This window comes from Periplaneta americana, chromosome 14 (genome assembly GCF_040183065.1).
Source record: "Periplaneta americana isolate PAMFEO1 chromosome 14, P.americana_PAMFEO1_priV1, whole genome shotgun sequence".
Taxonomy (NCBI): domain Eukaryota; kingdom Metazoa; phylum Arthropoda; class Insecta; order Blattodea; family Blattidae; genus Periplaneta; species Periplaneta americana.
The window spans coordinates 77502803-77791160 of NC_091130.1; the positions used below are offsets into that span (position 1 = coordinate 77502803).

At 34.8% G+C, this 288358-nt stretch overlaps 1 protein-coding gene and 1 long non-coding RNA gene across 18 annotated transcripts; both read right to left on the minus strand.

The window, feature by feature from the left end:
* Window positions 1-102477: 102477 nt before the first annotated feature.
* On the minus strand, window positions 102478-225925 carry LOC138713481 (uncharacterized). Of its 17 annotated transcripts, none has more exons than XM_069845615.1 (8): window positions 178347-178475; window positions 170529-170722; window positions 164973-165143; window positions 164457-164669; window positions 145368-145433; window positions 126035-126324; window positions 124357-124411; window positions 102478-112643 (listed from the first exon to the last, which is right to left on the minus strand). In XM_069845615.1, exons 5-8 carry the CDS (start codon window positions 145380-145382, stop codon window positions 107793-107795), a joined length of 5211 nt encoding a protein of 1736 aa, XP_069701716.1. In that variant the 5' UTR covers window positions 145383-145433; window positions 164457-164669; window positions 164973-165143; window positions 170529-170722; window positions 178347-178475; the 3' UTR covers window positions 102478-107792. The 17 variants fall into 17 exon arrangements, with proteins under 17 accessions (XP_069701716.1, XP_069701720.1, XP_069701723.1 ...); XM_069845619.1 differs by having other exon boundaries at window positions 170529-170628; window positions 178347-178468; XM_069845622.1 differs by lacking the exon at window positions 164457-164669.
* Window positions 225926-230110: 4185 nt separating this feature from the next.
* On the minus strand, window positions 230111-234428 carry LOC138713482 (uncharacterized). The gene is made up of 2 exons (XR_011335875.1): window positions 234049-234428; window positions 230111-230762 (listed from the first exon to the last, which is right to left on the minus strand). It is a non-coding gene; the product is annotated as an uncharacterized lncRNA (long non-coding RNA).
* Window positions 234429-288358: the final 53930 nt, after the last annotated feature.

Sequence of the window (288358 nt, forward strand, 5' to 3'; positions counted from 1 at the left end):
AGGTGTCTCACAGTGGATAGCCATTGTGTATTTAAATTACAAGTAAGGATCTTTAATTCTTGATAAAAATATATGTCTTATGTATCCTTCTGGGGTAAACTGACTAGGCAACAAAGCATTCAGCTGGCGCTTCGATACACAGATACTTTATAATAATTATTTTTAATGAGCTGTTACAATTAAACTCTTACAGAAAGTAAACGACATATTTTGTTTAGGATTTTAAATATTATTTATATCATTTCAATGTAATTAGTAACAGCGAGATGATATTTGGCGAGGTGAGGTCTGAAATTTGTCATTTTATTACTTGACATTTGTCTTACATTTGTTATAGACCTCTGAAAAATAGTAACCAGATAATCAACACAAGCGGTAATCGAACCCACGCCTGAGCGCACCTCCGATTTTCAAATTTAGTTTAACAAAAGATTCAATTAACATGATGGAATTTCCAGTACTTACATAATCTTATTTCCTGAGCTGCATAGCATTAATATGAATAGGCAATATCTGATTATCACAATTACACGTCCAGTGAAAGCTGTCTGCACTTCTGTCCACTCAGCAACCGCTGTAGTGAAGTCAACTTGAACTGGAAGAACTTATAACAGATGCAGCCCAGTACCTTTGCTGCCACAACTTGAAATGTTTTCAATTTTAATACAGGAAATGTGCAGTGGAATAAAAATATCTATTAAAGATCCAGTTATTGTTAAAACTCTAATTTATTTTTAAATGGACAAAATGATTGTGTAATGATACATTACTGGATTACAGAAACTTAAAATTAATATAGGATACTGACTAGGAATTATGTAGCAATAAAATTTTCGAGAAAATAATACTAAGGGATTAATTATCAAGGAAGTACAGTAATTTAGAGTTAGCAAACTAAAAATTACAAATATTAATGAACTGAGAGCAATTCTAGCTACAGAACTACGACGGCACGAGAAGATAATAGCAGAATGCTAATTGTCAATTAGCAAGATGCGGTGTTCACACCAGTAATTCAGACAACACTATAATATGCCAAAGTATTTAATGTTATCTGGAAAATGAAATTATAATTTAACAACATTGAAATATTATACTAATTTTATAATATTTAATGTTATCTTAATTTTATCTTCCTGTATTTAAATTGGTCTTTTCAAAATCATTTCACACACATAAACATGCACTCATGTAGGCCTAATGGATACAAATAGGAAACTAGGCTACTAGTGTTTCTGGACAGCAGACAAGAATATATTCAACTGTTCTAATGTTATGTTAATGCTGATCATACACCGTGTCCAGCTTAGAGGGATCGAGAAATAAATGCTCACCACTTAGAACCAGATAAAGATATCGTTGAAATTTACATCTGACAAGATAGAGAAACTGTCCAAGTTTACGCAACAAAGTCTGAAAACAGCTGCACGCGAACTTTCGTTTGTCGCTAAAACAAGACTGGCGCCATTTTGTAGGAGAACACGCCATGGTCAACATGTGGACACCACAACAGAAATATCAGTGTGTGCTATGGCTAGCGGAAGAAATATCTGTTATGCGAGTACAACGCCTGTAGATCGGAAGACGAGGACCAATTGCCTGGCCAATCAGGTCACCCGATCCGACTAATTTGGACTTTTTTTCTGAGGCTTTGTGAAGGATGCAGTGTACCAAAGAGGCAGAGCTAACACTTTGTAGGAACTGAGACAACGCATCACAAATGCAACTCCGCTAGTGACTCCACAAATGCCATAGAATAATTGGCGGGAGGTTGAATACCGTCGTTTAGATGACTGCAGGGCAACTCAAGGCTCACACATCGAGTTGCATTCAGCATTCTCCGAAACTCGGAGAGTTTTACATCAAGTTATGTAAAAAGTTATGTTGATAAACCATTATTTACGCTTGAAATTATCATTTATTTCTCGATCCCTCTAAGCGGGACACGGTGTATTATTTCAGGCTCTTGATCTCCCCAAGGCATCTAGTACATTCTTTTATTTATTCAGTAAGTTTTAGACGTATAATGAAACGCAAATTACAACAAAAATCAATATTTGTGTACAATATAAATTTAATATGGGTAACGTTATGTAACATCCGATGATAATTAAAGTATTAATACAGTAATCACTTAGCTTATAAAAACGGAAATAATTTAATTTTTATTAGAGTTTCTCATAAAAATACACGTTAAAGCTGCCTTTCATATAACAGTGGTAGTCCGATATTACATTTGTAAATATTAATCGCGTTTTGTTTTCTTTAATTCCCATTTTCAGAAAAAAAAATTCATCACAAAGAGATTAATCAACTTAAATTTTTTAGTAGTTTATTTTACGACTAGATACAGAGCTATATCAACATCTCAGGTCAACGTAAGTTACTTTAAAAGAATTGCAATCCAAACAGTATTCAAAGAAATCACTGAACGCTGTTTTATTCTCATAATTATGTAAATAATTTATTTTAACTCTACAATGTTTTTGTAAAAGCTCCGCAGTGAGTTCGCTGCGGTGCTCCATGGATGAATAATGTTTTAACCATTGATCTGTAAGTACTGCATGATATTTCGTAAATTATAAAATACTACGGATCTCATGTTGAATAAATGGTTTGTACGTTTTCTGAAACTAATTATGAAAGTAATAGGAAAGTTGACAGATTTTCTTTTCTTTATCCTTCGTAATTAATTTAATATGTAAAAATAAACGTATAAACGTCGACGATTTTGCTACACCTAAATACAGTTACTTAACTTCTATTTTCAAAGGCCTTTTCTTATAGAGTGGGACAGAACTGTACAAATAATTTTATTTTGTTCTAAATACAGATAGTGCGAACTTGGAAAAAAAAAAAGCTTAAACTGTGTTTTTCCTTGCTATCACGAACTTCGAAGGTATTTATTATCTGTTGCTATTTGGAACGGTAACATTAGGAAATTTTATTTATTTAGTGACGAACAGTTTTCAGAACATGGGAGGGGTTACAGTAGGAGGAAGACGAATAAAGTGAATAAGATTTTCCGATGATATGGCTTTTTAGCAGAAGAAGACTATGCTAATGGATATGCACCTTGACAAAACCCCTCTTTTTCAGATAAGTCTTCCATGAAAATAATTTCCTCTAATGTAAATTTCAGTTTTGTAATTTGAGTAACCTAATCTAAACAAAAAATGTGGGAATTCGATCGTTAATTATAACTAAAGTGGAACTGAGAAAAGATCAAGGAATAATTAGTTAAGTGTTAAGGGGAAGAAGAATAGAATAGGCCCTACCAGTAAAAAAGAAGCGTAGTAAATTGTTAAAGTAAGTTAGAAATGGTAAGTAAAGAATATTGAGTGTTTTATGTACTAGAAAGAGGAAGAATCTGGGAATTGCAGTAGAAAAAAAGTGAAAGTGAGTGCAAGTAGAGGGAGTTAACCATAAAAGCTATACCATTGTAAGAGAAAAAGTGATAAGTGAATTGAAGAAGTTATTGTAAGAAGTAATACAAACATTTGAATATTGGAACATTGAATGAATGCGAGAGTAAAATTCTGAGAATAGTTCAGTGAAAAATAGGGTAAAAAATGTAATATTGTATTGTGGATGAAAGGGTGGAATATAGATAATAATTAGTGAATATTAGTCACAGATAAAAATGACTGAAGATAAACAGAAAATTAGGGATAATAGAAAAGAACATAAAACAATTCAAGGCGTTAGACAAGGCTTGTTCCCTCCTTTATTTGATATATATATATATATATATATATATATATATATATATATCTCGACAATCTTATTAGACAATGGAAACAGCAAGACTCCTACGGCATAAAGATTTGTAAACATCAGGGGCGGCTCGTCCATAAGAGCTGCGGAGCTGCAGCACTCCCTGCTTTGACAGGAAAATAAAAATAATATTTATTTTAATTTGTAGAAGAATTGTTACAGCTTTTATTAGTAAATTGCTTTATATTTCATCTGGCCGGGAATATGTACTATTATCTTATGCATAATCTTTTTGCGCGTCGACTGTATTGGAATTGACACTGCATTCTAAGTCGTCCTGGGATCTGCAGGGTGTTCAACTCATAGAGAGTGTGTCTTGTATGGTCAGGAGGTAGAGAGGTGAAGGGAATCAGAGGAAAACTGCCGCTGTTTAAAACCCATATCTCGCTGCAGTGGCTTGCAGAGCCAGGCCACAAGGGATCTTTCCTCTCCTCCCACACTGCTATTGTAATGCTGCGTCAAATGGATTCTCTATTTCCTTGAAACTTAATGACAAAATTTTTATTTTCTTTTCACATACTTATTGTTGTAGAATCTTATCGAGTTAATATAACTAAATTAATATTATCTTTTGGCTTATTATTACGTATATATCCAGCCTCCAGCAGAACCTAATATTTGCCTTAACTCAAAATGATTGCACGAGTAGAATCCTTTTGATATAGCACGTAAAATACGAAAGAGACTTCTTTTCCAGTTTTAGAAAATTGTTGACCATCAGTATATCTGACTGTTGCTTTGGTGTGACGTCTTAATACCGTAACTTAACCAGTGCAAATTTGCAAGCATGAGTGTGTGTGAATTACAGAATATTAATTTTATTTTTCTCAACTTTCCCTTGCGGAGAATATTGATGTAATGAAGTGAAATTAAAGGGTCGCCCGTTACCCGACTTAAATCTTACTTAAGCTTCATCCAGCCGAAATAGTGCATATATGTAAGGAAGTATAACAATGAAATTAACGCTAAGCATTTATGGTTACGTGGATATGAACAAAAAAAATCTGTATTTTGTTTTCCTTGTCTCCTCTTCGGTGGTGATGCTGAATGGACTAGGAGTGGTGTGACAGATTTAGGACGTTTGCCCCTAAAAAGCAAAATGCACGAATCTTCGCAGTCTCACCTGAATAATGTTGTTTCATTGGCTATGTTACAGATTTAGGACGTTTGCCCCTAAAAAGCAAAATGCACGAATCTTCGCAGTCTCACCTGAATAATGTTGTTTCATTGGCTATGTTACGCAACTCATACTGCTGTGCAATTAAGTGAAACGAACAGAACAAACATTCTCAAACATAATCAAGAAGTGAGAAAAAATCGTGAAATTATTTTTTAAAAAATATTGATTTTATCAAATTTTGTGGCCAATATGAACTTCCCCTTAGGGGACATGTTGAAAAAACGATTCGAAGAACCCTGATGTGTTTCGTGGGTTGCTACAGTTCGTGAGTAATCTAAACGAGCCTCTCAAAAATCATTTGGAACATGCCACTGTTTAAGATTATTCTAAGACAATTCAGAATGAACTGGTAGATTGTAAGTTGAGTGTCTGCCGATCTGAAATTCAGACTGAAATCGTTGGTATTAGTTTTTCTTAGGGATTAACAAATGGTCCCACAGACATCTCCCAACTAAGTCAGGAAGTTTTGGTTTTTCGATATGTAGTGCATTTATTTTTGTCCTATACTTAATAGTAATGGTATCAAGAAGTGAAATTTGTATGTACCGAAATCTACTGCAGCTCTCCCAATCCACAAGTTCACGAGCCGCCACTGGTAAACATACTTACTTAAACACTATATTTAAGCAGACGATCAAGTGATGATCCAAGAGAATGAACATAATCTCCAGAGATCTATACACAGTCTATCTATATGCATTAGCTTCTGAGTACAACACGAAGAATTCTACAAAAAACAAAAGAAACCAGAGTTATCGCATTTATAGGGAAACATCCTATAAGATCAAAGACAGTAGTGAATGGTACCATTATAGAACAGGTTTCCCACTGCCAATATCTAGTATACGATATTGGCCAAGATTTTGACAGTGATATTGATAATAAAATTTCAAAATTTAATTCAATATGTGGAACAATGTGAAACACTCTAAGAAGAAAAACAACAAAAGAAACGCAGATGAAATTCTATAAGGTTATGGCTCTTCCTACTATATTATGTGGATCCGAAAATTGGGTACCAATAAAAAAAAATGTGAGTAGAATTCAAGGTAATGAAATGAAATTTCTTAGATACGTGAAAGGATGTACACGAGAGGACAGAATTAGAAGTGAAGATATAAGGAATGAACTTCAGATTACATCACTGAATGACAAAATAGAACAATACAGAAACAAATGGTTAAGTCATATAGAAAGAATGCATGAAGGAAGAATCCCCAAACAAATACTTTCATATAATCCACAGGCAAGAAGAGATATTGGTAGACCAAGGAAAAGATGGCTAGATCTTGTTGACTGGAACAGGTGAAATCACCTAAAGCTTGATGGAAGAAGAAGAAGAAGAAGAAGAAGAAGAAGAAGATAGCAGAGGAGGATTAGCTAGATTGTAGCCGAGAGTGTTTCTAAACAAGAGCAATGTAGACAAGTATTGCATAGTTATCAGAAATAGGACAGAGGGAAGACAAAGGACCACCACACAGAATCAGTTATAATGGCCTAAATATTTAATATGTTAATCCACTTATGCAACAGGATTTCTTTATAATCTCCACATAAACCGATACACATCTTCTTCCACCCATACACACGCATGCACAAGCTGTGACCTGCATAGACTATTTCCGATACATGTAAATCTTATTTTTAAGGGGAGGTGGTTGTATAATTTGAATTTTTTCCTATTTGATGGTCATTTTTCATTTCTTTGTATGTAGAAATATCATTGCTGCAACAACTAAAATTTGAGATTAGTAAAAAAAAATTGAAGCAGAAATCTTCGTGGGGGGGGGGGGAAGTGCCAGGGCATTGTAGTTGACCACAGTGAATATATCTCTGCCATTTTTAAGATAAATTCAAAACCTTTTTGTCATTTTACTCCTAAATGCACACTGGTGCGTAATTTTGTAGCGTAATTTTGATATTCGTTAAAAAAAATGTTAAAATAAAGAGTACATCTTAAGAATCAATTTTAGAAATACTTTTTACAGAAATATGAGAAGATATATTTCAACAATACTTTAATATAACTTTTTACAATTATATAACAATCAAAGTTCTGAGGAACAAGGAAAGAATAATCAAAGTCCTATATTACAATTAAACTAAAATGATTCACAATGTTATTAACACAATATTTCTTGCTGCATCTTCACAATAGTTGAATTAATCATCATAATCACAATAGTTGAATTAATCATCATAATCACAATAGTTGAATTAATCATCATGATCACACTAGTTGAATTAATCATCATACTCACAATAGTTGGATTAATCATCATGATCACACTAGTTGAATTAATCATCATACTCACAATAGTTGAATTAATCATCATAATTGCAATAGTTGAATTAATCATCATAACCATAATACTTGAATTAATCATCATAATCACACTAGTTGAATTAATCATCATAATCACAATAGTTGAATTAATCATAATAATCACAATAGCTGAATATCATAATCACAGTAGTTGAATTGTCATAATCAAAATAATTGAATTAATCATCATAATCAAAGTTCTGAGAAACGAGGAAAGAGTGTAATCAAAGTCTGACATAACCATAATAATTAAACTATAATGATGCACAATGTTATTAACACATTATTTCTTGCTGCTTTTTCACAAAAGTGAATTAATAATCATAATCACAATAGTTGAAAACATCACCATCATCAAAGTCCTAAGAAACAAGGAAAGAGTAATCAAAATGTAGCCCTATTAACACAATATTCCTTGGTCCTCTTTCACAATAGTTGAATTAATCATCATCTTCGATATCGGCTTGTGTCTTGATGTTCTTGTAGAATGCTTCTGCTAACGGACCACAGAATTGACTTAACACCTGAAGATCATTGAACTTTGTCACCGATACTGGAAGATTCAGAGGATGGAATGTTCTGCTTTCTGTCAACAATAATGTGTGACACCCAGACTGCGTTGTATGCACATTCTCTCATAGCAATGGTGTGAGTATTCTCCTTTCCAATAATTATTGGACATGTTCCAAATGGCGATTTCTTCTTATAATAAGATTCCAGATATGATCCCCATTTGTAGAACATATTATGCTGATCAGCCTCAACTACAGTGAATGGACAGGGTTTCACTTTCGAGGTTTTGATGTGCTCATTTCAACCATTGGGTACTTCGATATGAACATTCTGTTTAATAAGATCATATCTTTATCGGACTCCATATACGAATGACCTCTTTGTGTGAAAGTACCCTTTCAGAGTCAAATCGGTGACACATGTGCACTAAATAACGTAGAAATCTGAAAGCAGTATATTTTTTATTTTGTCCTGCACATTAGTCGCAAAATATTTCAAGATGCTTCACTTCAGGGAAAAGAATGACAGAGCAGAAGTGGTACAACATGGAAACAACACCATCCGCACCTTTCCTTGCTGTGGTTTCATCACATAGGTAAGAGTACATCCTAACTTATTACATTGGTACTTAGCCGTGTATACCTTCTCATAGACTGTAGTTTACGCACACAATGTGCATTTAATATTTTTAATAAATAACGTTTATTAGTTGTTTTTAACTTCGTGACCTTGATAAAAATAGGAGAAAAATATGTTTAAAATAAAAATAATAAGATAGTAGCCTATTATGTAACATTGACATCCACTCTTGTTTTAATATACCGTACACTTTTATCGCTCATTAATTATGTAATTATATGTCTTTATGTTGCAATATGGCATGGTATAACTCCTAAAAATTTTGTTCGAAATATTCGTATCATGTATTGTACTCGTATAATCACCAGAAGATGACCAAAGAAATGGTCGAAAAAGTTTGTGATTTAAATTACTGTAATTCATGTGCCATGAATTGATAGGGCGTTAACATTCAATATACCTGATAAGTTGATGACTGAAATAACAATAAAATATATTACAAACATTGAGTGGAACCAGGGGACGAAGCGTGACATTCAGACATATTTTTAGCACATAAAGAAAAAGGCCGCCAAACAAAATAAAAGTTTTAATGGTTGGTAACATTAAGGCGTGCACATAATGTACTATTACTGTAACAGAATTTCTTACCTGTGAACAAGTGATGAGGGAAACATAGAAACACGCCGAGAGCGATCTATCCGAAAATGGCTCTTAGACATAAAATTTATAACTACTTGCACCTAAATAGGGCCAGTAGCAACACTTCCACACTGGTAGATGCTCCATTGATGGTGCTGGTATGGGAGCTGGCAGGGGTGCTTTCGGGGGCGGGGGGGGGGATAGCCTGCGATCTCGTATTGGAGCTGGCCTGGGAGTTACCAATACAGTTGCTAAGCGCTCTTGTGAAAAGGCATCGATGATTTCCGCAATTTCTGCAAGAAGCAAAATGAAATAGATCGTTGTCATTTCATTCACAGACACATTAATAGGGTGAGAATTCGTATGCAATTGCATATTTTTACTGTACATTTGCAAGTCATACAAAATCATTTTTTTACATGTTTTAAACGAATGTAATGACGAATATTCAAAATTAAGTGTACATATTTCTGTATATTTCAGGCGTTCCCCTATATAATAGACTATTGAGCATGCAAAGTAGCATATTTTCAGTATTTTGTGGCAAAAGCCCCAAAATTATCATATTTTGTAAAAACAATAATATCCTGAATTGTTTGTCAGCACATAATATTTTTATCTTAACTGTAATTGATGGGGGAAATTCCTTGCATATTCAGTGTGAGTGCGAAGAAACCTAAACAAACAAACTATGATTTTGTTCTATTGTGCTACTGCACAACAAGCATTCCCGAACACCTCTACCTACCTCACTTCATAATAATCATCATACTAGTATTAGGCCATGTGGTTTATTACGATCTCATAATAAAGAGGAATTTCTCCCCATCTCTTTCTGGGACGTCCCAGAGATCTCTTCCCATGGGGATGTAGTGAAGTATAGCTTTTGGGATTTTGTAGGATCTCATACATCGCAAATGGCTCATCCAGTTGTTCTGATATTTCTATATGAAATGGAGTACTGATTCCAGATCGAGTTCTTCCATTACATTGTCGTTGCGTTTATGGTCCCATTTTGTATATCATGCTGTTCTTCGCATAAATCTCATTTCGTTAGCTGTTATTATGCTTTCATCCATCTGCCTTAATTCCATCCCTCACTACCATAACAGAGTACCAGATTAGTTAAAGGCGTATTCTAGTGCTTTTCTGTAGCAGGGAAGGTTTCATTACCCTTTTTATTATTTCCATAGTTTTGGAGTACTTTAAAATTGTGTTCATTATATCCAAATATATATACTTACTTACTTACAAATGGCTTTTAAGGAACCCGAAGGTTCATTGCCGCCCTCACATAAGCCCGCCAGCGGTCCCTATCCTGTGCAAGATTAATCCAGTCTCTATCATCATACCCCACCTCCCTCAAATCCATTTTAATATTATCCTCCCATCTACGTCTCGGCCTCCCTAAAGGTCTTTTTCCCTCCGGTCTCCCAACTAACACTCTATATGCATTTCATCCAAATATATATACAGAAATTAATTTGAAGCCAAGATAATTATGTAAAATCATTAAGTCTTCCTAAAATTTTGAGTCGGCCTCGGTAGCGCAGACGGTATAGCGCTGCCCTTCTGTGTTCCAGGTTACGGGTTCGTTTCCGGCCCAGGTCGATGGCATTTAAGTGTGCTTAAATGTGACAGGTTCATGTCAGTAGATTTACTGGTATGTAAAAGAACTCCTGCGGGACAAAATTCCAGCACACTGGCGACGCTGACATAACGTCTGCAGTTGCGAAGTTATTAAAAAAACCATAATTTAAATTTTCTTAAAATTTTGCCTTCTAAAAATATTTTACTAGGGACAACGTATTTTCCCCAGAATGTCATAACTTTGTTTTTATTTCTGTATTTATATCCATTTTATATTTTTTGCAATGATATTTAAATTACATAGGCCTATTGAGTATTGTAAATCATTTTCTGTAGATGCTATTAAAACTAGGTCATCTGTAAATATCAATGAACCTATTTTTTTAATTTTTGTTTTTCCGCAACTGACCATGTTGCATTTGTTTTCATTTCAAAAGAACTTTATTCATGTGCATTATAAACAGGAGGAAGAGACCGCAATCCCTTTTTACTCCTGTGTTAATTTCGTGCCATTCTGAGGTCCTATTATTAATTTTAACTGAAATTAAATTTATCCTACCTGACTTAAAAATCGCATAACCTCCTTTTCTCTGTTTCACTTATTCCTACTTGTCATTTTTTGTGAAGTTTATTTACAGTATATACACTTTATCATCTGTGGCCATAACACGTGTGTAGGATCTTTCGGTATATGAGTAGGTCGTGGACTTTTGTTCTAACTATTTTTATTGCCTTATGGCTTATGTTCATGTAACTGATTTAGATTTTATTTCAATGTTTATGATATTGATGATTAAGGAGGTCATGAATCATGGTATGTAAATTTCCAGTCCTGTATGTGCCGTCGTGACTGAGGGAAATCACGAAAAACCTCAGATTGGTTAACCACTGGGTTTGAACTCGGAACCTTCCCAATACGAGTCTCAAATACTACCGTCTGAGCCAAGTCACTCGGTTTTCTTTATTTCTTATCCTATTTCTTAGTTACTTACAAATTATAACGATAAACGTTGCATTACAGTAGACTACTAAGACATGCTATGTTGTGCAGTGTTGTTCAGTTGTGCAATTATAAGTTCTTCATAGAAAATTTTGTCACTAACTCCTTCATCCAGTATTCACATGAAGTAAATCATGCGAAAATTTCGGGGTACTGTACTGGAACGTGACGCTTTTTATATTGGTGAGAGTGTGCCTTGCTCCAATACTGTCGACCTTTTTTTCTTGAATTGGTAAACCTTCATAAACTCCCACCTTCTTCTCAGCCCTTAGGCGCGTGGCAGAAATGAAATAATATGGCAATGACTTCAACAATTGGCAACTGACCTAAGTGTTTATCTCTTGCTTGTTCCTACACTTAAGTGGTGAAGAGTGTGAGGGAAAGCCGTCATGTTTTGGAGGGAAGTATAAATGTAAAGGCGAGAAGAAACTAACTAGGGGTTTGTAAATGGACAGAAAAATTCAATAACATTATTTCATGATATGAATACTTCACTTGAGGTTGTTCCACATTAATTTATCTACATAGGCCTATTTCTAAATAAATTCAGCTCTTCTCTCTTTCTGCGTTTTATAGTGGCTTATATTATACAAAATTCCTAATACAGTGCGTCTTCCCTGTCACGTCGCGACGACCGACTAGCAAGCGGCAGAAGCGCGACCCCCACCGGGCACGCAGCCGCTCGGTCGATCGTCGCGGGCATGATGGCGAAGACACACTGTAATACCCTAAGTATGTATTATGATTACTTGAAATTACAATATTAAAATTTTCGCTTATGGACATGCTTATTCAGCTTCGTAATCAACACTGAAATCTCTGGTCGTAAGGTTAACACATCGCAACTCCAGTAATCGCATATGCAGATCCCTTGATATATCCAGTGGTGTCATTATAATGTTTTAACAACCTGTTCTCTCCCTTAATGATCGCAAATTTAAAAACATTAAATGACGTAATAATAAGCAGCTACAGGTAAAGAAAAACTGTAATTGAGCAAATTCTTGCATAACAAAATTGTGTGCATAATTTGAAATGCTGACTCGCGTCACGAAGGAGAGTAGACTTCTGACACTTCACCTGGCCGCTCAGCAGCAGAGGGTTGCCTCGTTACAACGCACTACAGAAACATCATATCACATACATTATCCTACCTACTATACTATTATATGCACAAACACAGTATAATATACATCATCATCATCGGCCTGGCAACCCATTGAGGGTCCTAGCCTTCCTCAGAAGTTTAATCCATTCTTCTCTGCTTCTAGCCTTAACTGTCCACATTTTGCATCCTCAGTTACATTATCCTCCCATCTATCCCTAGGTCTACCCCGGGATCTATTTCCTCCTGGGTTAGATATGAAGGCTCTTTTTGCAGGTCGCGAGTCCTCCATTCTTATAAGGTGTCCAGCCCACTGTAAACGACCAATCTTTATGAATGCTGTGATATCTGGTTCCTTATACAGATCATATAGTTCTTTGTTATATCTGATTCTCCAGTCATCGTTTACTTTAACAGGTCCATATATTGCTCTAAGAATCTTTCTTTCAAAAATACTGAGTCTCCTAATATCCTGTTTGTTCATAACCCATGTTTCCCATGTAGGCTATATGTCAGGACTGGCCTGAGTAAAGATTTATAAATTATGACTTTGCTTCGAATAGTTAGGCATTTGAATTTAATGTGTTTTAAGAGTCCATAGTAACATCTATTTATTACTGATATCCTTCTCTTAATTTCAATACTGGTATCGTTATTATGATTTATCAAGGAGCCGAGATAAGTAAAGTGTTTTACGCATTCAAATCTATAATTCCCAAATTACTAGATGGTCTGCCATATTATTTTGTTTTCGGCTGGAGATCATATACTTTGTCTTATTTTCACAGTATAATATACAGCATTGTCGTCAAGTCTTTTGAAGGCCGCTCCATTACTCTACGCGGAGTGTATGGACGGAAGCTTTGTAGTTTCAATAATTTTAATTATGTCGCGCTGACCATTGTCGCCAAGTCTTTTGAAGGCCGCTCTAATATTCCACGCGGAGTGTATATATAAGCCAGAGTTGCAAATTTTAGCAGTGTGTCTTGTTCCATGTTATATTAATATATAGCAGCAACAAACAGGACGTGACAACGTCGCATTTTCATTTTATTATCGGTGCATGCAATAAAGATCTACAAATCTTAAAAGGAATGCCGCTGCCTAATAATTAAACGAGGCTACTTATACTATATACAGAATTTAAATAAAAAGTCGACCTGGTTGGCAAGTTGGTATGGCGCTGGCCTTCTATGCCCAAGGTTGCGGGTTCGATCCCGGGCCAGGTCGATGGCATTTAAGTGTGCTTAAATGCGACAGGCTCATGTCAGTAGATTTACTGGCATGCGGGACAAAATTCCGGCACATCCGGCGACGCTGATATAACCTCTGCAGTTGCGAGCGTCATTAAATAAAACATAACATTAAATAAAAACAACAAAGCAGGAAATACACGCGTTTAGAAGCACAAGATAGACAGACGTGTTCCTTACTCAGAAACAATGGAAATGCGGCAAAGTGGGTGGAGTGCTGTTCTATGCATGTATAGAGTCTTTTCTTCTTCATCCCAACGTTCTTATCTCCAATACAATAACGGTAAATACTATAAAGTTTGAGAAGTCCACAGACAACACCAACTAACTAGCTTTGAATATCTGTCCACACCGACATATTGTTTGAATTATCCCAAGACGCCCCAGCCAGAAATAGCACAAAGTGGCGCTTGTTTGTTGTAGCCCTGTGCTCCACATAAGGAGTTAAAGGAAATACTATACTAATTGAAGATGCATCTGCACACATACTTATACAACATACTGTTACATCAAGTCAATTTAAAGAGTACAATGAGACACTGACGAAGATAAGAACAGAAACCGTTTCTTCTTCAACTTTTACCCAAACACCGACAAGAGCTTCCAATTCCTTCAAAAGCTGCTCTGACTTTTTTTATTTTACTCTGTTACAAATTACAAACCTCTCAGTCCTGAAGCGTCCTGTCAATGGTAATATTTTTAGTGAATTTTTTGTGCTATTGCACTGAGATTGTCCGAGGCTGCAGTAAGACGCATTTTGCATTTAGACCTTAAATTCCAACCATACAAGATGGAAATTCTGCAACAACTTAATGCAGGAGATTGCGAGAATCGTGTTGATTGTCGTCAGCGTATTTTATACATTAATGCATGATAAAGGGTGCGTTAAAAAGAACGGATGGATTTCAAACTATCGATACTCAGCGAGGGAAGGGATAGAGTGAGGAGGACCACGACTTTTGGGTCAGTGAGAGAATGCAGTTTCAGTTGAGAACATGGAGTGGTCTGGCGTACAACGTGCGTTCATCGTAGAGGCATTTTTGAAAAATGAAGAGTCTGTGATCGCCACGCAGGACTCATTTCGAGATCTGACGTCACGCTAGGATTCCAACTAGGAATACAATTTTGCAGTGGGTGGTTTCATTTCGTACTACAGGTTCAATATTAAAGACGAAATCACCGGTACGACCACAGAGCGCGCGTACACGTGCAAATGTGGAAACAGTAAGACAGTCGGTTGTCCGGTCACTTCAGTGATCAGCCCGCAAACATGCTATTGCACTGAGATTGTCCGAGGCTACTGTAAGACGCATTTTGCATTTAGACCTTAAATTCCACCCATACAAGATGGCAATTCTGCAACGACTTAATGCAGGAGATTGCGAGAATCATGGTGATTGTTGTCAGCATATTTTCACGAACGTGGCTCCTACCACCGTTCTGTTGACTAGTGACGAAGCCCATTTTCACCTCTCCGGCAGTGTCAATAAACAGAGTTTCCGTTATTGGACAAGAACCAATCCTAATGAATTGCACGAGAAATCTCTTCACAGTGAGAGAGTTACGGTTTGGTGTGCTGTAGCAGAATTTGGTGTTTGGGGGCCTTACTTTTTTAGGATGACGACGACCGTGCAGTAACCATTACAGGTGCTCATTACGTTCAAATGTTATAAACTTTCCTACAACCAAGGTAAACGAGCTTGCTGTTGATGCTGAGAACATTTGGTTTCAACAAGATGGGACAACTGCTCGTCAAACAATAAATCTCCTGCAAGAGCTCTTTCCGGGGCACATCATTTCGCATCGTGGCGACATTCCTTGACCTGCACGTTCGCCAGATCTCGCTCCCTGCGACTCTTTCTTTGGGGCCATTTGAAGGCGGAAATTTGTAAACATCGACCACATACACTGGACGAACTGAAGACGGCGACTCGTGAAAAAATCGCGGCAATCCCACCAGCTGTGACTGTGAAAGTGATGGCGAACTTCAGAAAACTTCAATAAACTGCATGTATTGGTGGGTCTGTTGATAACAATAAATTGTTTGATTTGACGAATCCTTACAATTTTCTTATCCTGTGAAATCCATCCGTTCTTTCTGACGCATCATGTATTAGCCTTGAGTGAGTATAAATTTTTGAAAGTTCAGTTTTTTGGACACACTACCATGTCAAGGCATTGGAAGAACCTTGTTACCTACTAGCAAACACATTTGATTTTTAAGTAAAGAGTTCTCTATTTTAGATCTTTTATGTCAGATTCTAAATGTAGAATCTTGACGTAACTAAGCATTTGATTGAGGGTATCGAATGTATTTTGCGTGTTTAATCTTACTGTTTCTAGATGGACTGCGAAAGATTCGGTATCATGCATCTCTAACAGACTTAGTATTCTCTCAGGAGATAAAATTTTCTTGGTAGGCGAACTGTTGCAGACTGGATCCTGTTGTTGTCTCACCAGGGATAGCTTGGTTGAAACATGACCATCAACAATCTTCCTGATGATAACCATTTCTTGTATGACAAGATGGAGGATCCACCTGACGTAAAAGGTCGTAATGAGCATTGCCGAATTTGAAACAGTCAAGGTGGAAACGTAAACTACAGGAGTCCAATGCACTTCAGACCGCGCACCTTTTATCTTTGCAAGCACTCACTATTGCTCGTGTAGTGTGGATTTGCACGAAACTGACGTCGCACCTCGCATGCGTCGGTTCTTAAAAAACAAGCCTTTAGAAGACTTGATGCAACGCTTTCACGTTTCATTGCACTACCCTGATTACTGTGTGGAATTTAGATTGAAATACTCGTATAAGCGCAGTTTAAATTAGTCGGTTAGATCATAACTCACTTGTTCCAAAAATGAACATTTTCACAAATGACGAAAACATATTTGTAATACTTGAAGTCAATATTCTTCACAATGAAGATTAATAAATGAAAGAGCAATGATTAAAAACTACTATTCAGGTTTGTAACCGTATTTATTCATACAGGAGTAAAAGTTATTTAGCTTTAAAATATAGATCATACGAGTTTTGACAATAACATTTGGATCATGAGTGTTCTGAGAGTGCTTCGTTTGGATTATGTGAGTTTAGAAAGTGACCAGTTGAGATCATGTGGGATTTGACAGTAACAAATTAAAATAGGGTAAACTAGGGTCTGTTGGACAGTCGGGCATGTTGAACACTCCGTACTTTAACGTGTTACCACGCCACTTGTAGGCACCACATTCAGCTAGAAGTCAATGACGGAAGTAGTCATGAGTGGGGCTACTTCCGTCATTGACTTCTAGCAGAATGTGGTACCCACAAGTGGCGTGATAACACGTTAAAGTACGGAGTGTCCAACATGTCCGACTGTCCAACAGACCCCAGTTTACCCTATTACACAAGAACATTGCCTCAAGCATATTGTTAAATTCAATATAAAATAGGTGTTCAATTATTAAATTCTTTAGATGAGTACATTTTATAAAATAACAAAGTACAATATAAGCTGTGGGGTCCAGTCAGAGAAAACAATGTCACAAATCTTGGAATAGAGAAATTAAATATTCTGAGAATAGTCTGAGAATTTCTGGCGGAAATTTGAAACTCCAGTGGGGTAAACTATTGCCAGAGATATTGTAATTATGACACAACATTATAGAGGCGAAAAAAAATAAATTTTCTTAGAAAAGAAGATTTCCCCCCTTATTACAACCTACAAAAGAAATGCTGATTAATAATAATTTTATCAAAACTAAAATTTTCCTTACTAAATTCCTTTATATAACAAGATTAACATCTTGGTATTAAAAAATCCTTTCACCATCTTTAAAGATTACAATTTTCATTAAAGAAACATCCTATATGACGTTCAGAGACGTTACATTCAAGTATTTGGAAATGTTTGGTTAATACAAATCGCTAAAATACCGTTTAACAATTAATGCATATAGGCTATTATAATTGTCATAAAAAATCGGCCCTGCTTAATTTACCAATACATCACTTGGATCCAAGCACGATCAGAAAATAATACTAACCTCGCTAATTCCGCCTGATTTCTTTTCGTTATTTCTGGAGCTATACGTTTCCAGGGTCGTCCTCTCTCACCAACAGGTGATACGTTCTCTTCCGTAATATTACGTTTAAAAAATGCTCAATTACAGCCGCTAAATTCACTGATATTTATAAAGTTCACACACCACATGCAATATACTCATTCACAACCCTATTCTACACAACAAGAAGTGGAATTGCGGAAGGGAAATGCTGATCGATGATTGATCGAGAAGCGCTATACAACAGAACTCACAAGATCCAGTGGATCATGAGACTTTTGACAGAAACAGGGAGGTTTGTCGCCCGTTTACACAAGCATCATGTAAGAAATGTGAAAAATTAACCTCTGACTCATCTTCTACGCAGATAACCGCATGGGAATATAACGTTATCTCAATTTTTCATTTTTTGAAGCACGTGAGTTATAACTCTAAAGGTAGAAACACATTATTGCACGAAATGTGATTTCCTGTGCTGTCACGTTCTACATTCAATGTGTGGTATTTGTTTTCTCCATGTATTTACGTTGCTTAGAATCACACTGTTCCCACGCCACGGACGCCACGTCCTCTCCTGTGTAGCACTCGTGCCATCACGTTTAGATTTTCTGTCGCACTGGACATTGTTGGACGGTGGAGAGCACGTGCAGGTTCATTATGGAGGAATATATCATTGAAAAAGTAAGGCAATATGAATTTATGTATAATTTTAAGTCATCCAATTACAGAGACTTAAACATGAGAAAAGAAACTTGGGAGGAAATAGGAAGAGAGATGAATATAAGCGGTGAGTACTGTATGTTAACTTATTTCCAAGAGCTATTCCATCTCAAATCGACCGAAATATAGAGAAAATTGACCTTAAAATTTCTAAATACAATGAAACGTTTTTTGTACGTAGAAAACAGTGATACAATGAGTATAAAAAATGCGAGGGTTTTTACTGATCGATTTCATATGGAATAGCCCATAAGTAAATCATCGATTCAACTTAACGTCATTATTACTACTATTTTATTATTATTATTATTATTATTATTATTATTATTATTATTATTATTATTATTATTTTAGGAGTACATCAGTGTAGATGCGACCATACACATAAAAGTGCATATTAACAATGACTACAACAGCTGTACTGTGACTACAACAGCTGTACTGTAGACATTAATCTTAATTTTGCGATCTACCTCGACGAACAACATTTTATTGCCAAGGCACTGAGCCTAGAGAATTAAAATATTCCTTGAAGTTTTCTCGCACTTGAAAAGACTCGCGTGTACTGTTTCTTCTCAAGTGGTCTAGGTTTCTTAGGGCACAGGTTGGTAGTGAAAGTGCTTGCACATCAGGCTCAAACATATTGTCTTTACATAGCATATTATGCAGGCAGCATGACGCAAGTACAATTCTATCGACCATGTTCGGTTGTACCTCCATATATCTTCGAAAAATTCTCCAACGAGCAGTCAAAATTCCGAATGCATTCTCGACCACATTTCTCGCTCGGGAAAGTCTATAGTTGAAAATCTTTTTTGTTTCGTCTCCATCTAAATGGTGCCTGCCATATGGACGCAGAAGATATTTTTTTAGTGGAAATGCTTCATCCCCAACAATTATGTGTGGTTGTGGCTCCCCATTTTCAACTAATGGAGCATTTTGTGGCACATTTAAAGTATTAGATTCCAATTTTTTCCCAAAGCGTGAATTAGCAAAAACACACCCATCACTGTTTCTGCCGTAAGAGCCTACATCAATTGTAATAAATTTATAATCTGCATCAACCAGAGCATTTTCGATGTCTTCTTCAAACTCTGAAGAACTACTGGAACTACTAACCCATTCACCTTCCATCTCTGCTACAGAAAGCTACTGAATAAAATAGCGACTGAACAGATTGTAAGTTTAGTGTGAAGTGGCATGGCGTGGCGATAATGTGCACACAACGCGACACAGCACGTGCCTTCCAACTTATATGATCTCACAGGAGAACACATGCCGTGGCAATAATGTGTTTCCGGCTTAACCGACTCATTAATGATACTGACTACTGCCGACCCAACGACCATAAAGCATTCTGAATTGTCAATACTTTAACGAAAGAAAAATATGTTCTATTAACAATGGAATAAAAAATTGTAAGTGTATTAAAAGATGAAAACGAAGTATCTTATTAATGTGCTTAGTAGTGCATTTTGTGATTGAAAGTCTATTTATTTCTTTAAATATTTTTTTGAATAATAAACTATGGGTCATTGTTGTATATGTGGTATTATCACTCAAAAGGAAAGGGGTATTGGTAGACGACTGCCTAAGTAATTGCAGATCGGTTTCAAGCCTGCAAGCATAATATCGACGGGCCAGTTCAAAAGGGAAACAATTGAAAATTTAAACTTTTGAGAAAACTTAAGTTTAAAGCTTCATGTTGCTGTGAAACAACCAATTAACACTCTACCTTGAAACTTACAGCATATATTTAACATGATTTGAATTTGGAAAAGTTACACGATTCTTTGATTTTTCACAGCAACATAAATCTTCAAAATGCAGGTTTCCCAAAACTTTAAATTTTAAGTTGTTCCCCTATCAAGCTGAGTCGTCGATATTGTATTCCTGTTCTGATTGGCTGCACACTTGGATAAGAAACAACGATTTAATAATATGATATGATTATATTTACTGTCATATTAAAAAGCTGGAGAATTTCGTATTAAAATGTTAAATTAATGGTCTTCATTTCTGTCAAGAACCTAATTTCTTTTAACTTCAAACATTTAAGAACAGGTTCTACGAATTGCAACAAATTCAACAAGTGAATCGGGCGACTGGTATGAACTGACTAAATGACACCACTGGATAACTGCCCTATTCGCTACCAATAAGAATTCAAGTCTCCTGAGCTTGTGCAAAGATCCGTCGATATCCAGAGTAAAGCAATCCTTTGCGCTGGAAATGCCGACAAATCAACCATTTTTATTCCAGCGCACGCTATTTGCCGTATACATTTTATAGGGAAAGAATGTAGGCTAAATCAGAATAAAATATTTTTAATTTTAAGGGCTACGGACGCTGGCCTAAATTGAGTTTTACTTTAAATGGTACTATCCCAAGGGTGTTGAAATGGAATAACAATGGCGGCCGACTACCTGTTTGCACTACTCTGGGTATCCACGAATTCTGCTTGGGCATAGCTTAAAGCTCCACTAACTTAGAATTTAAACAGTTACTGTACCTGTATAGCGCTCGCCTTCCCAGTATTGGAAGTGAAAAAGATGAACCTCTAGCTTCACCATCTTCCTCCGCCCATCCTCCATGACGCTCTTCTCCCACTCGGCGTATTGGCTGCTGGATTCAAACAAGTGGTCGCTGCTCGAGGTCTGGGTGGCAGCGTGTACCACCATCGGCTTTGCCAGTTGTATCATGTCGAGCTAAAAGATAGTGTAATTCTGAGTTGAAATCTTCATAATACACTAATTGCTAACTATGAAGAGGGTAAATAGGTACTGTCAAGTCGAATGGTTATGTCGCATCCCGGTTTGCTACACTCGTTTCTCCTGTCTTCTCTGCAAGGGCTAATGGCTAAGCTGTTAGGTTCCTCTCTGCAAATATTTACTGTACGGAATTGGAATTTACATAATATTATACAACTGTTTAAAATATTTCAAACAAAAGGGCCCCGTTAAATAAGTAACTGTCATGTGATTTCTCCCTTTTGACGACCGTGTGATATAATCAATCGGACTGACAGTAGCACGGCAATATGTACGTCACCAAACTATTAACAAATTAATCATAAAAGAAAAGTCTGAAAAGGAATCAAAAGATGAAGCACGTAGTAACCGTTACTTCTAATATAGGTAAAACCTCAAAGAAAAATAAATTCAGGGGATGAAATAAAGAAGTTTAAATTGTTATTAAGAAATGAAATTAATTTAATTCTGGAATGTAGACTATGATTACATAGTAAAAAAAAATCCTTTAAAAAGAAGAAAAGGGCAATAATGCAACAAAAAGTAGAACATTTCCTAAAAATGACCAGTAAACAATAAAAGACCAAAAAATGCGGATAAACACAAGTAAAAGTACAGTATATTGGTTCGTGTTGACGTGAAACTAGTTTATATTCTAATCCTGCATTGTTCGTAATGCCTAAGTAAAAATATGATATTTCATAACTCCGAGCCCTATTCATCACTCATCAACTCATCATTATTTTCCCACCTTACTTCTCACATCCACTCTGTTTCTCTCATTGCTTCCTTCAAATTTTCCAACTTACCTGGTAGAAGTGGAGTCTTCACATCCCATGTTGCAGTCGGTCTTCTTGTTGATCTTTTCTTCTCTCCGTTGGGTTTCGTCATGACATGTCCCTCCCCAGTATCCCCCCCGGACATCCGAACGGGGGGATAGTTTACGTCCGGAATCTTTTACCGGGGAAAGACTCATCATGCCATTTTTTATCATATCTTCTTGGGATATATAAACGCGGTAGCTTCCCACTGCTTTCCGCACACCACTCTCTCTTTCGCATCTTAAAAGATCCCAGGGGGCCCCAGCAGGGAGGTGAGGAGAGTGGATTTGACTAATTTGGCCCTCCGGATTTCACCGAAATTCACCATAAGGGTTAAATCAGTTCCATCAGGGTTTTTGACCTGATCAGAGACCGGGAAATCCCAATTAGCCTTTGCCCCCCCCACCTTATTGAGTCTAAAGCATTATAAAGATCATCAATGTGAAAAGATCAACTAAGATCCGTCGGCCTGGGTAGCATAGTCGGTATAGCGCTGGCCTTCTGTGCTTGAGGTTGAGATTTCGATCCCGGCCCAGGTCGATAGCATTTAAGTGTGTTTAAATGCAACAGGCTCATATTAGTAGATTTACTAGCATGTAAAATAATTCTTGCAGGACAAAATTCCGGCACACCGGCGACGTTGATATAACCTCGGCAGTTGCGAGAGTCGTTAAATAAACCATAATTTTACATTTTTCAACTAAGATCCTTATCGAACATGACACCAAGAAAGTTAGTCTTGAATAATGATTTAACATTGGAGTAATGTGATTGAAATATTCGATATATAAAAGTAACATTATTACTAAAAAGTAACACGATGTTCTTTCTATATTAATAATAAGATTGCTAGAACGACACCATTTTTAAATTCACAAATACTATTAATTTTCAGTTTGTGCAATACCTAGATACGAAACAAGAACAACATGAATTACATTTCTATGAAGATTAAACAAATTAACATTTAAATATTATTAATTTATGCAGTGATAAGAGAAGTTGTGAAACAATTAATGTTAAGTAAAAGTCGTAAACTGAATATAAATTATTTAAGTAATATAATTAAATGATTAATAGAATTCTGAAAAAAGTTGTAGGCCTAACTTCAATGTTTATATTCGTATGGAGTACACAGGTAGACATGAGATAATTTTGATTGTGCTACGAAAACCCCTTGATTATTGATGTCCCTGAGTGAAAATATGTCTTGCAAAGCACACATTTGACATGGACGAGAAATTGCGTGTGAAGATTATTTTATGTGCTGTGCACTTAGCTTTGGCCTGAATTAAAGACAGGTACGTCTACACACTGCGAAACTTATAGGCCTACAATAAGGAATCTCCTTTTCTTTTTCCGCATCTGTACATACTCGTAGACTTATGGTTCATACTTTTGTATACAGTTTGTAACAGCTGGTGTTGCCTAAGTCCCAAAAGACATAAGACCCTACAGTATATGGAAGAACATACTGTTCTATCGTCATAAAATCTACATATTTCCACATATTCGATCATGCAAGCTGTCAAAAAGTCTCTACAAACTAATTTAAAGAATTAAGAAGATTTTCCCATTCAAGACGTTATGAACATGCAATAATTTAACATGAATATTTCTCAAAGCCAAAGTCTTATATTTCTAGAGGTAAATAACCTTGAACCCTCAGTTTCTTGCTATTGCAATGCGGATGGAGTAACAGTTCATGCTAATTCAATTATTTGACCTAATAAATAAGATGAAAGTCGCAAGATCTTACCTTGCTGGCCAACGTTTAATACACCATCATTTATTCCATTGGGATCCCATTCCTTTGTCTGGTATCCTGATGTAGCCAGATGTTCGGCTGGGTTAGTTGCAGGATCCCACTCGACGGGCTGCATGAAACATTTAGAGTTCACTTTCTCTGAAAACTTTCTCTGTCGCGGGTAGTTGCCTCTGTAGACCTACAGTATTGTAAGAAACTTGGATAATCGAATCAGTGAATTACATATACATTCCTGGAATTGTTTCGAAATTTCTGAAAGAGCTGTAAATGCCGCTTAAAATTTTCGGAATCCTTGGAATTTAAGTTAACACAGCTAGCAGGAAAAGGAACTCATGAGCTGTGGATGTTGATTCAATGTTCTACAGATCTTACATTTTACTTCTGCCTGTCAGCGACCGTCAAATTTCTTATCTTATTCGTGGGCATCAGCGTGTTAAAAAGCATTACAATCTTACTGTCTTCTCCTTTCCTCCCCACCGCAAATGTGACGTTGCACAGAGGCAGAGATAAATTAATGATTATAAAATCTGTACATTGATCTGTGTTGACAAACATTTCACGTAACTTCTTGTCCACTTGTGCTTTCACTTGAACTTCAGAGACAGTTGACGATAAATAGGGAATCCCTTGTTCCCAGTCTGAATCCGTCGAGATGTCATCGTGAACCAAAGTTTATCTCTTTATCAGTCGTACCAAAGGATCAATATATAGGCTACGTAGGCCTATATAATTTAATTTATATTCGAAGATTTTTTACCCCTCGACCGCTGTATGCCAGCTTGTATCATTCCCGGTTTTTTAAATATGACTTGAGAAATTATATATAAAAAATTCAGAACATATTTTTTTAATTCTCTATTTTACGACGCTTTATCAAGTACTATAATTATCTAGCGTCTGAAAGAGATGAAGATAATAATTCCAGCGAAATAAGTCAAGGGCCCAGCGAGGAAAGTTGTTCAGCATTTGCTCTTAATAGGTTGAGGAAAAATCTCGGAAAAAAACTCAACCAGGAAACTTGTACCAACCAGGATTTCAATCAGAATCCACTCGTTTCATGGTCATGCTAATCGTTGCTCCACAGGCATATTAATTACAATAATTTTTATTTTATATACAAAATAGAGAAAGATGCAGTATAATTTCGTGATAAGTCACTGTTTAACATAAAGATTAATATTCTGAAAGACATATATTTTAGAAATTTAGAGATTCTTCTTTCCACAACGTTTAACATACTACATTGGCAACATGATTACACAGATAGAATTTCACAACAACATATTTTTGAACATGAACAACAATATTTTGAGATTATATATGACTTATATATATATATATATATATATATATATATATATATATATATATTAGAATTAAATGAGTTACAGTGTTATTTCGGTGGGCTTAAGTACATTTACACATTATATGAGGATCATGACAAAGGTACCACTGAATTTCTTTTTCATAGCCTATGCTTACAATTACTTGTTTTCCCCTCTGTGGCATATTATATAAATACTAGTGGCTTGTGCAGCAAATACTGCAAACTAAGTCCATAGGAAGTTAAAAAAATTGTCTTATTTATACCAGAAACTTTGAAAGTTATTTGCTTCCATAATAGTGAAACATACGCCCTCTGAATGTTTTTTATGCCAAATACTTTTCCTTGTACTTATCTATCTTCAGTTCTTGAGTTTCAATGCGGAAACGCAAATAACAATGTCAGGACGATCAGTGGATTTTCATGTGGGAGTAATGCAGTAGCTATTTCAGGTCATTGCGAATTATAGATGAGAGTTTAAAAAAAATGTCAAGTTTGTCATGCTTTCGAACAATACACTTTGGTATAGCTGCTACATGTTTCATGAACTTCCTTGAAATGTAGAGGGCAGAATCACTTTTTCCTGCTAATAGATCTTGCTGAGGCGATCGGGAGACTACAAAATCTTGTAGGCATCTTCATTTTATTAGTAAGTAATATCTTTTTTTCACTTACTCCAGGCAATACTGATCTACCAAATATTGCTGGATTGACTTGTGTGACTAATATATGTGTGAGAAATGGTTACGAATAGCAATCCGAAATGGTACAAACGGAAGTAAAGTCATTCTAGTGAGTTTGTTTTGCTGGCGTGTGTCACTGTATTACAATTGTTATTTATTAAAGAAGAGGAGGGGATATATTTAATCAGATCAAAATGAGGGCTTAATTTGGTCCCCTTTGCCTGCCATGTACAGCATAAAGGTATTAGTGGCTGATCATCTATGGAGACAAAAACACCTAACATCTAACTTAATAAATGATCAACGCAACTTAAATTTGCAGATGGCACGTTTTTTTTTCTTTTGCCAATATTTGTCCTGCATTTTTGTAGGAAATAGCATAAAATTGTTAGCAATAATATCTAACAACGTTTGGAGTGTATTAGGTACTTGTGAATTCTGGACATCATTTTGGCCACGTAAAACATTAGCAAATATTGAATCAATAACATATAATTTTCCATAAGCTCGTAATGAATTGTTAATGGCGGAGAGAAGTAAGTTATTTATGTATTACCTAATATATTTTCAGTGAGTACTCTATTACTGAGATGCGGAAAATGAGGCGAATGCTATATCAGAGTTGTAGAATCTTATATACGCCTTAAATAAAATTGTTCATCGTAAAACATTAGCAATTTCTGCGTTTCATTCGTTGCTGGTTGCGGGAAATTAACTCATCACGGCAGCAAGAAGTGAAATGTCCTGCTAATCTCCCAACAACAAAATGACATGCTTGACAGCGATCACAAATATAATCGATTAAACCAAAGGAATATAAAATTAATTGTGATTGTAGTTTAAAGACGCAGAGAAAATAGGAAGCATGAAATAAAGGAAAAAAAAAAAAAACTCACACCATTTGATTAATAACTATAAAAATATTTCATTTTTAATAATATTGTTACCTTACGTAAGTTTTATAGCTTTCAGTAACATATATACATACAGTATATATATATATATAAAAGGTAAAAGGTAAAGGTATCCCCGTAACATGCCATGAAGACACTTGGGGGGCATGGAGGTAGAGCCCCATGCTTTCCATGACCTCGGCACTAGAATGAGGTGGTGTGGTCGGCACCACGCTCTGACCGCCTTTTACCCCCGGGAAGGACCCGGTACTCAATTTTATAGAAGGCTGAGTGAACCTTGGGGCCGTTCTGAAAGTTTGGCAACGAGAAAAAATCCTGTCACCACCTGGGATCGAACCCCGGACCTTTCAGTCCGTAGCCAGCTGCTCTACCAACTGAGCTACCCGGCCGCCCATATATATATATATATATATATATATATATATATATACATACATACTGTATTTATTTATATATAGCCGTTACTCAGTACAAATTAAGTTCTAATTTAAGATAATCTTTCTCTACAGTTACTTAAGTTATATAACCCCAAAAGGTTTCACTTTCATATCATCAATGTAGTATTAATCCATATATAATTAGTGACAAATACATCATTTCATTAACTATAATAATATTTCATTCTTAACGGTAATAATGTCATAAAACCTTAAGTTTTGTAGTTTTTAATATCCAATACACAGATGCAGTTAGAAAATTGTACACCAGAGAATCAGACCTGTAAGTCTTGAAGCTTTTAATAACCAAGAAGCGTTATCAAAAAATTACACAAATGAAGATCGACATATTGGCATTAAAGTTCAGAGAATCTGAGCCATCTGAACTCTAAATATGTCAGCAGCCTTCGTGTAATATTGTTTATTGTAGTGTGTATTTTGTTTTATTCTGCAATTAGTTCTCAAAACTGACGAAAGATGGATTTTGAAAAATAGGAAAATTATGTAGGAAAACTAACGCTTCACTGAAAGTTACTATTTTTCTGAAAATCCTTGGATGCCAAGCTTCAAAATGACGGGTCATTCATTAAAATCCGTTCAGCCGTTTTTCCGTAATTTCCATTACCAGTTCAAATTATATATAAAATGAGAAGATAGATTTGGGTGTGCTTACTCGAAAGCAGGCTATATAGTTGACAATGCGAAAAATACGAAGTTTCTAAGTTAATGTCTGCAACTTCGAGCGACTGTCCTTGAGCTTTATTTTAATACAAATACTAGTCGAACTGAAATTGCAGTTACTTAAAATCGAAAGACATGTTAGTGAGTATCATAAGAATACGTGGGCTAAAAACATCTTTCCTTTCATTTTGCCAGTTATTATTGTAATTTCTACTACGTTTTGCATGAGATCTTCACACCAATTCTTGTTCCATAACATAATTTTGGTGTGGTCAGTAATCGCAATTGTACTATTGATGATCAGGGCTGCCGAGAAGGGGGAGAGCAAAGGGGGAGAGTGCATATGGGCCCGTGATCAATAAGGGCCCGTCAGATTGAGTCTGATTACTTTTTATTATCATTAATAATAATTCGTAGATACATACCGCTAATATAAGATTTTGTAACAACATTTATTACATAAATTTGATAAGAAACCAAACCTAAACCATCCAAACCTAATAAAATTCTAATTATATTAGGGTTATTTTACGACGCTGTATCAACATCTAGGTTATTTAGCGTCTGAATGAAATGAAGGTGATAATGCCGGTGAAATGAGTCCGGGGTCCAGCACCGAAAGTTACCCAGCATTTGCCCGTATTGGGTTGAGGGAAAACCCCGGAAAAAACCTCAACCAGGTAAAGGCTGATTCACAATAAACCGGGAACGGAAACGAGAATGAGAACGAGAACGGAAATAATGTTAAAATAAATGTATTTAAATGTAAGCATTCACAATAGTTAATTGTGAATGCTCACATTTAAATACATTTATTTTAACAATATTTCCGTTCTCGTTCTCGTTGTCATTTCCGTTCCCGGTTTATTGTGAATCAGCCTTAACTTTCCCCGACCGGGATTCGAACCCGGGCCACCTGGTTTCGCGGCCAGACGCGCTGACCGTTACTCCACAGATAATTATATTAGGTCTAATAATTAAACATATTATAGATATTACAAACATAACAAATAAAATAAATCTATTAATATTTATAAATAAAGGTAAAGGTATCCCCGTAACATGCCATGAAGGCACTTGGGGGGCATGGAGGTAGAGCCCCATGCTTTCCATGACCTCGGCACTAGAATGAGGTGGTGTGGTCGGCACCACGCTCTGACCGCCTTTTACCCCCGGAAAAGACCCGGTACTCAATTTTATAGAAGGCTGAGTGAACCTTGGGGCCGTTCTGAAAGTTTGGCAACGAGAAAAAAATCCTGTCACCACCTGGGATCGAACCCCGGACCTTCCAGTCCGTAGCCAGCTGCTCTACCAACTGAGCTACCCGGCCGCCTCTATTAGTATTTATAGTAGAATTAATACAAATTACCACTTCATATGTAAATATTTGACTTGTATATAATAGAATATCGGTTTCCCGCATTAACGTTCACCGACACGACAATTGAGGGCCCCGGCATTTGCCTGAACTACGTTCCCGTCGCTTGTACTGAACACGTTCAATTTATTTATTGGCTTGTCCTTTTTAAATACCAAACCCCCGCTGGCGCACCACAATATGCTAGTGGACTCTCTCAAACCGAAGTCACAGGATACTTTCTTTTTCAGTACATTGTATGTTTCGTGTCAAAATTTTCGTCTTTTCGTTGTCGTTTGTCTAGTAAATTCTGTTCATTAATGTTACTGGTTATAGTTTAACTGCACAATGGACAAGTACAGGCATAAGTCGGGAGCTGAGAAGCACAAGGAGAGACAGAAAAAAATTGGAAGATATTAATATGGGTGCTAGACTGCGTGAAAAATATTATGAAGGCATTAACAAAGAGATCAGTGATGAGCCGAAATATTTAAAAACAATTCATTCCTCTAATTTAAGGCCAACCCCACTGAAACCTATGAATCTCCTAAATAGTCTGAGGGAATTAAAACTGGATACTTTATTTCCAAATATTTGTATAATCATTAGAATATTCTATACAATCAGTGGCGGCTCGTGATAAAAAATTATGTGTGTTCACAATTTTCTGTTCCAGAATCGAAGAGAATTTGAAATCGTACGTTTAGCCTAATATGAAATGTCATAATTCCAATGTTTCACTATCGAAAAAACCGTATATAAATTCAAAACAACATACAGTATAATAATAATAATAATAATAATAATAATAATAATAATAATAATAATAATAATAATAATAATAATGAAACCCAGTCTTTTTATTTCCAATTTTTCCTGGTAAGCCAGTTTACCCAGTTCTTTACTGTTCAAAATTACTTGAACAGAGGTCATTGTTTACGTTTGTTGAAAATTAATATATAGGCTATCACAATGCCGTTATTTACAAAAGCGTGTGTTCAGTAATATATTTTGATTCGCAACACACTGATACACTATAGCCTATACCAGTACTGTAATCCCATTCGCATAGATTGATTACTATAAATACATGCCAGTAAATATTATTCTTAAATAATATACACCACTATACAGATATTTAAATTCATACCACTATCACATTCAGCCAGCTCATGTTTGAAAGCCAAATTGTGCTATTATGCTGACACTGAAGTATATTAATTCAGAAACTACACTCGTGTAGCAGCACTGTACACACATCCACACAAAGTAAACGTTCCGACAGTGAGATGCTGACACTTACAGTCTAAAATATAAACTATTAATTTCCTCCTCGGGATATAGCACGTGAACGATAGGCATCGATGCACCTGACATCTGTAGGATACATTCACTGTTCACTTAACGCTTTGTGCTCTTGACGAGTCATAAGCAGCCAGTGAAAGACAATTTTCTCCCGCGCATCCGTGAAATTCCTGTAACCTTTTTGAAAAGAGCACGGCTTGTACGTGAACGGATGTTGCCAAGTTTACATAAGAAGTTTATGTAAGATGCGGGAAGTTTAAAACACTCGATTCTGATATTATACATCCTCACTACGTCAATACGATACGGTATTGAATAATAAAACTAGTCGTGCATTATTGGAAACAAGGTGTTCACGTGCCCTTGTGCTCTTATTGACGCACCGCCACTGTATACAATTCCTGTGACAGTTGCTGATGCTGAAAGATCCTTCAGCAAAATGAAGGAAATAAAAAATGTATTCAGATAAACAATGTGTCAAGAACGACTGAGTAACCTTGGCCTCCTTAATCTGGAGAGCAATCTTGCTAGGTCTTTAAATTTTGATGACATAACTGATGATTTTGCATCAATGATGTCAAGGAGAGTTGTTTGTTGATGTTGGACTGCAAGTTAGAAAATACAGGTGTTTAAGAATAATGTTTTATGAATAGCCTATAATACGAGTATATTGCGCTAATGTGAAGTTTTTTTCAACGTAATAAAAGTTCGTATCTGTGTATGGGGTTATCTTTTATTTATTTTGCAAATAATTGTTATGGTTAGAATAACTGGTGACTTGTAATTGTTACTTTCTTCAACTAGGGTCCGAGTACAGTATTGCATAGGGGCCCATAAATTCTGTCGGCGGCTCTGTTGGTGATTCAATATTAAATATTAAATTATGTGGTAGCAATCCTTGTGTCTCATTGTACTAACTATAGGGAGAAGAACAGAAGATATTTCATATCTGGTGGATGAGCAATTAAAATCTAGTATTTCCCAATTCATGGTGTATTCACTCGGGCCACCATGATTGCGCCACTTGTAATTGCGCCAAATGGATTGCTGTATATCCGTATTGCGTTTGCGCCAGTAACTCAAACGTAATATGCTACTTTTTTGTTCATAGGTTGGTACAAAAAAATATTTAAGATGTTACGATACGATACAAAATTTTCGTTAGTGCAAGACATTGGTTGCAATTCAGTTACAGCTTCGTGAACTTCAAGTAAGGTTGTTGGTAGTTTCGTCATATGATGACGTGGTTCCCTGTAGATTGCTTCTCGTAATAGTTTAACGTCAGTGAAATGCAGTACACTAGCATAAGGCTCTGGATTCTCATTTAATGTTGTAGATTATTATGATGCCTGGTTTTTCACTTAAGTCACTAGTCGCTTTGCTTTTACACGACGCACGTATTTTTTGCCGTACGAGATCTCTTTCATTACTCTGGTGATTATGGCCCCCTACAATTTTCGTTTCACTGTTTAAGATTATTATTTTGGCAGGACAATTCTTCACTGTACAACGCCAACGTATACGTCCATCTACATACGTGTACGCCTTGCGAAACTTAAAACCATCCCTTACAATTAAGTCCTGTCTCTATTGCTGCACCTTTGGCCTACCTCCATGAAAACCTTCACTAGTCACTAGTCTCCCTCACAATGTTTACGTCTTCCCACTCAATGGTACTACTAAAACAAAACACGTCACCTGGGTATCGTGCACTAGTAGATTTCGTGCTCTACCAACTTAAGAAAAATGAAAATTCTTACCCAAAACTGTCGTTGGCGCAAACACATTACCCTTAAATATGACCGTACTTTTCAATTGCAAATAAACAATAAATCTGGCGCAAACGCATTGCACCCGTATTCATTAGCTTCAGATGAAAGTTCGGACATTGCTCAGTCAGCATGGATCTTAAGGTAATTATCATTTATTTTATATCAACTTCTTGTAATAAAATGTGTACAATTAATTTAATTGTAAAACATTGATGAGAGCTTGCTTAACACACGGCAGAAATAATGTGTGCTCATAGCTTATATTATGTTTCTCTTACAGTTCGCCACTGCACATGAAAGGAGTGAAGTACATTCCCCTACCACACAAACTCTCCTCTATGTGGCGGGTAGTATCTCAAGATCTGGCCACCACTGGTGTAGATCCTTGTGGTACTCCGGCTAAAATTGGTCGAAGTGTTGATTTAATGCCATCTATACGTACTGAGAACTGGCGCTCAGATTTAAAAAAAAAAAAAAAAAAAAAATCACGATGCATATGAAATAGTCAGGAAAACCAATTCTGTATAATTTTAGCATTAAATCATCATGCCAAACAGTATCAAATGTTTGGGCAATATCCAGAAACACAGCTACAGTATACTGTATTTTTTTCAAAGCCTTTATAATGCATTCAGTGACTCTTTGCAGTAGATTCATTGTAGAATGTTTCGGACGAAAGCCAAACTGAAAATCTGGTATAATTTTGTTTTGGAACAAGTGCGATGATGAATAACCTTCTCAAATAATTTCGATAGCATAGGCATTAAGCTAATGGGTCGATAACTAGATTGCAAGTGCTTAGGTTTGCTCGGCTTATGAAAAACAATGATTTCAGCAAGCTTCCAAGTTCTAGGAAAATACCTAATTAAAAAGACAACATTGAAAATTATCGTCAAATATACAAGAGCTTTGTTGGTAAGCTTATTTAATACAATGTTGGGTATAAGATCGTGACCTGAAGATTTTTTATTTGGAAGTCTTTTAATGAAGTGAGACAATTCTTGTGGAGCAGTATAGGAAATTTTCTCTGGCACATTCGGTTTATTAATATTTTCTATAAGTTCTTCTTCATATTCAGAGGTAGTCTGTTCATTTTTACTCTCGTTTGGGGTGAATACATGTTGATAATGAGATGCAAGCAAATTACATTTCGACTCTGTGTCTGTGGCTATTTGAGAGTCTACAGTTCTACACGAAGAGTCGGGATGGCTGTTGGCTCGCGCAGAATACGCTTTGTGGCGTGCCAAAGAGTATTATCAGCGTCAGATAGAGATGATAAGTAACACTGATACTGTACGACTGTAGACGACGTTGTTTACAATAAAAAATATATATCTTTTTTCCATATATAGTATTACATTTTTACACGAGGAGTAGGATTTTACAAAAAGGACATCTAAAAAAAAAACAAGAATATCTCAAAAACTATTTGTGTTAGGAAGATGAAACTTTAGGGATTGAATTTAGATACTAAGAGGGCTGTATGTATCAAAATTCAAGTCTTTAGCCCAAAAAATATGAAAAATGTATATTTCACTATAGTCCCCCCCTTAAACCCATAATTGTTTTCAAGAAAATTGTTTCATTTCTAGGAAGTTCGTATCGTAATTTCGATGCTGAACTTGGACTGTAACGCATCCAAATGCATAGCAGCACGAGACGTCAACATTTAACGAAAATCAATTCGGGAAAAAATAAACGTGTTAAAACTCCTGTTTACATAATTATTTAATAACAGATGAGTTTAGGGTCTACTTTTTTGGAATCATGCATAATTTTAACATTACGTAAATAATACAATAATAACATAATATCTCACTTTGTTCAGAACCTCAAATATTAATATAAATTATCAATATTCTTCAAACTATTCACGACTGTACACAGCTCCACAGAATAATATTATACGTTGTTTATGTGAACTGTGTATCGTCTTTAGCGAGCGGGAGCAGGGTGAGGCGTGGGTGACATCTATACTCCTCGCTGTACTCAACTGAAATCTACTGTTTTGGTGCGAACTTTCTACCTATAGTTATCACATATCACACAAAAGAACTACCGTTTGAGGCAACTGACAAAGTAGGGGAACTAGGGGCGGTAGGGAACCCCGGGGCGAAACGGAACTATCCACTTATTTGCATTGCAATAAGGTACGCGTACCAAATAACGCCACCTTAACACTTCAGTCACTTTTGCTCTGGAAATAAGTTATGTACAAACACGAAAATTATGAAATAGAAACTGTAATCTTATCTTTACAAAATAACACAATGAAAATGGATATATTATATACCGAACAAGAATTAGAACTCAAATAGGAAAACTTTGTAAACTGGCATTATTAGGAACAGGTTGTCCAATTAACGCCACCTATTTTCTAGTAACCTATACACTTAGAATTGTTAATGAATTATTTTTCCTGAGCAACATAAATTGAACTAAGCGACTAAATTTGAGTTTCTGTTAATAAAAGATACAAAATCACTCAATACTAATGAAAGATTCTTGATCTGAAACTGAAACACCAGACGGATTAGGAAAATATGTTTTCCAGTGACAATGTGACTCAGTAGAAAGTTATTAAACACAAAAGCATTTACCTTAGTTTAATATGAACGTTTTTCAATAAGTAAAACAAAAAAATTAAGTTATGTAAAACAAAATAAAAAAATCAAGAGTTTGATAAGCAATTGAACCAATATCATCACTGCACATTCTGAACATTTGTAAGTTGAAAGCTTAGTGATTTTCCTGATGTTTTCACACTGATGCTGTACTGTCAGCCTTAGTACTAACATAACCTAAAATTTTGTCTGTAGACCTTTAACGCCACATGCCTGTTTCTCTAACATTTTCAAATTTTATAGATAGCAAATACTTTCTATGCATAGAAGAATGTTTAAGCATCACGAAAATATATAGTTTAATACTTACTTACTTACTTACAAATGGCTTTTAAGGAACCCGAAGGTTCATTGCCGCCCTCACATAAGCCCGCCATCGGTCCCTATCCTGTGCAAGATTAAGCCAGTCTCTATCATCATACCCCACCTCCCTCAAATCCATTTTAATATTATCCTCCCATCTACGTCTCGGCCTTCCTAAAGGTCTTTTTCCCTCCGGTCTCCCAACTAACACTCTATATGCATTTCTGGATTCGCCCATACGTGCTACATGCCCTGCCCATCTCAAACGTCTGGATTTCAAGTTCCTAATTATGTCAGGTGAAGAATACAATGCGTGCAGTTCTGTGTTGTGTAACTTTCTCCATTCTCCTGTAACTTCATCCCGCTTAGCCCCAAATATTTTCCTAAGCACCTTATTCTCAAACACCCTTAACCTATGTTCCTCTCTCAGAGTGAGAGTCCAAGTTTCACAGCCATATAGAAGAACCGGTAATATAACTGTTTTATAAATTCTAACTTTCAGATTTTTGGACAGCAGACTGGATGACAAGAGCTTCTCAACCGAATAATAACACGCATTTCCCATATTTATTCTGCGTTTAAATTCCTCCCGAGTGTCATTTACATTTGTTACTGTTGCTCCAAGATATTTGAATTTTTCCACCTCTTCGAAGGATAAATCTCCAATATTTATATTTCCATTTCGTACAATATTCCCGTCACGAGACATAATCATATACTTTGTCTTTTCGGGATTTACTTCCAAACCGATCGCTTTACTTGCTTCAAGTAAAATTTCCGTGTTTTCCCTAACCGTTTGTGTATTTTCTCCTAACATATTCACGTCATCTGCATAGACAAGAAGCTGATGTAGCCCGTTCAATTCCAAACCCTGCCTGTTATCCTGAACTTTCCTAATGGCATATTCTAAAGCGAAGTTAAAAAGTAAAGGTGATAGTGCATCTCCCTGCTTTAGCCCGCAGTGAATTGGAAAAGGATCAGATAGAAACTGACCTATACGGACTCTGCTGTATGTTTCACTGAGACACATTTTAATTAATCGAACTAGTTTCTTGGGAATACCAAATTCAATAAGAATATCATATAATACTTCCCTCTTAACCGAGTCATATGCCTTTTTGAAATCTATGAATAACTGATGTACTGTACCCTTATACTCCCATTTTTTCTCCATTATCTGCCGAATACAAAAAATCTGATCAATAGTCGATCTATTACGCCGAAAACCGCACTGATGATCCCCAATAACTTCATCTATGTACGGAGTTAATCTCCTCAAAAGAATATTGGACAAAATTTTGTACGACGTCAACAAAAGTGATATTCCTCGAAAGTTACCACAGAATATATAGTTTAATATAATTATTATTTGCTCAACACAGAAAATAAAATATTGCCTCTTACCGTGATATAAGAACAGCCATTCACTATCAACACACAACAGGAAAATGATTGAATATAATGTCACTCGTAAATGTCAGCGGACAGCTAGTAACTTATTTCATTACTAGATTGCAAGCGAATCCAGGCTACAGTAGTGCACTACCGAAAACTTGTGTCGTTAACAAATTTTAATAGGGCGGCGTTAAAGGTATACATGGCGTTATTTGGCTCAGGGACCTTATGGTGTATTCTAGGAAATGATAAATGTAAGTATTTCTTATTATCATCAGGTGAACAACAACATTGTGAATCTAATAGTGTATATTGTATGTGGCACATAATATTAAACCCATAATTGCTTTCAAAGAAAATTTTTCATTTCTATTGTAATGACAGGTAGGAAATTTGTATCGTAATTCTGATGTTGAACTTGGACTGTAACACAACCGAATGCATAGCAGCACGAGACGTCAAAATTTAAAGAAGACTAATCCGGGAAAAAATAAACGTGTTACACACTTCTGTTTGCATAATTATTTAATAAAAGAGGAATTTACTTTTCTGGAATCATGCATAATAATAATATTACGTAAATAATACAATAATAACAGAATAGCTCACTTTATCCAAAAACCCAAACTATTTACATAAATTAACAATATTCTTCAAACTATTCACGACTCTACGCATCTCCACAGAATGATAGTATGCATTGTGAACTGCGTATCGTCTGTAGCGAGCGGGAACAGGGCGAGGGGCGGGTGGCATCTATACTCCTGGCTGTACTCAACTGGAATCGACTGTTTTGGTACGAATTTCTTACCTATGATTATGACAGTATGCTTACGAATTCGTTTAGAGATTATTGGTCTACACCTGTCTACACATTCAGTTTTTCTGAGAAAAAATAAAGGGTTCTACATTATCGCAATATGTGATACTGATAACTCTGCATGTGGCAAACTTACATCGATCAAATATGTGAAACGATTGCAATTCACATATCCTACAAAAAAAAAAAAAAGAGACTCCGTGTTACTCTAATTTTTCCGTGGCTCCATTAATTTGCATTCTATTGTATGTCTTCATTATAAAAGCTATGATATTCGTTGTTAATTCCAGTCGATGAAATATTTAGTCTAAATATAAACAGTTATTAGTAAATAATTAAGTAATTATATTTCTCTTTCACTAAGTTTGTACACTAACCCTTCCAACTCGTCTTTGCGCTTCTTCTTTTAACTCACTAGTTTTCATTTTATTAAAATCCTTATCGTCCTGTCACCGTTATCTACCACCGAATAAATCATTTTATGAATTTGTGTAAATAATGTGACTTGCTTGTAGACTCACAATCAATTCTGAAAAGGTGTAAAAACTATTTTGGCAAATATTCAATATACAGCTGTCAAAAGAAAAAGTGGCCGCTCTCCTAAAACGAAGTTCCCTTCGGGTTTCTTCGCTACAATTCGGAGACAGGCGATATTACATGTTGTTGGACCACGTTGCCTGATATCTGCAGTTATAATTGAAGTATTCTGCGGTTATTCGATAGTGTAATGGTAGCGTTCAGGCCTCTTATTCATGAGGTCCTGCGTTCGACTACAACCTCGTGCTTTTTATGTTCTTTTTTGTACTGTTTTTGAGAGAAACAAACTATACATAATGGCTCCATTCTCTTTTACGATTATTTTAGTAATTAACATCAGGTTCATTAATATATTATGCCATGACTATCATTATGATATTGTGGCTGCAAATGGAAAGAAAAAAGATTTTATTCTCAATAAAAATATATTTCATGGCATAAACAAAACAAATTTAGGCTACTGGCGTCGGCCTTAAAACATTCAAACAATTAAGCGTTCAAAAACAAAACAAAAAGCCACAATTCAATATTTAGTCTATCTTCCTCTTATCTCGATCATCTTGCAGTCGAGTGGGCATGGAATTGACTAGTCTTTGGAAATAGCGACTGTTCTTAGACACGATATTCCAGGCATTCTGAACATACATACATAAGTGTTCTATCCATGGGCAGGTCTTTAATTGCAAACCCAGCATTCTCCAATCTTTCCTATTTTCTGCCTTCCTCTTAGTCTCCGCATATGATCCACATATCCTAATGTCTATTATTCTTTTCAACCAGAGACCCAACCAATTCCTTTTTCTCTTTCTAATCAGTTTCAGCATCATTCTTTCTTCACTCACTTTTTCAAACACAATTTTATTTCTTATTCTGTCTGTCCACTTCACACGCACCGTTCTTCTCCACATCCACATTTCAAATGCTTCAATTCGTTTCTCTTCATTTCGTCGTAATGTCCATGTTCTTTCCCTATACAATGCCACACTCCACACAAAGCACTTCACTAGTCTCTTCCTTAGTTCTTTTTCCAGAGGTCCGCAGAAGATCCTTCTTCTTCTATTAAAAGCTTCCTTTGATCATGTTTGCAGTTTTTCTTGGGAAGGATAGGCCTAAATGCGGTAACATCCCGTTGCTTTCCGCACACCACTATCTCTTTCGCATCTTATTAAATTCTAGGGGGCCCAAGCGTGGAGATGAGGAGAGTGGACTTGACTAATTGGGCCCTCCGGACTTCACCGAAAGTCACGGCAAGGGTTAAATATTAATTTTATCAGGATGTTTGACCCGATCAGAGACCGGGAAATCTCAATTAGCCTTTGCCCCCCGCATCCTGGACTAGCTTCTACGAATCATCAGAAAATCTTTTAGTGTGATTGGGCCAATTTTTCCGAAAATGTTTCCACACTTTTGCCCTCGTAGATCAGCGGACGAACGTCGGAATTTAGATGTCAACGTCTCAGGTTCAATTCCTCGTTACTTCTTTTCATTTTATTGTGGTTCAAGATAGTATAATGTAATAATACAAAAAGAAAAACTAATACCAGTATTATGCAACTGGATTTTTCCAAACCTAATATTAAATTTATGTTATTTATATCGCTAAAGAACGATTATAATATAAATAACTTGAATATTATTTATACAGTATCAGTAAAGAACGATAACAGAATATGAATGATAAATATCGGTATGTTTAATTAATATAAGATATTATATAATACGTATTTAATTATCTAAATAAAATATAATCTATTTTACAAAGAAAGATGTTTATTTGTGTTATAATAATTACAGATTATTTATATTGCGAAAGAACAATATCAATATAAATAACTTGAATATTATTTTATAATGCTAATGAAGGAAAGCAGAATATAAATGATAACTTGAATATTATTTATATCGCTAAAGAACGATAACAATATAAAAAACGTGACTATTATTCATATCGGAATTTCACAGATTTATTACAGATGTATTTAAGAAATTGTAGAAGAATAGTAATTAGCAGACATCGGATTCTAGGGCAAATGCCTATTTTGTTTCTTTAGGAGAAAAGTAAAAATAATTATTAATATTTGTGTTTCATGGAAATTGAAAGGTATTCAAAGAGTTCTATAGTGCCCTAAAATGCCCTAAAACGGTTATTAGAGCCTAATTTGTTAATATTCGCCTAAAATGCCTAACTCACTGTAAAGTTTCGCATTTTACTCTTACTTTTTATAATTTATACATGCATTCACTGCGAAATTTAAGGCATTTAAAAAGTGGAAAGTTTGCTTCACACCGGCCATGAAACCACTGATAAAGGAAACAAAATGTTTTGAATCTCACGACACTCGCAATAGATTTCACCGAATTTAACATGTTTGGAGGCACAAATGCCGACAAAGAACCAACCTTAGTTTTGAAGCAGGCAACAATCACAACATGTGCTGCTACCGATTCAGAGATATACTATACTATAAAAATGACTGTTTTCGGTCTGAAACCGATTAGCTGTACTGCCCATCAGAGTGTCATAAAATCACAATTTTTGGAGAAAGAGTGTTTTTGAAATATTTATGAAAAGTCGTAAAACTGCGAATTAGTAGGGTAAACCGTTACAAAATATTTAAAAGAATGGCCCTCCTAGTGTTAACACTACCAGGAAATGCAACAATAAGTGGAACTTTCTATTTTTGTCCAATTGAATCTCAATAACAACGGTTCATTTGAATGCTCGTTAACAGTTGCTCTTTCCCTCACCTTATTTGTGTTGAGAAGTTTTGAGCGGTAGGACGTTTTCCTGTGAAGTTTAACGCGGTAATGCCGAAAAATATAAGTGCAAAATCTACATTGATCCGGCAATGGCTAACAGAATATTCAGAATTCACTTATATGGAAAAATAATATTTTGCAAGATTTGTAGCAAACAGGTATGTAACAATAGTTGAAATGTATAAATTATATTAATTTTAATGAGTAGGTCTATAATATTTATACATTGACTGAGCTATCCTGAGGTATAATTCTTTTTAAGACCACTACACTTTAACCTTTTAAATTCCGATAGTTAAAGTATTTGCAGGTCATTAAAATTTTGATTGTTCGAACCCACTAACTTTGTGATAGAAATACGGCAATACAACAATTAGGATTTTATTTTAATTCAGTTTACTTTACATTTTTAGATTTCGCAAGAAAAGAAGTGCCACCTAAAGCAGCATGTGCAAGGAGCGGCTCATAAGGCTAAAGCTCAGCAGAAAAATCAACTGCAACAAACTTTACTAACACAGCCTACTACATCCAATCTCAGCAGCAATTTCTATGCTGATTTAACCAGAGCGTTTGTTGCTGCTAACATTCCCTGGAATGCAATTGAAAATCCGGTTTTAAGACAGTTTTTACAAAAATACTGCAAACAAAATATCCCATCTGAGTCGACCCTAAGAAAAAATTACTTAGACAGAATATACAGTGAAACTTTAGCTTCCATTCGGGAGGATATAGGTGATTCTAACATATGGGTCTCTGTGGATGAAACCTCAGATCCTATGAATAGGTATATAGCAAATATGGTAGTAGGAAAACTTAGTCCTGATGGACCTTCGATTCCACACCTCGTATGTGTTAAGGAACTTTCGAAAGTGAATAGCCAAGCCATTGCTTATTTTGTAAATAAAGGCCTACAGTCTTTATACTCAGGTAATATAGACGATTCTAAAGTTCTGTTGTTTTGTACTGATGCTGCCTCATACATGGTTGCTGCAGCTCCACTTCTTAAAACATTTTATCCTAACCTCACGCATGTAACCTGTCTAGCACATGGCCTTCACAGGGTTTCTGAAACAATCCGGAATGAATTTCCTCTTGTCAATTCGTTTATTTCTAACACAAAAAAATGTTTTTGTAAAGCCCCATCCAGGATTTCAATATTCAGAGAGAACTTTCCAGATATCCCACTCCCACCTCAGCCGGTTGTTACACGATGGGGAACCTGGATTCAGTCAGTGGTGTATTATTCTAAGTATTTTAAAGAAGTGGTCACAGTTATTGATAAATTACCTGAAACTGATAGTGCAGCGTGTGTGAAAGCAGTGAAAGATTGTCTGAATGACTCACGAGTGAAAAACGATATTGCCTACATAACATCAAACTTTTCTTTCATACCTGCAAGCATTGAACAATTAGAACGTGAAAAACAATCTCTTTGTAGCCAAATAGCAATAGTAAAGGAAGCTCAAGTGAACATACATTCTGCTTTGGGCGAAACTGGGAAAAAAGTTAAAAATAAGTGGGACAACGTATTAAATAAGAATGCAGGATTTTCATTGTTGGAAAAAGTATCAAGAGTGATATCGGGGGAAATTGTAAATGTTCCAGTAAGTATTGATGTTTCTATTGTACCTAATTTAAAATTTGCGCCTCTCACATCAGTTTCGGTTGAAAGAAGTTTTTCTGCTTTCAAAATGATTCTCAGTGACAAAAGGCAAAGGTTAACTGTGGAGAATTTAGAAAAAATTCTGGTGGTGTACTGTGCAGATAATTATAATAAAGTCTGAGCATGGAACTGAATTTCAATAACTTAAAATGAGTAATCTTGATATCAATAATCATTATTTCATTAGTTTCAATATATTAAATTTGTGCAGCTCTGTTTATAAATATAATATAGTATTCTTTTTTAATGTTTAAACATACTTTTTGTGCGTATTTTAGTGTATAACTAAAAATTGCAGTGAAAGAAATAAGTATGATACCTTGATGTGCCTAAAATGCCCATTTTCATTAAAATAGAGCCTAATTTTACAAATTTTGAGCTTATTTTAGGCGCCTAAAACTGCAATATTAGTGCCTAAAAATCCGATGTCTAGTAATTAGTAACAGTGTCCTATTTATTCTTCTTGGAGCCAAATTTGTAACTTTTAAAAGTGTGGTTACTATGTTGAAGTGTATGTGTTGCAACGGATGCTTGATTGTTATGTATGGGATGCTTGACGTCGTCGCAATGTCGTAATTATGTTATGTATGGGATGCTTGATGTCGTCGCAATGTCGTAATTATAGTTTGATTGTGTTTGTGTGACTATTGTGTATTAATTTATGATGTATGGTACGGAAAGCTGCATATTTGTGTTATAGAAGTGTTACGTATGTGTGTTGTTAATGTTTTTGTATGTTTCAAATTGATAACTGATATTTGTTTTGCAATCTCAATGCCTAATTTACGGATTGTTTATGTTTTGTTTACATCGCGTAAGCTAATTTAATTTTCTTTTCCATTTCTCTTTATGCTTATGTTTTTTGTGTATAAAACTATAGCCCTAACATACTATGTAAAATAGGGCTAACCCCCATTGGAGATACAATAATAATTATTATTATTCACATCGTTATAAAACGATAACAGAATACAAATGATGACTTGAATTTTATTCATATCTCTAAAGAACGATAACAAAATATAAATAACGTGATATCCATAAAGAACGATAACTGGATATAAATGATAATTTGAATATCATTTACATCGCTAAAGAACGATTAAAAAATAAAATGAAGAAGGCCCGAACCCACAACCTTTGAATCATTAAACAAGCACTCTACCGCTGGTCTACGAGGCGCAGATATAGAACACTTTCATAGTTCCGGAATTGCTTGTACAAGCACATGCATCGTGTAACATCGCCGCGACCCGAAGTGGACTTTGAAAATATTCGCTGTTCACGAGTGCGGCCACTTTTTTTTTTGACACCTGTACATAGGCCAAATAGAAGTGAGTCATCTATACTTGAACCCACGCCTTTCTGGAGTCGAAATTGCGATAGAAAAGCTGAAAAAGTAATTACAAGTCTCCAAATACTGATCACATTCCAGCAGAGTTAATATAAGAGGGTGGAAGCGCATTATCTAGCGAAATGTATAAGCTTGTACTTGCTATTTGGGAAAAGGAAACTGTATCAGAACAATGGAAGGAATCCATAATTGTACCTATTTTTAAGAATGGGGAAAGACTAATTGTAGCAACTTTCAAGGAATATCATTTTTTTGACGTCGTACAAAACTCTGTCCAATATTCTTTTGAGAAGATTAACTCCATACGTAGAGGAAATTATTGGAGATCATCAATATGGCTTTAGGCGTAATAGATCGAATAGTGATAAGATTTTTTGTATTCGACAGATACTGGAGAAAAAATGGGGTACAGTACATCAGATATTCATAGATTTCAAAAAGGTATATGATTCCGTTAAGAGAGAAGTTTCATATAATATTCTTATTAAATTTGGTATTCAAAAGAAACTAGTTCGATTAATTAAAGTGTGTCTCACTGAAACGTACAGCAGAGTCCGTATAGGCCAGTCTCTGTCTGATGCTTTTCCAATTCACTGGGGGCTAAAGCAAGGAGATGCACTACACCTTCACTTTTTAATTTCGCTCTAGAATGGGCAGGGCATAGTTGCGCCCCACGGTCAGATAAAATGCAGCAGATAAAAAAGTGTCCCTGTTTTGTGGGCATAGTTGCGCCCCGTTCCCATCAGGTAGAGAAAAGGGGATGGCATAGTTGCGCCCCGATGAAATAGGTAGAGAAAAAGACACTACGGAAACTCGAGCCTCGTATTCAACCAACCTTATTGATTTCTTATGCGATTTAATATTCATTATCGATACCGTTAAAATGAACACCATGAAGTTGGCAGTATTTTATTAACTGTTTTTCTACTGTTTATGCAGTGATTATCAATAGCCTACCGTTAAAATGAACACCATGAAGTTGGCAGTACTTTATTAACTGTTTTTCTACTGTTTATGCAGTGATTATCAATAGCCTACGTTAAAATTAACACCATGAAGTTGGCAGTACTTTATTAACTGATATATTCAAATGAGTGAGCCGTTGGAATATGGGGACTTAGCAGTCTTTGATATTTCATTAATGATTTTCACACCGTCTGTGGCGTATTGTGAAATTAATTTAAATTGAATGTTAAGTTTAGTGAAAAGGGTAAAGAGTTAATAATTCACAATGGTTCTAAGTTTCAATTTTCGAAACCCTGTACCGTAGGGTTAAGGTATCGATGTACAAACAAAAAATGCAGTTCATTTATTGTGAGTGAGCGATAAAAAAGTGTTATTTTTAAATAGTAAAATTGATCATATGCTAGCCTACCTGATTTCAATGCAGCTATCACTGTAATATTTGTAAGTAATTTGTCTATATTATGACAATCACTTTCGTGTGTACTATGCCCATCGGGGCGCAACTATGCCATGTCCATTCTGCTACCTGATTTCTTCGGGGCGCAACTATGCCATGTCCCTTCTGCTACCTGATTTCTTCGAGGCGCAATTATGCCATGCCTAGGCCTCCCAATTGACCGCGGGGCGCAACTATGCCGTACCGTCTAGAATATGCCACTAGAAAAGTCCACGATAAAAACAGAGTTTGGAATTAAAAGGGTTACATCAGCTTCTTGTCTATGTGAATGAAGTGACTATGTTAGGAGAAAATCCACAAACTATAGGGAAAACGTGGGAAAGAGATAGGCTTGAAAGTAAATCCCGAAAAGACAAAGTATATGATTATGTCTCGTGACCAGAACATAGTACGAAATGGAAATATAAAAATTTGAAATTTATCGTTGGAAAAGGTGGAAAAATTCAGATATCTTGGAACAACAGTAACCAATATAAATAACACTCGGGAGGAAATTAAGCGCAGAATAATGGGAAATGCCTCTTATTATTCAGTTGAGAAGCTTTTGTCATTCAGTCTGCTCTCAAAAAAGCTTAAAGTTAGAATTAATAAAACGGTTATATTACCGGTTGTTCTATATAGTTGTGAAACTTGGAGTCTCAGTTTGAGAGAGGAACAGAGATTAAGAGTGTTTGAGAATAAGGTGCTTAGGAAAATATTTGAGGCTAAGAGAGATGAAGTTACAGGAGAATGGAGAAAGTTACATAACTCAGAACTGCACGCATTGTATTCTTCACCTGACAAAATCCAGACGTTTGAGATGGACAGGGCATGTAGCACGTATGGGCGAATCCAGAAATGCATAATATAGATGCAGAGGTCTCCAAAAAGCGTATCGTCATTCGTGCTCTCGATGCTGCCCGCCGAACACAGTGTGCTGTAAGACTAGAGAAGGGGGAAGAGACTCGTACCTCAACAGATGGGAGCTATCAGTGGGGGATCGCGGCAACGGTCTGCTTAGGGTTATAAATAATGACATCAAAAGAATACGAAATATCATACGTTTGTATATTATTTGACATATATGAAGCTGGCGCCCCGTCTGTTGCTATTGACACAAGCCATTGCAAATTCAACCTCTTCTGTTCTATGGTGCCTTTCAGTGCCTGGAAAAGATCTTCTCCAGTTGTATTTTGTAATTACATCTAGAAGACATTCAGACACAGTAAAATGTTCATTAACTCCTCGGATGAAAATGGCTAGGTGAGCTTTGTCATTTCTATCTGTGCTTTCGTCCAATGCAAGTGAGTAAGCTACAAAGTGGTTAATTGTGGTTTCGACTTCAGATTTAATTACATTTACAGTCTTGAAATTCCTTCTCTGAACTGTAATTGGAAACAATTAAATTTTCTTAAACTTTGACTTTGTTCTGGACACAATATTTTAGTAACGTTCTGTATGCACGATTTTACAAATGATGTTTCTGTAAAGTGCTTCATTGATTTTCCAACATTCCAAGCTAGAACATAGCTAGCAAGAAGCTTTTTTTATTTAAGACGTTGTGATTTGTGTTTGTATTTTCTTGTTTTATATTTATCAAAATATTTTTAGGCCTATGCATTTCACCTAAAATTAAACGAAAAACTGTATGTTTGTCATGCGGAACTGAGTGTAAACGTAATGTAATATACTGATTATTATGTATAACCAACAGTTATACAGATAGGCCCAAAATAAATTATTTTCACATGTCCAACATGCCTGTAATTGTATATTCTTTGTGAAGAGTCAGTATTGTCGTCGCATGTTGAATTTTAATACATCCTTAAGAATTTTCGAAAAAAATTAAGCATTTCACATTCTCCCCACTAACACAGAAAAATTGCTCTTCCTATTCATCCTTTCATGTACTACGTCCATGATTAGAAGACATTGTGAAACGGTGGAACACTCCGATCAACACAATGATAATGGCAGTCCGCCACTGCTCATCGTTTGCGCATGAACATTGGCACATATTAATAAAACTGAGAAACTCCTAGTGAGTAAGACTTGATGAGCACGAGCACAGCGTCGCTAGTTTGTATTAATAAAAACATCCTCAAATGGCGGAGCAAAAGATCAGCGACATGAGCATTTGCTCTGTATTCGTTTATCTTTTTTTTTTTTTTTGCTTTATTTACATCCTTCCGCACTTCCGACTCTATTTCGAATCAGAGGGTTGGCAATAGTAGATTGGCCATCTTAACAAACACAACGTGTTCGGTCTGAGGAGTGGCTTAAAATTTTACTTTACGTTCCACAATGGAGGAAAGCACAAAAACGTTTGGTGCAAATTATTGAAGTCCATAAAAAAGTGCTTCAGAAATCACAACTCCCTGACAGCAAGGGCAAAAAACATGTAGGGAACGTCCATGTAATTTGGACCACTTGACTTAAATCGCGCATAACTTCATCCACTGCAAGGAAATCTCTATAAATTTTATAAACAAAAATTAGTATAGTGCAGTGAATGCTTTGGTGAAACTAAACATTAATATAATTTCCATAAATTGTTTAAAAACAAAGTTTATAATAAAATGTGTTTCCATGTAATTTGGACCGGGAAATCGTGTAATTTGGACTGGTATATATAAACTCCCGTAATGAATTTTAATTTACTTAAGTAATTCTAAACAATAAAATGGAACATTATGATACGTTGTACGTACTTTTGCACACGTGGCGTAATAATAATAATAATAATAATAATAATAATAATAATAATAATAATAATAATAATAATAATAATAATATAGTTCATCCCGAATTTCGGCACAGTCTTCATGGGCTCGCTTTTTACAACTATTGCACTGCGAGGTCCACAGCCAGACTTTCAGAACAAATTAAAAATGGGCGAAAGTTTTTTACATTCGTGTTTATTAGAGACTATTTCAATATAAGAAACTTACTGAATCTAAGTTTGTGAATATAAAACAGAACTATGGGGTTATTGTATATGCCTTTATATAATATTTACTGTATCTCTCTGTCAAATATTCACAGCTTTTATTCAGTATCGTCCTTAGAATCCCAGGTAAAACCACCCACTAGCGCAAAAATTAAAATTTTGCCTCAATGGTCCAAATTACACACTCGCAGTCGGTTCAAACTACACACAGTGCATATATTTTATATATAAACAAATATTACAAAAATATTGTAAATAGACGAATCCAAATATGGTATAAGTTTTCTTCATATTTTTGCAATACTTGAACAAGCAAAACATCCAAATAGTAACTACAGCACTCAATCTCCACAGAGTGTAAGGTTTTAAGGATTGTGAGTAATAAACTTATTTTCTTCTCACTCCCTACCTTTGAATGTAACGGCAAAATAACTTGCAGGCAGAAAGTTACTCCCAACGGTCTTGCTATTACTAACAGAGACAGGAGTTCACCAAAATTCAAATCAAATCAAATTACACGCCGGTCCAAATTACATGCAATTCCCCTAGCTGTCGAATACATCAGGCAAGTAATAAAGCGGGAATTTGGCATGGTGCATACTCACGAATTTAAGGTATTTTTAAGAAATTAAAAAAATCCGATTGGATTTGTAAATTTTTTCACGTTTATCAATCTTAAAATCTCGCAAAAACAAAATATTTACAAAAAAATTTTTTTGGGTGCAAAATCGAAACGACTGATATAATACTGTATTTTAACGCATATTAAACACTTTCTAACAGAATTAGCACACTCGATTGGAATTTATAGATTTTATTAACGTTTGCACAAAAATCGCATTTTTAGCCCGAGAAACGACGATTTTGACAATTGGACGATATACACTAACAATCCCATATTTCTTCGCACGCGAACATGAAACTTTCGAAAGAAATTGGCGCATACACACGAAGTTAACGTATTTTTAAGAAATTAGAAAAATCCGATGGGACTTGTAATTTTTATTAACGTTTAAATATCCTAAAATCACGCAAAAACTAAATTTTTTTTAAATTTTGTTTGGGTGGAAAATCGAAACGAGTGATAGAATACTGTATTTTAAAGCATATTACACACATTCGAAAAGAATTAGCAGAATCGCTAGGGATTTATAGGTTTTATTAACGATTGTACAAAAATCGCATTTTTAGCCCGAGAAACGAGGATTTTCCCAATTGGACGATATTTACTAACAAACCCATATTTCTTCGCACGCGAACAGAAAACTTTCGGCAGAAACTGGTCCATACACACGACTTTAGCGTATTTTTAAGAAATTAGAAAAAGCCGATGGGATTTGTAATTTTTAATCACGTTTACAAATCTTAATATCCCGCAAAAACCAAATTTTTGGAAAAATTTTGTTTGGGTGGAAAACCGAAACGAGTGATAGAATACTGTATTTTAACGCATTTTACAAACTTTCTAAAAGAATTAGAACAATCGCTTGGAGTTGATAGATTTTATTAACGTTTGTACACAAAATCAAATTTTTTGCACGAGAAACGACGATTTTCCCAATTGGAACATATACAATAACAAACCCAAACTTCTTCGCACGCGAACATGAAACTTTCGACAGAAATTGGTGCATACACACGAATTTAAGGTATTTTTAAGAAATTAGAAAGGTCCGAAGGGATTTGTAATTATTATTCACGTTGATATATCTTAATATCTCGCAAGAACTAAATTTTTACAAATATTTTGTTTGGGTGGAAAATCGAAACGAGTGATAGAATACTGTATTTTAACGCATATTAAACACTTTCTAAAAGAATTAGCACAATCGCTTGGAATTTATAGATTTTATTAACGTTTATACAAAAATTGAATTTTTAGCCCGAGAAACGACGATTTCTACAATTGGACGATATACACTAACAAACCCATATTTCTTCGCACGCGAACCTGAAACTTTCCACATAAATTGGTGCATACACACGAATTTCACTCATTTTTAAGAAATTAGAAAAATCCGATGGGACATTTAATTTTTATTAACGATTATCAATATTAAAATCACACAAAAATTTAATTTTTAGAAAAATTTTGTTTGGGTGGAATATCGAAACGAGTGATAGAAAACTGTATTTTAACGCATATTAAACACTTTCTAAAAGATTTAGCACAATCGTTTGGAATTTATAGGTTTTATTAACGTTTGTACAAAAATCGCATTTTTACCCCGAGAAACGTCGATTTTCCCAATTGGACGATATACACTAAAAAACCCATATATCTTCACACGCGAACAGCATATTTTCGACAGAATTTGGTGCATACTCACGAATTTAACGTATTTTTTCAAGAAATTAGAAAAAGCCGATTGGATTTGAATTTTTATTAACATTTAGAAATCTTAAAATCCCGCAAAACCCTAATTTTTAGAAAAATTTTGTTTGGGTGGAAAATCGAAACGAGTGATAGAATACTGTATTTTCACGCATTTTTGACACACTTTCTAAAAGAATTAGCACAATCGCTTGGAATTGATAGACTTTATTAACGTTCGTACAAAAAACCAAATTTTTTGCCCGAGAAACAACGATTTTCCCAATAGGAACATATACAATAACAAACACATATATCTTCGCACGCAAACATAAAACTTTCCACAGAAATTGGTGCATACACTCGAATTGAACGTATTTTTTAGAAATTAGAATAGTCCCATGGGATTGGAAATTTTCATTCACGTTTATCAATATCAAAATCTCGAAAAAAAACTAAGATAAAAGAAATCATGTTAGGGTTTAAAACGAAACGAGTGATAGAATGCTGTATTTTAAAGCAAATTAAACACTTTCTAAAAGAATTAGCACAATCGCTTGGAATTTATAGATTTTAATAACGTTTGTACAAATATTGCATTTTTAGCCAGAGAAACGACGATTTTCACAATTGGACAATATACACTAACAAACCTATACTTCTTCGCACACGAACATGAAACTTTCGACAGATATTGTTGCATACACAGGAATTTAACGTATTTTTAAGAAATTAGAAAAATCCGATGGGACTTGTAATATTTATTAACGTTTATATATCTTAAAATCACGCAAAAACTAAATTTTTAGAAAAATTTTGTTTGGGAGAAAAAATCGAAACTAGTGATAGAATACTGTATTTTAAAGCATATTAAACACATTCGAAAGGAATTAGCACAATGAGCTAGGGATTAATAGATTTTATTAACGTTTGTACAAAAATCGCACTTTTAGCCCGAGAAACGACGATTTTCACAATTGGAAGATATACACTAACAAACCCATATATCATCGCGACCGAATATGAAACATTGGATTGAAGTTGGTGCATACACACGAATTTAACTTATTTTAAAAAAATTAGAGAAACGATGGGACTTGTAATTTTTATTAACGTTTATAAATCTTAAAATCAAGCAAAAACTGAATTTTTAGAAAAATTTTGTTTGGGTGGAAAATCGAAACGAGTGTTAGAATACTGTATTTTAACGCATATTAAACACTTTATAAAACGTTTAGCACTATCGGTTGGAATTGATAGAAGTTATTAACGTTTGTACAAAAATCGCAATTTTAGCCCGAGAAACGACGATTTTCACAATTGGACTACATACATTAACAAACCCACACTTCCTCTCACGCGAACATGAAAATTTCGAAAAAAATTGGTGCTTACACACGAATTTAAAGAATTTTAAAAAATTTAGAAAAATCCGAAGGGATTTGTAACTTTTATTCACGTTTATCAATATTAAAATCTTGCAAAAACTAAATTAAAAAAAAAATTAAGTTTGATTGGGAAAACAAGACGAGTGATAGAATACTGCATTTTAACGCATATTAAATTGTTTCTAAAAGAATTAACACAATCGCTGTGTATTTATAGCCTTTATTAACGTTTGTACAAAAATTGCATTTTTAGCCCGACAAGCGACGATTTTGACAATTGGACGATATACACTAACAATACCATATTTCTTCGCACGCGAACATGAAACTTTCGACAGAAATTGTTGCATACACAGGAATTTAACTTATTTTTAAGAAATTAGAAAAACCCGATGGGACTTGTAATATTTATTAACGTTTAAATATCTTAAAATCACGCAAAATCTAAATTTTTAGAAAAATTTTCTTTGGGAGAAAAATCGAAACTAGTGATAGAATACTGTATTTTATAGCATATTAAACACATTCGAAAGGAATTAGCACAATCGCTAGGGTTTAAGAGATTTTATTAACGTTTGTACTAAAATCGCATTTTTACGCCGAGAAACGACGATTTTCCCAATTGCAAGTTATTCACTAACAAACCCATATTTCCTCTCACGCGAACAAGAACGTTTCGACAGAAAATGATGCATACACACGAATTTAAAGTATTTTTAAAAAATTCGAAAAATCCGATGGGATTTGTAATTTTTATTCACATTTATTAATCTTAAAATCTCGCAAAAACTAAATTTTAGAGGAATTACGTTTGGGTGTGAAAACGAAACGAGCCATAGAAAACTTTATTTTAACGCATATTAAACACTTTCTAAAAGAATTAGCACAATCGCTAGGATTTTATAGATTTTAAAACATTTGTACAAAAATTGCATTTTTAGCCCGAGAAACGACGAATTTCACAATTGGACGATATTCACTAACAAACCCATATATCTTCGCACGTGAACAGGAAACTTTCGACAGAAATTGGTGCATACATATGAATTTAACGTATTTTTAAGAAATGAGAAAAGTTCGATGGGATTTGTAATTTTTATTAATGTTTATCAATCTTAAAATATCGCAAAAACTAAATTTTTAGAAAAATTATGTTTGGGTAGAAAATCGAAACTGTATCTTGACTCATATGAAACACATTCTAAAAGAATTAGCACAATCGCTTGGAATTGATAGGTTTTAGTAACTTTTGCACAAAAATCGCATTTTTAGCCCCAGAAACGACAATTTTCACAATTCAACGATATACACTAACAAACCCATATTTCCTCATAAGCCAACATGAAAATTTCGAAAGCAATTGGTGCATACACATGAATTTTGTAATTTTTATTCACGTTTATCAATCTTAAAATCCCGCAAAAACTAAATTTTTAGAAAATTTATATTTGAGTGGAAAATCGAAACGAGTGATAGATTACTGTTTCTTAAGGCATATTAAACACTTTCTAAAAGAATTAGCACAATCGGTTGGAATTTATAGATTTTGTTAACGTTTGTACAAACATCATATTTATCCCGAGAAACGACGATTTTCACAATTGGACAATATACACTAACAAACCTATATTTCTTCCACGCGAACTGGAAACTATATACAGAAACTGGTGCATACACACGAATTTTACGTATATTTATGAAATTAGAAAAATACGATGGGATTTGTAATTTTTATTAACGTTTATCAATCTTAAAATATTGCAAAAACTCAATTTAAAAAAAAATTATGTTTGCGTGGGAAAACGAAACGAGTGCTAGAATACTGTATTTCAACGCATATTAAACAATTTCTAACTGAATTAGGATAATCGCTTGGAATTTATAGATTTTATTAACGTTTGTACAAAAATCGCATTTTTAGCCCGAGAAACGACGATTTTTCCAATTGGAACATATACAATAACAAACCCATATTTCTTCGCACGCGAACATGAAACTTTCAACAGAAATTGGTGCATACACAGGAATGTAACGTATTTTTAAGAAATGAGAAAAATCCGATGGGACTTGTAATATTTATTAACGTTTATATATCTCAAAAACACTCAAAAACTAAATTTCTAGAAAAATTTTGTTTGCGTGGAAAATCGAAAGGAGTGATAGAATACTGTATTTTAAAGAATATTAAAAACATTCGAAAAGAATTAGCACAATCGCTAGGGATTTATGAGTTTTATTAACGTTTGTAAAAAAAAATCACATTGTTAACACGAGAAACGACCATTTTCCCAATTGCACGATATTCACTAACAAACCCATATTTCTTCGCACGCGAACAAGTAAGTTTCAACAGAAAATAGTGCATACACACGAATTTAACTTATTTTTTTTAAATTAGAAAAATCCCATGGGATTTGTACTTTTTTTCACGTTTATCAATCTTAAAATCTCGCAAAAACTAAATTTTTAGAAGAATTATGTTTGGGTGGGAAAACGAAACGAGTGATAGAATACTGTATTTTAACGCATTTTAATCATTTTCTAAATGAAATTAGCACAATCGTTTGGAATTTATAGATTTTGTTAACGTTTGTACAAAAATTGAATTTTTAGCCCGAGAAACGACGATTTTGACAATTGGACGATATACACTAGCAATCCCATATTTCATCGCACGCGGACAAGAAACTTTCGACAGAAATTGGTGCATACACAGGAATTTAACGCATTTTTAAGAAATTAGAAAAATCCGATGGGACATGTAATTTTTATTAACCTTTATAAATCGTAAAATCAAACAAGAACTAAATTTTTAGAAAAATTTTGTTTGGGTGGAAAAACGAAACGAGTGATAGAATGCTGTATTTTAACGCATATTAAACACATTCTAAAAGAATTAGCACAATCGCTAGGGATTTCTAGATTTTATTAACGTTTGTACAAAAATCGCATTTTTACTCCGAGAAACGACGATTTTATTCAAATTGGACGATGTACTCTAACAAACTCATTTTTCTTCGCACGCCAACATGATAATTTCGACAGAAATTGGTGCAAACACACGAATTTAACGTATTTTTAAGAAATTCGAAAAAATCCCATGGGATTAGAAATTTTCATTCACGTCTATCAATCTTAAAATCTCGAAAAATCTAAATTTAAAAAAAAATATATGTTTGTTGGGAAATGGAATCGAGTGATAGAATACTGTATTTTAAAGCAAATTAAACACTTTCTAAAAGAATTAGCACAATTTATAGATTTTATTAACGTTTGTACAAAAATTGCATTTTTAGCCCGAGAAATGACGAATTTCACAATTGGACGATATTCACTAACAAACCCATATTTCTTCGCACGCGAACATGAAACTTTCGACAGAAATTGGTGCATACATTCGAATTTTACGCATTTTTAAGAAATTAGAAAAATCCGATAAGATTTGTAATTTTTATTCACGTTTATCAATCTCAAAATCTCGCGAAAACTAAATTTTTAGAAAAATTATGTTTCGGTGGTAATCCAAAAGAGAGATAGAATAATGTATTTTATCCAAAATTAAACAATTTCTAAAAGAATTAGCACAATCAGTTGGAATTGATACAGTTAATTAACGTTTGTACAAAAATCGCATTTTTAGCCCGAGAAACAACGAGTTTCCCAATTGGACGATATGCATCAACAAACCCATATTTCTTCGCACGCGAACAGGAAACTTTCGACAGAAATTGGTGCATACTCACGAATTTAAGGTATATTTAAGAAATTAGAAGAAGACGATGGGATTTGTAATTTTTATTAACGTTTACATATCTTAAAATTCCTGAAAAACCTAGTTTTTCAAAAACTTTGTTTCCGAGGAAAATCGAAACGAGTGATAGAATACTGTATTTTAACGCATTTTACACACTTACTAAAAGAATTAGCACAAACGCATGGAATTGATGGATTTTATTAACGTTTGTACAAAAATCTAATTTTTTTCCCCCCGAAAAATGACGATTTTCCCAATTGGAACATATACAATAACAAACCCATACTTCTTCGCACGCGAACATGAATCTTTCGACACAAATTGGTGCATACACACGAATTTAAGGTTTTAAGAAATTACAAAAATCCGATGGGATTTGTAATTATTATTCACGTTGATATATCTTAAAATCTCGCAAGAACTAAATTTTTAGAAAAATTTTGTTTGTGCGGAAAATCGAAACGATTAATAGAACACTGTATCTTAACGCATATTAAACACTTTCTAAAAGAATTAGCACAATCGCTTGGAATTGATAGATTTTATTAACGTTTGTAGAAAAATTGAATTTTTAGCCCGAGAAACGACGATTTTCACAATTGGACGATATAATCTAACAAACCTATATTTCTTCGCACGCGAACCTGAAACTTTCCACAGAAATTGATCAATACACACGAATTTCACTTATTTTTAAGAAATTAGAAAATTCCGATGGGACATTTAATTTTTATTAACGTTTATCAATATTAAAATCACACAAAAATTTAATTTTTAGAAAAATTTTGTTTGGGTTGAATATCGAAACGAGTGATAGAAAACTGTATTTTAACGCATATTAAACACTTTCTAAAAGATTTAGCACAATCGTTTGGAATTTATAGGTTTTATTAACGTTTGTACAAAAATCGCATTTTTACCCCGAGAAACGTCGATTTTCCCAATTGGACGATATACAATAAAAACCCATATATCTTCACACGCGAGCAGCATATTTTCGACAGAATTTGGTGCATACACACGATTTTAACGTATTTTTTCAGGAAATTAGAAAAAGCCGATGGGATTTGAATTTTTATTAACATTTAGAAATCTTAAAATCCCGCCAAACCCTAATTTTTAGAAATATTTTGTTTGGGTGGAAAATCGAAACGAGTGATAGAATACTGTATTTTCACGCATTTTTGACACACTTTCTAAAAGAATTAGCACAATCGCTTGGAATTGATAGACTTTATTAACGTTTGTACAAAAATCAAAATTTTTTCCCGAGAAACAACGATTTTCCCAATAGGAACATATACAATAACAAACACATATATCTTCGCACACAAACATGAAACTTTCCACAGAAATTGGTGCATACACTCGAATTAAACGTATTTTTTAGAAATTAGAATAGTCCCATGGGATTGGAAATTTTCATTCACGTTTATCAATATCAAAATCTCGAAAAAACTAAGATAAAAAAAATCGTGTTAGGGTTTGAAAACGAAACGAGTGATAGAATGCTGTACTTTAAAGCAAATTAAACACTTTCTAAAAGAATTAGCACAATCGCTTGGGGTTTATAGATTTTAAAAACGTTTGTATAAAAATTGCATTTTTAGCCAGAGAAACGACGATTTTCACAAGTGGACAATATACACTAACAAACCTATACTTCTTCGCACACGAACATGAATCTTTCGACAGAAATTGGTGCAAACACTCGAATTTAACGCATTTTTAAGAAGTCAGAAAAATCCGATGTGATTTGGAATTTTTATTCACGTTTATCAATCTTAAAATCTCGCGAAAACTAAATTTATAGAAAATTTATGTTTGGGTAGGAACACGAAACGAGTGAGAGAATGCTGTATTTTAACTCATATTAAACACTTTCTAAAAGAAATAGCACAATTGCTTGGAATTGACAGGCTTTATTAACGTTTGTACAAAAATCGCATTTTTAGCCCGAGAAACGACGACTTTCACAATTGGAAGATATACACTAACAAACCCATATATCATCGCGACCGAATATGAAACATTGGATTGAAGTTGGTGCATACACACGAATTTAACTTATTTTTTAAAAATTAGAAAAAAACTATGGGACTTGTAATTTTTATTATCGTTTATAAATCTTAAAATCAAGCAAAAACTGAATTTTTAGAAAAATTTTGTTTCGGTGGAAAATCGAAACGAATGTTAGAATACTGTATTTTAACGCATATTAAACACTTTCTAAAACTTCTAGCACAATCGGTTGGAATTGATAGAAGTTATTAACGTTAGTACAAAAATCGCAATTTTTGCCCGAGAAACGACGTTTTTCACAATTGGACTACATAGATTATCAAACCCACATTTCCTCTCACGCGAACATGAAAATTTCGAAAGAAATTGGTGCATATACACGAATTTAAAGAATTTTTAAAAGTTTAGAAAAATCCGATGGGATTTGTAACTTTTATTCACATTTATCAATACTAAAATCTTGCAAAAACTAAATTTTTAGAAAAATTATGTTTGATTGGGAAAACAAGACGAGTGATAGAATACTGCATTTTAACTCATATTAAAGTCTTTCTAAAAGAATTAACACAATCGCTGTGTATTTATAGGCTTTATTAACGTTTGTCCAAAAATTGCATTTTTAGCCCGAGCAACGACGATTTTGACAATTGGACGATATACACTAACAATCCCATATTTCTTCGCACACGAACATATAACTTTCGTCAGATATTGTTGCATACACAGGAATTTAACGTATTTTTAAGAAATTAGAAAAATCCGATGGGACTTGTAATATTTATTAACGTTTATATAGATATCTTAAAATCACGCAAAAACTAAATTTTTAGAAAAATTTTGTTTGGGAGAAAAATCGAAACTAGTGATAGAATACTGTATTTTAAAGCATATTAAACACATTCGAAAGGAATTAGCACAATCGCTAGGGATTAATAGATTTTATTAACAAAAATCGCATTTTTACACCGAGAAACGACGATTTTCCCAATTGCAAGTTATTCACTAACAAACCCATATTTCCTCTCACGCGAACAAGAACGTTTCGACAGAAATGATGCATACACACGAATTTAAATTATTTTAAAAAAATTAGAAAAATCCGATGCGATTTGTAATTTTTATTCACATTTATTAATCTTAAAATCTCGAAAAAACTAAATTTTAGAGGAATTACGTTTGGGTGTGAAAACGAAACGAGTCATAGAAAGCTTTATTTTAACACATATTAAACACTTTCTAAAAGAATTAGCAGAATCGCTAGGATTTTATAGATTTTAAAACGTTTGTACAAAAATTGCATTTTTAGCCCGAGAAACGACGAATTCCACAATTGGACGATATTCACTAACAAACCCATATATCTTCGCACGCGAACAGGAAACTTTCGACAGAAATTGGTGCATACACAGGAATTTAACGTATTTTTAAAAAATGAGAAAAGTTCGATGGGATTTGTAATTTTTATTAATGTTTATCAATCTTAAAATCTCGCAAAAACTAAATTTTTAGAGAAATTATGTTTGGGTGGAAAATCGAAACGAGTGATAAATTACTGTATCTTGACTCATATTAAACACATTCTAAAAGAATTAGCACAATCGCTTGGAATTGATAGGTTTTATTAAATTTTGCACAAAAATCGCATTTTTAGCCCCAGAAACGACGATTTTCACAATTCAACGATATACACTAACAAACCCATATTTCCTCGCAAGGCAACATGAAACTTTCGACAGAAATTGGTGCATACACATGAATTTAAAGTATTTTTAAGAAATTAGAAAAATCCGATGGGATTTGTAATTTTTATTCACGTTTAACAATCTTAAAATCCCGCAAAAACTAAATTTTTAGAAAATTTATATTAGAGTGGAAAATCGAAACGAGTAATAGATTACTGTTTCTTAAGGCATATTAAACACTTTCTAAAAGAATTAGCACAATCGGTTGGAATTTATAGATTTTGTTAACGTTTGTACAAAAATCATATTTAACCCGAGAAACGACTATTTTTACAATTGGACAATATACACTAACAAACCTATATTTCTTCGCACGCGAACTGATAATTATCGGCAGAAATTGGTGAATACACACGAATTTTACGTATTTTTATGAAATTAGAAAAATACGATGGGATTTGTAATTTCTATTAACGTTTATCAATCTTAAAATATTGCAAAAACTCAATTTAAAAAAAAAAATATGTTTGCGTGGGAAAACGAAACGAGTGCTAGAATACTGTATTTTAACGCATATTAAACAATTTCTAAATGAATTAGCATAATCGCTTGGAATTTATAGATTTTATTAACGTTTGTACAAAAATCGCATTTTTAGCCCGAGATACGACGAATTTCACAATTGGACGATATTCGCTAACAAACCCATATATCTTCGCACGCAAACAGGAAACTTTCGACAGAAATTGGTGCATACACAGGAATTTCACGTATTTTTAAGAAATGAGAAAAGTTCGATTTCGATTTGTAATTTTTATTAATCTTGATCAATCTTAAAATCTCGCAAAAACTAAATTTTTAGAAAAATTATGTTTGGGTGGAAAATCGAAACGAGTGATAGATTACTGTCTCTTGACTCATATTAAACACATTCTAAAAGAATTAGCACAATCGCTTGGAATTGATATGTTTTATTACCTTTTGCACAAAAATCGCATTTTTAGCCCGAGAAACGACGATTTTCACAATTCAACGATATACACTAACAAACCCATATTTCCTAGCAAGCCAACATGATAATTTCGAAAACAATTGGTGCATACACATGAATTTAAAGTATTTTTAAAAAATTAGAAAAATCCGATGGGACTTGTAATTTTTATTCACGTTTATCAATCTTAAAATTACGCAAAAACTAAATTTTTAGAAAATTTATATTTTAGTGGAAAATCGAAACGAGTGATAGATTACTGTTTCTTAAGGCATATTAAACACTTTCTAAAAGAATTAGCACAATCGGTTTGAATTTATAGATTTTGTTAACGTTTGTACAAACATCATATTTATCCCGAGAAACGACGATTTTCACAATTGGACAATATACACTAACAAAACTATATTTCTTCGCACGCGAACTGGAAACTATATACAGAAACTGGTGAATACACACGAATTTTACGTATTTTTATGAAATTAGAAAAATACGATGGGATTTGTAATTTTTATTAACGTTTATCAATCTTAAAATATCGCAAAAACTAAATTTAAAAAAAATTATGTTTGCGTGGGAAAACGAAACGAGTGCTAGAATACTGTATTTCAACGCATATTAAACAATTTCTAAATGAATTAGCATAATCGCTTGGAATTTATAGATTTTATTAACGTTTGTACAAAAATCGCATTTTTAGCCCGAGACACGACGATTTTTCCAATTGGAACATATACAATAACAAACCCATATTTCTACGCACGCGAACATCAAACTTTCAACAGAAATTGGTGCATACACAGGAATGTAACGTATTTTTAAGAAATGAGAAAAATCCGATGGGACTTGTAATATTTATTAACGTTTATATATCTTAAAAACACTCAAAAACTAAATTTCTAGAAAAATTTTGTTTGGGTGGAAAATCGAAAGGAGTGATAGAATACTGTATTTTAAAGAATATTAAAAACATTCGAAAAGAATTAGCACAATCGCTAGGGATTTATGAATTTTATTAACGTTTGTACAAAAATCACATTGTTAACACGAGAAACAACGATTTTCCCAATTGCACGATATTCACTAACAAACCCATATTTCCTCGCACGCGAACAAGTAAGTTTCAACAGAAAATGGTGCATACACACGAATTTAACGCATTTTTTAAAAATTAGAGAAATTCCATGGGATTTGTAATTTTTTTCACGTTTATCAATCTTAAAATCTCGCAAAAACTAAATTTTTAGAAGAATTATGTTTGGGTGGGAAAACGATACGAGTGATAGAATACTGTATTTTAACGCATTTTAATCATTTTCTAAATGAAATTAGCACAATCGTTTGGAATTTATAGATTTTGTTAACGTTTGTACAAAAATTGAATTTTTAGCCCGAGAAACGACGATTTTGACAATTGGACGATATACACTAGCAATCCCATATTTCATCGCACGCGGACAAGAAACTTTCGACAGAAATTGGTGCATACACAGGAATTTAACGCATTTTTAAGAAATTAGAAAAATCCGATGGGACATGTAATTTTTATTAACCTTTATAAATCGTAAAATCAAACAAGAACTAAATTTTTAGAAAAATTTTGTTTGGGTGGAAAAACGAAACGAGTGATAGAATGCTGTATTTTAACGCATATTAAACACATTCTAAAAGAATTAGCACAATCGCTAGGGATTTCTAGATTTTATTAACGTTTGTACAAAAATCGCATTTTTACTCCGAGAAACGACGATTTTATTCAAATTGGACGATGTACTCTAACAAACTCATTTTTCTTCGCACGCCAACATGATAATTTCGACAGAAATTGGTGCAAACACACGAATTTAACGTATTTTTAAGAAATTCGAAAAAATCCCATGGGATTAGAAATTTTCATTCACGTCTATCAATCTTAAAATCTCGAAAAATCTAAATTTAAAAAAAAATATATGTTTGTTGGGAAATGGAATCGAGTGATAGAATACTGTATTTTAAAGCAAATTAAACACTTTCTAAAAGAATTAGCACAATTTATAGATTTTATTAACGTTTGTACAAAAATTGCATTTTTAGCCCGAGAAACGACGAATTTCACAATTGGACGATATTCACTAACAAACCCATATTTCTTCGCACGCGAACATGAAACTTTCGACAGAAATTGGTGCATACATTCGAATTTTACGCATTTTTAAGAAATTAGAAAAATCCGATGAGATTTGTAATTTTTATTCACGTTTATCAATTTCAAAATCTCGCGAAAACTAAATTTTTAGAAAAATTATGTTTCGGTGGTAATCCAAAAGAGAGATAGAATAATGTATTTTATCCAAAATTAAACAATTTCTAAAAGAATTAGCACAATCAGTTGGAATTGATACAGTTAATTAACGTTTGTACAAAAATCGCATTTTTAGCCCGAGAAACAACGAGTTTCCCAATTGGACGATATGCATCAACAAACCCATATTTCTTCGCACGCGAACAGGAAACTTTCGACACAAATTGGTGCATACTCACGAATTTAAGGTATATTTAAGAAATTAGAAAAAGACGATGGGATTTGTAATTTTTATTAACGTTTACAAATCTTAAAATACCTCAAAAACCAAATTTTTTCAAAATCTTTGTTTCCGTGGAAAATCGAAACGAGTGATAGAATACTGTATTTTAACGCATTTTACACACTTTCTAAAAGAATTAGCACAAACGCATGGAATTGATGGGTTTTATTAACGTTTGTACAAAAATCTAATTTTTTCCCCCCCAGAAAAATGACGATTTTCCCAATTCGAACATATACAATAACAAACCCATACTTCTTCGCACGCGAACATGAATCTTTCGACACAAATTGGTGCATACACACGAATTTAAGGTTTTAAGAAATTAGAAAAATCCGATGGGATTTGTAATTATTATTCACGTTGATATATCTTAAAATCTCGCAAGAACTAAACTTTTAGAAAAATTTTGTTTTTGTGGAAAATCGAAACGATTAATAGAATACTGTATCTTAACGCATATTAAACACTTTCTAAAAGAATTAGCACAATCGCATGGAATTGATAGATTTTATTAACGTTTGTAGAAAAATTGAATTTTTAGCCCGAGAAACGACGATTTTCACAATTGGACGATATAATCTAACAAACCTATATTTCTTCGCACGCGAACCTGAAACTTTCCACAGATATTGATGCATACACACGAATTTCACTTATTTTTAAGATATTAGAAAAATCCGATGGGACATTTAATTTTTATTAATGTTTATCAATATATAAATCACACAAAAATTTAATTTTTAGAAAAATTTTGTCTGGCTTGAATATCGAAACGAGTGATAGAAAACTCTATTTTAACGCATATTAAACACTTTCTAAAATATTTAGCACAATCATTTGGAATTTATAGGTTTTATTAACGTTGGTACAAAAATCGCATTTTTACCCCGCGAAACGTCGATTTTCCCAATTGGACGATATACACCAAAAAACCCATATATCTTCACACGCGAACAGCATATTTTCGACAGAATTTGGTGCATACACTCGAATTTAACGTATTTTTTCAAGAAATTAGAAAAAGCCGATGGGATTTGAATTTTTATTAACATTTAGAAATCTTAAAATCCCGCAAAACCCTAATTTTTAGAAAAATTTTGTTTGGGTGGAAAATCGAAACGAGTGATAGAATACTGTATTTTCACGCATTTTTGACACACTTTCTAAAAGAATTAGCACAATCGCTTGGAATTGATAGACTTTATTAACGTTTGTACAAAAATCAAATTTTTTGCCCGAGAAACAACGATTTTAACAATAGGAACATATACAATAACAAACACATATATCTTCGCACGCAAACATGAAACTTTCCACACAAATTGGTGCATACACTCGAATTGAACGTATTTTTTAGAAATTAGAATAGTCCCATGGGATTGGAAATTTTCATTCACGTTTATCATTATCAAAATCTCGAAAAAACTAAGATAAAAAAAATGATGTTAGGGTTTGAAAACGAAACGAGTGATAGAATGCTGTACTTTAAATCAAATTAAACACTTTCTAAAAGAATTAGCACAATCGCTTGGAATTTAAAGATTTTAATAACGTTTGTACAAAAATTGCATTTTTAGCCAGAGAAACGACGATTTTCACAATTGGACAATATACACTAACAAACCTATACTTCTTCGCACACGAAATTGAATCTTTCGAAAGAAATTGGTGCAAACACTAGAATTTAACGCATTTTTAAGAAATTAGAAAAACCCGATGAGATTTGGAATTTTTATTCACGTTTATCAATCTCAAAATCTCGCGAAAAATAAATTTTTAGAAAATTTATGTTTGGGTGGGAACACGAAACGAGTGAGAGAATGCTGTATTTTAACTCATATTAAACACTTTCTAAAAGAAATAGCACAATCGCTTGGAATTGACAGGCTTTATTAACGTTTGTACAAAAATCGCATTTTTTGCCCGAGAAACGACGATTTTCACAATTGGAAGATATACACTATCAAACCCATATATCATCGCGACCGAATATGAAACATTGGATTGAAGTTCGTGCATACACACGAATTTAACTTATTTTTAAAAAATTAGAAAACAACTATGGGACTCTTAATTTTTATTAACGTTTATAAATCTTAAAATCAAGCAAAAACTGAATTTTTAGAAAAATTTTGTTTCGGTGGAAAATCGAAACGAGTGTTAGAATACTGTATTTTAACGCATATTAAACACTTTCTAAAGCTATTAGCACAATCGGTTGCAATTGATAGAAGTTATTAACGTTTGTACAAAAATCGCAATTTTAGCCAGAGAAACGACGATTTCCACAATTGGACTACATACATTAAAAAACCCACATTTCCTCTCACGCGAACATGAAAATTTCGAAAGAAATTGGTGCATACACACGGTTTTCATGAATGTTTAAAAATCTAGAAAAATCCGATGGGATTTGTAACTTTTATTCTCGTTTATCAATATTAAAATCTTGCAAAAACTAAATTTTTAGAAAAATTATGTTTGATTGGGAAAACAAGACCAGTGATAGAATACTGCATTTTAACGCATATTAAAGTCTTTCTAAAAGAATTAACACAATCGCTGTGTATTTACAGGCTTTATTAACGTTTGTACAAAAATTGCATTTTTAGCCCGAGAAACGACGATTTTGACAATTGGACGATATACACTAACAATCCCATATTTCTTCGCACGCGAACATGAAACTTTCGACAGAAATTGTTGCATACACAGGAATTTAACTTATTTTTAAGAAATTAGAAAAATCCGATGGGACTTGTAGTATTTATTAACGTTTATATATCTTAAAATCAAGCAGAAACTAAATTTTTAGAAAAATTTTGTTTGGGAGAAAAATCGAAACTAGTGATAGAATACTGTATTTTATAGCATATTAAACACATTCGAAAGGAATTAGCACAATCGCTAGGGATTAATAGATTTTATTAACGTTTGTACAAAAATCGCATTTTTACGCCGAGAAACGACGATTTTCCCAATTGCAAGTTATTCACTAACAAACCCATATTTCCTCTCACGCGAACAAGAACGTTTCGACAGAAAATGATGCATACACACGAATTTAAAGTATTTTTAAAAAATTAGAAATATCCGATGGGATTTGTAATTTTTATTCACATTTATTAATCTTAAAATCTCGAAAAAACTAAATTTTAGAGGAATTACGTTTGGGTGTGAAAACGAAACGAGACATAGAAAACTTCATTTTAACACATATTAAACACTTTCTAAACGAATTAGCACAATCGCTAGGATTTTATAGATTTTAAAACGTTTGTACAAAAATTGCATTTTTAGCCCGAGAAACGACGAATTCCACAATTGGACGATATTCACTAACAAACCCATATATCTTCGCACGCGAACAGGAAACTTTCGACAGAAATTGGTGCATACACAGGAATTTAACGTATTTTTAAGAAATGAGAAAAGTTCGATGGGATTTGTAATTTTTATTAATGTTTATCAATCTTAAAATCTCGAAAAAACTAAATTTTTAGAAAAATTATGTTTGGGTGGAAAATCGAAACGAGTGATAGATTACTGTATTTTGTCTCATATGAAACACATTCTAAAAGAATTAGCACAATCGCTTGGAATTGATAGGTTTTATTAACTTTTGCACAAAAATCGCATTTTTATCCCGAGAAACGACGATTTTCACAATTCAACGATATACACTAACAAACCCAAATTTCCTCGCAAGCCAACATGAAAATTTCGAAAGCAATTGGTGCATACACATGAATTTAATGTATTTTTAAGAAATTAGAAAAATCCGATGGGATTTGTAATTTTTATTCACGTTTATCAATCTTTAAATCCCGCAAAAACTAAATTTTTAGAAAATTTATATTAGAGTGGAAAATCGAAACGAGTGATAGATTACTGTTTTTTTAAGGCATATTAAACACTTTCTAAAAGAATTAGCACAATCGGTTGGAATTTATAGATTTTGTTAACGTTTGTATAAAAATCATATTTATCCCGAGAAACGACGATTTTCACAATTGGACAATATACACTAACAAACCTATATTTCTTTGCACGCGAACTGGAAACTATCGACATAAACTGGTGCATACACACGAATTTGACGTATTTTTATGAAATTAGAAAAATACGATGGAATTTGTAATTTTTATTAACGTTTATCAATCTCAAAACATTGCAAAAACTCAATTAAAAAAAAATTATGTTTGCGTAGGAAAACGAAACGAGTGATACAATACTGTGGTTTAACGTACATTAAACACATTCTAATAGAATTAGCACAATCGCTTGGAATTTATAGATATTAATAACGGTTTTACAAAAATCGCATTTTTAGCCCGAGAAACGACGATTTTGACAATTTGACGATATTCTTGGAAAAACTAAATTCTTAGAAAAATTATGTTTGGGTCGGAAAACCAAACGAGTGATAGAATACTCTATTTTAACGCATATTAAACACTTTCTAAAGCAATTAGCACAATCGCATGGAATTTATGGATTTTATTAACGTTTGTACAAAAATCGCATTTTTTGCCCGAGAAACGAGGATTTTTCCAATTGGAAGATATACACTAACAAACCCACATTTCTTCGCATGCGAACAGGAAACTATCGACAGAGTTTAGTGCATACAAACGAATTTATCGTATTTTTAAGAAATTAGAATAATACGATGGGATTTGTAATTTTTATTATCACTTATAAATTTTAAAATCCCGCAAAAAAAAACAATTTTTAGAAAAATTTGGTTTGAGTGGTAATTCGAATCGAGCGGTAGAATACTGTATTTTGAAGTATATTAAACACATTCTAATAGAATTAGCGCAATCGCTAGAAATTTATAGGTTTTATTAACTTTTGTACAAAACTTGAATTTTTTTAGCCCGAGAAACGACGATTATCAATTTTGGACGATATACTCTAACAATCCCATATTTCTTCGCACGTGAACATGAAATGTTCGACATATATTGGTGCTTACACACGAATTTTAAAGTATTTCTAAAAACTTAGAAAAAACCGATGGGACATGTAATTTTTATTAACGTTTATATATCTTAAAATCACGCAAAAACTATATTTTTAGAAAAATATTGTTTGGGTGGAAAGACGTAAGGAGTGATAGAATACTGCATTTTAACGCATATTAAATATTTTCTAAGATAATTGGCACAATCGCTTGGAAATTATAGAATTTATGAACGTTTGTACAAAAATCGAACTTTTAGCCCGAGAAACGACGATTTTCCCAATTGCACCGTATACACTAATAAGCCCATATTTCTTCGCACGCGAACAGGAAACTTTCGGCAGTAATAGGTGAATACACACGAATTTAACGTATTTTTAAGAAATTAGAAAATTTCCGATATGATTTGTAATTTTTATTAACGTTTATCAATCTTAAAATCACGCAAGAAAACAATTTTTAGAGAAATTTTGTTTGTGAGAAAAATCGGAACGAGGGATAGAATACTACATTTTGACGCAAATCAAACACATTCTAAAGGAATTAGCACAATCGCTTGTAATTTATAGTTTATATTAACGTTTGTAGAAAAAAATACATTTTTTGTCACAATTGGACGATATTCACTAACAAACCCATATTTCCTCGCACTCGAACAAGAACTTTCGACAGAAATTGGTGCATACACACGAATTTAACGCATTCTTAAGAAATTAGAAACATCCATTGCGATTTGTAATTTTTATCCACGTTTATCGATCTTAAAGTATTGCAAAAATTAAATTTTTAGAAAATTTATGTTTGGGTGGAAAACCGAAACCAGTGATAGAATACTGTATTTTAACGCATATTAAACACTTTCCAAATGAATTAGCACAATCGCTTGGGATTTATAGATTTTATTAACGTATGTAGAAATATTGCATTTTTAGCCGAGAAACTACGATTTTCACAATTGGACAACATACACTAACAACCCAATATTTCTTCGCTCGCGAACAGGAAACTTTCGACAGAAATTGGTGCATACACACGAATTTGACGTATTTTTACGAAATTAGAAAAATCCCATGGGATTTGTAATTTTTATTAACGTTTATCAATCTTAAATCACGCAAAAGTAAATTTTTAGAAAAATTTTGTTTCCGTGGAAATTCCAAACGAGTGATAGAATACTATATCTTGACGCATATTAAACACATTCTAAAACTATTAGCACAATCGCTTTGAATTTAGAGGTTTTATTAACGTTTGTATAATAATCGCATTTTTTGCCCGAGAAACGACGATTTTCCCAATTGAACGATATACAGTAAGAAACCCGTATTTCTTCTCATGCGAAGAGGAAACTTTCAACAGAGATTGGTGCCTACACAGGAATTTAACGTATTTTTAAGAAATTAGAAAAATGCGATTGGATTTGTAATTATTATCAACGTTTATATATTTTAAAATCCCCCAAACCCAAATTTTTGGAAAAATTTTGTTTGGGTGGAAAATCTAAACGAGTGATAGAATACAGTATTTTAACGCATTTTACACACTTTCTAAAAGAATTAGCACAATCGCTTGGAATTGATAGTTTTTATTAACGTTGGTATAAAAATCAAATTTTTTTGCCCGAGAAAAGACGATTTTCCCAATTGGAACATATTCAACAACAACCCCATACTTCTTTCCACGCGAACATGAATCTTTCGACAGAAATTGGTGCATAACCACGAATTTAAGGTCTTTTTGAGAAATTAGAAAAATTCGATTGGTTTTGTAATTTTTATTAACGTTTATATATCTTAAAATCTCGCAAGAACTAAATTTTTAGAAAAATTTTCTTGGGTGGAAAATCGAGATGAGTGGTAAAATACTCTATTTTAACTCATATTAAACACTCCCTAAAAGAATTAGCACGATCGCTTGGAATTTATAGGTTTTATTAAAGTTTGTACAAAAATCGCATTTTTAGCCCAAGAAAAGACGATTTTTCAATTGGACGATATAATCTAACAAGCCCATATTACATCTCCCGTGAACATGAATATTTCGAAAGAAATTGTTGCATACACACGAATTCCAGGTATTTTGAAGAAATTAGAAAAATCCGATGGGACATTTAATTTTTATTAACGATTCTCAATCTTAAAATCACACAAAAGTTTAATTTTTAGCAAAATTTTCTCTAGGTGGAAAATCGAAACGAGTGATAGATAAATGTATTTTAACGACTATTAAACACTTTCTAAAAGAATTAGCACAATCGTTTGGAATTTATAGATTTTATTAACGTTTGTACAAAAATCGCATTTTTACCCCGAGAAACGACGATTTTCCCAATTGGACGATATACACTAACAAACCCATATTTCTTCGCACGCGAACAGGATATTTTCGACAGAAATTGGTGCATACACACGAATTTAAGCTATTTTTAAGAAATTAGAAAAATCCGATGGGTTTTGTAATTTTTAATAACGTTGATATATCTTAAAATGTCGCAAAAACTAAATTTTTAGAAAAATTTTTGTTTGGGTGGAAAATCGAAACGAGTGATAGAATACTGTCTTTTAACGCATTTTACAGTCTTCCTAAAAGAATTAGCACAATCGCTTGCAATTGATAGACTTTATTAACATTTGTACAAAAATCAAATTTTTTGCCCGAGAAACGACGATTTTCCCAATTGGAAAATAAACAATAACAAACCCATACTTCTTCGCACGCGAACATGAAACTTTCGACAGATATTGGTGCATACACTCGAATTTAACGTATTTTTTAGAAATGAGAAAAAATTGGTTTAGAAATTTTCATCACGTTTATCACTATTAAAATCTAGAAAAACGAAATTAAAAAAAAAATCTTGTTAGGGTTTGAAAACAAAACTAGTGATATAATACTGTATTTTAAAGCTAATTAAACACTTTCTAAAAGAATTAGCACAATCGCTTGGAATTTATAACTTTTATTAGTGTTTGTACAAAAATTGCATTTTTAACCAGAGAAACGACGATTTCCACAAATGGACGATATACACTAACAAACCTATACTTCTTCCCAAGCGAACATGAATCTTTCGAGAGAAATTGGTACATACACCCGAATTTAACGCATTTTTAAAAAATTAGAAAAATCTTATTTCATTTGTAATTTTTATTCATGTTTATCAATTTTAAAATCTCGCGAAAACTAAGTTTTTAGAAAAATTATGTTTGGGTGGGAAAACGAAACGAGTGAGACAATGCTGTATTTTAACGCATATTAAACACTTTCTAAAAGTATTAGCATAATCGCTTGGAATTTATACGTTTTATTAACGTTTTTAAAAAAATCGCATTTTTAGACCGAGAAACGACGATTTTCACAATTGGAAGATATACACTACCACACCCATACATCTTCGCGCACGAAAATGAAACATTCGACAGACGTTGGTGTATACGCACGAATTTAACGTATTTTTAAAAAATTAGAAAATGCGATGGGACTTGTAATTTTTATTAACGTTTATAAATCTTAAAATCAAGCAAAAACTGAATTTTTAGAAAAATTTTGTTTCGTTGGAAATCGAAAAGAATGATAGAATACTGTATTTTAACGCATATTAAATACTTTCTAAAAGAATTAGCACAATCCGATGGAATTGATAGAAGTTATTACCGTTTGTACAAAAATCGCATTTTTAACCCGAGAAACGACGATTTTCACAATTGGACTACATACACAAATAAACCCTTACTTCCTTGCACGCGAACATGAAAATTTCGAAAGAAATTGGTGCATACACACGAATTTAAAGAATTCTTGAAAATTAGAAAAATCCGATGGGGTTTGTGATTTTTTTCACGTTTATCAATCTTAAAATCTTGCAAAAACTAAATTTTTAGAAAAATTATCTTTGGGTGGGAAAGCAAAACGAGTGACTGAATACTGCATTTTAACGCATTTAAACTCTTTCTAAAAGAATTAGCACAATAGCTGTGGATTTATAGACTTTATTAACGAATGTACAAAAATGTTTTTTTTTTAGCCCGTGAAACGACGATTTTGACAATTGGACGATATACACTAACAATCCCATATTTCTTCGCACGCGAACATGAAACTTTCGACAGAAATTGGTGAATACATTGGAATATAACGTATTTTTAAGAAATTAGAAAATTCCGATGGAATTTGTAATATTTAATAACGTTTATCAATCTTAAATTCTCGCAAAAACCAAATTTTTAGAATAATTTTGTTTGGGTGGGAAAACGAAACTAGTGATTAAATATTTATATTGACGCATACTAAACACATTCTAATAGAATTAGCATATTCGCTTGGAATTTATAGGTTTTTTCAACATTTGTAAAAAAATCGCCTTTTTTAGACCGAGAGACGAACAATTTCACAATCGGACGTTATACACTAAAAAACCAATATTTCTTCGCACGGGAACATGAAAGTTTCGACAGTAATTGTTGCATACAACGAATTTCAAGTATTTTTAAGAAACTAGAAAAATCCGATGGGATTTGTAATTATCATTAACGTTTATCAATGTTAATATGTCGAAAAACCTATATTTTTAGAGAAATTTTGTTTGGGTGGAAAATCGAAAAGACTGATAGAATACTGTATTTTTTTGCATATTAAATACTTTCTACTAGAATTAGCACAATCGCTTGGAATTGATAGAAGTTATTAACGTATGTAGAAATATTGCATTTTTAGCCGAGAAACTACGATTTTCACAATTGGACGATATACACTAACAAACCAATATTTCTTCGCACGAGAACAGGAAAGTTTCGACAAAAAATGGTGCTCACACAAGAATTTAACTCATTTCTTAAATTTCAGAACTACCATGGGACTTGTAATTTTTATTAACATTTATCAATCTTAAAATCCCGCAAAAACCAAATTTTTAGAAAAATTATCTTTGGTTGGAAAATCGAAACGAGTGATAGAATACTGTATTTAGACGCATTTTAATTATATTCTAAATGAATTAGCACAATCGCTTGGAATTTATAGATTTTATTAACGTTTACACAAAAATCGCATCTTTAGCCCGAGAAACGACGATTTTCACAATTGGACGATTAACACTGACAAACCCATAATTTTTTCGCACCCGAACAGGAAACTTTCAACACAACTTTGTGCATACACACGAATTTAAGGTATTTTTAAGAAATTAGAAAAATTCGATATGATTTGTAATATTTATTAACGTTTATTAATCTTAAATCTCGCAAAAACCAAAATTTAGAAAAATTTTGTTTGGTTGGAAAACCGAAACGAGTGATAGAATACTGTATTTTGACCCATATTAAACACATTGCAAAAGAATTGGCACAATCGCTTGGTTTTTATAGATTTTATTAACGTTTGTACAAAAATCGCATTTTTAGCCCGAAAAACGACGATTTTCACAATTGGACGATATACACCAACAAACCCATACTGCTTCGCACGCGAACAGGAAATTCGTAACAGAAATTCGTGCATTCACACGAATTTAATGTATTTTTAAAAGATTAGAAAAATCCGATGGGATTTGTAATTTTTATTCACATTTATCAATCTTAAAATTTCGCAAAAACTAAATTTTTAGAAAAATTATGTTTGAGTGGGAAAACGAAACTCGTGATTCAATATTGTATATTGACGCATATTAAACACATTCTAAAAGAATTAGCATAATCGCTTGGAATTTATATATTTTATTAACGTTTGTACAAAAATCGCATTTTTAGACCGAGCAATGACGATTTTCACTATCGGACGATATACACTAACAAACCCATATTTCTTCGCACGCGAACATGAAACTATCGACAGAAATTGTTGCAAACACACGAATTTCAGGCATTTTTAAAAAACTAGAAAAATCTGAAGGGGTTTGTAATTTTTATTAACGTTTATCAATGTTAATATCTCGAAAAATCTGTATTTCTAGAAAAATTTTGTTTCGGTGGAAAATCGAAACGACTGATAGAATACTGTATTTTTTGCATATTAAATACTTTCGAAAAGAATTAGCACAATCGCTTGGAATTTATAGAATTTATTATTGTTTGTACAAAAATCGCATTTTTTGCACGACAAACGACGATTTTCACAGTTGAACGATATACACTAACAAACCCTTATTTCTTCTCACGATAACAGGATACTTTCGGCAGAAATTGGTGCATACACACGAATTTAACATATGTTTCACAAATTAGAAAAATCCGATGGGACTTGTACTTTTTATTAAAGTAAATCATAAAATACCGCAAAAAACAAATTTTTAGAAAAATTTCGTTTTGGTGGAAATTCGAAACGAGTGATAGAATACTGTATCTTGACGCATATAAACACATTCTAAAGAATTAGCACAATCGCTTGGAATTTACAGATTTTATTAACGATCGTACAAAAATCGCATTTTTAGCCCGAAAAACGACGATTTTCACAATTGGACGATATACACTAACAAACCCATACTACTTCGCACGCGAACAAGAAATTTTTGACAGAATTTGGTGCATACACATGAATTTAATGTATTTTTGAGAAATTAGAAGAAACCGATGGGATTTGTAAATTTTATTCACGTTTATCAATCTTAAAATTTCGCACAAACTAAATTTTTAGAAAAATTATGTTTGGGTGGGAAAACGAAACTGGTGATTGAATATTGTATATTGACGCATATTAAACACTTTCTAAAGGAATTAGCACAATCGCTTGGAATATATAAATTTTATTAACATTTGTACAAAAATCGGAATTTTAGACCGATAATGGACGATTTTCACAATCGGACGATATACATTAACAAACCCATAATTCTTGGCAAGCGAATATGAAACAGTAGATAAGATATGACGGGGAGTGACAGGCTCCCACAGACTCCCAATGTGATTCATAGGGGGCGTGGCAATTGACGTCTTAGTGGGCGTGGCAAGTGACGTCACCGGTCATGGCTAAAGTATGACGTCATGGAGTGGGTGGGGGGTTTTAATTATGACGTAGGAAAGGGGCGTAACGTCATAAATGGCAATCTAAGACTTCAAGGTTAAAGTGTGACGTCATGCACACGTGCAGGTATATAATTGACGTTGTGGCATGACATGTTCATACAAGTTTATCTCATCAATGCAGATGTAATGTCTGCTGTGTGTGCAAATATTATGCTGATTCATATCCGGCGAGTTAATTGTAAGGGGGGAGGTGAAATACACAAGTTCATACATGTTTGAAAATCCCACAATCGCTATATGTGCAAATATTATTGAAGTTGTGGCATGACATGTTCATACAAGTTTGGGGGGGGGGTTGAAATAAACAAGTTCATACATGTTTATCTCCTCAATGCAGATGTAATGTCTGCTATGTGTGCAAATATTATGCTGATTCACGATTGTTCTTGCAGCATCTTATGTTATACAAGGGTGGAGGTAGGGAGTGACTGGTGGTAGGGAGTGACTGGCGGTAGGGTGGAGGTAGGGGGTTTTATGTGACGTCAGAAGTGGGCGTGGTGAACGTCACATGTGGCTTTTCACGAAGGGACGTAACTTAAAAGTGTGACGTCATAAATGGCTATCTGACAAGTTCATAAATGTTTGAACATCCCATCTGATACGTGTGCAAATATTATGCAAGCTCACATCCGGCGAGTGTGTGAATTGCTGAGTAAAGAATTCACTTGTAAATTAAACACATACATTCTTCTTCTTAAGATTCTAATGTAATGGTAATTTAATTGATGGGGGGGGGTGGGTGTTGGAAATTGGAATGGAGGGCATAAATGGTTGTATTTTAAGGTAATTGCTGATAAAAAATTAATATAGCACACCTGTAAATTAAACAGGATGTGGCTGAAGGGGCATAACTTAAAGTGTAATATCATAAATTTGAAAATTCACAAATGAAGTTGGTGCGTGATGTAATAATTTGAAATGCACATGTTCATACAAGTTTGTATAGTTAATTGTAGGTGGGGGGGGGTGAAATACACAAGTTCATACATGTTTGTATATTTGAAAGTGAGATACGAATGTTAAAATATTCGCTATCTGCTAGGTGTGCAAATAATATGCAAGCTCACATCCAATGGATGTCCTGAAACTGGTTGTACTTTAAGCCAATTGTTGAGTAATTGATAAAAAATATTAAGATTCTAATGTACTGGTAACTGAATTGATAAATAGTAATGGGAAATGGAAATTGGAATGCGGGAATTATTGATGGCGTAAATGGATGTACTTTAAGTCAATTTATAAAATAATTAATCTAGCACACTTGTAAATTAAACACATACATTCTTCTCATATTATTATTATTCCAGTGTAATACATTTTGAAGTAAAATTGAGTGGTTTGTTTAGCGTATTTAATTTAAGCCATACATTATTACCAACATTAAATTCATCAGAATGTGACATTATTATTTCGTAATACAGTAATTGTAGCAGATAAATCAATGTAGATGTATATGTTGTGTAATGTTATTACATATGCATAATATTATGCAACGACATGCTGTTGCGTTATTACAACGACATGCTGTTGCGTTATTGCAACGACATGCTGTTGCGTTATTGCAACGACATGCTGTTGCGTTATTGCAACGTCATGCTGTTGCGTTATTGCAACGACATGCTGTTGCGTTATTGCAACGTCATGCTGTTGCGTTATTGCAACGACATGCTGTTGCGTTATTGCAACGTCATGCTGTTGCGTTATTGCAACGACATGCTGTTGCGTTATTGCAACGACATGCTGTTGCGTTATTGCAACGTCATGCTGTTGCGTTATTGCAACGACATGCTGTTGCGTTATTGCAACGTCATGCTGTTGCGTTATTGCAACGACATGCTGTTGCGTTATTGTAACGACATGCTGTTGCGTTAATGCAACGTCATGCTGTTGCGTTATTGCAACGACATGCTGTTGCGTTATTGCAACGTCATGCTGTTGCGTTATTGCAACGACATGCTGTTGCGTTATTGCAACGTCATGCTGTTGCGTTAATGCAACGACATGCTGTTGCGTTATTGCAACGTCATGCTGTTGCGTTATTGCAACGACATGCTGTTGCGTTATTGCAACGTCATGCTGTTGCGTTATTGCAACGACATGCTGTTGCGTTATTGAAACGACATGCTGTATTGCAAGCTAGCATAATATTTGCTGAAAATAGTAGATAGCTATTATGTGCATACAGTATTTGTGTAATATAATACATCGCAGGTGGTTGTCAAACAATCACGGGATGTTAATGCAGGCTTGCATCACAAAGCAGATATCGAATATGCTTCAGCAGATTTCGAGAAAATAATTTAATATTCTGATGATAGGAAGTTTCTCACAAATATCACCTTAAAAGCATAATATGATAAGAGTTTTGTTGTGTAATATTAGTTACACTTAAAACAGATACAGTCCCTAGGTAACTTTACTTTGTAATGTAATATTGTGTTTATTAGTTTATTGATTACTTTTGTGAGGCTAAAATACCATCAATATAAATTCCAACTTATGTCATACTCAATCTCTTTCTTTAGAATTTCACTTTCTTTATGATCCACTTAATACAGTATAATATTATACTACTCTGGAATTTAAGTGGATATTACGAACTGCTCTAAATCATACTTTCGCTAATAATATATGGCTTACAATAAAACCAATAAATGTTACTTCAAAATGTATTAAATTGGAATAATAACAATAATAATAATAGTAATAATAATAATAATAATAATAATAATAATAATAATAATAATGTCACATTCTGATGAATTTAATGTGAGTAATAATGTCAATTTTGGTGAAAACATTATCAAAATTGGGATTCACTAACTGAAAATGTATTTCAATACTCAGTGCATTGTATTTCTTTTTATGAATAAATATATATGCATAATTTTATGTTGTTACTATTTTCTTTTACCAAGCACATCCCCTTCCCCAATGACTAGGTTCAGTTTAATCATTGACATTCTCACATTCTCTCAATCATCCTCAGGTTTTATCATACAAACATTTCAAATCCACCGCTCCCAAATCAAATCCCAACGAAACGAGTGAGACAATGCTGTATTTTAACGCATATTAAACACTTTCTAAAATAATTAGCGCAATTGCTTGGAATTTATAGGTTTTATTAACGTTTGTACAAAAATTGAATTTTTAGCTCGATAGGCGACGATTTTCACAATTGGAAGATATACACTAGCAAACCCATAATTCTTCGCACGAGATCAGGAAACTTTCGACAGAAATTGGCGCATACACACGAATTTAACGTATTTTTCAGAAATTAGAAAAATCCGAAGGGACTTGTAATTTTTATCAACGTTTATCATTCTTAAAATCACGCAACTTAATTTTTAGAAAAATTTTGTATGAGTGGAAAATCGAAACGAGTGATAGACTACTTACTTTTAACGCATATTAAACACTTTCTAAAAGAATTAGCACAATCGCTTAAAATTTATAGACTTTATTAAAGTTTGTACAAAAAATGCATTTTTAGCTCTATAAGCGACGATTTTCACAATTGGGCGATATACACTAACAAACCCATATTTCTTCGCGCGCGAACAAGAAACTTTCGACAGAAATTGGTGCATACACACGAATGTAACGTATTTTAAAGAAATTAGAAAAATCCGAAGGGACTTGTAATTTTTATTAATGTTGACATATATCTTAAAATCACGCGAAAACTAAATTTTAGAAAAACTTTGTTTGGGTGCAAATCGAAACGAGTGATTGAATACTATATTTAACGCATATTAAACTCTTTCTAAAAGACTTACCACAATCACTTGGAACTGGTAGACTTTATTAACGTTTGTACAAAAATCACATATTTAGCCCGAGAAACGACACTTTTCATAATTGGACAATATACACTAACAAACCCATATTTCTTCGCACGCGAATATGTAACTTTCGACAGATATTGATGCATTCCGAGATATTTGACATGTTTTTAAAAAATTAGAATAATCCGATGGGATTTGTAATTTTTATTAACGTTTATAAATCTCAAAATCCCCCAAAAACAAAATATTTAGAATAATTTTGTTTGGGTGGAAAATCGAAACGAGTGATTGAATACTGTATTTTGACGCATATTAAACACATTCTAAATGAATTAGCACAATCGCTTGGAATTTATAGATTTTATTATAGTTTATACAAAATACGCATCTTTAGCCCGAGAAACGACGATTTTCATATTTGCACGATATACACTAACAAACCAATATTTTTTCGCACGCGAACAGGAAACTTTCGACAGAAATTTTAGCATACACACGATTTTAAGTTATTTTTAAGAAATTAGAAAAATTCGACGGGATTTGTAATTTTTATTAACGTTTATCAATCTTAAAATTTCGCCAAAAACTAAATTTTTAGAGAAATTATGTTTGGGTGGGAAAACGAAACGAGTGATAGAAAGCTGTATTTAACGCATGTTAAACACTTTCTATAAGAATTAGTGCAATCGATTGGAATTTAAAAATTGTGTTACCTTTTGTACAAAAATTGCATTTTTAGACCGAGAAACGACGATTTTCATAATTGATCTATATATACAAACAATCCCATATTTCTTCCCACGCGAACATGAAACTTTCGACAGAAATTGGTGCATACACACGAATCTAACGTATTTTAAAGAAATTGAAAAAATCCGAAGGGACTTGTAATTTTTATTAATGTTGACATACATCTTAAAATCACGAGAAAACTAAAATTGTAGAAAAACTTTGTTCGGGTGGAAAATCGAAACGAGTGATTTAATACTATATTTTAACGCATATTAAACACTTTCTAAAAGAATTACCTCAATCACTTGGAACTGGTAGACTTTATTAACGTTTGTACAAAAATCACATATTTAGACCGAGAAAAGACGCTTTTCACAATTGGACAATATACACTAACACACCCATATTTCTTCGCACGCGAACATGAAACTATCGAGAGAAATTGCTGCATTCACAGAAATTTGACGTTTTTTTTTTTTTTAATTAGAATACTCCGGTGGGATTTGTAACTTTCATTCACTTTTATCAATTTTAAAATCTCCCAAAAACTAAATTTTTAGAAAAATTTTGTTTGGTTGGGAAATCGAGAGGAGTGATAGAATACTGTATTTTAACGCATATTGAACACTTTCTAAAAGAATTAGCACAATCTCTTGGAATTTATAGATTTTATTAACGTTTGTACAAAAATCGCATTTTTAGAACGAGAAACAACGATTTTCACAATTGGACCATATACATTAACAATACAATATTTTCTCGCACGCGGTCATGGAAATTTCCAAAGAAATTGTTGCATAAACACGAATTTAAGGTATTTTCAAGAAATTATAAAAATCCGATGGGATTTGTAATTTTTATTCACGTTTATCAATCTTAGTCTCGCAAAACCTAAATTTTTAGAATATTTATGTCTGGAATTTATAGATATATAAAACAATTTCCAAATGAAATAGCACATTCGCTAGGAATTTATAGGTTTTATTAACGTTTGTACAATAATCGCATTCTCAACCCGAGAAGCGACGATTTTCACAATTAGATGATATACACTAACAAACCCATATTTCTTCCCACGCTAACAGGAAACTTTCGAAAGAAATTGGTGCATACACACGAATTTAATGTATTTTTAAGAAATTAGAAAAATCCGATGGGATTTGTAAGTTTTATTAACATTTATAAATCTCAACCCCCGCAAAAACCAAATTTTTAGAAAAAAATTTGATTGGGTGGAAAATCGAAACGAGTGATACAATACTGTATTTTAACGCATATTAAACACATTCTAAAAGAATTAGCACAATCGCTTGGCATTTGTAAATTTTATTATCGTTTATACAAAAATCGCATCTTTAGCCCGAGAAACGACGATTTCTACAATTGGACGATATACACTAAAAAACCCATATTTTTTCTCACACGAACAAGAAGCTTTCAACAGAAATTGGTGCATACACACAATTTTAAGAAATTAGAAAAATTCGATGTGATTTGTAATATTTATTAACGATTATCTATCTTAAAATCTCGCAAAAACCTAATTTTCAGAAAAATTTTGTTTTGGTGGCAAATCGAACGAGTGATAGAATAATGTATTTTGATGAATATTAAACACATTCTGAAAGAATTAGCACAATCGCCAGGGATTTATAGATTTTATTAACGTTTATAGAAAAATAGCATTTTTAGCACGAGAAACGACGATTTTCACAATTGGACGATATACACTATCAAACCCATATTTTCTCGCACGCCAACATGAAAATTTCCAAAGCAATTAATGCATACACATGAATTTAAGGTGTTTTTAAGAAATTTGAAAAATCTGATTGGTTTTGCAATTTTTATTCACGTTTATCAATCTTGAAATCTCGCGAAAACAAATTATCAGACAAATTATGTTTAGGTGGGAAAACAAAACGAGTGATAAAATGCTGTATTGTAACGCATATGAAACACTTACTGAAAGAATTAGCACAATCGCTAGGAATTGAAAGATTTTATTAACGTTTGTACAAAAATCGCATTTTTAGAACTAGAAACGACGATTTTCACATTAGGACGATATACACTAACAAACCAATATTTCTTCGCACGCTAACATGAAACTTTCGACAGAAATTGGTGCATATACACGAATTTAACGTATTTTTTTAAATTAGAAGAATCCGACGGGACTTGTAATTTTTATTAACGTTTATCAATCTTAAAATCACGAAAGAAATTAATTTTTAGAAAAATTTTGCATGTGTGGAAAATCGAAACGAGTAACAGAATACTCTATATCTTAACGCATATTAAACTCTTTCTAAAAGAAATAGCACAATCGCTTGGAATTTATAGATGTTATTAACATTTGTACAAAAATCGCATTTCTAGCCCGAGAAACGACGTTTTTCCCAATTGGACGATATACACTAACAGACCCACATTTCTTCGCACGAGAACAGGAAATTTTCGACAGAAATTGGTGCATATACAGGAATGTAACGTGTTTTTTAAATATTAGAAAAATCCGATGGCATTTGTAACTTTTATTTACGTTTATCAATCTTAAAATTTCGCAAAAACTAATTTTTATAAAAATTATATTTGGGTGGGAAAACGAAACGAGTGATTGAATATTGTATATTGACGCATATTAAACACTTTCTAAAGAATTAGCACAATTGCTTGGAATTTATAGATTTCATTAACATTTGTACAAAAATCGCATTTTTAGCCCGAGAAACGAGGATTTTCACAATCGGACGATATACACTATCAAACCCATATTTTTTCGCACGAGAACAGGAAATTTTCGACAGAAATTGGTGCATACACACGAATTTAACATATTTTTAAGAAATTAGAAAAATCCGATGGGATTTGTAATTTTTATTAACGTATATCAATGTTAAAATATTGAAAAATCTAAATTTTTAGAAAAATTTTGTTTGTGTGGGAAAACGAAACAAGTCATAGAATATTGCATTTTGATGCATATTAAACACTTTCCAAGAGAATTAGCACAATCGCTTGGAATTTATAGCTTTTATTAAATTTTGTACTAAAATCGAATTTTTAGCCCGAGAAACGACGATTTTAACAATTGGACGATATAAACTAACAGACCCATATTCCTTCGCACGCGAACATGAAACTTTCGACAGAAATGCTGCATACATACGATATTAACGTATTTTTAAGAATTTAGAAAAATCCGATGGGATTTGTAATTTTTATTGCCGTTTACACAGCTTAAAATCTCGCAAAAACTAAATTTTTAGAAAAATTTTGTTTTGGTGGAAAATCGAAACGGTGATTAAATACTTTATTTTAACGCATTTTAAATACTTTCTAAAGTATGAGCACAATCGCTTGGACTTTGTAGATTTTATTAACGTGTGTACAAAAAACGCATTTTTAGCCCAATAATGCGATTTCTTTTCCACTTGCACGATATACATTAACATTCCCATATTTCCTCGCACGAGAACATGAAACTTTCGACAGATATTGGTGCGTACACAGGAATTTAACGTATTTTTAAAAAATTAGAAAAATTCGATGGAATTTGTAAATTTTATTAACGCTTATCACTCTTACAATCTCGCAAAAAGTAAATTTTTAGAAAAATTTTCTTTCGGTGGAAAATCGACACGAGTGATAGAATTCTGTATTTTGACACATAGTAACCACATTCTAAAAGAATTAGCACAATCGCTTGGAATTGATAGATTTTGTTAACGTTTGTCAAATATCGCAATTTTATCCCGAGAAACGACGATTTTCACAATTGGACGATAAATACTAACAATCCCATATTTTTTCGCTCGCGAACATGAAACTTTCGACAGAAATTGGTGCATACACACGAATCAAAAGTTTTTTAATAAATTAGAATAATCCGAAGAGACTTGTAATTTTTATTTACATTTCTCAATATTAAAATCTCGCAAAACCAAATTTTTAGAAAAATTTTGTTTCAGTGGAAAATCGAAACGAGTGATAGAATTCTGTGTTTTGACGCATAGTAACCACATTCTAAAAGAATTAGCACAATCGCTTGGAATTGATAGATTTTATTAACGTTTGTCAAATATCGCATTTTTATCTATCTATCTATCTATCTATCTATCTATCTATCTATCTATCTATCTATCTATCTATCTATCTATCTATCTATCTATCTATCTATCTATCTATCTGTCTGTCTGTCTGTCTGTCTGTCTGTCTGTCTGTCTGTCTGTCTGTCTGTCTGTCTGTCTGTCTGTCTGTCTGTCTGTCTGTCTGTCTGTCTGTCTGTCTGTCTGTCTGTCTGTCTGTCTGTCTGTCTGTCTCTCTATCTATCTATCTATCTATCTATCTATCTATCTATCTATCTATCTATCTATCTATCTATCTATCTATCTATCTATCTATCTATCTATCTATCTATCTATCTATCTATCTATCTATCTATCTATCTATCTATCTATCTATCTATCTATCCGGATTTGTAATTTTTAGAAAAATTTTCTTTGGGTGGGAAATCGAAACGAGTGATAGAATACTATATTTTAACGCACATTAAACACTTTCTATAAGAATCAGCACAACCGCTTGGAATTTATAGATTTTATTATCGTTTGTACAAAAATCGCATTTTTAGCCCGAGAAACGACGATTTTCCCAATTGAAGGAGATACACTAGCCAACTCATATTTCTTCGCACGCGAACATGAAACTTTCGACAGAAATTGGTGCGTACACAGGAATTTAACGGTTTTTTAAGAAATTAGAAAAATCCGATGGGATTTGGAATTTGCATTCACGTTTATCCATCTTAAAATCTCGCAAAAACTAAATTATTAGGAAAAATTTTGTTTAGGTGGAAATTCGAAACGAGTGATAGTATACTGTATTTTAACGCATATTAAACACTTTCTAAAAGAATTAGCATAATCGGTTGGAATTTATAGATTTTATCAACGTTAATACAAAAATCGCATTTTTAGCCCGAGAAACGACGATTTTCTCAATTGGACGATATATATTAACAAACCTATATTTATTCGCACGCGAACATCAAACTCTTGATAGATATTGGTGCATACACACGAATTTAACGTATTTTTAAGAAATAATCCGATGGGATTTGCAATTTTTATTCACTTTTATCAATCTTAAAATCTCGCAAAAACTAATTTTTTTAGAAAAATTTTGTTTGGGTGGGAAATCGAAACGAGTGATATAATACTGTATTTTAATGCATATTAAATACTTTCTAAAAGAATTAGCATAATCGATTGTAATTTATAATATTTATTAACATTTATATAAATTCGCAATTTTAGCCCCAGAAACGTCGATTTTCCCAATTGGACGATACACACTAACAAACCTACATTTCTTCGCAGGCGAACATGAAACTTTTGATAGAAATTGGTGCATACACAGGAGTTTAATTCATTTTTAATAAACTAGAATAATCCGATTGGATTTGTAATTTTTATTCACGTTTATAAATCTTAAAATCTCATAAAAACTAAATTTTTAGTAAAATTTTGTTTGGTTCGGAAATTGAAACGAGACATAGAATATTGTATCTTAACCCTTACTAAACACTTTCTGAAAGAATTGGCACAATCGCTTGGAATTTATAGATTTTATTACTCTTTCTGTCCCATAGTAATTGTCCGGTACGCTTTTATTTCTTGTCCCATAATAATTGTCCAATGTCCATAATTTTACACTGGCGTTTACATAGTAGCAAAATGATACACATGAATGAGTAATACAACTGTATTACTCGAGAATCAGTACAAAATTGTCACTCAATTAGCAAAAGAAAAAATTATTAGTCCGTGATCTGTATAAATTGGCCAATCATTGAGCCAAAAAAGAACATGAATATTGCTTGTACAACTTTATGACTCCAGGATCAGTAGAAATTGGCTAGTTTTTGAGCCGAAAATAAATACTTCTAGGAGTGCAACTTTATTAACTCCAGGATTAGTACAAAACATTCTCCTATGAGTAAAGACGAAAAAACTGCCTGTTAGACCCGAAAGGTTGTCATCCTAACAGTTTGCCTAGAACCACAGAACTATTGCTGCAGTGCTACTGTATCCTCATCGTAAATGTTCCGAGGACACTCCAAGCGAGATGGAGGGATGTTGAGGTGGTCCAGGTGCGCCTTTTGCATATGGGGAATCTTGTTTTTGTACCCGTCATTGACTTTCATTATTTCAACGAGACGGACTGCAAAGTGAGGAAGACATTGTTGAGCCTGTCGCGCGTCAGCTGAGAGAAAGCTGTTCCAATGACGGGGATCAACTCATTAATAGTTTGAGGAGCTGACTGATGCTGGAGAGACTGAATTCCCGGAAGTAACCCAGATCTAAAACATTCATATCCGGACTGTTGGCGGTTGGCACACGAGTTCCAAAGTAATTCCACTGGCTGCTGCAGCGTCCATCCAGGTGCGGTCATTGGGAGCGATATGCAAACGCGCATTGCCCTGCTGAACTAATACCTGAATTCTCCCTGTGCTCGGTCCAGGAGGCCATTTTGCATTCATTGCTGGGATTAATTTGGTGATGAGCATGGATCCACTTTCCAAAGCTTGCCGCCCCAGTTGCCAAATGCAGCGTGCTGTTCTTTTACTGACATGAAATTTCTCGGCCGCACCTGTTATGGCATCTTTCTTCACTACGACAGCCGTAGTGTTTTTCAACAAAAACTCCTACACCGCCTGCCGTTCACTGTCTGTAAGGTTCTTGCTACCCCTTTCACTCACTACCGCCAGTTGTGTTCCCAGGATGTCCATGTCTGTTCAAACGTACGTACTCACTGCAGGAGTATGCGCTACTAACGATTTCCAGCTTGCTTTGCTACTCTGGATTGTATATAGTGCCACACCGGTGATTTTAAAACCAATACCCACTTTCGGTGATCTTCTGGGTGGTGTGTGTTGATTGTCTCAATAAGATCACGTTATTGCCCTGCATAACCTTGTGCATTGATCTACTACGCTTCTCCTCATGCGTACACTTCTCATTTTTCCCGTCGTCTGTAATTACTGTAATACCATTTCGGCGTACCGGACAATTATTATGGGACAGAGGGAGTAAAGTTTATACAAAAATCGCATTTTTAGCCCGAGAAACGACGATTTTCACAATTGGACGATATACACTAACAAACCCATATTTCTTCGCACGCTTACATGAAACTTTCCACAGAAATTGGTGCATACACACGAATTTAACGTATTTTTAAGAAATTAGAAAAATCCGATGGTATTTGTAATTTTTATTAACGTTTATAAATCTTAAAATCCCGCAAAAACCAAACTTTTAGAAAAATTTTGTTTGGGTGGAAAATCCAAACGAGTGATAGAATACTGTATTTAGGCGCATATTAAACACGTTCTAAAAGAATTAGCACAATCGCTTGGAATTTATAGATTTTATTAACGTTTGTACAAAAATCGCATTTTTAGCCCGAGAAACGATTTTCACAATTGGACAATATACACTAACAAACCTATATTTCTTCGCACGCGAACATGAAACTTTCGACAGAAATTGTTGCATACACACGAATTTAACGTATTTTTTCAGAAATTAGAAAAATCCGATAGGATTTGTAATTCTTATTAACGTTTATAAATCTTAAAATCACGCAAAAACTAAATTTTTAGAAAAATTTTGTTTGGGTGGAAAATCGAAACGAGTGATAGAATACAGTATTTTAACGCATATTAAACACTATCTATAAGAATTAGCACAATCGCTTGGAATTTATAGATTTTATTAACGTTTGTACAAAAATCGCATTTTTAGCCCGAGAAACGATTTTCCCAATTGGACGATACACACTAACAAACCCATACTTCCTCGCACGCGAACAGGAAACTTTCGAAAGAAATTGGTCCATACACACGAATTTAAGGTATTTTTAAGAAATTAGAATAATCCGAAGGGATTTCTAATTTTCATTCACGTTTATCAATCTTAAAATCTCGCAAAAACTAAATTTTTAGAAACATTTTGTTTGGGTGGAAAATCGAAACGAGTGATAGAATACTGAATTATAACGCATATTAAACACTTTCTAGAAGAATTAGCTTGGAATTTATAGATAGAAATTGGTGCACACACAAGAATTTAACGTATTTTTAAGAAATTAGAAAAATCCGATGGGATTTGAAATTTTTATTCACGTTTATAAATCTTTAAATCGCGCAAAAACTAAATTTTTAGAAAAATTTTGTTTGGGTGGAAAATCGGAACGAGTGATAGAATACTGTATTTTAACGCATATTAAACACTTTCTGAAACCGACGTGTTGGTTGTCATCCAGTATTTTTCTAACCTTTTACTTTTTATCTTCATATATAGTTTGTAGAGGTTTGAGGATAACCTGATTGGTCGGTATAACTCATATATCTATATACAATTTGACGTTTAGGACAGAGGCAATACACTAACATTATATTATTATTATTATTATTATTATTATTATTATTATTATTATTATTATTATTATTATTATGCCTATTATTTCATATTATTATTATTATTATTATTATTATTATTATTATTATTATTATTATTATTATTATTATTATTATTATTATTTACATTAGAATTTGTGTTACTCAGAGTTGTATGTTTTTTTCTTGAATACATTTTGGAAAATTTATGTGGGCCTAGTCCTGAAAAGAGCTGTTTTTTAGTGTCCATTCTATAATATGGACTCCAATGTCCTGAATTGTCAGCTTCTTCTTATAATCAAGTGGGAACAAATAAGCTAATTGTGAAGGCTTGCGGAAGCTTATTATTTATGAAGCTGAAGCAGTTATATAAATCATAACAATAGTCTACATTTGGAACTTATAACTTAATTCGATAAGGAAGGTTATTAGTGTAAGTTAAATTAAAATTTCCATTGTCATTTCAGAGTATAATTCACAGTGTATACATTATTTTAATGTACCGAAGTACATATGATATTTCCATGCAGATATTCTGCGTCATCATACGATGAAAGAGTAATGGAACGGAGAAAAATTCTCTCCGGCGCCAGGATTTGAACCCGGGTTTTCAGCTCTACGTGCTGATTCTTTATCCACTAAGCCACACCGGATACAACCCCGGCGTCGGACAGAATTGTCTCTGATTGAGTTCCAACTCTTGGGTTCCCTCTAGTGGCCGCCCTCTGCACTACGTCATAGATGTCTATGAACATAGGACCGAAGTCCACACATGTGCTGAGGTGCACTCGCTATGAGTGACTAGTTGGCCGGGATCCGACGGAATAAGCGCCGTCTTAAATCACTTCGTGATTTACGCATATATATATATATATATATATATATATATAATTTTAATGTACCGAAGTACATATGATATTTACATGCAGATATTTTGCGTCATCATACGATGAAAGAGTAATGGAACGGAGAAAAATTCTCTCCGGCGCCAGGATTTTAACCCGGGTTTTCAGCTCTACGTGCTGATGTTTTATCCACTAAGCCACACCGGATACAACCCCGGCGGCGGACAGAATTGTCTCTGATTGAGTTCCAACTCTTGGGTTCCCTCTAGTGGCCGCCCTCTGCACTACGTCATAGATGTCTATGAACATAGGACCGAAGTCCACACATGTGCTGAGGTGCACTCGCTATGAGTGACTAGTTGGCCGGGATCCGACGGTATCCGGTGTGGCTTAGTGGATAAAGCATCAGCACGTAGAGCTGAAAACCCGGGTTCAAATCCTGGCGCCGGAGAGAATTTTTCTCAGTTCCATTACTCTTTCATCGTATGATGACGCAGAATATCTGCATGGAAATATCATATGTACTTCGGTACATTAAAATTATATATATATATATATATATATATATATATATATATATATATATATATATGCGTAAATCACGAAGTGATTTAAGACGGCGTTTATTCCGTCGGATCCCGGCCAACTAGTCACTCATAGCGAGTGCACCTCAGCACATGTGTGGACTTCGGTCCTATGTTCATAGACATCTATGACGTAGTGCAGAGGGCGGCCACTAGAGGGAACCCAAGAGTTGGAACTCAATCAGAGACAATTCTGTCCGACGCCGGGGTTGTATCCGGTGTGGCTTAGTGGATAAAGAATCAGCATGTAGAGCTGAAAACCCGGGTTCAAATCCTGGCGCCGGAGAGAATTTTTCTCCGTTCCATTACTCTTTCATCGTATAATTTACAGTCTTTATTTGATTATATTATAATTTAAGTATAGCCTATATTATTCTTCTATAGTGATGGATTTTAATTCCTTTTATCAATAGTTAAAATCTCGAAGAGCCTAAAAACCAATTACCAGTACCGGTACCCTATTGCTGATTGTTAACAACAAATGCATCATAAAAAATGGGTCCATAAGAAATGTCAGTCAAATGTGAGATTGTTTATTATACATCATGAGTATTTTTGTTTTGGGTAGCTCAGTAAATTTCATGCTAATAGGATGAAATGTGGGTAAAATATTTCATTACCGATAAAGCAATAAAATTAATATTACGTGAAACTAAATAAAAATTATAAAAAATAATCAAGCAATGAGCACTATTCGAATACAGTAACGTAACATTTGTTTCGTATTGGCCAGTAATCAAACATTATACCATTCAGCTACGACACACTTCGACAAGCAGCCTTTCCACATGTGAAGCGGTCCGTTCTAAAACTGCCTATGACACTTTCACAAATTTTTCAGGAACGCAAAAAACCTATTACTTCAAATAAACTTTATATAAGAAGGTAATTGTCTTTCAGAATGGAGAGTTTTGTTTGCTGGAATATAACTACATGTATTCTGATCGTCAGTTATTCATTTTGTTTAGATAAAGCAATAATTATAAAATATTAAATACCGGTAGCATGTTTTGGAGAAACAAGGTGGAAATGGCAACTTTTGGAATATCACTGAATGAAAAAGGGAAGCTTTTAACAACACTGAGAAAAGTATAAATATCGATTTAAGCATATTTTAACAAGTCAGTATGAAAATATTTATTTATGTGAGAAGTTACAAAAGTATTAATGAACATTGTAAACATTTCTGGTTTCTTTTCAAATTTATACCCAACTAAATTGGGTAATTCTTCCGTGGGATCTTTATTAGAAGAACAGCTCTGCTCTTCCGTGAACTCAGTATCAATGTTATTGTTGTCTAACAGGATAATTCTAAAGTAACCCAGTCCTCCAAAGTTGTCCCAACTATTTCCAAAGTGTGAAGTCATTTTTTTTTTTTTTTCGTATCGTGACAGGATTTAAGCTACGGTTTGGCTACGGCGATCTTCGCTGGGATTCTGTCCCGTTGATTTGAATGTGCATGGTTTCTTTACGGCGATGAACGTCAATGAACGTCGCTGGGCACGACGAACATCGTCGGTGTTTGCCTTGGAGGCAAAAACCTGGCGATCATCGCCGAGAAACCAATTGTAAAATTACAGTAGGTCATGAATTAAATCATTTAATAACATGTGATTTATACATCATACATACCATAATGGCAGTAAAACAGAAATCTTTCTGCAATTTCTTCACTATTGAGGACGATATACTAATTGATTAAACACAAATCCTTGTTCGACATGAGCCAAAAAGAAAAACCAATGTAAACAATAACAAATCTATATTTTGCAAGAACCAGAACTGTTAATACAATTGAGTAAAATGATACATAATTGAAGGACACACACGATGCAGCAGATTTAGCTACTGAAGCGAAGTTTCAGTGTGAAATAGTAAGTGAAGTGGAATTTCGAGCAAAGGAGAGAAGTGCAACAACCTCCTTTTCACATTATTTTTTTATTTGTAACATTATTTCCTAAATAAATGCTCCTAAATGAAAAAAATAACATTGTAAAAAGTAAAAATAAAGTTTTTATATAATTGGTTTTTAAAGTTAAGCTTATCTTTCAGCTGGACTACTTGGTTTGTGAATAAATTTTGTGGGTAATTTTACAATATCATTTTCAATTGAACTCAAAACAAAATGAAATTGTTCGGGAGAAAGTCTAAAATATTCCTTAAAATTGGTGGGTTCATTTTCAAGATGTCTTAATATCAATTAATTAAAAGACCCCTCTGTATATCTATTTCTAAATATGGCATTAACTACTTAAAAGATCCGTACTTGTTTTTCAAGGCAAAACTTATATTATAACGTTATCATATTCTCATCCACTTATCAGCTGATCAGACATGGTCAACTATATAAAACAATAAATTATCCACCTACGAAGTTCGCCGATAAAGAAACCACTCTCTGACGATGACTGCTGGCGATTTCAATCGTCAGCGGTGTTCGTTCGAAGAAGATCGTCGAAGCAAAACCATAGCTTTAGAGTTACACTACTAGGATCAACATTGAGTGTTGCAAATGATGTTCCTTCCTAATAAATGGACATTCGTTTATCAATGTCAAAGAAATAGTAAGGTTCTCCTCTTACCAATATGTTGTTTTTAGATGAATAGCGGGCAAGGAAACCTTTTTTTAAACATGTTGAAATGAACATGCCATTGTCCTCTTGGTTTAACTACCATACTTGCATCCTTTTTTTCAATCACTGATAATACATTCCATTCCAAATTTGGTAACCTGTCCAAATTCACCGTTAATGTTTACATAGGCCTACTCTTCCGGGCTGGTAATTTCTGGAGTATTGCTGAATGTCTTTTCAAGCAGTTTTGTCTGCCCAATCTATCACAACAAACTCTGATAGAGTAGTATGTTGATGAATCAATTTTGCTTAATGTATCAAAAACTGCTGATGAAATTTTATTAGAACTTCAGGAATACGTACATCTTCCATTCAAGTGTAAATAAACACATAGGACCCATTTTTACCTTGCTTTGATTCCGAGCATCCTTTTGCAATGGTTAAATTGTATGTACGGTATCTATTTGCCTAATGCAGTAAATAGTTTTATCTTGACTGTTTTGAATTACCGAATTCTCCTAGCAATGAAAGGATAGTATTCGCTTTTTTTTATCATCGTTGTCTTTCAGTTAAGTATAGTAACCCTTTGCTCTGAGTTTGTGTACTCTCTTTTCTGCAATCAGATTTTGTTTTGTACTGTACCCTGACTGAAGCAATTACTCATACAGTTCTATGCATAATTGTTATACAATCTTCATCCCTTTTCTGTTCATTGCGATTATTTTTTTCCATTTTCTGGAGGTAGAGAAGTTATATTTTGCAGATTATCCAAAGTTAAAAGTAGTCCTTATATCCAGGGCTATAGAATGTTCAACATGTTACCACAAGAAGCACAGGAAGTGTCACTAGACATATTCAAAGTCTAAGTGAAAACGTGGCTTCTTAGAAACCCATTCTATTCTGTGCAAGAATATTTTGAGTTAGAAAATCAAGCTGTAGAGATTTTTTAGGTTTCTTTCTCTGAGTTTTATTATTATTTTGTAATATAAGATTAGGAATTTCTCATAAATTGTTAAGTTAATTCTTGTTTTATTGTATATAAACAGAGTGTATCAAATAATATTTGGGGTCAGTGTTACAATTTTCCTCTAGATATTAGCCTATTTTTTATTATCTTGACTCTCAATTGTAAACTCTAAGGAGTATTTGGGATCATTTTGTTTTATCTTTAGTGGTATAATAAAATATTTTTCATTTTAGTACGATAATTTCACATTTGTAATTTGACAATGTCATTACCTTTTCCTATAACGACAGCTAATAAATACTATACTACTATACTATTGATCCACATCTTAATTTAAATCGGATGATATGAGATCACAAGCACGAAATAGTAATATGCGTTACAAGAGCGGTATGTTGAAGTTTTCATGTTCGAGGAAAAGTTTGAAAAACCGAAACGTAGTTGAGCTTTTTTAATTTCCGAGAATTGAAAGAAAACATACCGCTCGTGTATCGTACATTATTTTGTGCGAAGATCGTTTATTACATACCTGAAAGAAGAATTTCTAATTAATTGCAATGAAATCTCCATCTTGGTTTCTATTCAATGACAGCAAATTTGCAAAACAAAAATATCTATATTCAACATTGTTGCTTTAAAATGTTTTCTGTGTTTACTATACTCAAGCAGGCCGTGATATACGTCTGTCTTCCCCCCCCCCCAGTCTATGATGAGTCTGGAATCAGTGGCGTAGCCTGGTTTTCAGACTGGGGTATGTAACCCAGTTAATATAGTTTGAAAATGGAATTTCCCATATCTATATCCAGCATAGCGTATATACCGAATATAATTGTATCATGTAGTATAAACACTGCATATATCTTCCTTGCTAATACAAATTTACAAGTATATTACGTACCTAGTAAAACATCGACAAATAATAGACACACTGAAAAGTGTTTTAATAAACTTAGTTTAGGTCTATGCAGTAAAAGTAAAATTAATAAACTCACGTTTACTATCATTGGAGTTTTTTTACTTGGTTATATAACGACGCTGTATCAACTACGAGGTTATTTAGCGTTGATGAAATTGGTGATAGTGAAATGATATTTGGCGAGATGAGGCCGAGGATTTGCCGTAGAATACCTGACATTTACCTTACGGTTGGGGAAAACCTCGGAAAAATCCCAATCAGGTAACCAGCGCAAGCGGGAATCGAACCCACGCCCGATTGCAACTCTGGATCGGCAAGCAGGCACCTTAGCCGACCGAGTTACGCCGATGGCTCTCCTTGGAGTTTCCTCGAACATTTTTAGTCGTTTTTTCAAATATATGGTTACAAAAATAGTTATGTTTCTTGGCTGCCTTATAAATATTATTTAAATCTTCATAGCCATTGGTATTTCAAAAGGACTTTTCATTAGAAAAGATAAGACAAGACCAGTAAAACAGTTTGTTTAAAGTCTTACAACCTCACAGCCACGACTCACTTTCATAAATCTTTACATTAAAATGTCTTACACACTTTTTTTATGTTCGTAGTGATATTCAGTACTGGTTTTGAAAGGCCTGCTTTAATTACGTCTTCTTTTTCACAGAACGTTAAAGTCTGGAATCTCCTTACCTTCAATTTGTCGATTATACAACAATTTGTTTCCATATTTGATGCATTGCGACAATGAACACGAAACAATTTTCCTTTCACTCACTGCGTGACCTCTTGGATGTATATTGTCAGCGTACATATCTTGAGCCCATAAGCGCGTAACACAAAGATCTTAACCTAAATAATTTATTTCAACACTAAACAATTAAGCTTTCAAAACAGTCTTCAGTGCTCACAAATGAAGAGTAACATTTTGGAACAAATAACTCACTCATCATTCTTTATAAGTCACTGGAAATAATATTATAACACAAGCATCACTATACGACAATATTATGTATTACAACGCTATACATCCCCGGGGTCACGAGCATGCTCACTGCACGAGTTTCCTCGGGCTGAGGACAGATGTCGTTGAGACGTTGCGAAGTGCAGAGTCCGTGGATATACAGAGTAGCGAAATCACCGAGTCGGCCGCCATTGTTAGTCCTTTTCAACTCGCTAGGGAAAGGAATATTTGAAGTAAAACTCAGATATTTTTAATTTGAAGGGCAAAAACGTCTAAAGGATCTTCTCACATTATAGAACATTATTGTCAGTCAACATACTAATGTAAAAAAAAACTTCATTTGATAATTATAATAGCATAAATATACATTTAAGTGTTCAATACACTCCTTCATAAACGTCACAGTTGTAGGTATTACAGCAACAAGAACTTAATAAATTATAAGTAACAAATTAAAACAACAATGTTTCAAATAAAATAACAATAAATCTAAACATTTGCAACTACATTCCTCGTGCGAACTCTCCGGCTTCCACATACTCGTATAAGGGGACACTATACTGAAACTTCGCGAAGTTTATTAGTATTAAGAGTTCACAACAGTGAAATCCGTAACTACCATACTTACGAAGCTAGATTCATCAAACTTTTATCACTGATATATCTGCTTAATAGTGACAACTGTACAAAATTGCATCCGCCTACGATACGTGGTTTGCATTTTATTAATTATTTTATTAAAATATTGAACCGCTTTATATAAAAAGTCGCTTGCACTACAATTGACATTATTCTTAAGTGATTTTCACTTATATGGATCCTTACATACATGGAATCAAAGCTTACTATAAGGTTTGGCTGTAAAATTAATCAGTAAATTACTAGAATTTTTTATTATAAAAAAAATAAAAAATTAATAGCCATAAAATTTCCTAGTAATTTACCCATTCGCTGTACAGAAAATTCCAATAGTAATGTTTGTTCCAATATATATAAAGAATCATATAAGTGAATATCAATTAAAAATAATGTAAATTGTGACGCAAGGGACTTTTTGTATAAAGCAATACACTATATAATTAAGTTATTAATAAAGTGCAAACCACTTATCATAGAGAGAGACGAAAGTTTGTACATGTGTTATTATCAACCAGATACACTACTGATAAACATTTTGTGAATTTAGCTTTAAAAATATGGAAATTAGTAATTTCAGTATAATGTCCCCAAGGATACACTGATGTGAGGTTTTATCATTTTTGGTCAAAAAATCGTTTCTTTGTTTTTACCTTTAACAATTCATTTTTGGTCTAAAGATGCCCTCTGCCAATTTTCATGACCATACAACCGGTCTATCAGCTATTTAGGGTCACGTTTTTAAAAGGCTGCGGGCTCTGACTGTTAATTTAAATACTTCGTCCACGACCTCCACTCTGAATTCTGTGACCATTTTGGAAATTACGCTCTATTTCATACATTATTTATTATATTAGATTTCCGATTGAGCCAGTCTAGCTTCTCGACTTCTCGAAATAATTCTTCATAGAATCCAACAGGTGTTAGGCCTACTTCAAAAACTGCTTTCCTTTAAAAGATATTCAGTTGCAAAGGAGAGCACAACTCTTGTCTAAAGGAAAATTCCACTTGTTGCTAGTAGCCATAGCAACGTGTTTTCCATGCTTGGTTTTTGCTTATGATACAAGAAATATTTGCAAGTTTCTAACAGTTTTATTGTTAGTGTTATAATAGTGTCTACAGTCTATAGTGATTTGTAAATAATATTTATCTATTATAGTGTTTTCATAAGTTTACATAGTTTTTTTAGTCACCTTTATTTACTAGTGTAGGTTAGGTGTGCACAGCGTGGTAGTGTATATAAGGGTAAGTTCTGTATATAATATGCTAGGTCTATATGTTTCAAAATGCCTAGAAAATAAAAAAGACAGAGACTTGGTTCATTATTATCATCCAAAACTTTGAAGTGAATTGTCTCCACTTTAATTTACTGTAAATTTTGCATTGCTAAAAATTATATTCTTTCTACGGATTTTGTACTACGTGCTTAATTTTTTGTAGAGTTTTTTTTTTTAATTTATTTATTTGATGTCGTTTTAGCTTAGGAAGTCATATCGCAAAAATACATAAACAATTCTTACAGTTTACATAGAGTTTACTGTATTACAATAATCATTAGAGGAGTTTTTGAATATGTTCTTAACAAAACTTACTATCAGGATTATACCTAACATTCATTGTTGCTGTTGCTTAGCCAAATGTCCGAAGACATGTTTGAATCTCATAAGTACCACCAATAAGGCATCATTCATGAGACAACTAGGCCAGGAGATAATGGGGTAGGGTGGCCAGTTCTTTTCTCCCTCCAATGCATACTTCGCCGATTAGCTACATATTCTACTAATTAGACTTCATATGCATACAAACAGTTGTTCTTCCTCTGACACATATCGTCAAGTGAGATGTACTGCCTGATAATATATATGCATATCAGTCAGAATATCAATAAAAGGTATTTTAATACTATTTTTTTTACGCTCGAGTTGAATTTTTTTTCCGTTTTTATACTTTTAGTGCATTAAATATTTTTAATTATTTTTTAGTAAATTAAAAGGAAAATTGTATAGTAAGTTTTGTTTCTGAAGGTCTGACAAGTATGTAGAAAAAATTTGGCCATAATAGCAGCAATTTTTGAAAACCTAAATTTACACAATTTAAAATTACAAATTAAAAGTACAAAATTTCAGAGATCTACCTAGAATAATTTAGAAAACTGAAATTTCACATCAGTCTAACTTTAATAGAGTTTCTAGTTTCTACGGTTTCTGCATTTTCCAGTCGAGCCAAACAATACAATCTTGTCTCAAGAATGAATTCAGAACTTCACAAATATATTATGTCATTCTTGCAAATAGCAAATAGGATAAAATTCAGAAATGCTTGATTTGAAAGAGAGAAAACGGTAAAAATTTGACACTGATCCTAATTGGTACGTGATTTTCATTTGTTTTATGTAGAAATATCATTGCTGAAACAACTTAAATTCTAGATTAGTTTTATAAAAATATTTTGGGGCCCAATTTTTGAAAAAATAAATATCAAAATACAGTCATTCTTTAATCTCACAATGTATGCTCGCTTAGGTAGGGGATCGTTCCTTTTTATATTTATAGTCACTTCTTTCCTTTTTCCTTATTTCTTTCACCTTGTCACAGAGAAAACAAATGTACGATTTTTTCAGTTCTCTGTGAACAGTTCTGAACACAGCAGCATTGCATTTTTTCGCACTTAAATTACATTCTTTCCCTATGCAACTGTATACTGCATAGCGCGCGCTGGACTAACAATGGCGGATTTGTCGGCATTTGCCGGCTCAAACGATTGCGGGACTCTGGATATCCACGGACTCTGGCGAAGTGTTTTTAAACATCAAGCGGGCCGTGCCCATAGAGTTACAGTATAATTCTTACTAATGGTCGCGCCTTCTGTTCAAGGTGATTAAAACATAGTGCGAATTCAAAATCAAACATTCTGGGAAAACTTTTTCCGTCCGAAAACGATTATATGTTACAATATTATAATTCATAATTCAGAGCCACTTTGAAGGAAATTGCAGGGTATGTAACACATCTCCCACATCCATGGACGCAATCTTGTTGATTTTTTCACGGCTTCCTTAATGTTACTTGCATCACGAATGCAGTAACTTTATACTTTGTTTTTTTTTTTTAAGATGGGACATGACAGGAGCGTTGCGATCGGAAAAACAACTGAATGTCACATGGCGTGGTAGGCCTGTTGCTATGGTAACAACGGTTGAGTTGCCAAACTTACCGTTTCCACATGGCGAGTGCTTATAGCTCTCTTGGCGACATTTATTGTGCACACATTGGTACGTTTTGTGTTTGATTCTCTGTCGATTTTTCTATTGTTTTCTTACCTTTGCGTCAATTGTCAATGAATGTTTTAACTTCAGCCATCTTAACGTCAATTGCTAGCTTCCATCAACTGGCAGCATGATAGTCCATATTGGCAACATAGCACTGTAGTTCCAAGCTCGGCCGCTTAACTATCATGTCCATGGGTGGGCAACTCGTACTCCCAAGGCACTAAAAACCTTGGCACAAAAAAAGCACACACCGAGGCAGCCGCTGCAGTTACAAGCAGCCAATCACTGTAGACGCAAGCGAACCAACAACCACTCGTGTTGCAAGGCCCTCGTATACTGCAGCTAGCACAGAGTTCATTCTACCTGACTGAGTTTGTTCACAGTTTGAGAGCGTGAGTTGCCCACCCATGGTCATGTCCCATCTTTCAAAAAAACAAGTATAGTGCAGTTCTAGAGTTTACTTAATTTTTGCAAATATTTAAAAACAATAATTAACAGTGCAATTTAGGTGAAATTGTAGTGGTAAGTTTTCCAGTTTATAATTATTACTATATTGAACGTCTCTAAAAATAATATGTTAAAAGCCTAAAGCAGTAAAATTAATATGTCACTTAAGCAGTAAGAAGAGGGAAATTGTTATGTGTGTTAGGTTGGGAATACTGAATGTGGAATTTTAGACTTTCCGCGGATTGGTTTTGTGCGGAAACAAAGCAAATACGCACGATCTCGCACAAAAATAGTTTCCTATTGCTCACAAAGTTAGAGGAAGGCTATGTAAGAAAGAAAATAGTTGGGTACCTGAACCTTCACTAAACACGCATTGGTTCATAACTGAGAGTGCAGAAAGCCAGTTTTGGTATGACAGGACTCCAAACTATAGAAAGTTTTCGATTAACAGTCAGCTTTTAACATAAAAATAACGTATCTTAAAAGTATTTTTTTCAGTCACTGACTTCACAGCATATGTTTAAGGTGCTACACCTTTACATTACATGTTTAAAGGACGTATGAACGTTTTCGTTGGTTAACGCCAACATCATCAGATACGATGTACATTTCAGCAATATCAGTGCTCTCTACATAATCTCTACAAATACAAAACATATTTAGTGGCATGCAAAATGAGACATATTAAACACCAATATTGCTGTGATACACATTGACATTCTTGTGTGACTTACTTAAAATACACGTATAGATTACAATATATATATAATTGTAAGTCTTCACATATAAGATAATAAAATGATATGATTTAAAAGTGATAAAAATAATAAAATATAAAACTAAGATAAAAAGTATTATGAATGTGAAGAGTTGCAAAATTACAGTAATTACATTTATTATATTCCCATTTCTGTTTCATAATAATATACGTATTTCAACCATTCAGAAAAGTATGTATCATGGTTTGTGTCTCGTAAATATTTTGAATATTTTTCAAATTAATATGGTTTTATTATAAATGCCAATATATTATACGTTGGGTTGTTTGATGTTGATTAGTAATGTATATTTGATTTGCCAATAATGCTGTTCCTCCAATATGGCAATGTATTGTCGATGTCCAATACTGTAATTGTAATGAACGTGTGGTAAGGCGCAAGTCAAGTATCAGAATTAATCATTGTAGACGTGCCTTCTTAGTGTTGTTTATATGGTCCTCATACAACCACCATATAAACAACATCTAAGAAGGCACGTCTACAATGATTACTGTAATTTTGCAACTCTTCACATTCATAATACTTTTTATCTTAGTTTTATATTTTATTATTTTTATCACTTTTTAATCATATCATTTTATTATCTTATATGTGAAGACTTGCAATTATATATATTTTGAAATCTATACGTGTATTTTAAGTAAGTGACAATCAAGGCAGTCATACAAGAATGTCAATGTGTATCACAACAATGTTGGTTTTTAATATGTCTCATTTTGCATGCCACTAAATATGTTTTGTATTTGTAGAGATAATGTAGAGAGCACTGATATTGCTGAAATGTACTTCGTATCTGATGATGTTGGCGTTGACCAACGAAAACGTTCATACGTCCTTTAAACATGTAATGTAAAGGTGTAGCACCTTAAACATATGCTGTGAAGTCAGTGACTGAAAAAAAATACTTTTAAGATACAATACAGACTTCTCTGAAAATTAAAAATGAATTGTAAAATAAAAATAACGGGTAAAAAACAATGTATACGAATAAACAGTTCGGTATATGATGTGTTAGTTCATTATGTAGTCTATTATTACAGAAACTCAAATATTTTTAAAAGTGCACATAGCCAGTTTTAGAATGGACAGCCTCTGTATGCCCAGTGAATATTGCGGGCATCAGAAAAATAATCATTGTTAAATTCGTGTATTTTGAAGTTTCGTGTTATATCATTATCTACATTTAGAAAGAGATCATGTCAGAACAAGATTAGATTGTTGTAAAGGCGTGCAATCGAAAACAGTAAATGGGACTATAAAGGTAGTACCGGTATGATGAAAAATTTCGGTAGAGTTGTCTTGCATGGCCATCGTGAAGATTTCTCTAAGCCAGTCATTTCTTTTTCCCACGAGTGTACACATACGAGCATAGCCATCTTAAATTAACAAGCCATGCTCTTACAATTGGCAACACTGCTACATCAGCCTTATGAGATCCGATTGCAGGAAGCATAGAAGATGATACATTTAATAAATATGTCTAAAATTTCGTTTTAATGACTTCGTAATAACTGAAAAATCTTATGAACGACTTCAACATGGAACTGATTAATGATGTATACAGAGTGTAAGTGAAATAACCCTCCAGATTTTCAGAACGAACAGCTCATGTTGTATGTAACAAAAAAGTGTAAAACCATATTGTTGGAAAGTTCATAGTTTTCTCAGAAAAAAAAATGTTTTTTTCTGAAATGTTTAACACCCTCCTATTCGCTAACTATTGCGAGTAAGATAGTGCTTTTTGTCCATATCGGTATAAAACGTAATAAAGAATCATTTATCCTTCTGGCGTATTTCAATAGCATGGACGGTTTTCGGGTAAATTTAATTTAAAAACCACTAAATTCAAGCAGCTGAACAATGCGAGCAGATTGCAATGTAGTAGCGAGAGATGCAGGCTTACATATAGAGAGGCAGACCTGAGTTCCTTGACTGCTTACATCTTTATTACGAGAATAATGACGATACTGGTGATGTTGCCAGAGTGCTGAAACTTCGAACTTAATTTTCTAATGAACCGTGTATTTAATCACAAAATGTAATATAGGTTTCCTATTTCTTTAAGTGTACCCTATCGTCCCTTTCAATCTGCAGGATTATTTCATTCCACTCTGTATACATTTTATTCCACAATTGGGGAATATAAGCACAAAACCTCTATTTTATGGTATGTGCAGTTGTGGTGTAGGCTATTAGTAATCAATTTATAAACTTAATAATTGGTTTGCGTTAAAATATGAACTAATTTATTAAAAATATCATGTTTTAAAAGAAAAGGAACACTGGAAGGAGTCCATAATTTTATTGTACTGTCTTTAAGAAGGAGGAAAAGACTAACTAGTAACTTCTGAGGAATATCACTTTTGTTGATGTCGTACAAAATTTTGTCGAATATTCTTTTGAAAAGATTAACTCCATACGTAGAGGAAATTATTGGAGATCATCAGTGCGGTTTTAAGCGTAATGTATGTATTTATTCACACTGCAATGGTAGGCTATATACCCAGTGGCAGTGGTAACTAATTACACTCAATAATGACAATAATAAACTTATTAATTAAAAATACAATTAATAATAATACTAATAATTAATAATAATAATAATAATAATAATAATAATAATAACAACAACAACAACAACAACAGGGAATATACTAAATGTTATGATTTATTTAACGACGCTCGCAACTGCAGAGGTTATATCAGCGTCGCCGGATGTGCCGGAATTTTGTCCCGCAGGAGTTCTTTTACATGCCAGTAAATCTACTGACATGAGTCTGTCGCATTTAAGCACACTTAAATGCCATCGACCTGGCCCAGGATCGAACCCGCAACCTTGGGCATAGAAGGCCAGCGCTATACCAACTCGCCAACCAGGTCGATTGGGGGGGGGGGAATATACTAAATTAAATGAAACGATCACTTAAAATAACATTTGAAATATTCTAATTTGTATCTTAAAACTAAGATCGAACTAAAACCACGAGTATGTGTTCATATCTGCACAAGTACAACATTACACTCATTTCGCTGTCAACACTCACTGCACTGGAACTACGACATATTTCACTGATTCTATCCTGATTTCACTAACACTTCAAAAACATTTCACAGTTCAAATACTTTGCACTGCCACTATAAACTATAAAGCTTCACTGACAGGAATACGTTTCACTTACACAGCACACTTCACTGACACAACATACTTCTTCACTGATACAACACACTTCACTGACACAACATAATTCTTCATTGATACAACACTTCAATAACAAAATATCATTTACACCCTTTAAATACTGTGTATAATTACCGTCTATTAGTAAGGTCCTTAAGCCTATTTTTAAATGCATTTTTGGTTGTTGGTAATGCCTTTAGTAAGTCTGCAGGTAAAGCATTCCAGTCCCTGATAGTACGATTGAGAAAAGAAAACTTTCCAGTGTCCGTCCTCTGCCTTCTTTCCCTCAATTTATATGAGTGGTCGTTCCTTGAAGAGTAATTTGGCGGCTGCAGCCTATTTTTTATTTCTCTCCAGGCAGGCTCACCTTTGTATGTTTTGAACAGTGCGCATAATCGAATTCGCGTTCTCCTGTCCCATTTTAATGGTGAATTTTTCCGACAACACTTAAGAGCCCGTTTTTGAATCTTTTCCAGTGTCTTCATGTTCTAATCTGTAAGGATCCCAACATGCAGCACCATATTCCATTACTGGACGTACTAGTGATTTATATGCAATCTCTTTGGATTTATCAGAACCTTTTCTTAGTACCCTCATCACAAAGTGTAACGCTCTCCATGCTTTTCCTGCTGAGTCTGTAACGTGTTCCCCCCAGCCGAGATCGCTGCTAAATGTTATTCCGAGGTATTTACATTTGTTAACTTCCGGAATGGTTTCACCCCCTAACGTATACGATGCGACTATTTTATTTCTTTTCCTTGTAAAGCTGATGGCTTTGCTCTTTAGAGAATTTATTTTCATTTCGTTGGCTATTGCCCAATCGTTTATTCTATTGAAGTCATTCTGGAGAAGAGTAGTATCTTCATGACTTTTTATTTCCCTGTATACCATACAATCATCCGCGAATAAGCGAACCCTAGACAAGATATTAACTGGCAGATCATTTACAAAAACCAAGAATAGAAGAGGCCCCAAGACACTCCCCTGTGGGACCCCGGAAGTAATTTCAATTGGGTTCGATAATTCCTCCCCTACCCGTACTCTCTGAGTGCGACAAGTTAAAAATTCCTTGATCCACTGGAGCACTCTGAAGTCAATCCCCGTTGATTGTAGTTTAACCAACAATATATCGTGTGGGACTACATCGAATGCGCGTGAAAAGTCAATAATCACTGAATCTACTTGGCTATTGGAATCTATTCCGTCTTCTAAATCCTGACATACCGTTACTAATTGACTCTCACATGAATAGCCCCCCCCCCCCGAAATCCATGCTGACAGTTATGTAACCAATTTGAGTCATCCCAATGCTGCCTTAGATAAGCTGAAATCAAGTGTTCCATCTGTTTGCAAACCACAGAGGTGAGGCTGACCGGTCTGTAATTTTTTGTATCTGAGTGAGACCCTGACTTATAAATTGGCACCACTATTGCATCTTTCCAATCTCGCGGGACAGTACCATTGTTAATTGATATTTCAAATATACGCACTACATAGGCAATCATGGCTTCCCCTCCCAATTTTAGTAAGTCTCCGGCGATACCATCAGGTCCTACTGATTTATGAGTTTTCGATTTAGAGATCCTTCTCCTTATGTCCCTAGGCTTGATAGAAAACTGATCCGTATTTTCCACAGAAGCTAAGTGTGGTACTATTGTCCTCATCCCAAAAACAGTGGCATAATAGGAATTTAATTTTTCTGCTTTTTTTGCTGTCCTGTACGATAAATTGATTGTGGTCATTTTTTAGGGGGAGGCTCGAATAGTTTTCCTTGCGTCGTCTCTTCACATATTTATAAAATTCCCCCCACCCGTTTTGTTCACTATTGATCAGATTTTTTGTATTTGACAGATATTGGAGAAAAAATGCGAGCATAAAGGTACAGTACTGGTACATCAGTTATTCATAGATTTAAAAAAGGCAATATGACTTGGTTAAGAGAGAAGTTTTATATAATATCCTTACTGAATTTGGTATTCCCAAGAAACTAGATCGATTAATCATAATGTGTATCAGTGAAACATACAACAGAGTCCGCATAGGCCAGTTTCTGTCGGAAGCTTTTTCAACTCCTGTGTGACAAAATTCCTGCACACTGGCGACGCTGATATAACCTCTGCAGTTGCGAGAATCGTTAAATAAAATATTAAAAAAAAGACAAATATAAATGACACTTGAGAGGAAATTAAACGCAGAATAAATATGGAAAATGCGTGCTATTATTTTGCTGAGAAGCTTTTATCATCCAGTCTGCTCTCAAAAAAACTGAAAGTTAGAATTTATAAAAGAGTTATAGCCTATTACCAGTTCTGTATGGTTGTGAAACTTGGACTCTCACTTTAAGAGAGGAGTGTTTGAGAATAAAATGCTTAGGAAAATATTTGGGGCTAAGAGGGATGAAATTACAGGAGAATGGAGAATGTTATACAATGCAGAACTGCACACATTGTATTTTTCACCTGACATAGTTAGGAACATTAAATTCAGATGTTTGAGATGGGCAGGGCATGAAGCACCTATGGACGAATCCAGAAATGCATATAGAGTGTTAGTTGGAAGGCCAGAGAGAAAAAGACCTTTGGGGAGGTCGAGACGTAGATGGGCGCATAATATTAAAATGGCTTTAATGGAGGTGGGATATGACGGTAGAGACTAGATTAATTTGCTCAGGACAAGGACCAGTGGCAAGCTTATGTGAGAGCGGCAATGAACCTCCGGGTTCCTTAAAAGTTATAAGTAAATAAGTATGACGCAGGCCTGTACCTGAAGTCAACCATTAGTCTTATCAAATTATCGTGGACTATATTACTATACTAATAATAATGATGATGGGCTTTAAAAATTGTATTGGACAATAATTTCAAACTTACACTACCTGAAGCTTATATTTAAGTGACAATATTAATTCATAAATTTAAAAAGTACCGATCGGTAATAACCTATTGTAGGCCTAATGGTTTCGATTGTTCTATTGCGTCATTTACACACTTAGTGTAATAGTTCAAAATTATGTTGGCAGACACAGAAACATTTTGTGAATTATTTCATTAAATTCTGCCCAAATCCACACTATTCTTCTACCAAAACACTGTTCTTCTACAAACACACTGTTTTCCTACAAACACACTATTCTTCTACCAACACACTGTTCTTCTATCAACACACTGTTCTTCTACCACCATTCTACAAACGCATTGTTCTTCTACCGACACACTGTTCTTCTACCAACACTAGGGTTCCCAGACATATTGGAAAAAAATACAGGACACTTACCAGTTATCACTGAGTAAGTTTAGTATGCACACCCAATGGCGCCAACTTATATGAGCTCGTGGGGTACGAGCCCACTCAATAATTTGTCGTTTTATTACTATTATTTATGAGATTTATCTTAACTTATAGTTTGAGCCCACCCAATGTTTTCAAAAAGTTGGCGCAACTGAGCACACCCATCACATATGACAATCTTTCAAAGTGTGTGTAGAAAAGTTTACTACACAAACACTTTACTAACTAACTAAGGGTAAGTAAACAAATAATAAACAAAATTGCTAGGGAGCATATTTGCATTAAGTTTAAGCTTAATTATGCAAGTTGCCTTCAAATTGTTTTTACTAAGTTATTATAGAAATAGCTACAAAATACACTAAGTTACTCAAGTGCCAATATTCTTATAAATCAATCCGCCTTGGCCTTGCAATATTTCTCTAAAGAATAAATTTCACTTAACAATTGTTTATTTTGAAGAATCATAAAAAGTAACACAGTCCTTACTAAAGAATGATTTTACAACAAGCATTGATTTTACTGTTTTTACAGACAATTTATTTTTCTCATCAGTCCATAGAGCAATCATGAGAGAAAATAATCTTTTGACACACGCATTTGTTTCAGAGATACACATAATGCACTTCATCACCCTCTTCAAATTTGAGAGTTCTCCTTCAGTATGTACTTTTAAAAAGATCCACCCAGATTTCAACTAAACGTTTGGTGTTGCCGTCCCTCGCCTTGAGATATAATATTGTTTCATAATAGTTCATCTACAGTCACCTGCAATGATGAAGTGCGATGTTTGTAATTTGTAATATGGAATAGACATAGTAACTTTTCCGTTTTTTCTCAGATTAGAACTCTAAAACACGGGACGGAAAGTTGTCCCAAAGACTTTTCTTGGGACAGTAGGACATATTAGCAAAAAAAGAGAACGATCCCATATTTTACAGAATGTCTGGGAACCCTAACCAACACACTCTTAAATTTCAAACTGAACTCTATCAACTACTGCATAAGAAGCACATTCTTCATGTCATTTAAAGGAATCTCACTATTTTTAAACGTTACTTTTTAAATTACGTTGTTTTAAATCACAATGCTATTTACTACACTTTACTGTTTTGCTGACATATTACCAAAGTCTATTATATACAGTCATGAAGCTTGAGTTGTGAGGGTGCTAGGAACAATAGACTGTGCCGGTACTATTTTGCATTGTCTGTGATGAGGTGATATTAGCGATCCTAGTGGTTAGCAACTACATATGGATGCATATTTACTACGTATTGAGCTTCGTGACTGTATATACTAGACTGTGATATTACTATCACCATTATCGTTAGCTCTGAAAGAAGTCAATGTGTCTCTACAAGTGCACTTTTCATCTCCACACACACTAGTATTAACATCTGCACCTTTTGACAAAAGAAAACTGATTATTTCTGGCGATTTCCCATTCTTAGCTGCTATATGTAGGGGAGTGGATCCCGTACTGTCCTGCAAATTCATATCAGCACCATAACTACACAAGACTTGCATGGCTCGAAACCGACCAGCATTTGCAGCAAGCCACAAGGGAGTCTGCTGTAGATGGTTGAGACAATTGATGTTCACTTCCAAATCCAGCAAAAACGTTATCATTTTGTCTACACCATACCGTGAAGCTGCTCTTAATGCACTTTCGAGGCCTTTTGAACTAGCATACTCAGAAAATAGCTTGACTATATTCCAATATCTCTGTTTAGCCGCCAATACAATTGGTACCTCTTTGGAGTTGTTACGATCATCTATCATGTCAGAAATGCAATCCAGGAGAAATTTCACGAGGTCTGGATCACCAGTCTTAGCGCCTAAATGGAGGGCATTGTTTTCGGACTTGTCACGTGCTCTTATATCAGCCCCAAGGCTGAACAATAGTTTGACAGCATCCAGCTTCCCATTCTGGGCAGCCAGGAGTAGTGGTGTGTGTTGCGAATTATTTTTACAATTGACATTCATTCCATAATCCAATAAGAGTGTCAGCAGAATATCAATTTTGCCACTCCATGCAGCATAGTGTAATATATTTTCGCCTTCCTCGTCGCAATTTGCAATATTAACATGTGGCAACAAGATTCGAACCATATCCCATTCTTCATGACAAGCTGCAAGTAAGTGTGCTGTCTGTCCATTCTTGTCACTCAAATTCACGTCAGCACCGCGTTTTCTTAGAAACTGAACGATGTCTGTATGACTCCGTTCAGCTGCCCACATCAGAGGAGTCATTGAATGTACACTATCCTTTGCGTCTAACTCTGCCCCAAGCTCTACGAGATAGCGAACAAGTGTAAAGTGACCATATCTTGCAGCTTGATGTAGCAATGTGGCTTCACATTTAACGAATGAGTTAAGTTTACTTAGTTCCTGGAGCAGCAACACAGCACTAGAAAGTCTTCTACTAACTGCAGATTTACTCTTGGACTTTTTACAGTACTCCACAACAATCTTCTGTGTGACTCTTACGTCACATTCAAACATGAATTCTAAAAAATGCACGAGACCTTTTGTAGTAGCTTCTACCAGCATAGCATTTCTTTGTTCGCTTTCGTGTATGTTTCCCATTATTACATGGAGATCTTCCTTCTTCACTTTATTCTTTAACAGCAAATCTATTACATCAAGTGGAACTTCAATCTTATCTGCATATCGTAGAGGCCTCCAGTTTAGAATGTTGTCCTCAACATCGACATCTGCTTCGTGAGTTAGAAGCAGCTGTATGATATCCAGAATAGTAGCACAAGAGGTCTGTAAATGACTCCATTTTTCTGTATTCCTTCTCTTTTGAGGTTTATCAATATAATTGATAATGGCCAAATGAAGAGCCGTTCTCCCACCCTCATCTCTTTTATCTATGTCCAATTCCAACAGATTCTGTACTGAGGATTTATCTTCATTCAAGACAGCAGTATGTAAGTTGCAGTCCTCGGCCAAAATTCTATCAAAGAAATTTCTGACTATTTGCAAATTAGGGTCAAAAACATACTCTAACAAATATTTCTTGTCAAGATGCTTATGATGATTAGCAAGCCAAAGAGCAGTAAAATATTCAGCAAATGTTCTGTGAATAAACAATGGTTTGTCATTCAAAACTTGTACAATAATTCCAGTTTTTTCTTTACCTTCTTCTGTAGTTTTTAGAAATGATTGCATTTCTTTCGTGTTCAGGAATCCTAACCTTTGAAAGTAGTCTATGTGATCAGGAGGCAGTATCACCAGTAGTGATGATTCCATGTGATTTCGTTGTAAGCTTTCATTGTATACTTCAATTATGTACCTTTGGCCGTCCTTAGTATGATCAAACTTGTTTCTTTCATAGTTCATTTGCATTTTTTTCTTCACAAAATGCTTATACAGCTGTAATATGTCGAATTTCTCAATTTCTCCTATTTCTCCAGTGTCATTATATTTCTGCAAATTTTCTTTAAAAGCCTCGGCCAGTAGCATGCATTGTAGGGGAACACCTGTAAATTCTTTCTGTCCATCATTCAGTTTTCTTTCTATTACCTGTAGGATCTTTTCGATAAATGTATTCAAAAGTGACTCCTTTAAGCCTTCAATATTTCTCCAGAATTTTGCGAGAAAGTTCTTCTGATCTGTTACAGAAAACGGCTGAAATCTGAAAGGGAACGTAGAAAGAGCATCCTCCAATCTGCTACTACACTCAATGGGCCGTGTAGTCACACACAGCTTCTGCAGTTTTGTCTTCTTAAGAAGTTTAATTATACTAATTACTTTGTCTGTATACGAAGGACTTATTTCATCACATCCGTCAAGAAGAACACATACGTTTTCCATACTTTCCAACTTGAATGTGAACAATTTTCTCCATTCCTCTGGGATGTCAGAAGCTTCCAATAGGAATTCCATCACATTTTTTAGTGTTGGTTTCTCTTCCAGTTTGTCTAAGTGTTGACTGAAGTCGTTGAGGTTCACCCTGATGACCCACATGGCAGGATTTTTCTCTTTTATCTCTTGTGCCAAATGAGTTACAAGAGTAGACTTACCCATGCCTGGCTCAGCAGACACAAATATCATACGATGAGGAATATCCATAACTGAATTGAGATTTGAAAATACTATGGGCTTCTTGTCTAAATATTCTTCAAGTACAGATAAGTCACCTTGCGACTCTTTCCATATGAAGAATTCATAAGAGTCCTTGTGCAGCCAGTGCACATTGTTGCGTAACTCTGCAGCCCTGTAAAATTCTTCTCTGGTGTTGATACACACAATTTCACATGCGTTTAACATCTGTTTCTTCTCGCGGTGTTTAATTAGCTCATCTAATGATTTAAAAAATGTTTTATCACTAATTGTTATGTCTTCTTCTAAGCTTTGTGAATGGGCTATGAAAGAATCCATATTTTCAAATAGAATAGGCTTTTTCTCCAAGAGTTCCTTTGCGTCATTCTTATTAGTTTGCAGTCTTTTCGACTGTTCCTTTGTGATATTATCGCCTTTGAGCATCAATTTCTTAATCTCGTCTGGTCGTATTCCACTAACAGCAAACAAAACCTTTGAGTTTTCACTCTTATGATTCAAGACACCTTCTTTAATTTTGTAAGTTAACTGCAGTGTGCGAGGGATGTAGTACTCTACGTCTTGTGACAAAGCATCACCTAGTGTTACGTTATTTGTCAACACCTGGATGAGGGTGTCTGCAAGTAATGCGTCAGTATTGCATCCAACTATTTCACCAAGAGAAACATCATTTCCCTGAAAGGAAACAATTTTCTTCAAAACTGCTTCCTGTGATTCTTTGTCAAACTGTAGCAGATTTACTGTATCTTCAAGTTTTGTGAATGTACTATCCACACCAGAATTTGATATATAAATCAATTTCTTATCAGGCTGAACACTCGGTAAATCGCATGTTGTTTCTCCATCCTCCATTATAACTACAAAATCGCACTTGTCCCAAAGAGCCTCAACTTCTTTTCTACGTTCGTTCGACAAATTTGCATCAATTATAAGAATTCTTTCCTGTGATAAACTCTGATATATTTTTAGGCCTGTTAACATAGAGTTATAAACTGTGTCACCACATGACACATGAATCTTTTCTCCCCCATTTGACAGTCTTTCTTTAATTTCTCGGAGTGCATTCCTTTCAAATGAAATGTTTAGATTATTAAATTGTTCAATTATTCTTCCTGAAATATTTTGAATAGAAGTGTCAATGTTCTTCATCCAGAAATCGGTGTGTTGTGTGAGATAAAAGTGTGATTTTCTCCACCAGTTCTGTACATCTGCCAAAAGTTGAATGTAGGATTCATCTGTCCCTAGGGCTTTAATAATTTCTTCCCTAATAGGAGAATCAAGTTCACGTTCAGTCAACTGACCGGTACAAACCCATAGTTGTGATAAGAACTGCTTGTAGCTTGAGAAGTCTTCAATGGACTCCAGTGCCTTGAACAATCTGTCCACTTCCTGCTGCGTGACACAGTCAGCATCTTTATTCCCCAATTCTTTAACAATATTCAGCACTTTGGGGCTCTTCAGAAGTTCTCTGTTGTTTCTTGCATCCTTGAGCACATCCCTGTACTTCGATAAATTTTCGAATAGTTGATAAATATATTGATGACGATCCTCTGTAAAACAGAAGATATCACTGTTGCGCTTCTTGCAACCAGAATTCAGTATATTGTGGAACAGCTCGAAGATGTATGACTTGTTGTCTGGAATACATTGTGACGTATCTGTATTATGGGCAGTCATTTCAGCATTGGTATACAATATGAATATGGCATCTTCAAATTTCCCACAACACTGTTTTAAGTCTTTATCCTTTTTCCATTGATGTTTTATTTTACAAAATGATTTATAATACATTAAAAGACTGAAATCACCACTTGCACTTTTGAACCAATGATCATATATCACACATTTTGATTTGGATTCATTCTTATGCTTCAGTTGTATAAATATGGTCTGTTCTCTAAACCTTAAAACAATGTCATCAAATTTATCTCCTGCTTCCATATTGGACGCAAGATAGAAATCCTGCTTCGTGTTCAGAGCCCACAGGAATAGCAGGGATATCATCTTCACTTCATATAGTTCTCCGCTCATGTCAGCGTGTCCTTTTGTCTTTGTGTATTTCTTTGCACCAGCGTGACCCTGAAACATGAACACAATTGAGGGGTTTAGAACAAAAAGCAGGTAAGTGACATTATTTAAAAAAATGAGATGAGTGCGTGTTGTGATAGCCCAAAAGGAAGTTTTCTTGGGATAAAATCAGGTAAGTGATCACACTGTGCAGTGAATTGAATTGAAAGAAGAGAATTGGAAGAAGAAATTTAAAAGGTACGCAAAACGCGTCCTTGCATGGGTTTCGGGGCTGTAAGAAACTAAATATGTGAGCTCCAAGCATGTTGGCCACTTGTCTCACTCCGAGTTACGTTGCTCCACTGAAGGAGCTCTAGAAAATTTTGAAGGGGAAAACCGAAAATGGACGTAACCTTTTAGGTACCACATACGCGAGGGGACGGAGATGTGATCAAAGTGATCACAGGACAGGACGAGGAAGAAATGGCTAGTGTAAATCTGCACACTGAAATGAACTGTGTCATATCGCAGTGCAGGAAGAGTCGAGAAGACTCGTTTGTTTGCCGTTAGGATGGCAGGTGTTATCTTGCACATTGAAAGGGGCTTTGCCATTTCGCAGTGCAAGTGGAGTCATGAAGACTCTGGCATCTGTTGTTCGATGACAAGGCAGGTGAAGGCCGTCAGAAGAAACGCCGTGAATTCTAAATCTGCAAATTGAAAGGTTCCCTGTTCTTTCGCATTGCGACTAAATGACTGACCTCGCACATTTAATAGGCAATTTATGGGTTCTGAACTAGGGCATTAGAAAAAGGGGGAATATATGGGAAAGGGCATATAGGTCCGTGGCCCATTCCTTTTAGGGCTCATCCCGACACACTGTGCAGTGCTGCCATTTGGGCATTTGTACTCTTTGCAAAACTTCTTTTCTGTTTAGAGCAAAACCCAGCCAAGCAATTTCATTGGTAGTGGTTGTTTTGTTACATCACCCTATGATTGTGTCTACAAGAAGGAAAATAAAGAAGAAAGAAAGGTGTTATCCTTGTTTAATGGTATGTTAATATGTTGTAACAAAATAATTTTATTGTATTTTATGTGGATAAAGTTTTAGTTTGTTTCGAAGCAGGCAATACTCAATTTAAAAAAAAAGAATATAAAAGGAAAATAAATGAGGCGAAAAGAAGCATGTATGATAATTATATTAACTCCTCTGGCAATAAATGTAAATCAGCATGGAAAATCGTTAAGCAAGAAACTAACATGACCAACAACACAAAAAATGTTCAAATAGATCCTTATGCATTTAATGAATTCTGTATTAAATCAATTGAGGACATTGCTGACAAATTTGATGGTGATATGCCTCAGCATTATATTAGCACTGCTCCTGAAGGAGAATTTACTTGGTGTAGTGTGACAGAAGATGAAGTTATGAAAGCAGTTGCTGAACTCTCTTCCTCTCATAGCTCTGATATTTTCGGCTTCTCTATGCTTGAAACTTTCTAAAGAAATACCCATATACAAACGAGGTGATATAAACGCAGTGCCCAGCTACAGTCCTATTAGCCTTGTCCCAAGTTTCTCAAAAATTATTGACTCTCTCCTCTACAAGCAAATGAATGAATGGTTCGTCCAACACCAACTTATCTCACCTAGGCAGTTCGGTTTCCAAAAGAATAAATCTACAGTATTAGCCCTGGAATACCTGGTCAAAGAAATCATTACAGCATTTGAAAACAAAAAATGTGTCTCTTTAACACTATGTGATCTTACTAAAGCATTTGATTGCATATCCCACGATCTTTTAATAGCTAAGTTACAACACTATGGTATTAGAGGAGAGAGTTTAAACCTTATCAGATCTTATTTAAAAAATAGAAGACAAATTGTTAATATATCAAATAAGCTCTCTGATGTGAGACTTGTCACTAATGGAGTTCCTCAAGGCAGCATATTAGGCCCTTTTCTCTTTCTTGTATTAATAAATGATTTACCATTCAGTCTGCCTCAAGATCTAATCATGTATGCAGATGATACCACCTTAATAACATCTCACTCAGATCTTAACCAGTTAAAGTTGTCACAGATGAATAATCTTAACATAGCTAAGCAATGGTTTCACTCAAACAAGTTAATGCTTAATGAAGAAAAAACCCAGAAACTAATCTTAGGCCTCCCCAACACACTAGATAATGAAATATCTTATGTTAAACTGTTAGGTTTTTATTTGGATCCAAAATTAGGATGGCACAAACATATAGAAAGTATATGTACTAAATTGTCGAGGGTAATTTTTGTTTTTAGGAGGTTAAGGCCATTGGTTTCAACAGAAACTCTCAGACAGGTATATTTTGCACTGTTTGAATCTCACATTAACTATGGAATTCATATATGGGGAAGTGCAACAGGAGTCAATAGCATCTTATTACTACAAAAACGAGCACTGAGGGTAATATTCAATAAAAATACCAAGGAATCATGTAGACCACTATTTCCAGAGTTAAAAATAATGACAGTTTACAATCTATTCATTTACAGAACCTTGATATTCCTTAGATCCAACATAGATCTTTATCAGACTAGATCAGATATACATTCCTTCAACACTAGAAATGAAGATAAATTAGATTACACAAGGTGCAGATTGAGTGTGAGCTCAAATACCTGCTTTTTTAATGGCATAAATATATTTAATAAGTTACCATTGGAGGCGAGAAAGTTACCAATAAATAGGTTTAACTCCTGCATACATAGATGGTTGCTGAACAGACCTTTTTATTCAGTGAATGAATTCATGGAGTGTGATGTAAATGTTGTATTTTAGAAATGTAACCCTTTCTTTATATTTTAATTTGTCTCTTTGTATTTTAATTATACCTTTTGTCCTTATATAAATGTGTTAACCTACAGCATACTCTATTTATCTCACAGTGCTTGTTTTGTTTATTTCTCAGTGTTTGTTTATTTGACTATGTATGTTTATTTGCTTATAATTATTTGTTTACTATATTTATTTGTGCTAAGTTTGTTTGTGCATATGTGAGTGTATATGTGCGTGTGTGTGTGTATTATCGAACCTGACGATGTCATATCCAGGCCTTGTACACTGGTTTCTGACAAATAAATATTATTATTATTATTATTATTATTATTATTATTATTATTATTATTATTATTATTATTACTACTACTTATTATTATTATTATTATTATTATTATTATTATTATTATTATTATTATTATTATTATTATTAAAACGTTGCCTAACCTTTACTACTCACTAGTAACAACGTTTACTACCTGAGAGTTCTCTGGACTTATAATTTTGGTATCCATAATTTTGAAACCAGTAAATCCACCATGTTCACGTGGGATGAAAACACTGCCTCAAGAGGATTGCAAGAAATTGGTTCCTGTCTGAAGAAATATTGTGAAGGTTTACATGAAGTGAGTCGAATCATTGCATACAACAAATGCTGCGTTGGTCAAAATCGAAACAAAAACCTGCTCAAATGTTGGATGTACATTGTGAAGACTAGTACAATAAAGTCACTGATCACAAGTTCCTGGAGCCAGGCCATACTTATACGGAATGCGGTCAGGACTTTGGCTTGATTGAAATGCGTAAGCCTGTGGTTAATAATGTCTTTGTTCCTGAGGATTGAATCAGTATTGAAAGCAACATGAAAAAAATTTCTGTTATTCCAATGAACAATTAAGATTTCTCCACAGTTAATTCCATGGATAAATTTACAAAGACGATCATAACCAAAGATGAAGACAGTAATACTTTGCTACGGCACAAAATATCATGGATACTCATAGAAAGGATCTTTAACTATGCTTTTCAAACAAACCCTGAATGAGGGCATCCCCTTCAGAAAAGTTAACTTATTATAACTTGGGACAGACAATCAGAAGTAATGCTCTCATCTCAAACCTCTAACCAGGAGGTGTAGCCATAAAAGTTGCAAAATACAAAAACCTGCAGGAACTTATATCACTTATATCTCATGTTCATTACACTTTCTTCGACAGTCTGCCTCATCAACAGGTTCCAGAAACCCGACTCCACCAAAATTCAGGATGTGATACCTGCAGAAGCGTCAATCAATGAAGACAGTGAAATGTCCAGTGACTCTGATTAGTTGCGTAAAGCAGAATCTGCTATGGTTTTGGTTATGGTTAATTTTATGTTACTTAATGACGCTTTCAACATCTTAGGTCATTTGGCATCGCCAGTGTGCTGGAATTTAGTCCCACAGGAGATAATTTACATGCCAGTAAATCTACTGACATTCAAACACTCTTAAATGCCATCGACCTGAGACGGGATCAAACCCGCGATCTTGGGAACAGACAGGCGGCTAGTACCCATCCACCTGAGCCGCCCAGGTCGACTTTCATCAATGAATGACCTAAGATGTTCAAAGAGTTGTTAAAGAACGGAAAATTAACCATAAACAAAGTAGATGAAAATGCTAAATGACATTATTATTATGTTAAAATCACTTACCTTGTTTTTGCATTTCAATGAGAATGTTTTCAAAATCAGTTAAGTATTTTGTGAAAATTATTCCTATGCCTATAATGAATGTACGAACTTAATTTCACCTCAGTATTAATATTTATTACATACTTAATAGATACAAAGTTAAAAAAAACTTCCCCAAACCAGTACTGGTATGTAATATTTCATTGCATGGAAAACTTTAACTGTAATTTCCTCAAAACTAGGTTTCCGTCACTTACCTGTTTCTTTTTTTGTTCTAAGCCCTCAATTATGTTTCTTAGTCTTTCATATGAGTTGCAAATAATAAAGGAAAAGATTGAAGATAAGAATAGGGGAAGAATAGAAGAAGTATAACAGAAAAAGTTCGAAATTTCAATAAAGCTTGTATTATACAACACTTAACTTACATTTGATGTTAATAACACTCTAGGTTTATTTACAAACAAATAGAAAATAACTATTTTGTTACCAGTACCTCTCTTTTATGCTATTCTAAGACTGAATTAATCTTGATAAATTGAATGTAATGAAATTGTTATTGCACTTGGCTAAATTAGACAATTTTTCTAGGCCTGTATTGTAATAAGTGTAACGAGTAGATAGATAGATAGATAGATAGATAGATATTTATTAGCCTTAGGAAATACAATGATTTCATGGCATCGTCAGAGTGAATACATAATAAATATGCAGTTACATACATGTTTTTCCAACATACAAGATGTCTACAATAATATACAAATAATATACAATCAACACATTCAGTAATGAAGTCAATTCTCCACAGTTTTCTTCAGACGGCTTAGGTACACTCATTTAGTTTTGTACCGGTACTGAATGTGGTTCGTTTGTAAGCTCAGAATGTGTGCTTTCGATTATCAATATGTGATGTCATTCCATTCTGTTACTTCCTCTAGATCCAAACTACGGTACTTGTATCTATTAGCAGTCAGTCAACTTTCGTCTGTTGCAGTCCATCTCTCCAAGAACATCAAATTCACTTCGAATTCTTCCTGCGCTTGCCAGCCAGAACATATTCATTCAAAGAAGTTTATAATGAAACAATGAACAAATATATAACAAAATCTCGCAAGGAAATTAAAGTGAAGATGAAATTATATTATTTAAGAAAAAAAAAATGAAATTGCAAAATTTGAACTGAATCCTTCAGGAAATTCCAAAATATGAATCTCATTGATTTTAACAGGTCATAAGTGTAGTTGGAGATGGTACCACGAACTCCAAAAAGAACCAACATTAGCCATCATGTTATACTGCTTGCTAAAATAAGGAATGCATGGTTCATAGATCATTATTCTTTCAACATCAGTTGACTGTTGTGCATTTTTTCAAACCTGATAGTCGGATCTAGTATTATTCCTTTATTGTTTTTTTTTTCTATTAATGACAATAAACATGTAAAGTAGTTTCAACCTTTTGGCCATGTCACTTGGAGTCTTACTCGTATTTCTAAATTCTGAATCATGGTAACCTTGTTTATTGACGTCTCTGGCTTAATTCACATTATTTTTATTGGTACGGTACCATACCAGTATTGATATTCTTATATTTACTATTTTGGCAAGTTTGTTATGTACCAGTATTACATGCGCTGTGCCTAGGCCAAATTAATTTAATTCGAATTAGCTTAACATAGGCCTATATTTAATAAATTCTTTGTAAATTGGAAACAGTAACGACATAATTATCATTTCTTCATATGGCTCAGTATTTATATTCTTATATTTACTATTTTAGTAAGTTTGTTATGTACCGGTATTACATGCCCTAGATCAAATTAATTTAATTCGAATTAGCTCTTCTTGTAGCTTAACATACGGGGTGATTCACGAGGATTTACCGTCCCTTATGGAGCTTATTTCAGAAGACATTCTGAGCAAAATATATCATATAAACATTTGTCCTAATCTCATTATTTTAAGTGTTACTCTAATTTGAAATTGTTTGTAAAATACCTTTATTCTTGAGTTTTAAGGGTAAAAGAATATTACAAATAAAGAATGAACTACCGGTACCCTTAAAACTAAAGAAAAAAGGTATTTTACAAATAACTTCAAATTAGTGTGAAAATATTGAGATTAGGACAAATGTTTATATGACTTTTTTGCTTAGAGTATCTTCGGAAATAAGCTCCATGAGTGGCGGTAAATCTTCGTGAATCACCCTGTATATTTAATAAATCCTTCGTTAATTGGAAATAGTAAAGATATAGGCCTAATAATTATTTCTTCGTGTGCACTGGCTATCTAATTCCACTGGAGCAATTCCATTTCTATTCTGACGTATGATGATTCCCTTTATCACACAATCATGGTTAAAAAAAAATAGGATGCAGTCTTTTCAATCCTGATGAACGCCGCACAAGTAAACTTGTATAAAGAGTGTTATGCATGTTGCACATTGATTCATGTCAGGAGGAATAGTTATAGAATAATTTATACCGTACTCGAATCCAAACCAATAAGCTAATGAACATTGCATGTTTTCTGTCAGAAACCAGCATAAGAACAAGTTCTGCTTTAATCCTACCCTAATTAAAGTTAGTTAGGTACCTACAATCTTGGCTGCGCAAAACAAGGAAACTGAGATAAATTAAATGCTGCGCTTGCCACCATTATCAAATAAATACTAGTTTTAGCATCATGTTTCACTATCAGTGTAATACGATTCTCATTAGTCAGCTGAGTATCAATAAGCTTGTTCTTTGGCTGGGAGACATTCGCGTGGAATTATCGAATACTATGGTATTTTTTGAATAGGCCTACTAGCATTATTTACTAGAGAATTTATTACTGGTACCGTATGTGCATTTTGACATCTGTATTTTTTTTCATTTAAATGTTCTAAAAAGTACCTATCAAGTTTCTTCTATTTCACACATCACTAAGCTGCATAAAAATGATTCATTTACTGTACAATAAATTACGTCAAGTTAAGTCTTTCAAAACCATATTTGCACCTAAGTCAGCACCAAATATATTTTCCTCGAATTTATGTGACACTTGAGTAGGAGCGAATATATAATTTCAGAGACGTTTTTTTGAGAACATTATACAAAACAAAATATATTATCCCATATCACTCAAATTTATGAAAAAATTGTCTTCCAAGATGATAAGGTTAAAGTGATCACTGTTTTTTCAATTCATGGGCAAATTGGTACTGGTACTGTCAGAGTCCTCGAGTAATAAAGGAGCCTTAAAATGATAATGATAATAATAATAATAGTAATAATAATAATAATAATAATAATAATAATAATAATAATATGATAATAATATAATAATAATAATAATAATAATAATAATAAATATACTGGTAGTGTTAAATCGAGTACTGGTACCGGTTGGTAGTGTTAAATCGAGTACTGATACCGGTACCTGTGTTATTTTTTCTGTCATTAGTAATGAGGCATTTTAAAAGTGATAGTGCTAAGCGAAAGATACCTAAAGAATGAGCAGAAAGTTTCAAGGAAATTCCAAAACTAATTAACTATTTCAGTTCCACTGGCAACAAAAAGGATGATATTGGAAATTAGGTATTTGTCGAATATGGAGGGAGAGCCATTAATCTTTCCCATTGAAGGCTTAAGAAACCAACTTGGACAAATACCCAATGTCCCATCCCTACCTTCCCGTGGTGCAGCTGTTAGTAAGCATAATTTTACAAGTTGAACTAAAGGGAGGGGCTACTCATCAATTAGCACTAGTCAGCTTGATGAGTTAATGACCGAATTTGGTATAATTTTCCTCTATTCAATATCTAATCCCCTCTTTACCCTTTCCTATCCAATCCTCTGACTGCAATCTTACTTTCTTCGACTCCGATGGTATTAGAGCATTCGAGGCCTAGGGGTTTATTTCACTTTCCTTCCTACCCTTTCTATTTTTCTGTTCCTAGTGCTGACCTGCTATGGCACTAAAATCGTCCTCCAGTGCCTTAAGGAAGGAAAACTGGTGATCAACAAGATCTCCCAACTAAGTCCAGTGGACCCATCGACCAACTGCAGGTGTGATCCTCCAGATATTCTGGAGGTTGTGTGTGGATGAAGTAGCCACCAAAGCGTTAAAATATGGTGTTCACTTAAATTGGCTACAACTTGCCATTTAACGAACACTTCAAAATCTGTGCTTCAATGGCTAACCATGACAATATCTTTGAAAAATATTGGAGTGCAAGAGGTCAAGTGACTTTATTGTCAAACGCCTGACATTAGAAAACAACAACAACAACATTTTTGGCCCCTCATCTTGGAGATATAAATTGTTATGATAATTGTTTGACTGTTTGTGATCAATGCATCTGCAGAACGTTCATTTTCCAAGATAAAATTAATAAATAATTAATTTTATTAAAAAATCGAATAATACAACCACTTTGAAATAATTTGTTTGATGAATATTGAACATTAAAATTTAGCAAAGAGTGATTTTGAAGACACAAAGTTTCGAAGTGTCAAAAAGTTCCCCTCTAGAGTGTTAATAATATGTGATTGTGTGTAAAATTCGTCCCTGTGTACAGAGGTGAGTTGTTATGTTACTGTTATTGTTGCTACTATTATTATTGTTGCTGTTATTATTGATATTATTTTTTTATTTTTTACTCAAGTGGTCCACTTATTACTCTTGCTGGGAGTACATACCATCCTTTTTTCGTCCCTGAAGGTGATTAAGGTATGTAACATATTACTGTACGGTATCATAGAGTTTTACATTTTATCCGTCTTATAGCAACTTTATTCAGTTCTCTATCATGTCGTCACTAATATTCATTTCCGTAGTTTGTATTACATTATTATACGAGTAATTCACAATAACTTACACACAAATTAAATAATTTTCAATGCTTTCAAATCAAAAGAGAAACCTAGACTTTTATTGCAAAAATTAAAATCACATTTCATGTATACATTGCAGATTTAGTAAAATCTCTCACATATAAATTGTATAATATACATTTTAGATTTCTTTTTTCTGTAAATTAAACCACAACTTCTGAAGATATTAAAAATTACTTTCTATTAAACTTGTATGAGGTGTTATAGATTATAGGAAACAAAGCTAAATATTTTTTAATGCCTCAGATTCCCTCCTTCCCACTGTTCATAGTCAATCCACTGGTTGGGATCATTTTGAATACAGAAACATTTACGGTACCCATTGTTAGTCCTACCATTTACTGTTCAATGACACCCCACTTATATGAAAGAACAAATAATTTTGTTTAGAACAATACTTTTCAAACTAATCTTTTAAAAATATTTGAGTATCATAATACACGAGTTTTCTATGACAACCTTAAAATATTTGGCATGATTTAAGGCCAAATTTTGCTAATAATTGAGTTTACGTCGTAGATACTTATCGAATGAGAAAGTAACATAAAACAACATCTTTTCAGGTCAATTTGAACGACTTTAATCAAGAAAATAGAACAAAAGATAACGGTCATTTTAGAGAAAAATATTCGTAAATACTACACAACAAAAGAAGTCACAGGAAATGGTTTATGTCCTAAGAGATATCACAGATCTCTGAAATACCAGCATCCACATTGCATCTCAATGTTTGTTTGCTAGCAGATCTAGGTTTGTTCATGGGAAAATAAAAATTGTCAGCTTTTCCATGTTGAATCTTTCGTACACTACTTTTAACACTTGAATATAAATAATTGATTAAATGGCGATCTTACTCGTGTTAATTATGTAAGCATGTGCGGCTTACAGCTGTTTCGGTGCTACTTGATACCATCTTCAGAGCCTTCTGTGTCTTGGCGCCATCTCAACTTCGCTGCCCGTTATGTGGGTGTGTTCGTGTGAGGAAGAGTTGTGTCAAATAGTGTGTGTGTTCTGAAATTGATCTGTGTGTTGAGAATTTGATTAGGGTGTGTTTTAAAGCAATAACCAGAGGACACAATACATCTACATATGCCGAACACATAACTAACGCTAACCACACATACAATAACATAAATACCAGGGGCGTATTTTGCGGGCTACCGGGGCTACCGGGGCTACCGGCGGTAGCCCAAGGAAATTACAAAAGAAAAAGTTTATAATATAACATAATGTAATAATTTTGTATTATTAGTTTTACCATAGTAATTAAAATTAAAGTAATTGTTAGATATATTTTGTGTAATAATAGGGTCAGCGGTAGCCCAAACCCTTTAACCAGTATACGCCACTGATAAATACAGACATGGAAATCCTACACATACAACCCAAAAGCCAAAAACTCAACACACAAGAACAATATGAAATATACAGACACACTAAAACACACCCTAATCAAATTTTCAACACACAGATCAATTTCAGAACACACACCCTATTTGACACAACTCTTCATCACACAAATGCACCCACACAACAGGCAGCGTAGTTGAGATGGCGCCGAGACACAGAAGGCTCTGAAGATGGTGTCAAGTAGCACCGAAACAGCTGTAAGCCCCACATGCTTACATAATTAACAAGAGTAAGATCGCCATTTGATCAATTATATATTTCAGCTTTTGTTAACAGTGCTTTATTCCTTTGCTGATAGCTCTCAAAACTCAACGTGTTCAGACACTTGTATAACGTGTTTAACGCATTAGCACTTGTTGGGATCCGTAGCTATGTGGCCTAAATATCGTGTTAAAGATTGTGGATTCGAATCTCAGCCACAGCAGTCAATTGAAACCTATGCTAAAGGATTGGAAGTGTCCATGTAAAACATTTGATGTAATGGCATATGTATTTTTAATTTACAAATTATAATTGAAAATTTACAGAATTCGCAATCCATCATCAAATAAGTTCGCAATTTTGAAATTACTGGTTTTCTGCTAAGCTTTACAGCAATCCAGAGGAGAGTCACATGGTCCATCCTCACTTAACTTGTCAACAATCATATTTGCAACATACTGACTTACGATATCTGTGGTTCATCAGTAGAACAACATATGTTTGAATTTCGCAAGTACTCTAGAATTTCATCAAATATCTGCTTAGTTAATTACGGTAAGCAATTTTCTATCAAGTGAAAGTATTTTATTTCTATTGTTTGCTCTGAAATGACGAAAAAAGTACGATATTTATTCGACTTCAAATAGAACAAGAAATTAAATAAAATCATACCAGTAACAAGTTACAGTTTAAATTTCATTCTGGTACCACTACCAATTTCTTCTAAGTGTAGAAGACTGACATCTGTAAGTTTCCCCCTATTACGTTAGTAGTAAATAGCAATGGTGAAATACAACAGTACTTACATTAATGCTGGATTGTAATGGAGGATTTTCATGCCTACTTATCCCCGAAGTGAATCTGAAAGAGAACATGGTTTATTGTGTAGAGTTAATTCAATTCACTGCTTTGTGTGCAATAAAATAACAGTTTATAGAACTGCAGCGTTCCATTCTGCAAGCATTCAAAATAACTCATCATTCCAAATTTACTGATTACTACATTTAACATTTCAGTAGTTCTGAATTCAAAATACCTAAACCGGTAAATTATTCTGTAATTTCTCATAACAAGAATGTTGTGTTTTAAGTAATAAATCTTGCAAGTATAAGGACTAAATTTCGTAGCTTTATCATTGTGTGGGTGGCACTCGTGGGTCCGAATGTTATGCGTTTGGAATTAGTTTATTATCAACAGTGTGCAACAACGTAATTTGTTTTGGGTTATGAATTTTGTCGTGTCAATTTTCATGAAAAGTATTACTATAATCGTGATACTGGATTAGAAGAAATATGAATTATAAAAAAATGTAATTATATATGATATGTAGTTTTAAAGTAAATATTTTTAAACATTATGTTGAATGTTAATTTTATGAAGCTCATTTTAATCACTTAGAAAAAAAATATTATTTAACACATTAGACCCTAGATTTAATCTCTTATTATTACCTTTTTCACACTTCTAATAATAGTTTTAGTGATATGTAACTGCATTGTATAAGAGGTAATCGATTACAAAATGCCCAATTCAACTTATCAATTAACACAGAAACAATTGTCTGTTATTTCACATTACAAGGTTATAATTCTACTAATATTTTTGAGTTTTTAAAAATCATCTTCAGGTGGAGAGACATATTGACAAATTGAACATAGGTGAAATACAAGAAGAAGCATACGTGCTTATTATGAACTAAAATTAAAAACATGCATAAAACCAATATAAAGTTATATAAGGTGTGGTTCTAAGTCATTTTTAACATGTGATAGAAACATCTGTAAAGTTTATAAATTAATAGTCTTTTAAAAGATGACTACACTATTTGAATCTTTGATTGTCAATACGTGCATAATTTTTATGATTGAAACTGGTATGTAACATCAAAAGACGGTAGGCCTACAGAAGCATGTGGGGAGACTAGCATCGTGAACTGTTGACTCACAACTTGCTTCCATACCAAGTGAAGCTAGTATGATCGATGTACACCTAACTTGTATTCAAAATCACAAACGAAACGCTCTAGTAATGAAGAAGAACCTGCTAACACTACAGGTTAGTGTGTCTGCTATTATTGCGGTGATGACATCCAACCTACAAATGGTGACCATGTAAGTGATGGCACAGCTCTCTAGTTCTATTGTGCCCCCTCTAAAGAAATCATCCTATCTCCGCGGCGGAGACTCCGCCTATGGCTGAGATTCCGGTTAGTATAGAATTTTGATAGAATCTTGGTCTTTCCCATACAACTCGCAGAGCCTTCATAGCAAATAGTTGACAAAGAACAGTGAAAGATGGAGTTGCGCCACATACAGGCTATGGCGTGTTGTGTGTATAAACGTTAATGAAATTTTTAAAACGTGGTGCCATTTTTTAAGCTGAGCATTTCGAATTCCGTGCAATTGTTGATATGTGTAACAATGATGTGCAAGTCTTGTGCATCGTGAATGAGTACCGCTATCTTCACAGTAGTGGACTACTCACTCTTTTCCAGTCTTCGACTTCTTTTCCTCCAGCTCCTTCTTGAGCCTCTTCATCTCTTCTATCAATGTTTGCATTTCGTTGTCCTTAGTGCTAATTAATACTCTCAGGTTTTCATTTTCTTTCTCTTTGATTTGCAGCTGGTGTGTGATGTCATCTCTGTTTTGCTGCGAGACAACTGATCTGACACAGCTAAATTCATCGTCGTAGACATCGTCATAGTCTTCATTTAAACTAAATAGTTCATCACTGTTATCACTTAGATCAAAATACAAATCCTCCGGAAGGATGTCCTGTAATATAGAAACAAAAAACACAGTAAGTTAGAGCAGTGTTCATAGTCTCAAGTTCTCTGATTATTATTATTATTATTATTATTATTATTATTATTATTATTATTATTATTATTACTATTATTATTATTATTTAGTCAACTATTCAAAGACAGGTTTGAACATCATAAGTGACACCAATAAGGCATCAATCATGAGGCAACTAAGCCAGGAGATAATGGGGTAGGATGGTCAGTTCCTTTGTCCTTCCATTTCATACATCGCTGAGTAGTAATATTTATTATTTGGCCATTCCATGAAAAAGAGACATTTTCACGAAAAAGAAAATTTCATGAATCTCTACTTCTTATACTGTATACTGTATATCTACAATCCCATCATTCCCTATTACCTCCAAAACTACCAGTTAAAAGAACCTGAAATAATCGGACTGCTGGTTAGAGCAAGAGGTACTGCTACTCTCTTCATGAAAGATGTGTTTAAGAGGCTTGGAATACCTACATCTATTATTCCGATTGTAACCTTAGCTGCATTGAAAGGATCAATTGCTCTTCTGAAGCATCACCTATATTCGAAATGAAACTAAGTTCATTAACATTCTTTACTTTTTTGTAACACTTAACTCTCTCTCTCTTTTTCCGAAGCTTGATGAGCTATCAACCGTCCCCGTCCGTAGTTTGATTCAGTTCATTAAGAACATCAAACTATTGGACTGATTGGATATTATGACGGGGATGCGCAATAGATCTTTTAGGTCGCAGTGTTAGGGTTGTTAAAGTCCTCCCCCTCTTAAATTCGATTCAATTCAATACTTCTCTCTCTAAAACTAGGTATATTTCCACTAATCTAAAAATGTATTTGCAGCTATGTACTTGTAGGAGTTTCATTGTCAAAACAAAATCAATGGTTTAATGAACTTGTAAACATTTATATGGTTAAGTACTCTTTGTCCCTTGTGGCAGCTCACGAATGGTGAGAAGATTTCTAAATTACTATATTAAGCGGAGAGAGAACTGTTTTCTTGGAGGGGGGGGGGGCAAAGCAAAAGCATAGAATCCCGATATAACGAGGTTGTAGGGGACATCATTTACCTTCCCCCCTCTTAAAGTTCACTTTTTTTTTCTTTCCTTTAAGTACCGGCATTTTGTTATTATTTTGAGCCACAGATGCACTAGCAGTAGCCTGATCATCAGTTCATCACATAGATGCACAGTACTGGTTACACTAGCATTAGCTCAGTAGTGGTGGTGGTGGTGGTGATTACTGATATTGCAACTGGAGCATCTTCAACACTAGTTAACCCACTTTTAGATTTTTGTACACTCACAAAGAATGAACGAATGTCTCGCGAACTCATTGCCCCGAAATCTCTCGCACAACTGGCAATCACAATAATGGTGAATTGACAGTAGATACAAAGTCACAGTTCCGTTTTCGTTGTGCATTGTTGTCACAGATCGGTATTTTTATAACATATTCATAACAATAAACTGAAAGTAAAATTGTATCAGATATACAGACAGTTTTACATTTAATTTATCTGTTTATTTCAAAAAGCAAAATGTCATATGAAATATAAATTCTAATTATTTTATTTAATTCCGTCTTTAAGTTTAAACATTATACCGGGATCACTCTTCTCTTTTCTGCATTGTTGTGCAGCAGTTATTAATATTTCTCCAAGTAGCAACCTGAACATCTGCAGACTTCTAACACATGAGTACAGGCTGTTACAAAAGAAACATTACAGTGCTTCCAATTCTCAAATGAGATATAGAAATTCTTATACATTCAGAAATTTAAAATAAATATTATAGTCCAGACATATGATCAGAAGACATTATTTCGTCAATTTAAACACAGAAACTTAATCAGAAACAAAAGCAAGAAAAATATTTTGAATGCAATATTTTTTAACATTAATATAAATAAAAAGAGTTCAGATAAGTTTGGGGGGGGGGCAGTGCCCCCCCTAAGCCCCCATAATTCCGCCTATGACTGTATGCCATTTTTTTTCGTCATGATCCGAATTTTTTGAAGCTGACAACACTGATTGTGTAACAACACTTATGTAGGAGAAAAAGCATAAATAAGTCTGTGGTTTAAGAGCGCGAAATTTTCTATTAGAAATCACATATTTGAATGCACATTTAAGGCAAATAAATCATTACTTCTGTATGTTAAATTCAATTAAACATAAAGTTCTGAACTTTACTAATAATTATAATGCATAGAAACCGTAATACAATGATTATTTCGTGCTTGATTACAATTATCATTATTATTGGGATGGTGAATAAGTTCCTAGCGTTTTTCCTCGCTATGGTAACTATGTCACTACAGTGCTGTTAAATTAATAAACGCTACGAACATAAAAGCATCAATCCAATACAAAGAAAGGTTGAGAGTTCGTGTGTCACGCTCAAGTGGACATTTGTTTATATTTCTTCAAAACCATTTCATTTTTTAATGTTTCATAAATGGAAAAGTGAGACACATCACATAACAATCAGCTTCTTATATGGGTAATATTTTGACTTATGTACAAATTCTACAAGAAAAACGCGTGACACACGTAACGCAATGACTGTGAACACGAACAAAAATGTTACGTTCGTGTGTCACTAAAGTTTATCCTCAAATCCAGTTGCAATATTATTGTTGTTCTTGGAAGTCTTTACGCCTAAACATAATTAGCAGTGGGATTTGAAATACTTATTGTTGATTTAGATAATTGTGTGTGTGCATACGCACCTGTGCGTTTTTTTTCAATGTACATATAACTTACTGTAGGTTAAACATTCTGGAAAATAATGTGTTCCATAATTGTTGTAATGAGGAAAGGAACTGGCCACTCTACCCCATTGTGTCCCAGACTAGTTGCCTCGGAAGTGCTCTTGCCTCTTGGTATCATTGTGAAGTTCAGAGCTGTCTTTGGACACAACAGTTGTTGTAAAAATAAAGAGTATAGGCCTAACATTCGTATGAAAAATTTAATTTATGCCTAAAATTGGTATAAAATATTTCATTTTTTAAATTCCTAGAGATAAAAACTTAAAAATTGGCTATGTTAATTTATTTCATATAAAAAAGTTATAAATATTTATGGTAAATAGGTAGCTACTATACTAGGCCTAAGTATAAATAAATTGATGTACCATTTACACAATAGGTAAATGGTACTAAATTTCTGATATTAATTTAAAATTGTTTTATTTAATAACATTAATTAACTTACCCAAGGTATCATTTAGCAATTCTAAAAGTTAGGCCTTTCTTAAATCTATGATAATTGTTCTATTGGTGTCATAAATATTTATACATTTTGAACATTTTTGTGACAATATTTTCAAGAATTTAAGTTAGACAAATTTAGTTTGAGTTGGTATAATTTTTTTTTTTCTCTCAGTAACTAAGATTTGTAGATGAAAGATGTGAATTGCATATTTAAATAAAGTTTATTTTGTAACATCTTCCTATGAAGACTGGTTTTCACTTAAAAACTTAATATTATTTCAAGTTTATAATTTTTCATGAAGTTGTCATTTAAAATTTCAATATTAAACAATTTTGTGTTTGAGAAAACACATTTTTCCCAAAGCTTTTTCATTCAAACCACGTTTTGTCCAAAATTTCTTCATTCAAACCATGCTTTGTCCATTTAGTTCATTCAAACATGTTTTGTCCAAATTCTAAACCAAAATTTACAAATTTTGATTTGAAAGATGTTTTTAAACTTGATTTTAAACATTTTCTTCATAAGATTGTTTAGTAATTTTTGTCAATGTAGCTTGCAGAACAATGGCAATACACGTTTTTTGCCTACTCTGAAAAATAGCATTAGTGTGACAAAACACGTTTTGAAAGTTACCTCCTCAAATAGTATGAAGGAAAGACGAATGACTATGTACAACGGAATAGTGCTTGTCTCTCCTCTGACATGATCTGAGAGCAGCACTATTCAAATTGATGTAGATATTTTGTCTGTGTGTACAAAAACAAATAAACATAAAGAATGAACTGGTCGCTCACAATGTGAATAGTGCTGACCTCAGAAGAGCAATACTTATTGTTGTCAACAGGGCGAAAACGTGCAATGAGCTGTGCATTGATATCATGTGAATAAGCAATAAATGCAACCATTAATTAAGTCGTTTTGTCTTTCTTCCTTGTCACTTTTAATGCCTTTTGTGCTTTATCTCCACAAGTTTTAAAATTATATCAATGTTTATGTGAACATTTTTCGTCAGTACGACCTCTTCCCTTATGTGGTGTGAGAGTATATCGAAATTTCGGGGTCCGGCCATTTAATCCATGAATATTTCACACAAGAGACAATTCACCCAAGAAAATTCATCCAAAAATATTAATCCAAAGATAATTCGCCCAACATATTCCATTCTTACCCTCACCCTAGGAACATTCATCCAACAATATTCCCTTTTGTATAAATTTGTTTTGAATTTGCAGTTGCTCATAAAACAGGTCTGGGTGACCAGGGAGAAATTATACAAAATGAAAGGAATGGAATAATTTTGTCTACATAGGATATCTATACAATTTGCACTCAAAAATTCTAACAGAACTAAATTGTATTGGGTTTGTAGAAGAAAACCAAATTGCACGAAATGGGCTATTACTACAGTTTCTGATGCTAACGTTGTACAGGTTTTGAAGGCTGTTGATCACGATTATCCATCATCGCTAGAAGAATTGAAAGCCCTAAGGCATTGTATTAAGCTAAAGAGAGCTGCAGAGAATGAGCCTGTTGCAGGCCCAGCGCAAAGTATTCAACGTGAGCCGGAGGGTGTACCATCATGAGTGCTCCTGTTCCTTTCTTTGCGTGAGTCACTAACAAGAAACATTAATAAAAGACTTCAGAGGAAATTTCCCTCAAACTCAAAGTCACTATCAGATCTTCATGCTTTACCACAAGAATTCCAAATAACAAGTGTGAAAAGTTTTTCACGTTTAATAGTTTTGATGACCATGACAGTGATGATGAAGATGATTTTGATCGAATAATATTTGCTTCGAAAGCTGTCCCATCGAATCAGAAAACCACAAAAAAGTACCAGAACCTGAATGTTAGGCTGCAGAACATTGCATCCCGGTATGATGATTACAAAAATGATGGTAATATTATTGGATAGCTGCATTCTTATGGTTATAATATGGCAATGTGAATTATGGTGTTTGACAGAACTACGAAATTAAAAATGTACGGTAATACATAAAAGACTAAAATTATACATGTGGGACAATTTTCTTTGATTGAACTTTCTTTTGGATTAATAGTTTTAGGCAAATTATCTAATGGACGACTGTTCCGAGGATGAAAATGCTCCTGGGCGAAAATTCTCTGGATGAATTGACACCAAACCGAAATTTCACCTTATTTGCATTAAGTTGGACATTAATAAATAATGTGTTCCAATTTGTAGGTTCTACGAGTATATTATACAAAGACATTATTATAACATGAGGCGAGAAAATGGCGGGTGACTCATAACCTACTGCTAGCTTGGTTTCCGGCGAGCGCATAACCATTTCTCCGGCACTTCTACAATACATAACAAAACTAACAACAAATGTTCAATAATTTGGACTTACCACGCTCACAGTCGTTCTTGAAAATGGCCCCCATTTGCCGCCACGGTTAACGGCTGTTTCGGTCCCACGTTTTCGGTAAACAGACAGATATATGGATACCTGACACTTGGGCCACGCTTTTTCGGTCATTATTATCTTTGGGTCACTGCATATTGGTAATTACTTTTTGGGTAATTATGGCATATTGGTACCTACTTCGGTCATTATATCCTCAAAATGAAATGGAAGGAATTGTCGCCATTAAATGTACGGTACCTAAGTATATAATGTCTAGTTACCTACAGGTACATCTGCAAGCTAAGGAGGATTCACCAGTCTGCCTTGGTTTTGAATTCTGTTTACTTGCCGTTTTAAGGTATTTTTGTCAGGAACATCTTGATAACTTCCTCCTCTCTGACTTGTGATATAGCATGAAGAACAATTTGGCTTAAAGATTCATTCACTGCGTCTTCGGCACGTTGTTTTATAGCATTGTGTACTCTAGGCAAATCGACTTTCACACCGGCAAGATGACTGTGTACGTCAGTAAGTTACTACCTTTTAAAATCTTTAAGTTCATAAGATCACTTCCAGTTGTGAATCTCGTTGTACAAGCTTCTCTGTCCTCACATCTCCAGTATCGACGGGTTCTCTGCTTCTTGTACTTGAGAAAATGGTAGGAAAATGCATTCAGGACCAGCATAGGCTTATTTTTACTGGAGTAAATTATTTCGCTCATCATATTAAGTATAGCCTATACTTGATTTTACTTCTCTGAAATTTTGTTGCGATTTGCAAATAGTTTTTTTCCCGTTGCTAGAAAATGATTTTACTTCTATTCAGATATTTTATTGCACTTTGCAAATTGTTTTTTTTTTTTTTCCGTTGCTGGGAAATGTAATTTAAATTAAATTTATTTCATAAGCAATGACCAAGCAACATGACTGAAACAAAGCAATGACAAAAAACATAAAGTAACCCAAGTGACCGAAGTGCTCTATCAAAAAATCGTGGTACGAAAATGGTATATTGCCGAAAACGAAAACGATGTACCAAAAATTTCGTAGGACCGAAATGTCTTATTTATCTAAATAGCCTAGTACAAAAATGAAAAGTGACCCAAAAAGATAGACCGAAACAGCCTGAAACAGCCGCCACACACAACTAGCATCTTCTGATAAACGAATGAACAACACTCTGAAGTTACACATCATTTATTGCCTCGATTTCTTCTCGTATATAGTCTTTCAGTTCATCTATATAGTGAGGATTTTTCGTATAAACTCTATCTTTTAGTGTTTCTTATAAATAAGAATCACAGGGTGTTATATCTGGACTTCGTGGAGCCCACACATTATTATTTATAGACTCGTACCAAAAATACGCCGTAATTCCCTCATTGACACGGCAGCTACATGAGCAATGGCGGAATCTTGTTGAAAATAGACTGACAATCGTTCCGCATATGTAAATTTGTCAAAAAAAAGGGGGTCGATAATTAACTGGAGATACATTTCACTGTTAATTGTATCCTCAAAAATAAAGAAGGCCAATAATGCGATGTCCATTAATTGCACACCAGACCCCTATCTTCTCACCATGTAAGGGTGTTTCAATCACTAAATCCGTTTTTTCCGAACTGTAATATACGTAATTTTGAGAACACACGTGTCCATTTAATTAGAACCATGTTTCATAAGAAAAAAATTAATTTCGGATCAATTTCTCTTGAATTCACCTTCTCCAACATCCAGTTACAAAATTGTACTCTACTATCAGAGTCTGTTGCTTTAATGCTTGCACTCTTGGAATTTTAGATGACTTCAGTTTCAATAATTTTGTTGCATATCTTGCAGAGGATTGAGATATTCCAGTTTCCTGTGCTTGTTAAACACTTCAGAGATTTTTTTGGGATATGTTCTAATCTTTCACCAATCTCATCTAATTTTTCGTCTTCTGTAAGAACACTACGTTTTCTGTTTGACTTTTTATTGTTCACTGAGCCTGTTTCTTTAAATCTTTTAGCGAGTCTTCTAATTGTTTCGGCAGAAGACCAAATCTTTTTGGAAACTTCATTCGAAATTTACGTCTTGTTTTCGCATACGACCTTCTGCCTTTTATTAACGTATTGCACATATACACATGTTCACGCAATGAGAATTTGTTGGTAGGCATTACCTAAATACACAATAATCACTAATCACTAAAATCACACTAACTTTATACACTTAAAGAATAAAGACTTTTGTAACACAACTCGTGACTACAGCGAAAGTCATATGGCAACTGAGGATCTACTACGCCGCACCTCTAACACCCCGCGCAACGCAGACCGCGCAGGAAACGGGCCGACAGTAACCCGCCGCGTTCAAATTCTTGTAAGGAAATAATTGAGTTCTCTAGATCATAACTCACAATATTCAAAAATTTGTTTGTGGCAATTAGCCTACGCAAAAACTCACATCTCACTAATTACCATTTGGCTTTTTTTGCCTAGCGTCATAATAATGTCTCTGTACTACAGAGCGTCAGCTTACATAATAATGTAGGTCGATCTGGCGGCGCGCGATTGGCCGAAGGCCACGTAACACGCGGCAAACCGTCTCCCGCATGCTCGACAGTATTATTATTATTACTGAACTTAGCTTTGTTATAAACGGTGTTTGAAATTATGACCGTCTGCTACAACACATCTCTTAAAGATTTAAGAATTTTAGTGGCTTCATATGCTGTGGTTTTGGAGACACCAGTATCTTTCGCGAGACGACGGAGAGCTTTTGTGAGGTGTGTTTCAATCCTTCTCCTATATCATCTAGTTTTTTCTCTGTAAGTTCACGTCGTAGTCTTTTGTTGCTTTCATTCAATACTGACCCAGTTTCTATAAATCTTTAACAAGGTTGCGTATGATCACAGTCTACTATATACAGTCGCGAAGCTCAATATGTAGTAAAAATGCAAACATGGGTAGTTGCCCACCACTAGGATCGCTACTATCGCCTCATCATCGCAGATCTCTCTCTCCTAGCAGACACAAAATATGTTACACTTTCGTTGTCGTGTTCTTTTGGAAAAATTAACACCTTTCTTCCATTATTGAAATATTAAATGCATAAAGTTAATTTATTATTTTAATGAAGTATATTAAATTCCACCATAAACTCGAAGATACCTGCAAGAAATAAGTTAATATAATTTTTGTTTGTGCAAAACGAACTGAAAATTACTATAATAGCTTCACTCATTCAAGATTATAGCGATAAGGCCCGGTTGCAGAAACGCAAATCAAATCAGTCCCTGATCGCCAATCAGTTGATGTCTGATTTATTTGATTGTTCATTGCGTTGCACAAACGTGAATCTCCAATCAACTTGTCTCAATTTACTAATTGCTGATTTAAGAAAGAAATACATTTGACAACAGCGCTATTTAGCAACCACAGCCAATTTGATGCTCTTTAAAAGTCGCGAAACGAATGCATCAAGTGGGCGGTGACTAGGAAAACAAGTGAATGTTTTGCTGTTTTGTTGCTTTTTGTAGAAAGGAAACAGGCGGATTCTATTTGTATATAGACTACAATATAGTGAAAGAAAATGAAGAAGAAAAAAAAAGTGAGGGGGCTTCTGTTGTGGGATTTGCTAGGGGAATCGACAAGAAATTGGAATATGCATAGCCTCCATAACCCAAAATAATTCCATTTCCCATCTCTCTGTTTACAAATGGAGCTCGTAACCTACTCATTAAAAATAATGTGTTGTCATGTGTAGAACTCTGCCATTGGGCTACAACATTCCAGAATTTCAATGATGGTGTAGTCTACATATTGCCTGTATATTCACAGAAAAGAAACCTTTTCTATTTCGATAAAGTTCGGCATCATTTCAACCAGGTGATTGGATGGGGATGTGAGCAGTCTATACAATCAATATTAGGCTACTCTTGGAAATCCTGACATGGCTGAAAATTCTCTCTGGATTTCAAATCGTTCCCTGTTTGAAGTTTGGGGATTTATGAGACCCTGCCATAACAAAGCAATTTCATACGTAACATTCCTAACTACTCGGCAAATAGTTGATTTGTGGACCCTAACAAGATAACCCAAGACCGCCTGAAAAATTCCAACAGCATAAAATCTCAGCATTATTAGAACTTGGTTCATAGGAGAAAGTGGAAGGTTTCGATTTATCTGTCTGCATATATTTGTTTCAATTTTTGAAAGTAACAAAACACAGGAATCCTTACTTAACCTAAATCTTTGCTCAAATTCTCTGTCATTACACATAAAAACAATTCATGTCTATCACGGAAACGCCTTCTTCTTAATAATATTTTTTTCATTTAAAATTTCTTCATCAGAAGAATCCATTATGTCGAAAACAATATTGTTACGCTATAACTATTTACTATATAATACTGCATTATAAACAAAACAACATAAATAGCCTGCTTGATCGATGATCAATGACTTAACCAGCAAAAATCTGTTGATCAAATCTGATGGAAGACTGATTTCCGATCAAACACTGATTGTTCTTTCTGCAACAGAAATAGAACTGATGGCCAATCAAACCCTCCTTGATTGCCAATCATATTTTGATCGGTGTTTCTGCAACCGGGCCTTAACTATGAAACCAATAAATATTAATTTGCATTTCCCTTTACAACAATAATAATGGAAATATGAATTAATGAAGTAACTTACGTGTACCGGTACTTGTAGTGTAGGCTTACGTAGTTCACAAAGTGGGATGAGGTTAAGCAATAATAATCACACCAGAATTGGAAATAAAACGTGATCAATAAATTTTATTGTAACAGACTTTTTCTACGTCTCTAGTAAAGCAACAAATAAAAATAACAACAAAATTAACAGCTATAATTAAAAACATATCCTTTGAAAAAAAAAAAAAGTATGCCTAAGCAATAATATCCCACCAGAATTGAAAATAAAACGTGATCAATAAATTTCATTAAAACAAACTTAATTTTTTTCTACGTCTTTAGTAAAATAACACATAAAAATAATAACAAAATTAATAGCTACACTTAAAAATATATCCTCTAAAAAAAAAAAAAAAGTAGACCTAACCTTTATTTCTCTGGAAATTTAGCAGCCTAAGGGCCTGTACTACAACTCTCGGATAAAGTTCTAGTTTAAACTTATCCGGCAGATGGCATATTTATCCGGAAGTTCGGTTGTAATTGCGTACTACGACTTTTGGTTATGTGCAATCTGGAGGCTAAACTTCCAGATTAGCAATCCGGAAGGCAGAGTAGCAGATTGGCATTATCCGGAGGTTGGAACTCGGGTGTTGAAATCAAGATGGCTGCACGTCGTACAGCTGGTGATTTGAAGGATCAATTTAATTTTGATACTGATTCTGATGATAAGTTTTGGAGCAGATGCTTCGTTGTATCAGAACAGCAAAACGAATTAGGCTGCGTCCAAATAATTTTGAAGAGTGGGATGACGAGAAATTTGTTAGACAGTTTCGAATAACGAAACCTACTACATGAAATCAATTATCAACTGAAACATGCCACAGCTCATAAGTACACAGTTAATAATAAGCTACACTATTTCGGTAGGTATTACATCAATATTTTGTATATAATAGCACTATAATAATTATTTTGAAGTACAGTAACCTGTAATACAGTAGAAGTGAGGTTAGAATGTTGCTTCATGCAGGTGTTCTGTTGCCCTTACAAGGTATTAAGGTGATTGATATAATAATATATGGCAACCTACAATAATAACAGTTGCAAAATACTTTTATATAAAAAATAATAACAGTATATAATAATATCAAAATCCTTTATATGGTAAACTATCATTTCTTCACAATTGCGTTACCACTTTAAGATACAAATGTATTCATATATTTGGCTTCTAGTCAAGTCATATGTACCGTAAACGAAAGAAAAATTGAGTGCCGACACCAATTTCCCAAATAAAGGTGGAAAGTTGCTGTGAAAGTGGAGTGCGGTGGAGAGGTACGGGTAGGCGGGATCGCTCTATCGAGATAGAAGGGGTAGGCGGCAGGGAAGGGCAGCACATTCATTTCATTACTGTGTTTCCTTACTAATTAAAGGGAAAAGACAAGTTTTCGTAAGATCGAGTTAGTGACATTTAGGTTAGTATGATTTGCATATATTTACAATTGTCTAAAAAAAAAAAATGTCAAAACTACATCCGAACCTCTCTCTTCCAGGCTATCCTGTAGGTAGTCCTTGCCTTCTTTTGGTAACGCTATTGTAAAGATTTACCGGTAAAGGTGCAACCAAATCTCATTGTTTATACATTTTTCCAGAAATAATGCCTTACCTCCAATGGACCAACTACTACTGGTATTGAGATTCTATGCCACTGGGAGAACATTGACAACAGTAGGAGATTTTTGTGGGGTCCACGAAGTTACAGCAGGAACTGTTGTCAATCGAGCTAGTGCTGCACTTGCTGCTTGGTTTAATTGAAGTGATGACTTTTAATGCTTCATTGGGAGTAGTTTTATTTGCTCCAGTAATTAAGTGCAAGGCTTGTTTCCCCCCCCAAGGGATTCTGTCTCTCTTTTTGATGCTGTTACGAATACTTCTGAATAGTATTTTAATACAGGTTTTATGTATATATTATAGGTCTTGATTAAATTTTTCCTAGAACTGTTTCATTTTCTGTCTGCTAGTTGTTTAGTCAACTCTCTGAAGATAGATTGGAATACCAATAAGGCATCACTCATGAGACAACTGTCAGGAGATAATGTGGTAGGGTGGCAAGTTCCCTTCTCCTTCCTTGGATATATCGCTCACCAGTAGGAGTAGGCTTAACATATTTCACTAATCAGGCTTAAGATATGCTTGCTATATATTATTATTTAACAAACTGTAACAGTTTATTGAATTTTATACGTGACAGTTTTTCTTCATTTCCTGAAAGTTTTGGAATTGGCATTTATGTTTTGCAAGGGAGCTGTTTCATTCACACTAGGCCTAGTGATTCATGTATGCAAACATATTCATATCGTTACTTTTTAAATATATTTTATTGCTTGGATCCCTCACAGTGATGTCTTAACAGGCTAAGATGATTCAAACACAAAGGTTTGATAAATACATTTTAAAAATTATGACCAGGTACACTGTAGGCTATTTAAAACAATAAAAATGCACTGTATCTGCAATTCAAATTTATTTTACATAAGCATTTTTCAAGAGGCACATTAATTGAAGCGTCAGCTGGAACAACGTTATAAGTTATATTTGGTCAAATTTACAGGAGCTGCAAAAATGTTTATGCGTACAACTTTGTTCTTATGAGGGTAGCAAACTTTTGAGTGGACAAATTTCACGTACTGCATTGATGGACAGTTGCAACTCAAGGAGTATAGCAAGGTAACATGACATGCAACATTATTACATGGAAACACACCGAATGAAAATTTTGTAACTTACAACGTTGTTCCAGCTGACGCTTAAATTGTATTCAGGTACTCTGTGAATGTGTACTTAAAACAAGAGAGATGCACTATAGCTGCAATTAAATTTAAAATTTATTTATTTATTTTGTGTGAACAAAACACGAAATTTTTCAGGAGACACAATAAGCATAATCATTTATTACATCCACTGTCTCATTATATATGCTATGGTACATGTTATATTTACAAATTAATAATATACAGGCTAATACATAAGAGTACATAGTAACTGTAATTAAACACAACACAAATACATAATATGCAAATACACAAAACTTGGAAAACTGTGGCAGAGCCAACTTCAGCTATAAGCCCCATTTGTTAGAGATCTGCATGGGCCATAATTCTTAGGCCCGGCCCATCTCGGCCTGATCTGAACCAGACCCGAACCCAATCAGAAACCTTAGATTAGCTAATAATTATCACCTGACTCGAACCTAATCCTAAAGACTAGCAGATAAAGCAGAGGCCAGAGACCACAGGGATCAAGAACAGCTGCAAGAGATTATCACTCCATTAGAAGGATGAGAAGAAGTAATCTCCCAGTCATCCAGGTCAAACAAATCTGGTCAACAAAATTAAACATATTTTTTGTTAAAACATAAAGAATGGGTGATTATTGTAGCATTTACTTTCTGCCACTAATTGAAGATGTCCTTGTAGATGGACCACCCATTAAAGAGGAGGAAAAAGTAATGTAAAAAGTCCAAATCTTACTTTTGATATTCCAAACCCCATCTCTTTGCAAACATGAGGACATGACTTACTTATATTTCAAATCATTCTTTGTTATAATGTTAACATCCAACTTTCAACTAATGTATTTTTTAAAGAAATCACTGTAATAGTACTGAAGTTCATGCATTTCTAACATCTCAAGTAAAATTAAGTCAACATTAGAGTTCACAGATGGAGAAAGATTTTTCAATGTGGCTAATGCATTCCTCAGAGGCTTGCTTTTTCTTTCTTTCTTTTTTTTTTAAGCATCCTTGGGGTGTAACTCGATCAGCTATTATCCCATTATCAGCTGAAATATTTAAGAGAGGGATATATGCTTATATTCAGACCTTTCTCGGTTTAGCCTACACTACCTACACTGAATAAACCAGTAATTTCACTTAAAACTTACTTTCATTACACTGTGTAGACACCTGTACAGTGGAAGACCTTCATCTGCTGCACTAGCTGACTCTGTAATATTTTAAGAGTGGAATTAATTCTTAAGATATTTAATTCTGGAGAAAGATGATGTTTTATCATAAATTTGTGGACACTTCAAAGTCAGCAGCTGTAACAGTATTGTATTTTCTAATGTGCTATTAATCCAAACTCATTTTTAACAATAAGAAAGTGAAGCTGCAATAAAAAAGAGAGAGAGAGAGAAAACAAGCAAATAGTTCTATTGTAAATAGAGTGTAGTCAGTTTCTGTTTTAACTTATGAAAAGATATTTTTCACTTTTTCTGTACACAAGAAATCATTCACAAGTTTCAAAGTGAGAATCCTCACGGTAAAATTGAAATACAACTTAACATAATGTGGCCTAATCTAATTACAAACCCATTACAGAGAAATCTCAAAATAAATTCTTCAGTTTAGTGTACTTTCTATTTTTAGGCCTACATTTATAAATTTCAAATCCCACATAATATTATAATACAATGATATTTAGTTTTTATGACATCGATTTCTTGTGACCATTTCATCATTATGTACAATTTATATTTTAACATTTTTTTTTAACTTTTGCATCTAATTTATCTACTGCTTGCTGCAGATTTCATATAGTATGTGTGTTAGTTTTATTTTCAACATGTTGGCTGAAAATGTGTTTATATGTTACAGCTATTTCAGATTGGAAAAGTAAGCATCATACGTAGAATGTGAAAGAACGTTTTGTAGTATAAATCAAATTACCTGGAGATATTGTTGGGATGTCCAGTTTCACTTCAAAAACTAAAGAATTGCACTGTGAACCTGAATGGTACTGTAAATAAAAAAGAAATAATAGTATTATAATGTAATACCGACATTAAATTAAATTTGTATAACAATTTTCAAGAATCTTAATATTTTTTTTATCTCTAAAGCTCATCATCTCTTCTTCTGACTTTTAATTCCTTACACACTAACCTCATTCGTGTTATTAGCTGCACTGGTATCAGTGGAACTTGGTTTAGTTACTACTTCGGCCATAACAAAAGTAAGTAAATAAATAAATGAGTGAATGAATAAATAAATAAATAAAAAGAATTCAAACTTGTGTTATACAATTTTCTCTCCTTATTATGTAATAATTGTATAACTTAACATATAAGTGAACTTATGCATTGAATATGAATCAAAATCACTGAGAAATCACTCAATTGATAGGAGAATTAAATCACTTACCTTGGCTAAGTTTGGATTTGGTTTTGCTTCAGTTGGAGGGGCTCCAATTGTTTGTAGCCTGCATTGTCTCTCTGCAGCAGCAATTTTCTTTGTGTTCTTTTCCAAGAATTCAAATTTGCTTCTCAGCTGTTTTCAGGTCCTTGTATTTGTGCTGATGTTACTATATTCTTCCCATGCTTCATTCTATATTACTAAAAAGGAAGTAAAACTAGGTTAATTCCATATGCAACCTATAACATTAGAAAATATACTGTATTTCTCTTTTTCCCTTATCTAAGTTTCTATACCTAAATAAGCAAAAGCTTTTAATGGACGATTGTCAGTACAATATCAAACATATGACTATACTGTACATAGAAACTTTGGAAAAAACTTAATATCTTCTGTTTCTGTGTTATTTTACGAGGTGTTGAATGTGCATTACAGTGAGTGATTATAGTCGAACTGGTAGCAGCAACTGATATTGCATTTTAGTGGAAACGTCTCTCCACCTCATGCTGTTCTTTTAAAAAATAATGTTAGGCCCTATCTGTGATCGATTGGTATTATAGGCTAATACAAAATATCCGCCCATTTACTAACAGTAAAATACGTAGGCCTAACATACTGAAATATTGGTAATTTGCTAGGAACAGCGTACCTTGCTGTACTAATGTTGGTTAGAAATTCCAGGCCAAAGACATCATTCATTATTATCAGTATCAGTGAACTTTTCTTTTTAAACGAGTTATTGTGCCTTCGACCCATGATTTGAAGCCGTGAAGTACACTATTTCTAAAAAATTACCGAAATAGGCCCAATTCACTAATAATGTAGGCTATACAACAAACTGAAAGCACACTTAATATTAATTACAATACAAAAATAATTGCCACCTACACTTCTTGTGCAGTTACACATGAATAAGACAATGATTATGGAGAAAAACGCACTTTTGCTGGAACCCGCACCCGTCCTGTTTAGGCCTACTAATTAAAACCAAAATACTATCATATGGTAGGAATTGTTACTATTCGAAAAGAAACATAACCTTTAAAATCTTACCTTTTGCTTCTATGTAAAGTTTCTTCATACAGTATGTGTAATTTTCTGTTCTTCACTCTGTTATTTTCTTGGCTGGAGCTTCAGTATTATAATAAATAATAACAATAATGCTTACAATAAAACCTCAAAATAAATAGTACCATATAAACACGGAACATAAACATGAAATACGCGGGGAAAGGTATACCAACGCAATAAATTTCACTACATTTTCAGTAACTTCATTGCCAACGTAATAAAAATGTTACTATATCTTCCGGATAACAATCCTGCAGTTAAAATCCGCTGGTAGTACAGAACAAAATATTCAACTTCCAGATTGCTAAACTGGAGTATACGAATCTGGAGCTTTAACAGGCGATCGTAGTACAGGCCCTAAGTGACAGAACTTTAACCGGTATCTAATGTCCTTTCGGTTAGACTGAAACATTTCATTGTGAAATTTAGGGATATAATGTATTCTAACAGTCACAAAGAATTTCAAAATGAAGAGTTTTGTTTCTGCACAGCATTCTTGTAGAAACCCAGGAACCTTTCTGAATCTTTCGGAAATCGGAAAAAGGATAACTCTGGCCGCTTTCTCTTACTGTTGCCACAATTTATATCACTACATACGTCTCCTCCTTGTCCCATATTATTATTCCAATTATTATATTTTAGCCATTAACATTTTCATTACAACCAATAACAAACATTTCACAAGCATCAATGTGAAATACGCAACGAGCTAGCACTCGATAGAAATACGACACAGTCCAAAGTCGACCATGGACAGTCTATTGTTTCTAGTTATTAACCGCTTGGAGCGCTTTATCACGAGATTTGCAAAAAAAAAACAACTCAAGCTTCGTGACTGTATATAGTAGACTATGGTATGATGTTGCTAAGTTCAACGGTAACATGAATAAATTTTCTCGCAAATCATCCTCTAACCTTTCCGCAACAAGTTATGAGTTCGTTTCATTTGTGATAGCAGAGTTTCTACTTCATAATCATTTGGCTGGACAAAGTTTTCAGGACAGACGAAGCACACTTCTTTCTCTTAATGGTGGAATTAGCACAGGCCTATGTAATTAATTGTAGAATTCGATCAGAAAATGACCCCATGTTTTAAATCAACAATGTGTTCATAATCTGAAAGTCCCTGTATGATGGGGCTGCACTGATCCACATTTCTTCGAAGAAGACAACAATGGGATAACAGAGACTGTCACAGTAAAGGGAGAACACTATTACAATATGTTACAGAACTTCGTCACCCCTAGTCTGATGATTCATGAGCTGAAAAACACATTATTTATGCATAATGGCGCATAGCCCCACATCTACACTCTACAAAACAATAATAATTACAAGGATTTTTGGCGATCGTGTGATCAGTAGGTACTTTCCAACAATATAGCCTTCACGATGTTTAGATCTCAATCCGGCAGACTTCCGGTTGTGGGGTTACCTTAAAGAAGTAGTTTTCGTGGTACACCCAACAAACCTACAGTTGCTGTCTCGCAAGAAATTGGGAATACGGGCATTATCTGCAAAACACTGTGCATAGTATCGCAGAATGAATGGCATTTATTAAACAAGACAATGTCGGACATAGGCGTATTCCCAATATTCCCAATTTTTGTAAAAGCCGAATCCCATTATTTTCCCAACACAGTGATGTTTTCTATCTCAATTATTGTAATATTTATAGCGCTTTAAAGTTTGAAGTGACAGTTTCGGTATAATTATTCTTTTAATTTATATTCGTTTTTATTATTAACACATTTCTGCTTTCAAACAAACTGGCTATCTCTACGCTCTTCTCGAAAGTTTTTTCACAAGTTAATATTTTCATGATTTCTTTTAAAATCAACAGTTCCAGTATTTCTTTACAAATTGGTAAGAATTGAAGAAATAATTCATATGGAAAATTCTGATCCACAAATTTGGGACTACGCTTCATCATTCCTCTCTTTTTACCCATTCGGACAAAGTGATTCGTATCGATATTACCAGTTATTATGTTTCCCTTGTAAAATTAAAGAAATTGGAGATAACTTTTGAAAAGCCCCTCACATAGACTATTAATATATTGCCAATTCAAATTCTTGTAGTTTCTTTTGAAGCAAGTGTGTATGATTTCACTTGTTGCATATAGATGTAGTGACAATTCTCTGTGAGTCGCGAGTCTACTCGGTGGAAATAATATTAACTTTTTTTGGAAGAGAGAATGCATGAGTCAAATCGATAGATATTATTGGAATGTCAATTCAAATAAGCAAAGTGAGTACATGCTATGACTATGCATTATTTTGGATTCTTAAATTTCTACTTATTACTTAACATTTTGAAGTTCCAGAACTCCATAACTTAAACTCCACGAACCACCGATAGAAGTATATACCGCAGACTATGTATTGCTGTTACAGCATCAAATAAACTATTTCACATTAATTGTATTATTTTATACAAATTTAACACCAGCGAAAATTTCACAAAGCTCATTAAAAGTTTATATTTAAAAAACAAGTGATTACTTTAGTAAGCAGTTCACACTTACGTCATCAGAGTCCATTTTGTGTGTATCGTATTTCCCCACTTATGTCTGCATGACCATCTAAGCTTCCTGTTGAAATAAAAACGAATTTTATTAATGTGCAATTGCTTATAAACAAAATTTGAGTTTTTCTGCAACTCACAAAATGTTACCTTCTCAGTTATCTCTAACATAATATCATATTATCATAGGCCTAATCATATTTCCGGAATAAAAAAGGGCAAGAACGCGGCATACTCAGTAGGATCTACATAAAATGAAGGGTATAATTATTATTATTATTATTATTATATCTGTGGTGTTTGGTCAGAATATGATAACTCCAAAATGGTCATTTCCTGCTATCTACACCTACCGTTAAGCTACTTAGAAGCTATAGAAAAACATGAGAATGTGCATATAATTAAACAATGCCCTAATCTACAGAGTGAAAAGTAATTAAACCGACAAACTGCGGGAGGTTGTATGCGACACCAAAACAAACGGTTTTCTCTAATATATTTTCTTCAGAGGCTTTATTAAACCAGCAGAGGGCGTATACGTTTGTCAGTTCATGACCACTATATAAATTCAAATCTTGTGCCTGAAAACTTGAACAATTTCCAGGGCAATGGATTGGCAGAGGCGGTTCTGTACCTTGGCCTCCCCGATCTCCTGATTTGACTCCTCTGGGTTTTTTGTGTGGGGACAGATGCGTAATCTTGTTTACGCAACCCCAGTTGAATCAGAAGATTCTCTAGTGCCCCGGATATTTGCTGCAGCAGAGAAATAAGCGATAATCCTGAAGTCTTTCACCGTGTTAGACAATCCATATCCCGTCGATGTATTCTTTGTGTAGAGGTCAATAGAGGTATTTTTGAACATCTTTTGCAGTGATTTTGGTGTGTAAATGTTTTTAACATCTTTTACAGTGATTTTGGTGTGTAAAAAGTTTATAAGCATGGCAATGGCTTTTGTTACAAGATCTGGTGTCCTCGCGAAATAGTGCCTCACAGCACAATATGGCATTAGAGAAAACTGTTTATTTTGGTGTCACATACAACCTCCCGGAGTTTGTCGGTTTAATTACTTTTCACCCTGTTTCACATTTGTATGTATACTATAATTCTGACTTTTAAAGTAAAAGTGAAAATAAAAATGATTGTAGCTCAAAACAGTTTCATCATGTGCTGACCAAACAACACGGATATTATATTGCCAAGCTTTCATATATTTTCTTTAAACATTGAACTGACATGTGTCTCATAGTCCGTCCAACCACTGCGCGAACAGCCCACGAAAGGCCAAAGACTGGCAAGCCAGCTATTGGCCTCACGTCCACGTACCTCAGCAGAGGTAAACAATCATCCATCATATGATCAGCACGATCATTGTCCCAGCCGTTATAGCTGATTTTCGAAACCAGATTTCACCACCTATCGTAGTTCCCCAAATACATCACGATACTGTATGTGTGTATCACATATTAATTACCTGTCATTATATCATCATCATCATCATCATCATCATCTTCTTCTTCTTCTTTCCCTTAGTTTAACCTCTCCCTTTTAGGTTCATTTACACGACCCATGCCACCCGGGCCTTACAGGGCCGCCACCTGTTGGGAGAGGAATTGATCTATGGATCACATTCATACTTTTTTGACCACACAAGGACATAGAGGGCCTCCCCGGATGAGGGATCAGCTCAATGCCAGGGCCACCTCTGATACAACACAGACATTTAAGACATTACACATCATTCACTCACACGTATGAAAGAATTAAGGGAAGGATCGCTGTCCATGGCCGGACTTTCAAGAGGTACAATCCCAGCATTTGCCTGGAAATAACTGAGGAAACCATTAAAAACCTCAGTTAGGATTGCCGGCCCCTGGGATCGAACCCCGGACCTCCCGAATGCAAGGACAGCCCTCTACCACGCCGCTAGCCCGCTCGGTTGTTATTATATCATACTTGCATAAAAGTTTTTGGAACGCTATTTCGTTCAATAAATTAAATATTTTAAAAAATATAATTATCACGATTATTGCCCAAGGTAAACAATACTCTTCTTTTTTTTACTATTTTACATAACTGTCAACAACCAGAAACATATATTACTATCAGCCTACTACGCCTAAGATCCTAGTTCATACGTACCTAGGTAAACTATGTGAATTTGTAGTGGATAAAAACAATTTGAGGCAGAATTTTTTAGAATGTTATTGTATCCCCTGCTCTCATTTCACCACTTCTCCTTTCAATGTTAACCAAGGACAGGGGCCAATAACGTTGAATAGAACTGTACTTAACAATACAACGGGAAGTTACGTACGCAGGGTGGCTCATGGGACTGAAGCCGCCCACCATTTTTTCAAAAAATATTTAAAAATTACATTATATTTATAAAATGAAGGAACAATACACCACCATTGGCGTTGTGAGTGCAACATTTAAGAAAACATATTGTTTGACTGTTTGTACGATAATGACTAATACAGTATTTAAATTAACAAATCTTTTATATTTCTGCTGACAAGTTGTTTGAATTGACCAATGATTTTCAAAGAAATTATGAAACATCGTTCTCAACACAATACTGATAACTAGATAAATACCGGTAATTTATTTAGTACCGGCGTCTGTTGATTCACTCTTCAAGGACAGAGACTGCAGTTTGCTTTGTAACAACTTCTGGGAGTCTAAATTGATTTTAAATTGCGTAGCATTAAACAATGATTATTACTGTATTTTAAATATGCTGCATGTAAGTTCTGGGAAATTTGCCATGTGATGCTCCCAAAACTTGGCACCTTACCTTCCCTCTTAATTTCCTGGCTACGCCACTGATAACACTATTCAATTGCGGTCAGTGTCATTGTAACTTAAACTCTTTAAATTATGTTACAGTATAGGCCTACAATCACATTAATTCACACTTTGTCTACTCTTCTTCATAGTTCTTAAATTGAGCATTTTAATTATCGTGAGGTTAAATATCGTATATACCAATAGTTATTAAATACTACACATACTCAATGGCGTAGTGCACACATGTGTTAAGTACAGTTGTTGGTCAAATTGAGTTAAGTACAAAATCGGAGTCCTCTGATGTGTATCTTTACTGTGTACAAATGTGGGAAGTGAATGCTAAGACTTTATTATAGTTCTGTGCTGGCAAGATGTATTTACTGTAGCCCACGTGCAAAAATGTGATAAATGCGCTTGCCACTTCTGTGCATTTAAGAACCAGTAGACAAATGTGTTAAGTGCACAGTTACATTTGTGTTGTTAAGGTTAAACCATTGTACACTTTTTCAACATTTGTGATTTGATTGGTGGCATTTTCATTCATTATTGATTTAACTTCAGATGATTATTTTCGATTCTAAGCTTTATTTCTAGTGCAGTGTTACTAAATTTAATACAAAGACAATCAGCACACAGTCCAACCCCTGAAAAGCAAAAACTTCACGTAAAAACTCTCACTGATTCATTTCCTCGTTTAGGGTTCAATTACTGTCGTAAAGATTCTTGAAAGCTGTATTTAGCACATGATTTGAATTTGGAACTTATGTACCTCTTATATCGGGATTAATATCGTCATGATAATCACACCTGTCTCTGAATTCGTTTATCGAAGTATTTTCAAATCATAAGATCCACCACTGTCCTTTCATATTCCAAAGAAGGACCAATGCTCTAAATGTAACGCACATCAAACAGCCAGTAATAAAGAGCCCTTACAAGAAGAGTGGGACAACCACAAAAACGAGAAAATCAGTCAATGCAAATGAAAGCCGAGGACAAGATGGGGATATAACCTTTAGATCCATCACTTTCGATATGCAAGCTATTCTCAGTGTACCTCATGCAGGTGATTATGACATTTACTATAAACGTAAACTTAATGTTTACAATTTCACCATAATGGATTCCAGTAAAAATGATGGGTTTTGTTTCCTTTAGGACGAGAGTAGTGGGAGAAAAGGCAGTATAGAGACTGTTGTAGTCTACTGAAATAAATTTACAGTTTGCCTATGTCTGTTACTCACTTAACAACATTCAGTGACACTTTCGGAGGACAGAACAGGAATCAGTTCGTCACTGCTGCAGTGTTGTATGTGGTAAATCGGAAGAAAATTTTGGAAACCATTCATTTAAAATTTATGGAGTCAGGACGTTCTTACTTGGAAGTCGACTCTATGCATGCAACAAATGCGCATAAAAGGAAGCACATGAAAGTGTACACCACTCGTGAATGTGCGTTTCTGATCTCAGCAGCAAAAGAAATCCTTCTCCATATGAAGTTACTGTAATGCACTATCATGACTTCTATGGGCTTAAGGAGCTGACAAGAAACGTAGTAAATAATGTTACAGAAACTGTTGATGGTAAAAAGGTAAACTGGATGAAAATGAAATGGATCAGAGTGCGGAAGAACAAAATAGATTATTCAGTACAAATATGACCTCTTAGTAGGAACATTTTTTTTAATTGACATAAGCTAAAGAAAAAGAAAAGACTGCGGGAGAAAAACCTAGTGAATTGGTCTAATGTTTTTCTGAAATCAACATACAGCCATAAATTTCCCGTAAGTGAACAGAAGAAGAAAGGTCTTTTATCACTACTACAGAACAGAGTGTATGATTATTTCTCGTGACCAGAACATAGTACGAAATGGAAATATAACAATTGGAAATTTATTTTTTGAAAAGGTGATAAAGTTCAAATATTTTGGAGCAACAGTAACAAATGTAAATGACACACGGGAGGAAATTAAACGCAGAATAAATATGGGAAATGCCTGTTATTATTCGGTTGAGAAGCTTTTGTCATCCATTCTGCTATGAAAAAACCTGAAAGTTATAATTGATAAAACAGTTTTATTACGAGTTGTTCTGTTTGGTTGTGAAACTTGGACTCTCACTTTGAGAGAGGAACAGAGGCTAAGGATGTTCGAGAATAAGGTGCTTGGGAAAATATTTGGAGCTAAGAGGGATGAAGTTACCGGAGAATGGAGAAAGTTACACAAGGTAGAATTGTACCTTAGGAACATTACATCGAGACGTTTGAAATGTGCAGGACATGTAGCACGTATGGGTGAATCCAGAAATGCATATAGAGTGTTAATTAGGAGACCGAAGGGGGAAAAAAAAACTTTGGGGAGGCCGAAACGTAGATGGGAGGACGATATAAAAATGGATTTGAGGGAGGTGGAATATGATGGTAGGGACTGGATTAATCTTAATATTTGAGGAGAAAAATTCACTCCGGCGCCGGGGATCGAAAACCAAGGACCCGGGTTCGATCCCCGGCGCCGGAGCGAATTTTTCTCCTCAAATATTAATTGTCAATATTATAGATATTATTCTGTAGAGCAAATTGATAAAAATCTTTAACATGGATTAATCTTGCTCAGGATAAGGATCGATGTCACGCTTATGTGAGGACAGCAATGAACCTCCGAGTTTCTTAAAAGCCATTTGTAAGTAACATAGCAGAGTGATCCCTGAAGAATACACACATTTCATTGAACGTATTTCAACTACTAACCAACTTGCACAAGTGTCAGAGGAGGAAGAAGAATTTTATTATAAATAAATGAAAATTAAGCAATTGTGTGTGACAGATATTCTCAGTGCACTTTGCAAGATAAATTAATATTATTGCCTTCTATTAAATGTAAAGGGTGATTCAAAAAGAGCGCCGGTTTTGAAACGGCTGGTAAATTTTCGTTTGTCGGTTGGTGACATTGTTTTGTTTAGTTTCTATTTCCAGGAACATCCCGACTGGTGACTCAGTTTGAATTTCTTGCATTCTCGTATTCTGTGTCTAACAACGGAGCAGTTCACTTGTGAGCAACGTGTGTTAATCATGAAAACGTTTCATCAGAATGGAGAAAGTTACGCTGCAACTGTGAGGCGACTTAGCGCAATTCTAGGGCGTAATGAAGCACCGAATGAATCAACAGTTCGCAGAATTATGAAAAAGTTCTTTGAGACGGGTTCAACAGTAAACCTTAAAAGTCCTGGGCGTCGTCGTTCTGGCCGATCTGAGCAGAACATTGCGGTGGCTCGTGACAGTGTGGCTGTTAGCTCAATGAAATCAATTCGTCGCCGTTTCCAACAGTTGGGCTTAAGATGTTCTTCAGTATGGAGAATGCTCCGGTATGATCTCAGTTACCACCCCTATAAAATTCAGATGACGCAGCAGCTGAAAGTGACGGATCACCAGAAGAGACGACAGTTTGTTGACTAGGTTGTGAGAAGACGACAGGAGGACGACAGTTTCGCAAACAAAATCATCTTCAGTGATGAAGCGCACTTCCACTTAAATGGATTTGTAAATAAGCAGAACTGCCGTATCTGGGGTTCAGAAAATACTTGCATGATCGAAGAAAGGGAAAAGCATCCACAACGAGTAACAGTTTGGTGCGGCTTTTGGTCGGGCGGCGCCATCGGCCCTTATTTTTTTGAAGATGAGGCAGGACAAGCTGTGACAGTCAATGGCGACCGATACCGTACGATGATAAGGGAGTTTTTGTGGCTTCATTTGGATGGAATGGACATTGAATTGTGGTTTCAGCAGGATGGTGCCACCTGTCATACTTCCCGCGAAACAATTCAGTTGATCCATGAGCAGTTCCCGGACAGCATCATTTCGCGCAATGCTGATCATCAATGGCCACCAAGGTCATATGACTTAACTCCTTGTGACTTTTTTTCTGTGGGGTCATCTTAAGTCATTGGTGTATGCCAATAAACCCCGAAACATCCATGACTTGAAGGAGGAAATTCGACCAGTTGTCGGTGAAATGGAAGTGGAAACTTGTCGTGCAGTCATAGTGAATTTCATGGACAGAGTTCTTGCATGCCAGTGCAGTAGAGGAGGTCATATGCCCGACATCATGTTTCATACATGAAATGGGAAGGTTAGATAAACATGTTTATGTATTTTGTTTGTGTTTTTTTTAGAAATAAACTTCTTAATTTGATATATCAAAACCGGCTCTCTTTTTGAACCATCCTTTATTTGTATTTTATTTAATAATACGCAAAGGTGGTAAGTGCAACATATTTACTTTGATAAATGTGTTAAGTGTATACAACAATTTATTTAATACATGATTAATTGTTATGCATTGTTAGAGGACTATATTGTTGCACAGCAAATTAATAACAGACTGTGCCGTTTTATTTCGGCACACTACTTCTATTTTCCTTTTCCTTTCTTTCTCTTCTTTCTATCTTTATTATTATTTCATTTTTGTTTTAGTTTACCTTACTCTTCATAGATGACTTTACTTCTTCTCCATTTTCAGTCTTACTTTCTCCTTTAGATAACTTGTTTCCTTTCTTCCATTATTGCTCATTTATTTCCTCACGTATAAGGAGCGAACTTTAATTAGGTACCACGTGAATTGGGTTTGATTTATGATTGGATATTTCGAGGGCGCATTAACACTCTGTTTGATTTTAAGGGAGCATCCTTTAGGGATCACGTGATTTGGGTTTGGTTTTTGATTGGTTATTTCGAGGGCGCATTAACATACTATTTGACTTTGGGGGAGAATCTCGTTTTGAGTGTCAGTCTGGTGGAACGACTCGTTGAGTGAGGTTGGGCGACAGCGGGGTTAGCTGTGAGTTGGTGTTGTGGGTATTCGCGACGGGATCGCGGGTAACTAGCTGTGATGTGATGGCAGAGCAGGCGGGTGTCGAACGAGGTTCGTGATTTATAGCCCATAATAGTGGTCTCCAGTCTGTGGAGCGGTGTACGGAGTGAGAGTGGAAATATGAGAGTGGAAGAGAGAGGTCATTGTTGTGCTGGATGCGAGATCGATTAAGCAGGATTGTAACGGGTTTTTGGTATGATGACAGAGTTGGTTATGTGTGAATTAAGAGTGAGGAATTAGTACTTGGCTTTCCTCAAACGGTGCTATATTAGTTATAGTGGGTTTTAGTAACCTAGAATTATTCAGTGTCAGACAAGCTAGGACTTGTCGAATTAATTACTCGTGATTTCAGCTAGGGAAAACAGATGGCGTTACTAGTGCATAATTTGACGAATGCCAGGTCAGTGAATGGAAATTATCAACAAGTTTACTTGAAGGGTGAATTATGAGTGATTGCTCGTTTTGTGATACATTGATTCACAGCTGTTTTTCGTACTGGTTGTTAATAAATGTTATTGAAGTGAGTTTAAGTTTACATTGTTTTCTTGTATCACCTTGTCAGATTGTCATCCCGATCATAATGTTCTACGGCAGGGTAAGCTTTTACTTTGTAGCATTGTTTGTTCGATACTTATTTTTATCAACTATTCAGAGTACACAGTGCCCGACCGTTCCAAGACAATGCACACTTTTATATGTTATGTTTACTTTCTGAGAATAGATATTAATTGTTGTGTAATTAGGTACTGAAAATTAAAATTCGTTTTTCTCAAAATTAAGAAATTAGTACTTACAACATGTGTACACTAAGCCATCGATATTACAGTCCACACCTGTGGAGTAACAGTTAGCGCGTCCGGCCGCGAAACCAGGTGGCCCGCGTTCCATTCCCAGTCGGGTCAAGTTACCTGGTTGAGTTTTTTCCGGGGGTTTCCCTCAACCCAATATGAGCAAATTCCGGGTAACTTTCGGTGCTGGGTCCCGGACTCATTTCACCGGCATTATCATCTTCATCTCATTCAGATGCTAAATAACCTAAGATGTTGATAAATCGTCGTAAAATAACCTACTAAAATAAAAAAAAATACTATTTTACATATTATTACGGCACAATAATATAAATTGATACGCAGTCAGTCACAATTCGAAATCTGAATAAAGGTGCAATTCCTATGATGCGGCTGACGGATTGCGTCTGACGCACTACACTGCTACAATGGAATGTTAGGGAAATGATTACTATGCTGCGTCAGCTGCTTGCGTCGACCGCAGTGAAAGTTGAGCCGCGCGGCTGTACCCCTTCGAGGGCAGTACAGACGCAGCCGCAGCGCGTCTAGGATAAAAGAGTCTATACTTCCCTTGCTGTATGTCTGATGCAGTAGATTTATTTACCGTTCTGGAACATGAAAAACTCGTTGAAAGCTTTTTTCGTTCTCATAATTTTTTGCAAAGCCTCACCACACGTACACTTATTTAAATTGCCCTGGGCTTCCGTGTAGATTGATTAGATAAGCTTCTATAATTTTTTTAAATATCGTATAATATTTTCTTAAATAAAAAAACTTAAGAAACTGAAAAAAAATTCTGAACTGAATTTTCAACTGTCTATCGCAAAATCTGCGTCGTAAGGAGCATTTTATAGGAATAAAAATGCTGAAAATTGAAAGTGTGAGAAAACAACGCAAAACTCAGCGTGTCGCAGCTGGAATTTATAGCACCATGGGACTTTTAAAATTGGCGTATGGACTTAAAAAAAATTGTAATTTTTTAGAGAATTTCTTCAAAATTCACTCATGGTTACCTTTGGAAACAAATGGGAGAATTTTTCGAGAGATCAGGTAAGAAAAATATAATCTATCCTAAATTTATATAGTTTATTAGCATTATGTGACACATTTGTATTGTTGTAAACATGTTGTACAATGTGTAAATAACTAGCTTAGTGAGTTCTAGTAATATGGTTATTTTGCCAGTATACTGTCCCTGCGTGACTACTGAAATATTTCGTAAATGAATCTCGCACATAAAATCCATCAATATTCGCAAAATCAACACCCCCAGCAAGTGGTATAAGATTTTTAGATGGTGGTGGTTCATTATGGTATAGTTCATAATAAATTCTAAACCACGATAAACTGTGAAGTGTAGTAACTTAATTAAGAATTAAATTGTTATTTTTAATGTCACAGAAGCATTTCCAATATTCAGTGTGACAATACAAGCACTCAAGAAGACGACGTACTAATTATGGAAGACACTGCAGCGGAGGACGCTGGTGCACCATAAACTTCTCAAATCACAAATGATACTTCAACACAGAATGTGGACAGAACGGTGAATTCACTACGACCACCAAGTAAACGCCAAAGACACCTCGAAAAAACGATAGACTTGCTGGAGAATAGGCGTATCGACAGAAAAAATATCATTGACAGTTTGTATCCGAATAACGATGATGACATTGATTAAAGTATTGCGATATCCGTAAAAAAACTGAGATCAAATTTGATTCATGAGGTGAAAATGAGATCACTGCAGATGGTTTTTGATTGGAAAGTCGCTACACGAGTCCCTTCATTTTTCCACTGGAACCTTCAGCATCAACAAGCACTAGTAGCTGGATGACATGATCAACTTTGAATATCAGCAATCATTCAATCGTCCGTGACTCGTATGACTACACGGGATTTAAACCCGGCAACTTTCCAATCACTGTGATTGTTTTTCAGTGTTAAAATATAAAAATTGATTAAATTACTACAGTTTATATCAATAAAGTATTTTTACTTTACAGTTTTTTCATTGTTACATTTCAATGTTGCAAGAAAAAATTGTTTAAATATATTACTACAATACTACTATAAAGCATTTATACTTTACATATCTCAGTGTTATGGCTAACTTTTATTCATGAGTCATAGGGTACAGATATCTACTTGAAGAATCTTTCTTGAGATCGTCTTTGATCAGATCGAGAACATAGTTGAACTGAGCAATGTTTAGCCTAAAAACTCCCGAAGTATCTTGCCATCTTGTAACATGTGCCGATTAATTAATATTGTAAAAAACCTTCCTCACGCCTTGTTCTAAATATGGGATATACTTCAGCGTTTCCCTCATTTATTTGTTGGAGCAGAATTTCTTCCCCTTCATTTTCTTCCAATAGAAATTGAGGACCTAACATTCTAAACGTGCTAAGTGCAAAAAAAAAACTTTCTGAGATATTGATGAAAAACACACTGCGCAATGCATGTTGAGATACCTATAACATCTTCTTTTGGCACACGAATGAGTCACTTACAGTTGAGCTACAACAAAGACAATTTAATATCATATTCTTATATGGATGTTCCTTCCTTAGATCGAATAAAATGAAATTTAAAAAATTGGAACTTCGCATATTTAGAATGTCAGGTCTTCAAATATAACAATAAATCGCATTCACTCATTGTGCAAGTGTCCGCTCACTACCAAAACACCGCACGCGTCTGACGTTTCATAGGAATCGCCTACTAATGCGTCAGCCGTGAACGTCAGACGCACTACGTCAGCCGCGTGCGTCAGCCGCATCATAGGAATTATACCTTAAAGGTGCAATTCCTATGATGCGGCTGACGCATGCGGCTGACGGATTGCGTGTGACGCACTACACTACTACAACGGGATGTTAGGGAAGTGATACCTATGCTGCGTCAGCCGCTTGCGTCGACCGCAGTGCAAGTTGAGCCGCGCGGCTGTACTCCTTCGAGAGCAGTACTGGGTGTTCAGTTCAAAGTGTGTCATGGCTCGCTGTATGTCGTCATGTGGCTAGCCGATGAGCCTATAGAATTCAATCTTCCTACATCTCCGCAAAGGCGTATTACCTATATGCAAGAGAAGTTGCCTACCAAGTACGACGTTCATTCTGAAGAGTACTTACCGATACGTACGGTAACGCCTGTAGTGGCAAGAATGTGAACTGTTTGGAAACACGTACTAAGGTGAGTTTTTTTCTTACTGTCGAGATATGGGGAGAGGGTTAAGACGATTACTTACGTACAGTATTTGTTGACATTAAATTCGACGGTCAACATGGACACGGAGCATTTGATTTGTATTGTGGAATGTTACCGTACGCAACCGATGATAACAAATACCCTGGGTACGACTTGCCCGCGCAAAACACAGTTCGAAAGAGGTTATGGCAGCACACAGACCGTGCAGACCGCCATCTGTTGCACGACGTTCAAGTTATACCGTACACGTTCTTAAGTTCAGATTGAACGCCTTGATTAATAGGCAACTTCTCTGACATAAAAGCTGAAACTCGCTTCAAATCGCTGACTCACCAACAATGACGTCATGACACACTTTGAAATTAACACCCAGTATAGACGCAGCCGCAGCGCGTCTGGGAGAAAAGAGTCTCCACTTGCCTTGCTGTATAATGTCTGAAGCAGTAGATTTATTTACCGCTCTGGAAGATGGAAAACTGGTCGAAATATTGTCGAAGTTTCCATGCGTCTTTCATGTCGCAAGCTCAGTCTACAAAGACCAAATTGTTAAAGACAATGCTTGGAAAGAAATAGGAGAATTTGTCGAGAGCTCAGGTAAGAAAAATAGTGAGTTCTAGTAATTCGATTATTTTGCCAGGGTACTGTCCCTGCGTAACTATTGAAATATTTCGAAAATGAATCTCGCACATAAAATCCATCAATATTCGCAAAACCATCACCCCTAGCAAGTGGTATAAGATTTTTAGATGGTGGTGATTCATTAGGATCCAGTTCATAATAAAGTCTAAACCACGATAAACTGTGATGTGTAGTACGTAAACTTAATTGACAATTAAATTGTTATTTTTAATTTCACAGAAGCATATTATCCAATATTCACGGTGCCAATACAAGCATCAAAGAAGACGACATACTAATGATGGAAGACACTGCAACGGAGGATGCTGGTGCACCATCAACTTCTCAAATCACAAATGATACTTCAACACAGAATATGGACAGAACGGTGAATTCACTTCGACCACCGAGTAAAAGCCAAAGAAACCACGAAAAAATTATAGGCTTGCTGGAGGATAGGCGCATCGATAGAAAAAAATATAATTGACAGTTTGAATCAGAGTCGCGATGATGACACTGATTAAAGTATTGCGATGTCCGTCAAAAAACTGAGATCAAATTTGATTCATGAGATGAAAATGAGATCAACGCAGATGGTTTTTGATTTGGAAAGTCGCTACACAAATCCTTTCATTTTTCCACCGGAACCTTCAGCATCAACAAGCACTAGTAGTTGGATGACATGATCATCACCTTCAACTTTGAATATCAGCAATCATTCAACCGTCCGTGACTCGTATAACTACACGGGATTTGAAACCCGGAAAATGTTGAATCACTGTGATTGTTTTTCAGTGTTAAAAAATAAAAATTGATTAAAACACTACAGTTTATACTAACAAAATATTTTTACTTACAGTTTTTGCAAGAAAAAATTGATTAAAAATATTACTAAAATAACAGTTGAGCTGAGCAATGTTTAGCCTGAAGAACTCCCGAAATATCGTGTCATCTTGTAACATGTGCCGATTGATTAGTGTTGTAAAAAATATTCCTCACGCCTTGTCCTAAATATGGGATATACTTCAGCATTTCCCTCATTTATTTGTTGGAGCAGAATTTCTTCCCCTTCATTTTCTTCCAATAGCAAATGAGGACCTAACATTCTAAATGTGCTAAGTGCAAAAAACAACTTTCTGAGATATTGACGAAAAACACATTGCGAAATGCATGTTGAGATACCTACAACACTGTCTTTTGGCGCACGAATGAATCCCTTACAGTTGAGCTATGACAAAGACAATTTAGTATCATATTCTCTATGGATGTTCCTTCCTTAGATTGAATAAAATGAAATTTGAAAAATTGGAACTTCGCATATTTAGAATGTTAGTTCTTCAAATACAACAATAAATCGCTTTCACTCATTGTGCAAGTATCCGCTCACTACCAAAAGACCGCACACGTCTGACGTTTCATAGGAATCGCCTACTAATGCGTCAGCCGTGAGCGTCAGACGCACATCAGCCGCGTGCGTCAGCCGCATCATAGGAATTACACCTTAACTCTTCTCGGGTTCTCAGCCAGGTGAGTTGGAGATTAGCTTCACCTGGCTGAGAACCCGAGAAGAGTTATTCTGTATCAAACGCCGGGAAAGCCTCAAGTCATACAATTCGAAATCTTCACATTAAACACGGTTACAATATGGCTCGATATAGAATTAAACAGTCTACATTAGTAAATAATAATTACCATTGTTGTTCTTGTTGTTGCATAGTCAACTGTCCGAAGACATGTTTGAACCTCACAAGTGACACCAATAAGGCATCACTCATGAGGCAACTAAGTCAGGAGATAATGCGGTAGGTTGGCCATTTCCTTTCCCCCTCCTTCGCATACATCACTGTATCACTATTATTTATTTATTTAGGTCTATTCATTTGTAGATAATGTTATCTATACGGTATCAAACTCTTATAATTATGTTACGGGGCTACTATCAAGTTAAGTCACCCTTGGTATTCTCTTCATACTTAAGAAGAGTACAGTAAAGTCTCGTTAATCCGAACTACGCTAATCCGAAAATCTGGTTAATCCGAACAAAATTATTTTAAGAAAAAAAACTGAATCTATTGTAATAGTACAAAGTAGCGAAAAGGAGAAAAAATGCATTAATTCACTCAATTTTTTTTACTTTAAAAAATTATGAAAGTAGCACATTCAAGGGTACTTACATTAATTAGTGTTTTCTGTACATAATTTACACATAGGGTAAACTAGGTAGTTATTGACCAGTATACGGTGATTGACCGCTTCCTTTTTTCAAGTATATTGTGAATAAACCACGATCGTGATTTCACTTTTTGCTGCATATACCTCAAGTAACAACCCTTATGTGGTTAGTTGTCGCTGTTCATCCCACTGAGTTAGTGTCTGTTGTCTCAGAGGACTGAAATCGATTGGAAATGCAACTGAACGTAAACAAGTGTAAGTAACTAGAGTAATTGCTAAGAATAATGCACACAATAATTTATTTATTCTGCAAAGAATACATAAATTCTGGTGCTCGTTTTTACACTCATAGTGTGAGAAGAGGTATAAGGTTTCCGTCCACAGAATATTATTTTGTAAAAGTTTTTATATGACATAAAAATGCCCCGTGGTCAATCACTACAAAGTGAATGGCCGCAAACTACAGTGATTGGTCGTTTATAAATTATTTGTTAGAATAACGACCAATGTGCTCCAATTCTATGTTTTCGGTTAAATGATGAGGATTTTTACAGGACTGATACTATATTATAATGCCTAATACAGGTAAAGTGCATTATATAGAGGAATCTTCACGAAACGCTATAGAACCTGTCCGCAATGGAATTGGTTTAAATAATGAAGCTGCCAAGAAGTTTGGTGTCCTGAAAGCAACCTTAGCGTCCAGAAACAAATATCCCGTGGAAGGAAAAGTGTCCTTTGGTCCTCGCCCAGTGCTGGGTGAAGCCATTTGTAATAACATCAGAGGAATGGCACACACTTGCTTCTGATAAGGCACAAAAGAGAAAAATGGAAGAAGAGGCAAGAGAAGAAAGGAAGCGAATAAGAGATGGAAGAAAAGGCAGCGAGAAGATTTTTTATATTTTTTTATTTTCTTTTAAATTGGTTATTTAACGACACTGTATCAACTGCGAGATTATTTAGCGTCGATGGGATTAATGATCGCGAGATGGTATTTGGCGAGATGAGACCGAGGATTCGTCATAGATTACCTGATATTTGCCTTATGGTTGGGCAAAACCTTAGAAAAACCCAACCAGATAATCAGTCCGAGCGGGAATTGAACCCGCGACCGAACGAAACTCCGGATCGGCAGGCAAATGCATTAGCCGACAGAGCTACGTTGGTGGCGAAGAGTTCTTAATGAGAAAAATCAGAACAAGAGAAACGAAACAAACAAGAAAAAAGTGAAAACTGTGAAAATGTGTTGTTCAATCACTAATAAGTGAGCATTCAATGACCGTGCAGTAGACGGTCAATCACTAATAAGTGTGTGGTCAATAACTGTGCCGTAGGAGGTCAATAACTGTAAAAGTGGACTTATTGTGTTTATTTAATTTATATTTGCATTAAAATTTTATTTTTCCTTTTGTTTATTGATTTTGATTTGTTTCTGAATCTTCACTTGATCCAGTGCCTTTAAAATTCTTTCAATAAGTTATCACTGTTTTCAGCTATTTCATTGTTTTATTATTCATTAGCTTAAGTGGTCAATCACTATACAGTTTACCCTATCTGTTTTGTTCATAAAATCAGTAATTTTCTGTTGTAATGAAGTGAACCTGTTGGTTGTGGTTCTAAAAACAGCAACAGGGTACTCCCACAACCGTCTCTCAGCGCTCGTGAATAGAATGCATTGCATTACAGGAAATATTTCGGTTAATCCGAAAATATTGTAATCCGAATAGGTCTTGGTCCCAATTAGTTCGGATTAACGAGACTCTACTGTATTTTAACTATTATAAGGTTGAAATTGTATATATCAGTATTAAATATTACACATAATGAATGTATCATTATGACTATTATTTATTTATGTAGATCGACTCACAGTCAATTTTGACATAATCCCTATTCTTATTCGGTATATAAGTGGATTTGTTTTGTCACAACACGGCATTGTCTGGTTATTCTTTATTGTATTTACAGATTAATAACATTACTACTTGAAAAGTCAATAATAAAACAGCTGCTCTGCGTTACATAGATACATGCCAGACCAGATGCCATCTGAAGGACGAATTTCCATACTTTGCGTTGAGCCGAGCATGTGTGATTAGTGAATATGTTTCTGTCTTAGGCGCAGCTATGATATGTGTCGACGTAACGCACATAAATATTGTCTTATTGTTCACATTTCAGGCAGTAATAATACATATTAATCTCTAAAATATACAATAAAGAATAACCAAAGAATGTGTTGCGGTGACAAAACAAACCACTTACATACCAAATAATAATACGAATTATGTCAAAATTGACTGTGAATCAATCTACATAAAGAAATAATAGTCATAATGATACATTCATTATGTGTAATATTTACTACCGATTATACAATTTCAACCTTATGATAATTAAAATACTCTTTTTAGGTATGAAGAGAAGACAAAGTGTGACTTAATTTGATAGTAGTCTAGTAAAATAATTATAAGAGTTTAATTATAGTTAAGACAACATTGACCACAAATTAATAGGCCTAAATAAACAAATAATAGTAGGCTAATATCGGTATTTATTAATCAATTTAACAAATCTATACCGTATCATATTACAGCCATGTTTATTCTGAAGAATGCGAATTATGACAAAACTGACTGCGAATTAATATCTTATTTAAATAAATAATAGTCGTAATGGTATACAATATAGTATTTGTACTATTTAATAACTACTGGTATATAGGATATTTAACCTCACGATAATTAAAATGCTCTATTTAAGAACTATGAAGAAGAGTAGACAAAGTGTGACTTAATGTGATACTGTAACATAATTTAAAAAGTTTAAGTTACAATGACACTAACCACAAATAAATAGGTCTGTTATCAGTGGCGTAGCCAGGAAATTAAGAGGGGAAATGTCAAGTTTTGGGAACATCACATGGCAAATTTGCCCAGAACTTACATGCAGCATATTTAAAAGACAGTAATAATCATTGTTTAATCCTATGAAATTTAAAATCAATTGTGACTCCTCAGAAGTTGTTACAAAGCAAACTGCAGTCTCTGTCCTTGCAGAGTGAATCAACAGACGCCGGTACTAAATAAATTACCGGTATTTATCTAGTTATCAGTATTGTGTTGAGAACGATAGCTTCATAATTTCTTTGAAAATCATTGGTCAATTCAAACAACTTGTTAGCAGAAATATAAAGGATTTATTAATTTAAATACCGTATATTAGTCATTATCGTACAAACAGTCAAACAATATTCTTCTTAAGTGTCGCACTCGCAACACCAATGGTGAATTGTTCCTGCATGCTTTAAATCTAATGTAATTTTTAAATATATTTTTTTAAATGGTGGGCGGCTTCAGTCCGGTGAGCCCACATTACATGCATAACTGCCCGTTATATAGATAAGTAATGTAGTAGGCTAGTGGCGTGGCGCGTTTCTGTTAAACTAAAGTTGTATCGTCTGCTTGGGGACGTCATTTTCGCGCATGCGTACTAAGCGGAACATGTTCCTGTATTTAGTCACAGGTTACCACACACAGAAAGCTAAACTAAGCTAAGCTACGCTAACCAATGCTAAGCTATGATGTGCTATGACACGAAACGGTAGCTAAGCTAAGTGAAACAGATGTTTCAAGATGGCTGGATATCCAACTACAATATATGAAGAGGAGGCAATTTTGTTGGCTGCTGTCATGAAAGATGAAGAAAGAGAAGGAAACTGAACTAGAAGACGATTTTAGATACGTGATATTGGAAGATGGAGAGGAATACATGGTGAATTTCATCATTTGATTCAAGAATTGCATGGAAACAATGAAGAATTTAAAAGTTACTTTCGGCTGAATCAGGAACAGTTTCATGAACTTCTCTCTATTATTGAGGATGCTATTTTAAAAAATGTACAAATTGGAGAGAATCAAAACACCAAAAGAAAGATTAGCAATACGTTTGAGATAAGAACATAACATTACTATGATCGCTATATTTTCAATATTATGGTAGCCACCGACGTAGCTCTGTCGGCTAAGGCGCTTGCCTGTCGATTCGGAGTTGTGTTCGGGCGCGGGTTTGATTCCCGCTTGGGCTGATTACCTGGTTGGGTTTTTTTCTGAGGTTTTTCCCAACCGTAAGGCAAATGCCAGGTAATCTATGGCGATCCTCGGCCTCATCTCGTCAAATACTACCTCGCTATCACCAATACCATCGACGCTTAATAACCTCGTAGTTGATACAGCGTCGTTAAATAACCAAGTAAAAAAATATATTATGGTACTGAATTTTACATTATTAATAGATCTATTCCTAAATAAGATATTTTATTTATATTTTACTGTCACAAGCAACAAAAGTTTTAACAAAGTTTATTATCAATGTTTACACCATATCATTCAGTATTGTTCTGGCTCACGATTACAACTGTAGGTTAGGTGGATGAATCTGTGTTTATGAGGGGTGAAATTAGTGTGAAATTTTGTCCTTGATTTGTTCTGGCAAAATGTTCTTCTTCTGCTGTCATAACGGTATGAAATAGTTCACGCTTCACTCGCATTTGTAAATCCGTTGGCAATTTTTTTGTGGATTCACACATAGATGTGAAAAAAATGTCAATTGGATTTGTATTCTCTGTGCGTTTCTTCAGGTATTCAATTACCTTCTCAGCACTGCTCGATGCAAGGCTGGTTTCTTGCTTTTTTGCTGGATGGCTGGGTGGTTGGATGGCGAATGGAGAAATAACTAGTTGCAGCAGCAGAACATCCAGATAATAGTTGCTTCATCATTGTTTTCAGTAACGCTATCTTCAGTCTCGGTAGGGTCATGCTGCGAGTTCTCTTCACTTTGAGTTATCTGAATGTTTGTATAGATGCTGTAAGGAAACATGTGTAGTCTATCAGATGATAACTGGAGGCCCCTTATGGGGACTCAATCATATGCAACATAGATTTTGCTAAAAATATTATAGGGCCTACTGTATGTACTGCATTTATTTTTACTTTCGATAATAATTATACATATATAGCACTATTAATAAAATTAAAACTTTTTTATATTATAACCATTCCTGTGTGTATAAATCAAGTAAAAATACATTTATATTGCTTATTACTGTTTAGGAAGTATAACGCATCGTTAAGACAAATTTTTAATTTCCATACTTATTAGTTATTACCTTTATTGTTACCGTTAAAGACTGCTTCTTGTAGACATGTAAAGGAATAGGAACTGCATTTGTTTTTTAAATTTCCATTCTTTAATCTTCACTGCTCCTTATCCACTTTTTGTTTCTTTTTGTCTTTTGATTGCCTCTCAGTTTTTTCCCACATATTTGTTACTTCTTTGCCTAAAACAATATGTATCTTTCAGGTACCGGGACAGATTTAAAACGATAGCATATAGTTACAGAACAGGAGCCTTAACTGTATCATCTATAGTAAATGACGTTTGTGAAGCCATCTGGAATCGACTACAGGACAAAGTGCTACGTATACCATCAGAGGAAAAATGGAAAATGACAGCAAAAGATTAAAAAAAACTGAGGAATTTTCCCAATTGTTTAGGGCTCTTGATGGAAAACATGTACTTATAAGTGCCTCATCCAACAGTGGAACAACGTTCTATAATTACAAGAAAACATTTTCAATCGTTCTGTTAGCAGTTGTAGACGCACATTACCGTTTTACAATGATCGATATGGGTGCCGAAGGAAGAAATAGTGTATTCGGGAAGCCATTGAAAGATGGATCTTTAAATATACCTGCAGATCAGTAGCGGCTCGCCGTAAAAAAATAGGTGAAGTGCTATTCACATAAACAAATGCATGAACAGTTTTACCAATCTAATGAGTAGGCCTACTATTCGTAAACTACGTGCAATTTTGCTAGTTCTAGAACACATGCAAACAGGAAAACTAATTTATTTCAAGACTCACCCAATTTCTTGCATACCAAGTCAATCCTCCTATCTACTAAAGCAGCAAACCTGTTGATGTCTTATAAAAGTCTGATTTTAACTGAGGGTGGATAGTATATCTCTATGCAAAGCTATGGGGCTAATGATTAAAGTCCCTCCTGTGATGTAGCATTCCGAGTGAAATTTGCGATATTTTCAAACAGAAAAGCTTCTTTCATCAGAAGAATTTTTTTAAGTTATTTTATACAAATTCTCTATTTTCTTAGCACTTTTTAAAACAAAGAACAAATGGAACTGTAGGTCGTAAAGAATTTAAAACATGTTTTTTATCTTCATATTTAAGTCCACAAAACGACATTTCTGATAAATCACAAACTGTGTCATTTTCGGGATAAATATTTCGCACTCATTTATCAACATTTTCTATGTACTGGTACCTAAGTACTCATATTTGTATAACAGCACTATAGTGATTAATAGAGAGCGGCCTAGTAGTTGATACAGCGTCGTTAAATAACCAACTAAAAAAATATAAAAAAAATAGAGAGCGGAATTTAGGCAAAAACCTATTTTTTTTTCCTTAATACATACATGCTTGAGATTTAATATTTACATTTTTCATGGCAATATAGGTATAATAAAGGGCTTTCATAGTGTCTAAAAATGCCTATTTCAACGTTAATGCCTATTTTAAGTTTTTTAATTTTTGCATCATATTTTGTAATTGATTACTGTTTTTCTTAACATCCTGTACCGTTTACATTCCAAGACGGATAACAACTCCTTCCCAGCAGTGAACAACACAATAGAGAAGTACCTCCGGGCCACTCCTTCTCAGTCTTACAATCTTCCAATACTAAAATTCCAACTTTCAGTCGGCCTAGGTAGCGTAGGTATGCTTAAATGCGATAGGCTCATATCAGTAGATTTACTGGCATGTAAAAGAACTCCTGCAGGACAAATTATTATTATTATTATTATTATTATTATTATTATTATTATTATTATTATTATTATTATTATTATTATTATTATATCCTCCTCTGTCTGTCAGCAATTTAACACAAACTTGTTGGATTGTACCAGAATAAGCATTCTCTTACATTCCAAAACAGATAACAACCCCTTCCTTTTTTTCTCATCATATTAAAGTACAACAGTGAGCGACACAATAGCCATAATAGGTACTGATCATCTACTGTGAAAAAACTATAGAAATGTGATTGGTGAATAAAAACACTCTTATGCAAGTGACATTCTTTAACAAAAAAAAACCTATTTTTTATTTTAAAGAGCCTAAATAAAGGAGTTTAAGAGCCTATTTTAGGCGCCTAAAATGCCACTTTTTAGAACCTAAAATTCCGCTCTCTAGTGATTAAACTTATAATATACACTTAGATGTAGGATTAATACACTATATACACTTATCACTAGTACACTCTAAATACATTAAATAATAAGTTAATATACACATACACAGTATTAAACTACACGTGTACATTTACGCGCGTGTTAAACTTTCAAATACAAGAGTTGGAACAAAACTGGCAAGGTCATGAGAAGAAATAACACACGCTGCGGAAAACAACTTTTAAACTTTGTGAATGTATTTGGGGTGTATTCCTGATAAAATAACATAGAGCCAGCTAATTTACCACTGAAGGGGTGGCTGCTTGGACACAGGGAATGAGAATACTATTCTCGAGTCAGGTAGTACATACTGTAAAATTTCAAGTCCTTAAACAATAGTCCCCGGCTTTGGAGACCAGCTTCAACCCTTCTCTATTATTAGTACTGAGATCTGCAAACTGGTTACTCCACCTACAAGTCTGACAGTTCTCCGTATTCCGAATCTCAGCGCTGAGCAATCTGATGGCATCACGGTGTTCCGAATTTCACCGATGGCGTCACTGATGCTCCATCGGTGTCGCACCGGTGCCATCAGCTTGCAGAGGCGGTGGCAGTCTCCATCAGCCGCCATCAGTGAATCTGATTGGTTCTTGTATAGGGCGGGAATTAGCAGACGAATGACATCGTGCACTGTTGTGTCATGGCGGTGTGTTCTGCTTTAGTTCTGCTGTATTGTTTGTAATGAGCACAACGTAAAAACAGTATGTTAATGGATTATGAGCGAAAATGTCAACGGACCAGTTATTACTACCGGTTCAAGAAATAAATTGTTTATGCTCTCTTTTCTTTGAACGAGATGGCAGTACGGAAATTTCGCAAAATTTTGCTAGCGTAGCACAGACAACTTATACAGTCGCCATGACAGCCATCGATTCTTCCAGCAGTTTTGTTCCTACTTCGCTGCAGCGTGACGTCATTGTTGTCCACCGGTCCGGTGAGATTCGGAATACACTGTACTGAAAGACTCAGAAACACATTTCACTCATACAATCTTCCTTTAGTGCGTGACGTCACATTACCATGGAAACCAAGTGCTGTATGAGAATGGGAACCCAAATAATTTCACCTTTACAGTATTGTAAGTTCTAATGGACACCGCTCGGCACTCGTAACAGTTGACATTATTCTATTCAGCGGACGGTTACAGGTACTATTTATACATCTAAACACTGTTCATAACGACTGAAAAAAAAACTTTTTATTTAAGAAATACGGTACCGGTAATAACTAGAATTAATTATTAATACGAGATAAAATTGTGTTTTACACATAAATATGTGAAGTGGCACTTCACCTACTTCACCTGAACAACCGCCCCTGCTGCAGATGAGCCATTGGTATCATATGGCCCGAGTTTGCCTTCCGTATTTGTTGGGAATGAGGCTTTCCCATTGAAGACATATCTCATGCGACCTTTTCCCCATGATCAGGTTCACAACAATGAGCCGAAAGGTGTGTTCAATTACCGACTCTCACGAGCCAGACGTAGGCCTATTGTTGAAAATTTTAAGTTCGTGTCTGTGTATGGGATTATCTTTTATTTATTTTGCAAATAATTATTATGGTTAGAATAACTGGTAACTTGTAATTGTTACTTTTTTTTCAACGGGGGTCCGAGTACAGTATTGCATAGGGGCCCATAAATTCTGTTCGTAGAGGAAGAAATCAAGATTAACTGTTTGAAATGAACTCCTCCATAAGTTAGTAATATAAGCTTTAATGCAATTTAATAAATTAATTTCATAAAGTGAAAAGCATATTACCAAACTATAAGCAGTATCTAAATTATAGTGGGTACAATAGTTATGTAAAAGAATAAAATATACGTACAATCAATCTCTAGAGTTCCACTTATTTCTTGCCAACAGTTGTCCTTCCTGGTTGTGTCCCTATAATAATTTGAGCTCGTGCCATAGAGACAGGGATATTTTTGTATTTCTACAATCAATATTTCCTCCCTTGGTCTTCCTTCCATAATAATTAGTATACATGAGTATTAAAATAACTATTAAAGTTGGCCTACACACACATAACCGTCTGCTAGATGCCGGAAAACAATTGATTTTGCGCATGCGCGAAGCCAGCTACAACTACGAAAATCGCCTCCTAGGCGATATGTGAAACTTAGCTTAGCGTAGCTTAGCTTAGCATAGCGCTCTGTGTGTGCCATTCCATGTAACTACATTAGAGCAATTTTTTTCCTTAGCTTGCGTAGCTTAGCTTAGCTTTCTGTAGGCTGCCTTGACCACAGAGATGTGTTTCCTTTATCCACAAGAACCGTCAATCCTAAAGTATACTTTTAATAATACAACAGATCAAACTGATGGTATTTAGGTAAAGGAAGATAAGTCACAAAATTGAGTTTTGAGATAAATGAAAATTAAGCTTCGGTCTCTTATTGCAAATACTTTTCTACACAAATAAAACACATCGTTACTTCCGAACTAATCTTCTGTAATTACGAGTTTCTCGGATCAATTCTCAAGAAATAAATTAGCACGTATTTGTCATATTTTGTCAGAAGTTATATTATACATAGTATGCTTCTAGTGTTGCTGCAGAACAATATTTAAAATAGCTTAAAATGTTGTATATGAAATTGTAAATTAAAAAAAAAAACGTTACATTACTTCATGGTGACACGTATTTATTTAGCCTGACGTGTTATTCCCTTGGTTTTAATTGTAAATTAGTTTAAAATAGCTTGTAAGAGGGTCTTAGGCTAGAAATGTTTAGTTTAATATAGTTCTGTTCATAAATATGATTCTACGGGGTGTAATTGTTTGTCTCATTTGAACTGTTGTATCAGTGAACCGTGGGAGTCAGTGACGTTATGGTTTACAGTGGCAGTGAATAGTTTCGATCAGTGATCATTTATAGTGTCAGTGAAATGTGCCATAGTGCTAGTGCAGTGAGTGAGATGAGAGCGAAGTGAAAGATTATCAGTACCACTGTGCAAATTATGTAGTGCCTATACATACATATGTGGCTTGTAATGGAAAATTAGATTCACTTATTAATTAGGTTCTTTTATTATGTATAATTCTTAATTGTAATTATTGTGTATTAATTTGTATTGTGTATTATTTCTATTGTGTGTAATTAAGTTACCACTGCCACCGGGTGTTTGCCCACTTGCAGTGTGAATACATACATACATACATACATACATACATACATACATACATACATACATACATACATACATACATACATACATACATACATTCAATGCTAGTATTATTTTGTTTTTTGCACACCTACATGTAGAATTTAGGTATTTAACTTGTATATTCACCTGGGGAACAAAACTACATTCGCACAAAAAAATTACTCAACCCCCTTTACTCGAACACCATCGAAATTTCCACAGAGTTGAAAGAGAATAGAAAGAGAGTGTACTCACTGTCACCTCTTCTTTCCGCTGTGTTAATCGTCTGGCTCCAATACTGCGTGCTGCAAGCCGAGATATCACAACTGTTTCCTTGATATTTTTCAAGGTTGCACTGCCGACATAATGACTCATTCGTAACTGCTTCCGATCATGGCGGAAACATGTTTCCACCATGCTTCCGATCATCGTCTGGGCATGTGTGTCAACTATATCCCCGGTTTTCACAACATACAGTATGTTAACAATTTGAGGTACAGCGTAATAAAATTTTATTTTTCCCCAAAATTTAATATTAGCTATAATTATTATAGTAGTAGCCACCTCAATTGTCCGACCACTGGGGACCGAAAATGAGATAAATAATCGAGAACTATATTTCAAATTACCGGTATGCATTTTTAAAATACCTATATTAAGTTTTCTCACATAGATCTAGGTCTCTAGCTGTCCAGCATCTAAACCTGAACTTTTGAATATATCACCTTTCCGCGTACTAAAACCGTCATTTTATTATTCGACGTAACCACAGTTTGACAAAATTATTCCAATAGAACGGAAATTGAACATGCAACCTATCGAAAGCACAATGAGGAAATACGTAGGGTTATACTATACTGTAATAATAATTTGGAAGGGGAGGGAAAACATCTAATTGCATATATTACGATACAAGGTTGGGAAGTGTTTTTTTACAAAACTGAAGAAAAGTCTGAAAAACGAGCAGAGCGAGGTTTTGTAATGCACTTCACAAATGTGTATTGCACTGTAGGCCTACAACATTTTTTGCACATCATATTTTTAAAATTGCAAATACAATATATTTTGCATTGAAAATTTTGGAGCAATATTGTTCCAAAGTCTTTGCAAAACTATACAGTAACGATAACTACAGCTTGATTCAGGGATTTTGGCCCCTGCAAAAGCGAGTTAAGCTCGATTCACATTATACGTCATATCGTCACGTCACGGACCAGCAGCGTTACATCAAAACGTACAACGCATTCACATTTCCAAGCAACGTCACGGACCGTCTGGGATTCTCGAGGAGAATGTTTTGACGTGACGGAACCTGTACGTGGACGGTTTTTTCTGCTAGACAGTAAGGGTGCTATTCATAGACATTTCGCCAGCCCGCGCTACGAGCGTGCTAAACTAGCTCCGACTATCGACTGATTACTTGTACGGGATTCATATCATATCGCTAACACTGGTTTATGAATATGAAAAACGTTAGTTCGCTGATCATCCTACCGGAAGCCCGCGCTAAGAATGTCTATGAATACGGCCCCTAGACTCTAGCAGCACCGTTAAACATTAACATGTTGTAGTTCCTATGAGCGACAATCAATTGCACTGTAATTTTTAGGATTCATATATAAATGTCTAAGGAAAGCATAGAAAAAATGTGTAATCAAAATCTTTTTTTGGACAGTGAGAAAAAAAATTACTAACTTCGAAGTCATCCGTTCAAAATAAACATTGACACTCTCAAAAGTGATAAGCGACAAACTTTCTTATTTTTCACGAAATAGGAGGGTCAAAGAGAGAGAAATGTTTACAAAGAATGGAAATTACTTTTAAAAGTGGCTGGTATTCAAAACCTATACCCGTTTGCGAGTTTAATGCGGGGGTTTGAGCGGCGGACTTTCTTATGCAGAGTGACAACTTTTATGTGTTAGAACTGCGGATTCTCATAGAAATCATCGCTCTCATTCCAAATTTGTGTTCAAAATATTTCCATTGCTTAAGGTTTCGAGTTAATTGTGAGTTTTGAAATGTAATTAAAATATTCCTAATACAGTACATAAATAACATCTATGTTGATTAAACACTAGTATGACATAATTTGAAATTGAGAAAAAGGAAAAGAAAGAATTTCTTATTGTGTTACTCTCATTATTATTATTATTATTATTATTATTATTATTATTATTATTATTATTATTATCCGCCAGTTTCTGACACTGTGAAATGCAACGACCCCTGTTCACACCCAAACAATAGTGCATGCTCTTCAGTCAATAACTTTCATGTACAAACCATCCTTCTAAAATCCGCTCTCTCTCTTCACCCTCGCGCACTACAGCTGGGCCACATTAACACTCAAAGCCTATTAGCCCACTTCGACGAGTTCTATGACATATTTTCCCCACTTAATCTTCATGCCTTATTGTTAACCGAGACTTGGTTGAAACCTTCCCTTTGTTCGGCTCTAGTCAACATAGACGGCTACACGTTATTGCGTAATGATCGCACAAATAAAGGTGGTGGAGGTGTCGGAGCATACATTAGGTCAGATCTACAACCCAAAATTATATATTCTACTCCTAGTGAGTATTCTGCAGTCCCTGAAATTCTTTTTATTGAAATAACTGCATACTTTCAAAAATGTCTCCTTTGCGTAATATATCAACCCCCAAACATCAATAGAATAATGGATATTGAAGAGCCCCTAATAAACCATCTGCTTCATTATGAACACGCAATTATAATGGGTGACCTAAATACAAATCTGCTTGCCACCCAATCGAACTGCACGACACAACTATTGACAATGTTCCAAGCATGCAACTTGACAGTCCTTCCCCTCAGTCCTACTCACCACACTTCGCATTCTGAGACTTTACTAGACATAATAGCTACAACAAACCGGGACAAAGTACTGACGCACGGACAAATTCCTGCACCGGGAATCTCGGCGCATGATATTATCTACCTTGCCTATTCTCTCAAATGCCCTCCAAACATTCGTAAAACAGTGACATATAGAGACCTAAGACGCATTGACCAGACAGCTTTAATATCAGACGCAACCATGATTCCCTGGCCCACAATTTGGACTACTCCCACTCTAGATGACAAGGTTTCGATTTTTAACGATTATATTACATAACTTTACGATAAACACGCACCACTGAAATCGAAACGAGTGAAAAGACCAGCAGCCCCATGGTTAACTTCCCCAATACGCACTATGATGACTGAACGTGACGCAGCTTTCCGTAAATACAGAAGGACCAGATCTGAAGACAATCTGAGTACAAACAATTACGCAACAAAGTTACCCAAGAAATAAGAAACTCGAAACTTCGACACATGCATGACATTATTGGACCATCTTCAAACCCATCAGCACTATGGCGAGACTTGAAAACAATGGGCATAGGGAGACAGAATGACCAAGTAAACGACTTTTCTATTTCACTGGACGCTCTTAATAACCATTTTACCACGATACACTCACAACCAATTGACCTCAAGGAGAGAGAACAGACAATGCACGAACTACCGCAAGCGACCTGTCAAACGAGCGAGAAATTTTACTTCACATATGTAACAGATTTAGACGTAAAGAAAGCTATAAAAAGGATAAGTACAAAAACTGAAGGAGTTGACTGCATCAGCATTGTTCTACTGCGTAAGATCATAGACGTAATATTGCCAACTGTGACACACATCTTTAATGCCTCACTTACGACCTCGACATATCCGACCCTATGGAAGAAAGCTTATGTACGTCCCCTTCCTAAAAATAATAATCCTTCAAACCTAAATGACTATCGGCCTATAAGCATCCTGCCCACCCTGTCAAAAGCATTGGAACGCATTGTTCACAAACAATTGACGGACTTCTTGAACGAACACAATTTACTTGACGAGTATCAGGCAGGCTTCAGAACAGGACATAGCACAAATACAGCAGTACTTAAAGTTACGGAAGACATACGGGAAGCCTCCGATAAACAAAAATTGACCATTTTGACACTTCTTGACTTCAGCAAAGCCTTTGACTCAGTTGACATAGATCAGTTACTATGCAAGCTCCGAGCCCTTAATTTATCAGAAAGTTCAGTGTCGTGGTTTACCTCCTCAAGTACGCCAACAATGTGTGCGGGTCTGTGATCGTTTTTCTTCCTGGCGTACCGTGGGTGGAGGAGGCTAAAGCTCGACTTTGGGCTGTGATGCCATCGTAGTAGTAGTAGTACCGTGGGTGCAGGTGTACCACAGGGTTCAGTTCTTGGACCTCTACTTTTCACGATCTACATAAATGACATATCACAATCTATTAAACACTGTAGACATATTCTATTTGCTGACGACCTACAAATATATATCTCTGCATCTACATCGACACTAAATTACGCAATAAATGAAGTAAAAAATGACCTAAAATCAATTATTTCATGGACGAAAAAGTTTGGACTGAAATTGAACTCTGAGAAATCACAGGCAATCATAATGGGACATCAACGACTTTTAAGTAAATTAAACACAGGAGACTTATCTCCTGTTAAAATGAATGAAACTATTATCCCTTGCAGTGATAGAGTAAAAAATCTAGGAATTTATATGGACAATAACTTAAGTTGGAATACTCAAATCACACACATATGTAAAATAATTTTTATGAAAATTCACGCACTAAAAAGAATTCGAAATTTCCTTCCGTTGCTTCTCAAGAAGAATTTAGTGCAGTCGCTCTTGATGCCTCATTTTGATTACTGTGACACTCTCTACACTGACCTTAACATGAAAATGACAGACTACAGCGTGTTCATAATGCATGTGTTCGATTTATTTGCAACGTCCGTAGATCTGACCGTATCACACCTTCACTATTATGCTGTCCTGGGTCCGTCTCAAAGAGCGAAGAAGTATTCACTCTCTCACTTTACTCTTCAGTATTCTTCAAAACTCTAACCCTAGCTACTTAGCTTCTCGTTTTCAACATTTGTCCTCATATCACGAAATAGATACTCGCTCACAATACCATATCACACTCTCCATTCCTAAACACAGAACATTCTTCTACTCTTCATCTTTCACCGTCTCTGCAGCTCATCTCTGGAACTCTCTACCACAACATGTCAGAGACTGTCGGACATTGTCTAGTTTCAAAAATAAATTAAAATTGCACTTTTTCAACTCAGATTCCTTTCAGTTGTAAGTCCTTTTCTCTGCGATAGTTATGTAAAAATATAGGCTATATATTTCTTTCCTTCCTTTCCCCTTTTTTTTCCCCTTTATCAGCTGACGAATTTATTATCAGAGCCTTTTATTGTGAATTTTATTTAATTTTCTTTCTTTTTTTCTTTTTTATTATTTTATTATATTCTATTTTGTTATATTCTTCCTTACGTTTTCCATATTAATCATTTGTGCTAAATGAGTTGCTTTTGCTATATTCCAATGTATTTTAGTTTCTTTTTTTCTATTATGGTATTATTCTCATGTTGTTTACTGTCGATTTTATTATGCTATTATTATTTCTCTTTGTAATATATTAGTATTCTGTTCTGTGAATTTTTTGTTAAATTTTAACTGCTTGAATACTTTGTGACCTGGTAGAGTGTAAGAGAAGGCCCTATGGCCATAACTCTGCCAGTATAAATAAAGAATTATTATTATTATTATTATATTATTATTAGTGTAGGTGGAAGAGAAGGCAAAAACACCTAATTTATTTGAATTTATCTGGTAGTGTTATTACTCATTATTATTATTATTATTATTATTATTATTATTATTATTATTATTATTATTATTATTATTATTATTATTAGCATATAGAGTTGAGAGGCCGGAGGGAAAAAGACCTTTGGGGAGACTGAGACGTAGATGGGAGGATAATATTAAATGGATTTGAGACAGGTGGAATATGATGATAGAGACTGGATTAATCTTGCACAGGATAGGGACCGATGGCGGGCTTATGTGAGGAAGGCAATGAACCTGTGGGTTTCTTAAAAGCCATTTGTTGTTGTATTATTATTAGTGTTGTATTATTATTGTATTATTATCAGTATTTGAAAACAAATTTGAAATCAGAGCGATGATTTCTATGAGAATCCGCACTTCTAACAGACAAAAGTTGTCACTCTGCATAAAAAGTCCGTCACGCAAACCCCCGCATTAAACTCGCCGTAACTCGCAAACCGGTACAGGTTTTGAATATCAGCCACTTTTAAAAGTAATTTCCATTCTTTCTAAACATTTCTCTCGCTTTGACCCCCCCATCTAACGTGAAAAATACAAAAGTTTGTCGCTTATCAACTTTTGATATGTCAATGTCTATTTTGAACGGGTGACTTCGAAATTAGTAATTTTTTTCTCACTGTCCAAAAAAGATTTTGATTGCAAATTTTTTCTATGCTTTCCTTAGACATTTATATAATGAATCCTAAAAAATTACAGTACAATTGATTGTCTCACATAGGAGCTACGACATTGTTTGAGAGCATAGACTACTTCTCTATTCTTGATGACGCCGGCAAACTGACGGTCACTTGTCGAACTCATCACTACAGGCAGGCTGGGTCACACAGGTCAGGCCGAACAGTCATAACACTTAACACTTCTTTCTTAACATATCGAGGTATAGGTCTCGCAAGCACGGAATACCGACGGAAGGAATGCGAATCAAACACTGCGATAAGGAAGAGCGGGCGACAGGAAAGGTCACGAGATAACTTGAATGATACTCAAGAGTACAGTCGGAAGAGAAATGACATCGATAGAATCAGTCTTGCGTTGTGATAGTCACATTACGACTTTAATTTGTTACATTGCATGTGAATGCGTGTCTTGTATAGCACGGTATTATTATTTCATTCGTAAACATATGTTGCGAGTTTAATTAGTTACGAATTTTTCTCTTGCTACGTTCTTTATTTCCACAGCGATGTCCTCACTTGTTCATCTTCTTGGAAGAGACAGTACTTCCATCGGCTCGCACGTCTCCCCTCCTCGGCGTGCCTACATACACACGTCAAAACAGACAGCAACGCCACCATTGGTTTTCGGTAATCGTTTCTTGCGCGAGCTATACACTCCGTCTTATAAACATAATATTCTTCCCCAAGCCCCGTTTATACTAACTACTACGTCTGTTGAACTACAACAATCCCATGATGATTTATATTTTATTGACATGAGTGTCCCTCAATTACGAGCATAGATATTATTTTCATTCTACCTCTTCCCTCTTCCCCTCCTATGCACATTTGTGATTAAATTTCTTTCTTATGACGCAACACAAAGATCGCTCACTATCCAAACAACCAAGGACAGGGACCTATAATGTTGAATCGAGCTGTAACAATAAGTGCACTGTAAAGGGTCTATTTCAGTATAGTTTTATGTTATGAAGAATGGTTTCCCTAGCAACAAGTTTTTGTGTGGGAATTCTGTCAAGGCCTAACAACAAAAACTGTAACTACAACAAAAAACACGATCCTACAAAAAAGGATATTATATCTTAATATTTACACAGGAACAGATTGCATAGTCTAAACTGTGGAGCAACGGTTAGCATGCCTGACAGTGAAACGAGTTGACCCGGGTTTAAATCCTGGTTGGGATAAGTTTAAGTCGGCCATAAATGTTTCATGAAATAAGTAAATGCGGTTTGAAAAGGGCGCTTCAGCTGCTATGGCTATTTGTGCCCTTATCTAATTAAAAAAAACACAAACACAAACAATACCATAACCTGAATATGAACACGCACCACAAATGTTGTCACATTAAAAGAGGTAGGCCTATACAAATGCATTACGAGCAAAGTGGTTAGTAAAGCATCATAAAAATAAACCATTCTTAGAGCATAGACAGTGTTTAAATAGAACCAATAAAATAATAAAACAAATAAAACCAGGAACAAATTAGCTGCAGATTTCTAAGCAATACAATTCTATAAAACATTTGGTTATAAAGTCCGAAATGCCAAGTTTCAGTAAAACATGTAGGCTAGGCTATAAAACAACAAAAGTAACCTCCGGATGTAAAAGGTCCGGAAGGTAAGCAACAAAGGGTCAATAAAAACTAAACCACCTTGTCAAGTCTTGTGCTGGATAAAAACCTCAGAACTGAATTTGTACAACTACAATCATTTCCAAGAGCGTCACGTAGGTTCCGCCGAATTGCATATTGACGACGGACATGTTCCCGCATCAAGCCAGTGTTGCCAACACATAAATTGTATTCCCGTCAGTCTAACACCTGGAAATCCGTCAAAATAAGTTAAAACCCACTCAATATATACAAATAAAAGCAAATATTAACGCAACTTCCTCACTAATCTTGATTAAAATAATAATAATTCATACACACGTCACTTTTGACGGAATTTCCGTCCTGTTGGCAACATTGCATCACGCTCGTTTGTTTTTCTGTCCGACTGATTGCTGCGTGACGTCATGTGGTATGAAGCGCAGCGCGGAATGAATTAGGTAGCCTGCCCTTGCTAGCTTAGCTTTCCTCTCTCTTCTTAATCCGCTGTTTTCTTATCTCCCATCTATTCACACATCTTTCTCCATTCCCTTACTAGAACAGCGGTGACCAAAACTCGAGCTGCAGTGATTATATGCGACAGACAGCCTATAAAGTAAGGAGACGGAGGAGGCATGAAAGCTACAACCAGTGGTGGTTCCTGTATTGACATCTTGATCAATCCCGCGGATAAAAATCTCAAGCTTTGCTGTATCATTAATGTCACTGCTGTCATCAAGAGCCAGCGAATAATATACGATTTTTCTTGCTTCTTTTTTTAATCTTCCTCTTGAATATAATCAGGGATTTTCTAAATTCTTCTCTCGATACTTGGTCGAGAAATTCGTAGTTTTTAAAAATTAAAAACTTCTTATGGACAAGTTATTTAAGTTATTTTAATCATTACTCTTTTGGGAATTCTATTCCATTAAAAGGCTTTAGAGCAAGAGATATTTCAAACCCCAATACATGTATTTATCTCATCTTTCTCTTCCTGGCTATGATTTAAGACATGTCAATTCCTGGCGTTTAACAGTTCGTTGACACATAATATTGAATCAGTTTTTCTACAATATTATTATTAAATGAATAACTAATAAACAGTTACCCTCACCGAAAGATTGAGAAGATTAAAACTGAGATAAAACCTAATAATTTTATCCTTTTAGGAAGAAGAACTAAAAATATCAATATTCATGCACGTACAGTATAGAAGATTTATAGAAACACATATTTAATGGTCAGTAATAATTTTTATTTATTTAATGCAGAGTTGTAGAGTTTATCTTTAGCCGTGATAATGGCAACATGCAATATTCAAAAGTGAACGCCCATAAGGACCACCTACAAAGCAAGTAAACAAATGTACAAAAAAAAACAAACAAACAGTGAGAAGAGTTCATGAATAGATATATAACATGAAAGGAAGAGTAACAAATGTTATATTTGGAGGGCCATCATCTTCTCTCTTGCTTCCCAATACTTCTCTACCAGTGTTGTTGAGGACAGATTGGGACAATCCATTAAATGGTCTGAGTCTGTTACGATGTTCTGGTTGCAGAGTGGGCAGTTAGGATTCTGGAGTAAACCAATGCGGCATAGATGTTTACCCAAGCAATCATGTCCAGTTGCTAATTGGAATTTGGCAACTGCTTCTCTCCTTGGCCAAACTGGTACCGAAGTTACATTGTCTTTCCATTCAGAGGTGATTATGTTATCTCGCAGAGATTTTTTATAAGTGTCCTTTACCTTCTGTCGTATGATGCTCGGCTGTATGGTACTTCACAAACATAGGGCAGGATTTTAGTGCCTTTAATAATAATAATAATAATAATAATAATAATAATAATAATAATAATAATAATAATACATTATTCAGCGTGGCAATTAATCTTTCTATATACTCCTAATTGAACTGTTGAGCAAAGTAAACATATTACATTTTGTCCGACAGAACAACAAAGTTATCCTTCTCATTCTTTACGAAACCACCTCTTACTGCTTGTAGAGACAGAGTTTATAGAGCGACTTGATACCGTCACTGCTTGCCTTCAGTACGTGAATGAAACACACAGCAATGTACAGGAAACTCCTCGAACCTGTTTGAATGTCTGTGATTACATGATGCAATCACGACAACCGCTCTGGTCACCGATGCTTTAGAATATAAACAATGGACACGAAATTGTGACCTCAGAGTTGTATTATTGGTGTACGACGTACAGTACGTGACCATTTCAATGTGCAGACTGGGTGTCGGCAAAACTATTAAGAAAGTCATAAACACATGAAAAGGTGCGGTACTTTGGTCCTCTGTTATGAATTCGGGTGGTCCCTGGCTGGGTTACAGGCGCGGCGCCAGAAATGCAGAGAAAATATGACGAGAAACTTCACGTTCATAGTGCTTTAAATTCCTCTTTTGTTGTTGAGAGTAGAGTGGGAAGTCGGTAGACAGGTAGGGTAATAAATTTCATTAAATTGTCGGGAGAAAAAATGAAAGGCGATTGCCATGTGTCATTTCCAAACTCTGAGATTTTCAGCTATAGTGTGATACGCAATTCGTTTGAATTTTATTTTTTCTTCTGTCTTTTTTGAATGACCACAAGGGCAGACCTCGAGGACCACAGGTGGTCCGCGGACCAAAGTTTGAGAAACACTGTACTAGACTGTATATACTACCCTTGCTAGCTTAGCTTTCCTCTCTCTTCCTAATCCACTGTTTTCTTATCTCCCGTCTATTCACACATCTTTCTCCATTCCTTTAGAATATAAACAATGGATATCGGCATAAACATTATTAGAGTTTGGTTCCAGACGAAATACAGCTTCAATTTTCTGTGATTTTCTCAAATGTTAAGACGTCTTACTAGTTGAGGATGAGAAGTTAAAAGCTGTATTTTCTGTGCTGTAGCACAGTGCCGTAATTATGGGTTTAAAAATGTCAATATTATGCATCACAGGTTTCCAGAAGGATTTCTCGTTGTAAACGCACTGATATGTTTAATTCAGACAATTTTCGCGTATATTTCGAGCATTTCCTTTCTGCGGATAATGAAAAGGATTTGAAAAATGAACTTTTAGGTTTGTCTAGCAAGAAAACACTGCACCCAAATGCTGTGTCTTCGCAGAATATTAAAAACTGACACGGATACACGTTTACTGAGGGTCCTAGTACAAGCACAAGCGAAACAACAACACAGATATTCATCCCTTACTTTCATATGATTCTCCGATAAATTATAAATGACGCTTTAAGTACCGGTACTTAATATTCTCTAGAATTCAAATCGGGCCTAAAGGTATTTGAATATTTTAGAAAACTATTAACGTTCTGGTTCGTTCTAGAGGTCTCTACTGAACTAGATGTATCTAAGACATGAAGCCATAAACGTGAGAAAATAAGCAATATCTACTCTGACTACATTATCACCCAAGAAAAGAAAACTGTCTCAGTCAACTAGTAAGGATTCAATTGTAGATAACAAAAAAGAATAATAAAATCTAAAAAATCAAATCAAAGTATTACAAAATAAAAATGCAGTTACTTTGGCAGCAGTAAAAAAAATGCAGCTCTTAAAAAAATTAAGAGGCTCACGGTATGTCGTGTCTATATAGGTAAAAAGACTGCCATCGCCGCATAAGGTAAAACGAAATGATGTTAGGAAAGAAGTTGATGAAGTCCTTTCGAAATGTTTCACTTCGGGGCAGATTCTTTGTCATTTAAATGAAAATAAAAGATTCAAATGTCCTCAGAAGACATCGCAAATTTCCTTGCATTAAGAGGGCTTTCTAAGAGGGCTTATGAATATCTTCATTTCCGCGGGAAGAGATCAGTGACTGGATCTCAATTATTGCAAAAGGCTGTCTTACACGTCCCAGCGAAGAGTGGTTGGAAAAGTGTGTGCAATTTGAAATAGTGGTTGGTGCGTTTCATGTAGCGACCTTTTCAAAAAGAAAAATATATGTCTATTAAAGTCTATTCATTAATTGAATCGGTCGGAGCTAAAAGGAACTAAGTCAAAATATGCAGTTTTACATTATGCAACCATTTCAACAATAGATGTCATGCGCATCGAAAGGTGGAAGAAGGAACTAAGTCAGACTTTTAAATGTTCTTTGGTCTTCTATAACATAAAAATATTAATATAAGAATATATACATTTGTGTTATTATTGGAATTTTTTTTGCTTCTCCTGAAAAGTTGTGAAAAGTGACTTAGTTCCTAGAAGTTTATGACAAAATAATTTCCTTGTATGTAACAACCGAACCAGGACATTTATTATCACTAATAAATATGAATGCAAGGAGTAAGCAGCAAATAATGAAAAAATACGCAGCTAAGAGAAGTAAACTTTGCGTTGCTTCATCTTCAAAGACATCGTAATCGAGTCACTATACCTGCTTTTTTTTAAGATGGAACATGACAGGTAAGCGGCCGAGCTTGGAACTACAGTGCTATGTTGCCAATATGGACTACCACGGTGCCAGTTGATGGAAGCTAGCAATTGACGTTAAGATGGCTGACGTTAAACATTCACTAATAATTGACACGAAGGTAAGAAAACAATACAAACATCGACAGAGAATTAAAGATGAAACGTACCAATGCTAACATTGTGTGCACAGTAAATGTCGCCAAGAGACTATTAAAGCACTCGCCACGTGGGAACGGTAAGTTAAGCCACTCAACCGTTGTTACCATAGCAACAGGCCTACCAAGCTATGTGACATTCAGTTGTTTTTCCGATCGCAACGCTCCTGTCATGTCCCAACTTTAAAAAAAGAACAGGTATAGACACAAAATTTTCATGCCGCACTCTCGATATAAATCCATAATTTAACATCATTTCTCATATTTCCCTCAGAATAAATACTAATATTCAATTACTTGACTAGTGTTTTCCTTCATGACTAAAATAAACTAAATGCACGTTATAGTTACTCGTACATATCCTAGGAAATGTTTTTCTTTTTCCTAATGCACGAATATTGGATGCAATTCAATAGTTTACTTTGCCGTAAAATATGCCACCAAATATAAGCAATTTCTACTCTCTTAACTTATGAATCTCTTCCAAGTGTTTATCGAATAGGCTGGAATGACATCACTTGTAGAAAAATGCGCATACACAATTCACAGTCGCGAGAAATTTAGAAATAGCAACACTTCTAACTGTATCTCGAGTCTCACTGCTTGCTTCATACCGAGTGACGTCAAAGCCGTGTAGCCAATGAGAGTTTCAAGCATAGGTGTGACATACCTAAGCTCTCTATATACATTGCTGAAGTAACTATAACGTCATTGGCTGAATGCAAGCGGCTAACTAACCCAAACACCCCTTGGCGTAACTTAATGGACTCGCCTGACCCAGGCGCACATTGTCGGCGACTGTCTAATAATCGTACTGAAGGCTGCGGTCACATTGGAGGCACGTTTAGGCAAGTAAAATGGAAGCGCCTGCGTGCCCAAGCGTGCCTGAAGAAACAAAATTAGTGAATGTTTGTTTGAAACTATTGGTGGCGCGGCAAAGGTGTTCACACTGGAAGCAAGTTACAAGCGCAAGCTTATTCACGCTTGTTCACCCGGCTCCGCCGATCAAATAAATTTGTTTTTTCTAGCACGCTTGCCTGTGTGATGTGATATTTGTAGCTGTTTTTGTGATTGATTTTTTCCAGGATGGATAGTGAAATACTAATAGCATGTAGGTATTCAAGAAAGAAGGGCAATCTGAGATGCATCTTGCAAGGACATTCTAAAATAATAAAATCAAAGAATAACTCTGGTTGTTTAAGAAGATCGGGAAAAATTCGTTTATATGAGTCGTACAGATGCAAACCCCGACATTTCCACTTTTCAGCGAAAATGAGATTTTTACGCAAAAAATTTCTCCACTTTGAAATATAAATGTTCTTCAACAATTTATAAGCAAATAGCGACAATTCTTATTCATTTGAACACTGCGAATGCACGGTTTAGATTCAAACGCAGACATTTCCTCGAAGCAGTGAGATTCAATCCTCGACATTTCCTTTAGCCAATATCTGATTCGAATTAAGTCACATGATTCCCGCCTTTGCTACCACTTATCAGTTGTACTTCGTTGTTGACGAATTGGATATTGTGACTGTGTTACTTAAAATATTACAAAGTAATAAAGTGTATTTCCTGTAGCAGGCCATAGCTATCTTCCCTCTAATAGGGTTTTCGAACACATCGAAAAAATTGTAAGGAAAAGATAAACGATTATTAACTTATTAGTCTCCGAGTATCAAAATATATTCCAGCAATTTGGTATAATAACATAACGTGGTAAAGACGCAGCAGTATGACTGAAAAAATATGGTAAATTTATGAAAATTCCTGGACAATGGCATTTCCAAGTCAACGAAGATAAAAGGATGATTCTGACTCGTGAAACTGGAATTCTGAAAATCAGAGGTGAACCATACTACAGATCTGGTCAATGAATTGTAAATTCTGTTTTCAAAAAAAGTAATAACATTGACAAGGTCAAACTTGAAATTTTGTCCTTAGGTGTGTCAGTTAAAAAAGAAAAGTGTTTTGTTATCGATTCATTACTAAAGCATCATTTCAGATATGAATGGAAGGAACAAAGTGACCTTGAGTTCTACAGGCGAGTGGTTGATAATGCAGCACACAGCAAGTCATTACTAGTGAAAGAAGAATGCCTCTGTGAAGCACAGAATGAAGCAGAGTTACTGAGGACTTGAACTATGTGCATTGCCAGTTCTAAGTATTTTTTTTCTAAATAAAAATGTTTATAATACTGTATATAAAATATAAACTAACTGTGGATACTTTAAAATAAGTTTAAAACATTTTTTTTGCAAATAAAAAAGTGTAAAAAGTGGTAGCAATTCTGAAGTAATCTTAGTACTAGATCAGCCACTGAATTAATTTTTTACTTTTGTTTTTCATTAAGGGGAGAATGTAGGTAGGTATCGATAGGTCCCTATCTCCGCCATGTTAAATTGGTGCACTTTATGTGCCTTTTTCTCTGAATGTATTTAAGGTAGAATCATGCAATTTTGCACACTAGTAGACAAGAATGTTTTTAATCATCCTTGGATTTTTCAGATTACAATGTTAGAAATATTGAAATTTTTCACCAAACATACCCACTGCTGCATGCAATTAATGAGGACGACCCCGATCGACGAGTTGAATGCTGTGAGTGGTTTGAAAACATGGTGCGCGAGGATGGAGAGTTTGTAGGGAACATTGTCTGGTCTGACGAGGCACAATTCAAATTGAATGGTACTGTAAACCGCCACAATTGTGTACTGGACCCCCGAAAATCGTCAAATCCAACAGGACAAAGCCCTCAATTTACCGGGACTTAATGTGTGTTGTGGTTTGTCCTCCGAGTTTGATTGAGCCGACTGGTGCGGTATATCTCGAGATGCTTCAGTTAATAATTGTATTTGCCATCCGAGAGCTGTATGGAGACGAGAGATTTTATCTGCAATATGATGGAGCCGCAGCCACGTACAATCGAGTTGTCAGGCGTATCTGGATGAAACTCTACCCGGACGATGGATAGGTCGAAGAGGTGCTGTCGATATCCAATACGGTCCCCACACCTAACACCATTTTCTACTTATGTTGTTTATAGGGAAACATCAGCCAGCTACACTGGATGCGCTGCGAGAACAAATGGAAATTTAACGTCATGTGCAGCTATCACACTGGACAAGTTTCGAACACCTACATTAAGTTAAAATTTCTATAAAAACGAGATTTTTGTCTCAATTTGTCCCAAAATTATTGATAAACAAATAGTGTATATATATTTTTTGGGCTACTCTGTATACTTCCAAACTCCGCAGCAATTTTAAAAATACTTCAAACAAAAATTGTTGATATAAACTATTGTTTGAAGAAAATTGGCGAATTTCAGAGTGAGCTAGGGGAACTGCGTGGCAACTTTTATGATGTTTGGTCTAAAACTGAGCCTTAAGAAAGTGAGAGGGACCTTCAAAGAAAGTGGCAACTGATTGGTATGGATGACAGAAAATCGCCACACCATGCTTTATATTATGAAATTGTTGACACTATCGCACATCAGTTAAGCAACAAATATGTCGACCAGAATCATCTAAAGTTCCTTTCTCTTCTGAATTACGAAAAGTACTATATCCAATATGTGCAAACTCCCTGATTCTGCTTTAATTTCTCGAATATGGCGAACATTTTAAATTTCCGGGATTAAGAACGGAACTCTCTGTGATATACGAGATACCTTCAAATGAATTCAGAAACCAACAAGTGTTTAGTCTAAACCAGTATCTAAACTCCAGTAGCCTGAATGAAGCATTGAAACTCATGAAATTAATTATTGTAAAAATTCCTGTTTCAGGTGATTCAGTAGAAAGGTCTTTCTCCGCATTGAAGAGAATGAAAACCACTCTCCGTAGTACGCAGTCACATAACAAACACGCTAGATTTTCCTTGATCACTATTGAAAAGCGACTGCTGAAGACCCTGAAACGAGTGCCGTTCGGCTACGTGATTGAAGTTTTCAACAAGAAGGGCCGCAGAATTGACCTCACATACAAATGAAACGGCGTGTCCTAATATTAAGGACAATTTGCATTCACTCGAAAAACAAAATGGTGATGATGATGATGATGATGATGATGATGATGATGATGATGATGATTATAGACTAATAATAATAATAATATTAATAATAATAATAATAATAATAATAATAATAATAATAATAATAATAATAATAATAATAATAATTCGCTTCCTCTTCGATCAATTTGACTTAAGAGCTCTCGCCACTGGACAAGCCGGATTTATGCCGTAATAGTACAGTTCAGTTCTACTTCGCAAAATATTTTCTTCAGTTTCAGTTCCTCAACAACCAACAATAATTATAGGTGATTGAGGAACCTGGACTGCACTCTAGAATATTTTGTCTCTGTTCTGGATGAAGTGTTGGAAGGCATTATATTCTCTGTTGCTGCCGTGAAAGATCTTTTAAGAAGATGCTGTGAAAAGATATATTGTATAGGTTACATCAGATCTATGTTTTATTTTTTATAGCATATTTATTTTACATTACAAAATCAGAAGCAAAAGAAGACAACTATTGCAATGGTAAAAATTGTTGTAAAAAATGTGACTCAGGAAGTTAAAAAAAAAAAATGTTAGGAACAATTAGGCAAATGTATAAGAGGTTATGCCAGCGTCGCCAGTGTGCCGGAATTTTGTCCCGCAGGAGTTCTTTTATAAAAAATACATGCCAGTACATCTACTGATATGAATCTGTCGCATTTAAGTACACTTAGACTAAATGCCATCGACCTGTCCGGGATCAAATCCGCAACCTCGGTCACAGAAGGCCAGGGTTATACCAACTCCGCCAACCAGACCGACGCACAGTGGTTCCAAATACAAATCTAGCAGGACAAAATTAATAACTCTCCTCGTTTCTAACAGATTTTCATAAAATTTTGTATACAAGTTACAAATGGCATTTTGCATTTGCGTGTAAACTCTGATTACGATTGGATAAAATAAATCACCCTTTCACAGGAGTTGAATTTTAAAGAATTATAATAATTTTACAAAACTGATTTTCGCAGGGATTGGAACGAAATCACAAATGCATTATATACTTTCTATTTAATTTTAATGTGTCAAAGATGCTAAAAATACACAACAGTCGTACATATTGAGTCATATATCATTTTTTAAATAAAATAGACTATATATTAATGCAATTTTAACGAAACCGCTAACTCTGGTTAAATAAACCTACATTTGAAATATTTGCAGATATTTTAGAGAGTTGTAACTCTATTAATTTTCAAACATCATCATCATAATCATCATCATCATCATCACCACCATCACCACCATTATCACCATCGTGATCCTGGAGCAGTTTCAATAGGTTTATAAAAGAGGATACACTTTTTCTACTCTTTTGACGTTAGATACGAAGACTGCTTACCATTGGGCCAGAGGAAATTCCATCAAATCCATCGTCGTATCGGCACTACAAAATTTGCGCGCGTGATAAGCTTATTCCCTGAAATTGTTGTAATCTTAATTTCGGACTTCTTGGGGTTCCTCGGACATCATCCCAACAGAAGTACGGCTTCCTTATGCACACTTTGAGGCATATAATACCACTTATATTTCTGAATGTATAATTTTATAGTGCCCAAACAGTATTTTTTCAAACTCTCCAATATTAATGCTGTACCCACTGGCGATTGTTTTAAGCAGTGGTCGGCAAAGATTACGTCATATAAAATGCAGCCCGCAATACACAGCGAAGGGGAATGTAGGAGAGAAGGATATCCAGATTGCTTAACGTTCAATGAACAAGTGTTGGCTAAGGGAAGGGAAATCATGCCTTACACCTCCGCCTTGCTTGTATATTAAGGGGCTGATTCGCGAGTTACGAAATAACCACTGGTTTTAAAGATGGTGCCAAATCACCGAATCAAGCCTTCATCTATGCCAGTAGTTTCCGAAGCCAAATCTGGATCTTCAAAGAACCTCCGCGCGCTAATCCCGTGATTAGTGGTACCAAATTCTGGTTCGGGAATGTCGACAAGAAGTCCCATATCTTTACGTAAGCGATCTTGTTTTCTTTTCTTTTCTTTCATTCATTTTCGTGGCCCTTTCTGAGTAAAAACTTAACACTTGCTTTACCATTTCTGCTATATCAGGCCTATATGTTGATCTCAAATCCATTTCTGCGACAAGTGCAATCTCATCAACCAAGTGTGTTTTCAGCAAAGGCTTCTGACTTTTCTCAGCACATTCATGAAACGGCTTTTGTGGACGATCTTTGTTTTTTTCGTTGCTAGACACAGTCTATTTTTTTTAAATCATTTTAACACCTAACCAATCCTTGTATTTCCTTAAGACAGTTTTTTAATACATAGAGGCAATTAGTCCATTGCTCTTTAAGTTTCATTCAGAATTCAGCACTTTTTTCTGCACTAATTTACGATCATGTCCCTCAGAATCTCCTAAACCATTTCAATTAATACATACTCACACACACAGGCTAATCTTCTTAAAATATTATTTTCTTTTCACGAAATGTCAACTAGTTCTCTTCTTAGAATTCCGTCCACCATCACTAAAACATAAATAAAAGGAGAAGGTGGTTGAAGTTAGTTATAAAACCTTTGTAATTACATACCTAAATGACTAATGTAAATGCTGAACCTGCTTTGATAGTGGTCTTTTGTGGCCTTTGATTTTGCGGGCCTGCTACAGCAAATAAAATTTTAAAAATTTTCATGGAACACTTCTCTGTGTATTAATGAGTATTATAACTAAATAACACAATGTTAAAGTTCGAAAATGCACTAGAAATGTAGAGAAATGCCTGTAGTTACATTCATCGAAACTCGAAGGGGATTGGCAATATATTATATCTTCACACATCGATGTTCCGAAGGTAACTTGCCGAGCGATGCTAACGAGAAGAGAATGTCTGTGCTGAACCCTTGACTTCTATCTGCTCCTGCGCAGACCACAATAATTTTTATGGAAAACTGAATACGAATTGTAGATACACGACTATTTAGGATTATAGAACTGCAATATTTATATTGTTTTGAAGCTCAAACATTTATACCTTTTGCCCAGTCAGATTTGAGTTTGGAACCACTGTGCGACGGTTGTGATTAATAGAGAAGGTACACTGTACAGTATATCTTCCTCGAGTCGTGGATTTTATTAGTAATCAGATACTAGGCCTATAATGCAAAACATAAAATACAGTTTCAGCAATTTTCCACGTACAGTAAGTTAAACCATTTATTATTAAATCTTGAGGCATGTGATTTGATAAATTACTGTCGGAAAGTCGAATTTTACACAATTCATGTTAAGGTTATAGTTAGGCCTACTGTATAAATGTTATTTAATGAAGTTCCTTTCCAAAATATTCCACAAACCATGAGCATTCTTTCACTTTCTGTATAACACAGTTATATGATATTCATTACTGTAATACATCGTACAGTACATCATACATTCATAAATAAATTGCTGAATTCAATAATTAAAATACTACAGTATTTTTAAAGTTATGTACACCACATTAATATAAACATTGTGTTGTAATTTGTAGACCAACACAGAGCAGGCCGTGAGTAGCCTTTTTACTCTTCCATGAACTGAGAAGTATCGAACATTCGTAATACAGCTAGACACGCCTTCATTGGAATAGCCAATCACAGGAAGGATTAATTCCTTTCCTCAAACCTCTCGTCACGCATACAGAGTAATTCAGACCACCTGTAACAGTTATTTATTTAGAAAGCTAGTGCATTAAAATTTTCGAGACAAAAAATATTTACAACTAAAACACATGTGATCTTTCACTTGATCTTGATTTCATCCATCAGCTCTAACAGGAAGTAGGGTCAGTGGTAGTGCTGCTTATGATTAGGTTTTTCTCCGGAGCAGTTGTTTGTGCGCTTTCAATCGGAGATCTCCGGTTACCTCCGATTGATGCCGCGCAGGTTGTATATGTGCTGTGGCGCAGACATACGCTTTCCGCTGAGCATTCCTTTAATCGGATCAGGTAGTGACGTCCGCGTATCTTTTAGAATAAGTGTGTAATTTTTTGTTGTTTATTTTCTCTTTTTTATTTACCTCTCTCTCTCTCTTTTCTTCGACTCTTCTTTTTTCTTGTTTTGCCTGAAGTACTATGTAAGCTGACAGATTTTTTTTTTATAGTTTTGAAATTCATAGTATATGTGGAAAGGCGTATTAATTTTATGTCATTGATCAAATTAATGACATAAAAATTAACTGAAAACTAACGCAGAAGTAAAGCTTTTCAGTAGCTAATGTAAACATTTATAATTTTCCTGGAAACACTCGTTTATTTACAAACAGTTTTTGTCAATTATTATTCTAATCAGTTTAGTTTAACATAAAATATATTGAGGGAGTTTCAGAATGGAACAAAAGAAACGTGTGGTATCAATGGGTTAAAGTTTACTGTCCAAAATAATTTATTAAAATTCTTCACCAGACAGCATTGTGATCATTGTGTTAAAGGGTGTCAGTATTTGAACTGTCTCTTCTAAAACGCGTCACTCTTCCTCTGTAATAAAAAATATAAGAGGATACCAACTTGAAGATCATTGTAATTATATTATTACCACACGTTTCTTTAGTTTCAGAATGAAACTCAATATTTTAATCTGATAACTCAAGTTGCCTTTTAAATATTCCATAATTATGTATGATTTTTATTGCCTCGAAAGTTACGTTTTATAGAAATTTCAAGACTTTTTTTCTAGATTGTGGACCTTTGGAACAATAGCACTAAAGCAGTTTAAAAATCGTATCAAATGTTTTGCGTAAGTTTAAAACTACGAAAACGATATCACTAATTAACCGTCAATGTGTATCTGAATGCTAATCATTTATTTTTGACAGCAAGTACGAGTACTACAACCGCGGCTCTTAATATTAGCCAAAACACTTACATACCTACAATTTTAAAATTTAGACCTACTCAGAGAATCTATCTAACCTGGTCCACGCCATAGCGATTTCCAAGTACGGACCTGTTAGCGTCCTATGGCTTTTCTGGCAACACAATCACCAACTCATATTTCATTTCAAGTAAGCGGCTCATCACTGAAGTTTGGAGTTTCATCTCGTAACAATATGCTGGATCAATCCTAGAGGGTCCTTTTTTGCTGAAATTCTTCTGCTTTTCAGTTTTTCATTCGCAATGTTACTCTGTCTGCACATAAAACCACGAAATTATTTATTAGAACTTTTATATATAAATCAGAGTGAACACGCTTTTAAAAGAGTTGAAAAGTGTTTAGAATAGTTAAATTTACAGACTTAGTTTATTCAAGTTCGCGATTGTGCGATCGCTTCAAATGGTCTAACAAATTCGAAGTACCACCACCCTTAGAGTAAATTCGCCGACAAAGTTAACAGCGTGCGACTTTATTATTATCTCCAACTAAATTACGGATATACGATTTGGTGCCATTTTATTCCACTCACAACTACCCTCAGTCCGTACGCGCCGGTCGTCCTTGAGCTCTACGTCCTCCAACTTCGCTGGAGAGCTTTATTCGTAATCTCCAATTCATCCGCGGCAGTAGTCACTCCGATGAGCAGCACTAGTCAGTGGCGTATCACTCTAAAATTTCAAATGGGAGTCGGGGTCAAATAAGGTACCATTTGATAGAGCTCTTCAAAACAAACAACTTTCATGGGAAACGTTATTAATTCCTACTCTTTCAATGAGAAAACGTATGAAAAGGCAATGGATGATTCGGACCACACGTAAGTCATCTATTTCGGAAACTTGTGCATTAACATTTTCGAGACAAAAATGTTTATAACTAAGTCACATGTGAACTTCCACTTGAGCTTGATTCCATCAATCAGCCCTAATAGAAAGTATATCAGTGACGTATTATTTCCAAATTTCAAATGGGAGTCGGGTCAAATAAGGTACCATTTGATAGAGCTCTTCAAAAAAAAAACAAGTTTCATAGGAAACGTTTTTATTAATTCGTACTCTTTCAATGAGAAAACATACGAGAAGGCAATGCCATTAGTATTGAGAAATGATACAAGAAAAAAATATAAACAAGTTAAGTCCATTTAATGTTGACATAGTAGACACAAACAATTACCTAGCTTTGTACCTACAGTACGTACGGCCAGGTCTACATGTACAATGCACTTAGCCAGGTAATAAGCTCGGTGGAACTGCCCAACAAAGTAGGCCTACATTAAGAAGGAAGTGTTTTGTTTCCTCTGTATCTAAGTATGTACATTTTTAAACTTTGCCAATTACTTTTGTGACTAATAAAATAAGTACCTAAAAGTTAAGAGTGATTACAAATACCTCCTGCGTACTACAAACAGTAATGGTTTACATAAATCAAAAAGGTTTTGATATGTTGATGATATTGGGCGAATCTCGTAGAAACTTCCGGGCTGCCGAGAGTCTGTACCCGCAAAGTGCTCGTCAATTTTGCAATGTTTTCATGCGTCTTGCTGCTTGTGTACAAGCAACTGGACAGCTGCAGCATAACCATAATCAAAAGATGTAACAGACGACCTGTGCAAGACGAGAGATCAGCTGACGTCTTTGCTGCCGTTCTTGTCAATCCTCATGACTCGACCAGGAGAATTGCTAGGGAATCTGATATTAGTCACACAACGGTGTGGAAGCTTATGAATGTCAGTAAATACCATCCTTACCACATCAATATGCACCAGCAACTTGAAGGAGAAGATTTTCAGACTCTTGTGGTTTTCTGCAATTAGTTGTCAGGTAAAAACCTTCGGTTTCATCGCAGTATTCTTTGCACAGATGAAGCGACATTCAAGAGCAATGGGGATGTCAATATCCATAATGCTCACTACCGGTCTCAAGTCAATCCTCTCTGGCTGAGAGAAGTGGACAACCAACAGTGTCAATATCTGGTGTGGCATCTTCGGACACCGAATCATTCATTCATTCATTTATTATATTCCATAGATCTTACATGAGCAATGAAGCTTTAAGATGTGGAAAAAGTCCAAATTTTATAATATTACAATTATAATTTTTACACATTTTTACAGTATTTTCCAATTTTTACAATTTTAAAATTTAGTAATTTTGTACAATGATGAGGTTAGGTCCGAGGATTCGCCAAAAGATTACCCGGCATTTGCCTTTTGGTTGGGGAAAACCTCGGAAAAATCCAACCAGGTAATCAAATCAAAGGGTTGAGTGTCAATCATTGGACCTTTGAAGGTGCTCTGAATAGTGTCATGTATGCTGACTTCCTGAAGAACATCCTCCACCAGCTTTTGGAAGACGTACCACTGGCAACACGAGCAGTACAGTAATGTGGCGTCAGCAGGATGCGGTGCGTTGTGCAGGTCTCTGCTTTGGCCTGTGTTATCTGCGATGTATCCCAAGAATTTTTACGGACGTGAATCATTCGTGGAAGAATATAGCCGATAGCGAGTGCTTCAGTATCAAAGAGTTGCCCTCGTTAACCTTCGAGTGGGACGGTAGTTTGTTAATTAGATCCAGATATGTTGTCCCTTCAAGTAAATCTTCTGATTTGGAGTTGTCTGGATTCTGAAGCTGTCATATGTACGTACATACATCAGTCGCCATACCTATGAATCACGTATCGGTCTGAGATGGCGATTTCTCGTAGATGTGATTTTGTAATTATAGTCACAGTCGGAACCAGTAACAAACCTAACATAGTGACAAAATCACAGGTCTGCAAATCACACCCCATCACTACTTTCCATTGCAGAATTTGAATAAGTACTGGACTAAAAAAATCACATTCTGGGATGATATATTCTAAATAACGTGTATTTAATTATACACACAATGGAGCTTTTTATTGACCTTACTACGACTATTGGTTTTCCAGTATATAATCTCTAAACGTGATGCGTATAAAGTCATACTGCCGCATCGCACCGCAGCAAGTCCATTTTTTCTTCAGTTAATCACGTTACATTCACTATAATTCTTGTATGTATGTATGTATGTATGTATGTATGTATGTATGTATGTATGTATGTATGTATGTATGTATGTATGTATGTATGTATGTATGTATGTATGTATGTATGTATGTATGTATGTATGTATGTATATATCTACAGCTTGTACGTAAACGGATGTTGCCAAGTTTACATAAGAAGTTTATGCAAGATGCGGGAAGTTTAAAATACTCGATTGTGATATTATACATTCCCACTACGTCAATACGGTATTAAATAATAAAACTAGTCGTGCATTAATGGAAACAAGGTGTTCACGTGCTCTTATTGACGCACCGCCACTGCGTACAAGGAGTTTTGGCGATCGTGTGATCAGTAGGTACTTTCCAACAATATGGCCTTCACGATGTCTAGATCTCAATCCGGCAGACTTCCGGTTGTGGGGTTACCTTAAAGAAGTAGTTTTCATGATACACCCAACAAACCTACAGTTGCTGTCTCGCAAGAAATTGGGAATACGGGCATTCTCTGCAAAACGCTGTGCATAGTATCGCAGAATGAATGGCGTTTATTAAACAAGACAAAGGCGGACATAGGCGTATTCCCAATATTCCCAATTTTTGTAAAAGTCAAACCCCATTATTTTCCCAACACAGTGATGTTTTCTATCTCAATTATTGTAATATTTATAGCGCTTTAAAGTTTGAAGTGACAGTTTCGGTATAATTATTCTTTTAATTTATATTCGTTTTTATTATTAACAGATTTCTGCTTTCAAACAAAGTAGCTATCTCTATGCTCTTCTCGAAAGTATTTTCACAAGTTAATATTTCCATCATTTCTTTTAAAATCAACAGTTCCAGTATTTCTTTACAAATTGGTAAGAATTGAAGAAATAATCCATATGAAAAATTCTGATCCACAAATTTGGGACTACGCTTCATCATTCCTCCCTTTTTACCCTTTCGGACAAAGTGATTCGTATCTATATTATCAGTTATTATGTTTCCCTTGTAAAATTAAAGAAATTAGAGATAACTTTTGAAAAAGCTCCTCACATATTAATGTATTGCCAATTTAAATCCTTGTGGTTTCTTTTGAAGCAGGTGTGCATGATTTCACTTATTGCATATAGATGTAGTGATAATTCTCTGTAAGTGAGTTGCGAGTCTACTCGGTGTAAATAATATAGCGTTTTTGGAAGAGAAAATGCATGAGTCAAATCGATAGATATTGTTGGAATGTCAATTCAAATAAGCAAAGTGAGTACATGCTATGACTTTGCATAATTTTCGATTCTTAAATTTCTACTTATTACTTAACATTTTGAAGTTCCAGAACTCCATAACTTAAACTCCACGAACCACCGACAGAAGTATATATTGCAGACTATGTATTGCTGTTACAGCATCAAATAAATTATTTTACATTAATTCTGTTATTTTATACAAATTTAACACCAGTGAATATTTCACAAAGCTCATTAAAATGTGTGTTTAAAAAAGAAATGATTACTTTAGTTTACACTTACGTCATCGGAGTCCATTTTGTGTGTATTGTATTTCGCCACTCATTTCTGCATGACCATCTAAGTTTCCTGTTGAAATAAACATGAATTTCAATAAAATGCAATTGCTTATAAAAAAAAACCTGAGTTTTGCTGCAACTCTGTTATCTCTAACATAATATCATATTATGATAATCATATTTCCAGAATACAAAATGGGAAAGAACGGTGCATACTCAGTAGGGTCTGCATAAAATGAAGGGTATAATTATTATATCTGTGGTGTTTGGACAGAACATGATAACTTCAAAATGGCTATTTTCTACTATCTACACCTACCGGTAGGTTACTTAGAAGCTATAGAAAAACATGAGAATGTGCATATAATTAAAAAGTGCCCTAACGTAAGGGTGAAAAGTAATTAAACCGACAAACTGCGGGAGATTGTATGCGACACCAAAACAAACGGTTTTCTCTAATATCATATTTTCTTCAGAGGCTTTATTAAACCGGCAGAGGGCATATACGTTCTTCAGTTTATGACCACTATACAAATTCAAATTTTGTGCGTGACAACTTGAACAATTTCCGGGGCAATGGATTGGCAGAGATGGTTCTGTACCTTGGCCTCCCCGATCTCCTGATTTGACTCCTCGGTTTTTTTTTGTGTGGGGACAGATGCGTAATCTTGTTTACGCAACCCCAGTTGAATCAGAAGATGCTCTGGTGGCCCGGATATTTGCTGCAGTAGAGAAATAAACGATAATCCTGAAGTCTTTCACCGCGTTAGACAATCCATGTCCTGTTGATGTAACCTTTGTGTAGAGATCAATAGAGGTATTTTTGAACATCTTTTGCAGTGATTTTGGTGTGTAAATGTTTTTTTAACATCTTTTACAGTGATTTTGGTGTGTAAAAATTTTATAAGAGACCCAAGCAATAAAGCATGACAATGGCTTTTGTTTCATTAAGATCTGGTGTCCTCTCGAAATAGTGCCTCATAGCACAATATGACATCAGAGAAAACTGTTTGTTTTGGTGTCCGATACAACCTCCCGGAGTTTGTCGGTTTAATTACTTTTCACCCTGTATGTTAATTTCATTCACATTTGTATGTAAACTATAATTCTGACTTTTAAAGTAAAAGTGAAAATAAAAATGATTGTATCTCAAAACAGTTTTTTGGAGTTATCATGTGCTGACCAAACAACACATATTATATTGCAAAGCTTTCATATATGTTCTTTAAACATTGAGCTAACGTGTATCACATAGTCCGTCCAACCACGGCGCGAACCAGAGACCTGCAAGAGAGCGAGCGCGGGATATCGTTATCAGTCCAGGAAGGCACTGACGGAATGAATAGCGATCATATACGAATATTTCCGATAAATCACGAAGTAAATAACACACCGAGCGATCGGGTCTGACGACGAGCGCTCGGTGTTCATGAGTGCTCTTCCGGTAGCAGTACGCAGTAGGTGAATTGTAGGCTTGTCTAATCAGTACGTTACATCAAAACGAATGTGAAGATGATTCAATAGTATCGACGTCGATCTCAAGCAGAGGCTCGGACACCGTCTCTGTTGATGGTAAAAGATTACAAGACACGATGTCAAAAGTATATGCCGAAAATAAAGTTAAATCAGCAGAGTCAGAGTAGTGGAAAAAAAGGGAAAGTAGTTACTATCTCTGCTTGGACTAAATTCGGAGAAGTAAGGGATAAGAATACCTTAAAGTACATAGGATTGTCCACACCTGTGGAGTAACGGTCAGCGCGAAACCAGGTGGCCCGGGTTCGAATCCCGGTCGGGGCAAGTTACCTGGTTAACGTTTTTTCCGGGGTTTTCCCTCAACCCAGTACGAGCAAATGCTGGGTAACTTTCGGTGCTGGACCCCAGACTCATTTCACCGGCATTATCACCTTCATTTCATTCAGACGCTAAATAACCTAAGCTGTTGATAAAGCGTCGTAAAATAACCTACTAAAATCAAAAATAAAAATATTCCCAAGTTAATATGAGTAAAGTTCATATTACGTTCGAGATGAAACAAAATATATCGCTACTAATTTATTATTTGCATTTCATACTTCGATAGACAGTTTTAGTTATCACGTATTAAATGTAATTTCTCGGTTTTATATACATTTTATAGTAATATAACCAAACATTTCATTTGCATTTACAATATTATTACGATTAAATTTGTGTCTCAGTCTGTTTTTGAAGTTAAATGTTAAACTGAGTAGGAATGAAATATATTTATACAGAAAATCATTTCAGGCTCTTTCAATCTAAACAAAGAAAAATGTATAATTAATTAAATTTCCACTAAAATATATAATTGTTGAAAACAATCGAATGATTTCTATGATTATTCCATTGTAGGATTAAATCATTCGAATGCATGAATGAATTGTTCAATAACATTGCAGTATGTTGATTAGTCATTCTATACGTAGGTCTATAGCCTGAGAGCAGCGCTCTTTTTTCTTATCGCCATGTAGGTCAGGTGTTTAATTTAATGAAGATCAGGGTCAGATACTGAGGCTGTTAGAAGAGTCAGTACGCTACAACCACACAGAACATTCGAAGCTTATCATTCTATTTTTGCGTCATATGATTCTGAACTCGAAGCTCTTATCATTATCTTAAAATGGAACACATTCTGTTATGCGAGTACATATTTTGTGTAACTTCATACGGCTTGTTGTGGTGGTAAGCAAAATCAATGAATAATCGAGTGATATTGTGAATATTTCTATTATTTCGAATGGTTTTGATAATCAAATGAATTCATTCGATTTTTACCAATGATGTACTACATAGTACTATAGCTTACTGCTTCGCGTATAGTAGTTGAAGCGAGCGCTCGTTCTGACAGGGGAGCGATCCCCCGGGCGAGCTCGAGCGAGCGCAGGCCAAACCCGAGCTCGAGCGATTAGACACGAAGAGCATTCGGTAAAACCGATCTCAGATATCGTTAAGCATCGCTCTCTTGCAGGTCTCTGGCGCGAACAGCCCACGAAAGGTCAAGACTAGCAAGCTGGCTATTGGCCTCACTTCCACGTGCCTCAGCAGAGGTAAACAATCATTGGCCTACAGGTGAAACACACTAAGTCGAAAATCATAGTTTTGAGATAAAGGCGATTGAATAATTTCGTTGATATTTAAACTGTATTTGCCGCTATATTTACGAACATTTCAACAAATTTTCTTTGCTGGTATCACCGTAGTTATAATTTGCAGGAAAAAATTACTAATTGTTAATTATTTTGTGCTATTTATATTAAATTAATGAGAGATGTTGTTGTCTTAATGTATTTCTCCTGACAGCGGACACTTAATGTGTTTCACCTGACTATTTTAGGCAGTGGACATCTAATTTCAACAGTTGCTGTTGACTCTCCTGCTTAATGAAAATGGAAATGCCCAATGTCTTAGTGTTACTTTTCATACAGTTACTGGCATTTTATCCCAATATACAGTTTACGATATGTTCAGAATTAACAAAACTAGCTGATACATTGGCATAGTTGAAATTGTTTTGGTTCGAAAACTATTATAGACTCGGTAATTTATTGAGACAATGAAACGGCTTCTCTTTCCAGATCCATTGGAAATAGAAAAGATTTAAGCAAATTACATTAAATTTAAATTGTTTCTTTTGGAAATCAAGTAGGCCCAACATATTGTATACTATTATTGATGATACAAAAAAAATGAAAAAAAAAAACAAATAAGAAAAAACACCAAATATAAGTCCACACCTGTGGAGTAACGGTTAGCGCGTCTGGCCGCGAAACCAGGTGGCTCAGGTTCGAATCCCGGTTGGGGCAAGTTACCTGGTTGAGGTTTTTTCCGAGGTTTTCCCTCAACCCAATATGAGCAAATGTTGGACAACTATCGGTGCTGGACCCTGGACTCATTTCACCGGCATTATCACCTTCATCTCATTCAGACGCTAAATAACCTAAGTTGTTGATACAGCGTCGTAAAATAACCTACTAAAAACACCAACTAGACTGGAATAATACTATTGATTCATGATTAACAAATTTTTTCACACATTGCAGTGTCAAAATGAAAATATAATTATGTTTTCAATTACAGCATATTCCAATGTTTCTTTTTTAATTACATATTTCTTGCCTGCAAGTCAAGAGTAGGAGATTTAAATGATGTATCCTTAGTGGCTCTCTCTTTGTCAGCAGATTTTGCAATCACAGAATTGTCTTTCCTGGCTATATGAGAGTAAAAATCATCTTGCAATTTCTAGGCTTTTCATAAACCGTATGTGTTATACACTGGTCTTTTTTAGGCTCGAAGAAATACTAATTGAAGTTAATGCAAAACATTAATCGATAAGTGACGAGGCTGTTTTACTCAAGCACTCTTCTTTGTAAGCCAACTGGTACAACATTTTTACTCAAGCACTCTTCTTTGTAAGGAAAATGCATTTCTTAAATATTCAGGTTTAAATACAAACATTTACGTTGGGGCGATTTTCTGGTCTTATGACTTCAGACAGCAAGGAAATTATTTGTGTGAATGTACAACAACGTCAATGTTTTGATCGCTAGTATTATTTTTGGGGGGTATTTTTTCTTGTTTGTCACTGTTACTAAAATTCCCATTGATACCTCTTCTCAAAAAGTCTATGATAGTAATTATTGGTACGTTTGTTTGAAGTGCACAGTCTTGCAAATTAATTGTTGGCACATTCTCTCCATTCATTAGGAAATAATATTGCTCGGAATTTGTACGTTGATTTGCTCTATCATTACGGAGTATAGGCCTACGCTCTTCAGGTATATCAATGACTACATTATTTAAATTGAATTCATTTTGTCTGTCACAATTTAGCTCCCAGAATTGTTTGCAATTTTCATTTTGTTGTTCTGAAATTTTACCAGAGCAGCCGTAAATTCATTTTGTGCAGTCAACAAATTTAGGAACTTTTGGTGAATGCTGTTCACCTCCTTTAGATTTATAATCTTGTATTTTGTCCTTCTGAACCATGACCAGAAACATGTTGCTCACCTTCTGATTCTACCACCACCTCTTCGTCACCTAAATTAGAGTCCTGCAAAACCGGTTGAAAACCGAAGAAACTTACATAGCGGTACTGAACGCCTGGCTTTATAGGCAGTATGCGAAGTACATCTGCTTGCGTACTGCCTCAGTATTCGGTTTAACGTGTATTCGAGTTGATTCGATCTCTCTGTGGGTGGACGGCTCTGGCGTATAAAATGAAGATCACATTGAACCATCCAGATATTACAGACGTGGACAAATTATTAACAAAACTGACGATTTTTATGATAATTCCATTTACAAAATTTGACTTTTCAATTTAGACTATAGTTGACAATTTTGCATATTTCTATCATTACAGTAGATATAAATATGCAAAAATGTAGGCTATTCTAAACTGAAGGGTCAAATTTTGTAAAAGATATATAATAAAATCTTCAATTTTGCTAATAATTTGTAAATATGCAAAAATGTCAACTGCAGTTTAAAGTGGAGAGTCAAATGTTGTAAAAATATATAATAAAATATTCAGTTTTGCTAATAATTTGGAAATATCCCAAATGTCACCTGTAGTCCCAATTGAAGAGTCGAATTTTGTAAAATTATACAAAAACATCTTCACTTTTGCTAATAATTTGTAAATATGCAAAAATATCAATTGTAGTCTAAATTGAAGAGTCAAATTTTGTAAAAATATACAATACAAATCTTCAATTTTTCTAATAATTTGTAAATACGCAAAGATGTCAACTGCAGTCTAAATTGAAAAATCATATTTTGTAAAAATATATAATAAAAATCTCCAATTTTGCTAATAATTTGTCCACGTCTGTATAGCTGCGGATCATCAAGAGGAACAAACAGCATGCAGCGTGAAACTACAGACGTTGCAAAGCGTAAATTGCAGAAAAAAAACTTTCGGTATCCACAAATTACCAAGGTTGTAATTTTTGCTTACACTAGAAAACTGAATTATAATATTACAATAATGACACACTTAAAAAACAGTAAACTCGATCAATAGTAAAACTAAAACAAAAATAACTTTATATCTTCTGAAACCTACTACAACCAATGCTTTTAGTATGTATGTTTACTATGACTAGAGAATTAAACGTAATATAGGTTTTCCATTCATTTAAGTGAACTTATCGCCCCGTACAATCTGCAGGGTTATTTCACTTCTACCCTGTATATGAATAGCTACTGTTTTGGAGGAATGCATTTAGAGTTAATAATTATTTAATTTTATGTTTTGTGATTAATTGTAATTCTATTTTGGATTTATTTACTTATTATATCTCACATTATACATTATGCTCATTTCATTTTCTACATACTAAATTGATGGAAAGATCACCAAACAACTCTAGCCTCTCTAGCAACACTTGTGAAACGAATATTGGCCATTCCATGAATAAGTGTTTCCACCGAGCGTAACTTTAGACTAGTAAAAGAGATTTATTAATACATAAACACAAGAAGTCAACTCTGATCATGTAGTCTATGATAACAGGCCCTATTATTGTGAACATCAAATAGTTGATATTAGCACGTGTGTAATAAAATAGTTCTTTGAATGGCACTTGTTTTCTCTGAAGTAGATCTTTTCTATACAGAATGATTTGTTTCTAAACCTTGCTATTCTTTTATTATTCGTAGTTTAGAAATGTGTAAATTATACTTATTTTGTACTGAACAACAACCATTGGGAGCCAAAGTAATCGTATTGTTGAAAATAACATTACTGTTTATCTTCTTAAATTGATTTCTTAATAAATAATATTGCAACTGATTAGAATAATTAAAAAGCATGCAACTATTGTTTTAGAGGTAGGCCTATATATTTTTTTTCAGTTTAAAGTACAAACGTCATAATTTATTTATGTACTTATTTCCTATTTTGTTTTATAATGAATTGTAATTATATTTTTGAATATGATATTATGATATTTCACATTATATATTACGTCTATCTCCTTCGATGTCACTGTGTCCATTGTTCATTTATTTCTTACTAGTCAAATTACTGCAAGTTCGAAATACAAAAATAAATATATTAAAGTGTCAAATTATTTTTATTCCTATTTGAAGCAAACATATTTTTGTAATTAAACAAAATAAATATCCTTCAATATTATTACTCTGTTTGTATAACCTACTGAAAAACTGTTAAAGAGTTATTGTATGATGAAATGTACCTGGTGTTATTTGGAGATCGTATTTTCTTCCTCCTTACCATTTCTTTCTGTGTGAGATTTGTGTTCTAAATAATTCGCGATCTTACATGAACTTATGTAATATCGATCATTGGGTTATACAAATCGGACAAGATTCAGTCAATATGTGACGAGAAAAGTTACGACGTAATCAAATGATGAAGTTATGACGTATAATGTTTAACACTGGTATAGAAAAACGCCAGCTATATAGCGTTTATTGGTAAGAAAAATATACATGGCTTGTGCACGTCTTGTTCTGTGAAAAACTATAATATTGTTTAACATATCTATAAGCAACTTTCATTAGTAAAACTCTAAAAGTTTAAAATATAAACGATACTTATAAAGTTACTGCAAGTTCAGAATAATAAAGAAAATAGATGTTTTATAGTGTCGAATGTACTGTAAGAATACTTGCAAACACTTTTTTTTTTTTTCAATAAGACAACATAAATTTTCTTGTTACTCCGGTTGTGTACTCGAAAAACGTTATTTTCATGTAAATGAGCCTGATGTTCTGTCTACTCTGCAATACATCAGGCGTAATCGCTCGACAACCGAGTTATTCGGCCCGATGTTCATCGTAGCCGGTTGAGCTCCGACCGGTCGAATCTAAACCAGTTGTGTCCGCAGTTTTGCAGGTCTCTAACCTAAATACACTTTTGGTGTTTCTAGTGAATCTTTGATGGAATTCTCATTTATTCATACGAAACAATAAAATAATAATAATAATAATAATAATAATAATAATAATAATAATAATAATAATAATAATAATAAATCCAACTTGAAGCAACATTACCATCTTCTTGTCTCTTTAAACCACTGCTAATGGAGTTATTAACCATACAAAACAATAAAATAATAAGCCTAATAATAATAATAATAATAATAATAATAATAATAAAATAATTCACCTTGAAGCAGCATTATCATGTTCTTGCCTCTTTAAACCACTGCAAATAGAGTTATTATCCAATAAACAGTAAAATAATATGCACACGCATGTTTTTAGTACAACTCACAAATGAAATTGGACATAAATAATAAGATATTAGGTGCAAATTTCCACTTTCGCTACCCAAACCTTTTCAGGGTAACCAATAGTAAATATTAAGTCAAGTGTTAAATGTAAGGTTTGATTTCAAAACACTTATCGTAGCTCCTCAAATACAATCTGTATGGGTGTATCACATATTAAGTGTCTGCCATTATACTATACTTGCATAAAAGTTTTTGGTACACTATTTCGTTCAATAAATTAAATATTTAAAAAATATATAATTATCACGATTATTACCCAAGGTAAACAATACTCTTCTTTTTTACTATTTTACATAACTATCAACAACCAGAACAATACATTACTATCGGCCTACTACGCCTAAGATCCTAGTTCATACCTAGGTAAACTAAGTGAATTTGTAGTGGATAAAAACAATTTGAGGCAGAATTTTTTTAGGATGTTATTGTATCCCCTGCTATCATTTCACCACCTCTCCTTTCAATGTTAAGCAAGGACAGGGGCCAATAACATTGAATCGAGCTATACTTATCAATACAACGGGAAGTTACGTACGAAGGGTGGCTCAAGAGGACTATATATGTATATATATATATATATATATATATATATATATATATGTATATATATATAGAGAGAGAGAGAGAGTCCTCTTGGGGTGGCTCACAGGACTGAAGCCGCCCACTGTTTTTCAAGAAATGTTTAAAAATTACATTATATTCATACTCGTAATATGAAGGAACAATCCACCACCATTGTTGTTGTGAGTGCAACATTTAAGAAAAAATATTGTTTGACTGTACGATAATGACTAATACGGTATTTAAAATAACAAATCCTTTATATTTCTGCTGACAAGTTGTTTGAGTTGACCGATGATTTTCAAAGAAATTATGAAGCTATCGTTCTCAACACAATACTGATAACTAAGGCTAGGATTTGTATGTAATTACATGTTTTTTCCTTTTGCATATACATAACTAAAAATGATAAATGTTCACGAATTAGAACTTTACCCACCATATAGGCTATGAAAATTGATCATTACATATTTTACATATTTGATAATAATTACATATTTTTACATATTTTTACTTTCTTTTATGTAAAACTACATATTCTGTCTCTTAATTAAAATAAAAATGTCGTAAGAGCAATATGATTTAAAACAGTCTGTATGACAATATTTGTTCACATTAGAAACTCTGGTACCTGACACTGAAACGGATTTTTCAAGCTATTCAAAAGCTGCTGAGAAACGGTCAGGGAAGAATTATATTCACTCAATACCGTAGATAAGGATAGCTACACCGTTGGTTTTCCAGCATTCCAAGAAATTGTAAAGGGACTGGCGGAGAAAAGGGTATGGGAATTTACCTCACACCCTGCTTTCCTTCTTCACAGTTTGCATTACTGTAGAAAGGTCATCCACCCTATTTTATTTTAGTTGTCCAGTGAGTGCCTGAGGCACTCCTTTTCTACCTGTTGTTTGGAAAGGGCGTTGCTATCATTGCATTTCACAAGTGATGGCTCCTGTAGCGTCAAAATTATCATCGAAGTTAAAATCGTGGGTTAAAATAGACGATTCGTTCACTACTGACGGCGATGTGGTTCTGTGCCAGGCTTGTAATAAGAAGATAGGATGTTCAATGAAATCCCAACTTGAGCAACATGTCCGCAGTGCCCTGCATACTAAGAATAAAGCACTGCAAACATCTAAAAAGCAAGTGCTTCTGTCTCAAATGCAACAGTCTTCAAATGGAAGGAATGAATTCTTCCATGACATGTGTAGTGCTATGGTTGCCGCAAATATCCCATGGTACAAACTCCAGGTACCTAAATATCGCGCATTTTTAGAGAAGTATTGTGGGAGGCAGATACCTAACGATTCTACGCTCCGAAAAAACTACCTGCATTTATGTTACGAGGAAGCGCTTGCAAATGTGTGACGTTATATAGGCAGTAACTATATATATATGGATCGCCGTCAATGAAACTACCGATATAAAAGGGCGCTATGTTGTTAACCTTGTGATTGGTAAGCTGGATGGAGAAATATCCTCCACACCTTTTCTGATTTCTTCGAAAGTGTTGGAACACACAAATCATGCAACAGTGGCTCGTTTTGTGAATGGTGGACTGAAGGCGTTCAAGAAGATAAAGTTCTTGTTCTTTATTCTGATGCTGCTGCGTACATGCTAAAAGCGGGAACTGCTTTACGTGTGTTCTATCAAAATATGATCCATTTCACCTCTCTCGCCCATGGACTGCAACGTGTCGCCGAAGAAGTGCGAAGTAACTATCCACAAGTGAACCGCATTATTTCAAACACTAAGAAAGTGTTCGTTAAAGCCCTCCCAACGTGTGTTGTACTATAAGAAACAATTGCCAAATATGAAATTGCCCCCTGAACCTGTCCTGACTAGGTGGAGTACGTGATCGAGGTTGCCTGCTTTTATAGTGAACATTTTAAAGAAGTGAAGTCTGTGATAGATTCGTTTCCAGGGAAATCGGCAGTTTCAGTGAGAGAGGCCCAAAGTGCCTTCAGTGATTCTAAAGTACAGTGCTAATTAGCATATATTCAAAGCAATTTTGGATTCATTGCTGACAGCATTATAAAATTAGAAACTCGTGGGATGCCTTTGAAGACATCACTGGACATTGTGGAAGATGTTAAGTCAAAGTTAAGTGCTGTTGAAGGGATTGTTGGAATAGGAGTAATGAAGAAATTTGTGTCTGTTCTGGGAAGAAACCCTGGCTTCTCGACATTGACTGCAGTGTGCAAGATCCTCAGCGGGGAAGAAGAGAATCCTCCAGACGACATCTCTCCTGAAAAATTTCATCTACTTAAATTTGCACCAGCAACGTCCTGTGATGCGGAAAGATCATTTTCTGCATACAAGAACATCCTCTCTGACCGACGGCATTCCATTACAATGGAAAGCTTGCAGATGTATCTGATAGTTCATTGCACTTCGAAATGAAGTAAGTAGATTGAGTTCTGTAAAATAATGTTTATCGGACAGATCGCTTAAACAGTGACTATGAAAATAATTGTGTAACGTCTATTATATATTCGCATTTTTCATACAGAATAATGGAGTTTATTAAATTTTACATATAATTTCGACATGTTTAATTAATTAATTAATTATTGTATCACACTTTTTTTGTAAAAAATATAATTAATGAAATGAAGGGCGCTTGAAGTAACTTAATGCTTAATGTAAAATTTATACAAAAATTGAATTTTAATGTACTTTAATATTACATATTTTAAGAAATTTTTGTGTAATATTACATATTTAACTACATATTTCACCTAATATTGTTACATAAATATGTACATATTTTGCATGTTGATATTACATAAAAATCCTAGCCTTACTGATAACTAGATAAATACCGGTAATTTATTTAGTACCGGCGTCTGTTGATTCACTCTGCAAGGACAGAGACTGCAGTTTGCTTTGTAACAACTTCTGGGAGTCTAAATTGATTTTAAATTGCGTAGCATTAAACAATGATTATTACTGTATTTTAAATATGCTGCATGTAAGTTCTGGGAAATTTGCCATGTGACGCTTCCAAAACTTGCATCTTACCTTCCCTCTTAATTTTCTGATTACGCCACTGATAACAGACCTATTCATTTGCTGTCAGTGTCATTGTAACTTTAACTCTTTAAATTATGTTACAGTGTAGGCCTACAACCACACTTTGTCTACTCTTCTTCGTAGTTCTTAAATTGAACATTTTAATTATCGTGTGGTTAAATATCTTATATACCAGTAGTTAATAAATGAGCCGTTCAGAGCAAAAGTGGTTTAAGTCAAAATTGGATAATGAGGTTTAAAGTAAAAATTTTGTAAAATACAGCGCAAAGTAGCAATTAATATGTCGTTCTTGCTATCCACTGACTACTAATAGTTTAAATAAAGTGAATATTAATTGCTACTTTGTGGTTACGGCGTAGACACCAGACAGGTCCATTAGCTATACTCTTGAGACAGGAGGACAGGGAGGCTGGCGTTACTCCCAGGTTTTGGTAGTCACGACTCAACTCCATGAGACTCATTGGATAGTGCAACCGCTTTGAAATGACCCTGTCTTAACTGGGCTAAACAAAATCCCTCCCTAACAATATCTACATTTGGTGATCGATGGAACTATCATAGAGCCAATGGGCTAGTATATATCCATCGATTCATAGAGTCATTCAACCTAAGAGCCAACTGGCTAGTCTCTGAAATTGAGACAACTCATTCTGCCAAAGGTTTTTCCGTGGTTTTCCTAAGGCGCTAAGACAAATGTCGGGATGAGCCCTAAAAGAAATGGGCCACGGACCTGCATTCACATCCCCATGACCACTTTAATTACTCTAAATTAATTAATAATTACATCTATCATCAATTCATAAATCAATCGACCTATTACCTAAAAGCCAAATTGGCTAGTCTCTTATATTGAGACAACTCATCCTGCCTAAGGTATTTCCGTGGTTTTCCTAAGGCGTTAAGACAAATGTTGGGATGAGCCACGGACCTATATGCCCTTCCCCATAAGCCCCCCTTTTTTCTAACAAACAACTTAATGCCCTAGTTCAGAGTCTATAAAATTATGAAGTACATGTGCAACGTTACTCATGTAGTCGCAATACGAAAGGACAGGGAACCTTTCAATTTGCAGATTCAGAATTCACGGCGTCTCTCCTGACGGTCTTCACCTGCCTTGTTATCGAACAACAGATGCCAGAGTCTTTTCGACTCCTCCTGCACTGCGAAATGACACAGTTCATTTCAATATGCGGATTTACAACAGCCATCTCCTCCTCTTCCCGTCCCGTGATCCTTTTGATCACATTTCCTTCCCCCTTGCGTATGTGGTACCTAAGAGGTTACGTCCATTTTCGGTTTCCCCCTTCAAAATTTTCTAGAGCTCCTTCAGTGGAGCAGCGTAACCCGGAGTGAGACTAGTGGCCAACAGGCTTGGAGCTAGTTTCTTACAGCCCCCAACCCCTTGCAAGGACGCGTTTTTCGTACCTTTTAAATATGTCCTCCCAATTCCCCTCTCTTTTTCGATTTTCGCTACTTTTCGCTGTATTATACAGAATGTTTACTTCAACCCGCATTACCCATTCTTGACTTACACCACTTCTGCTCTGAACGGCTCAAATACAGTACTACACGTACCATATTATAATCCACACCTGTGGGGTAAAGCCTAGCGCGTCTGGCCGCGAAACCAGGTGGCCCGGGTTCGATTACCGGTCGGGACAAGTTATCTGGTTGAGATTTTTTCCGGGGTTTTCCCTCAACCCAATATGAGCAAATGCTGGGTAACTTTCGGTGCTGGACCCCGGACTCATTTCACCGGCATTATCATCTTCATCTCATGCAGACGCTAAATAACCTAAGATGTTGATAAAATGTCGTAAAGTAACCTAATAAAAAAAATACTATATTATATATTATTACGGGACAATAATATAAATTGATACGCAGTCAATCACAATTCGAATTCTTCACATTAAACATGGCTACAATATGGCACGATATTGAATTAAATAGTCTACATTAATAAATCATTACCATTGTTGTTCTTGTTGTTATTTAGTCAAATGTCCGAAGACATGTTTGAACCTCACAAGTGACACCAATAAGACATCATTCATAAGGCAACTAAGTCAGGAGATAATGGGGTAGGGTGGTCAGTTCATTTCCCCCTCCTTTACATACATCGCTGTATCACTATTATTTATTTATTTATTTATTTATTTATTTATTTATTTATTTATTTAGGTCTATTCATTTGTAGTCATTGTTATCTATACTGGTATTAAACTCAACTCTTATAATTATGTTACGGGGCTACTCTCAAGTTGTCACACTTGATCTTCTCTTCATACTTAAGAAGAATATTTTAATGGTTGAAATTAGGTCTATATATACCGGTATTAAATATTACACAATACGGTAATAAATGTATCATTATGACTATTATTTCTTTATGTAGATTGATTCGCAGTCAATTTAGACATATGATAATTCGTTTTCTTATTCGGTATAGAAGTGAATTTGTTTTGTCACCACACGGCATTGTCTGGTTATTCTTTATTGTATTGACAGATTAATATCATTACTACCTGAAACGTCAATAATAAAACAGTTGATGTGCGTTACATAGACATATGCCAGACCAGGGCCTGTTTCACAATGTTTACAAGCTTTGTAAATTGTAAACTTTGCTTCTAGATTGTAAACTCCTGTTTCACAATCTTTGTTTGTAATGTTGAACTTTACAAAGGAAATCAAATCTTTACAAATTAAATTTTGCTCACTTTACAAGCATTCTGTTTCACAATGAAGGGTAATTTTACAAACGTGTAAACTTTACTTGTAAAGTTAGCACATTTTTCTACAATAGCTCTGAGATGTGTAAAGTTTGATATTGCAACAAATTCTGAATAAATACAATAAAGATATATTTATTAAACTAGCCGTACCCGTGCGCTCCGCTGCACCCGTTAGAAATAAATATAAAGTAATTACATAATTAAAATAGGACATTTGATCCAGGGAACATTCGTGTTTGATAGAAGGATAAATCGTTTAATATGTTACTTAATTTAAATTGCATCCAAATAATTAAAATGCGATCATTTTAGTCCAGAGAGCACTCATTTGGTGCAATGACAATTCCTTTAACATGTATCTCAATTGTTATTACATGCAACCATAGTTTAATGAAGATTGACATCATTTAGATTTAATGTGTATATTTTATTTTAGTTGTTATAGGTTTCCATTGAATTATGGTAATAACTTAATTTTAACCCTTGTTTTCTATGTATTCAGTAAATGGCGCTTGGCCCAATATGGTTCTGAACCCTTCAAATAACTTAAATTATATTATATTATATTATATTATATTATATTATATTATATTATATTATATTATATTATATTATATTATATCATATTATATTATATTATATTATATTATATTATATTATATTATATTATATTATATTATATTATATTATATTATATTATATTACATTATATTATGTTATATTATATTATATCATATTATATTATATCAGAAGTTACTGTAATAACATTATAGCATTATGTCAATCTAGAGAAACTACACATTCCAATGGTGAAATAATAATTACAGTAATTATACAAATCGGTTAATTTAGCTTCTGATATTACTTCATACAAACACAAAAACATTCTTTGTAGGCTATCTTTCATAGCTTTCGATTGTTGCTGTCCAAGGCCCCTTATAGACGAAGTCATTTGTATTTTAATTCATTACACGGCCTTAGATGGCAGTTACTTTAATTTTAAAACTCATTTATCTCATTAAATATCAGTCCTATCAAAAATTTTCAAGGAATAAAACGTATCGCAAATTATTTTTAAAGAAACTTTTGTTATGTAACATTTTTCACAAAAATCGATAATAAGCGAGATATTTCGATTTATTTAATTCAGGCCCCCTTATAACCCCCCTTTTAAATAATGTATTTTGAATGCCATATAGCCTAAAATCTAAGTTACAACGAACTTCATTTATATTCCAATTTTCATCGAAATCCGTTCAGCCATTATCGCGTGAAAAGGTAACAAACAGACAGACAGACATACAAACAAAAATTTCAAAAAAGCGATTTTCGGATACAGATTTATTATTAGTATAGATTAATTTTTGAGTAACTGGGTAATATTAAGAATTAAACTAGAGCAGTTTTGATGTTATTAAGTAGTTCTAATGACTCAGACGAAGATATTGAATTTAGGCCTAATCAAACAAAGACATATACGTAAAATTTTCCGGCCAAGCGATAGATTGAATCATTTTTATCTTAATAATTTAATGTAGGATGATTATTTCGGGAATTGTTATGCTCTAAATTGTGAGGATATTTTAATACTTTTTTAAAATATAAATTTGGAATATGTTTCCAGTTAGTAAAGAGTAATTCAGAGAGACAGAGGTCTCAAGCATATTTAATGACACATGCCAGAATTATTAAATATGAAAAAAAGAGTTCTTGCACTAACATACTGTTTATAAAGTAACCAAATCTTAAGAAATACAGTATATGTACTGGTATTCTATATAAAGGCATAGGAGTGAATATAAATCTGTTTTAAGGAATTCCTATTTAATATTCCTGCTATAGGAACATGACAAAATAAATACAACGCAGCATGGAAGCTAATTCAACTTTATCGAGTATTGTTGATGAGATGTGTTATGAAGGTAGACCGAATCATTCAATATAAATGTATAAATAGGACGAATAATAATAGATTAATTTCAATGTATGTAGTATCAAAACTGAAAGCGGTAACTAGTCTATGAATGATGTCTTAACAAGTATAAATAAAATGGACTCTTGACAATAGACACACATTTGGCTTCAATAATAACTAGGACTTCAAGGAATTTATGGTAGCTCACCTGTCAGGCAAAACTCTGAATAGTCTGCATTGTCGAACTATAGAAGCGCGATTAAAAAGTATTTTTTTTCCCCACCCATTACATATGATTGTTTTTTTCAAGTCCCGGTAATAACATTATTAAATTAATTATCCCACATATTTGGGTGGTGCCTTTCTCTTTGTTTCTGACATAATTTATGAGAGTTTCTCTTTTACACTTCAATAGAGAAATACAACTTTCAGTGGACAATGAACGTGTAACTCTAATGGAACTCTAAGAACCACAGCATTAATGTTTTCTTCTTTTCTTTCATGCCCTTTAGTTTTTGTTGCAGATAACATCATGCTATTGGATAATTATACATGCACCTTTCTAATAAAATTGGCATATATTTCACTGGTCTCAGAAGTAAAATTAAATGTATAATAGCTACTCGGTGAAAAATATTTACTGAAAATTATTGTAGGATTTGAATAGAAATGCCACTTCTCAGGCAAGGTTATTCGTGGATGACTGTATAATATCCTAGATCTTATATACTAACAGATAGCTCTTTTATATAGGCTTTAGGGTTTGCAGTCGAGGTCGGCTTGATGTAGTTCAATAATCGTCAACAGATGGCACAACGACCAACACCATCACGAGACACGAACTCTGAACCGGTCTGGTCGGTCTAAATCGATTATTTCCTGCTTACGAGATTATCTCGTATGTACTGTCGACAACTGATGACCATGGATAAATATTATTGGCCTATATGACCTCGGCAAGTTCGGAACGAGGGAGCTAAATATAGTTGTCACGTGGGCGAAGCGAAGAGATAAGATAAAGTACGCCTTTGTATTGAATAGAATGCAATACAATCTCTCGGCGCAAAGCCAATGCACCTATATAGAATATAGAATATGTAGACCATGTTATAAAGTTATCGGTCGGCTAAATTATGATTCGTTATCTCTTCTGTTTTTATATATTTGTCGTGAATATTATTTATATTATCAACTGAGTGTATAACATAATTTATCCGTTAATTGATATTTTACTAAGATAAATCCAAAGAATAATGAGAAATAAGGGACCAAACACTGAAAAATAAATAAAATAAGAGAATTTGACGTTCATAATTATAATGTTGTCGGAGTTTCGTTATACTTTACTTTGAATTATTTTAACTTGCACCACAAAAACGTATGAAAATTAATGTTAACATTACCTATTTAGTTATGATAGTAGTATATTGGAAAATTTGTGCATATAGCCTGATTACAATATATAAGTAATACTATCCTAACCTAAGCAATAGTAGTCTTGTTTATTTCATACATGTTCGTATAATTATACAAAAACAAGAATAATCTAGTTTGCAGCCTGTGATGTCTCGTTTACAGTATTATATAATATACATATTACAATATTTACTAGGTACTTTAACAATATATAGTTAATAATATAAAATATACAGGCCTAATCCATTACCAAGAAATACCCCTTCCCTCACATTTTCAATACTGTTTACCTCAAAAGGCCTTCAAATCTTAAAAACTATTAGACACTGGATTAAAATAGTCATGTTGATGTAGGCCTACAACATTACATTTTTTTGTCACTACTCCTGATCCCATTTTAACAGTTTCAGGTTTTGTAATTTGTAACAATACTAACAATACTGATGGGTCATTCCATAGTGACACACATGACATTTTCGAAGTAACTATGATCTTCACAGGATATTTAATTAAATACTTAAGAGTTTATGAAAGAGACATCACTGTCTTTTAACGTAAGCATTCCAAAATATAAACAGAAAATCTTAATGAAAAGGAATAATTAATCGTGTAAAAAATATGAAATATTATATGGTGTGACGAACATTTTCTTGCCACTTAATTTATTACCAAAATGGAAAATGTTCATATTATTGTTCCAAATGACATAAATAGTTGTTTTCCAAAGAATTAAGACACTTGTGTAGTACATGTAACTGCTGATATACTTTAATCAAAATAACAGTGCCATTAACAAATAAAATATTACGAATTATATTGTGACACACGAACATTTCTGCCAAGTTGATTACTATTTTTTTCAGATGCATAGGCCTATCGAGATTTATACACAGTGCCTACAGTTCTTATTATACAAAGCAACACTTGATTACACTAAAATACACATTCAGATTTAAAATGTTCTTGGTTATTTACAACCATATGTGGTGATATCTCCTGTGTAATATCATGTGCTGAATATACCAATATAGGCTATCTATTTTTCCTCCCATTTGTAGTACTTTCCTTTCTTGAACATCACGGAAACTTTAAATTCACCACCACAAGCTTTTGTAACTTCCTCTGCTTATCTGACGTCTTTTTTTTAAATTGATTATTTAACGATGTTGTATCAACTACTAGGTTATTTAGCCTCGATGGGATTGGTGATAGTGAAATGATATTTGGCGAGATGAGGTTGAGGATTCGCCATAGATTACATGACATTCGCCTTACAATTGGGGAAAACCTCGGAAAAAACCTCAACCAGGTAACTTGCCCCAATCAGGATTTGAACCCGGGCCCACTCATTTCACGGTCAGATGTGCCTACCATTACTCCACAGCAGTGGACCGAACATGGGTTATGTACATTAATTCTTTTGACTTCCAGTTAGCTTTCTTAAGAATACGCATAAAGAAATGTAGTGTTTTCAGGCTATCCTTGTAATATTAGTGACTTATTTCAACCAGTTTGTTACTAAAATATATACAGTACCTAAGTGTTTACTTGTGGCACTGGTGATCCATTTAATTGGTATATGAGACGAATTTAATTTTGTGTTTTACAGAAGGATACATATTGATTTACTTTTACTCACATTGATTTTAATTTTATTTGTTGTAGTCCAGTTTTCAATAACGTCAAGCTAGTTTTGCAAGGCGGTGATACAAGATTTATCACTAATTTTTTCTATATATTATACAGTCATCCACGAATAACCTTGCCTGAGAAGTGGCATTTCTATTCAAATCCTACAATAATTTTCAGTAAATATTTTTCACCGAGAAGCTATTATACATTTAATTTTACTTCTGAGACCAGTGAAATATATGCCAATTTTATTAGAAAGGTGCATGTATAATTATCCAATAGCATGATGTTATCTGCAACAAAAACTAAAGGGCATGAAAGAAAAGAAGAAAACATTAATGCTGTGGTTCTTAGAGTTCCATTAGAGTTACACGTTCATTGTCCACTGAAAGTTGTATTTCTCTATTGAAGTGTAAAAGAGAAACTCTCATAAATTATGTCAGAAACAAAGAGAAAGGCACCACCCAAATATGTGGGATAATTAATTTAATAATGTTATTACCGGGACTTGAAAAAAGCAATCATATGTAATGGGTGGGGAAAAAAATACTTTTTAATCGCGCTTCTATAGTTCGACAATGCAGACTATTCAGAGTTTTGCCTGACAGGTGAGCTACCATAAATTCCTTGAAGTCCTAGTTATTATTGAAGCCAAATGTGTGTCTATTGTCAAGAGTCCATTTTATTTATACTTGTTAAGACATCATTCATAGACTAGTTACCGCTTTCAGTTTTGATACTACATACATTGAAATTAATCTATTATTATTCGTCCTATTTATACATTTATATTGAATGATTCGGTCTACCTTCATAACACATCTCATCAACAATACTCGATAAAGTTGAATTAGCTTCCATGCTGCGTTGTATTTATTTTGTCATGTTCCTATAGCAGGAATATTAAATAGGAATTCCTTAAAACAGATTTATATTCACTCCTATGCCTTTATATAGAATACCAGTACATATACTGTATTTCTTAAGATTTGGTTACTTTATAAACAGTATGTTAGTGCAAGAACTCTTTTTTTCATATTTAATAATGCTGGCATGTGTCATTAAATATGCTTGAGACCTCTGTCTCTCTGAATTACTCTTTACTAACTGGAAACATATTCCAAATTTATATTTTAAAAAAGTATTAAAATATCCTCACAATTTAGAGCATAACAATTCCCGAAATAATCATCCTACATTAAATTATTAAGATAAAAATGATTCAATCTATCGCTTGTAACAATACCTTTATGGCCCTAATAAATTAAGAAATAATTTACATCCAACAGATTTATTTTAAAATGGCCTGCAGTTATTATTTTGAATTTTATTTTACCTTAATAAATTGAGTTAAGGTACAATAAAATTTCATCAAGTTTCAAACAAAGTAATTCCATCTTTCCAACAGGGGACAATAAATACTTAAAGTAATGCTAAACTCGAAAAACTTATTGATGCAACTTAATTTCATATTCTATACCACTAGCACCAAAAAAAAGTATCCTATTGTTCATACTGATTCAAGATGAATAATTTCTTAGTGTTTGTCCATTCCACTTTTTTTATTGTCCTTCCCATTTCTATTTCTCTCATTTTTAGTAGGTACTTCACATGTAATATATGTTTTATTTTAATACATATAATGACCATGAAGATAAAATGGATTTGAGGGAGGTGGGGTATGATGATAGAGACTGGATTAATCTTGCACAGGATAGGGACCGATGGCGGGCTTATGTGAGGGCGGCAATGAACCTTCGGGTTCCTTAAAAGCCATTTGTAAGTAAGTAAGTAAGTAAGTAAGTAATGACCATGAAGATATTTGGATATGTCTTACAAAATTCTTGCTGAAGACCATTGTGGTAATATTCTGCCGCATCTGTAGTTTGTACATTTCGAAATTTTCGTGCTTCAGCCCAGAATTCAGGCGGGGGGAGGGGAGGTTGATGTGCCAATGTAGTTTTCCAGAATATAATAATATTCAAAACATTCTCTAATAGGAGGGGCCTCTGATATTAGCTCTGCAAAAAATCTGATACCGGTACTTCTGTTGCTGGTAAATAAGAAAGAACGAAATATAAAAATTTTTAACCACTTTCGAATTTCAGGTGCTTTGTGTCTCAGCTGCTGGTTTGATATACTGTTTGTTTCCTTTAATTTTCCAGAGCAAAAACTGTCCTAAGCGAAATTTACACTCTGTAATTTTAACACTGGGAACATTTATTTTGGCAGCATTGTGTGATGCTATTTCATAATATAACAAGAGCTTTGAAATGATTAACTGCTAACTACTTACCTGGGTGAAGCGGTTCCTGTGATTTCTGAAGTGAAAACCGTTCAATTTATAAGGAATTTTTTTGTGGAGATGCAGTTGATTGTATATGCAAGGTGTAAAAGTGCCTAAACTAACTGACCCCAGTGCTGTCATGGAGGCCACATGAGGCCATATATCGTATGGAACCTACAATTTTTTTTTAATTAATCGTATGGGGAAATGAAAATTTTGTCTGTAAGGAGCCATACGGCATATGGTGCCTAAGTTTTGTACGTGGAGATCTATACAGATCTTAGATCATCTCTTCCTGTTCCTACTGTACCTATTTTGTTTGATGTTCATAAACAAAAATTATCCACCTCTTCAGCACTGGAATCCAGAATTATATAAAATAATGGTTGAAAAACAAGAAGTGCTGCAAATATACACTCCAAGATTCATCGAGACAAGTGTGCATCTATGGTGGTGCTACATGGTGTATTCTTTAAATCAAACTTGTACAATTAAATTGTAAAGCAAAACAATTTATTTACTTCTTCTTTAATATTAAAAAAAATAATTAAATGGCAATTGGAGAGATAGAGAGAGGAGAGTAAAATATATTTCAAGGGAGAAAACAAGGGGTGGGCTGTATGGCCAAGAAAAAAATTACCATGACAGCACTGGCCAAACCTAACCTGTTTACAGACTCATGTATGCAAGGTGAATAAGCGGAGTATGAAGGAAACTACCTCAGCGCTAGTTTAACTCTTATAGATGAACTATATAAAGAATTTCAAGTGTCAATATTGTCTCAAAGGTTTCTGTGTAACAAACTTCATTTAGAAATGTCCATCTGCGATTATGTTAACTGCAGAAGAAGGAAGAAATATTGTCGTCATATGAAGTTACTCAAATTTCCAATTAAGGACAAGGAAAGGCTACAAAAATTATTTTTGATTTCACCCTTATAAATTGAACGATTTTCACTTCAGAAATCACCGTAACTACCTCAGCACTAGTTTCAGTAATTTAAGGACCAGTATAAAGTAAATTTGATTAAAGCGAGAAAGAAATTCGTAAGGGAGGCGGTCAGGAGGGATTGAGGTTGTCTACTAATTCGTTACAAACAACTATTATAGGCTATTTCATTTGTCTAACGATGATTTGTAGAGAGCAAAATACCTACAGTAGGGTAAAGAATCTAAATCAGTACGTTTATGAGAACGGATATAAAAGTGTCAGGAAAATAACAGAATTACCGTATATTGCAATTAACTCTGCATTGGCAGAGAAACCGCACAGGGTATCTTAAATCTGTTGAAAATTAGAAAATTGTGTAAAAAAAATGCATTCAGAGCGAATCTCGCCCACGTTATGGACATAATTCAATACCGTAAGACTGATATGAAACGAATACTAGAACAATTTGTTAAACAAAGACGATGTTCAGTAGTTATTTAACAACATACAGAGCAAATAAAAACACAAACGCATATTCTAGCAATAGTTCAGATGAAAAGAAAATGATTAGTATGACCGCTTATTTGTAAAAAGAACACTGCCAGCTGTGTAGCCTACATGAAGCAATATATCAGGTCTACGTTATGAACACGTTGAATTTAATGTGGACGAGAAATGTACAGTTATTATTTATCTGCTTCAATATCGCATCATATAATACACCTGTAAAATGAAAACGTGTAGGGGGAGGGAGTTGTAATTCTTCCCCTTTCGGATAAATTTCAGAAGAGGGATACCTGCTTTTCCTTCATATTCAAAAATTGTAATCTTGGTCACACAAAATAAATTAGTGCCTTTTCGTGAGCATCACGATGTGCATTCAACAAACGCAGACAAATCTGCTCTTTTTAGTATTTTGTGATAGTTGTTGCTAGGGAGGTATTGTATACTGAAAATTAAAAACAATTAGTTATCGTACATCAAATGATGACAGATTTATATATTGAACGCAAACAACATTATATCAGCCATGTACCAAAATGTCATCTATGTGTGTTGATGAATTTGGGTAAAACAAGCTTCTGTATGCTACAATTTAGCGACACATCAAAGTCTTATTGTAACATAACCTCACTTTACAATGAGAAAGAAATTTGGAGGTGGCATCACGTAAAAAAGTCTTCCCACAGTCGTATTACTCTATGTACTTTTCAGGTACTCTGCCATCTAGTGTTTGTTATCGCAAGCTCATTTCTCGACACTAGCGACGCATAGCGTCCGTTATTTTCCAGTTGCGTCCAAATTTAACATAAGCTTGAGCGATCTGTTTTATATATGATCTAGGATAATATATAGAAAAAATTAGTGATAAATCTTGTATCACCGCCTTGCAAAACTAGCTTGACGTTATTGAAAACTGGACTACAACAAATAAAATTAAAATCAATGTGAGCAAAAGTAAATCAATATGTATCCTTCTGTAAAACACAAAATTAAATTCGTCTCATATACCAATTAAATGGATCACCAGTGCCACAAGTAAACACTTAGGTACTGTATATATTTTAGTAACAAACTGGTTGAAATAAGTCACTAATATTACAAGGATAGCCTGAAAACACTACATTTCTTTATGCGTATTCTTAAGAAAGCTAACTGGAAGTCAAAAGAATTAATGTACATAACCCATGTTCGGTCCACTGCTGTGGAGTAATGGTAGGCACATCTGACCGTGAAATGAGTGGGCCCGGGTTCAAATCCTGATTGGGGCAAGTTACCTGGTTGAGGTTTTTTCCGAGGTTTTCCCCAATTGTAAGGCGAATGTCATGTAATCTATGGCGAATCCTCAACCTCATCTCGCCAAATATCATTTCACTATCACCAATCCCATCGAGGCTAAATAACCTAGTAGTTGATACAACATCGTTAAATAATCAATTTAAAAAAAAGACGTCAGATAAGCAGAGGAAGTTACAAAAGCTTGTGGTGGTGAATTTAAAGTTTCCGTGATGTTCAAGAAAGGAAAGTACTACAAATGGGAGGAAAAATAGATAGCCTATATTGGTATATTCAGCACATGATATTACACAGGAGATATCACCACATATGGTTGTAAATAACCAAGAACATTTTAAATCTGAATGTGTATTTTAGTGTAATCAAGTGTTGCTTTGTATAATAAGAACTGTAGGCACTGTGTATAAATCTCGATAGGCCTATGCATCTGAAAAAAATAGTAATCAACTTGGCAGAAATGTTCGTGTGTCACAATATAATTCGTAATATTTTATTTGTTAATGGCACTGTTATTTTGATTAAAGTATATCAGCAGTTACATGTACTACACAAGTGTCTTAATTCTTTGGAAAACAACTATTTATGTCATTTGGAACAATAATATGAACATTTTCCATTTTGGTAATAAATTAAGTGGCAAGAAAATGTTCGTCACACCATATAATATTTCATATTTTTTACACGATTAATTATTCCTTTTCATTAAGATTTTCTGTTTATATTTTGGAATGCTTACGTTAAAAGACAGTGATGTCTCTTTCATAAACTCTTAAGTATTTAATTAAATATCCTGTGAAGATCATAGTTACTTCGAAAATGTCATGTGTGTCACTATGGAATGACCCATCAGTATTGTTAGTATTGTTACAAATTACAAAACCTGAAACTGTTAAAATGGGATCAGGAGTAGTGACAAAAAAATGTAATGTTGTAGGCCTACATCAACATGACTATTTTAATCCAGTGTCTAATAGTTTTTAAGATTTGAAGGCCTTTTGAGGTAAACAGTATTGAAAATGTGAGGGAAGGGGTATTTCTTGGTAATGGATTAGGCCTGTATATTTTATATTATTAACTATATATTGTTAAAGTACCTAGTAAATATCGTAATATGTATATTATATAATACTGTAAACGAGACATCACAGGCTGCAAACTAGATTATTCTTGTTTTTGTATAATTATACGAACATGTATGAAATAAACAAGACTACTATTGCTTAGGTTAGGATAGTATTACTTATATATTGTAATCAGGCTATATGCACAAATTTTCCAATATACTACTATCATAACTAAATAGGTAATGTTAACATTAATTTTCATACGTTTTTGTGGTGCAAGTTAAAATAATTCAAAGTAAAGTATAACGAAACTCCGACAACATTATAATTATGAACGTCAAATTCTCTTATTTTATTTATTTTTCAGTGTTTGGTCCCTTATTTCTCATTATTCTTTGGATTTATCTTAGTAAAATATCAATTAACGGATAAATTATGTTATACACTCAGTTGATAATATAAATAATATTCACGACAAATATATAAAAACAGAAGAGATAACGAATCATAATTTAGCCGACCGATAACTTTATAACATGGTCTACATATTCTATATTCTATATAGGTACATTGGCTTTGCGCCGAGAGATTGTATTGCATTCTATTCAATACAAAGGCGTACTTTATCTTATCTCTTCGCTTCGCCCACGTGACACCTATATTTAGCTCCCTCGTTCCGAACCAAGAGGCCTTCACATATCAAGCCCTCTTGTTCCGAACTTGCCGAGGTCATATAGGCCAATAATATTTATCCATGGTCATCAGTTGTCGACAGTACATACGAGATAATCTCGTAAGCAGGAAATAATCGATTTAGACCGACCAGACCGGTTCAGAGTTCGTGTCTCGTGATGGTGTTGGTCGTTGTGCCATCTGTTGACGATTATTGAACTACATCAAGCCGACCTCGACTGCAAACCCTAAAGCCTATATAAAAGAGCTATCTGTTAGTATATATGATCTAGGCTTTACAAAGTAATAAAATAGCATTGTGAAACACAATTTACAAGCATTTGTAATCTTTTACTTGTTATTTGTAAATTGTTAATTTGTAATTTGTAAGGATTGTGAAACGGGCCCCAGACGCCATCTGAAGGACAAATTTCCATACTTCGCGCTGAGCCGGGCATGTGTGCTTAGTGAAATGTGTTTCTTAGACGCAGCTATGATACTGTATATGTCGACGTAACGCACATCAATATTGTCTTATTGTTCACAGTTCAGGTAGTAATAATATTAATCTTATGCAATAAAGAATAACCAAACAATGTGTTGCGGTGACAAAACAAACCCACTTACATACCAAATAATAATACGAATTATGTCAAAATTGACTGTGAATCAATCTACATAAAGAAATAATAGTCATAATGATACAATCATTATGTGTAATATTTAATACTGATATATACAATTTCAACCTTATGATAATTAAAATACTTTTTTTAGGTATAAAGAGGCGAAAAAGTTTGACTTAATTTGATAGGAACTCCGTAACATAATTATAAAAGTTTCATTACAATTAAGACAACATTGACCACAAATTTAATAGGCCTAAATAAACAAGTAATAGTAACACTGGTAATTATTTATTAATCAATTTAATAAATCTATACCGTATCATATTACAGCCACGTTTATTCTGAAGAATACGAATTGTGACAAAACTGACTGACAACAGAGGTGTGTTTCCTTTCTCCACAAGAACCGCCAATCCTAAAGTATACTTTTAATAATACAACAAATCAAATCGATGGTACTTGGGTAAAGGGAGATAAGTCACAAAATTGAGTTTTGAGATAAATGAAAATTAAGCTTCGGATCGTTATTGAAAATACTTTTCTACACAAATAAAACACATCATTGCTTTTGTTAGAAGTTATATTATACATAGTATGCTTCTAGTGTTGCTACAGAACAATATTTAAAATAGCTTAAAAAGTTGTGTATAAAGCGTAAATTAAAAAAAAAAAGACTGGTATGTTACATTACTTTAAGGTGACATGTATTTACTTAGCCTGACGAGTTATTTCCTTGGTTTGAAATGTAAATTAGTTTGAAATAGCTTGTAAGAGGGTCTTAGACTAGAAATGTTTAGTTTAATGTAGTACTGCTTATAAGTATGATTCTACGGAACAATAAGGGTGTAATTGTCTTATTTGAACTGTTGTATCAATGAAGCGTGGTGAGTGATCAGTGATAATTTATAGTGTCAATGAAATGTGTTCTATAGTGTCAGTGAAATGTGTTATATAGTTTCAGTGAAATGTGTTGTAAAGTGTCAGTGAAATGTGTCATAGTGTCAGTGCAGTGAGTGAGATAAGAGTGAAGTGAAAGATTATCGTACCACTGTGAAATTTATGTAGGGCCTATACATACATTTGTAATAGAAAATTAGGTTCACTTATTAATTCGGTTATTTTATTATGCATTATTATTAATTGTAATTATTGTGTATTTTGCAAGTAATGTGTATTAGTTGTATTGTGTATTATTTCTATTGTGTGTAATTAAGTTACCACTGCCACTGGGTGTTCGCCCACTTGCAGTGTGAATACATACATACATACATACATACATACATACATACATACATACATACATACATACATACATACATACATACATACATACATACATACATACATACATACATTCGAGCTATTCCATCTCAAATCGACCGAAATATAGAGAAAATTGACCTTACAATTTCTAAATATAATGAAACTTTTTTGTACGTAGATAACTGTGATACAATGCTTTGTGCAAAGTTTGAGGCATCAGAACTTCATAGTGTTTAAATTAAAAATATTTAAATGTATCGTATTTTCATAAAATTCGCAACTTTAAACAGTTGTAGCTCCGAAACCCTTTCACCCAATGATCAAAATCAAGGTTTATTTTGATGCTGAAAAATTAAAGTTTATATTGACATATAAACAGGCTTTCTTACTTTTTATGGAAATGGAGAAATTTAGATTTTTCCTCATTAAGACGCCTTTGCCTAGGAAAAAATATTTTAAAAATATATAGTTAGATTCTGCATTGAAAGTACAAATAAACACATATTTTTTACTGATGGTATGTTAATAAGAAAGTATTGAAAATATCAAATAAAGAAAATAAATAGTACGCGCGTGAACTAACCAGCTCACTGCGAGACGGGAGCTAGCCGAGACAAGCAAGGCCAGGAGACAAACACGTGATGTTTCGTCTAGTAGCGCATAGCTAGGCTAGCTTCATCACAGGTTTTCATAAACACAGGAGTAAAATGACGCCCAACGCTTGCTTATATTCAGCTCTCGGCCAGTGCGTGCGGTACTGCGTCGTTCAAGTCCAGGCGTGTGAAAATAATCTATTTAATACCCTCGAAACTTATTGCCATACCACTAAGCAAACAATGCCGAATCCCTCTTAATAATGTAAGGTTTTTTCCTCAATATTTTTTTACATTTTTTACAAATTGTCAAAAAGCCTGAAAGTAAGTAAAATCAGATTATCTGTCTCTCTCTGTACAATAAAAATAAGGATTACTTCTTAACATAACCTACCAAATGTCAGCTTCAAAATGAGCTCCCGTTCAATGTTCTGCAGTAAAGGGTTCCAGAGTTCTGAGCGCTGAAAAGGCTTGTTTTTATAAAATGCGCTAAATTTGTCGCTCAATACGAAAACCGTTTGACTTTCGCATTGTTCATATTCATATTAATTCTAGTTGAAATGCTGGGGAACAAAACTCCACTCGCACAAAAAAATTACTTAACTTCCTTTACTCGAACACCATCGAAATTTCCACCGAGAGAGTAGAAAGAGAGTATACTCACAGTCACCTCTTCTTTCCTCTGTGTTAATCGTCTGACTTCAATACTGCTTGCTGCAAGCAGAGATATCACAGTTGTTTTCTGTTGATATTTTTCAAGGTTGCACTGGCGACATAATGACTCATTCATAACTGCTTCCTATCATCGTCTGGGCATGCGTATCAACTATATCCCCGGTTTTCGCAACATATCTTAACAATTTGAGGTACAGAGTAATAAAACTTTTTTTTCCTGAAGTTTAATATTAGCAATGATTATTATATTGTAGTAGTAGTAGTCACCTCAATTGTCCGGCCACATGGGATCGAAAATGAGATAAATAATCGAGAACTGTATTTCAAATTACCGGTATGCATTTTTAAAATACCTATATTAAGTTTTCTCACACAGGTCTAGGTCTCTAGCTGTCCAGCATCTAAACTTGTACTTTTGAATATATCAGCCTTTCCGCGTACTAGAACCGTCATTTTATTATTCGACGTAACCACAGTTTGACAAAATTATTCCAATAGAACGGATATTGAACATGCAACTTATCGAATGAGAAAATACGTAGGGTTATACTGTAGTAATAATTTGGAAGGGGAGGGGAAACATCTAATTGCATATATTACGATACAAGGTTGGGAAGTGCGTTTTACAAAACTGAGGAAAAGTTTGAAAAACTCGCTCTGCTCGTTTTTCAATTTCCGAGATTTTGTAATGCACTTCCCAAACGTGTATTGTACTGCGCAACATTTTTCTCACAACATATCTTTAAAATTGCAAATACAATATATTTTGCATTGAAAATTTGGTGCAATATTATTCCAAAATCTTCGCAAAACTATACAGTAACGATAACTAAGTAACAATAAGTGCACTGTAATGGATGTATTTCAGTATAGTTTTATGTTATGAAGAATGGTTTCCCTAGCAATAAGTTTTTGTGTGGGAATTCTAACTTTCAAGGCCTAAAAACAAAAACTGTAAATACAACAAAAAAAAAACACGACCCTGCAAGAAAAGATATTATATCTTAATATTTACACAGGAATAGATTGCATTGTCTACAACTATGGAGCAACGGTTAGCTTGCCTGACAGTGAAACGAGTTGACCGGGTTCAAATCCTGGTTGGGACAAGTTTAAGTCTGCCATAAATATCTCATGAAATAAGTAAATGCGGCTTAAAAAGAGCGCGTCAGCTGCTATGGCTGTTTGCGCCCTTATCTATTTTTTTCAAAAACAAAAACACAAACAATACCATAACTTGAATACGAACACGCACCACAAACGTTGTCGCATTAAAAAGGTAGGCCTATACAAATGCATTACGAACAAAGTGGTTAGTAAAGCATCACAAAAATAAATCATTCTTAGAGCATAGACAGTGTTTAAATAGAAACAATAACATAATAAAAACAAATAAAACCAGGAACAAATTAGCTGGCGATTTGTAAGCAATATTGCATTTGGATGTAAAAGTCCGAAATGCCAAGTTTCAGTAAAACACGTATAAAACAACAAAAGTAACCTCCGGCTCTAAAGGGTCCGGAAGGTAAGCAACAATGGGTCAATAAAAACTAAACCACCTTGTCAAGTCCTGTGCTGAATAAAAACCTCAGAACTGAATTTGTACAATTAAAATCATTTCCAAGAGCGTCACGTAGGTTCCGCCGAATTGCATATTGATGACGGACATGTTCCCGCATCACGCTCACTTGTTTTTCTGTACGACTGATTGCTGAGTGACGTCACGTGGTATGAAGCCAAAGACGTTGTAGTTTATGAAGCGCAGCGCGGAATGAATTAAGCTCGATTCACAATATACGGAACGTCAACGTCACGGACCGTCACCGTCACGGACCGTCACCGTCACGTCCAATGCAAACTCATTCACATTTAACGGCAAGTGACCGTCAGTTTGCCGGCGTCATCAAGAATAGAGAAGTAGTCTGCTCTCAAACAATGTCGTAGCTCCTACCGTATGAGAGATGTAATCAATTGCGCTGTAATTTTTAAGATTCGTATATAAATATGTAAGGAAAGTATAGAAAAAAATTGGAATCAAAATCTTTTATGGACAGTGAGAAAAAAAAATTACTATCTTCGAAGTCACCCGTTGAAAATAGACATTGACATTTCAAAAGTTGATAAACGACGAACTTTTTTATTTTTCAAGTTAGATTATTACTGTCATTATTATTATTATTATTATTATTATTATTATTATTATTATTATTATTATCTCCCACTTCCTTTTTTAACTTTTTCGAATATGTTTAGCAATTCACCCGGTTTACTGAGTCCTGAGCTTACAAGCAAACATTCTCATGAGGGCATATAAAGAATTTATATTTTTCTTCCACCATGTTAATAATGTCAAAACAAGTACTTACACAAATTTTGGCCACTCGAAAGTAATTACGAGGGCCGTAAAAATAAGTTTCCCTGAGGCCGTGTAGAGAAAAGAAACACAATTTCATTGAAAAAAATATTGGAACAGGTACAACAATTGTTGAGCTATTTTTCAATATATTCCCCACTGGAATTGAGGCATTTGTCATACCATGGAATCGACAGAGAGGTGCAGACAGACGGCTGTCATTCATTGGTTCCGATCTCAGGCGGCAGTCGGTGTGACAAATGTCTGAATTTCGATGGGAAATATGTTGAAAAATATCTCAACAATTGCTATATCTATTCCAATAAATATTTATATCAAATTGTGTTTTCTTGCTGTAAACGACGCCAGGGAATCATTTTTACGGCCCTCGTAATTGCGTTCGAGTGGCCAAAATGTGTACAAGCACTTGTTTTGATATCATTAATATGATGGAATAAAAAAAAAATAATTTTTTTGTCTGCCCCCATGAAAATGTTTGCTTGCCAGATGAAAGGTAAGAATATATTTATTTAATAATATGGGGATTAAATGCAATAAAAATATGAAAATATAAATCCTTTTGATATTAATTAATCAGTATTATATTTTCAGTCAAACACTTATCTTTTTACAAAACGCCTCTCACCACGGCGAATAGACTGAGAATTCTCTTCATTTTTCACTTCGTACTGTCTTCCAACACATCGAACATTATACTGAACTACTTTAATCTTCAATTTAATAATAACTTTTAAATGGTTTTAACTCTACAATTTAGGCACACAGCAAGCGCCTCAACAATTATGTTCAGTTAAAGATCCTCGACTCTATATGTTAATTTTAGTTTTAAGGCCATGGACGCCATTCAACATTTCATGTAAATGCATGCATGGGCAGATTAATTACTAGTGTACAAATGTGTTTTTTAAATTCCCGATTTTGTATATTAATTTTAATTTTAAGGCCATGGACGCCACCCAATATTTCATGTAAATGCATGCATGGGCAGATTAATTACTAGTGTACAAATATGTTTAACCCAGTTCTAATAATTGTTTGTCAGGAAACTCACTTGAGGATGACTTACAAATAAGTCGAAAATATTCGTGATAATTTAACAACTGTACTTTGATGTAACAGAATCTAATTTCTGCCATCTTATAATATGATAAGTGTTTGACTGAAAATATAATACTGATTAATTGATATCATTTCACAAAACTTATCTGAATTCAACATGACTTTTAAATAAATCCTTTTATTCGGCGGCGTTAAGTAACTTGTGACCTCCTCTTCCACTCGATCAGGCCTACAATAAAGGTGCGGTCAAAGAGAACGCGGTCTGTCCGCGCGGACGGGAGAACCGCAGTCCGCTCAGGACCTCCTCTTCCACTCGATCAGGCCTACAATAAAGGTGCGGTCAAAGAGAACGCGGTCTGTCCGCGCGGACGGGAGAACCGCAGTCCGCCACGGACTGAGGAAGTCAAACAGAACGCGGACAGTGCAGGACGAACCAGTGTGGAAACAAAATTGTTGCCAAGTGCAGTACTCAATATATTTTCTTAATTTGATTCTAAATTTCTTTGAAATTGTACTTTTACTTTCGTTTTTTCTCCTGGATTAATTAACATATCCAGCAGCTCCTCAGATGAAGAAAAATTGCTTCTTCTGTTCGCTTTGAGCCGTTCATCAAAGCGGAAAAGGAAGTGAGTGCATGAAATAAATGAAAAAAGAGAGGAACTAGGCGAATTTCACAGACTGTGTAATGAACTGAATTCGTTTGAAGACCGTTTTTACAACTATTTTCGAATGTCTAAACAACAGTTTGAGGAATTACATACCCTTATAGAATCAAAAATATTGAAGGTAACAACCGATTGGAAGGAAGGAAAAACTAGCGATCTGCTTGAGGTAAGTAAAAGATTTTCGTTTGTATTTTAAACTGTATTTATTATCAACTGAAAAATAACGGAGGTGTGGTAGCTACCTCCAAGTCAGTATAATTAATTTCATTGGAAGGATTATGTATATCATTGGGATTATCTGACCATGATGAGTTGGTTGAAGAAAAAGGAGACGATGGAGGTGGAGTTTGAGCATCCAGATCACGAAGTTCAGCCCGCCCAAACATTTGGACCATCTCCATTTTTACGAGTGCTTGTGTTCTAGGTGAAAATTTCTTGAATGGCTCCGCATAACTCAGGAAAAGGTAATCTATACGGTCGAGCTTGTTTGCAACTTTATTCTCCTTCTTTTCTTGGAGATATTTTACAACAAAATCGACGGCCATGCTGACTTCTTTTGGCTTGGATTTTTTTGGAGGTGGTGGCATTTCGGTACCACCTGTCACACAAAGATCTTCGTTAACGTCCCCATCATCATGAATAACTACTGTTTCACTGGACTGGGAAACATTTGAAACAGTTGGCCGCGGTGATACTGTATCCTGGAGAAACTGCATTATGTCCAGCCCATGGCCAATTGTGGAACTTCGTTGCAGTTCCAGTAGTTCCCTTCAAGAATTTAAGATACTTGACATACGAATCCCGCAAATTCTTCCATTTCATTTTCACAGCTTCACCTTTAAACAGAATCGAACCATCGTTTCAAATTAAATATAGTAGATACACTTAAAAATACCTATAAAATAATACTAACTGCCTATAAAATAATAATAATAATAATAATAATAATAATAATAATAATAATAATAATAATAATAATAACCAGTTTACAGCAGAACGCCGGAGAGAGCAGTCGCGTGTGCACAACTCGCTATCACAGTATAAAGGCTATTGGCCTGAGGAAGAAGCGAAGAATACAGTAAGAGAAGATGGAACAGTGGTTACAGAAAGAGACAACAGGAAATGATAAAATAAGTGGATTAAGTAGAGAGGAAAGGAATAATAAGGCAGGCTCGAATCAAGTAGAAGTAGAAATGAAGAACTAGGCTTTAGAAAACTTAAGACTAAAGGTAGAAAACATCAGTGAAAAGATAGAAGAGTTGATGGCAGAGAATAACAAATTAAAGAAGAAGATGAGTGACTACGATCTCAAGATGAGGAAAAATAACTTAATAATTTTCGGGGTCGAAGAAAGGGGCCGGGAAAAAGAGATGGATACCTTTGAGAAAGTGAGAAATTTATGTGAAGTGATCTTTAATATCGAGTTGAGAGAAGAACATGTCGACCATACGTACAGGTTAGGGAACGGGACCAAAAGACTTATCTTCTTGAGCTTTATGAATACAAAAGTAAGGGAAGCTATTCTGAATAACCTAGGACGGCTCTGTGGTTCAGGAGTGAGAGTGGAAACAGATATGCCATTTGAAGTAGGAAATAGAAAAAAAACGGCTACTACCTTATATGAAAGCAGCGAGGGCGAAGGGTCACTTTGCTAAAATGTACGAGGATAAACTGAAAGTGAACGGAAAATGGTATGATCTGGAGTTTTGCCTGAGAAATGAAGATCATCCAGTATTTGGACTAACGAGAGGAACGAAAGAGGACAGTGGACATATTTCAACTTTGCAGAGGGAAGCAACGAGAAGGCAACAGAGAGTCGATGTTAACTACATAAGCGGAGGGAAGGAGCAGAAGAAAATCATCCCAACTTCAAGGACAGAACAAGTGATTGTCGCAGATTAACACATGGTAACAGGAGCGAATAGTAATGTGTTCAGGAACCCACATACTGACGTACGAGGAAGTGTAAAGATGATGGCACAGCAAGGAGAAGACAACAGTAACCCGTTCATGCAGCGTAAGCGGATTCCTAGTCTCCATACGATGGCGGTAAGGTTAGCGCACTCCTGAAGCAATGCTGACAATAACGGAACAAACAACACGGGTGCTAGAAAAAAGGCGAGGGCTTATAAAAAGAGAAACCAAGAGTCAGGAAGTGATAGGGAAGAACGTAATGTAAAGAATAAGAGTACAAGTGCAAGTGGAAATCTAGTATGTGAAAGTGAAAGCTTGGGGGGGGAGAGAGAAATAAAAGAGGAATAGAAGAAGAAATAAATAGAAAGAAAGACAAAGACAGAAATAAGGCAGAGACGAACAGTAAAGAAAGGTCAAAACCGGCGACACTTGAGGATATAGCAGAGATATTTGATACGTTTGAAAAACAATGTGGGGATGTGACCAAAGTGCAAGTAAAGTGTACCGGTAATTGTAAATGATCGAGAAGTATAGGGGAGAGAGAAAGTGTATAAGCTGATGTGTAGAGATAAATATAAGTATTTATAGGAAGTGAGAATAGTGGCAATGGATTAGGTGTAAGCAGAATAGTGAGAAAGTGAAAGTGAGCGCAAATAAGAATGAGTGAAAATAGTGAGAAAGGGTTAAGAGAAGTGAACAAGTGATAGCATAAAATTAGTACTAACATTTGAACGTTGGAACAGTAAATGAATAAAAGGTAAAAAAAACAAATAGGCAAATAATTCAATATGATAATTTATAGAGAAAAATTGAAATTGAGATTTTAGTGAAAAGTAGTTAGAGGAAAAGGGGGGGGGTGAGAAAGAAGTATATAATATTAGATATATTAGGATTAATGAACAAATAGAAAATAGCAAATGAAATGTAGGAGAAATACTGAAGGGGAGATTGGCCAAGTAACAAAAAAGGTACATAGTGTAACTGGGAGTTCTTGTGTAGACGTGTACTGCAAATAATGTGTTATTGTAATAGTATGTTAATGGTGGCACCGGATACAGAAATGTGAGGTACACCATTACATGTAAAGAAGTGCTGTGAAGAAATATATAATAATAATAATAATAATAATAATAATAATAATAATAATAATAATAATAATAATAATAATAATAATACTTGTAAAAATAACTAAAAATCTTTCTTTTTCTACAAATAGTCCGTTTGCTACTGTTTCAGGTATTTGTCTACAGGTGATTCCCATCACACTATTGCTTTTCCTTCCGTGTTGGACGCACAACTGTTTCCAGCATAGTTAAAGAAGTATGTACAGCACTGTGGGATGTTGTACTTGCCTACACCAACAGAAGAGATTTGGAGGAAATCTGAAGTTGGATTTAGAGAAAGATGGAACTTTCCTAACTGTATAGGAAGCATAGATGGAAAATTAAATGCCCTAATAATAGTGATTCAAGTTATTTTTGTTACAAACATTTTTTTCAATAGTTCTCTTGGCCATAGTTGACCCTCAATACAACTTTATTGTTGTTGATGTAGGTAGTTATGGGCGGCACAGTGATAGTGGTATTTTCGAGAATTCCACCTTCGTAAATAACAAAACTATTCTACCTCCAAAACCTTTACCTGGGACAAACAACCGCATCCCTCATGTATTTGTAGGCGATTAGGAATTTAAATTAGAAACGTATTTAATGCGCCCTTTCCCGAGAAATGCAACTGCACATGACAGAGCAAAACAAAATTACAATAAACGACTTAGTACAGCAAGACGTGTAGCTGAAAATGCCTTTGACATTTTAGCTCAGAAGTGGCGTGTATTTTTTAGGTCTATAGAGTTTGATATTGATTCTGCAATTCATGTTGTCAAAGCTGCATGTTGTCTTCACAACTTTATTAGAAATTCCATACAACATGGTACTAGTGAACCAGAAGTAGAAGAAGATAGCACAGTCATGAATCAACCCGCCCATGTTTTTTCAAACATAGGTCGATCGAGAGAAAGATCGAGGAATGCTGCACATACTGTACGAAACCATTTTGTTGATTACTTCAGCTCCCTCATTAATAACTGAAGTGTAATGATTTCAAATCGATGTAATTATGAACAGTTGTGAGGTTAACTACATTGATCACACAGTTTTGTAAAATAATTTGAATTTTGTAATTATGTAATAAATAAAATAAACTTACTGGTCTGATGAAGTTTCTCTGCAATTTGTTTCCAAGATTCACTTTTTTTCGCCACATTTTTATAGTCTGGATGCCGCGTATCATATGAATGGACATATTCCCGCACAAATTCAATTAATTTTTCCGTTTCATCGGCCATTTTCTGGGAGATATCCGCCGCGAACTCTGTGGAAAAACACAACTCCCTATCAGCTCGCCGTGAACCACACTAAACCGCGGCGTTGGGCCGCGCACTGATTGACTGGGATGATGCATTCTAACGTAATACAGAGTTCGCGGCGGACGGTCCGCCAAGTCCGCGTTCTGTTTGACCGGGCCTAGTTACAGTATAATAATAATAATAATAATAATAATAATAATAATAATAATAATAATACGAGTAATAACGCTGCCAGATAAAATCAAATAAATTAGGTGCTTGTTGCCTTCTTTTCCACTGACACTACTACTACTACTACTACTACTACTACTACTACTACTACTACTACTACTACTACTACTACTAATAATAATAATAATAATAATAATAGTAATAATAATAATAATAATAATAATAATACGAGTAATAATGCTGCCAGATAAAATCAAATAAATTAGGTGCTTGTTGCCTTCTTTTCCACTGACACTACTACAACTACTACTACTACTGCTACTACTACTACTACTACTACTACTATTACTACTACTACTACTAATAATAATAGTAATAATAATAATACGAGTAATAACGCTGCCAGATAAAATCAAATGAATTTGGTGCTTGTTGCCTTTTTTTCCACTGACACTACTATAACTACTAGTACTACTACTACTACTACTACTACTACTACTACTACTACTACTACTACTACTACTACTAATAATAATAATAATAATAATAATAATAATAATAATAATAGTAGTAATAATAATAATAATAACAACAGTGACAGTAATAAAAATAATAAATTCATTCTTATCATTTTTCTCAATTTCAAAGTCTGTCATACTAGTGTTTATTCAGCATAGATATTATTTATATAGGTACTGTACTAGGAATATTTTAATTACATTTCAAAACTCACGATTAACTCGAAAACCTTAAACAATGGAAACATTTTGAACACAAATTTGGAATCAGAGCGATAATTTCTATGAATATCCGCAGTTCTAACAGAAAAAGTTGTCACTCTGCATACAAAAGTCCGCCATGCAAACCCCCGCATTCAACTCACAGTAATTCGCTAACCGGTACAGATTTTGAGGATCAGTCACTTTTAAAAGTAATTTTCATTTTCCTAAACATTTCTCTCGCTTTGACCCCCATCTAACGTGAAACATAAAAAAGTTTGTAGCTTATTACTTTGAGAGTGTCAGTGTCTATTTTGAACGGGTGACTTCGAAGTTAGTAATTTTTTTCTCGCTGTCAAAAAAAAATTGATTCCAAATTTTTTATATGCTTTCCTTAGACATTTATCTACGAACCTTAAAAATAAAATTACAGTGCAATTGATTGTCTCTCATAGGAGCTACGACATGTTAATATTTAATGTTGCTGCTAGAGTCTAGCAGAACAAACCGTCCATGTACAGATTTCGCCACGTCAACGTTAAAACATTCTCCTGGAGAATCCCAAACGGTCCGTGACGTTGACGGTCCGTGACTTTGACGGTCCGTGACGTTGCCTGTATATGTGAACGCTACTATATAAAACGCGTTGTACAATGTTTTGATGTAACGCTGCCGGTCCGTGACGCGACGTTGACGTTCCGTATAATGTGAATCGAGCTTTAGGTAGGCTACCCACAGTCTAATATATTTATACAGTCACGAAGCTTGAGTTGTTGAGGGTACTAGAAACAATAGACAGTGCAGGTACTATTTCGCATTGTCTGTGATGAGGCGATAGTAGCGATCCTAGTGGTTAGTACTATCTATGGATGCATATTTACTACGTATTGAGCTACGTGACTGTAATATACTAGACCAGCGTTTCTCAAACTTTTGTGAAACGAGGACCGCTTTTTTAAGTCAGAACAGTTCCGCGGACCACCTTACTCTTGTTCCTTACGAAAGCAAATTTATATTTTTTGTAGCATATTTTAATATCAGTATACTTATATTTTAAAATAGAATCAATTACAATTAATTTAATTCAATTAATTTTATATTAGTATTAACTAATTAAGTTAATGTTAAGAGAAGAAAATTCATTCTCGTTTTTTTAATAATTCAAGGTATTAGTTTAATCTTTAACTAATTAACTAAAAAAAAATAAATAAATGTTGGTACTCCCATTAATGAGATGGATGAACCTGCCGATTCTTGCACAGTTATTCTATACTTGGATGTATGCTGGTAAGCTTCAGTCGGAGATCGTCACATACATAGAGTCGATTTCGGTACTTTGTTTTTATTAGAGTTTGTGATGAAAACCCTTTCTCAACAGATATGTAGAAGCAAACTGAATTATAATCTCTAAAGCACCATTGTACAGTTCACTATATTCTCTTTTCACTTATGATGAGGTCCAGAAATTAACCATACCTTTCGCTTCGAATTTCATTTTAAGTCTGGTGTCATTCGAGAGTTCAATTAATTGTTCTCTTTCACTCAGTGAAAGTTTATTATTTTCAATATCGCAATGAAAGTGATCATGAACTCATGAAAATTCGTCATATTTACTTGGAAAATAAGTCACGAAATTGTGACCTCAGAGTTGTATTATTGGTGTACGACGTACAGTACGTGACCATTTCAAGTGCAGACTAGGTGTCGGCAAAACTATTAGGAAAGTCATAAACACATGAAAAGGTGCGGTACTTTGGTCCTCTGTTATGAATTCGGGTGGTCCCTGGCTGGGTTACAGGCGCGGCGCCAGAAATGCAGAGAAAATATGACGAGAAACTTCACGTTCATAGTGCTTTAAATCCCTCTTTTGTTGTTGAGAGTAGAGTGGGAAGTCGGTAGACAGGTAGGGTAATAAATTTCATTAAATTGTCGGGAGAAAAAATGAAAGGCGATTGCCATGTGTCATTTCCAAACTCTGAGATTTTCAGCTATAGTGTGATACGCAATTCGTTTGAATTTTATTTTTTCTTCTGTCTTTTTTGAATGACCACAAGGGCAGACCTCGAGGACCACAGGTGGTCCGCGGACCAAAGTTTGAGAAACACTGTACTAGACTGTATATACTACCCTTGCTAGCTTAGCTTTCCTCTCTCTTCCTAATCCACTGTTTTCTTATCTCCCGTCTATTCACACATCTTTCTCCATTCCTTTAGAATATAAACAATGGATATCGGCATAAACATTATTAGAGTTTGGTTCCAGACGAAATACAGCTTCAATTTTCTGTGATTTTCTCAAATGTTAGGACGTCTTACTAGTTGAGGATGAGAAGTTAAAAGCTGTATTTTCTGTGCTGTAGCACAGTGCCGTAATTATGGTTTAAAAATGTCAATATTATGCATCACAGGTTTCCAGAAGGATTTCTCGTTGTAAGCGCACTGATATGTTTAATTCAGACAATTTTCGCGTATATTTCGAGCATTTCCTTTCTGCGGATAATGAAAAGGATTTGAAAAATGAACTTTTAGGTTTGTCTAGCAAGAAAACACTGCACCCAAATGCTGTGTCTTCGCAGAATATTAAAAACTGATACGGATACACGTTTACTGAGGGTCCTAGTACAAGCACAAGCGAAACAACAACACAGATATTCATCCCTTACTTTCATATCATTCTCCGATAAATTATAAATGACGCTTTAAGTACCGGTACTTAATATTCTCTAGAATTCAAATCGGGCCTAAAGGTATTTGAATATTTTAGAAAACTATTAACGTTCTGGTTCGTTCTAGAGGTCTCTACTGAACTAGATGTATCTAAGACATGAAGCCATAAACGTGAGAAAATAAGCAATATCTACTCTGACTAGATTATCACCCAAGAAAAGAAAACTGTCTCAGTCAACTAGTAAGGATTCAATTGTAGATAACAAAAAAAAAAAAAATAAAAAAAAATAACAGTAATAAAATCTAAAAAAGAAAATTAAAGTATTACAAAAGTAAAATGCAGTTACTTTGGCAGCAGTAAAAAAAAATGTAGCTCTTAAAAAAAAAGTTAGGGGCCCACGGTATGTAGTGTCTAAAAGGACGACCGTCGCCGCCTAAGGCAAAACGAGATGATGTTAGGAAAGAAGTTGATAAAGTCCTTTCGAAATATTTCACGTCGGGGTAGATTCTGTGTCATTTAAATGAAAATAAAAGATTCAAATGTCCTCAGAAGACATCGCAAATGACCTTGCATTAAGAGCGCTTTCTAAGAGGGCTCATGAATATCTTCATTTCCGCGGGAAGAGATCAGTGACTGGATCTCAATTATTGCAAAAGGCAGTCTTACACGTCCCAGCGAAGAGTGGTTGGAAAAGTGTGTGCAATTTGAAATAGTGGTTGGTGCGTTTCATGTAGCGACCTTTTCAAAAAGAAAAATATATGTCTATTAAAAGTCTATTCATTAATTGAATCGGTCGGAGCTAAAAGGAATTAAGTCAAAATATGCAGTTTTTAGATTATGCAACCATTTGAACAATGAATGTTATGCGCATCGAACGGTGGAAGAAGGAACTAAGTCAGACTTTTAAATGTTCTTTGGTCTTCTACAACATAAAAATATTAATACAAGAATATATACATTTGTGTTATTATTGAAATGTTTTTTGCTTCTCCTGAAAAGTTGTGAAAAGTAACTTAGTTCCTAGAAGTTCATGACAAAATAATTTCCTTGTACATATGTAAGAACCGAACCAGGCCATTTATTATCAATAATAAATATGAGTGCAAGGAGTAAGCAGCAAATAATAAAAAAATACGCAGCTAAGAGAAGTAAACTTTGGGATGCTTCACCTTCAAACACATCGTAATCGAGTCACTATACCTGTTTTCTTTTTTTAAGATGGGACATGACAGTTAAGCGGCCGAGCTTGGAACTACAGTGCTATGTTGCCAATATGTACTACCACGCTGCCAGCTGATGGAAGCTATCAATTGACGTTAAGATGGCTGACGTTAAAACATCCATTGACAATTGACGCGAAGGTAAAAAAACAATACAAAAATCGACAGAGAATTAAAGATGAAACGTACCAATGCTAACATTGTGTGCACAGTAAATGTCGCCAAGAAACTATTAAGCACTCGCCACGTGGGAACGGTAAGTTTGGCAATTCAACCGTTGTTTCCATAGCAACAGGCCTACCAAGCTATGTGACTGTCATGTCCCATCTTTAAAAAAAGAACAGGTATAGACACACAATTTTCATGCCGCACTCTCGATATAAATCCATAAGCATGTCAATTTAACATCATTTCTTATATCTCCCTCAGAATAAATACTAATATTCAATTACCGGTACTTCATTAGTGTTTTCCTTCATCACTAAAATAAACTAAATGCACGTTATAGTTACTCGTACATATCCTAGAAAAGGTTTTTTTTCCTAATGCACGAATATTGGATGCTACTCAATAGTTTATTTTGCCGTAAAATATGCCACCAAATATAAGCAATTTCTACTCTCTTAACTTATGAATCTCTTCCAAGTGTTTATCGAATAGGCTGGAATGACATCACTTGTAGAAAAATGCGCATACACAATTCACAGTCGCGAGAAATTTAGAAATAGCAACACTTCTAACTGTATCTCGAGTCTCACTGCTTGCTTCATACCTAGTGACGTCAAAGCCGTGTAGCCAATGAGAGTTTCAAGCGTAGGTGTGACATACCTAAGCTCTCTATATACATTGCTGAAGTAACTATAACGTCATTGGCTGAATGCAAGCGGCTAACTAACCCAAACACCCCTTGGCGTAACTTAATGGACTCGCCTGACCCAGGCGCACATTGTCGGCAACTGTCTAATAATCGTACTGAAGGCTGCGGTCACATTGGAGGCATGCTTGGGCAAGTAAAATGGAAGCGCCTGCGTGCCCAAGCGTGCCTGAAGAAACAAAATTAGTGAATGTCTGTTTGAAACTATTGGTGGCGCGGCGAAGGTGTTCACATTGGAAGCAAGTTACAAGCGCAAGCTTATTCACGCTTATTCACCCGGCTCCGCCGATCAAATAAATTTGTTTTTTCTAGCACGCTTGCCTGTGTGATGTGATATTTGTAGCTGTTTTTGTGAATGATTTTTTCCAGGATGGATAGTGAAATACTAATAGCATGTAGGTATTCAAGAAAGAAGGGCAATCTGAGCTGCATCTTGCAAGGACATTCTAAAATAATAAAATCAAAGAATAACTCTGGTTGTTTAAGAAGATCGGGAAAAATTCGTTTATATAAGTCGTACAGATGCAAACCCCGACATTTCCACTTTTCAGCGAAAATGAGATTTTTACGCAAAAAATTTCTCCACTTTGAAATATAAATGTTCTTCAACAATTTATAAGCAAATAGCGACAATTCTTATTCATTTGAACACTGCGAATGCACGGTTTAGATTCAAACGCAGACATTTCCTCGAAGCAGTGAGATTCAATCCTCGACATTTCCTTTAGCCAATACCTGATTCGAATTAAGTCACATGATTCCCGCCTTTGCTACCACTTATCAGTTGTACTTCGTTGTTGACGAATTGGATATTGTGACTGTGGTACTTAAAATATTACAAAGTAATAAAGTGTATTTCCTGTAGCAGGCCATAGCTATCTTCCCTCTAATAGGGTTTTCGAACAAATCGAAAAAATTGTAAGGAAAAGATAAACGATTATTAACTTATTAGTCCCCGAGTATCAAAATATATTCCAGCAATTTGGTATAATAACATAACGTGGTAAAGACGCAGCAGTATGACTGAAAAAATGTGGTAAATTTATGAAAATTCCTGGACAATGGCATTTCAAAGTCAACGAAGATAAAAGGATGATTCTGACTCGTGAAAATGGAATTCTGAAAATCAGAGGTGAACCATTCTACAGATCTGGTCAATGAATTGTAAATTCTGTTTTCAAAAAAAGTAATAACATTGACAAGGTCAAACTTGAAATTTTGTCCTTATTCATTCATTCATTCATTCATTTATTTTATTCCATAGATCTTACATGAGCAATGAAGCTTTGAGATGTGGAACATGTCAACATTTTACAATATTACAATTACAATTTTTACAAATTTTTATAGTTTTACAATTTAGTAATTTTCTACAATTTTTACAATTTTGTACAATTTTTTTACATTTTTTTACATTTTGGCGAGATGTAGTGAGATGAGATGAGGTCCGAGGATTCGCCAAAATATTACCCGGCATTTGCCTTTTCGGTGGGGGAAACCTCGGAAAAACCCAACCAGGTAATCAAATCAAAGGGGGTAATCAAATCAAAGGGGTTGATGCCAAGAACTCGCCATAGACCATCCGGCTTCAGTCCCACGGCTGGGGAAAACCTCCGAAGAAACCAAAGTCCAAAGGGGGATCCAACCCAAGCCCGAACGCAGCTCCGGATCACCAGCCCAGCGAGTCTGTCGACTGAGCTACATCGATGGCTCTACTAAAAGTATACAATACATAGCCAATCAGATTATTAAATTTTCAAACGCAAATGATCATTCATAAGTTGAGCTATATTATAATACAAAACAATTTAATTAAATTTAAGGCATAAACAATTCAACCAGTTGTGATATACAGAAATTGATAATACATATCATGCAAACTACTTCAAATTACAAACACAAACAATTTATCAGTAGAGCTATATAGATTACTATTCAATTTAAAGCATATTCAATTCATCGGCCAAAACTATACAAATATATACAATATAAAATAGCATACTTTCATTAAGCTATACAAATTTGTGCAATTAATATCAAGTAGATTAATTCAATTTATAATCATAAACAATTCATCAGTTGAGCTATACATATTACCATTCAATTTAAGGTAGGTCTATATACAATTCATCAGTAGAGCTACACAGACTAGTAATCATTTTAAGAACATATAAAATTCATCAGCCAAACTATACAAACATATACAATCAAATTAGTTCAATTTACAAACTTATTTTCGTTAAGCTATACAATTCATATGAAGTAGATTAATTCAATTTATAAGCTTAAACAATTCATCAGTTGACCTATACAGTATACTATTCAATTTACAGTACATACAATTCATCAGTTATGCTAAACAAAAAATACAATACATAGTAAACAGATTAAGTCAATATAAAAACATATTTTAGTTGAGCTATATAAAATTGTACATGTCATTTAAGTAGAATAATTCAATTCACAAGCATAAACAGTTCATCAATTGTGTAGAAGGTATGAGTATGTAGAAATTTGGTTAATTCTTTTCTTAACCTTTTCTCGTTGTTCTTCAAATCTTTAAGATAATTAGGCAGTGCATTGAAGACTGTTATACATGAATAGCGAACTCCTTTTTTAAAACAGCTTAGACTAACAGAGGGTAGATGAAGATCTGATTTATGTCTTGTATTAAAATGATGAATGTCTTGATTAGTACTGAATTTATCTTGGTTCTTAATATACAGTATCATTAGGGAAAGAATGTATTCACAAGGTAAAGTCAAGATTTCTAAGTTTCGGAAAATATTTTTACATGAGGTCCTTTTATGCACACCGGCCATTATTCTTATAGCTTTCTTTTGTAAAACAAAAACGTGTTTAGCTTCAGACGAGTTACCCCAGAATATTAATCCATATTTCATTACAGAGTGAAAATATGCAAAGTATGACATTTTAAGTAAGTTTATATCACCAATAGTAGATGAGGATCTTAATGCATAACAGGCAGAGCTCAATTTACGAGTAATACATTCTATATGCGTTTTCCAGTTGAAATGATTATCCAATTCTAAACCAAGAAACTTTGTGCTTATAGATTCTTTGAGATGAGTTCCATTTAATCGAATACTGTAGGAAACCTGAGCACTATTGTGTGTACTAAATTTGACTGCACTGGTTTTATCAACATTAAGTGCTAGTTTATTTGCATGGAACCATTCATTCATTAGATTCAGCACTGTATTAGAAGTGTTTATAAAATGATCGTATTGTTTGCTTGAAATAATTACACTTGTATCATCTGCAAATAAAATTACATGGGATGAATTGTTTATGGTCAAGGCTAAATCATTAATATAAACTAGAAACAACAATGGACCTAAAATTGATCCCTTCGGAACACCATGTTTAATATTTCTAAATTCTGAATAAGTAACTTTATGACTATTTGGTACATTTATTTCTACTTTTTGTTTTCTATTTGATAAGTACGATGTAAACCAACCCAACATCTCATCTTTAATACCATAAAACTTCAATTTTTTTAATAATATACTATGGTCTACACAATCAAATGCTTTAGCCAAGTCACAAAAAATCCCACCTATATGTAGTTTCGAATTTAATGAATTTAGTATTTCATCCACCAAACTAAAAGCAGCATTCTCTGTCGATTTTTGTTTTCTAAATCCAAACTGTTCTAAAACTAATATATTGTTGGACTCCAGGTAATGATATAATCTATTATACATAACTTTCTCAAACACTTTTGAAAATGTTGTTAATAATGATATGGGTCTGTAATTAGCAATAGTACATTTATCTCCCTTTTTGTATATTAGTTTTACTATTGAATATTTGAGTCTTTCTGGAAAAATACCACATTGCATTGACAAATTGCATAGATAGCTTAACGGAGGGGATAATATTTCAGAACAAGCTTTCAGAACTTTACTTGGAATTTCATCATATCCAGAGGAATATTTTGTTTTTAGTTGTTTTATCACATGCATGATTTCTGCTGCGGTAGTGGGAATAAATTTGAGACCTAAAAACTCAGTGTTAAATGCATCAGTTAGGTAAGCAAGTGCAGCATCTTCTGCACAATCTTGAATGTTTAAGTTCTGAGTAATATTTATATAGAAGTCGTTAAAATGATTTGCAATTGATTTTGGGTTATCTATTTTACTATCATTGATTTTAATGCAAGTAATATTTTCACTCTTTGAATATCGATTAGTTTCATTTTTAATAATACCCCAAATAGTAGTTTTAATCTTATTATCTGAATTTTGTATTTTTTCATTCAGATACATTTTCTTTGCATCTTTTATAACTTTTGTCAAAGTTTTACAGTAATTCTTGTAGTAATTAAGAACATGAGGATCATCACTATTCCTACTCATTAAATATAGATCCCTTTTTCTAGCACATGATATTTTAATTCCCTGAGTTATCCACATGTTTTTACTTTTACATTTTTTCACCACCTTGACTGGAAAACATTCATTGAAATAATTCGTAAATGTAGTGAAAAATGCATTAAATTTAGTATTAATATCAATGGTATCGGTACTATATACATTTTCCCAAGATTCATTTTGTAGACATGTATTTAAATGATGAAGAGGTTCAGCATTTATAATCCTTTTTTTTTATTTTTAGATTAACACTTTGGAATTTTTCACTCATATTGAAAGACTTAGAATTTGTGCATCGTGATCAGACAGGCCATTGACTAATGGTACTGTTGAATAGGAATTCAATCTACTTTTATCTATAAATATATTATCAATGGCAGTACTACTTCCAGCTTGTGTTCTCGTTGGAAAACTTACTGTGTGACTAAGATTATAAATTTCAAGAAGTGAGTTTAATTTTCTTTTACGTGAGCTTTCTGATAGATAATCTATGTTTATGTCACCACAGATTACAAATTCGGTGTGTCAGTTAAAAAAGAAAAGTGTTTTGTTATCGATTCATTACTAAAGCATCATTTCAGATATGAATTGAAGGAACAAAGTGACCTTGAGTTCTACAGGCGAGTGGTTGATAATGCAGCACACAGCAAGTCATTACTAGTGGAAGAAGAATGCCTCTGTGAAGCACAGAATGAAGCGGAGTTACTGAGGACTTGAACTGTGTGCATTGCCAGTTCTAAGCATCTTTTTTCTAAATAAAAATGTTTATAATACTGTATATAAAATATAAACTAACTGTGGATACTTTAAAATAAGTTTAAAACATTTTTTTTGCAAATAAGAAAGTGTAAAAAGTAGTAGCAATTCTGAAGTCATCTTAGTACTAGATCAGCCACTGAATTAATTTTTTACTTTTGTTTTTCATTAAGGGGAGAATGTAGGTAGGTATCGATAGGTCCCTATCTCCGCCATGTTAAATTGGTGATACTTTATGTGCCTTTTTCTCTGAATGTATTTAAGGTAGAATCATGCAATTTTGCACAATAGTAGACAAGAATGTTTTTAATCATCCTTGGATTTTTCAGATCACAATGTTAGAAATATTGAAATTTTTCACAAAACATACCCACTGTTGCATGCAATTAATGAGGACGACCCCGATCGACGAGTTGAATGCTGTGAGTGGTTTGAAAACATGGTGCGCGAGGATGGAAAGTTTGTAGGGAACATTGTCTGGTCTGACAAGGCACAATTAAAACTGAATGGTACTGTAAACCGCCACAATTGTGTACTGGACCCCCGAAAATCGTCAAATCCAACAGGACAAAGCCCTCAATTTACCGGGACATAATGTGTGTTATGGTTTGTCCTCAGGGTTTGATTGGGCCGTTCTTCTTTGAAGGCACAGTTACTGGTGCGGTATATCTCGAGATGCTTCAGTTAATAATTGTATTTGCCATCCGAGAGTTGTATGGAGACGAGAGATTTTATCTGCAATATGATGGAGCCGCAGCCCAGTATAATCGAGTTGTTAGGGAGTATCTGGATGAAACTCTACCTGGCCGATGGATAGGTCGAAGAGGTGCTGTCGATATCCAATACGGTCCCCACATCTAACACCAATTTCTACTTATGTGGAACCCTAAATAATCCAGCTACACTGGATACGCTACGAGAACAAATCGAAATTTAACGTCATATGCAGCTATCACACTGGACACATTACAGAACTTAGTTCGTGGAGCAGTTCGGCGGCATCGAAAGTGTTTGGATGCTTCGAACACCTACATTAAGTTAAAATTTCTCTAAAAACGAGAATTTTATCTCAATTTGTTCCAAAATTATTGATAAACAAATAGTGTATATATATTTTTTGGGCTACTCTGTATACTTCCAAATTCCGCAGCAATTTTAAAAATACTGCAAACAAAAATTGTTGATATAAACTATTGTTTGAAGAAAATTGGCGAATTTCAGAGTGAGCTAGGGGAACTGCGTGGCAACTTTTATGACGTTTGGTCTAAAACTGAGCCTTAAGAAAGTGAGAGGGACCTTCAAAGAAAGTGACAACTGATTGGTATGGATGACAGAAAATCGCCATACCATGCTTTATGCTATGAAATTGTTGACACTATCGCACATTAGTTAAGCAACAAATATGTCGAGCAGAATCATCTAAAGTTCCTTTCTCTTCTGAATTACGAAAAGTACTATATCCAATATGTGCAAACTCCCTGATTCTGCTTTAATTTCTCGAATATGGCGGACACTTTGAATTTCCGCGATTGAGAACGGAACTCTCTGTGATATACGAGATACCTTCAAATGAATTCAGAAACCAACAAGTGTTTAGTCTAATCCAGTATCTAAACTCCAGTAGCCTGAATGAAGCATTGAAACTCATGAAATTAATTATTGTAAAAATTCCTGTTTCAGGTGATTCAGTAGAAAGGTCTTTCTCCGCATTGAAGAGAATGAAAACCACTCTCCGTAGTACGCAGTCACATAACAAACACGCTAGATTTTCCATGATCGCTATTGAAAAGCGACTGCTGAAGACCCTGAAACGAGTGCCGTTCGGCTACGTGATTGAAGTTTTCAACAAGAAGGGCCGCAGAATTGACCTCACATACAAATGAAACGGCGTGTCCTAATATTAAGGACAATTTGCATTCACTCGAAAAACAAAATGGTGATGATGATGATGATGATGATGATGATGATGATTATAGACTAATAATAATAATAATAATAATAATAATAATAATAATAATTCGCTTCCTCTTCGATCAATTTGACTTAAGAGCTCTCGCCACTGGACAAGCCCGATTTATACCGTAATAGTACAGTTCAGTTCTACTTCGCAAAATATTTTCTTCAGTTTCAGTTCCTCAACAACCAACAATAATTATAGGTTGTTGAGGAACCAGGACTACACTCTAGAATATTTTGTCTCTGTTCTGGATGAAGTGTTGAAAGGCATTATATTCTCTGTTGCTGTCGTGAAAGATCTTTTAAGAAGATGCTGTGAAAAGATATATTGTATAGGTTACATCAGATCTGTGTTTTATTTTTTTTATATTTATTTTACATTACAAAATCAGAAGCAAAAGAAGACAACTATTGCAATGGTAAAAATAGTTGTCAAAAAATATGACTCAGGAAGTTTAAAAAAAAAAAAAAAAAAAAGTTAGGAACAATTAGGCAAATGTGTAAGAGGTTATGCCAGCGTCGCCAGTGTGCCGGAATTTTGTCCCGCAGGAGTCCTTTTACATGCCAGTAAATCTACTGACATGAACCTGTCGCATTTAAGCACACTTAAATGCCATCAACCTGGACCGGGATCGAACCCGCAACCTCGGGCACATCGGGCACAGAAGGCCAGCGCTATACCAACTCCGCCAACCAGACCGACGGTTGTGATAAATAGAGAAGGTACACTGTACAGTATATCTTCCTCGAGTCGTGGATTTTATGGGTAATCAGATACTAGGCCTATAATGCAAAACACAAAATACAGTTTCAGCAATTTTCCACGTACAGTAAGTTAAACCATTTATTATTAAATCTTGAGGCATGTGATTTGATAAATTACTGTCGGAAAGTCGAATTTTATACAATTCATGTTAAGGTTATAGTTAGGCCTACTGTATAAATGTTATTTAATGAAGTTCCTTTCCAAAATATTCCACAAACCATGAGCATTCTTTCACTTTCTGTATAACCCTCGGTCTATATCTGCTATGGAAAAACGTAGGCCTACTCTATACCTGGGGTCTTTTTTGACCCCGGATAGATTTCTTTCAACTAACTTGAAAATAGGAAGTTGTAAGGATAATTATTGGATAATTTATGTATTTTGGTATTTATTTAAGAGTTTATGGAAATACGTTTTTAGTAAAGTTGTTTTATTACTGTTAAAAAGTGTTAATGAAAATTTAACAGCACATAATTCTCACAAACGTATTGCACTGTTGTTTTGTTGTTGTTAATAACACTTTAGAATGCCATAAGTCTAATAATAATAAAATTCAATGACTAATAATTACTACACTATAAATGACCTCATATTAGAATGTCATAATACAAGGTGTTTTTGTATTCATACATTTGTAACATATTCCGCGCCATGGCGTCATTGTCTAAGGCATCCTGCCTAGGACTCGCGTTACGGAATGTGCGCTGGTTCCATTCCCCATGGAGGAAGAAATTTTCTCATGAAATTTCGGCCAATGTATGGAACCGGTGCCCACCCAGCATTCTGATGCAGTTGGGGATCTACGATAGGTAGCGAAAATCCGGTTTCGCAAACCAGCTGTAACGGGTGGGGGGATCATGTCCATTCTGGTTGGATGATCGTCCACCTCTGCTTCGGCATGAGGACGTGAGGCCAGCAGCCGGCTGGTCAGTCTTGACCCTTCATGGGCTGTAGCGCCATGGATTTACTTTACTTTACATGTAACATTCAGAACACTACACTGCATTTTATATAGGTCCAATGGACAAGAAACTTTCAGCCTTATCAAATAATGAAGGGTTTATTTTATCACTCCCATACAAAATAAAATTACTATTACAGTCCATATTACAGTCACATATATACTCCTATATTTAGAGTGGTTTATATTGTATAAAAAAAAAGCATTCATTGGTAGTGTATTGTATATCAGGACGATTTTCAGATATCCGACATAGTCAAATTATTATTATTATTATTATTATTATTATTATTATTATTATTATTATTATTATTATTATTATTATTATATATATATATATTTTTTTTTTAAACTAGAACTCTGTCTATTCTGAATCAATTTCAGTTGCACGCATGACACAACGTACTGTAACTGTAGCATGTTCTTGCAAACAAAACTTATTACAACTTTCAAATTGCTGATTCACTTCCTGTCAGTGATCTTTGGCATGAATCACAATGTCTACGTTTTAGTGTTTGAACTTCATCCTGGATGTCAGACAGAAGATCCCTGAAGACTGAAGCAACTATTGATGATGTAATCGATCGTGTTCTACACTGAGGCAACAGAATTATTCTTTAGATTTGGAGTTTCACTAATTCCTTCCCTAATTCTAAAATAAATTTTCTCCTCGCGTTTTTTCCTTTCAAATTATGTAGTATTTTTCAGTAGAGTGCGAAAGCATTGAGACATGCTTAGTCAAGAACGTCACAGAACAGAGTTGGTGGCCATCTTCTGATTGACCGTTCGATAGAATGGTCAACCGTTTCCACATCAGACTTTAGCATTATAGAGTATTACTTCAGATTTTCTGTGTTCATATTCACTTATGTCAAAAGAATTATGTAGTGTTGACAACAACAAGACGGCTTTGTTTCTTTTCGGCACGTAAGCGGCCAGAAGAGTATTTTGTGTATAGCCAAATGCAGTTAAAAGTGGAGGCCTTTCTTTTGATGGTAACATTTCTTTAGGGATCTCTTTTCGATTGGCTCGAAGTGTTCTCACTACTGTTTGGTTCTTCTGTAGCAGTTCTTGTCCTAATTCAAAACTTGTGAAAAAATTGTCAATAGTAACATTCCTTCCACTTCCTCTCACATAATCCACAATATCATTTACAAAACCTTTCCCTTGACTTATCTCTCTTTCCTCTGCAGACTTTCCTGTATAAATTTGTGCATTTATCAAAAAGTTTGTCTCACGATCCACGCCAGCCCATACCTTTATGCCATGTTTCCCTGGCTTGGAAGAAATGTAAACTTCGGTTGGACATCATCTCTGAATATACACTGGTGTTCATCTACTGTAGTGTACGGTTCAGGAATGTAAGACGACATACACCCATCAACAAACATTTCAGAAACTGCACGTATGACTTCTGCTTTTGACCCTGATGCAGCTTTCCTTTCTTTCCTTGTCAGTTTGTCGTCGAAACGGAGACACATAAAAATATTTGAAAATCGCGAATAACTCATTGCAGCTCGGAAAATAGGCAAACCATATTCTTTGGACCAAAATTCATCAAGTAGTTTCCCCCTTGCTGTTTGCACCCCTGCAGTTATGAGAAGACCGAAGAAAGCCTGTAGTTTTGTTCAATCCGGCTTACTTCTTCACGATTGTTAGTATGCATTGATATTTTATTCAACATGTGATCAGTTATAAAAAGAGAGAAACAATCCGCTCTAATTAGCAAGTAGGCTATAACCTAACATGCTGAGGAATATTAGCTGTTTGACCTACTATATTCCTAGAAGGTTGCTTACGCTGTGGTGATGGCTGAGTAGCATAGCTCAGTTGTCCATTTTTTTATGTAAGTAAATGTGTCACTAATACATTGACGTTATCATCTGCGTTATCATCAATATCTATTTCGTCTTCAACTTGAATATCTTCCTGTCACATCTACTTCCGTAACACCGCCGTCGCTTTCGAATATGAAATCATTGTCACATTCACTATCACTGTGGTCTGCGTCTTTTAGAGCATGATTAAGGCTATAAAATTTCAGAAAATCAATATTATAAATTATTATTTATAATAAACAGAGACAAACCGACTTACTTCAACAGAAATCTACTGCAAACTGAAAACAGTTAACTAAAAATTTTCAAATATCTGGCAACAGCGCATCCCAGTTCAAGAAATATCAATATTTGATCTGTATTTGTCCCATTGTTGTCATAAAATACATCAAGAGCGAGACCGAGTAATAAATTCATTATAAAAAATTAGTATAGCGTACTCTATACCTGGGGTCTTTTCTGACCCCATGTGATAAAAATGAAAAAAAGTGTTATACCGCTTAAACTAGGATCATGACAATGTAACATAATTGTAGCCAAATGTTCACAAATATCATATCTGGAACATGGGAGAGTTATGTCAACATTTGACATATGCATTTGTAAAAAATAAAGCAGTGGGGTCACAAAAGACCCCAGGTATAGACCGAGGGATAACACATTCAGTTATACAATATTCATTATTGTAATACAGCGTTTCTCAAACTATGGTCCGCGGACCACCTGTGGTCCTCGAGGTCTGCCCTTGTGGTCCTTCAAAAAAGACAGAAGAAAAAATAAAATTCAATCGAATTGTGTATCACACTATAGCTGAAAATCTCAGAGGTTGTAAATGACATATGGCAATCACCTTTCACTTTTTCTCCCAGTAGGCTACTGACATTTAATGAAATTTATTTACCCTACCCGTCTATCGCCTTCCCACTCTACTCTCAGCAATAAAAGAGAGATTTAAAGCACTATAAACGTGGTGTTTCTCGCCATCTTTTCCGTGCAAATCTGGCGCTGTGCCTGTAACCCAGCTAGGGACCACCCGAATTCATAACAGGATCAAAGTACCGAACCTTTTCATGTATTTATGACTTTCTTAATAGTTTTGCTGACACCCAGTCTGCACATTCAAATGGTCACGTACTATACGTCGTACACAATACTAGAACATGCAAAATTACATCTTTACTTGTTGTAAATCGGGCATGTTTCTGCATTAATTTTTTTTATTTCTGTTTTTGCAAATGACGATATAAGAAATTTTCTTCTATTAACATTAACTTAATTAGTTAATACTAATAAAAAATTAATTGAATTAAATTAATTTTAATTAATTATTTCTACATTAAAATGTAAGTATACTGGTATTAAAATATGCTACATAAATGATAAATTTGCTTTCGAAGGGAACAAAAGTAAGGTGGTCTGCGGAACTGTTCTGACTTAAAAAAGTGGTCCCCACTTCAGAAAAGTTTGATAAACGTTGCTGTAATACAGGGACATTATTTTATTTTTACATCAATTTTTATTGCACCTGAGTTTTTGAATGTACTTCACTCCCACCCCTTCTACTAGTGAAGTTCAACCGTCCTCCATACAGAACCAAGACCGCATATACAGTCATAGTAGCCTTACGGTATAGTGAACAGTACGTTCCAAAAATATGTTCGCGTTTTCCAGTGACGAAAGACCTTTCAATATTGAATCATTTTAGCACAGGTACTGTCGTCCATTTGCCTACGTCGTATCCCTGTCCCCCCCCCCCAGCTTTTATTTGCCATCTAATGGCTGGAACTGTCTTAGCTCTTTTCTGAGAACATTAATTTCTGTTAGGAATTGGTCATCTACGTAATATTATACAACTGTTTAAAATAACTTAAATAAAAGGGCCTCGTTAAGTAATTAACTGTTACGTGATTTCCTCCCTTTCTACGGACCTACGACATAACCACTTGGACGGACAGTAGATAGCATGTCTGAGTAATTTTATCTTTTCGGATCGGACAGAAGTGAAGATTGAATTTACAGTACGTAAGGTACTCTTTTATAGAGTAGGTACAGAATTATTTCAACATGAGTTACTGATACAAAGTACGAACCTGGTACCGGTAATTGGAATTACGTACAATAGTCTATAGTGCGATAATATGCACATTAGAACTGAAGCCTGTATCGAAATGAACGGCCACCATTTTAAAAAATGTGTTTAAATATCCATATTATGATTATTTTTCAATTTAACTTCATTCTCTATATTGTACGCTGATGTGCTGTAGAGAGTATAATATACACTGCACAATGGATACGTCCACATGGACAGCTCAGTTGGTAAGTAAAAACACTTATTGTTAATACTGTACTGCATTTTGATTAAACAAGAACCTAATGAAAATGATCAAACTCAAAGGCGCAATATTTCCTAGTTTACGTAAATGGATGAACTACTTTTCTTCCCTCCTATACCTAGTAAAGTGATTTGTTTGTATATTACGTCAGTATCATCGAACTCCAGTCGCGGAAGGGGGTAGCAAACGGCGTTGATCCAGAGGTATAGGCAAGTTAATATTAAAAATGTTAGTATAGGTCGCGCCAGGGATTTTGGCAGATGGATTTTCTTGATGTGAACTGGAGAGCGAGTTCTCACCGCTGCAAGATCGCCTGTTATCTCTGTCGCAGTGGAATGGGTAGGACATAAGAGTAAACATGCACGCACGAGTATTTGTGCACTCTGGACAGACACCTCCAAAAACTAAACAAATATTACAGTAGTCTATATGTGTCTTTGGTATTCCCAAGAAACTTGTTCGATTAATTAAAATGCGTCTCAATGAAACTTACAGCAGAGTCAGTATAGGCCAGTTTCTTTCTGATGCTTTTCCAATTCACTGCGGGCTAAAGCAAGGATGTGCACTATCACCTTTACTTTTTAACTTCGCTCTAGAATATGCCATTAGGAAAGTTCAGGATAACAGAATTGAACGGGTTACATCAGCTTTTTGTCTATGCGGATGACGTGAATATGTTAGGAAAAACTCCACAAACGAATAGGGAAAACACGGAAATTTTACTTGAAGCAAATAAAGCGATAGGTTTGGTAGTAAATCCCGAAAATACAAAGTATATGATTATGTCTCGTGACCAGAATATTGTACAAAATGGAATATAATCTGTTATATATATGGAAATATATATGTATATGGAAATATGTTAATCCTTAGTCAATAGATAAGACTGAGTTTTACGAAATACGAACATTAAGGGATGGAAAATGGGAGGCAGTAATGATCAAAATAATTATACCGATTTATTTTGTTTAACCAGCAGACGTGCAGCCTTTAAATTTAAAACAAAGATTCACTCATAAAATTGGGTTAGACTATTCATCTCATCTCTCAGGATTGTTTCTAAAATTTATAAGGAAAGTAAAAAAATTCAATTTCATGTAGGCTACTCCCTTGAAATAACTTCATTTTTTTTTAACTTCCGAGCAGAGAGGAGAGAGAAAGAAGTCCACGATTTTAAAAATTCACTAAACTATATTTAACTAGAGACGTAAAATTTAAAATGAAGGTTACTCTCTACAATATTGGTTAAACATTCTTAGATTTTTTAAATACCATATCCTAAGGTACTGATGAAAAGGCAGAAGGGTGTGAGAAATCTCATGTCATCCGATCTCGATGAAAGTCGATATCTGGGGATCTTTGCGATCACAGAATACGAATAAGGTATTATTTAGTCCGACTTTGTCCCTAAAGTGGTGGAGTGGGACAAAAATGGGTGAAAAATTAAATTAGATATCTTAGGGGTTTTCGAGAAGAAAATTACGAATAATACAATTTGTTCGAATTCAATATGGCAGTTTCAGTACTATGAATTATATTTAAAAAAATTAAACATCGGATATCGCATAGGTAACACATGTACAGTATTTAAGGGGGTATGTAACACCTTTTGATAGTAGGCCTATACATTTGGTAAAATCCAAAGTGTAATTTCTACATATTCTGAATGAATGTTGTGCTGGAATTTAATATAGTCATCAGCCAATACCTCCAGATTAATAAACAACTTTTTAGAATCCATAAAATACAGTATTTATTGTGAATGGTAATTATATTTTTCAATTGGTGCAATTTGTGCAGGGAAAATTGATTTCTCCGATATTTTGTACGATTTCGAATATTTTAAAATGCTTTCTTCTCTGTTCTATTCACAATGTGCGTGTGAAGAAATTATTGCCCTTGTAATATCCATTACAATCCTATTTATTATACTCTTATATAAATCTAACTTCCGCAGCATGCAATTTTACCCAATTAACAAAATTATATTTTGATTATTAAGAAGAATCGTAATTTTATTAACTTGAATTGTCGCACCACCAGTAGATGATCCCTAGATTATTACTGGACAAATCTTGTATATTGATCTGGTAAGGGTAGGATTTTCCTTTTAATTAAGAATTAATTTAATTTAGAAAATGTAGGAGACGTATTGTAAAATCATTGCGAACGGAAGTCATTTACATTTATTAAAGGTATTCTTTGAGTAGGACTGTACCGTGGTGTGTTTCATAATAAGGATAATTGATATGAGCTGCTGTTATGAAAATATGAACGACTCAGAATGTTATCGCATCTCATTCTCGCAGCTTACACAAACAATATTGGCTCGCTAACTGGAAATGTCATCGAGGTCATCTGCCAAAATCGGTGCCTCCGACTTTTTATAAAAATAAAATGATGTCCCTGTACATCGTACAGTACATCATACATTCATAAATAAATTGCTGAATTCAATAATTAAAATACTACAATATTTTTAAAGTTATGTACACTACGTTAATATAAACATTGTGTTGTAATTTGTAGACCAATACAGAGCAGGCCGTGAGTAGCCTTTTTACTCTTCCATGAACTGAGAAGTATCAAACATTCGTAATACAGCCAGACACACCTTCATTGGAATAGCCAATCACAGGAAGGATTAATTCCTTTCCTCAAACCTCTGATCACATATACAGAGTGATTCAGAGACGAAAATATTTACAACTAAAACACATGTGATCTTTCACTTGATTGTGATTTCATCCATCAGCTCTAACAGGAAGTAGGGTCAGTGGCGTATCACTTTAAAATTTCAAATGGGAGTCGGGGTCAAATAAAGTTCCATTTGATAGAGCTCTTCAAAACAAACAACTTTCATGGGAAACGTTATTAATTCCTACTCTTTCAATGAGAAAACGTATGAGAAGGCAATGGATGATTCGAACCACACGTAAGTCATTTATTTCGGAAACTAGTGCATTAACATTTTCGAGACAAAAATATTTATAACTAAGTCATATGTGAACTTCCACTTGAGCTTGATTCCATCAATCAGCCCTAATACGAAATATGGTCAGTGGCGTATTATTTCCAAATTTCAAATGGGAGTCGGGTCAAATAAGGTACCATTTGATAGAGCTCTTCAAAACAAACAACTTTCATAGGAAACGTTTTTATTAATTCGTACTCTTTCAATGAGAAAACGTACGAGAAGGCAATGCCATTAATATTGAGAAATGTTACAAGAAGAAAATATAAACAAGTTAAGTCCATTTAATGTTGACATAGTAGACACGCACAATTACCTAGCTTTGTGTAGACCTGGTGGCCGGCGGCAGTATCAAGGGATGAATATAAGTAAATTACCCCTTCCCTTTTGCTCGCCCAGCAACGTTTCCTTTAGTCACCGCAATACAGTACCTACAGTACGTACGGCCAGGTCTATATGTACAGTGCACTTAGCCAGGTAATAAGCTCGGTGGAACTGCCCAACAAAGTAGGCCTACATTAAGAAGGAAGTGTTTTGTTTCCTCTGTATCTACGTATGTACATTTTTAAAGTTTGCCAATTACTTTTGTGACTAATAAAATAAGTACCTAAAAGTTAAGAATGATTACAAATACCTCCTGCGTACTACAAACAGTAATGGTTTACATAAATCAAAAAGGTTTTGATATGTTGATGATATTGGGCGAATCTCGTAGAAACTTCCGGGCTGCCGAGTCTGTACCCGCAAAGTGCTCGTCAATTTTGCAATGTTTTCATGCGTCTTGCTGCTCGTGTACAAGCAACTGGACAGCTGCAGCATAACCATAATCAAAAGATGTAACAGACGACCTGTGCAAGACGAGAGATCAGCTGACGTCTTTGCTGCCGTTCTTGTCAATCCTCATGACTCGACCAGGAGAATTGCTAGGGAATCTGAAATTAGTCAAACAACGGTGTGGAAGCTTATGAATGTCAATAAATACCATCCTTAGCACATCAATATGCACCAGCAACTTGAAGGAGAAGATTTTCAGACTCTTGTGGTTTTCTGAAATTAGTTGTCAGGTAAAAACCGTCGGTTTCATCGCAGTATTCTTTGCACAGATGAAGCGACATTCAAGAGCAATGGGTATGTCAATATCCATAATACTCACTACTGGTCTCAAGTCAGTCCTCTCTGGCTGAGAGAAGTGGACAACCAACAGTGTCAATATCTGGTGTGGCATCTTCGGACACCGAGTCATTCATTCATTCATTTATTATATTCCATAGAACTTACATGAGCAATGAAGCTTTAAGATGTGAAACAAGTCTAAATTTTACAATATTATAATTTTTACAAATTTTTACACTATTTTAAAATTTTTACAGTTTTACAATTTAGTAATCTTCTACAATGATGAGATGAGGTCCGAGGATTCGCCAAAAGATTACCCGGCATTTGCCTTTTGGTTGGGGAGAACCTCGGAAAAATCCAACCAGGTAATCAAATCAAAGGGTTGAGTGTCAATCATTGGACCTTTGAAGGTGCTCTGAATAGAGCCATGTATGTTGTCTTCCTGAAGAACATCCTCAACCAGCTTTTGGAGGACGCACCACTGGCAACACGAGCAGTAATGTGACGTCAGCAGGATGCGGTGCGTTGTGCAGGTCTCTGCTCTGGCCTGTGTTATCTGCGATGTATCCCAAGAATTTTTACGGACGTGAATCATTCGTGGAAGAATATAGCCGATAGCGAGTGCTACAGTATCAAAGAGTTGCCCTCGTTAACCTTCGAGTGGGACGATAGTTTGTTAATTAGATCCAGATATGTTGTCCCTTCAAGTAAATCTTCTGATTTGGAGTAGTCTGGATTATGAAGCTGACATATGTACGTACTGTTCATACATCAGTCGCCATACCTATGAATCACGTATCGGTCTGAGATGGCGATTTCTTGGAGTTGTGATTTTGGAGTTATAGTCACAGTCGGAACCAGTAACAAACCTAACATAGTGACAAAATCACAGGTCTGCAAATCACACCCCATCACTACTTTCCATTGCAGAATTTAAAGAAGTACTGAATTAAAAAAATCACATTTGGGATGATATATTCTAAATAGTGTGCATTTAATTATACACACAATGGAGCATTTTATAGACCTTTCTACGACTAATGGTTTTCCAGTATATAATCTCTAAACGTGGATAGTGGTGTTGCGTGTGTCATACTGCCGCATCGCACCGCAGCAAGTCAATTTTTGCTTCAGTTAATCACGTTACATTCACTATAATTCATGTATGTATGTATGTATGTATTAACACTACAATAGGGTATGCACCTGGTGGCAGTGATATATTGTAATATACAATATTAACATTACAATACTTTTATTACAGTAATAAAATTACAATAATTACAGCAATAAAAAATAAAATAAACGTAAGCTTCTAACTATAAATAAATAAATGCATTAAACCTAGGACTATAAATAACAATTATTCTATAGTAAACCTAACTTATAAGTACTTCTATTAAATCTAACTACTGTATTATTAACTTGAGTAATTACAAGTCACCTTAATTAATTACACATTAACTTAATTTATTATACATATCAACCTAATTACATAACACAACTTAGATAATTACACTGAACCTACAATTAAATTTTCAGTCTAATCTTCTTAACCTTTCCTTACATGTATTGATTTTGGGAGGACCACCCTGAAAGATTGCCGCAGGTAAGCTGTTCCAGTCTACTATTGTGCGGTTAACAAAGGAAAATTTTGCAACGTCCGTTCTTTGTTTTCTGCATTTAAACTTCCTAATATGATCAGCCCTGCCTAAGTATGATGGTATCACTAACCTAGCACTGATGTCGGTCCATACTTTGTGTCCCATTTGTGCCTTAAACAATGCACTAAGTCTGGCTTTCCGTCGCCTTGATTTGAGAAATTCCCACTGTAAGTCTTTTACTATCTCTTCGACATGTCCCTTTCCCATTTTGATATATTTTGCTGTCCTGCGTTGGATTTTTTCTATTCATGTTCAAATCGCGAAAAAAATATTCTCAGTTTCATAACAAAGTGTTAAGAAGCTGCGAGCTTACACAACTCAAGCAAGCCACGGGTGCGGCGGCTCTGTGACGTTAGCAGCAGTAGTGGACAAAATTCCTTCGCATGTTGTGTATATTGAGAAACATATTTTGATATTTTGCGTTGCGCTTTTCAGTGCTGTCATCAGCTGCCTGTTGTGTACAACATATGAAAATAATGTTTTTTGTTCAGTGCCTCTTTAATAATAACTAATGGTGTTACAAGTTTTAACATAAATTCAATCTTAAACACAATACACACGATTCTATAGCAACGAAGTGAGTGACTAAAGCTAATTCACATCCTACGCAGAAACATTCTAAAACGAGCCGCCGTCCAAAGTAACGGGCACAATAACAAGACAGTAGGACCTGGCGGTATGTTTTCTTGTGTTTTTTAACATTTGCCTTGTAACATGTGATGTCTGGACACCGGAATTGATAAGTTACATACGAGCTAAAATGTTCAAAATATTGATGCATTTATGCTGTCAAAATCTTTTTAAATATGCTCAAAAATTATAAAAATATACACTAAAGTATGCAACAAATATGCACAAAATATTTATATTATAATGTTCAGACCTATTCACATTGTATATACTTGCTTATGTCTTCTTGGTGGCTGTAATTTCATTTACAGTATTCAATGACGAGTTTTTCCAAATGATCAGGACTAAATTTATGACGTTTAACGGTTAATGTGAGTTTGTATGAAGAAATTGATCTCTCAACGTCTACAGATATGCTAGAGCAGTATTTTTTGTAAGCACTAACAACCTCTGAAGGAATTTCCTCTTTAAGTTACACAGGTCTACCCTGTCACTTGCTGATATTTGTTCATAGAGCAAACGACTTTAATATCAGGATTTTTTTTTTTGTATAGTAAAACACTGTATAGTTTTTCATTCATAATTTATATATATTTTAGATTGGCACACTTAAGTTCACTTCGTACTTTCTCAACGATTTATAGAATTGTAAAGGGACAAACTAAACTTTTCTATTAATATTTGAGGAGAAAAATTTGCTCCGCCGCCGGGGGTCCTCGGTTTTACGTACCAAGCGCTCTGACCACTGAGCTACGCCGAATTCAATCCACAGCACCGGATCGAATCCTCCTCCTTCAATGTTTCCCTTTGTGGCCTGACTCCAAGTTAGGCATATATGTTGACGTATATGTTCAATGTCAACTGCCATTATATTAGGAGCGCACTCAGCTGGGTGACTTGTTTGGCCGAGATTCCGCAGTTAAGTGCACAGTAATCTGTACAGACATATGCACTGCAGCTATGAGAATATTATAGATTTATTAATTTGTCCTACAGAATAATATCTATAATATTGACAATTAATATTTGATATTAACTGCACTGAAATTTTCAGAATAAAAGAAAGCAGAGATATCCAGCGGGTAAGAATATGTTCCGAGGAAAAAGGGAGATGCAGAAGTTTTTTCCTGTGAACATTAACTCGGACAGGGACTAATGTAAACACCTTCTCTGTGCCTAGCACAATGCAGTATTTATTTCAGAAAAGTGTTCTTTACGGCTTCGGCTTCTCTATTACAAGTAACGTGCATGCCCGAATCTTAAAATATGCAAAAAAAAAAAAACCGTAAATATGTAATTACGAGCATAATTAAACTTGTCATATGGAAAGAAGAGAAGCACTCTGAACATTTTTTCCATATCATATGAAGGGTTCAGAACCATAGTGGGCCAAGCGCCATTTACTAAAACCGTAGAAAACAAGGATTAAAATGAAGTTATAACCATAATTCAAAGGAAACATAAATATAAAGTAGACACATTCAAACTAAATGATATGTCAATCTTCATTAAACTATGGTATTCACGTAACTTTAACCCTTGCTTTCTCCGTTTTTAATAAATGGCGCTTGGCCCACTATGGCTCTGAACCCTTCATATGTAAAGCAGACAGAATATGCATTTGCACATAGTAATTCGAATATCTAGTGATAACTTAACGATGAAATCGCTCCATATTTTTAATTCATTTTGAACCCAGATTGTGATCGAGCCAAGAAATTCAGTAATTCTGAAGGAGATAATCAAATTAACGTTAACGTAGGCTAATTCTATATCAACCGAGCGAAGTTATTCAGAATCTATAGGGTTATTGTCTCCCGTGGAGCAGTGATAGAATGAGGGCAATAAACTAGATATTTGGAAAGTACTAGTACCTTGTAAAACGTATCGGGATCGAGCCTCTTTCCCTTTGAAGAAATGACGCAAATCACTATGGCGATGTCAACTTGAATGCAGCTGATTAGGCTATAGAACTCAAGACAGTGAGTCCATTCGGTGACTGCTGCATGGCTCTGTTCACACACGCAATTCGTTTCCGTAGCAACAGTCAACTCAATATACAAATCAATATGCAGTCAAGGTTATTCTGTGTGTTGCTTTAGGCCTTAGGCTAAATGTCTCGACTGGTTATGCAGAGATATTAAATGTAATGCTTATTAGCAAGTCCGTGAGTTTTTTTTTTATTTTATGAATTTGGGTGAGCGTCTGCCTTTGCATGGATGTGCGCCTATGCCTGCATATTATGTTAAATCGCAATCTAGGCGTACTTCCCACCCATACGGCCCAGAAGTTCTGGCTGATATGTACAGGATATAGGGTTGCCAGATTTTAAAAATATCAAAGAGAAACAGTTTACTGCAGTTGTTATACAGGGACATCATTTTATTTTTACTAACATTTCTAATATTAACCTGGCTATACCTTTGGATTAACAGTTGAGAATCGAAAAAACCGTTTGCTACCCCCTTCCACGACTGGAGTTCGATGATACTGGCGTAAAATACAAACAAATCACTTTACTGGGTATAGGAGGGAAGAAAAGTAGTTCATCCATTTACGTAAACTAGGAAATATCGCGATTTTTAGTTTTATGATTTTCATTAGGTTTTTGTTTAATCAAAATACAGTACTGTATTAACAATAAGTGAAGTTAAATTTAAAAATAATCATAATATGGATATTTAAACACATTTTTGAAAATGGTGGCCGTTCATTTCGATACAGGCTTCAGTTCTTCTGTGCATATTATCGCACTATAGTCTATTGTACCTAATTCCAATTGAAGAGTCCACTGCAAGAATGATGGATGTCACTTTCTTGTCGAAAATGAACCAAGACTGTGAATGCATAGCTTAAGACATATAGAATGTACATAAAGAGTTATATGGCATTGACACTGATAGTCATTGTCCAGTAATGATCGGAAAATCACAGTTAAGCTTCGAGCACTAAGCATTTCAAACTTTCAATTGCTTCTCCTGAAAAATGTATTCCAAATGACATCCATCATTCTTGCAGTGGACTCTTCAATTGCCAGTTTCGTTCTTCATACTAGTAACTCATGTTGAAATAATTCTGTACCTACTCTACAACAGATATCTTACGTACTGTAAATTCAATCTTCACTTCTACCCGATCCGAAAATATAAAATCACTCAGACATGTTATCTACTGTCCGTCCAAGTGGTTCTGTTGCGGGTCGTAGATAAGGGGGAAATCAAGTGACAGTTAATTACTTAACGAGGCCCTTTTATGTAAGTTATTTTAAACAGTTGTATAATATTACGTACATGTCCAATTCCTAACAGAAATTAATATTTTCAGAAAAGAGCTAAGACAGTCCAGCCATTAGCCTTTACAGAGCGGCGAGTAGAAGCGGGTGGGAGAAACCGTGAAGCGACGTAGGCAAACGGATGACAGTACCTGTGCGAAAATATGATTCAATATTGAAAGCTCTTTTGTCACTGGAAAACGCGAACATATTTCTGGAACGTACTATATTCACTACCTCAGTACAGTTTACTATGACCGTAAGGCGACTTTGACTGCATACGCGGCCTTGGTTCTGTGTGGAGGACGGTTGGAAGTTTACTAGTAGAGGGGGTGGGAGTGAAGTACATTCAAAAACTCAGGTACAATAAAAATTGAAGTAAAAATAAAATGATGTTCATGTACAAGCGACTTAATAATAACGTATTAATACATTGTGGCCTATGTATGTACAGTAACTTATAATTTATTAAAGAATTACTATTTTTACATTTTAATTCATATGTATCATTACATTTGTTGTAATATGCAATAATGTCCCAAGTCTGAACACGGGCGTGGTGCATTTATATCGCGTCATGCGCGAATTTTCAATTCCGCTTAGGAATGGATAACATCTTAAAAATCGGAACAATCTGCGTCCCGCGACGGGTATGACTGAAATACGGAAAAATTTCTTGAAAATAGGGAATGTCCCGCCATATTGAACATCAGGCAATCCTAACAGTACATCTGTTATCAGGCAGTAGACCTATATCTCACTTGGTATGTGTCACAGGAAGAATTGCTTGTATACATCTGAAGTCTGATTAGTGAAATATGTACATATTTAGTCAGCGATGTATAGCCTACAATAGGGTGAAAGGGAGAGAAAGCAACTGCCAACCCTACCCCATTATCTCCTGTCCTAATTGCCTCATGAGTAGGGCCGTGACATCGGTATATTTGTATTAGTCTGAGGTGAACATACGTTGTCCTGGACAGAATGTAGTCGAAATGTTTCAAGTACAGGCAGCGGAAGCGAATTTGACACACGCCTAAGCAAGCACGTTTCGTGTTTTGTATACGATTATTGCGAGTTATAAAATCAAGAAAATACAATCATTGTATATAACGGTTAATATCGGAAAGGTCTAAAATGCTGGTGAGGTTGAGAATAAATAATATTGGAAATCATATTTAAATTGTCACAAATGTGGTAAAACATAAGTCTGAAAATATGTTTTTCCTATAATTAGAGTTTTGCATTACAGTTTTAGAATGCCGAAAACGTACAAGGCATACAATTTTGCTTTCCCTATATTTAACTGTTACATTAATTTATTTATCACATCTATTCCGTATCTTACTTTTCTTGCATGTTGTTCGCTTAGTTTCGGTTGCTGCTGCAATAAACAACAACATTCATTTTCAAAGTTTCAAATGAAAATGACCACCGAGTGTCGGATAGTGTAACCTTGTATGCGGAAAAGCTGCATTCCACATTGGCTGAAACCAAGGACGCATATGAGCCGTACAGAACAGAAGTGGTGCAAGTCAAAAATGGGTAATGAGGGTTAAAGTAAACATTCTTTAAAATACAAAAGTAGCAATTAATATTCAATTTATTTAAACTGTTAGTAGTCAGTAGATAGCACGAAGGACATATTAAGGGCTACTTTGCGCTGTCTTTTACAGAATTTTTACTTTAATTAAACCTCATTACCCAATTTTGACTTACACCACTTCTGCTCCGAACGGTTCATATTGTTTCACATCATCAATTTCATTTCTACATCAAGTTTACAACAATCGCACTTATCATCTGATAAAATTTTTGCAATTTTGCATAATGAATTGAAAGTACTTTTTTTTTTCTATTACTGTGTGACGTAGAAATGACATTGATAATATGTAGACAGTGGATGCGGGATGACTTATCGTTGAATGTAAGTGCACATTTACTATATGTTACTTTTTTTTTCATTCAGACCATTGGCTGAACAAGTTTTAAACGTAAACAGACGACGTCAACATGCTACTGTATCTCTGTACAGTCAGAAGGAAAAGAAAAATAACGTACTGTACTACTGTAGTACATACCTTGCAAGGTTCAGTCCTCGTCATCATTGATGCAATTACCAGCGTTGCAGTAAACGACGATATATTCTCGTAAGTTATCGAAGCTGAATCGTCTTCGCCTATCGCTTAAACACTTTTTGTATCGAGAGAATTTCTGAAGAAAACCTCTAAAATGGGGATCACTCAATTTCTTTAGAGGAATATTTGTACTGAGCATCATGTTGCACGTGTCGTTAGACCCGCACAAATAAATGATGATGATGATGATGATGATGATGATGATGATAATGATGATGATGATGATGATGATGATTCCTCAGATTTCATTTCAACGCATTTCCTGTGCGATGTACTGTTGCAATGTTTGTCTATAGCCTGAGTTGTTCTGGCTTTTATTTCAATTTTACATACATTACACACGATATTGTCTTCGTTAACACATAAAATGTCACACTCATACTACTTCTTAATTGCATTTCGTATCTCTGGGCGAATTTAACGTTTTGTCATTATGAATGGATCAGCACAATATATTCAACGCGTACTAAATAGCCTACTTGAGCAGGATAACACAACTGCACACATTGCGTTGCAATGTTACTATGAACAGATCGGAGTCCATTCGTTTTGTACGCTGCTGTACTCGCCAGGTAAACAAAAGACGGACGGCGCGGCACGTGCCATAAGGTTTGTTCCAGCAAAGAAACAGTGACTGTTTGCAGATTTGTTGTACCGCGCATGTGCGATATATGAACAGTATCTGAATGGTCAGAGATTTCTGTTGGAACGCTGAACGCTGAATCGATAGTTTGTATCGACATTAGTTGCAGTCGATTTGTTATCGACATATAACACAAAACATATGTTAACCTATAATATTATTAATTAGTGGATCCTAATTACTGTAATTAATTAAAGAATGGCAGAAAGTGGGTCTTCTACTGAATCTAGTGTTAGTCTTAGTGATTTCAGCGAATCATCTGACGAAGAGTTAGATTATCATTTACTTCAGTATAGAGAACGACCGAAAAATGAGAACTATTTCGAAGAAACTGTACCGAGGTACAATGCACAAGAATTTATGGAACATTTCAGAGTTAGCAGACAGGTTGCTGAAGGAATGGCCGAAAAATTTTCCCGTAGTGAATATTTTCACCACCAAGCGGGAGGCAACGGCAAGCTAGGCCCATTACAGTTTGTCTTAATTTTTTTGTGGTTTGTTGGCCATCAAACATCGTCTTTTCGTGATGTCGCTGACAGGTTCAATGTCACTATCAGCACATTATTTCGTGTAGTAAGACGAATGATGTACTTTGTAAGAAATTTATCTGAACAAATAATAATGTGGCCAACAGCAGATGAAATTGTTGAAATAGAACAGTATTTCAGACACAACCACTTCCCTGGTGTAATTGGAATTATAGATGGCACCCATATTCGTATCGACAGGCCAAAAAACGATCCCGATTCGTATTTGAATAGAAAACACTTCTATTCTGTGCAGGTACAATGCTTCTATTTGTTATTAAGCTTTATCGAATAGGCAATACATAGATTATGCTACAACTTCCATATAAATTCATTTGTTTTTTTTTCCCCCTCAGTTGCAGGCAGTATGTGACCACAAAATGAAAATTAGAGATGTATTTGTTGGTTTCCCTGGATCTGTACATGACAGCAGAGTGTTCCGGAGGTCACCACTCAGTGAGAGCTTGCCACAGAAGTGTCATCATTTTTATTTGCTCGGGGATAGCGGTTACCCTTGTTTAGAAAATCTGTTGACTCCATTTCGTGACCGTGGGAATTTACGAAGAGCCGAAAGGGAATTTAACACAAGACTTTCAAAAAATCGCTACCTACTTGAGCACTGTTTCGGACTACTGAAACAGAAATTCAGGTAGCTCTATCATGTAAAACTGAAAAATATCAGGGACATTGTACATCTAATTCGTGCTTGCTGTGTCTTACACAATATTGCGATAGATGATCATTTTCAATATGAAGCTGGCGCGGAAAATGATGAAAGGTTATTGCCGCCTCCTGCAGTAGAACTGGAGGATGAAGATGAGGAAAGGGATGAAGGGGGAGGAGTAGCTAGGAGGAATCAAGTAGCTTTTCATGTTCTTTAATATAAGCTAAAAGAAAAGAAAAATACAAACATGTATAATATATATCCTGCCAGATGATTCCTGAAATATCTTTACCCGTATTATCATTTTAAATAGGCTACATTACATAACAGTAAGAATAGTATTAGATAGGTCTGTATTATCATTTTAATTTTAACTAGGCTATATTATTTAACAGTAAGAACAGTATTAATTAGGTCTGTATTATCATATTGATTTTAAGAGGTTACCAATGCATTATTTAACAGCAAGAATAGTATTAATTAGATAGTTATATGGTACCATAATACAACATATCCCCTCCCAGTTTCAGTACATGTCGGGAGGCATGTTTACACCTAGGGCTACATTATTCTCGGCAATTTGCTTTAACAATTCATTTCTTTGTTCAATCAAATCATTCTTCCTTCTTCTTTCTTTCAACTTTTCCTCTTCTAATTCCATTTTCCTTTCAAACTGTTCTTTTTGTAATTTCAGTCTCTCCTGGTAATACTTCACTCTGTCTTTCCGTATGTCTTCCAATATATCACTTCTGAATTTTTTTTGTTTGTCTTTTCTATTGGATGACACGTTAGCTGAGTCCGAAATATTTTGCCTACTTGAACTACTGCTGCCATTATTGCTGCTGCTGTTGTTCGATGCATTTGAGGTAGGCCTACCTGGTTGATTCTGGGGTTGAGTTTCTGTGGTAGTAGCATTACTGTCGACTTGAGTTCTATGAACATCAAAATCGCGATCTACTGTGTTGCTTGACAACAATAATTCTGGATACACATTCCTTCTCTTTTGAAAAATGGCATCCATTTCGTCGGCGTACTCAAATTGCTTCCTGCCTCTTCCAGTTTTATTATTGTTGTCGATGTACTTCTTGTAATTTCTCTCCACAACCCTCCATCTATTTTCACAGTTGGAAGGTGTGACAGTCACATTGAATTTTTTATTCATTTCGTGGGCTATTCTCTCCCACAATTTCTTCATATTCCTCAGTTCAAAGGAACCAACTTTATTTCGATATGCTTTATAGAGGTCAATCAAAATTTTGGTGTCATTATTCGACCAAGACTTATACTCAACATCCGCAATGCTATTTTCCAATCTTCTTTCAGAATTATTGTCATGGATAACAATGAATTCTTCTAAACCTGAGGAAATTGAATAATGAACAATAAATCGGTCTTCTATTTACGAACAATAATTAAACTTAAATGAATTTTTAGGCTTTCACGGTGACTATGATCATAATTAAGCCTAAGCTTAGGGAATTCCACCGTGTCCTGGAATTTGATTAAACTTATTTTACAATATGACCTGTATGTAAAACGTTACTTTTACGTTAAATTGCAATATTCTTGTACGCTAAAAATGACAAAATTACTTCAGTTAATAAGCAAATTAATTACGGTAATGACAAAAAATAAATAACCCTAACCAATTTACAATAATTTAATTAAGCCGAAAACAAGTTACTATTGTAATATATATTAAATAGTTACATATTATTAAGGAATCATTTATATGGATAATGCTCACATTTATTGCAGCCTATGTTGTAAAATTGTAATTTTAAAAAGAGAATGTTTATATTTTAATAAACTCTGGCTTTACGTTAATATTAATTAAATTTAAATAAAGAAATTTTGTAAAACAGTCTAATATTTCATTGAATTTATGTGTTTATTCATTGCAGTATGTGTGTCCTATTGGACAACTTTTAATTATTTAAATGCAGATTTATTTTAATTTGCCTCAAGAAGATAGAAATAATACGAAACATAACCTGTCATCTTGTAAACTCTGTCTGTAATAACTATTAATTACCTTCCATTATAACACCACACTAAGGATATGATTCAATTTATATATTCTCAAATTATAAATTTACTTTATTTCAGATAGTAGGCTACTCTGTATTTATTTATGTCTGTATATTGGGAATTACGCGGGTAAATTCAAGCATTTAGTCTACTGCGCATGTCTCTGATAAACAATTCATGATACAATACGCAAACTATTCTGGCAATACGAAATTGCCCGAGACTGCCGGGAAATGTTGCTGGAACATCGGATCAGCAGTCAGAATCATAGACTCTTGCTGCTGGAACAGCTTATTTTAGCAAGTGGCAATGTGCGCTTGCGTCCGGCTGTTACGGACAGTTTCTGAATCTTGCTGGAACAAACCTATATACTCTGATACGAAACAACTTCACTTTTCCTTAAGTCATCCCGCATCCACTGTCTAATAATATGAAATAATTTATATATGCGCCCTTAGTTTCAGCCGATGTTGAACGCAGTTTTTCCGCACTTGGCGGTCATTTTCATTTGAAACTTCGAAAATGAATATTGTTGTTTATTGCAGCAGGAACCGAAACTAAGCGAACAACATATAAGAAAAGTAAGGTACGAAATTGATGCGATAAATAAATGTTAATGTAACGGTTAAATACAGTATAGAAAAAGCAAAATTGTATGCGATATACGTTTTCGACATTCTAAAACTGTAACGCAAAATTCTAAATAATAAAAAAAACATCTTTTCTGACTTTTGTTTCACCACATTTGTGACAATTTAAGTATGATTTCCAACAACTCTTCTCAACCTCACCACCATTTTAGCCCTTTCCGATATTAACCCTTGTATACAATAATTGTATTGTCTTGATTTTATAATACGCATAATCGTATAAAAAAACACGGAACGTGCTTGGTTAGGCGTGTGTCAAATTCGCTTCCGCTGCCTGTATTTGAAACACTTCGACTACATTCTGTTCGGGGCGTAGTATGTTCACCTCAGACTAATACAAATATACCGATGTCACGGCCCTACTCATGTGTGATGCCTTATTGTTGTCACTTATGACATTCCAAACTATCTGCACATGCTTCACAAGACGACAGGACAGTCAACCGACAATTAAGTCTTACGAGTGCGCTAAAATACTTACAGTAATTGTACGCAGTTTTGTTGTATACTTTCAGCGCTTGGGCAATAGTAGCCTAAGATTGATTATGGGACAGCGTCGCCAACCATGCGATAAATTATCGCGTTTTGTGATGTTTTTAATTATGATGCGATATGTGATAACACTTATAGAATAATGCGATAATTATCGTTAATCATATCATTCTTCTGAATTTTTTCCACTTCACTTTCTATAGTTGTTCTGTTCTTTTTGTAGTCTCTGGATAAACGTTTTAAATCTGCCCCGCTTTCCGTCAAGATTCTCAGCATTCGTCTCCAATCAATAAAGCTTGCATCATAGCTTGCCTACCAGTTTATCGCAATAGTTGAATAGTCTGTTCGTAGCTGCTGTTGGTATTTCTTCTGTGCGAGAAATGATTGAAAGTTTATTACATTTAGTATATTGTGTGAAGTTTTGAAAGTTCATTAGTTCATATTTTCCTGCCAAAGGGCAGGTATTTCACTGCAAACCCAGTATTTTCCATTCTTCCCTATCTTTCGCCTTCCTCTTCGTCTCCGCATACGATCCATAGGCCTATATCTTAATGTTAATGTTATGTTTTATTTAACGACGCTCGCAACTGCCGAGGTTATATCAGCGTAGCCGGTGTGCCGGAATTTTGTCCCGCAGGAATTCATTTACATGCTAGTAAATCTACTGACATGAGCCTGTCGCATTTAAGCACACTTAAATGCCATCGACCTGGCCCGAGATCGAACCCGCAACCTCGGGCATAGAAGGCCAGCGCTATACCAACTGCGCCAACATGACCGACCCTACATCTTAATGTTGTCTTATCATTTGATATCTTCTTCTTCTTCTGCTCCGAACTTTTCTCCAGTTCACCATTCCTTCTGCTGTATCTTTCAGTAGGCAGTTTCTTCTTAGCCAGTGACCCGGGCAATTTATTTTTCTCTTCCTGATCAGTTTCAGCATTATTCTTTCTTCACCCACTCTTTCTGGCATAGCTTCATTTATTTGTTTTAATATTATTATTTTATTATTATTATTATTATTATTATTATTATTATTATTATTATTACTTACTTACTTACAAATGGCTTTCAAGGAACCCACAGGTTCATTGCCGCGCTCACATAAGCCCGCCATCAGTCCCTATCCTGAGCAAGATTAATCCTCTATCATATCCCACCTCTCTCAAATTCATTTTAATATTATCCTCCCATCTACGTCTCGGCCTCCTCAAAGATCTTTTTCCCTCCGGTCTCCCAACTAACATTCTATATGCATTTCTGGATTTGCCCATACGTGCTACATGCCCTGTCCATCTCAAACGTCTGGATTTAATGTTCCTAATTGTCAGGTGAAGAATACAATGCGTGCAGTTCTGCGTTGTGTAACTTTCTCCATTCTCCTGTAACTTCATCTCTCTTAGCCCCAAATATTTTCCTAAGAACCTTATTCTCAAACACCCTTAATCTCTGTTCCTCTCTCAAAGTGAGAGTTCAAGTTTCACAACCATACAGAACAACCGGTAATATAACTGTTTATAAATTCTAACTTTCAGATTTTTTGACAGCAGACTAGATGACAAAAGCTTCTCAACCGAATAATAACAGGCATTTCCCATATTTATTCTGCGTTTAATTTCTTCCCGAATGTCATTTATATTTGTTACTGTTCCTCCAAGATATTTGCATATTTCCACCTCTTCGAAGGATAAATCTCCAATTTTTATGTTCCCACTTCGTACAATATTCTGGTCACGAAACATAATCATATACTTTGCCTTTTCGGGATTTACTTCCAAACCTATCTCTTTACTTGCTTCAAGTAAAATTTCTGTTTTTTCCCTAATCGTTTGTGGATTTTCTCCTAACATATTCACGTCATCCACATAGACAAGAATCTGATATAACCCGTTCAATTCCAAACGCAGTCTGTTATCCTGAACTTTCCTAATGGCATATTCTAGAGCGAAGTTAAAAAGTAAATGTGATAGTGCATCTCCTTGCTTTAGCCCGCAGTGAATTGGAAAAGCATCAGATAGAAACTGGCCTATACGGATTCTGCTGTAAGTTTCATTGAGGCACATTTTAATTAATCGAACTAGTTTCTTGGAAATACCAAATTCAATAAGAATTATTATTATTATTATTATTATTATTATTATTATTATTGTATGTTAGCGATAATTGTGAAATATCTGATAATTTCACTGAACAACAAAATTTATTTTTTTCTCTGTTAAAATGGAAAAGGAAAGGTGATTCATGTACAGTATATCTTCCCCGCTGATTTTAAATCTGTTTATTTTTTTTTTCTATCGGGCACAGATTTTTTGTAATAGACATTTTTTATTGTAATGCAATAATTTTGCTTTAGTAAAACTAAAATATGTTAGGCCTACATATCCTGTATACTGATCTAAAATGTACTTCTGGAGGATTTTCTGCTGTATTTAGCTTGAACATCTTTCTTGAGAGTCCAGCAGTGGTCGAAGAATACAATACGTGCAGTTCTGCGTTGTGTAATTTTTCCATTCTCCTGTAACTTCATCCTTCTTAGGCCCAAATATTTTCCTAAGAACCTTATTCTCAAACATCCTTAATTTCTGTTCCTCTCTCAAAGTGAGAGTCCAAGTTTCAGAACCATACAGAACAACCGGTAATATAACTCTTTTATAAATTATAACTTTCAGATTTTTTGACAGCAGACTAGATGACAAAAGCTTCTTAACCGAATAATAGCAGGCATTTCCCATATTTATTCTGCGTTTAATTTCCTCCCGAGTGTCATTTACATTTGTTACTGTTGCTCCAAGATATTTGAATTTTTCAACCTCTTCGAAGGATAAATCTCCAATTTTTATGTTTTCATTTTGTACAATATTCTAGTCACGAGACATAATCATATACACTAAATTTCAATATAATAATAATAATAATAATAATAATAATAGAGAACCTAGAGGTTCATTGCCTCCCTCACATAAGCCCGCCAACGCTCGGTCCCTATGCTAAGCAAGATTAATCCAGTCCCTACTATCATATCTCACCTCCCTCAAATCCATTTTAATATTATCCTCCCACCTACGTTTCGGCCACCCCAAAGGTATTTTTCCCCTCAGGTCTTCCATCTAACATTCTTTATACATTTCTAGATTCTCCCATACGTCCTACATACCCTGCCTATCTTAAACGTCTGGATTTAATGTTCGAATTATGTTAGGTGAAGAATGCAGTGCGTGCAGTTTTGCGTTGTGCAACTTCCTCCATTCTCCTGTAACTTCATCCCTCTCAGCCTCAAATATTTTACTAAGCAACTTATTCTAGAACGTAGGCCTACTTAACCTCTATTCTTTTCTCAAAGTGAGAGACCAATTTTTACAACCATACTGAGCAACCGGTAATATAGCTGTTTTATAAAATTTAACTTTCAGTTTTTTAAAGAGATTTGACGACAAAAGATTCTCAACCGAATAATAGCAGGCATTTCCGTTATTTATTCTGCTTGCTTTCTTCTCGAGTGTCATTTATATTTGTTATTTTTACACGAAGATATTTGAAATTGTCCACCTTCTCAAAGGATAAATTCACAATTGAAGGGGTCACAGTCATAGTGGGCCAAGTGCCATACATTAAAAACGGAGAAAATAAGCGTTAAAATTAAGTGCTTACCACAATTCGATTAAACATATAGTAAATAATATAAAGTGTGCACATTAGAACTAAATTATATGTCAATCTTCATTAAATTATGGTATTCACTTAACTTTAACCCTTGCTTTCTCTGTTTTTAATAAATGGCGCTTGGCCCACTGTGGCTCTGAACCCTTCAATTTATTGTTATATTTGCATTTCGTGCTATGTTCTGGTAACGAAACCTAATCATATACTTTATATTTTCGGGATTTATTTCCAAACCTATCTCATTACTTGCTTCAAGTAAAATTCCCGTGTTTTCCTAAAGAGTTCGTGGATTTTATCCTAATATATTCACTATATTCACGTCATTCGCATAAACAAAAGCGGATGTAATCCGTTCAATTCCGTAAGAGTTCGTGGATTTTATCCTAATATATTCACGTCATTCGCATAAACAAGAAGCGGATGTAATCCGCTCAATTCCTTAAGAGTTCGTGGATTTTATCATAATATATTCACGTCATAAACAAGAAACGGATGTAATCCGTTCAATTCCGTAAGAGTTCGTGGATTTTATCCTAATATATTCACGTCATTCGCATAAACAAGAAGCGGATGTAATCCGTTCAATTCCCAACCCTCTGTCTTCCTGGACTTCCCTAATGGCATATTCTAGAGCTAAGTTAAAAAGAGAAGGTGATAGTGCATCTCTTTGTTTTAGCTCTCAGTGACTTGAAAAAGCCTCTGGCAGAAATTGGCCTATACGGGCCCTGTCGTGCGTTTCACTGAGACACATTTTAATTAACGAACTAATTTCTTGGGAATAACAAATTCAATAAGATTATACATATAAAATTTTTCTCTTCAACGAGTCATATACCGATTTGAAATCCACGAATAACTGATGTACTGTGCTCTTATACTCCAATTTTTTCTCCAATATCTGTCGAATACAAAAAAATCTGATTAATAGTCTATCTATTAGGCCTAAAACTACAATGATGATCCCCAACAATTTCATATACATAAGGAGTTAATCTTCTCAAAATATATTTTTTTTAATTATGATTTATTTAACGACGCTCGCAACTCAGTGTCCTGGAATTTTGTCCCGCAGGATAGTGGCGGTTCCTCGGGGGAGGGAAGGGAGGAACGTCCTCCTCACATTTTTATTCTTTTGAAAGTAAATACCAAATGAAATATATGCCTTGCAATTCGAGAAAGATTCGATAATTTTTAAGTTCATAGCTATAAGAAAACCTCGGTTGATCGAGTTTTAAACCACGCGCACTCATGTGCTGCTAGAAAACTGTGAGAAGGATGCGGGATTGTTTGTGTGGAGGAAAGTCAATCCATTCCTCCTTTACTGCAGTTAACACACATAGACAACAGCGCACTAGCGGCCAGAGAAAGAAGAGAGTTTTAAAGCAAGTAAATGAACGGATAGGGAGGAGATCCTCCTCTGAATCAGCGCATGGGCGGGAAATACAGAAACCGACTGGTCGTGCAGCAAGCTCGCTACCGCTTCCATCTAACGATGCTGCATTCAACCAGAGTATAACACGTCATATAGGAGGAGACACAATAAAAACAGTTTTAACGCAAAGCTATGAAAGACACCATATAAACTTTTTTTAAAATTATAAATCAAAATATATTCATTGCACTTTATATAAGCTATATTCATGGTTTGAAACTTTCGAGGATATCTGAAGTTGAAGTTGGATTTATATAAAACAAAGAGGAAGTACTTCTAAGTTAGTATCGCAGATCATTCTGAACTCTGAAATTCACTTCCATTCATTGTCTACTAGACAAGTTGTCAGTTTTGTACAAATATATTTGAAATTGAAGGTACTGCAAACTACATTATTTTTAACATAAAAAAATTAATCGGCCACCGGCAGTTTTGAACAACAATGGTAGTATGACTTTACAAGAACTGATATTCTTCAAAAGCATATAATACTGAACTTGTAAAATGTACTTGTGGCAACACAGACCACGTGGGTGAGTGCAATGTTCTCACTTTCCTAACAGATTATTTCTCATTCCCATTTCAGTAAAACGGTCCCGGTTACGTGTTAATAGCTAGTCTCTTCCAACACGTGTGATGCTGTAGAGTGCGTGAAAAATGCTGCGACGTTGTGAATTTCCTTGTAATTGTTAATTTGTACAATTATTCAACAATGAATGGAAGTGAAAACATATTATATTTTGGACAATTTAGGAAACTCAGTTTACAAGAACAGATTATTGCTATACAAAAGGGAAGACCAACTAACACTACCTGGTCTTACATGTATGCATGTAGGCTAATTTGTAGCTTGTTTCTCTCAAGAAGGTGTCATTTTGCACTGTTAACTTCTTTCCTCCTCTTAAGCAATATGCAGGAGCCGCCACTGCCGCAGGAGTTCTTTTACATGCCAGTAAATCTACTGACGTGAGCCTGTCGCATTTAAACACACTTAGGCCTAAATGCCATCGACCTGGGCCGGGATCGAACCCGCAACCTTGAGCACAGAAGACCAGCGCTATACCGACTACGCTACCCAGGCCGACTTCTCAAAAGAAAATTGGACAAAATTTTGTATGACGTCAATAAAAGTGATATTCTTCTAAAGTTACTACCGTTAGTCTTTTCCCTTTCTTAAAGAAAGGTGCAATAATTATGGACTCCTTCATTTGCTCTGGTACAATTTCCTTTTCTCAAATAGCAGGTACAAGCTTATTTCACCAGATAATGCTTTACACTCTCTTCTATTAGGCTAATTTTGCGCACTGGAATTTCATCGATAGCTTTTTTATCGCTATTTCGACTTCAGAAAGTGTGGGCTGGGGTATAAATGGCTCAGAGGTTTGTATTTGAATATCGTCCCGATCATTTCTATTTGTCCTAGGTACATTTAGTAAAAGGTAAAGGTAAAGGAACCATCGGCGTGGCTCAGTCGGTTAAGGCGCCTGCCTGCCGGTCTGAAGTTGCGTTCGGGCGCGGGTTCGATCCCCGCTTGGGCTGATTACCTGATTGGGTTTTTTCCGAGGTTTTCCCCAACCGTAATGTGAATCCAAGGTAATCTATGGCGAATCCTCGGCCTCATCTCGCCAAATATCATCTCGCTATCACCAATCCCATCGACGCTAAATAACCTAGTAGTCGTTAAATAGTCAACTAAAAAATAAAAAATAAAGGTAAAGGTATCCCCGTAACATGCCATGAAGCATTTGGGGGGCATGGAGGTAGAGCCCCATGCTTTCCATGACCTCGGCACTAGAATGAGGTGGTGTGGCCGGCACCACGCTCTGACCGCCTTTTACCCCCGGGAAAGACCCGGTACTCAATTTTATAGGCCGTTCTGAAAGTTTGGCAACGAGAAAAAAATCCTGTCACCACCTGGGATCGAACCCCGGACCTTCCAGTCTGTAGCCAGCTGCTCTACCAACTGAGCTAACCGGCCGCCAGGTAGTTGCTGAAAATAGTTTTTTCTATTTGTTCATGATGGACTGAGAGTTTGTAAGCAAGTCACCATCCTCATTCTTGATCGCGTTTACCCTTGCTTGATAGCCTTTTTTTAAATTATTTTATGCCCTTACACAAAATCTCCACTGTTTTTATTCCTAGTATTTGTTTCTACCTTATTCAGTTTTTTCATCACGTAATCACCCTTTTGGTTCTTAAGTTTACAAATTGCTTCCCGTCTTTCATTAAAATTATTATCTGTACCCTTATAATAATAATAATAATAATAATAATAATAATAATAATAATAATAATAATAATAATAATAATAATAATAATAATAATAATAATAATAATAAGAGAAATAGAAATGAACTACAAGAAATTAACATTTGTACAATATTTTAAAAGTGATTCGCAGTGGAAAGTGTTTGAGAAACACTGGCACCATAATATATCACAAAATTTTTACAGTTATTATTAAATTTAATTCAAATTCAAGTAACTGTTACGAAAATCTTCATCTATATCTAATTTAACAATGAACAATTGACTTCGAAATGTTTGTAATTTTTCATCTACGTTACGAACTCACAATGGCAAAGGTCTTATGCTGGCCACGAACTGATCACAGGTCCTTCGAATAACGGCTAAATTTATCTTTCTTCTTTGATGCTCCTATTATCGAAGCGGTCTCAACGTTGACAGAAATTGAAAATTATTGAATCCGATTAGATCTGATCACTTGTTTAGGACACATAATCCTGTAGCACATCATCGATTCATTTTGAAAAAAAGTGCATACATTTTATCTTTCCACGTTCGAATGTGGAAAGCTGCACTGTTTATTGCATTTTCGGCACTGCCTCCGAGAGCGTGGAAAGAAAAAAAATATGTGCACATATTATAATCAATCAGTCGAAGTGTAATCAAACTCACATCCCCAGCACACGAGTCCCTTTCCCTACTTCATCTACGCCGGTTATCACTAGCTGTGTTAAATTAAATTCCAAATTTCAGACGGCTTTTACAAGTCTTTCAGAACTTTCGAAACAAAATTCCAGGAATCTATATGTCATTCACTGATTCGATCATCGAAGTTTCTTGCATTACTGTAAGCCTACAGAGACATCTCCTGTACATGCAACAGAGAAAATTTTCAAAGAAAGTGAACACTGAATGGTGAAAATGTGTTCATACTCCTTTAAAGATGCTCACAAATACTTGCCCTTTTAAATGTGAGTATCAATTTTCACATTTCAGTTCACAGAAGCTAAAAAAAATCCCAAACCTTAGGGAGGCCATATAGGGTCCAGTTACCTTACTTGCTGTACCACTCCAATTCTCTGATAAGAGCCCTGGCAACAACTGTATAAAATCGCAACTACCGTCATGATCGGTCACCTAATTTAAAAATGTAAATGTTCATGCTTGCTAACAATTTCTGTTAAAGTAAACGCCTTTAGTACAGGCTGACACTTATATAGGTACCATACATGTTCCTGTTAATAAAAAAAGAAGTAATTTATGACAAAAATTATTTACCGTGTTGATACTTTTTCTATAAAGTGAAGCATATGAAAAAAAAAAAATAGTTATTTACGTTGCATGAGGCGAAAGTGAGGTTTTACGTATGGGTTCAGACGGCTCGGCCGGAATTTCAATACGAATACGTGAAACACTTTCGCCCTTGTTACGTAAAATATTTCGTACTACCGGGTGGACGAGACGAAACGCCACCGAAGCTACAGAAAACTAGTCGCCGGAGTGCCACTACCTGCTCCCGGATTTATGGCCCTGTTATTCTCGGACTAGATCCCGCGCAAAGTACATATGAATTAGTTCGCAAGGTCTAATTAAATGATTAACAGAAATCTAGCAATAGTTCAAAATTTTTTTAACCGTTCTTGTGAGCAGTAATAATGAGTCCGCCAATTTACTCAGACGTGTTCAACAATAGAGAGAATATTCTCGGACTAGCAGATCCCGCGCATCAAAATATTGCAGAAAGAAGTTTTCAGTTTTGTGCTGAGTGAAAAGTGTGTAAGTTGTGTTATGAGGTACAGTACAGAACAACGCACTTTTATTTGTAATACTTTCGCAAAAAAGTCTTTCTGGAGAAGGTGTCGCCGTAAGTTCCGTCGTGAATGTCCCGATTCCCCTGTGCCGGATAAAACAACAATATACCGACTAATAAAGGAGAATGCATATTATTTTGGCACTGATACCCTTTGGTTTGAAATTTCCCCATTCCGTTTTGAATGAAACTACCGCCTGAGGGGGTCGACCTGGTTGGCGAGTTGGTATAGCGCTGGCCTTCTATGCCCAAGGTTGCGGGTTCGATCCCACTTCCCAGACCAGGTCGATGGCATTTAAGTGTGCTTAAATCAGTGGCGTATACTGGTTTAAGGGTCTGGGCTACCACTGACCCTATTATTACACAAAATATATTTTTAAAACCCTATAATAAAATGCCTTACCTATTTATATGTGAATTCCAGACGTCTTGATTGGGACGAAAATACTTTGATGACTTCGTCATTGAAATTACAGTTGGGCCGCTTGCGAAGTTTCTGTAGAAATGACTTTTCAATTGACATCAGTGCCAAGCCGGATAAACGTTCTTGTGTATGAGTTGATCTACAGTAGGATTTTATTCTCTTCAACGCAGAAAATGTTCTTTCTACCGATGCTGACGTAGCTGGTATTGTCACAATTAATGTTGCCAATTTAAGGACTTCAGGAATAACTTGGTTCAGCTGGTTTTCATATATGGCAGATAATATTTCATGGATAGGTTTGTTCGAAAAATCAAAGACTTCTGCTGAATATATTACACTTAATTCATTTTTCAAACGTACTTGATCAAAGTGACTGCTATAGGACTGAAATAATTTGTTTAGTGCCTCATTCGGTAAGTTTTCTCTATAAGCAGAAAATTTTTGAGAATCTAGAAGATGTGTGAACTGAAGCTTTCCATAATCAGAAAATCTGTCAGTAATTTCCATGTGCATACGATCTAGTATGCTGTAGTACAGCTGCCTGTATTTCAATTCATCATCTCCTTTTCTTCGCTTTAATGGTGGTTCCATTGTATGTCTGAAGAATTTTCATTTTCCATATTACTCCATATGGACGGAAATCCACTACGTCTGAACTCGGATATAGTATGTTTTAACTTTGATACCTCTTGCAAGCAGTATGCTATGTCGACTTTTTGTCTGAAGAATATTGTAGAGCACATCTGTATGTGCGAACACTCTAGCATAGACTTCAAGAAGAAATATATTCTGAAACTGTGTGAAAAAAATACAAATATCCTTGAGCCTGCACAATTACATCATCATCCCAGTTTTCTTCAGTCATTACAAATGATATTTTCAAAGAAAGCAGTCAGTTGTTCTCTGTATTCCTTTACCGTATTTACAAGCCGAGATGTAAAATTTCATCTAGTTGGTGCTACTTTTGGGAGTTTCTTTTTCATAAATTCCTTGAGTTTTTCTGATCTTTTAGGAGATGATGAGAAAAATGCAGCTAAACCCGACAGTGTTTTGAAAAAAATGCGGCATTCTGGAATGGATAAAGTAGTTTGTTGCAAAACTAAATTGAGAACATGGCTGTAACAATGCACAAATAGTGCTTGAGGATACTTTTCTTGAACTTTTGTTTTTAAGCCATTAATACTTCCTGCCATAACTGAAGCACCATCGTATGTCTGTGCAATTAACTTATTGCCGACATTGTATTCTGCTATAACACCTTCCACATGCTGAAACAAAGCAGCAGCAGTTTTGCCCAAACTGACATTTGTGAATCCTATAAATCGTTCTTGAACATTGGCAGTACTGTCGACGTATCTTAAAACAATGGACAATTGACTCTGATTAGAGCAGTCATTTGTTTCATCAACAACAATGGCCACAAAAGGTGCTTCTTCTATTTCAGATTTTATGTTCTTTATCATAACCCCACTTATAGCAAATATTAAGTCATTCTGAATTGCGGGAGAAGTACCACGGAATACTGTTGAACTCTCAAGATGATTGGCCAGTAAATGGTTAAATTCACTTAAGGAACTTAAATATTCAATATAATTTCCTCTATTGTCTGATTCCACACTCTCATTATGACCCCGAAAAGCCAATTCTTGTTTTCCTAGAAAGCAGACTGCGTTAATAAGACGCAGTAAAATCTCCCGATTTTTTTTTTCACAAGAGCATTGTGTTGGTTGATGTGTAGAACTTTTTGCTTATCTAGCTGTAAATCAATTCTTGTCTTCCCAAAGTTTGCAAAGTTCATGCTACTACAAATATGAGCTTTTGATTTGTCGTGTTTTAGGACTGCCGTTCGAAGGGAGTTCATATTAGAAAACCCCTCTTTTGACCACACATTAGTTTCGCGGCTAAATAACAAACATGGCCAGCAAAATAGTTTAGACAGTTTAGAACTACCACACAACCAATTCCACTTACCATATGATGTTGAAGTGAAATGGCGTGTGTACTCACGCTGTTTTTCTTTTACGTCCATGGACAAATTTAACTCAGGAGTTGGTCTTTCCATTTTCACAATTTCAACTTTCTCGTTGTATGTACGACGGTTAAAAGGCACTTTTAATAAACCTTCTATTACACAGTCATTTTCAACACAAACCTCTCCAGAAACTTGTTCTGCCATATTTTTCACAATATCACTCAATTGGGAAATTAAAAACTTAATAATTCACAATTAATATAACTCTTAGACACTCGAACAAATCACAAATTTAAAATACTGCACTGCAAGAACACAATCACATTAATGAGCTAGCGTACTAAGCATATTGTTGCTTCGCGCCTTCCAAGAAATCGATCACGAGAGCGGCAACTCACCCATCTACAGTGCACGATGGAAACAGGAGGGAGTGGGGGACGGGCAGTTGTGCGACGTGAGCGGAACGGTCACAGGCTACCATTCGCGGCAGCGGTTTTTCCAGTGATGCCGCCTTGACAACTTGTTTCTTTTCGAGAGCAGAGAGCGCATATAAATCTAACAATTACTTTAATTTTAATTACTGTGGTAAAACTAATACGGTAATACAAAATTATTACATTATGTTATATTATAAACTTTTTCTTTTGTAATTTCCTTGGGCTACCGCCGGTAGCCCCGGTAGTCCGCAAAATACGCCCCTGGCTTAAATGCGACAGGCTCATGTCAGTAGATTTACTGGCATGTAAAAGAACTCCTACGGGACAAAATTCCGGCACATCCGGCGACGCTGATATAGCCTCTGCAGTTGCGAGCGTCGTTAAATAAAACATAACAATAAAAAAACCGCCTGAGGGATAGAAATAGAACCATAAAATCGTCTGTTAAGCTTTTTTTCTGATTAGTTGGTTTGTAATCATTAGAGTGATTGCAATGATTGTGTTATATAGTGCTAGAGAAAAGTTTTGATCAGTGAAAAGTTAATAGTGTCAGTGAAATGTTATAGTGCCAGTGCATTAAGATGAGAGGGCTTTGCTCTAACCGAAAAGCTATTTGTGTTATACTTATAAATAAATAAATAAGTATAGCCTATATATATATATATATATATATATATATATATATATATATATATATATATATATATATAGTCCAAACCTGTGGAGTAACGGTCAGCGCATCTGCCGCGAAACCAGGTGGCCCGGGTTCGATTCCCGGTCGGGGCAAGTTACCTGGTTGAGGTTTTTTCCGGGGTTTTCCCTCAACCCAATGTGAGCAAATGCTGGGTAACTTTCGGTGCTGGACCCCGGACTCATTTCACCGGCATTATCACCTTCATCCCATTCAGACGCTAAATAACCAAAGATGTTGATAAAGCGTCGTAAAATAACCTACGGAAAAAAAAAATATATATATATATATATATAGTCGACCTGGATGGCGCAGTCGGTGTAGTGATGGCCTTCTGTGCCCGAGGTTACGGGTTCGTTGGCTTAAATGCGATAGGCTCATAACAGTAGATTTACTGGTATCTAAAAGAACTCCTGCGGGACAAAATTCCAGCACACCAGCGATGCTGATATATCCTCGGCAGTTGAGAGCATCGATAAATACAGCATAATTTAATTATATATACTGTATATACAGTAGTGTGGTAGGGCGCAATATCAGCATGTGAGTGAGTTCAAACGGGGCAGGATGGTTGGTCTCTGGGAAGCAGGTGATTTTTTTTTTTTTGGAAATATAATAGGCCTATTTTACTAGAATATACATATGCCTTTATTTGAAATTAGAAAAAAGGAGAGGATGAACCTCTAACATCTTCCTAAGCGGTTAACAAAATAATGTTTTACAACCGAGCGAAATTTCTCTTAAAGATGAAGGGCACTCCAAGCATTTCATATCTGCTCACTGCTGGACTTCAAATGTGAAAATGAGAAGAAGAAATGATTGTACTCATAATATTTAATTTCTCTTAGCCAAACATTTTCCTTTGATAGCCTACTCAATGACGGACAAAAATATGTAAAATTATTCTTAACAGTACAAAAATTACAGAGAGAAGTGCAACGACTCTCGAAGTTAAACGCCATTGTATTTAATTTCTTGCAGGTGTAAAGTGTGCAATGTTTAATTTACGGTACAGTAAAGTATGATGGCGTTAAAGCTGTTAATAAGCACTTGGAATCAGAGAGACCCAAAGAACATTACAGACTACAAAGTAGGCATAATTCTATTCTGAAATTTATGCCCCCACGATATTCAGTTGAACATGATAAAGTTACAGCAACTGAGTTGGCTTTAACATTTCATGATGTAGGCTAAAGTAAAACATCACCACTCCTACATTTCACAAGATTGTGGGAATAAATTTTAACTCTTGTGTCTTCAGTAGCGAAAAAAATTACTTGTGCGCGAACCAAATGTGAAGCCCTAGTTACAAGCGTTCTTTTACCATTCTCACAGGAAAGGCTTCTGAACGACAAAAAATACCCCATTCTCAATTGATTCAGATCAAGAGGAGTAGAATTTTTCCTGTGGAGTAGCCATTGGCCTCTAGTGTAGACTCTATACTGGAGGCAATGGCTACTCCACAGGAAAAAATTAAAAGAGCCTTAAAACCAAGACGGCAAACACCACCTGATCCGAGACAAGGCCAAACCAAGAGAGGCACGGTTTTTCTCCTGTACTACAGACAAGTTACAGACCGTATCAGCAAGATACTACAACAACACAACGTGGAGACAATTTTCACATCTACTAGGCAGTCTCGTAACTGCTTATGGTCTGTCAAAGACAAACGTGACCGACTTTCATCAGCTGGAGTATACAGAAACCCGTGTTCCTGTGGGTCAGTGTACATAGGTACAACACAGCGTAGCTTTAAGACCTGAATCACTGAGCATAGAAGGAACTGCCGTCTAGGTCACGTGGACAAGTCAGCCGTAGCCCAGCATGCTTTTAAAGAAGGGGATCACAACATCAGGTTCCAGAACACCGACATCCTAAGCAGTATGCCACACTTCTATGCCAGGTTACATCGGGAGGCTATTGAAATTCATAAACACAAAAACAACTTTAACCATAAGGAGGAAGGACTCAAGGTCAGAAAGCTTGGTATCCGGCCCTCAGAAGCACATACATCAAACCCTTTCTCCGACAATTAGACACTATGACAAACAATCAGAACACCGAAGCCACTGGTGTCGACCGCAGCGACGACAAGCCACAACCATCCCACACCGTAAATATCAACGTGCCAATGCCAGTTCCTGATACACACAGCAGACCTCTCCGCAAACGTGTACAACGCCACTGAAGATGTCCACCGGAGTAGTGGACGAAACGTTTGGTTGTAAAGTCGACAGACCACGGCCCTCTAGCCTGGAAAAATACCCATCCTAACCAATATTTGATTTATATCTGTTTTAGGTTTTCGAGACTCCTTGAATTGAAACAAGACTAAAACATAAGATATTTTCTTGTTCAGCATTTTGCAGATTTTGCAGTTCTATATGGAAAGAAAGCTAAAGACGTGGGTCTTTATACATAGCTTGAAAGTCGAAACTGATACAGGACATAGAGCTAATGCAACAGCTTCAGCCTTGAAGAGCTACTTAATGTTGCTACAGAAAGAATTAGGGCATAAGAGCATGAGGAATAAAACACGTGACTGTTCTCAGATTCATGTTCTTCACAGAATAAAAATTCAACAATGGTGGCACTGAGATTTTCCTTTACTGAAAATTGCCAACTATTTAATGAAGTTCTTGACTACTTCCCTATCAGGACAGCTATATGCACCCTAATAGAATATTTGGCAACATAGAAAAAGATATGAGAAAATGTGCAATAATAACCGTGCCATCCAACTGCTACACATTTTCATAAAGTATGTTGTAAAAGTTTGGGGCAAGGACTGGAAACCTTACGACATCAACTCAAAATTTTATTATATTTGCTAAAAATGTTGCAATTTCAGCATACGTAACAATTATTCGAGTCTTGTCACAATTTTATTATTTTAATAAGCAAAATGTGTTTATATTAAGTATTTAAATGTCATAAAACCAAGTAAACCAATAGTAAATTTTTTAAGAAGTTGAATTTTGAAAAAAAAAAAATTCAATATTTTGATAATTTTTTCTGAATATTGTATAACTGCAATTTGAATGTTTATCTAGTTTAGAGCTTTAATACAATTTGTTTTTTTTTCGGTTTTTCTGTCTTTGATTTTAGTTTTTTTTTTTTTAATCATGGTTTATTTAATGACGCTCGCAACTGCAGAGGTTATATCAGCATCACCGGTGTGTCGGAATTTTGTCCTGCAGGAGTTCCTTTACATGCCAGTAAATCTACTAACATGAGCCTGTCGCTCTTAAACATACTTAAATGCCATCAACCTGGGCCGGGATCAAACCCACAATCTCGAGCATAGAAGGCCAGCGCTATACCAACTACACTACCGAGGACATTTGTTTAGTAAAACTAAGAGAATCTTCTCCTGAAAAATGTGTGGTGTGGTAAATATTGAAAACGGTCCTTAATTTTATTTTCAGAATAAAATAAATACCATCATTGGATAGACCAGTTTTTATCCTTTGATTTACATATAACATATTCCTTTCTCTATAGACGGCATAGGCATTAAGTTATTAGCATCAAAAGACGAAGTTACATCAGTATTAAGCGAAAATTTGTCCTTTTCATCCTAGTCGCTCTCGAATAATGTTATTCAATGTTAAAATAATAAATGTACATAACATACTATGCCAGCATAGAACACAGTAGCTAACAAAGAAGAAACTTTTTTGACTGTTACCAGTATTCTAAAAAATTAATATTTCTAAATACTGTTCTCTAACACTAAGCCCTCGAATTATACCGTTATACATAACAGTAGGCCTAGGCTGATCAGCAATAATTCAAACAATAGTAGACAATGGCATAACAATATAGAAACAATCAAAATAATATGCTGTTTTCTATTGCTTGGTATTGTGGTCTACATTTTGCTAATTTCGCTATAAATTCATTAAATGTGTGCATAGAAATCATGTCATTAATATTATTGTGGAATGTATCCATCGCAATGTCTTCTAGAATTTCACTTGATTTAATTTTTGCAGGTATTACATGGTAGCTTTGTAATAGACAATTATTAATCGAATTTTTCTGCTGTCTAGATTAATATTTGTGCAACATAACCCAAATTATTTGTGTTCTGTTTTCTTCACCTGGTTCTCTGCTCCAAGTATGCTATCATATTATTGTCGTTTACTGCTACTGGAATGAGACTAAGTACCATTTGTTTTATTCATAAAATAATTATAATCAGTTGAATAATTAGCTTTATTGTTTTATTTATAGTCAAACAGTTTAGAATTATTTTCAGGAACATTTTACTGCTACATTGTAACTTATTCAATACCAGTATTTAATTGTATGTTGCTTTAATCCAGTGTATTGCCACTAGACAATTTTAATTCGTCGATTTCAAATTGGAATATTTTCACATTAATTAAGGTCTACATTAAATATTACAGCATACTAACGTTTTTGTATTCCTTAGTTCTCTGTAATAGCTACACTACATATTGTTCGAATTCGAATTAAAAAACCTCATCTAGTGATAGCAAATGCATTGGCACGCGTGCTATAGGAACTCAATATTATTTATCAAATAATGGCTACAGATATTCTTTACATTGTGCAACATTGGTAATGCAGCTATACAAAAAGTTTATTTATTATTCTTTCATATCTTTTATATTATGTGAAAGCATCTATTTACATATCTTACGTACTCTCAGGTTTGGAGTAGGCCTAAATGTGTATGCTCTCTGTGACCTTCTAGACATCGCTAGTGAACCATAATGGTAAATATACCATATTTTCACATCTAAGGATGGCATATTGTTACACTTCCTACGTCCATTACAGCAACTGCTACGATATGGAAGAAAAAAAAAAGAGAGAATTTATCACAAATTTTAACTTAAACTTAAAAAGAAGGAAGGAATGTTTAATAAAATTAAGGTACCGTAAACTGAGGTGAATTTAGCTCAGTTTTCACCCTCTCTACAAGCTGCATGACCTGGAAGTTGGTGGTGGGGGAGGGGGGCTTGTGTGTATTCAATGAAATCGGCTGTACTGGCAGAGTTACTCATACCAGAGAGGTCACGGTGGAGGTACCAGACAATGAAGCAGCTTATCATCCAAAATCTAACCCAAAGGGACTCCCAGTTGGAGGACCTCAGCGGGTCTCCCAGCTGGAGCACTGCTACCATGTAATATATGGGCTCTGGTCTACCCAAGCCAAGATGTAAACGCATCGTGCTAAGGACTGTATGGCACTGGAGTAGTAAAATAACAGTGTTGCTAACGATCTATACAGGGCACCAGGCGAAACCCTGCAGTATTTAGCCTTCCCAATACAATCAGGTCTCTGTGTTGGGTGACCTTTATTTCCCTGGTACTTGTGGGACTCCTAATGGAAGAACTACCAAAACAAGATTTTAAAACAAAGAGGGATGACAGGGACTCTCCAGATGAGGTAAACCAATTACTTAACAAGGAAATGGGCATCACTGCTTCTTCTATAAATTGGCTGCACCTGAGCACTAAAAAGTTATCAGGGGCAGTTAGAAGGAAATTGCAAAGGGCTAGGGCCAAGGAGAAAGGAGCAACTGAGTCCCTCTCCTCAACCTAGCGGTAGTGGAAGTCAAGCTAGGCCAGATACTTCTAGAAGAACTAGGACCAGTACAGACACACCACCTTCGGCAAAGGCTAACCCTGTTAAGAGACACAGGGGCACTGAACCTGGAGTCTCCTTTAGGGAAACCTTAGCTTCATACAAGATGGTCATCATTGGGGTATCCTATCCTGATGACAATTTTGTAGTTGAAGACATCAAGCACATTCAGGCGGCAATCCTGACGGGGATAGATGAGGTGCAATCTGGCAAATCTCCACCATTTCTCACGAGGTTCTCACTTCAAGATGAGGCCCTGATCTACTACTGTGAGAATGAGGACTCCTGCAACTAGTTCCAGGAACATCTAAATGTTCTTAAGGTGGTGGAGGCTAAAGACTTCCTAAACCATTTAAGGTGGCATTTAGGACCCAGGATCTAACAACAGTG

Bases quoted from the DNA above. Each gene is read 5' to 3' on its own strand.
- LOC138713481 (XM_069845627.1), bottom strand. The intron at 124,412-126,034 runs GTGAGTAGTCCA...GTTCTCTTTCAG, and splicing joins AAGTCGAAGACTGGAAAAGA to ATTCACTTCGGGGATAAGTA. The intron at 112,644-124,356 runs GTAAGTACTGTT...TTCATGTTTCAG, and splicing joins CATTACAATCCAGCATTAAT to GGTCACGCTGGTGCAAAGAA.